General features: G+C 28.6%; 18 protein-coding genes across 28 annotated transcripts; 9 read left to right on the forward strand and 9 right to left on the reverse strand.

The window, feature by feature from the left end:
• The first annotated feature begins 24817 nt into the window (after positions 1-24817).
• On the forward strand, positions 24818-62160 carry LOC123296731 (tumor protein p53-inducible nuclear protein 1). The gene is made up of 3 exons (XM_044878341.1): positions 24818-24855; positions 60929-61573; positions 61922-62160. Exons 2-3 carry the CDS (start codon positions 60932-60934, stop codon positions 62075-62077), a joined length of 798 nt encoding a protein of 265 aa, XP_044734276.1. The 5' UTR covers positions 24818-24855; positions 60929-60931; the 3' UTR covers positions 62078-62160.
• A 7534-nt stretch (positions 62161-69694) lies between these two features.
• On the forward strand, positions 69695-72236 carry LOC123296730 (uncharacterized protein F13E9.13, mitochondrial). Its single transcript, XM_044878340.1, has 5 exons — positions 69695-69783; positions 70912-70994; positions 71061-71201; positions 71261-71460; positions 71912-72236. The coding sequence occupies exons 1-5, from the start codon at positions 69711-69713 to the stop codon at positions 72234-72236; spliced, it is 822 nt and encodes a 273-aa protein (XP_044734275.1). The 5' UTR covers positions 69695-69710.
• A 55-nt stretch (positions 72237-72291) lies between these two features.
• Positions 72292-75796, reverse strand: LOC123296723 (putative protein tag-52). The gene is made up of 5 exons (XM_044878332.1): positions 75585-75796; positions 75021-75373; positions 74758-74944; positions 73457-74025; positions 72292-72737 (listed from the first exon to the last, which is right to left on the reverse strand). Exons 1-5 carry the CDS (start codon positions 75721-75723, stop codon positions 72465-72467), a joined length of 1521 nt encoding a protein of 506 aa, XP_044734267.1. The 5' UTR covers positions 75724-75796; the 3' UTR covers positions 72292-72464.
• A 1359-nt stretch (positions 75797-77155) lies between these two features.
• On the forward strand, positions 77156-78081 carry LOC123296733. The gene is made up of 2 exons (XM_044878343.1): positions 77156-77267; positions 77570-78081. Exons 1-2 carry the CDS (start codon positions 77188-77190, stop codon positions 78051-78053), a joined length of 564 nt encoding a protein of 187 aa, XP_044734278.1. The 5' UTR covers positions 77156-77187; the 3' UTR covers positions 78054-78081.
• A 1212-nt stretch (positions 78082-79293) lies between these two features.
• Positions 79294-82172, reverse strand: LOC123296724 (pre-mRNA-processing factor 19). The gene is made up of 6 exons (XM_044878333.1): positions 82046-82172; positions 81797-81946; positions 81256-81731; positions 80558-81080; positions 79677-79881; positions 79294-79513 (listed from the first exon to the last, which is right to left on the reverse strand). Exons 1-6 carry the CDS (start codon positions 82062-82064, stop codon positions 79369-79371), a joined length of 1518 nt encoding a protein of 505 aa, XP_044734268.1. The 5' UTR covers positions 82065-82172; the 3' UTR covers positions 79294-79368.
• Positions 82173-84246: 2074 nt separating this feature from the next.
• LOC123294799 (transcription initiation factor TFIID subunit 6-like) lies at positions 84247-87758 on the forward strand. The gene is made up of 5 exons (XM_044875953.1): positions 84247-84608; positions 84676-84906; positions 84982-85368; positions 86444-87358; positions 87613-87758. Exons 1-5 carry the CDS (start codon positions 84372-84374, stop codon positions 87718-87720), a joined length of 1878 nt encoding a protein of 625 aa, XP_044731888.1. The 5' UTR covers positions 84247-84371; the 3' UTR covers positions 87721-87758.
• A 6005-nt stretch (positions 87759-93763) lies between these two features.
• Positions 93764-126595, reverse strand: LOC123294809 (TRPL translocation defect protein 14). Of its 2 annotated transcripts, XM_044875963.1 has the most exons (10): positions 126309-126595; positions 126070-126137; positions 123130-123167; positions 122843-122880; positions 102390-102506; positions 96939-97067; positions 96140-96616; positions 94949-95156; positions 94629-94813; positions 93764-94069 (listed from the first exon to the last, which is right to left on the reverse strand). In XM_044875963.1, exons 1-10 carry the CDS (start codon positions 126385-126387, stop codon positions 93885-93887), a joined length of 1524 nt encoding a protein of 507 aa, XP_044731898.1. In that variant the 5' UTR covers positions 126388-126595; the 3' UTR covers positions 93764-93884. The 2 variants fall into 2 exon arrangements, with proteins under 2 accessions (XP_044731898.1, XP_044731899.1); XM_044875964.1 differs by lacking the exon at positions 102390-102506 and having other exon boundaries at positions 126309-126593.
• An 842-nt stretch (positions 126596-127437) lies between these two features.
• Positions 127438-135700, forward strand: LOC123295638 (differentially expressed in FDCP 8 homolog). Of its 2 annotated transcripts, XM_044877056.1 has the most exons (8): positions 127438-127704; positions 127965-128122; positions 128188-128348; positions 130315-130479; positions 130578-130628; positions 131380-131653; positions 131883-132111; positions 133186-135700. In XM_044877056.1, the coding sequence occupies exons 1-8, from the start codon at positions 127507-127509 to the stop codon at positions 133453-133455; spliced, it is 1506 nt and encodes a 501-aa protein (XP_044732991.1). In that variant the 5' UTR covers positions 127438-127506; the 3' UTR covers positions 133456-135700. The 2 variants fall into 2 exon arrangements, with proteins under 2 accessions (XP_044732991.1, XP_044732992.1); XM_044877057.1 differs by lacking the exon at positions 130578-130628 and having other exon boundaries at positions 133186-135697.
• A 133-nt stretch (positions 135701-135833) lies between these two features.
• LOC123296129 lies at positions 135834-144290 on the reverse strand. The gene is made up of 8 exons (XM_044877590.1): positions 144121-144290; positions 139428-139651; positions 138170-138468; positions 137902-138109; positions 137547-137676; positions 137256-137485; positions 137007-137197; positions 135834-135929 (listed from the first exon to the last, which is right to left on the reverse strand). Exons 1-8 carry the CDS (start codon positions 144288-144290, stop codon positions 135834-135836), a joined length of 1548 nt encoding a protein of 515 aa, XP_044733525.1.
• A 15083-nt stretch (positions 144291-159373) lies between these two features.
• LOC123294559 (fibrinogen C domain-containing protein 1-like) lies at positions 159374-174402 on the forward strand. 4 transcript variants are annotated; one of them, XM_044875628.1, is made up of 17 exons: positions 159374-159587; positions 161163-161249; positions 161348-161434; positions 165215-165304; positions 165382-165513; positions 165980-166180; positions 167338-167382; positions 168088-168231; positions 168614-168664; positions 169640-169681; positions 169744-169940; positions 171232-171422; positions 171492-171781; positions 172876-173007; positions 173268-173400; positions 174031-174157; positions 174231-174402. In XM_044875628.1, exons 1-17 carry the CDS (start codon positions 159519-159521, stop codon positions 174364-174366), a joined length of 2154 nt encoding a protein of 717 aa, XP_044731563.1. In that variant the 5' UTR covers positions 159374-159518; the 3' UTR covers positions 174367-174402. The 4 variants fall into 4 exon arrangements, with proteins under 4 accessions (XP_044731563.1, XP_044731564.1, XP_044731566.1 ...); XM_044875629.1 differs by lacking the exon at positions 168614-168664; XM_044875630.1 differs by lacking the exon at positions 165215-165304 and having other exon boundaries at positions 159376-159587.
• A 1055-nt stretch (positions 174403-175457) lies between these two features.
• Positions 175458-178152, reverse strand: LOC123296130. The gene is made up of 5 exons (XM_044877592.1): positions 178139-178152; positions 177603-177729; positions 177356-177538; positions 176180-176472; positions 175458-175575 (listed from the first exon to the last, which is right to left on the reverse strand). Exons 1-5 carry the CDS (start codon positions 178150-178152, stop codon positions 175458-175460), a joined length of 735 nt encoding a protein of 244 aa, XP_044733527.1.
• A 657-nt stretch (positions 178153-178809) lies between these two features.
• Positions 178810-179418, reverse strand: LOC123295103 (NADH dehydrogenase [ubiquinone] 1 beta subcomplex subunit 5, mitochondrial-like). Its single transcript, XM_044876322.1, has one exon. The coding sequence runs from the start codon at positions 179327-179329 to the stop codon at positions 178814-178816; it is 516 nt and encodes a 171-aa protein (XP_044732257.1). The 5' UTR covers positions 179330-179418; the 3' UTR covers positions 178810-178813.
• LOC123295102 (beta-parvin) lies at positions 179415-182274 on the forward strand. The gene is made up of 6 exons (XM_044876321.1): positions 179415-179583; positions 179741-179830; positions 179944-180215; positions 180273-180575; positions 181788-182031; positions 182096-182274. The coding sequence occupies exons 1-6, from the start codon at positions 179472-179474 to the stop codon at positions 182170-182172; spliced, it is 1098 nt and encodes a 365-aa protein (XP_044732256.1). The 5' UTR covers positions 179415-179471; the 3' UTR covers positions 182173-182274.
• A 1207-nt stretch (positions 182275-183481) lies between these two features.
• Positions 183482-184857, reverse strand: LOC123296131. The gene is made up of 4 exons (XM_044877593.1): positions 184685-184857; positions 183889-184013; positions 183631-183818; positions 183482-183540 (listed from the first exon to the last, which is right to left on the reverse strand). Exons 1-4 carry the CDS (start codon positions 184757-184759, stop codon positions 183482-183484), a joined length of 447 nt encoding a protein of 148 aa, XP_044733528.1. The 5' UTR covers positions 184760-184857.
• Positions 184858-185564: 707 nt separating this feature from the next.
• Positions 185565-195263, reverse strand: LOC123295795 (thyrostimulin alpha-2 subunit). Its single transcript, XM_044877253.1, has 4 exons — positions 195187-195263; positions 187647-187796; positions 186178-186344; positions 185565-185768 (listed from the first exon to the last, which is right to left on the reverse strand). The coding sequence occupies exons 2-4, from the start codon at positions 187762-187764 to the stop codon at positions 185676-185678; spliced, it is 378 nt and encodes a 125-aa protein (XP_044733188.1). The 5' UTR covers positions 187765-187796; positions 195187-195263; the 3' UTR covers positions 185565-185675.
• Positions 195264-200418: 5155 nt separating this feature from the next.
• Positions 200419-206214, forward strand: LOC123296132 (thyrostimulin beta-5 subunit). Its single transcript, XM_044877594.1, has 3 exons — positions 200419-200527; positions 204863-205106; positions 205888-206214. The coding sequence occupies exons 2-3, from the start codon at positions 204903-204905 to the stop codon at positions 206212-206214; spliced, it is 531 nt and encodes a 176-aa protein (XP_044733529.1). The 5' UTR covers positions 200419-200527; positions 204863-204902.
• A 3988-nt stretch (positions 206215-210202) lies between these two features.
• On the forward strand, positions 210203-226311 carry LOC123294798 (kelch-like protein 10). 3 transcript variants are annotated; one of them, XM_044875950.1, is made up of 6 exons: positions 210203-210667; positions 211701-211952; positions 214057-214913; positions 217461-217606; positions 224165-224593; positions 225714-226311. In XM_044875950.1, exons 1-6 carry the CDS (start codon positions 210483-210485, stop codon positions 225933-225935), a joined length of 2091 nt encoding a protein of 696 aa, XP_044731885.1. In that variant the 5' UTR covers positions 210203-210482; the 3' UTR covers positions 225936-226311. The 3 variants fall into 3 exon arrangements, with proteins under 3 accessions (XP_044731885.1, XP_044731886.1, XP_044731887.1); XM_044875951.1 differs by having other exon boundaries at positions 225729-226311; XM_044875952.1 differs by having other exon boundaries at positions 225656-225754.
• A 5816-nt stretch (positions 226312-232127) lies between these two features.
• On the reverse strand, positions 232128-241763 carry LOC123294868 (neutral and basic amino acid transport protein rBAT-like). Of its 4 annotated transcripts, none has more exons than XM_044876048.1 (5): positions 241686-241763; positions 238460-238743; positions 237117-237223; positions 234392-235085; positions 232128-233032 (listed from the first exon to the last, which is right to left on the reverse strand). In XM_044876048.1, the coding sequence occupies exons 2-5, from the start codon at positions 238692-238694 to the stop codon at positions 232149-232151; spliced, it is 1920 nt and encodes a 639-aa protein (XP_044731983.1). In that variant the 5' UTR covers positions 238695-238743; positions 241686-241763; the 3' UTR covers positions 232128-232148. The 4 variants fall into 4 exon arrangements, with proteins under 4 accessions (XP_044731983.1, XP_044731984.1, XP_044731982.1 ...); XM_044876049.1 differs by lacking the exon at positions 241686-241763 and adding an exon at positions 241581-241604; XM_044876047.1 differs by lacking the exon at positions 241686-241763 and adding an exon at positions 241443-241557.
• Between the last annotated feature and the right edge of the window lie 46595 nt (positions 241764-288358).

A 288358-nucleotide genomic window follows, 5' to 3' on the forward strand; every position in this document is an offset into this window, starting at 1 on the left:
TCAAAAGTATTTTCTAGAATTTTTCTTTGTTTTTTCGAGAACGTTTCGCTAGTTTTACAACTTTGGCACCTTTAACAGCTGATATGTGAACAAAATGTCCAATGTAAAAAAAATAATAGCTATAATAATAAAAAAGACAAGTGTTTATTACTTCCTACTTGCAAATAATTTATTTTTTAATACACAGACACCAAATTGTCTCGAACGGTTCTTTTATGATATAAAATTATCTTTTTCAGCGATGACTAATTTAGTTTTTGTTATAAATAGGTAATAATCGCTGTTGTATTATTATAACATACATAAATAATAATCAATTTTAATCATTGGAAAAAACTGCATTGGAATTATGATTTTGCTATAGAAAACGTAAATGTAATAAAAATTAATTATATAGTCATTAAAATTATTACAGAGTGGTGCAGCAAATACTTAGAAAATTGCATATTTCAAGGTGTCGCTAAACGGACAACCCGTTTTATTTATTATCGGACATAATGATTTTTCCATTTTTTATTCCATGAACACTATACATGTCCATGTTTTATTCGATGAAAGAGAGTGAGAATAACAAAAAACGAAGCGGAAAAGTGAAATATTGTCCAAAACTATTTGCTGTCGATACTGTAAATTAAATTTAAATTTGGCGCTCCTATTCAATTACTTCAAACTTCACTTCAATTGATATACGTCAAATATGTATCTAAATCTAAGCACATAAGTAAGTTGTTACCCATATTAGGATAATATGAGTAAAGTTTGTTAAATAAACATTTATAGCATTAACATAGCCTCGATTGTGAAACTATATTCTCGTCGAGAATAGTGTTAGCAACCTCGGAGAGTGGTAGTAACATAGTTTCTTCAAGTTAGTATAAAATAGGAATAAAAATTTTTTGATCCATAAAATACCGTTATTTTTACTCTGTATTTCCACAATATTACTATAACGAGTGATTTTTAGATAGGACCCCCAAATTTGGTATTGCCCCGGAGCCTTTTCAGCTCTACTGAACTGAACTTTCCTTCGGATGTTGAAAGATCCATAATTTTATTCCCGGTAGGATGCATCGTTTTTTCATACTTAGTTTTAAAAAATTGTTGTTTTTTTCGAGGTAAACCTGAACAATAATTATCGGAAAAAGAAATTTTATTTCAAGGAATGTTATAGAAATCTCGTATAGTTTTGTTGCCCTGTATTGATGATAAGATTCTAAAAAAATCGGATCAATTCTACTTTGTTCTTTTTATTGGTACACCATCCTGTTATGATATTAATTATTTTTTTACTTCCAAGGTTTTTTTGTTATCGCAATTAACACAAGGTTCAAATCATTTCTATTTCTTTTAAATGCATTTTTTTCAAATTTTATATTGTGTTTGAGATGCAATTCTTGAAATAAAGGACATATTTATTTGGATCTTAAGTAATGAAAATATTTGAACATTTTATATGTTGCAGAATTTACATAATTTAAAAAAATAATAATAAAATATTTAAAATAAAATATCTTTAATATATTCTCGTGTAGTAGATTAAGCGATTTACTCTAACTTTTCTTATATAAACTATATTGCTTCCTCGGTTTGTAAAGAACGCCTTTTGTGTAACATAATTAACTCACAAATAAATATAACAACCAAAACTGCCATAAACTTAATAGTTTTCGAGATATTTGAAAAAAAAACCTATTTTCGAGAACTTTGATCTTGAATAATTTTTTTTTGCACGCATGTTTTTGCAATGGACTTTTTAAAGAACATTTCTTACATCCGAATAAAGATAATCCCAGTGAAAAACTACACATGGATTTTTTTAGCAGAAAAATCTTTATTTACTGCGCTACGTAATTGAAAATCGAAGCATACTTGGCTATATGTCTCAATCACCTTGAGTGAAAACACGAAAAATAATTTAAATGTCAATATGTGTGTTTTATTAAGGGTAGACAATGAAAATTAAAAACAAATTCTATAACCAATTATTTATAAATTTTTATAGTAATATCACCAACTGGCATGGCATAGGGTTGTTGGAAACAAGTGCAACCTTGGTCTGGTTTTTATCAAATAAAGTTTTTTTTTTTTTTCATTTAAATCAATAATAAAATAATTATTCTAAATGAGTATTAAAAAAATCAATTTGAAAATTTTATATTTATTCAAAAAACAAACCGGTTTATTGTTTACATAATCACAACAACAAATTTTGAAAATTTAATTTTGGATCGGGCCATATTATATATATCTACAAAAAAAAATCTGTGTAAAACTTATGCCACCTCTATGCCTATGGATCATAGATCTATGGATGGAAAATAACAACATGGCTGTATTCAATGTGCGTCGTCAAATTGTTGATTTGACTCCGAAATTTGCCGATTATAAGAAAAATACCCAATGCGTGTACCTTGGCGTCAAGTTGACGCCAGTACGGTCATTTGATGACACACTCCATAAATAGAGCAGGCGGTGCCAGATAACTGCAGACAACAGAATATTAGATTTAAAAATAACTGCGACGTTTATTTTCTTACAATTTTTATCACGCTTTTAATAGTTTGCTATGTATAATCTAAGTCAAGATAAACGCAAAACTTAAACCATTCTAAGAGTTTCTTTGAAAGTGATTTTCATTCACTTCAAAACGATACATTCTGAAAAAAGTGAATCTAAAAAGTAGAAAACAATTTCTACAAGTTCAAAAACAAAATAGGATGATTAAGAAAAAAATAATTTTATCGTAAAAAGGCGTGGGATGCTTTTTAAGGTATTTTAGAATGACTTTACTTTTACCAATTTTGTCAATCAAATATTTAGTCTGCGGGGACCCTTACAATAATTTTAATCTAGCACTCAACGCTTTTTTTTCGATAAAATGATTTTTTTCTTAATCACTCTATTTTTTTTAACTTACAGAAATTATTTTCTACTTTTTAATTCAGCTGGTTTAAAAATGTATTTTTTGAGATTTTTTAAACTATTTTACTGAAAATTATTGATTTAATTTTAACCCAAAAATTACAATAACCGAATTTATCTGAACTTCTTGTCCCAGTTTGTACATGGAAGTAAAAAAAAAAAAAAAAACATTAAAATGAGTCAATATATGTAGACAAAAAGTTGGGCGGCATAAAAAAATATCAGATGTTCATTAATTATTTAATTTTTTGCCAAATAACTCTTAAAAAACGGTTTATTTATAAACCGACGACTGACTCTGGTCATACTGACAGCTTTACTTAATATGACGTAATCCATAAAATACGATACTAACTTCTTCATACATTTTTTTGTTTTTTTAATTTTAGTGTGATCTTAGTTTGTTGTAATAACATAATGAAAATTATTTTAATGTTTATTTTGAACTTTTTTCTCCCTACTCTTTCACTTTCATGATTTTTACTTTCTCTAGTGCGGTATTCCAGGTTCAAAAATTAAAATTTCGGACAAAGTTGGAAAAATCTGGGGAAAAATTATTTTATGCAAAATTTCCTCTGGAATTTGAGAAAAATAGTTTTATTTCGATCAGAAATCGGTTTCATTTGTTTATTTAACAATTCATAAAAAAAGTGAAAATTTTTATTTAGATTTTCGCTTATAGCTCCGTTTCTAGAAATCATAAAGTACTCAACTGATTCGTTATGAAATAAGCTACAACATAGATAGATAGACGAAAAAGAGGAAAGCCCCCACTCAGGTGGTTGGACCAAGTTGTCGGCGCGACGACCTGAAGTTGAGTCACTGGATAGGTATCCGTTGTCAAGGACTGAGCCATCAGGAGGTGGCACCTATTGATTGGTTGTTGAATTAATAGATTGTTTGATTAATTGTTAATAACAAAAAACGCATAATATCCTTGGTCTTCAAGTATATCGTTAATTTCTTCGTTAGCCCTTATTCTCCACTCTCGGATTCTGTGGCTCTATTAGATGTCGATCTCATTAATTATTTAGCCAAATTGGGGAGTAACAATAAAAAAAAGTGGCGGAGAGAGGAAGATAATTTCAAATACAAAGGTATCTACTCTATACTTGAAAATTATTAATCTCACCATTAAAAGGCTAAAATCCATTTCGGTTTGTTAATGGAGAATTATGGGTGTTTCACCTTTCACGATCGTATTTTACAATAGAAAGCTCGATGGTATATAGATGGCATTCGAATCGATAACTAAAGAGCACGAAATTTAAATGCTAGAATTCATTTCAAAATTTAATTTTAGTAGATTGTAATATAATAAAAATGCGTTACTAATGCAGTTTGTAATAGAAGAGGAAGTTAGTATAATGTTGATGAGATCATTACTTTTAACGAACAGAGAACCACATAATATTATATATGCCAAAGTGGTATCATAAACATAGTATAGGTAGGCATAGGCATATGTGCATCATATACATAATACATATACAATAACTTGACAGATCAGTCAGCTGGGCTGGCTACCATCTTTCATATTTACAAAACCGTTCATTGTATTATTAATTTTGTGAAAAACAAATAAAATTGTTAATTGTGTTGTTTGCCGTATTCATTAATTTGACGTCATTAAACAGAGGTATGTTTTCATATAAAATTTATCGAAAATTTTGAAACTTTTCATTGAATTTTTCGTTCATATAAAAATTCAATTATTAGAAATTAATTGAATAATCAGCTGATTGTCAAGGGCAAAATATAAATGTATCATAATATTATTTATTGTATGTATAATTTTTTGGCAAATTATTTATTTAGAAATTTTTTATTTATAGTTTTTAGATTTGCTCGTATATTCATTTATATTTTTGCGACATTTTGATTTTATAGCTTTCTTTTGTTTTGAATTTAATCGATTGTGTGTTTTTTTTTTTCGTAGTATAAAAAAACTAAATTTATTTATCTTCAATAAATTTTAAAACTTATTAAAATGAACTTTGTGATTATTTACTTAAAGATTTGATTAGTTAAAAGTAAAAAGTTTAAATCCTTGTGTAACATTAAAAATCAATAAAATATTACTTTCATTGTCTAAATATGAAACTAGACAAATATTTTATTATTGATAATAATTTGTGGGTTTTTTCAATAAAACAAAGAAAATTTTTTTTTTCTTTAAATTTAAAAAAAAATTTAGGCATTTAATAATTTTTGCGTATTATGTAAAAATTTAAAAACAATTATCTAATGCAAGTTAACATTATTTTCGTTTTTATTTACTTTTTTTTTTTTAAATAATTGCTGTATGTATGAATTTGTGTTTTGTTTTATCATGGAAGCAGAGCGTGATATTGATGCTAGGCTAGTGGGGGGGTTTTATAATTACTTGTGTGTATGTACGTTTGTTTTTTATGAATGCCCAGCTGTCTGAAAAGTATATGCTGATTTTTACTGGCAACAAGTTCAGACTTGCTCTATTAAAACTATCATTTAATCTTTTGTTTACATGAAAGAAAATCATAATTATTTTAGTAGTCAACTAGTCTAAAAGTCTAGAAATAATAACTTTAGTCGGAATGATTTTTAGTGTAAGTAGTGTATATGTCGTAGCCAATTAATTAACCGTTTAATTAACAGCTCAGTCTTTTTACTTAACGGCGCCGTTTAACTAGCAGCCTGAACGATATTCAACCATTTAATCAAACAGCTTACAGCTAGGAAAATGACTTTAATTGATAACGTTTAACTACTTGCCTAGCCTAGTCATTTAAATTTAGTTTTACCGTCTACTATCTAACACTGAAATCCACACCCTGCCAATATGGCTTCGGAAAGAAACAATATTGCTGGTGTTTCTCACAGTTTGATTGCGTTGACGCAAAAAAAAATGCATAATGGAAAACTGTAATAGCAAAAAGTTGGAACTAGGTATAGTAAAATTAAAAAATGGTTTTCACGGCAAGAGTTTCAGTACTCAGATACAAACTATGACGACGAAATATCAGAAAGTTCAATTTTTTTGAAAGATGTTCGATTAAATTTACTATCGAGTCTCAAGCATAGTGCAGTGATTGCTTTATTAGTTTTTAAAATATTATTTATCTCTCATCTAACCGTCAAATAAGTTGGATTTTTATGTTTTTATCTCTTAATTTTCGATAAATATTGTCGAAAAAAATATCAAATCGATGAAAGTTCCAATTTTTTATTTTGGAACTCTGTACGTAAATTTCTATGGAAATATTACACTTAGCAAATTTTATATATATAACAATTTTGCTTAGAAAATTTAAATTTGTCTAATATTTGACGAGAAATTGATAAAATTAAAAACGATTATTAACAAAGCCTTAAACATTAACGTCAGATCGAAAAACGTCAAAGAACTGTTCGTCCTAGAATTTCGTAAGGAATTCATAACTTCTAGGTGGTCCGATGATTTAGAGACACCCTGGTTTGTAGCAGAATAGAATATCCCAAAATTGATTTTTGCCAATGTTAACGAATGCATTTTAAGTGGCTTTTAGTGAATAAATTCCAAGAAATATGCTTCAAGTATCCGGTGTTGTATGACCTTTGTATTACTGCGCAATCGTACTTTCTTTTTTATGGTATATATAGAATGTATACTTCTGGTTTTAATGCTTTTATTTTGAAAGCTTCAAGCTTTACTGATGCTGCCGTTATCTATGATATAATTTTATACACGAGAAAGTTATTTAAACCTAAATATAACATTTTATCAGCTTGGTGAAGTTGGCACTCCTAGATGCAAATAATCTTATTGAAGATGTTTTAGGCTTCGAAAACAAAAAAGGATATTTCATAATATCTTTAAGTTTCGAGATGCCCATAATTCAAAAATACATAATTGCAAAAGCGTAATTATATATGTGTATTTCGCCTGTCGCTAATTTTTATTTGATCAATTTGAAACTTTTACTGATTATGGGGCTCCATCGTCAGACGATAGCAGAGACGGGGGAAAGTTGCTTTATGGAGAGTGAGAAAAGTATGGATTGTTGGTAAAAGTAAAAATATAGGAACGAAGTAAAAATATAGGGCGAAATATTATTTTTAATTTTAAAATTAGACCTATTTTACCATTAATTTACCTGAAAATAGGCGTGGATCTAGAGTTAAATTTTGAGGGACACTGGAATCCGAATTTACACTGGTGAGAACCGTGAACCTTTTTGTGATTTTGTATGAGGGTCTTACCTGCCCCCCTCCCCCATGGCGACGCCCATGTGAGGCTCTACTAAAAGTCGATTCCAATAGATTGACTCTGTGGAGAGGGGAGATGTATTTGGAATTTCCAGGTTAATAATAGTAAAACCAAAATTTTAAGTGAACTTAAAAACTTTCTATTAAATATTGCTAACAATTTTTTCTGCGAGTCCTAAAACTATAGAGGTATTTGGTTTTAGGAAAACACAAAATTTTATCAAAGAGACCTTTCATGTCCCCCATGGCTTGTTTTCTCTGCATTAGGCATTGCAAAACGTGTGAAGTTAGTACCAAAAAATTTATCAAACTTCTCCTTCGATTTCGTTTGAACTAGTGAGTAACATATAAAATTTAAACTTGATTTCATGACGGGTTGGTGGATTTTAAATTACCAATACTTGAAATATTACGAAAAATTCTAATGATAGGGTGCTAACTTCAGGTAGCAGTATTATTTATCTATCTCTATCTAATCCACCCATGACTATAATATTATAATCTATTTTTAACTGAATATATGATGCATGATTTCAACCAAATGTATTTGGATTTATTGCTAAATTGACGTCAAAGAAATATTTTGCAAAAAAATTTGTATTTTTGCTCAGATAAAGTTTGTTCAAAGTTCAAATATAATAGATTTATGAAATTGTTTTTATTTCCTGTCAGGGCAATATTCTATTTACCCAGATAACCGGAGTATAAAAATTGTATACCTTTAAGGCGTGTAGGTATAAAAGGTGTGAATTATATAAGTCTATTGCGAAAATTTTGTGCAAGTCAAAAGTAAGAATTTAAAAAAAAAATTATTTTTATTTTTAGGGGCCACTGAGTTTTAGTACTCATTAGTCTGATGAATGTTTATACTAATATTTTTTGTTTGTTTATATAATATATTACAAAAGGTGATAAGCTATCCAAAGTTGTCAGACATTTGATAAAATACAGTCAAACCTATATATAAATTGCAGTGTTTTACCTACTAAATTCTAGTATAGTTTTTGGTAGGTTTTTACGGTTTAAGATACCCTGCTTCCAAAAATACCATTCTAAAGCCATTAAGTCTGGTTATGTGAATGTCACCCAAGTGCATCCCAAGCAAAAAAGTCAGATCATTCAAATTTTTCACATAACAATAATCAGTGGGAGATTTGAAGGTGATGGCACTCGAAGTCTTGAGCATTCTAAACCTCCTTCCGCCTACCCTAGTAATCAAATATCGATTGCTCCATTTAATATTAAAAATAATGTCAGCCAAATGGACGACTTCGGACCTCCTTAATTTCTATGATTTTTCATTAGTTTCGGGGGTTAACTCCAACGTTGCAGGTTTGTTGATATAAACGTGACTCTTAAGAGAAAACCCTCAAAAAGATATACAATGACGTATTCTTGGCTGACTTAATTAATTTTGGTAAATTTTTACATTTTTCACCTTTTCTTTCATTTAACACAAAATACTCGCCTGTAAAACAAAATTTATTGCTGAATCCTGGTTCAAACGATAAAAAATTATATGCAAATTATTGTACTGCCATTTAATTTTTCATAAAATATAGAAATTTAATAAAAAAATAATCAATTAGTAAATTTATCGGTCTAAAGAACATCTTTTTAAACTTATCTATGTATGGATTAACTGTGTGGTTTTTGTTGAGCTAATTTTATTAAATTCGATTGAGACATAGTGGAATATCAGCAAAACATAAGCAAAACAAAAAGTTTAAAGTCATTGAACAAAATATTATTAAATTGGTAATATCATCATGACATAAGAAAAATAATAAAAATTTAATAAACCAAAATATTTATTAATAAATTTATCATAAAACTTTAGTTTACAATCACATAACTAATAGTAACATAGGTTAAATAAAATAATGTAGTAAGGTCTTGTACCTTACTTTGAAACTGCAACAACATAAAGTGTAATTTTAGTTACCAGAAGGCGTTTATAATATATCTAAGAGAACATTTATCGAAGTGCTTTTGTTTTCAAGTAAAATAGAAACAAAGTTTTTTACTTATAAAAAGTGTGTATGCATACGTTCTACGTTGCTATCCCCTAGAGAACTGCAAAGGTTACTTGCTAAAGAGAATATCTTATACCATATATGGGTATGGTTTATGGTGCATTATGATATTGTACCATGCATCACATTTTAATAAAATATTAATATTTTTCATCTAGTTTTGATCCATAGTTGTTTAATATTTAAATTTAAAAAAAAAATTGTAAAATGTAATCGGAGATACGGCAGTCTCCCCTAATATTTACTTTATAATGTTAATTATGTTGTTTGTATATGATAACACCGATTATATTTTAATTATTTACTTATAAGTTCATAATATATAGGCTGTAAAAAAAGTCTAGTTATTGTAAGTCTTGTTTGTTCTTGTTTATGTCTAAGAACAAGGCCAAAGTATAAGACCAAGTGAACAAGATATAGATATATGAAAGGACCAAAAATAACGTGTAACAACACACACATGCAAGAATAAACAGCAAGACTAGCAGCAATAATAAAATACTAAAATATCCAAGACCAGGTGTCTTTTAAAATAAAGATTTCATCCTTTAAAGACCGTAAATTATAACTGTGCACGTTTTATTTATTTTTATGGCCAATTTACTATGTTAAAATACGTCTTACAAACTATAATTCCTAGCCTAAACTTTACCTCTTCTTATTAACCAAATAGAAAAATCTTCTTGGGTGGATAAGCCGTCTCTTAAAACTAAACCTTAAAGAAAAATACATACAATTTACAAAGTAAGTGCCGTGCGGTCTTCTTTTACTGAAGAGAAACTTACGCGGGTCGAATTGATTTGAAAAAGGCTTTAGAAATGGTTTAGAATTTGGGGTACCTACCTAGTATCTCTGTGGAGAGCCGGATAACGTAACGTAAGTGTTGCGAAAACAGTATGTTGTATATTACTCTGAAGTATGGAGGGTAGAGGTAAGGAAAACTATCTATGTGTTACAAAAATTTTCTCGTGAAGAAAATTTAGGTGGTCTTGGTGTTCTGGAATACGCTTTTTAAAGAAAACGCTAAAAGTAAGTGTTAGATTCAGACTACACCTTCCTTCCCACAAATGCTCTTTTGGTCTGGAACTGAAATTTTATTTTACGCTTTTCAATGGACATTTTTTTTTTAAATTTAAACGACCATGTGAGATAGTCTCCCTTATCTTCATACTTTAAAGGTATATCATTGTATTATGGTACCTGTTATGCGCAAGCGTAAGCTAGTTACGATAAGAAAAACTAAGTAAATGAATACAGAACAGCTTATAGTTTTATTTGTTATACCTTGTATACAGAATGTTCGATTTACATCTAAGCATGTAAATATCACGAGTATGACAGAGTACATGCGTTAAGCAATGCATTTAAGTAACAGGTATTATAGGTGTTATATAAAATTGCAAAAGTGACTTGTAACCTGGCTTATCTGTTGTAGTTCATCTATTCAACTAAAAAACTGCCACTCTCCAAGCGTCTTACAACTATCTCAACGTATATCGAAGCTTCAACACATGTATATATAACCTCTCATTTAGATACATTGCTTAACGCATGTATTCTGTCATACTCGTGATATTTATATGCCTAGATGTAAATCGAACATTCTGTATGTATGAGTTCTTTGAATAATGTTAACATATTTTGAATCATGAAATCATCAAAAAAATATTATATATGTTGCGCATATAACATATGTTACGGAACTGATAAGACGCACTATTATTATTATGATTAGTTGATAATTATTTTGAAAACATAAAACTATTAACTCATTTAGTCTGTGATATGGATTTTTCAGACATGAAAATTTCTAGTGAATACGTCATAAACGATTCTAGGTATTTTCAAATTTCAGTTCTATAAAGAAAATATACTCAACGGGCCAACGTATTACTTGGCAATTTGGATGTCAAATTAATAAATTCCCTTTGAAAAATCATTAAAAAAATTTTAAGGAGGCGTGAAGTTAACAACTTTGAATTTCTGATTTCATTAATGTAAGTTCTTCAAAATTATATTTTCCATACGGCCCCGGCACCATTATATGCCATATACTAGTGATGTGCCGGATATCCGCCTTAAATAAAATATCCATTTCTTTTTTAGCGGATCTTTTTATACGATTTTTATTTTATTGAAAAAACTTTACAATAATTAGATCATTTTAAATTGTGCGAGTACATAAATCAAATATTCGACGCGTCACAGGATGCAAGTTTGCTTATAGAAAATAATATTTTAATTTTTTTCTTTATTCCATCTCTACAGCTACAAATAAAAAATCCGTATGTGATCTACATTTTTGCCGATGCGGCACATCACTATCAGATACCCATTGTTCTTCAATGTCGTTGTAAACGAAATTGACTCTGTCTCATATTTCTGTTTATTTTTATTATTTTTAGCATTGTCTGCAAACATGCATAGACATGTTTAAAAATTACTTTACCTGTTTGAGCATTTAAAAAAATAAAAATAAAAGTATGGTTTTTGTTGTTAGTTTGTAGAAGAATATGATATGACTAATTCATTTTTGTCTGTGCTGTCGATGATAAATTTTTATGACTAACTCAATATCTTTTGTGTAAAATCAAATTACCTACATAGGTAATATATAATTGACATTTGTTATGAAAAATATATTGATGATTTTTTTTTGTTTGTTTAAAAAAATGATGTATTGCATAGGTCAGACACTTTGTATTTTGGTACTATAGTATCATGAAATATGTTCTTTTTGTACCTTAAGGAGGTTCGACCGAATCTTATGTAAAAAATAATTTTCAACTTTGTGCTTCGAAATTCATTGTATATATAAATAAATACCTAATTCATATAATCCTAAAGTTTGAAAACGATTAACCGTTTAGTTACTTAGATATAAATTTTCAAAAATGACGTTTTTTTCACTTTATACACAGGCTCTTATGGCAGAAAGAAAATTTATATCTAAGTAACTAAACGGTGAATCGTTTTCAAATTTTAGGATTATATGAATTACGTATTTATTTATGTTCACTGTACACTGATGTACACTGAATTTCGAAGCTCAAAGTTGAAAATTATTTTTTTATATAAGATTCGGTCGAACCTCCTTAAAGTATACACTCAGTGTACTACACCTAGAGAAAAAAAGAAGAAACGATATAGTAGTAAAGTTTGAACAATCGAAGTAGCACTGAGCAAGAAAGAGTATACGATGTATATGTGTGTGCACTCATATCTACACTCTTTCTTGTTCGATGCCACTTTGTTTTGAGCAAACTCTATTACAGTTGGTACAATACTAATATCTTCTATTTAATAAATAGACACCGCTTTCAATTCCTAGTGATATTATATCGTTTTATTGTACTAAAAAGTAAAAAATAATTTTTCTTATGAATCATTCATCCATGACTATTTGTAAAAGCTGGACGTGCTCAATTTAAAATATCAAAGATAATTCGGAGTACCTCAAGCTTTTAAAAATAATCATTTATGAGTGATTCATAAGAAAAGTTGTTCTCTACTTTTTAGAATTTTTTCTTTTTTTTACAATAATAAAAGCTATTTTTGTCTATAAAAAGATATTTTTATTAAAAAAGTACTTTTATAATAAAAATTTAAAACTTAAAAACGTATGTATATAAGGTAAGGTGGAGGCGATGAAAAAATCAGGTCAAACTAACCATAAAAATGCATGCAAAATTTCAGCTTATTCGGAAACCGCAAAGTTAAATAAAATATTACAATAAATAGATAGAAATGATAAATTAACACAGCGATCGGGAATTAAACTCGGGTCTCTAAATACCCGATGGTTCTTTTGCTGTGGTTCAATTTCTGTGTAACACTTTCACTTATAATTGATCTGCTATTTCAAAGCTTATTGCTTGGTAAATAAAACCTTGTTTGCTTTTCAAGGCCAGAAAACGATAATCCTTATTAGTGTCATTGTGATTTTTTGACCTATTTATACAGGGTGTTCCAATGAAAAATATAAACTCTCTTTGACTGTTACACTAATAAATATTAAAACACGAAAAAATTTCAAAATACTGTGAAAAATTATAGAAATTAACCTTTTTCGATTGTGCTCATATTGTTAAGTATTGTAGTTCAGGCTGAGCCGAAAATTTTCTTCGTTGCAATTGGCATTTGGACATAATCATTGTGAATGAATGCTTTGAACTCATCGATTATAGCTGATCTTATGCTATGCTAATATTTTGATTGACATGCCGCCCCCATAGAAAATGTTCCATCCTTGGTATTACCTTTTCGCCATATTCACCATTTTAGTGCTTTGGTGTTCGATGGTAGAGGGAAGTTACTCCATCTTACTGGAAATACTGAAATATCAATTCTGAAACATCACCTTTTTAAAAACACAAAAAGAGCAAAGATATGGTGTAGATACGCGAGTCGAGTAAACTTTTTTCTGCCAAAAAATTTTAGAGACAATTTTATTGACTATTTTCTAACGTAAATCGATGATTATGACTTCACGCCGGCTTGGCTAGAATCTATAAAAACGTGTTTATTACATTTTTTGGGATACTCTATATTACTAAACACAAATATCCTACCACTTCAATCGAATCAGAAAAACAAGGTATTATTGTTAATAGTAAATGATCTTTATAAATTTATATTTGAAAATAAATAATAAAACTTCTGGAATACATTCAAAACACACAGCATACAAGGCAGTAAAGTATTCAATAGGAGCAACTTCATAAGCCGGTTTTTGTTTTGTATCATAGGTTACAAAAAAAAAAAAAATTATAATAAAAACTACCTTATTATTCGATTGTACAATATAAAGAAATATCCTAACGCCATTAATAACATTATAATATACAATATTACAAAAAAAATCTGATGTGAAATACTCAACCGACCTGTATTCCGATTATACATTATCATGATAAAAAATATTTCCTCTATTCATCCCAAGGTTTATTAATTGTTGGGTTAAGGAGGATCCCTCACCAGTAATAGAAAAAAATAAATTAGTAGAAAATGATCCAAATTTTTAGTATGTTGTAGTTAACGATACATATTATTAAATCAAAAAAAATTTGGATATCTTATCGATCAATTAAGAGAGTAATTAATTAATTAAAAATACAATAAATAACATAGATTAGTGTATTTTTAATTAATTAATTACTCTCTCTCTTAATTGATCGATAAGATACCCAAATTTTTTTTTGATTTAATAATATGTATCGTTAACTACAACATACTAAAAATTTGGATCATTTTCTACTAATTTATTTTTTTCTGTTACTGGTGAGGGATCCTCCTTAAAATGACATATAAGTTAATGAATCACATACCTATATACCCCTCTTTATCGATCAATGTACAAAATTAGTTATCCTTTTGGTATCCCAAAATATAGTTTAACTACTCGATATAGCGGGTCCTGATGTGTATCTGACTATCCAACTAAGCTTTTTTAGAAAAGTAAAAGTTGAGTTTTAAGAGCAGTCTCATTATCAATTTTTTTCTTGTTTTTAAAAGTTTACATTAAATCTAAACCAAACACCGTGCATTTGGAAGTTAAGTTAATGATTCTTACCGTTAGCAAAATTTTTAACATCTGTATCCCCAGGAAAAATGGTTCTATCGGGATTATCTACAACTCAAATGCAAATGTTTGTAGTTAGTAGTTCTTGAATACGAAGGCTAAAATTTTTTGTCATCGCTTTTTGTCGCGGGTGTTGGAACCATGAGAAAAGTTAACTTATTATTTTCTAAGAATGTTAGAAGTACGCGGGGTGCAAAAATTATATTACACAAAATTCAATATATTAATTCGAAACCTGGTACATTTCTTTGTCGAATGTGTTTTTACGCATTCTCGTAGGAGCTTTTTGAAACATTTTTCTCGTAGATATACAAATGTTTGAAATTTCGTTAATATTTGAATTTTTTTTAAATGAGCGAATTTTTTTAATTCCGAATATATATGATTACGATGATATTTGTTCGGTTTATAAATCTCTATTCTGTATTAAGGATGACGTTCTATACATGAATTCAGAATCCTCAAGTTCGAATATATTATATTTTATATGCACCAAATTTAGATTTATGTCATATACTTTTATCTACGTTAGTTTAGTTCGTGCATTATAATGTGGAAAATTTCCAATTACATTTAATCGATTTTAATATAGGTTTTGTATATAATATTTATATAATTTGCTCTCTTTCGATTGGGATCGAATGGTAAAAAATCAATCTAAGTCCTGCCCTAATTAAACAAGTATCATTCTGAAATTTTTTTTAGATATATATATCATGTATATATGAAATAGCGTACGCAGGACGTAAAAAGTGAGGCCGAGTTCGTAAATGAGCAACATAGGTCAATTGGGTCTTGGATCTCTAGGACCCATCTTGTAAATCGTTAGAAATAAAACAAAAGTTTAAATGTAAAAATTAAATTTGAAACTTTTTTTCGTAAATTTCACTGTTTACCCGTAAAGGCACAAATTTGGCAAAAATTATATAGGATGTATTATTTGGGAATATCAGTAACGTGTATGTGTGGCTATCTAAGAGTGGGGATCTTTCTTTACTTACATGACGTAAAAAAAACAAACGATTGCGTAATAAACAAATCAATACTGTCTATACGTGGTGTTTCAACAATTAACTCAGTCAATTGTTTGTTTTAACTTGTTTATACTGAGAGTTTATCTCCTAGGGTGGAATGATGCTTTAATTTATTTGTGAGCAAGTTTAATGCTTTCATTCTGGAATTATTTTATGTAGGTACCGTTAATCTAGAAAAACTTTTTTGAATCTGCCTGAAAGCGAATTTGTTGTCACTGGTTCTCGGAATATCTATTTTTTCCTCGTCATGTTGTCGCTGATTCTCGGAATATCTATTTTTTCTCGTCATTATATTCGAATTGTATATAAAATACGAAGGAATTTAAAACTGTATTGAATTGTTGATATGTGTATGATTCGAAAAGATTGATATTTGTTCAATAAATGTACAAGACAAAAATAATCTTATATTCAAATCATAAAATCTATTTTTAAGTTATATTTCTTTTTTTCAGAAAATATATTAGATTACTGATAGATACGTATTGAGAAAATATATTTTGGTAGCTTAAAATTCTGTCGTTGAGTATTACGTATAAAAGATTCGTTCGATATTATTTTTCTGATTTGTATAGGTATCCGATTTGACGAATAGATGAGTTTTTTTTTCGAGATGTCTCCAAAATCAAATATTTCAAAAACTATTAACTCAAGCGTTAAATCAACTTGATTTTTATGATAAACTCCTTAAAAAACTGGGATAATGTTTTTGGTGTCCGATTTGAATAAAATTTATTTTGAAGAGGAATTTAGATCTTAAAAATACAAAAATCGGTTTCATTTGACGCTTAGACGAGTATTTTCTGTGAAATAGGCAATAGCGAGCCCATTTTATGTTTATTGCCCTAAATCATATATGTTATCCCCTTCAACTAAACTAAATTTGCGCTACCTGGATTTGTAGAGAGCTCTTTCTTGTAACACTAGTATATATGTATCATGTACCTTAAGACTAGAGTTACCAATTTTTAAAAAAGGTATTTCGGGAGACATTGCGGGAAAAATAATCAATAAGTATGCGGAACAGTATTTTTTAAACGGGACAAAAAAAATTCATATTTAAAAATAATTTGTTAGTTTTTTAACAACAAAAAAAGTTCCACCTAAGCTTCTGAAACTAAAGAAGAGACAATAAATTGGAAAATCGTATTTTCGATCTTAAACTGAAGTCTGAAATTTAAAAGCAGATAATATAATAATAATAATACACTCGGGTCTATAAATGATTGGGCTACTTATAAAAAAAGATTACCACAGGTCATTGTATTTATTGAGTCGTGTGTAGAGCAGGCATGGGCAAAGTGACTCAGAGAAGTCCCTCAGACTTCTGTTACTAAATAACGAGCAAGCAGCGAGAATTTAACCAGTGTCAACCAATAATACGAATAAAACAGAGATACAATATTTTTTTTCTACCTATCTCATTACTGTTGGAGAAACTGAGATAGGTAGAAGAGTCGTATACCTTTCTCGCTTCCTCCCCTATTAGTAAGGCGGGCTTGGATAAAGAGATACGCAATAATGTTTATGACACACAATAAAGATATAACAATGTTGACTTCGACTTAAAATAACTCGCCCATGTCTGGTGTAGAGAATATATATATTTTTTAAAGAAATGTGGGAACAAATCAGAATAGTTAAGTTTACGGGACTATGAATTCGGTACGGTTGGCAATCCTACTTTTAAGACTATAATAATATAATAGATATTTAGTAGAATATTACTTTGAAATGTTATACTTAATAATTGTGAAAACTTTCAATAAAATTAACTATTTCCTAAACCTAAATACTCTTATTCTTTCTGTAGGAATGTACATTAAAAAACGATTTAGTGGCTATTGTAGGTGGTACGTACTATGTGTAGTGCGTACCACCTACAATAGCCACAGAAAATAATCCATAGGCGTCGGATCACACCTTTCGTGCAATTTTTCACATTTTTGAAACGTTATTCTATCTACTATACTATACTTATTCCGAAAACGACAATAATATCGTGTACCTTTTATGTTTATCCCTCGTTAAATGTAACTATATCTTTTTTTTATCTGGGCGAAACCACAAAAATACAGTTCTAGTTAATTATGTATGTTTAAAAAAATATTTTTAAAGGACTACCAACCCTTATAAGCCCTATTGAATGGATACAGATTTGCATAGATAGAGATAGCACAATCCTAAAAAATGAATTATTTATTTTATAGGTTATATAAATAAATAAAAACTTTTTGTTTATTTATTTATTTTATTTTAAACTATGAAAAAAAATTACTCATAATACCCTGTCTTTTCGGTTTATCGGGCGTTAATAAGGTAGTACGAGCGTCAATGCAAGTTTAGACTTGTGGTTTAAATTATAATTATGCTCATACATCCTTAATTAGTCGGACACAACGGTTTTTTTTTTTTAAATAATTAATTAAGGTTTTAACTATAATTTAAATAGGTTAGTTTGGGAGAAATCTAAGAAAAAATATCATCCATCTACCGTTTTCCCATAACACTAATGTTAAATATGCTACTTTTGAAGTAATTTATTTATTTAAATAATCGAACAACTACCCCAAAATTTTCAGAGTTGATTTTGACTTAGTCCAACTTCATATAAAAAAAAGTCAAGCCTTTTATCCAAAAGTGTCTTGGCGCTCGTACATCCTTACAAAAAAAAAACTTTTAACAAAAAGAAAACCGACTTCAAAAGAAAAACTTTTCTAAAACATATTAATATGCACTAGTAAAAAGTAAAAAAAAAAAAACGATAATATAATGTAGTTAAAATTATTGTGATTTTTTGGAGTCGGTGCCAAGGAAACTTTTTAGTGCATATTAATTTGTTTTGGAAAAGTTTTTCTTTTGAAATCGGTTTTCTTTTTGTTAAAAGTTTTTTTTTATTTTGTGATTTTTAGTGAATCTGAAGTACACTAACTAATTTTTCACTAAAAAAAGAATCATCGAAATCGGTTCACCCAGTCAAAAGTTCTGAGGCAACAAACATTAAAAAAAAAAATACAGTCGAATTGAGAACCTCCTTTTTTGAACTCGGTTAAAAATTAAATAAAAAACAGTTTCCCCATTCGAATACTCAAAATAGAGATGCGGAAGGTGTTATTTTATACGATCGTAGGTGTTAGTTACATAGCGCTGGGTATAAAAATATCTGAATAGCAGAAAAAATGTTCGTAGCTGAGTTTTTTCTGCTAAGACCTCAGCTCAGCCTTTTTAAAGTGTTTGAATATTTATGCATTTACAGTTGTGCGTTATGTGAATATTTTATATCAGATTTTTCTTTCGTCTGTAAAGATTTTTTTTTTAATATGTGGGGTACATATTTCTTAAAGGTAGATAAATACGTTTTATATATAATGGAATCGTGCAGGGGTGTAGCTGTATTAAATAACTGAGCGTCTGAGTGTTTTGCCTGTCTTTATTTAATAACGTGCATCCTATAACTTTATTATTATTAAATTTTTTTCTCAAAAAATATAATATTGAAAGAAATAAAATTTTAATCCACCTCTAAATTTCGTGGACTTAGATAACAATAGTAATCATTTTGAGTAAAGACCAAAAAAAGGAAAAAATAAAAAATGCAAATTTTGTCATGAAAATCGATATATGGGTATAATAAAATATTCTAAGCAACTTTTTCTAATAATTTTGAAACTATGTTCCTTATCGCACGATATTTGTTGGCTGGTTGGGAGTTAAAGCAAAAAAAAAAAAAAAAAAAAAATTGCAGGGCAACAGGCACCAAAACCGACATCTAGGTTACCGAGGAAACTAAAACTCTTTCAATCAATTCAGGTTGCCATGAATTTTGAGAAAATGCAAAATTATTTTTATAACTGTCAATTAGTATTTTTGTCAAAATTTTATATTTTATCATTGAGTTGTGAAACTTATCAGAAGTTAAAGAAAACAGAGATAATTTAAAGTAAGTACAATACAATTTTTATGTTATGTCATAATAAATATCGTAATCAAACCAAACGTAATGTACTCACATATTGGGTTGGCTAATAATTCAGAAGTATGTCTTTTTTAAACTGAATAGGTACTACAATTATTCCATACAGTAAAAACGAAAAAAGTATAACTATAAAATTAAATTCTTTATTCTTAGAGTCAAACAAGTATATGACTTCTAAAATTAATACCTTAAATTTTCAGAAAAATATCTTGTAAATAAAAAAAGTAAGCGCTATATTTATAATGGGGGAGCCTTATAATGTACCAAGGTACGAAAGAAATATAGCTCCTACCGAGTGCTCACGACACCTCTCGATCTTTTTTAAATGTCTCTCACCATCTCTGATCCCAGGAAAATCAGCCCTATTTGTCAATTTGTTGTAAGCTGAGTTTTAAGATCAGATTTCGGTTAAGTATATAAACAAATGTGACCCATCACCCTGTATGATTGTGCCAAATTTCAAATCGATATTCCCATAAATAAAGAAAATATGAGGATGTCTACATCCTAAATGCGACCGATGAGAGATAATGCTCCACATCGACTAAGGATCTTATTTACTAGACAGATGATTGATACTGAATTTGTCGACAGCGGATAAACAGGATAAACATATCACAAACATATTTTTCGCATTCTTGTTTTACAATCTACGGGACCTTTTAAAATAGCACACATAATAAAATATATATTAAAATTTAGAAAATTTCTCTCAATTAGAAATATAGAAATAATAATTAGTAAAACCATAACAATGTTTAATTATTATTAAATTTTGCGTATTATTTCTATTTAAAAAAATGAGTACAATATCATTTGTAATAGAAATGGATGGAAGGGATTTTAATTTTTTTGTATTACATTTGTCGATTTTAATGATATACTATATTATTATGTTTTATGTACGTCGTATAAGAGCTGGCATGCATGTAAAAATTCTAACCATTTAATGGTTGTTGGATTGATAATCGTTGATAAGACAAGTCATTTATTTCCTCTACAGTTACCTGACAGAACCTCAGCGTTTTCGTCATATTGTGCCTTGATATGGGCGTCACCAACGAGGGGTCAAGTAGTGTCAGCTGTCCCTCCTTCGAGATTCACAAAAATGATTATGTGGGCTTACTTGTTTAAAAAAATTAAAATTCTACGGAATTCAAAAATTAATTGACAATTATTTTCACATATATGTGTAGCTGTCTGTCTGTGAGTCTGGCTATGGCATCATAGCGCCTAAAGGGATGAACCAATTTGAATTTTTTTGTTTCGTTTGAAAGGTAATTTAATGGCGAGTGTCCTTAGCTATGTTTCAAGTGCGAGTTTAAAGTTCCGTACCCGGAAAACTAAAAAATAAGTGATGATCCTCAAAATCGTTTCAATTTGGAGAAGGCTCTAAGGCAAAAGGTTATTAAATGAAGAGTGTTCATACTTTTTAAGTGCGAGTTTAGGGTTCCGTATTCGAAAAATTTCTTGGGTGTCTTTTAATTTTTGTAAATTTCACTTGTGATTGATGAAAATGCATTTTCAGGTAAATTAATGGTAAAATAGGTTTAAATACTAACATTTTGCCGTTTTTTTTTCGAAGTACTTGTCAAAAGGTCTACTTGATAAACGATTCTCAGCCATCTTTATTGACTGATTTTATGAAGTTAACTCTTTACTTTTTATACCCAAATGCAACGTAAAAATTAGCGACCCAAAAACTAATGTGAAAGTATTAATAGATGTAATAATGATATAATTGGAGTTTGAGAGTATTTTGGAGTTTTTAAAATTGTTTTTCTTATAATCATATTTTATATCTTTCTGGTTGCCCCCCTCGAGCCCAGTTTTTGGCAACGCCCCTGGCCCTTTGTGAAGAATGCACTCGCTAAAGGGGTAATTGAATTTGGTTGACTAAAAACTATAAAAACCAGTTTATCAATTGGATAGTTTCCTGCGCCCTCTGTGCGCTGCGTTTCCTCAGTCAACCGATCAAAAATGAATTTTATTTTGAAACGCCTTGTATAATTTTGTTTCTATTGGCATACTAATTAATAGAGTAAGAGCCAGCGCCTGCCAGACACACATTAAAGTATAAAAGCTGAAATTTTTTTTGCGTATTCTCACTGGTGTAGGGACCAATCTTTGGGGGCTACAAACCTTGACTAACGGTTCCTTCGGTAGGTAGCAGGTAATCAGGGGCGCAGTACCTGAGCTCGCTCACGTTAAAGTATAAAAGCTGAAATTCACACAGAGTGTTCAAATGACCATTTTAAGTCAATATTGAAAAAGACATATCAATCCATCCAACTAACATTAGATGACATATCGGTCAAATATTCAATAAGTAAATCGTCATAGTTGTATAAGCCATAAACGGTTAGTGATACAAAAAAAATTAGTTTACAAAAAAGTAGGTAATTTAATTATCTACAATAAAAGTTATTACCAGTTTTGGTCTAAAGCGCACGGTTATGGAGATATAGCCTAAAACGGTTTTCCTTAAAATGGAGGCACTTTTTGTAAGGATTTTGTGCTTTTACATTCAGTACGTGATACTGAACATATTTAAATAATAAAATAACTCTTGCAGTGAAATAAGTTCATAATCATTGAAGAAAATGTAGATAATTGTGTATTTTTGCATTTGACCTTCTACTACGTCTGGGGGAGTGTTAGCCCCTTCGGATTGATCTGTCTTTGTCAATATTGACTTAAAATGGTCATTTGAACACTCTGTGTGAATTTCAGCTTTTATACTTTAACGTGAGAGAGCTCGGGTACTGCGCCCCTGATTACCTGCTACCTACCGAAGGAACCGTTAGTCAAGGTTTGTAGCCCCCAAAGATTGGTCCCTACACCAGTGAGAATACGCAAAAAAAAATTCAGCTTTTATACTTTAATGTGTGTCTGGCAGGCGCTGGCTCTTAGTCCATAACAACTGTAAATAACTTTATCAATTAAAGTACTCTTAGAATAAAACGCCATCAAAAATATGCCCGTTGTACAGTTAAAAAAAATAAGAAAATAGACATTTTTTTTAAATTATCTAGATCGTCTTTTTTTGTCATGAGAAACGAAAAAAAATTAATTAAAATTTTGTTATTAAGTTTCTGGAGGATGCTTTTTGAAGAAGTTACGATACTTTTCACAGGCTTTTTTTAATTTAATCTCTTCCCAAAATCTCGATAACTTCTTGCCAAGTCTAGAAACAACAATCTTATCATTGACTATCAACCTATCAACCATCAGTTAGAATTTTTACATCTAAACATGCCAGCTCCTTAAGTCATATTTATATAGTCTTTGTTGCCCATTGAAAGCATCATGGTACATGTAAGAGAGATGCATATATCAAATTTATAATAAGGCAATAAAGATAAATATATTTTTTAAAAGCAAAGTTTATAACAGTTGAATTGCTATCAATATGGATCTGTATAAAAAAACAATCTTTATTTATAAAATTTAACCCCTCGGCCAATCACCTCTTTTTTGAAGATGGGATCATCACCATTATATATAAGGCAACTGCTACCGGATACTGCTGGATTCTTACCAACCAACTCCCGCTCACTATTATGCGTTAATATGTCATTGGTCTGCCTTATTATACCTTTTCCTTCTTTTTCTATGATAAAGATTTACGTTATAAGAATGTCCTCATATGCCTGTGTTCCACATATATTGTCTTTGGATCCCCCTAGATCTTTGTTTTTAAAACAAGCACTTCTATGATTGCGAAACACCTTCACAGCAAACAATCACCTGCATTTTTAAAATCCCTGGTCACCAAAAGTTGACTGACTTGCCACAGCCTCTCTCAAAGAAAATAGACTTTCTAAAATAATTTGCATCTGAGATTTGTGTGTAGGTTTCAGCACCAGGTGGCAGAAAGTGGAACTAAATTTAAATGCCTAGGATTGGTACGTAGTTAACCGTTATCGATCCAAGTCATTTTCCCAGCCGTTTTATTGAATGCCAGAATATCGTTCAGGCCGCTAATTGAACGGCGCCATTGAGTAAAATGGCTTGGGTTTTAATTAAACGGCTAATTAAGCTAGTTGGTTGCGACATATATATTTTCACATTAATGTTGTGGCCGTGTTACTGTAACTCCATCTGTTTAATAATGTTTTTTTTTTACCTTAATGCATACATAGACTTTGGAGCATCATAAACTTCTTCACTTAAAATATACTAGGTATATAAATATAATACTCAAAAGGGCTTAATGCTTAGGGCTGTTCTATACACATTTTTAATTGGCATGAAATCATTCTTTTATTAGCGTGAACTTTATGAATTTCTTAATTAATCCTGTTACTTTTTCGAATCTTATTGTTTCGAAAATAAAATTGCCCAGGGCAGGTAGAATATGAATACCTATAACATATCCAATTTTCAAATCGATAGAGTAAGGGGTATAATTGCAGTTCGTGAAATTCATTTGTTATTTTAACCATTCTTATCTGGAAAACCGCTTTTCTTTATAAAATTTTTTTCACTAATAAATATTTTAGAGGATTCTTAAAGAAATTACCTATAAAGTTTCACGTTAATCAAAGAATGATTTCACGCATATCAAAAATGTGTATGGAACAGCCTTAAAAATAGGTTGGAATTATCAAATATTAGATGGACTGTATGGGAATTTTAAAAAGTTTTCGATTAATGGAAATTATATTTTGAATACGGAACCATTTATACACCACAGAGTACAATATTTACAAACTAGGTTTGTACTTGACAATAATATTATTTTGATTGTGAGTTTGCGCGTTAATATCAGCTGGTTGGATAAGGTACACTTGTCAACAAAACAACGAAACATATACACAAACACAATATATAGAACACACAGTATACATTCAATAATATACAAATACTATGGTCGGTATATTATATGTATTTTATAATAGTTAGGGGGGCCTCTTGGCAAGGTGCAGCCGCCCGTATATGCGTGCGCATCACGCGCAGGAACCTTAATTGACAGCTGAAGGGAATAACAAACAACATCTACCAAGCCGTTTACTGTCATTTTGTTTCAGTTGTGTTTTGTATATTATATTGTTCGCAGCACAACATTTATTCCCTGTAAGAATATATATTTCTTTTGTTTTATTATAAAATACAATTTAAAATTGATTTATAATCATTATATAAATAGTTGATAGTTTAATTTTTATTTATATATTAATTTTTTTTTTTATTTCTCTATGTTTGTTTATGTTTATTAGTGTTTATTTTTTGTTTATTAATATTTATATTTATTTATTTTGTATATCTTTTGTGTAAATAAAAACTGTGTCAAGTGTATCATGCAACAATGAACTTCGATTTACATGATGAATAATATAATAAACGTATATATACTTGGTGATCTAAAGTGCGATATAAATTTTTAAGTATTATGCCAATAGTGATTTATGTTAGAAATTTCTAACTTTAAACTACTTGGGTGTTTTATATTCTATGAAAGGATTCGTTTTTTTGTTTTGTTTATATAAGATGCATATATAATTTGGAAGCTGTAGTATATCTGTGCACTTGACCGCATCGCACAAAGATAATCACTTCTATGAAATCTATGTATCGTATAGATTTATGTAGTTTCATCGAATTAGAAACCACATCTATTGTTTATAATGGTTAATATGTTATAGAATTTTTCAAGATGCTAATTAATATCATCTTCTAAAATTAATTCATTTCGATGGACGTAAATAGTGTTAAGATTTATGCATTTTGTTTGCTAAATAATGAATTGTAAAAAATTTTTGGTTTTTTGATCTAAAAAGAGTTTTTTGATCTATGAAAGTATTACTCAAATGAAGACAATCCTTGAACTTCAAACGCTAGATGTTATGCTTTCTTCTGGGTAAGCTTCCTAGCATCCCCCAAACTGTCTTATAGAATGTTCATTTTGTTTCAAAGATAGTATTGGAGATGCAGTACTTTAAATTATGCATCTTAAGGTAGTACGAGCGACAAGGCAATAGAATAAAATTTTTCAATATCTGCCTTTGTTTTCGAAATATCGAAAGCTCGATAATTAAATAAAATTATCATGTTTCGATATTTTGAAAATTATTCCAGATATCGAAAAATTTTTTGTCTTATATTGTCAAGTTATAACATTTTTAACCATCAAAATTGAAAAAATATATTTTATTTTAAATTTGTGTCCCCACTACCGTGCTCATACATCCTTAATTAGACGGTCACAATGGTTTTCGTTTTTAATAATTTATTAAGGTTTTAACTTTATTTTTAGTAGTTTTTTTATTTTAATTTCCACCGACTAGTTTTGGAGAAATTCATGAAAACATATCATCCATCTACCGTTTCCCCATAAGACCAATGTTAAACATGCCTACTTTTAAAGTCATTTATTTATTTAAATAATCGGACAACCCCCCCCCCCCCCTAAAATTTTCAGAATTGATATAGACCTAGGCCAACTTCATATAAAAAAAATCCGAACCTTTTATCCAAAATTGCCATGGCGCTCGTACATCGTTAAATAATAATTTTCGAAAATATCTATTTAGTTATCATTATGCTAACTTTTCCCTTTCTCACTTTATATCTTGACAGCTTGATGTCGAAAATTTTTTCTCTGATTTGTTCCTTTAATTTCGTTGAATGGCAACGTCAAGTTCGCCCAAAAAATTGGACACTCTCAAATTGAAAAGTTTGAAATTTCAAATTTTGATATTCTTTTTTGAGGTGAAATTCCTATTCAAAAAATATATAGCGCCCGCCAAGGTGAAGATATGATTTTGTGGGGTTGGCAGTTTAATTTGGGGTAGATTAACAGTTTTGCATTTCGTTAACTTTGCGGTTTACAGCTTCTGAAGGGATTCAGCTGTTTATTCCTAATTTAAAAAATGTTTTAGATTAAAGTGATAAAATATTTCAAAGAATAAGAACTTTTTCTTCCTGCCAAATAATTACGAATTACCTTTTTATAATGTGTTAAAATAATTTCGAGACGGTTTACTAAATTTCATGCAAGGGTTCAAAGGGGCTCATTATGATTATGACTTTCTCTCTAAACAGGGAAGTCAACCTTTTCGAGTAATTATCATGTAAATCACTGAATTTTAGCACAACTGAAAATCGGGTAGTTTTAATGCAATAACAAATAATCCAGTAAATAATGCGACCATGGCGCGATAGAAAGTGAAACAAATAACAAATTTGAACCATAAAGTGTATAAATTTTTAATTGCCAAAAAAATGTTCACGATATGTTCATATGTTCACCCCTCCCTTAAAAATTTCTCGGTCAGCTTTTGTGTACACATAAAATTTAATTCTTATTTATTACCGGTAAAAATTTAATCTATAGTAATACTACCATTGAAAATAATCGTTTTGACACGAGTAGGACCGTGCACGAATGCAATGAAAAAAGCATAAAATTTTTCAAATGTCATTTATTACAATTGCAATGGTGCAATAATTTTATGATACGATATTTTTAAATCACAAAAACAAAACAACTGTGTGTTGAAATAATGCAAATAATTTTGAATTTTTTTGAATTCCTCGGAGTCTCAAATTATTCGGATTATTTAAAAAAAGCCGTTCTTGTTTTAATGATTTAGCGAATTTGCTTGTTTGGAGTACATGTAAAAATTAATAAATACTGCCAGTAAATCTAATTCGGTGTAAAACATGATGCAATGTAGGTTATTTTATTGCTAAGAAAGTATTCAGTTTCAATTTTTGAGTTTTTTGTCCCAAGTTTTTAAATGCCATTTGTTCAGTGTTATTTAGTGGAATCTAAAAATAATTTAATTTTTAACTTTTTTTTATTACCAATGTTGAAAAATTGAAGAATATATATATTAATTTAATATTTTAGATTTCAAAAGTTTTATTTCCTACAGGAATAAATTCCGATCAGCTCAGTGGTCAGGTGTGATAAGTAGCTATGGCTTATTTGAACTTTACTACAAAAAGTTCACTAGCGTTTAGTTAGTTCAAGTTTTAGTTCACTAGCTTAAGTTGTTTAATTACGACCTTTTAAAAAAATGTTTAATACGATCTTTATGGAATTTTTAAGGCACAAAACTTCTTATATAACTAGAAAAAGATCGGCTTTACAATAAAAAATGTAACAAAAAAGTATAATTTCTTTTAAACTTAAAAAGTTAAATTTTCTTTTAATGTATTTACTTGACATTGTTTGCTCCTCTACTTCAAATTTTGAGGGTGGATTCTGTTAGAACTTGGGAAAATTAGACGAAAATTAAGAGTAAAATTTTTCGATATATACTATAGTTTTTTAAATATTGATGCGTAAAGATAGAGAAAAAATATTACTTGTAGATAAAATAACATACAAATGCTATTCATTTCATCACTTTAAATGTATTTTATGGAAAAATGAGTGCTGCTTGTTATAATTTTCTTTATAGAAAAATATTTGTTATGGTTTTAACTATTGAATATTACTTTTTCCAAATTAATGTTAAGAAAATTAACCTTATTACATAATAAAGCATACCTTTAAAAACATCAATATAGGATTTATTTGTTAAAAACTCAAACTTTAACAGCCAATTAAAAAATTTAACATCGTAAGAGGTATTAGTAAATTTACCTGTTTATAAAGAGCATTAATGAGAATGCATAAACACGATTTAATTATGATCCTAAGAAAACGTGATTTTTTGGGAACGTCCTTAAAGGCGAAGGACCTTGATTTCACATCCATTTTCCAAATTAATGCTTTGTGAGAAATTTATATAATCATCGAATGGCGAATGTTGTGAATTAACTATATCTGCACGATCACATTCATAAGTGGTTTTTGTTTACATTTTATACGTGCCTGTATAATTTTGTGTGATAAATTAACATTTTTTACCTAAAATTATTAATTTATAGGAAATAATTTAATTATTCAAGGTAATTTTGACTTTTTTTGAAGTAGATCTTTTATTTCTCGGACAATTTTTAATTATAAAAGTTATCCATTTACTTTAATAAGTAAAATTTGGTAATAACATTGACACAATTATTATTTTTGACGGTCATTTGCCCACTTTTGTTCCTTCATGAAAGATTTTTCTTTACATTAGAAAAAGTTTTTGTTTTTATGTATTAATTAAGATAGTACCATAGATTTGTGCATTATTTTAAACACAATCAATTTCGATATTTTGAAAATTACTCCAGATATCGAAAAATTTAAATCTTACTTATCGTCTTATATTGTAAAATTATAACATAATTCACCATCAAAATTTAAAAAAAAATTTTTAATTTGTGTCCCCACTACCGTACTCATACATCCTTAATTAGTCGGACACAACGGTTTTTTTTTTGTTTTCAATAATTAATTAAGGTTTTAACTAGTTTATTAATTTAAATAGTTTAATTTTTAATTTCCACCGACTTTTTTTGGAAAAATCTATGAAAGCATATTGAAAGCATATTATCCGTCTACCGCTTTTCCATAAGACCAATGTTAAAGTAAGAAGCCTACTGTTGAAGTAATTTATTTATTTAAATAATCGGGCAATAAAGTTTTGTTTTTTTAAAGTTTTTAGGTGTAGTTAGTATAAAGGAAGTGCTTTTTGCAGATTTTAACTATCATCACTCCCTCTTCTTAATTATGCCGAAATAAGTGCGATTTTTAAGTCTTTGCAAACTTCTACAGCTCCTGAAAATTAAGCTGAAGAGTTTTTTGAGGATGTCAACGTACCAGCACTCCCACCTCGTTTCTATATCGAATTACCATGTTTATACGCGATTTTAAAGCTTTGCACAATTCTAAAATCACACCAATTTGAGTTGAAAATTTGTATGTGAATTGAATTAACTTTTTCTTAGAGCTTTATCCAAGTTGAACCGATTTGGAGAATCATCAATCTATTTTTTAGTTGTTCCAGGTATGGAATCCTTAACTCGTATTTGATAAACTCGCACTTGAGACATATCTAAGAACACTCCATTAAATTACCTTTTTCTTTAGATCCTTCTCCAAATTGAATCGATTTGGTCAAACAAGGACCCTTTTTTGATTCAGAGGTTAAAAAAATATTTTAACTCATTTCAATAACTTAGAAATATCAGTCTGCTTTAGGAAAATGACTTTAGAACCCAACTGATATGCATATATCTATCTACACGCTCTAGGCTATTATAAGTATGTAATTATAGTATTTTTTAAATAGATAATTATTTTGTATGCCATACAGTCTGCTTCACTTTATTGTTGAGTACTTTGAATTACTCATTTATTATGTATGACAAGAAAAACTCGTTGTAAAAAAATCAAGGGCAATATTTTTTTTATTCAAGCTTTCTGAATTGGGTTGTTGAATAAAAAATAATAATCAATTTTTGTATTTTATTTCAATTCTTTATCATAAATAATATTGAACTTCGTCAAGAAAACTTTTTTAAAAGCTATGTATAGAGAAATATAAGATAATTAAAATGAATTAAATATACAAAAGAATTCACCGATTACAAACGTTATTTAGGCTCAGTGTGCTATGTTCGTGACGTAGTAAATGTTAAAATATAAAAGCGTATGTATAAATATAAATATAACTAAAATGATTACGTCACACCATGTTTTACGAATCTTTTTTTTCAGGCTTTTCCGTTTCTCAATTTGTACACATTCTGCTTTACGTAACCGAAATTTTCCGATTTTAAAATTTCGCAAAATACAGTAGTTTTTTTCTTTCTAGTAATGTCAAACAGCTAATGTCTCATTGAGTGGGACAAATTTATTTATTGTACGACAGTGATAATTTGAGTGAGGCAAGTTAATTTAGAGCACACAATGTGCAATTTGTTTTTTGTCGGACGAAAAACAGTACTCAAAGACAGTGCTTATCCTGTATGAGTAGATAAAGAGACTATGCATGAGAGGAAATTATTTTTCGAATAACTATTAAAAAACAACCAAAATAAAAACTATCAAATTTTTTTATCTCATTCTAACCAAACTGTGGTAGCATATGATCGACATTGTATATGACGTCACAAACTATGTCAGATCTCTCTCTCTCTCTACCTCCCCCCCTCTCTCATATGTCTTATTAGTAGTGCTTATATCATTTGTATTTCTTAGCCGATGTTAATTTTAAGTTTACTTTTTGCTATCCCTTTTAAGGTATTTTCATATTTTGTTAAGAAATGCAAAACAAATTTCATGCATATCCCCTATTGAATAGTTGGAAATTAAATTATTATGCAACTTTCCTTATTTCGAGCGATCCTTTTGTCCCACATTTATTTATGTCAATTAAAATTAATCAAACTTTCAATCGGTACAAATTGATGCCAAGTTTTTCTTCGTAAATCAGTTAAAAAATCATTACTACTAAAAATATGTGGGTAATATAGTTTTTAAAAAAAAACTTCCAATTTATGTTCCTATTAATTTTTTTAATGACTTTTTAAAATTAAAAACATTGTTACATTGCTGTAAAGCCTAAACAATTTTAGATAGTTATTTTTAAACTATTATCCACAATATGTAAAATTTTGGCAAATACAATTACAAAATTTTAGAGGTCAAAAATATCTAAACTATTTGAAAATATTAAAAAGTTATTTAAATGTATAAAATTAAATACCAAGTACTTTTTGATTATTTTCCAAATTTATTTTGTATAAATATATAATATTTTAACTAAGGCACACCAATTCAATAATAAAAACACTATATTGTTGAATCAAATACCAGGATAAAAATAAGTTTTTCTAATTTTTTCAATTAGATTTATTTTAATTTTTTTTATTTATACAGGGTGGACCTTTTTAATCTATTATGACTAATAGCTCGTTTTGTAGTTAACACATAAAAAAATAACGTAAATAAAAATTTCAAAGGTCGATAGGGAGGGGGGAGTCATCAGATTGGACCTAGCTCTCCTTGTTGCTTTAATAAATTTAGACCCTAATAAGAGATAGAATAATACTTGAAATTGATGAATTAATTGATCTTCATAAAAAAGACTAAAATTTATTATTTTACACTTTTTCGAAAATCGTTTACTAACCGAGGAAATGCTATTTAAAAATAATTAGGTGTCATTATTGCATTTAATCGAAAGAAAATACGCTAGCATTAGAAAAATTTTTTAGACAAAATTTATCTAGGACATTAAAGAAAGGTTATTCGTTTATATTAATAACTTTTAAGCCCATGTAAATTTTCAAGATCATTTGAAGATCAAAGTCAGATAACCTTGAAACTATAATTTCATTTTTCCTAACGATTTTCTAAAAAAGTTTTTTACGAGGATCCACTTTCTAATTTAGTCAGATGACTTTGAAACTATAATTTCATTTTTCCTAACGATTTTCTAAAAAAGTTTTTTACGAGGATCCACTTTGTAATTTAAAGTGTTCTGCGAGTAATTAGGACAATAATAAAATTTTCTATGCACTTACCTTCGAGTCCTCAATGATTAAAACTTGATATTTTTAATTTCAATAAAATTATTTTACGCCTACATAAACTTAATAAATTATTCAACAAATTGGTAATATTTGTTATAATCTATAAATATATAGGAGACTTTCTATAGATATAGATAGTCACTCATCACGATATCTCTGGAACTATAAGACCTAGAGACTTGAAATTTGGCAGGAATATTCCTTTTGCCAAGTAGAGGTCAGCTAAGAACGGATTTTACGAACCCACAAGGGGGGTTGCGGGGGTGTTCATGAATAAAAAATTCATATTTTTCAATTATGGCTTTTAATAGTTCAAAACTTGGTCAGAATGTTTTAAATTACATTTAGAAATTTTTTTAACCTTCGGAGGGTAGAAAGGTGTAGCGAGAAAGTGGGAAGGAAATATCGAATATTTACAAATATACCTAAGTGGGGTATCAAATAAAAGAGCATGACGTGTACATTACAAAACTGTTATCCAACGCAAGGAAATGTGGAGGGAGGGGTGCAAGTGGGGATGTTGCCCAGCAAAGCGGGTAGTTCCCAGCTAGTATATTAATAATACTGTAATGAACATTTTCAAAATAAATTTTTATAAAGGTCATATCGAAAAATAAAAACCCAAATATTGTATTACATACAATATTGCCTTGTTCTAAATTTGATATATCAAAATATGAAATGTAAAATTGCACTTTATTTAATAATTCATTGAAAAAAGCATTCAATTGTGTAGCCCATTGAATTTGGAAAAAATAAGTGCCTATTAGATAGCTTCAGCCTATAGCTCCGACTGATTTGAAACTCGATAGAAAGATCATATTCATATCACTCTCCGTTCGATTTTAATATCAAATAGGAGACCATTTCGACGACTTTGGGAAAACAGTAATTCTCTAAATCCAAGCATAATGGAAATCTTATTATCTCAGTACCATTCTGAATTACCCTAACAAATTTTCATTCACCTGGATCATTTATACTTTTTGAAGCTTATGAGAAAAATTGGTTTCAATATTTAAAAGATTTAGAATTTTTTTTTCTAAAAAACTAAAGAGGCAAAAGATTGAATAAATCAGCATTAGAAGATGTATGGCCTTGTAAATTTTTATTTTAAGTCCATCTTTATTCAATTTTGTTAACTGCGGTACTTTCGATAAGCTTAATAATTCCTATTTTAATGAGCTATTTCAGAATAGAAAACTTTAAAATTTTTGCAATCTGTTCGGGGTTGAAAACTATTTTCAGTATACTAATAAGGTATACGTAAAATTAAATTTTATAAAACTTTTGTTGTTAATTTTAATTTAATCCCTGGAATAAAATGCATTTATATTATGTGCGTAGGAGTAAAATATAACAAACATATCACCACCAATCATACTCCGTACGAAATTTTACATACGTATTTATTCATACTTTATTTTACTCATAATTTATCGCGAAAATAATCATGTTTAAATTGTAATGAACGCATTTTCTAAAAGCACTTTATTTATGAACTTGGTTTCAAATGTACTGAACCAAAGTATTAAAGAAAAATTTTGTCATCAGAAAATTAAAAAAAAAAAAAAACAGCTTTATCTCTGCGAAAACACATCGAATTTGGAACAATTTCTTGGAACAACTATAGCTTGTTTGAAAACTTGTATTGTCTAGTTTTATTATCACCCCTTACTGCTTTGCACGAGGGTGGAATTGACGATAAACGTTATCACTAAATTTTATATAAAGTTTAGAAGCGTAACTAGTTTTTAAAAATTGTTTTACAACAAATTTTTTAAGCCCATTCGATTTTTCTTGAAAATCAGCTAAAAATAAGTTTCCGTACGAGCTTTTGGACCAAAATATTCGCATTCCAAGCAAAATTGGCACTTCTGGATTTAAAATCCTATATATCATCTGAAATAATCGATGCACTCATATTTTACAAATGCAATATTTAATTATATGTATTGATGCCTCGTTTGTCTAAAAACCTCAAGACTTTTAACTAAAACGGTATGCTCAGGGAATATGTATGATAAAAAGATAAACATCTTAAATCTATAGAACACTCACAAAATGGATAATTAAATAGCTATTTGTTATTGTTCTTAATACGTTCCCATATCATGATGACTTCATATTAAAATCAAAAGATTATTTATTATTATCAGATAAAATAAACAATTACATACTTTGAATGTATTATAAATCATAATGTAGTAACATTGTATTCATGTGATTGATCGATCTTGAATGTACTTTTGATTTCTAATTACCTAAATCTTGCCTAATCAAATACCTACGACAAATTATAGGAAAAACCAAAGACTGTACTACAAGAAACAGGTACTAAAAGTTCTGCAGGAGAAGCAAATTACGTTTCTCCCTCTGACATGATTTTTTACACGATTGACCTAACAAAAAAAGGAGATTCATGTATATATTCGATTTTCTTTGTGCCACCATTACTTCCAAATGGCTGAACAAATTTGGATGTATGGGATATCGTTAGAATCCTTAAACCCTTTTTGAAAAATTCAATATGGCAGGTGTATGGTTTTTTTTTTCTTCAAATTTGGACAAAAAACTTTTTTTAAAATAGACAACTTTTTATAAATATATATGGTTTTAAAATTGCGCACAAAATTTTCAATTTTTTCCTAGTAAAACATATTTTTGTTGTTTTTGATCAGTTCTAAGCAAAACAGTACTCTTGTGACTTTTTCTCTAACCGTTTAGTTTTCGAAATAAAAATGCTCGAAAAATTAAAAATGCAATATTTGATTTTAAGAAAAATGAGTTATTTTTTTCAATCTCTGAGAGAATTCGCTTAGCTAACGCAGCTCCTGTGCTACGAATTTTTTGTTTATATCTCCGCAACCACATTCACAGTGGTCATAGAAGGGAATTATCAGGAAATATGGTTGACTGGAAACTATTATAGAAATCATATCTGTAAAAAAAAAGACAGGTTATTTATGTATGGGGAGGCTAAATTGACAGAGAGATATGGTCCTCTTTACAAAAAAGGCATAGCATCTTACCCGTAAAATACAAGCAAGTGTAGTGATATATATTCTTTACCTTACAAATAATAAATAATTTATTAAATAATAATTTATGAAGGCTGCAGCTATTTTCAATATTTATTTTCTTCAAATAATTAATTATGTGTTTTTTAAACAAATAAATTAAGCCAGTGTGAATCACTTTTTCCAATTTTTCTAATCTAAACATATTTTTTTCCATTTGTTTATTTGACATAAAAATATAATATAGACAATCGATTTATGAAAGATTTTGATTATTTTATAAATTAACACTTTAAGTTTTATTTATTTTATTTAGATTTATCGATCATTTATCAATTAATTTGTGAAATTTTTATTTTAAAATTTTTTAAATTATTTTATAAACTTATTGCACCAAACGCTGTGTATATAATTTATTATCCTTTTACAAGTGATGTCTAAGTCAGGGAGACGATTGATTTTCGTTTTTAAGAGCGTAGTTTACGGATATTTGCTCTTCTGTTAGAATTTTGCTTATGTTTTAATAATTCATACTTGCTTATGTTTTAATGCTACATAATAACAAAATTTTGAAATACGCATTTATTTCGTTAATTCAATCAATAGAAATTCAAATATGGGAAAATTTAAATAATATAATCATTTCCTTTTTACAACACGATATGATTAAATTAATTTTTCCTAAAACCATATTTAAAATAGTAATTCAATTGAATCGAAACATAAATTAAAAAAAGACACTAAAAATTAAACATGAGTAGAAATTAATATTAATTAATGTAATTTATTCAATTATTATAAATTATGCAAATATTATGTATTTTTAATTATATTAAGTATCTAATCGGCAACATATAATACATACGATAGATATCATATGTACATTGTCCAAATATACAATTGTATTTGATGAGTGTTAGGCGGCCATATTCATAAATATTCATATCGTATATTAGCCATCGCATCGATAGATGATATATGATACGATTATTTAGGACAATGACACTTTGAACCATTTTTGATCATTTATAATAGAAACACTTCTAAATTTTTAATTTTAAGATTTTGATCTCTCATGTTTGTAAAATAAAGGAATGCCAGATCCCATATTTTTGACTTGATCTATGCACGGACAAACGGAAATGGACTTATTAGATGATTTTATGAACATCTAGATCAAAATTTTGTTCGTATCATCAATATTTCTAAGTATTACACATTTGGTTCTAAATTAGTATACTTTGATAAATATTTCATAAATAAAAGATATTAAAAATGAAAAAAACGTAAAATTTAAGATATTTTACCAAGTTATAAAATCTTTATTAAAAATGCAAATCTGCAGGTTTCTTACTGAATCAATATCATTTGTATAAGCTTATTATTTTCAAGCTTAAGATTTTCGTCGAAATGGAAATGATTAGGCAACCCTGGTAAAATATTACTCATACGTCACCTCATGACCATGCTAAAAATGCTTTTAATAATACAACAGAGAAGCTACAGACCTTGAAAATCGGAAAAATATAAAATTATCAAGAAAATCTAAGAAATTTAGGGAATTTGAATTTCAACAATTCAATTGAGTATTTTTTTATCGAAAACATTTAATTAAAATTGCAGCAATTAATTTCGTTTCTATGTATCATGTTGAGTAACTTTTTAACTAAAAAATAAATATAATTGTTTGAAATTTTAACGCATTTTAGTTTAAATAATTTGATTTTTATATATCCGAGAATTTTGAAATTTAATTTTTCTGGTCTAAATTAAAACTTGTATAATAGCGATATAAATGCCTATATTAAGTTAGCGGACCACTTTTCGAATTTTCCAACTTTTCCATACTGGGAATTTATCGTTTTTTATTCGTGCAATTTTTAATTTTTTCGCTCAATTACTTTTTGAAAAAATAGGTGTAGTTCGCTAACTTCACATTAAGTTAGCGGATCACTTTTCGAATTACCAAGTTTTATGCTGGGAATTTGCCAGTATAATCTGAAATAATCATCGTACTGAAATTTTTCTCAAATCATTCGAAAACTGCCTGCTTACTGCTTTTTATACCATGTATATATAAAATATATCAAGGTATACTAAGTTTAGTCCCAAGTTTGTAAAGCATAAAAGTATTGATGTTATATAAAATCACAATTAGTCCATTTCCGTTTGTTTCTTTACTTACATGACGTAAAAAAACACACGAAACCCGTAATCAACACTGTCTTTACATGATATTTAAACAATTAACACAGCCAATTGTTTGTTTTCACTTGTTGAAAATTAAAAACCTACAACTTTTCGTTAAGAAACTGCTCGGTTCGAAATTTAACGAAAATTAATAAATCACAAATTCCCAATTTGCTTGCCCTTAAGCGTGAATTTTACTGAATACTATTTTCAAAATACAGTAATAGATATAAGGAACTTAGACTAGACATAATTAAAAAAAAAAAAAGTTGTTTCATTAGCTTGATTACAGAATCAAAACTAGATGTACCTATATGGAATTAAAACCTACGCAGAGAATTAATTTATACTGGTTCACTAGTTGTAGAACGGCAAATAGGACAAACGCTCTATGAATATAGCTTTAATTAGTATCACTTAATATATAACTGTACAGAATGTACCACCATCAACAATCAAGTTTTTAACTTAAAAATATAGTTTGTGGTCGCTGAACACGAATATCGCGGCAGAATTACCTAGTGCCCAGGGTAAACGATATCCCCTCCACTTCCTGGAGTTTCTGGGAAATTCGATATATAATAGGTCCAAACCCGTTACTCGTGGGTATTTGGGTCGCTAACAACGAATATCGCGACAAAATAGGGCAAGTACTTTTGGCCGATTTTCCCGAATTTCACGAAAATTCCAGGAGACGACGAGGATACCATTTATCTTGGGCACTAAGTACCTTGGAGACCCATTCTGACGTCCAATATTCGTGTTCAGCGGCCCCAAAAACGCCCATGTAACAAGTTAAGATTCATTACTAACTGAATTGTGAATTTAATATATTTACGGTAAATTTAAAATGTAATTATAAAATGCATATTGTTTATGCAAAGCGCATTCAAATCCGACTCATAGTTCAAATTTTTCAAACTTTATTGCTTCGTTTCTGCGACTTATTACATAGATAATACCATAGAGCTGCCTAGACATAGGAAACGCAATAAGTGAATGTTTGACCGCAGTGAGAGCGAAGTATTAAGAGACAGAAATTGTAGGCGTAAAGAGAGACGAAGACAAAAAACAACTAATCATGAGAATATTTAGATGAAGCTCACCTGTAATCGTCTGATTACCTTGTGTTGCCTTTGACTCGGGTTCAAAAAAGTCGTCCTTCTTAGCTAAGTCGAAAAAGACGAGGCGAGGACGAGTGAGACATCACAAATATCACCTCCAAACATCGCGAAAGTGTGAAGGAGGCTTAAAGATTTCATAAGTTCCATCGATTGATTTGATGTTCGACAAAGGGACTTGTGAAGTTTTTTTTAAGTTTATTTTTCTATGATTTTAACCGCTTTGAACCAACCTGTATCTAAGCTTAACATACTCATACACTTCATCAATACGTGATACGTATGTATAAAAAAATACTCATAAAAAAAATTTATTAACAATGAAAATGTATAAATGACGCAATATATTATACTCATTATAAAAAAAGGCATACATTTATACATACACACACTTAGAACGTGGTAAGTTCTGCCAATATCATCATCAGTTTAGTTAGCTAGTTAATTGTGTTGCTAGTGTTTTAAAGGTTCTTTTTTTTGTAAATATTTTTATTATCAAGGGCTGTATATGATTTAGATAATTTCCTAACAATTGAATTTTAATCATAAGGATAAATCAACTATTTTTGAGGATTAGAAACGTCTATATAAACTATCAAAAAGTTGATTTAAGAATTAATATTGCAGAATTTAAGTTGAGATTACTTTCATAGTACTTAATGTTTTTTTTTTTTATATTTTTAATTCATTGTTTACACCGTTATAACAAAGTAAAAAATATAAATATTGCTTAAAAATGCTGTATTTAAGTGTAAAAAAATATTTAAAATACATTATAATTTTGAGATATTTAAACGTAGTTTTTTGGCGCTCTCTGTTGATGAAGTACAAGTACGTGATCTGTCAATTGGTGACAGTTCAATGTATAATAAACACTTTAAAAAAATGAATTTACAACACAAAATTTTTCACTCGTTATTATTAAGTTTTCTAATAAAAAGCTGTAGAATAGTATAATTTAATGAAATACCATATAAAATGTAAGTAATTATTATCATACAGTATGCCAACAAATTTGACAAGCCCGTACTTTAATGTCACGTCCGTATAAAAATTTCCGTTTTAAAAATTTTTAAATGCCCTCTCTGAATTTGTACTTTTATTAATTAGTTGTAGTAAGTAATTAAAAAGATATTAATTACTAAAATAATGGTTTAGTTGAAATGTCCAGTCATTAAAGTTACGGAAGATAAATATTTGAACCAAATTTAAATTTCATGAATATTCCATTTTAATAAGAAAGATGTTTTTCAATGAAATAATACAATTCCAGCCAAGCTCAACTTCATTGAAGTTTCGAAATATCTATATTAGCGATGTTTCGTGATACAGCCTTGCGGAAAAAACTCCCGAAATTATTTTAATTTTCAAGGCTTATGTCTCCCTGAATATGTTTACGATATCGAGTCTTGTTGTAAAATGGCAGATAGGAGAATATCTTTGACTGGTATTAAAATCTCTACGCGCGGTCACCTTACACGGATCTTTTTCGTATTTCATTTTAATATAATGCCTTAAGTTTATATCCAGCATACATATATGAAATATATATCAAGGCATACTAATTTTAGTCTCAAGTTTGTAACGTTTAGAAATATTGATGATTGATGACAAAATTTTGGTATACGTGTACATAAAATCATCTAATAAGTCCATTTCCGTTTGTACGTCCTCCCGAGATCACAAAACGAAAAGAGATATAGAACTGAAATTTTTATAACGTGTTCAGGACGTAAGAAGTGAGTTTGAGTTCGTAAATAAGCACCATAGATCATTTTGTAAACCGTTAGAGATAGGTCGACAAATGTTTAAATGTAAAAAATGTTTCTTGAGGGTACAAATTTGATGTCCATTTTCTCCAAAACTATAAAAGATAGAGAGTTGAAAATTTGCAGGTAGTTTCAACTAGTGGTCTTTTGAAAGATTCTCGAAAATACTATCGAAAACTTTCAAAAACAAAAAAAAAGTGGCGGCCATAGTTCTGTTGGTTTTTTAAACTCTTGCAAGCACTGACATTAAACACTTTCTATACAGAGTATGTCAACAATCAACTCTGTCAATTGTTTGTTTTGACTTGTATTTTAATTTAAACTTGTAACTATGTATGTATGTATAGCTTATGTATTATTTATAATTAAACTTTTAATATCTATATAGGTATACAGATTCACTTCTCCCGCGATTTATTTTTATAATATAAATGTGTATACCTATAAATAAAAATTTATGACGTCAATTTTACACGTAATATATTATTTTCATCAAGGTTAGTTCTGTTTTGACATTAGTCTCTTATTGTTAACAGTTGCTAAAATGTCACGAAAGTTAGTAAAAATCAAAGGATTATAAAAAACAATTGAGTAAAAACTTTTGGATTCTTCTTTACTACAAATTTAAAAAATGTTTTATTATGACTAAATTTCAGTCTAAAACGACCACTTTTGTTTAAATTGAACAACATTTTAAAGAATTGCATTCCTTAAATAATATTTTTATTTCAATTAAAATGTCTTTTATATCTTTGCGCTAGACAAGTGATAAGCAAAGTTTTTTTATTATTCTATAATCTAAATTTTTAGCAATAAAAAATGTATACTATAAAACTAATTTAATTAAAGCAATGATTTGAAAATTAATTTTTTAACATTGTCAATTTTATAAATCGATTATTAATTTATAAAACGTACACGTCTTAATTATGATTAATTCAAGCCAATTAAATATAAATTGATAAACTGACCCAACCCTGTTTTTTTAATTTTCTTATTGTATTCTATTTAAATATAACGGGTGATTTTAAATGATTGATATACCATGCAAAACATATCTTATAATATGCGGAATTCATTTTTACAAATCAGTATCAGTCTAATGTGGCGTCCTTTTCGCGGCGTCATTTTAAAAAAATTATGTAGGTATGTTTACTTCATAAGGCTGATACGGTTGTCGACTTTATTTCGAAATAGCGGTTCCCCAAACTCGTATCTGGGACTCCCCTTCGATTACCAACTGATAAAGTAAACAAAACTATGTCGCAAAAACCTTTCTAAAAAAATTCTGCCATAATTCTCAGTGAAAAATAACTAAGCCTAAGGTCTTTTCTAGAATGAATAAAATTTAGCAATGATTGATTTCCATGAAAATAGCATTAAATATATTTTATAGGAATAATTAATGTACTTTTGCAATAAACATTAAAGTATGTCAAAGTTTTCAAATAACTCATCTGGTGATGCTTTTATAGAGTCAGAACGTAACAATTTTAAAATGAATTTACGTAAAAAAAGTATTATATAATGTGTTTTTGGTATACCGCGTCGTCTACCCAAATTGTTGTAAATGCACACTATTACTTTGTAATTTTTCTAACTTTCTCTTGTATTTATGATATTAATCATTCTTTTGTAATCTCTCTGTACGTTTAAAATTTATATAACATTTAAAGAGTAACTCCTTAAATATTATAAAATAATGGCACTTCTTGACTTTATACACGCGCATATTATAATATGTGATGTATTCATAAAATTTTAAAATAAAGATGATTGCCAATAGATTTTTATATTTTTAGCATTAGATTATATTAAGTGCAAAGATCAAAATAAAAATTTTAAATGGGAAATTTCCCTCCCTCTTCGCTTGAAAGAAAATCGCTGTATTCACAAAAAATTTTAATGTGATGTACTTTTAATGTATTATATCAAAGACGATAGGATCGAGGGGAAAGATTTCCCCAAGAACGTTCACTTTAAATTAAAACGTAAGATAAATTGTTTGGGAAAATGATACGTTAAAAATGTCCTTGAGATAATATTTTCTTCGTGCTTAAAAATAAACAATTATGCAATTAAAAATTCTAATAATTATAATGAGAAAGAAACACTTAACCATTCATCATTTAAGCTTTATAAGTTTATGCACATTTGAAAGAAAACTTACACATTAATATTACTTATTGAACTTACAGTTTCGGACAATTTTCGAGAAAATAATGGAACAAAAGTATAAATAATTGATAAAAATCATTTCAAAACATGTAGATTCTAAAAACTCAAACCTACAAAATGCAAATAAAAATTTGCCGAATCAACAGGACATTTCCAGCATGAATGCTCTTGTCGACAGATTTGGGCTCTTTTCACAGACTCAGAATAATGTTAGCTGTGAGATCTCCAAGTTGCAGAATTTTTGATCGTTTAGATCACGAGACAATTAAGCTGCAAAGTTCTCGATTTCGCCATTCAAAGCACGTAAAAGTCACTGTCCTCCCAGCTATTTTTAACGATATTAAAAAAATATCTCGACAGGATTGAAAAAAAAGTAGGAGAGTTGAAAGAAATGTTTTTAGAATAAAATAAAAGAAGTTTATATATTAATTTTAACGTAAATTGATCAAAATTGAGAGCGTAGGCATAATATTTTAGCTGTGCAAAAGAATCCCATCGAGTAAAAAATTTAAAAAAATAAATGTCAAACAATTCATAGCCATCTTTTCTGATATACTCAATGAAATATAATTATTTTACACTTAAAAAAAATTGAAAATTGTGCATATAAATTGTCAATACCTGCGAGTGTTATGGAAGGGGGATAAGTGAGATCAAGAGAGTTGGGCGCTATAAAGCGGTGGTTGTTACTTTTAAGCCCAGTGAAGCGGACGGGTATCAAGCTAGTATAATCGTAATAAAAACACTAGAAAAGATTTATGTCAAATTCCGAAATGAAATCCAAAAATTTTAAAAACCTTGATAGGTAAAACATCTTTAACATCTTTTCTGATGTTTTGTTTTCATTTAACAAAATAAAACAAAAAACTAAAATATTTTTGAGACATATTTTAAATTTATGATCATTGACGACATAAAAAATGAAAGACGTTACAAGCTTTAAGACGTTTACTTAAAAATAAGAAATTTAAAATAAAAATATTAATTTTTTTAATGTCATTTCATTTAACTCATTCTTAAAAGTAGAACTTGTAGAAAATACATTAAAAAAAATACATGAACAAGTCCATTTGATTACGTATGTACCTAATAGCAAAGAGTTTCGTGTACACCAAATGTGTATTATGAAAATAAACATTTGCCAAAAAGTAAACATAACATTTATACATATATTGGTTGGACGATGATAAAATTAGAAAAATTTTATTTACTAATAATACCTACACATTTATGTGTAATTGGAAAAATTTCCGTTACGTCTTACGTCTCTCAATATATTATTATTATTATTATTGTTTTGAAAAACATAAAAAATATTTTGAATATTTTTCAACGAGTTTAAACGACGCTTTTCAAATAAAAATGTAAATATTATTATAGATGGGACATTTCTCAGCTGACATTAAACAGTATACACACTTCAATAGTGACGACTTACACAACAACACTTAGATAAATTATGGAATAAAAACGTTATTGTTATAATCTTATCTGCGCCAAACAGCGCATTATTATATATATAAAAGTATTGTGTTATGTGCTTTTAATCTCATATAAATTTTTGTATGTGACATTTTTGCAAATATTATTTTTTTGCGCGTTTAATTTTATCAATTTTTTAATTGTTATTGTTTTTTTTTTGTTAATAAAACATTTGTTATTTTAAACTTTTATAAAGTGGACTTTTTTATTACATAAATTTTGTTACCTCAATTATTGTGTTCATATATTGAATATTGTAAGTAATTTTTTTTTTTAGGGTAAATAATCCATCAAGATATGGTATAAAAATAGTACAAGAGACGGTATAAGGTCGATCTTCATCCATCTGATAACCAGATCAGACATTTATTGATTATTAAATTCTACTATCATAGTTTTTCTAGCGAAAAGTGTTCATGGGTCTTTTTATTTATATTAATTTTAATCGATTTTTTCCATAAGCGGTTTTTTTCAAGCTAGTCTATTAAATTCGTAACTAAATTATCTTTCTTCTGATTGGTATCGGAATTTCGATTGGTTAACAAATCATTTTAGATCTATTTATACCATATAAACATGCAAACCAATATTGGTAACTACAGCGATCTGTTAACCAATTGAAATTAGTATCAGAAGAAAGAAAATTTAATTACGAAAATAATGGTATAAACTTGACTGCAAAAAAACGTTTTAAAAAAAATTGATTAAAATTAATTTAATTAAAAATAGCTATAAACACTTTTCGATAGAGAAACTATGTTAGAAGTGTTTAAAAATCAAAAAAAGTTCATAAAAAATATGTCTCATCTGCTTATCAGATGGGTGATGATTGATCTTATACCGTCTCTTAAACCAAAATAATTACACTCTTTATTTTGCTACTGCACAATTTTCTTACTTAAATAAAATTACTTTTAAAAAGTATTACGTTGCAATATTCGCGTTTTATTTTAATTCAATTATATTTTAAATAATACTACTGGACAAAATCGTTCTTTAATATTTTTCTACTCCATGCTAATTCTACTCTCAAAGGTTTATACGTTCAAATATGTCCACTTTCAAATTATTCTTATTTTAACAAAACACTACTCCTGTCAATATCATTTTTTTAATGGATATATGCTAGGGTGTCACAAAAATTGAAGGTGCTCAAATATTGTAACCAAGAACGAATATTAAATTTTATTATTAGAGAAAATTATGTCTGGTGGCCTAAATTTTAATATTGGGGTGCTGGATTTTGGTGAAAAATAAAGGGGCGTCTTATATAATAAAGAGAAATTAATATCTATTCTTGCTCAAATCTCTCGACAGGAGTCGTATTTTTTGAAAGTAAATTATTAAAGTAGAAATATTTAAAAGTATAAATCTTTGAGAGTGTAATTATTTTAAAGTAGAAAGCAGGTTTTTTTGTTAAAAAGTATTATTTAGGATTATATTGTAATTAAAGTATAATTCTTGGAGAGTAAAAATGCAAGGTTGTTCAATAAGATATTTACCATTTAAATGGGAGAGACGTGTATATTAAATACATATCCGATCCATTGTTTGTATTAAATTGCAAGCGTAATTTGAGTAGATAAAACAAATTGGCCTACTCTTTAATATTTTTAAACCTTTATTTTACGTTAATAATCGAACAACCTTAATGTATACTTATTTTTTTTATTGTTAACAGTTATTTTATTGTTTGAATTAGTTTTAAAATGTATGTCATATTATGTGATATTTTTATGCGTATCTAACGGTTTTAATTTTTTTCGCTTCTTTTTATTTTTGAAATTTTATAATTCGTGGAGCATATAATTTCATGATCATCGTCATAGGTCACAACTCAAAAAACATTAAATTAAATTTTGCATTTATATAAAAGTTTAATTTTTTTATTACGTTAACATTTTAATCTGTTAAAATATATCCCCTTAAGGACCCACAATAAAAATATTTAGCTAGATTATAAAATTATTAATTAGCTAGACCGGTTTCGATTGCTTTGGCAATCCTCTTCAGTAGCATTAAACCTCTTAAAATTAAAAAGTCTTAAAATTAAAAAATATTTACAAATCCGAAAAAAGAACCGCATCAACCTGAAACAAATAATAATAAAATATTACCCTTAAAATTAAAATAAAATTATTTACCCGATTATAATAATAATAAATCTTTATGTTACACCCTCTAAAATAATGTAACTGCCTGCTTTCACCTAAAACACAATAAAATATTAAGTTTTAATCCTAAGATAGGATTATCGTTATGAAAATATCAAAAAACCAAGGGATTAAGCCTCAAAATAAAATATAAGATAAGAAAAGTTGTAAATATAAAATAAAAAACACAGAAATAAAAATAAAAATAAAGAGCAAATTAGATTACCAACAAATTAAAAATTTTATCCTCGGTATACCTAAAACAGAATAAATAATTAGAATTTAGAAAAACCTGTAACAAACCAAAATAAAATTAAATGAAAATAAGCAAATTAAAAAACAAAAATTAAAAAAATTAAAAAATTAAAATAGAATTAATTAAAGAACAATAGAATAAGTATTACCAAATGAAGTAAAATGGTGTACCTAAAACAGAAGAAATTATTAATTAGCGTACCTAAAACAGAAGAAATTATTAATTAGTGTACCTAAAACAGAAGAAATTATTAGTTAGTGTACCTAAAACAGAAGAAGTTATTAGTTAGTGTACCTAAAACAGAATAAAATATAAAATAAATAAAAAATGAAAGTGAGCAAAATTATAAAAATACAAGAAAATAAGTTGAAAAAATAAAAAATTTTTACCAAATGACAAACTGAAACAAACAAAAAAATTAAGTAAAAATGATAAGCAAAAATAAAAAATAAAAATTAAATCAAAAAATAATAATCGGACAGATAAATAAAAAAGATGAAAAATAGCATAAAATATCGATTCTCGAGACAACACAAATGAAACAGGTAACTAAAGAAACCCTGCCCAAATTGTGTTGTTTTTCGATCACCATTCAAATAAAACAGGTAAAAAGTGTACACCACAAGTATAATTAAGCAATAAACTTAATCGTCACATGTACTCTAGTTAACTGTTAAAAATTTGGTGATTTTCGCTTGTCTTATATGCTTCGTTCGTTGAGGTACCGGCCCTTGATTGGTTCTTTTATTTGAATCCAATGGCTGGCCGACCTTTGTTGATTGGCTGGCATCTACACATAGGCTGTACAGGTCAGAGAATGGTACTGGACCTTTGTCGCTATTCAAAGCGTTCTTTCCCATTCTGTTGATGTACAAACTTTCGTAGGCATCAAGTTTCGATGGAATGTTGACTAATTTTAACAACTTTATCTCACCGATCTGATGTCCCGTTTCCATGGCGTGTGATGCCACCGATGACTTTTCCTTCCTTTTATTGTTGAAATGCGCTATATGCTCTTTGTAGCGTACGCTAAGGGAACGGGCTGTTTGGCCAATATAACCTTTCGAGCAATCTGCGCAATCAACTTTATATATACCTGACTTTTTGTTGTTTGGAATACGATCCTTCGTATTACATAACATTGACCTCAATTTCCCTTTCGATGTATATGCCACTTGTAGGTTTGTGTTATATTTTTGCATGGCCTCCGATACTTGGCTGGTTTTTTTGCCATAAAAGGTCAATGATGTTCTTAGGGCTGGTTCTTCCGTTGACAATGTTGTTGTTTCTTTAAGGGACTTCCGCCATTTCGCCTTTTTCAATAATTGGTCAATTACGTTCGTTGAATATCCGTTGAGTACCGCCACATTTTTTATGTAATCCAATTCCTTCTTATAGTTTGTTGTTGATAATGGGTATGTTGTTAACCTGTGAACAAGAAAATTAAAAGCGGCCATTTTGTGGCTCCAATGAGAAAAGGAGTCCTTTGGAATAAACCTATCTACATTTGTCGGTTTCCTGTAAATGTTGAACGCCAACTTATCGCTATCTCTGGATATTTCGAGATCCAAAAATGGTAATTTTTCATCCTGCTCCTCTTCAACGGTGAATTTGATGCTGGGTTCCGCTTTATTCAAAAATTCCAAAAAATCGTGTACGCTCGTTTTCTTAGTATCTATAATTGTAATGGTATCGTTATGTAGATGACATATTTACAATTATAGATACTAAGAAAACGAGCGTACACGATTTTTTGGAATTTTTGAATAAAGCGGAACCCAGCATCAAATTCACCGTTGAAGAGGAGAAGGATGAAAAATTACCATTTTTGGATCTCGAAATATCCAGAGATAGCGATAAGTTGGCGTTCAACATTTACAGGAAACCGACAAATGTAGATAGGTTTATTCCAAAGGACTCCTTTTCTCATTGGAGCCACAAAATGGCCGTTTTTAATTTTCTTGTTCACAGGTTAACAACATACCCATTATCAACAACAAACTATAAGAAGGAATTGGATTACATAAAAAATGTGGCGGTACTCAACGGATATTCAACGAACGTAATTGACCAATTATTGAAAAAGGCGAAATGGCGGAAGTCCCTTAAAGAAACAACAACATTGTCAACGGAAGAACCAGCCCTAAGAACATCATTGACCTTTTATGGCAAAAAAACCAGCCAAGTATCGGAGGCCATGCAAAAATATAACACAAACCTACAAGTGGCATATACATCGAAAGGGAAATTGAGGTCAATGTTATGTAATACGAAGGATCGTATTCCAAACAACAAAAAGTCAGGTATATATAAAGTTGATTGCGCAGATTGCTCGAAAGGTTATATTGGCCAAACAGCCCGTTCCCTTAGCGTACGCTACAAAGAGCATATAGCGCATTTCAACAATAAAAGGAAGGAAAAGTCATCGGTGGCATCACACGCCATGGAAACGGGACATCAGATCGGTGAGATAAAGTTGTTAAAATTAGTCAACATTCCATCGAAACTTGATGCCTACGAAAGTTTGTACATCAACAGAATGGGAAAGAACGCTTTGAATAGCGACAAAGGTCCAGTACCATTCTCTGACCTGTACAGCCTATGTGTAGATGCCAGCCAATCAACAAAGGTCGGCCAGCCATTGGATTCAAATAAAAGAACCAATCAAGGGCCGGTACCTCAACGAACGAAGCATATAAGACAAGCGAAAATCACCAAATTTTTAACAGTTAACTAGAGTACATGTGACGATTAAGTTTATTGCTTAATTATACTTGTGGTGTACACTTTTTACCTGTTTTATTTGAATGGTGATCGAAAAACAACACAATTTGGGCAGGGTTTCTTTAGTTACCTGTTTCATTTGTGTTGTCTCGAGAATCGATATTTTATGCTATTTTTCATCTTTTTTATTTATCTGTCCGATTATTATTTTTTGATTTAATTTTTATTTTTTATTTTTGCTTATCATTTTTACTTAATTTTTTTTGTTTGTTTCAGTTTGTCATTTGGTAAAAATTTTTTATTTTTTCAACTTATTTTCTTGTATTTTTATAATTTTGCTCACTTTCATTTTTTATTTATTTTATATTTTATTCTGTTTTAGGTACACTAACTAATAACTTCTTCTGTTTTAGGTACACTAACTAATAATTTCTTCTGTTTTAGGTACACTAATTAATAATTTCTTCTGTTTTAGGTACGCTAATTAATAATTTCTTCTGTTTTAGGTACACCATTTTACTTCATTTGGTAATACTTATTCTATTGTTCTTTAATTAATTCTATTTTAATTTTTTAATTTTTTTAATTTTTGTTTTTTAATTTGCTTATTTTCATTTAATTTTATTTTGGTTTGTTACAGGTTTTTCTAAATTCTAATTATTTATTCTGTTTTAGGTATACCGAGGATAAAATTTTTAATTTGTTGGTAATCTAATTTGCTCTTTATTTTTATTTTTATTTCTGTGTTTTTTATTTTATATTTACAACTTTTCTTATCTTATATTTTATTTTGAGGCTTAATCCCTTGGTTTTTTGATATTTTCATAACGATAATCCTATCTTAGGATTAAAACTTAATATTTTATTGTGTTTTAGGTGAAAGCAGGCAGTTACATTATTTTAGAGGGTGTAACATAAAGATTTATTATTATTATAATCGGGTAAATAATTTTATTTTAATTTTAAGGGTAATATTTTATTATTATTTGTTTCAGGTTGATGCGGTTCTTTTTTCGGATTTGTAAATATTTTTTAATTTTAAGACTTTTTAATTTTAAGAGGTTTAATGCTACTGAAGAGGATTGCCAAAGCAATCGAAACCGGTCTAGCTAATTAATAATTTTATAATCTAGCTAAATATTTTTATTGTGGGTCCTTAAGGGGATATATTTTAACAAAATGCATAATACAGCCCACAGAAATGCTCAGCTTAATTTGAATAATTTTAATCTGTAACTTTATGGGACTGCCAAATCAAGATTTTAGAAAATAGGGAGATCATTCCAATAAAACCTGTTTTTTTTTTTGTCTTCGATCTACTTGAGTCTGTATGTTATATGGGGCCCTTCTCCAAAAAAACTTAGTCTTGACTAAACTGTGATAATAAATAAAAAAAGCTTATTGCTTATATTTATCAGCTAATTAATTTATTTTCCATAGCTACAAACACATAAATTGTGCAGTTTTTTCATATTTTATTTTGTATTCTTCACAAATTATTAATATTATCACAGTATTAAATAATATTATTACATGAATATAAACATATTTAAAATATTCGTGACTATTAGAATATATTTTGATTAGCGAATAAAATCTACCTAAAAATTAAGTGATATAATTTATAAGTGTAATTAACATTAAGTTACAAACTATAATAAATTTTACTAAATCGCGTCGATAAATCATAAGTATACTCATACTTACTTAAGGTAGTACTATCGGTAATAGACTTTGCAGATTTTATTTTATTTCACAAAACTGGGCGTTCAGATTTTCAGTTCTCTGAAGGCCCCTAAAAATTTAACTGGTTAATTATGATATAATAATGGACAACTATGCCAAGTTTCATTAAATTCTGAATGCAAAGTCTATTACCGATAGTACTACTGTAAATAATAAATTTAATAAATATTTGCATTATACTTTTTGGCTATATTGGCTATCTTCGTTTATGTTTTCTGGTCAAACTACCAGTAGATATAGCGCAAGCGCAAACTATTTTAGAATAACAAATAACGGTATCTATGTTATAGTGTGGACATTATAAATATTTATTTTTTGTATATAAAACTAGCTTGATACCCACTCGCTTCGCTGGGTTAAAAGTAATAGCTGCCACGTTATAGTCTTAACTGCATGTAGCTGAAGTCATGAATTCAAATTTTCAGTCCGTGAGAAAGAGTCATCAGTTTTCACATTTTTTAAACCTATCGAGTTCAATTTAATCACGTACCATGTACACTCAATGTCACAAAAAATGCTCGTTTTAAAACATTCTAAGGTTTACTATTATAACATAACATATGATGAGTACGCTTAGAATGTTTTAACTGTGGCATTTTTTTTGACAGTGAGTATACATACAGGTTATGTGGATAGTTTTTAAAATCTTATAAGCCCATTATACACTTTGAAAATAACAATGAATATGTTGATCTTAATTTTTCTATATTCAATAAGCAAGATGTTTTGACATTTAAATGATTTAATTCAAGGTATACTTTCAAGGCCTTCAACATTTTAGGTCACTTCAGAAGAAGTGATTGGAGTAGTTCAATTACAATTAACACTTACAATTAATATAATGACTTTTGACATACTTTTACCTTTTTCCAGCTTATTATAATCGAATGAGTTATATTGAAGTTTGTGCTAAATCCAATTCTGAGGCAGGCCTGTAGCCAGACAAGCACAAAGTAAAAAAAGACGGACAAGATAAATTTTAAAAAAATATTTATTCCTAAAATCTAAAAAATCTACTCGCACATAAAACATATCTAAGAACACTCTCCATTAAATTACCTTTTTCCTTAAAGCCTTTTCCAAGCTGAGTCGATTTTGATGATCATCGCTAATTTTTTTGTTTTTTTCGGGTACGGAACCCTTAAGTCGCACTTGAAACATAGCTAAGAACACTCTTCATTAAATTAATTTTTAAACGAAAAAAAAAAATCAAAATAGGTTCATCCGTTTAGACGCTTCGATTCCACAGACAGACAGACAGATAGACACACACACACACACACATAAGGGGTTAAAAATAGTAATCATTTTTGATGATTCACAAAGTTTATAAATTCCTAATACCTTTTAGAACCTTATGGAAATTACTAGAGAAATTTTAGAGGTAAGAACATTTTTTGTGTCCAATTTTCTCGTCTATAATGATAATAAATTAACTCCTTATAAATTCTCAATCTTTAAAAATATCTTCTATCAACCCATCCTTGAAATGTTAAAACAGAAAATTTTTTAAAATTATACCTAATTTCAATTTGACACACCGGATATGCGTATAACTTGAAATAAATTTTAAAAACATTTTTCAATTTTGTAAACAAATTAAATCAAGAAAATTCAAGTGCGTATTAATTTATTATTTAAAAGTCAAAACAAAAAGTGTAATAAAAAAATTATTAAATTGCGTTTGTAGCAAACATTTAAAAGTTTTTTTATTTATACATAAATCGATAAAACCACGAACCTTTGCACCTATTAAGGATGTAGAAAAACAATTTATATAATATGAAAAAATTAAAAATACCTTTACGGAACATATATTTTATAGAAAATTGTATTTTTTTAATATTTGATTACATTAGAATCAAGGAAAATACGTAAAAAACGAAATCACCTTATCTGACTCACTCACTGTGTGAGTAAGGTTCAATGAATAAAAAAATATTGTTTGTTTACATTTTATATCCTATACAGATGTTTTTTTTTGCGTATATATAAATACAGTGAAACTTGGTTAAGTGGGACCTGAATAAGTAAGAAACCTCCTTAACTGGGACTCATGTTGAGGTCCCAACACTTTGGTACTGAATTACCTCTGCTAGTGGGACGAAGCAACTGGGATAACATCGTGTTCTTTGTTTACTTACTTATTCTTATTCTACCCGCCATGCCAATTTCGCACTTAACTAAGAGCCTCAATGACCTTCAGTTTTTGTTTTGCTTTACTATCGTATGGGTGTTTATTTGAAAAATTTCGAAACGAAGGCTAAAATCGTTATTAGTATGTGAAAAACTGAAGTTAATATGCGTTTATGAAAGTCGGAAAACACGCGATGAAGTCTGTGTCGAATTTAATGTGCCAAAATCTACTCTTTATAGAATTCTGAATAAAGATAAAATTCAATCACAATGTTCTGAAGAACAAGGAAAACTAAAACTTTTGTATTACCTTTATTATCTTTTTTTGATTCAATAATACGTTATTATACTCTATTAATGGAACCCTCTGTAAATGAGACAGGTATTTATTTATACCTGGATATCTGAGACACTGGATAAGTGGAATACCTCTATAAGTGAGACAAATTTGCAGGTATCTTGATGAGGTCACTTACACAGGTTTCACTGTATATATATGTTGTTTTTTTTAATATTCGTACATAATTTAGTGACCATGCAAATCAGTTTTTCTAATGATAACAAGCAAACGGCAAAATTTCATTTTATTCAATGTTGTTTAATATTTAAAAAAATTAAGTACTCGTTCAGAACACCGCAGTTAGTAGACCGCAAGCCCACGCCGGTAAAACTTACTGGTTACATTAGCGTTGAAGGATATCTATTTTAACAAAATACAAAATAAAGACGTCAGAAATGCTCATTTTAATTTAAATAATAAAAAATGGTGATGGGACGAGTGTTCGCGAATGCGAATGTTAACTTTTTAAATAAAGCGCTCGCTTTTTAAATAAAATTATTAAACTTTTTAAATAAAATTATTATGTATTACTTAATACATACAATTCCTTGTTAGCTTAAAAGAGTCCGTCGTATAAGTAAATTAGAAGCAAACTGCACTTTGGTTTGATTCGAGTGTCTCCCACACAATCGCTTTGTCTCTTTCTACAGAGCGGGCAACTTTAGCTCAACTGTCATTTTTACTCAAAATGTTACATTTTCAGTAACATTAAACGTTTTCTGTTTGTTATTCTGGGGCGGTAATGTGTGGTAGTTAGAAATATAATCCCGTTAAAACGGTATGTTTCGGACGTCAGACTGGATAAATTTGACCACATAATCTTTCATTTACAAAAAGTACGTAGTCGTAAATAATCAATACACGGTTTAACTGACATGTTTAGAGGCATAAAGCTCGAAAAAACAGCTTTTCTGAGAATCGTTACAATAATAAATTAAAGTAGACTCGTCAAAACAAAACCACTCACGAAGTTTGGAACGTGTAGTAATAACTGAAAAAATTACGTGATGTACTGGGGACTATTATTATTATCATCACTGTAGGACGATGAACTTATTAGTCCTTTGCCATGAACTTGCACTTAACTTTCTTTATACACAACATTATTTATTTACATCGTACAGTACATATATACAGCGTGTGTCATATAAAATATTTTGTCCTAGAAATTTTCTATTGGAATGCGCATTGGCAATTCTAATACTTTTATGAAGGATTTGGCATCAGAAAAGTCTTGTTTACACTATTCGATGTTAAATACATCTACGACTAAATAATAATTTCCATACCCAAAGAAAAGTAACAATACTTTTAATGTGATTTTACAATAGTTTATATGGTTAAAAGTTTTAGTTAGTACAACACTGTTTCCAAAACTTCTTTTGTAAAATTACAATTGAGTAGATGTATGATTCGAATTTACCACATTTATCCATAATAATGTAAAAGTAGACTTGATACCATAACAAAATTTGAAAGTTAAATTAAAATCGATTAAAAAACGAAGCTTTGAGAAGTTATTTTCAAAGATCGTCTCTTTCTTGCAAAACACAGATTTATATGTAATCTCTATGGTGATACCGTACAATGACGTCACTTTTAAAGTATCTTCCTCTGTGTTTAATTAGGAGTTTAAAACGTTCATATTTTGGAATTCTTTTTGTTTCTCCTACAAACGTATTTTTTAGCACACTGTATTGAGATATTGTTATTGTATTTATATACTATTTTTGTTATTGTTATTGTTATTATACAATTTTGCATTATAGTCTCAGTCGATGCGGCAACGGGAACCAAAATAATACTTTCTAGATAATAAACATACATACTATACTTCATTATTTTATTATAAAATGTTATTTTATTTATTTTTAGTATTCCGTACCAAAAAACAATACACCTATGTCTATTATTGACAACATCACAGAACTTGAATTATTTTCTTTAAATCATGTTTATATATTTTGAATCCGAAGCATTGAATCATTTTGCCGTAAATTTCTAAACGAAACGTGTCCCTTTTAATTTTTCTTATCTAAAATAATCTTTACTACAAGTGGTGCCTTTTGTATTTTGTTTTTCCCTCATAATTTTTAAGCGTTTTATTATTTCAAAGTTTTAAAATTATTGTAATTTATTATTATTGATCATAAATTGATATTTTAAAAAGGTATTCCTTATTAATATTAAAATATATTTTTAACAGTATGCTATTATAAAATAATATAAATAAAACTTAAACAATATCAATGAATAATAAGCACCTATTTTAATATTGAATAATTCGTCTGTGAATGTCGCTACTAACACAGTTCTATAATTCAGACAACAGTCTTAAAACTTCATAAAAATCAAAAAGTTTTCAGACAGTTCACAGCTGTTAAATTTGATCTGACTGGTTAATGATCAGACAAAATATTGAAAACAAATTAATTTGAAATTGAAATTCATTCTGATTAACATAATTTTATGTATAATGTAAAGAAATTTGTTGCTTCATCGATTTTTTTTAAATTTTATCTTTACAAAACAAACTGACCTTAATATTTTATTAATGTGGATGACTTCTGAACTCAATGTCATGTTTATATTTTTACCATAATAAATATTATTAATACCTTTTCAAAATATTAGATAATATTTTTTATAAACAAAAAATAATATGGTCAATATTTTATACATCTAGGATACAGACGCAAATCTTCGTTGCTAGGCAACCAATTTATGTAAAAAAAACGTTCTTTTGTTTCAAATTCAATCTTTAAGTTCGAAGTATAGGGCTTTTCATTTACAAAATGAATCTTTTTTGTTCCGGACTGTTTTCAATCAAGTAAATACATATCTTATATCTTTATTAAAAAGCGCTGCTTGAAAAAGATAAAATATATTTAACTTTCTTAGGTTGAATAGTTTTTTGACAACTGTCCGAAACAAAAGCAAATCGATGAAAAGGTCTATTATAAATAGACCACGCCATCTGTGAGTTAATAAAACAAGTTATCCCAAATCTTAGTTTGTAATGCACTTTGTCACTTAGTTGGATAAATCTAACGGATTTTGGCAATGAATTCGAAAAATTTTTGCAACTCAAAATTCACAACTGTACACAGACCAAAACCGATAGACGCACTGGCTTCGCTGAAGTTTATGAACTAATTTAGAGGGCTGTCACTAGAGTCAACCTTTCTTATTATGGGTTCTAAAATTATTCCGCATAAAATGTTACGTAATAGGGTACTTTCGGTAGTGAAAAATAAATTATAAAATTTCATAAAAATTAAAATTTATGTTGAAATAAATATACTTAGATATTCTGATTTTGAATCATAAAAGCACATTATTGTTTTATTATAATAAAATTAAAAGTCGTAATTTCTAATTTGAATATCACGTGACCTTAAACACGAGTCGCCATGATGTGACATCATATAGACAAAAATAATATGCATTAATTACTAATTTGTTGTTATGGCTTTCATAGTAATTATAGGTTTTATACATATATTAATTACATTCACGACTATTGTTTTTACCAATATTACGTCACCAAAATGGCTGACAGCGTTTTTGCGAAAATAAAAAAGGTTTAAAATTTATAACAAGAAAGCGTGTTTATTTTGGCGACATATATTTTTTTGTGACTTTTTCTTAGGAAAGTCAACATTTTGAAGTACTTTTTCAAACATAGACATACAAATTTACTGAGTATTTGAATTTTTATTTTTGTATCGAATTTTACGAGGCAATCTAAAGTACGATCTAGATACAGAGAGTAACAAAATTGTTCTGATTTTGTATCCAATTATCCCATCTGGCAGCTCTGCTAATTTCTATATTAGTGTCAAAAAAGTGTCTTTAATGGGTGTCAACTTTCCAATCCCTTTCTTCTTTTTTTACTCAAAAAAACATAATTTTTCGCGGTTTTTATACACCTCTAGTTTAAAAAAATTTGTGTATTGAGTTCATGTTAAGGAAATGCCTTTAGGATGTTTTAAAAAGACAAATGTTTGCAAAAGACAAAAAGCATATAACAACAAGTGAAAACAAACAATTGACTGAGTTAATTGTTGAAATACCATGCATAGACAGTGTTGAATACTCTATCACATTACACATACAAACATGTGACACATACATAACTGATATTCCCATATAATACATACTATACAATTTACGCCTAATTTGCTCCCTCACAGGTAAACAGTGATGTTTATGAAAAATGTTTCAAACAAAAGTTGTTTTTTTTATAAGGAACTCACTTTTTACGTCCTGAGTGCGCTGTAAAAATTTCAGCTTGATATCTTTTTTCGTTTTTGAGTTATCGTGTCCATAGACGAACGGACAGCCGTAAATGGACTAATTAGAAGATTTTATGAGCACCTATACCAAAATTTTGTTCGTAGCATCAATATTTTTAAGCGTTACAAACTTGGGACTAAACTTAGTATACCTTGCATATTACATATGTACAATTATACATGGTACATAATAAGAAAAATTATATGAGGGGAAAATGTGACTTAAATAATGGAGCTCTATGCTAATCACGAGTTTTTTTAATTTAAAATGCTCTCAACCCAATATTCAAGGGTTATTATTATTATACTAAACTAAAGTAATAAAATAGAAAAAAATGAAGAAACTTTCGAAGGTTATTTTTTATAATTTATGTTATAAATTTGATTTTTTTTTTTATAAATTTGACTTTGCAATATAACTGGTTTTATTTTATAATAATTATAATTGTTTCTTATTAATTTAAAAATACAGTCTAAGCAAAATCAAGTTAATAGGGTGATTCATTATTTTATATTTCAAACTAGTATCAGCTGATTCCAAAATAATTACTTTAGATTTTCTAGAAGATTCACCGAAATTTAGAGTATAAGAAAACATATGCTTAATCGCACCATTTTCGGAAATTTTCAAATGATTTTTTACTACTAATTCTTAGCAATACACAGTTGATTAAAATTTATTATAATTCTATTCGTTGGGTGCGTAGCCATGGTAAGGACAATCAAACCAACGCCAGCGCTTCCAGTGGATATCTTTGGCGGCTGTTAGGACTAATTTTCAATTGTTTGCATGTAAATGGTATAGTAAATATAAAATTAAAATTATTGAAAAATTACAGCTAATTAAACTTGAACTCCTTGAAATAAAAATCATGCACGGGGCTAATATGTAAAATAAAAAAATTAACCATTTAATATATTTTACAATAGAGCGATCTGCGATTCGCTTCATGAAAAAGACATCAAAACTATAAAATCGCAAAATGTGAACAAGTTTAAATTTTATTACCGCAACAGGTTAATAAAATATAATGTAGAAAAAAAATGAATGAATCACCCAACCCAATAAAGATAACGATATTGATTTGTTTTACCTTTATTATATACCACCATTCATACACATACACGTCAAATCTATGTTTACACACATAATACATGTATACTCGCGTTCAAAAAATATGACACTTTAATATTAATGCTAATAATGCATAAACGTTGCATTTTTTTGACGTAAAATATCTGTGTACTTAAGTACGATTTCGTTGAATACTATTTCATCCAAAAAAGTCGACATATGAAAATACGCCAGTTTATCTTTTCTTTCTCAAATGAAACAAGAAAATCCATTTTAAAATTTTCCGAAACAATTTAGAAGCTTCTTTTTTTTAGGCATGCAAATTTCTTTTGATTTGTTCAAATTTTTATAACTATTCAATATTTCTCAAAAGCGATCGTTTTTTGACATTGTAAGAATAGGTGGGTAAAATGATGCCATTGAATATTTTACCAAACAGTTCACATAAAATATTAATTGTTCTTTTACATTGCATCAACGATTAGTGTGAAAACAAAAATCATTTTTAAAATTATCTAAATCAATATATTCAAGACTCGCCACATGATGAGGAGTCATTTTACCTGTTATAATTTTACACAAAATAGGGATCATTTTAACGCTTATAATGAGGATCATTTTACTTGTAAGGACATATTTGAATGTCGTCAAAAAAACTGACCTTAAAATTTATCAAAATGTGTTATGATATTATTAAAAGTAAACAGAAGCCAAAAGTAAAACAACCAGCCGGCGAAAACTAACACAAAAAATAGAAATTTGTCTTACCATACATCATAAGCAGTAAAATTAACATTTTTGCTACGAAACACAAAATAGCTTAACCATCACCATAAGTCTTTGTTAAAAGATTAATTTGATTAAGTGGAAGCCGTCTAGCGATAAATATACTAGATGGCTTTAATGGTTTCCTTAAAACAACAAGGGATCTCTTTTCTCTGAAGGCTCATTATAAAGCAGAGCTACCTACAGCTGTTTGAAATTTTGTGTTAAAAAAATTTTCTTTTAATACTTTGGTTAAATCGAGTATATACTGATATTGATTTGTAGGTAATTAAGCAACCGCACTGTACGTATGTATATTATTGTATGTACCTAGGTAATTACTAATAAGTATGTTCTTAGAAAAATTGTATATTAAAATGAAAATCAAATTATAATGTAAAACACTCCTACAACCAAAGAACTCTTTTTACTACAAATGTTATAGCTTGGGGAGTGTTATAAAAATCGTGTTATTAATTACACGAGTTTATTATGAATTTTATATATTATTAAGAAACATTTTAGCATAACTAATTAGGTATATAAATAAAATGTCCTCTTTTTTTTTATAAACTCATAAGTATGGATCGAATTATATACAGTAAAACACCGTGCTTATAATAACACTATAATAACTTGGTTCTTAAAATACAGAGAAATTTGCTGGGTTTAAAATAAAAAATTAAGCAATTAATTTTTATTTTTATTATTCTTCAATTCAAAAAATTATTGTATTTTACAATAAAATTATCTTATCGCAATAATTGATTTTAGTTTTACTAACGAAAAGAACTTTCCTTAAAATTAATAGTTTGTCACTTCAATCATTCAGATTTTATTTTATTATATTTATTACTACCTGCAAACACCCGCTTCGCTGGTTTTTTTAAACACAGTTTAATATATTTTAGAGGTTTCCAGATTGTTCTTTCAATTTTTAAAATAGGCCAGAATATATTCTAGAATGATTAAAATCATTTTTAATTCATTTAAAACATCTCAATATATTTTAGAACTTTCTCGATCATTCTTAAAATTTCTAAAACTATCCAGAATATTCTAAGACTCAATCAAAATATTTTCAATTCTCGAGCTTTACTCGGTATTTTTGATTTAAAAAGGCACAAATTTTATCACTAATATAAGAACCATTAAAATGTCTCCACACAAATACGAAGAGTCATATTTTTCAGTCAATGTTTCAGTTTTTCCTGAAAACACAGGTAAAACGACGTTTTCTAAAAATAAATCCTAGCTAGAGCGATTTTTCGCTCCAAAAACCCTAAGCATACTAATTTTCATGAAAATCGTTTGAACCGTTCCTGAGATTGCTGATTTATAGATATATATATATATATATAGAATTAATAAGACAAAACATTTTAAAATATTACACTATGTATAAATAATTAAAGTTTTAAAATTGAATAAGTTTTATTTCAAAACTAATGATTGTATTTTGTTTATTTGCAGAAGATGTTCAATTCTTTGGCCAGCTACCTCCTGGGCACAACAAGTGTCGATCCTGTACCTGAAGCTACAGAGTTGAGATTAACAAGTATGCCAGGCGATGATGATTGGGTGCTTATTGATCGTACTGGTAGTGCAGGTGAAAGTGATACAGAAACCTCTATAGAAAGTATAGGTGATATCGATGATGATGCTGTTCGAATAATTACTCGAACATCGTCATCCTCCTCAATTCAAAGGAGTTCGTCGTGTTCTTCTTTACCATGTACATCGATAGAAGAGTCATGGTTTATAACCCCACCACCATGTTTCACATCGGCGGGTCCTATACACATGGAAACGTCACCATTAGAAAATTTATTAATTGAGCATCCCAGTATGTCTGTATATCAACATTCAACAAATACGACATTAATGTCGTTACGACGGCACAATTCTGCACCTAGTTCAGCTTCCTCTGTGCATGCAGAGGATCAGGAGGTAGATCGGCTAGAAGATACGGCAGCAACTCCTTACGCTTCTGTAGTCACGGGGAATGATAGAGAAGTACCTCGACCAAATAACCCACGTCCTCATCAAAATAATCTTAATCATTCCCTTCGACAACAGCAAGAGAGGCAGTGCCTTAATGTTCGGAATGCCCAAAAGGTGAGTTTATAAATTTGTCTGTCTTAAAAAAATTCTAAACAATCGATAAAACGCTGTAATTTTGACTCAAAAAATACAAAATTCAATTGACGATTGGACGACTATTTTCTCAGATTTGCTTAGAATCTTGATTTTTAGCAATGTATCCACGGTCTAAAATATACAATGTATAATCATCAAAATATTAACCAAAAATTATGACTGTAACACTGATTTCGCGACCTTAGTTACTCAGCATAATTATTCGTGTATTCCCTCGGGCTATTCCCAAAACATTTCTAACGACATCAAACGTTTTGTCATATCAATTATTTAACAATTTTACTAATTAATCAATTTTATTTCTAGGTAAAAATACAAAAGGCATGCCAAACACTAAAAAAAAATTATATAGAAAGAAACAACAAGGCTCGTGAAGTTAATTTCCGTAATCGACGACAAAGACGAGGTGAACGGTCGCAGGGAGCTCTGCGATCAAATGTAAATAACAATCGTAAGTGCTGAGCTAGCCCAGCTCACTCGATCTCAGGCCCAGCACTAATATAATTATATTTGTATGAAGTATTAGGAATCAATTTTTAATAATTATGTATTTATGTTGTTCTATAGTTATTATTTTCAAATAATATTATTAATTGCAATAATTTTTTTACAAGTCACAAACATATTTAAACAAAATAAACTGTGATCAAATAAGAGTTATACATTTTTATATAGAAATAAAAACAAAACGGAAAGAGATATCAATATGATCTTTTTCAATTTTAGACAATGGGTCATGGCATTTTTAGTTCATGTAAATAAACGCTTCTTCGAGAGAAAAAAAGCCTAGTTTCATTTTCAAATATTCGATTCAATTATACTTCCATATCACAAACACACACTAAACTGTTAATTTTTGTGGATGTTCACGTGATTCATGAACATATTGCTATTACAGGATACTGACTGGACGACAGGCATGCTGAACGCCTGGGCCTGACCTTTACAGTGAGGAGGAAGAGGAGGCAATGTCCAAACTTCTCTGTCACTGTCCAGCTCTTGCCATGAAGAAATGGACTTACTTGACCTAAAGTCTTTCCTGCTGTTCTTAAACAGCTCCAAATGTTTCATTGAGTAGTGGCCGGCAATGGGCCAACCCTTTTTCGGTGTCACAACCCAGGACAGATAATCTAACCTATTATTAAAAGGCGCTCATTTATATGAAATAATTTTTAAATAAAAATACCTTGATTCAATATCTAAAATGAAAAAGAAATCAAAAAATATCTCATTCCATTTCTCTTTTACATCAAATTAAAAATGTATAAATCCAATTTGATCACTCTCCTATATAGGTTATTTTTAATGAAAAAAATGAAACACATTTTTTGATTTGCAAAACTTTTATTTTTTATTTCTGATTTTTCAATTATTCTAAACAATGCCATTTTAATTGTGCAATAACAATCAATGAAATAAATTTTTATATTTTTAGAAGTTTTTTATAAACTACTTAATCACAATATATTTTATGAATAATAAATATTATGAAATATCAAATTAATAAAAAAGATATTTTGACAATTTAGAGTCAAACTTATTTTTAAATTATTGAACACAATGAATTATTAATCCACGACTGCAAAATATTATGAAACTTTTTGAAATGATGATGTGTAATTAAAGAAAATTCATCTTTGAGATATTATTGCAAACTTTTAATGTCAAATAATGATATATCGTGTTGTAAGTATACTTGCAAAAAGTAGCAAAAACGATATATTGTTGTGTGCTAATCAGTAATCATTTAAAATTAAAAGATAGCATTTTTAATAAACGTTATTTGTATTACTCAAATAAACTCGGCAGTATTAAACTCTTCCTGATAACTAGGGGCGGTTCAACTTAAAGGCTGTGGATTGAAAAGGTCTCCAATATATTTTAATGTCCTATTTTTTGCCTATACTGTATACCTAATTAGACTGGGCTCTAATGGCAGTAGCCCAGAGCCCCACAAATTCACGATCTGCCGCTGATAACAGTTGAGTGTTCAACGATTCTTTGAAAAATTCAAGTATTAAAGACAATGCAAAAGTTTTTATTGAAAACTTGTCTTGGAAAAAGATCTCCGAATGCTTACAACTTGGGAAAAATTAACTTAAAAACATACTGTTGGTTACTGTCGAAGATTTTGTCATAGAAAAGAGAGAACGTGAATCTATGTATTCGTTGAAGTGGAAAACCCACCTTTGAAAATATGCTTTTATTTGGGCTGGACGAACCTCCAATCCGATAAAATTAATAAAGTGTTCCCAAAAGTATCATAATGTTTATCAAAGTTTATTGACTTTCCGAAACATCTAAGAAGAAAAGAAGGTATATAGATCAAATTATATCGTGGTACAATCTTGAAAAGAGGCAAAATGAGGTATTTTGGGAGAATGGTTTAACGATTCTGATTTTGATATATCTTAAACCAAAATTTAATTTCAATGTTTTAAGGGTAGTCTGAATAAGTAGAAAATAGAGTCAAAAATCGGCTCTTTCTTCTCACCCTTTTAGTATGTTATTAAAAAAACTCGATTCTTCAAGCTACGCACAAAATATATAATTTTTCGCTAAATACTACACACATTCAAACAAGTTAAAAAAAATCATTAACTTTTGAGCAAATCTAAAAAAAGTCCCGGAATTAATTTTTTAGACTTTCATCCCTTTAAAAAACATTGGGGGTTTAAATCAGGTAAAATTCTGATTTATAGTTTTATTTATTTAAAATAATAACATCAAACATAATATTGTGATTTTGTTACGATTTAAAAATTGAAAATTTATTTATTTTCATCAATATTCTCAGTCGCATATTGATGAAAAACTTATATAAAAAGAATATTTAAATGCTATTATCGAGCTTATATTTACTGAAAATATTTCTTTTGCTCTAATTAAATTGGTCTTTTGAAAACAAATGGTGGCTATTAAAAATGGTGTAATTCTATAATTATTGTTATTGCACAAATTTGCTCGAGATAATTTTTAAAAAGCACATGTGATTTAAACAATATTTAGGAAGCAACCAAAGCACCACATATGTGTTCAATAATTACAAAAAAAAAAAATAAAATACTATACGAAAAATAACTAGGAACAAAAAAATAAAATTAAAATTAAAAAAATTATCAGTGCTGAGGCCCTTCAAATTTTTTTTAAGTATTTTCATTTAAAACTTTTATATATTGGAAGCAAAAAATAAAAATAAAAAAATTAATGTAACCAAAAGTGTTTGAATTCTACTAATTTTAATATACAAAATGTAAATCACTAAATTTGGTGATTTAGTTCAATGTGTATCTGACATATGTACGCTAGTAAATTTTAATGAGGGTGAGGTTTATACTTGGTAAATTAACTGGAAGTAAGAGCATCAAACATAGAGTTATTCGCATCTGCCAATTTAGATCCTATATTAATTGGTAAACAAAAATACTTCAAATAATCTGTACAGTTTTACAAACGATTGACATTTATTTCTATAAAAAGTCAAACCAGATGCATGTAAAAGTAATTTATATCGATATGATTTCTCACAGAGTATTATTAACTCAGAGTTTTGATAAGAATTGTTTGATTTAAACTCTTTGCTTCGGATCTCAAATGATTAATGTAAAATATTTTTTTATATTAAAAATATTCAGCCAAAATATACAACCAGTAGTGTATTGTTTCTAAATACTCTTCAAAATTTGCATGAAAAATTTACATTCATAACTTTGCTAGTATAATATAATTTCCGAAGAAAAGAATTAAAGAACTGGTACCAACAATTAAGCTGGTGCCAACAATTAATGCTATATTTTGTAATGTTTTTCTGGTAGTGCGTTAACTTTTCGAAGTTAAACGTTAGTAAAAACATTAAAATTTTAAAGAAATGAATCCAAACACTTTTGGTAGCGTTCACACACACATTAAACCACACATAAAATCGTCTTTCATTTTAGAGTGTAGCACATTTTTATATAGACATTATTTTTTTATGTTTAAAAAGTAGCTTCTTTTCTTAAATATAAAAATTATTTTTGATTCATATAAAAAATCCCATGTATAATATTTTTTTTTCTAACAATCATGTGGATTTTTTTTTATTAGATTTATTTTATTTTTTTTATCAAAATGTTCATTAGATTCTTAGATTACATATAATATTTATTTTTATTTTTTTGAATACTATTCAAATTGTAAATATTAAAAAAAAAAATCTACAAAAAAATTATAATAATTTATATATTTTTCTTTGTCTCTTTTTTTCACTTAGTCAAATCAATTTTTATTTTTTAAATATAATATGAAGGGTGAGAAAATAAATATTGCCACAAATTTTCATTATTCATTTAAGTAATAAAAGGAAAAATAATAATGAAATCGTCCACCTCTATATTGATATAATTTTTTATCTCACTCCTTATTATTAGAAATATGCACATAATAATATTAATTTATATCAAAGAAGAATCACATAATGAGCTTTCCAATAAGCTTTATTAGAAATTAAAATCAGAATATTAGCACACATCAAAATAAAATTTTATTTGTTTCACTTTAACAGAAACAATGAAAGTTAATTCTTTCAATTCCATTAATGTTTTACGCAATAGGGTCTTTCACTATTTTTTTAAATATTCGTACACAATATGTCCGTCAAATATCTTGTGTGACAAATTCAGTTGCATATTTAATTTCTTATTTAAGACCCTATACACAAAGTATAAATTATGAACCCTTCGGACTACAATTATTACTTTTGTGATAAAAGAAAATCTCATTCTATTGCGCAAGCGCCAAGAGCTTACTTTCAAAAATCGTTTAGAATATGTTTTTAGGCTACACATGTTTGCATGTGAAAATACATTAATTCATTTGAAAGATTAGTATATTAAATTTACTTATATTATTATTCTGGATAGATATTTTATTTATTGATCTGTCATTGAAAACGCAGTGTATCTGAATATCTGTATATAATTTCTAATATTGGCGGTTGAAAACTACTGATATAGCCAAAGTATAATGAATCCATCCGAATTGCGGTTTTTTTAACTGACTTTATTGAAACTCTCACAGCTGTAGCGTGAAATTTTGTGAAGGTAAACAAATTTTCATGTTTGTTGAATTATTCAAGTAGTCATTCCATTTGAAATTTTGAACAAAAGAGTTTTAAAATAAGCGTTAGAGAATTTTTCTACACAATCGTTCTGAAGGGTTAACAGCTCATTATGTGAATTAACTACGATTTGAGGCCTATTATTTTAAAATGCAATAATTTCCGTTAAAAAAAAAAAATTATTTTCAAGGCCAAACATTATTTTTTAATTTGTAACTTAAATAATCATATTAATAATTACAAATAAAAAAAAAGAGGGTTTACCGTTTTCGTTATGTTTAATATAAAAAAAAATAAATAATAACCCATATTGAAATACTTATTTGATTTTTTGGGTCACTTGTATTACAAATACAATCATGATAAAAATAATAAAAATACACATTCATTTTTTGTAAAATCGACGTGTGTTATCGATCGATTCAATAAAAATTTGTTGTGTGCACTTTATTTAATCAAAATGTTAATAATTGTATAGTGGAACAAAACTTTTATCTAATAAAATCCATAGACTTATATAATCAATCTGACGGAGGCAGTTAGTAGGAATATTTATGTAGAAGTTTATTACTTGAAATATTAATCTTTCGTTGCTTATAATCTAAATCACATTGGCAATAAGTCTCTTGTGATAATATGTATAATATAATCAAAATGTTATAGTAATTCAGGAACGATTTCTCGGTACTGAATAATTTGACATAAAGTAGGAGTCGAATTCTCTATTTTGACTCCTTTTTTTATCACGTCATAAATTTGAAATGTAAACAAGCGTTAGAAATCAATAAAAAAGAAATCTTAAAGCATTAAGAACTTTCATAATAAATATTATATTAATCATACTATTTTTCTTATAAAATTTATTGTATTAGTAAATCAACGAATTTAATAAAATAAAATGTCTCCGTCTGTATCTAGTAATATACTTATAGGTCTATGCAAATAAAATAAACCCACTTGAATACTTTAGAATGTTCAATAATTGTTCATAATAAATAACATAAAACCAATTGTTAATTTTGTGAACACTCTGAAAAATTGTACCTAATTAATTAAATATTACAAGTAATTTTACGCTTATAGCAGAGAATTTGTTTACAACTGACAAAACCACAATTAATAAAAAGTTTACAAAACAATACATTTTTATATAATAGATTAAATCAATTATGAACTATTATTGAAAATAATGTTTTTTTTAAAAATCTGCATAAAAAACGCTTAATTACCTAAAAAGTGATGATCGATAAATATACTAAGTAGTTAGGACTAACAGTAGATTTATAAAAATTATTAAAAAAAATAAAAAATAATATATATAGTCAATTAAATATTTTGGATTTAAAAATATTATTTTAGAAAACACAAAAAATTGTGATATTTGATAAAAAAACAATAAGCTCAGCGATATATTTTTTTGTAAATTTTGACTGCCTTTAAAACTACGTTAGTCCCATCTAATTTCAATCATCACAACACAAAATTTACATTTTTTTGCTTAATATATGCGTTTAACACAAACAAAATACATTGTAGTTCAGGAAATAAGTTTTTTGTTGAGAAAAAAAATTTATTCCCATACGAAACTTTCGCTATATTTGGATTTTAGATCTAAAATTGAAGTAGTAGCAAATCATTTAAGAGAATGGGATTTTTTAAATTAGATGGATGCAATATAATCTTAAATTTCAGGGCTAATGTTATCGATTTGTATGAAATAATTTTTTTTCTCAAGAAAACACTTGATTAATTTTTCCTATACTAATTCTTGAAAAAAAAATAATCCTTATATTATGAAACGCATATTAATAAAATTAATTCTTATAGAATTGACAAAAATTATAAAAAAAAAAAAGAATTATAATCCTTTACTAATTAATTAATATATTTAAATTGCTTAAGCATATAAATTTAATAGTTAATTAATATATGTTTGAGGTAAAAAAAAAGTATGGAGTGGTCATTTTTAGATGTGTCGTGTTTTAATTTGTTGAAAATAATTAATTAATTGTGTAATACGTAGAGATTTTAAGAAATTGCGACGACCAAATAAAATATATATTATATTCTTGTGTGTGAACTTGTAGCGTTATGTACGTTTGATGAATATTGTAATAAGTATAATTGCTGAATTTAAAAAAAAAAAAAAAAAAAAGAAATATTTTCCTTTTAATAAGGAAAAACGATAAAAATAATATAAAAATTAAAATGTTATAAAAAAATAAATAATGAACTGTTATATATAATTTGTTGTCTTATTTCTGTTTATTCACCTTTTTATTATGTTTGAGAAAGTTACTACGTTTTTCTCGATGTGACCATGTGACGACTGCAATAATCGTCATTGGCAGAGGATTAATCGCTAACAACGGACACGTCAGCGACAACAAATAAATGGACGGAATTTTTATGGAATAACACTATGAAGTTAGTGGATAAACGATATGTCATTCACAATAGACAAGGGTAGATAGGTGACAGATTAAGTATCATCTATGAACACAATAGATAGGTTACTTCGATTTGTTTACATTATTTATAAATTATTATATTTGTTATTACTGAAGAAATACAACTATCTCACGCGCATATGTAAGTACACACACCTTTTTTAATCCAAGAACATTTTATTTTCTAGGATATTATATAAAGAGTGTATCTGGCCACGCCAGCAAAAAGTTGGGACTGGCGTTTTCGATCAATCCTATTTAAACCCATTCGAAATTTTGAATTAGAATAAATTCCTATTTAATATCAATATATTGAAAAAATTTTCCTATTAAAAAATAGTTCTAACTAATTTTCGTAAAAAGTTTGATTAAATATACCCTTTTTTGATTGTGGTAGAACTCTCTGTATTATAAATAAAAAAAATTTTATACAATTTTTGTGTTTTTATCGTAGCGTAGGGTCAAATACAAACACATTTAGACAATAATTATCAATTTTACAAATCAAATATTTCATATTAATTTTGATTTTGAGTTTTTTCATAATATGTCGTTTAAAAAATTGTTTGGAAATAAAAAACTACCGATAATTGGAATGATACATGTTGGAGCACTACCAGGTAATTAACAAAGAAAATGGTGAAAAATTTGGAAATATTAAAAACGTTTAAAACAAACATTAAATAAATACATTTGTAGGTTAAATTTTGAATTTAGTTATATTAAACAATGCAAAACTAAAAAGTGAATTTAGCATAGATTTTATGTTCTTTGGTCATATAATATTGCAATTTTGTGAAACACCCTATATATAAAAAAAATGTTCAAACTGTGAGTCAAAATTAAAATTTTATCACTAAAAGAAAACATATTTTATACCCGTAACGTTTAGAAATATTGATGTAACGAACAAAATTTTCGTATAGGTGTTCTTAAAACCACCTAATTAGTCCAATTCTATTTGTCTGTCTGTCGGCATGATAACTGTTTGTCAAAAACGAAAAGAGATATCAAGTTGAAATTTTTATAACTTACTCAGGACGTAAAAAGTGAGATCGAATTCTTAAATGAGCAACATGGGTTAATTGGGTCTTGGAGATCCGTAGGACCAACGCCGGTTCATTTCCCTAAATCAAGGTAGAGCGTTTTTCTGCGTCTTTTTTTCCAAAAATTGGAAAAAAAAGACTGCGAAAATGTTTTTCACATTTGGCATTTTAGCACACCTTGTAACATGGGGCCTGGAGCGCTCGCTCCACCCTTGGTCCGGCGCTGCGTAGGACCCATCTTAATTGTAAACTATAAGAGATAGAACAATCGTTTAAATGTAAAAATATTCTTTATGAAAAAATAGACAACTTTTGTTTGAAGTATTTTTTCATAAACATCTTTAATTGTTTATCTTCCTAGAGGATGCAAACTAGTCTAAAATATAATTTTCAAATACTTAGTCTATTAATTCACATTTCAGACCAAATTTGTCAGAATGTTGTTAATGTAAAGGAGGGCAAATAGAAAATTATTTTTATTAAAATTAATTTGACATAATTTTTTTTTTAAAACTTATCTAATATATAAAACAATTCAAGCTCTAGTATTCTACGCTGTCTATACAGGGTATGCCAACAATTAAGTCAGTCAATTCCTAATTTTCACTCGATTTTATCTTAAATTTGTCAAATTATATGGTTATTAAAAAGTGTTCATCCTCAAATCTTTTTTATTGAAATATAAGTTTGTATAATCAACAGGTACTCCTTATTATGGTAAAAGCTTCGAAGCGGTTGTACATAAAGCGTGCCAAGATGCTCATATATATAAAAAACATAATATTGTAAGGAATTAAAAAATTTTTTAATTAAAAAAAAAAAAAAAGCTATTGATTTTTAATCATTTTAAGGATGGTGTAATTGTAGAAAATATGCATGATATTCCATATGTAAAATCAAATCATTATGAACCAGAAATAATTGCGTCAATGACAAGATTATGTTCAGAAATTAAGCAAATTTTACCAAAAACTACTTCGTGTGGTATTCAGGTGACGATATTAAATATGATAACAGAAGAACTTGTTAAAAAATTATTATGTTTGAGCAGATATTAGCAGGTAAAAACATAGAAGCACTCGCTGTTGCAAAAATTGCAAATCTTCAATTTATTCGATGTGAAGGTTTCGTATTTGGTCATGTAGCTGATGAGGGTTATATCGATGCTTGTGCTGGACCATTATTGAGATATCGAAGCAAGATAGATGCACAAAATATACTTATTTTCGCTGATATCAAAAAGAAGCATAGGTAACTTAATTTATACAAATTTTTACTAAGAATTTAATGCGATTCTATGAACTCTCGAGGCAATAACAGCTAAGTCTCATCTTACAAGTAAATAAACACATTTTGATCGCAATCCATTGTATTCAAAGTCTTGTTATTCAAAAAATCAAGTCTAGAAATTGGTTAGATTCGAAAATTTAAAGAACCTTCGTCAATCATTTCCATCGTTGAGCCTTTTAATTTTTGCAATTTAGCTTCCGTAGTTGGTCAATCGAATAACATTGTTAAAAAAGTCTGGGAAACAGAACATTTTTGCAAAACTTTGCGAATTCCTACGAGAGGTCTAGAACGACTCGATAAATTCCAAATTATTAGCTGATTACAACTCGATGCTGGCTACATTTTAGCGACGTAAACAGATCTTTAAACCATTTCTAACGATATTAATTTATATAATCAATTTTCCTTGCAGTTCTCATGCCATAACGAATGATGTCAATATAATTGAAACAGCAAAAGCCGCAGATTTTTTTAAGGCAGATGGTGTGATTATAACTGGAAAAGGCACTGGTGACCCTGCTAATGACAACGAACTTCAACAATTAAAGGAAAATTTGAAAATACCAGTATTGATAGGATCAGGTATCGATTATGAAAATTTACATAAATTTCAAACTGCAGACGCTTTAATTGTGGGTTCAACATTTAAAAAAGATGGAAAATGGGAAAATGATATTTGCGAGGAACGTCTGACACATTTTTTAGAAAAAGTTTATGCTATAAGAGAAAAAATTTAAAAAACAACCAAAAATCTTTATTAAAAAATATCGTATACAAATAATATTTTTTTTAATGTTTGGGATTGTTGAGCAAATATTTAGAGCATTGATGCGCGTCATCCTTTAATCATGACATCATAATTCTTTAGCTCAAATCATTTTTCTTGATTACTGACGCGCTAAATATTTGCTAAACAATCCTAATGAGTATTAAAACAAGCATATATTACTCTTCATTTAAATTATTTAACGACCAAAAATACTTTTAATTGACTTTCCGACACCCCAAAAATATCCTCTTACTTTAGAATAAACACTTTCATCTCGAGGAACATGTTTTTGTAATCCATAAGCATTTATATTTTCATTAACTTGGTCTTCATCCTGTTGTTCCGTAATTGTTTCGAACGTGTGAATGTAATCCAAATTTCTACTTTCACAGGAATTCACACGTAAACGTTTTGCTGTTTCAATATTATCAACAGGTACATTATTATTTGTAACATTTTCTAAAGCTTTCTAGAAAATACAAAAGTTTATATGAAACACTTACACAATCTCAAACAAAAACCCAATTTCAGGAAAGCTATGTCTATAATTGAAAATGCAATTTTTAAGCAGAAACAAAGCTTTAGGATACCCAACTTTGTGTTTATACAGGTTTACAAAGTTATAATTGCTGATTTGACAAAATAAAATATAATTCTTAAATAAAACAAGTAATAGAGAAGTTGCATTCATTTTTCTTGCCACAAATTCATTTATAAATGAAAGAATAACACAGGTCAGCAAAAAAAAATTTTTGTCAGCTGCATGAGATATTTTTACTAAATTATATGTTTTAAAATGCGCTGATTTCAGAAATGCTGGCCATTTTTTTCTATCACGTAAGGTTTTTTTGCAAATTCAAAAACAAAAAATTGGTAAAAGCACTCGTTTAGTAATAATTATACAGTAGCCTGCAAGCATAGTGACATTTTTTTAAATAACGTGTTATTGTTTCGCGTCAAAAATTCGCCATTTCGTTTTAACACATGTCTAAGAACACTTGGATATTTAAGAAGAATACAGCGATACTCTAACTGTCGAAATCCATCAAGTCGTTTGGAAGATATGACATAATAAAGAAATTTAGAAACAAATAAACAAGATACGCGCGAAAAACATAATCGTTTCTTGGCATTAGGGTAAAAGCGCTAACGAAATATTTCTAAGGAATGAAAAAACCAATATATTACCTGTGGATATCGCCTTTTTCTATCAAATTGATGCTTCGGAACAATAGAATTTTCATCATATTCAAGAATATGACGTTTTCGTGCAGGTTTTCGTGAACTACTTGCTTTTCGTAACGTTTTTCTACATTCAATACATTTTTTAACAGCATCTTGTAATACAGAAATCCATTCAGCTACATCAGTGGCCGGTTCACAATATAAAATTAAATTTTCATTTTGGCATGTAATAGTGAACACACCTTTACTAGATACTTCGGTGATTCGACATTTATGTAAAGGTAAAATGCATCGACATTGTAACGAATTCGGATCAGATGGTTTCGATTTGACTAATTTACAATATAATATAATATCACTGAGGACAATCAAATACCGTTGACATCCATGGGCACCATTCTGTTGCATTTTCATAACAAATCCTTCTTTTATCAATTTACGTCCTGGTTTTACAACATTTGGTTTTTGATTGCATAAACTTCTTTGTAATTCCAATAAATGTTGAGCATTTTCTTGTTCTTCGACAAGACTGTTTATATGATAGGCGGCTCGTTCTACTTCTTGTAATGATTCTTTAAATTAAATATTCGAAAGCGTTTAATGATTTTAACTTATCTAGAAACTTTTCAGGATTCTAGCTATACATATGCATACATTATAGACTTGGGCATACTGACACAAAATATTAGACTCAAAGTCAGATTATCTATAAGGCAAAGTAGGCACCGTGTCTACCGGCGCAAGGTTACAAAAGAATATGAAAAGGTCACAAAGAAGATTCGAAAGAGAAAGCTCACAGCAGAAGAATCTGCGGAAGACATTACTTATTCATTATCTAGTCAGGAAACATTCAAAGTGAAATAGTATATCTAGTAATTATAACCAGAGTAGTGGTTGAATTCAGAAGAGATCAGAATTTTACAGCAATTTTGAAAGTAAATTTTCGTTTTTAAGCAATTTGAACAATGAAGAAGTTCAAAATAGAAGTATGTTAGTAACGATGTTTTAAAGTATAGCGAGTCGTTAATATGTCGAATTGCGTAACTATTGGATGGATAATGATGGCCACAGTGCTGGTCATCAGGGCGTTATTTAAAGAGGACATGTCTGACATTTTCCTTTCAATCGTTACGTCATTCGACTATTGCCAAGTCGCCATACTATAATAAATAATCCGGAAATTTTTACAATTTGAGTTCGGAACACCAAAAAAACTATATTATTAGAAAATTATCTTATAGAAATATATATCTTTTTCAGTTATCATCAAAAATGCAGTCTTATTAACGAAATTATTGAAATACCTTTTAATAATTCATAATCTGCTTCCGATTGTGTAGTATATGCTAACACTTCTTTTAAAAGTAGACGATACCTTGGAATTCTCTGAATTGGTGTGATTAAAAGTGCCGATAACTTTTGTGAAACTTCAGGACGACTTTCTTGGTTTTCCAAAAATTTCGCAAATTCGCGATTTTTACCTTCCAATTCCTATGAAAAAAATTTCATTAACAATTTTAAAGAAACGATATTATTAAAAAGTTTCAATAAAGAAAAGAATAATTACCTGTAAAAGTAATAATGATTTTCTATAATCATATGCATAAACCGAATAAATTTTAAAAAACGGTGCCAATTTTAGAAATGAAGCAGCTATGTTTTCAGAATCTTTCTCCAACTCATTAAGTAATTCTTTATTTACATTATAAATGGTATCAATACTTCCAAAAATTGATGTAAAACTATCATACGGTAAAATTTTTTTCTCTCTAATTGGGTTTATAAAATATTTTAAAATTAATTCCAACTGATGGATATATGTTTTTTCAGATGATAATACTTCATTAACCGCTTTTTCTCGTAAATAAACCCTTCTTGATTCTTCTTTGGACTTACTTATATCATCCAAAGAATTTACCACTAAAATATACCGCATTTTTAAAAGAAATTTAGTTATTCGATTATACTAACTACTTATTGAAAAGAACTAACAAAAATTATAAAATTCATTAATGAAATAATATAGTTATATACTTTTTAGTTAGTCATAAGTTAAAAATAAATATTAAACGTATCAAACGTAAAAAACAACGAATCATCCGTTATAAGATTTTATTTTTATAATTCTTACCTTTTTTACGTGTTCTAGCAGTAAGAATATTTCGTGCAAGAATTGCATTTCGCAATTCTGTTGCAAAAGAATTATGTTCTGGTGTAGAAATACATTCTTGTTTAATTATATCTGTTGAAAATTTTTTGTTTGCAGCCATAATTTTAAATGATTAAATTATAAGATGGTAAAAAACCGTTAAAGTTATCCTTCTTCTATTATGTTCAGTTACAAGTTCGTTACAAAATCTACTGGAATACACCTGTTTAAAATTTGTTAAAGGTACATGTTATTGGTGATTTTAAATACCTGTGTTTATCGCGCTTCGTTTTCTCCCTAAAATGTGTTTTACGTCTATATACATATAATAGAATGTAATAAGGCTGTATGTTCAATGTTTCATTTCCATTGAATTTTAATTCTTTAAGGTTTCAAAAATGAACTTGAAAAACACTTGTTTAAAGCATAGAATTTAAAGTTTTTTGATATACTTTTTTTTAGCAGGAAATTTTTTTCTTTTTTCCATTAATAGGATTTTATCTAATTCTATACCTATAAATAAAACTCGATTGAAGTTGACACTTTTCGAAGCTCGTAGAGAGCGCCCATAAACTACGTGGCTCTAATATTATAAAGTTAAGAAGCCATTTTGTATTATCTGAAACCAGGGGCGGATTTATGCGTAGGCAAAGTAGGCCTGTGCCTACGGCGGAGAAAAAATGGGGCGGAAAAAAACTATATCTAGTCACTATGTTCACAAATGTCACTATCCTGGAAGTTTTAGAACACTGCAGTAGCAAATTGTACTGCGGAACGTTCATTTTCATGCTTGAAACGTATCAAAACTTATTTGCATTCCACGATGAAAGAGAACAAACTTAATTCTTTGGTTATAATGTGTATTGAAGTTGAAACTTTGCTACAAGTTGATCTGAACAAAATCATCGATACATTTGCTGTTGAAAAAGTCCGGCGTAAAAATGTACATTGAAATAATTGAAAAATGAATTGTTTTTTTGTTTTGTAAATCTTACTTATGATTAAAAAGTTATTTCATTTATTATATTAAATATTTTTCAATTTCCAAATAAATAATCAGATTTTTGTTTATAGAAAAAGGCGGCACTTTGATGCCTGCCTATGAGCCTCAAATTCGTCAATCCGCCCCTGTCTGAAACTCTAACATTAAAAGTACCGAATGCTATTTTCATTGTGACAAAAAAAAGCTTGAATTGATTCATTCATCCCTTCTCTGACGTAGCTCAGCGTAGCTTTTGAAGTAATCCCCTCCCCTTCTTGATCCGGCCACGTGGTTTGTGGATGCTCCCCTATTACTTATCTAATTTTTTCAAGTCAAGAGTGGCATTCTAATCTATATATAGAGGTCGTGTGTCACATACAAGATAATTTTTTATATGCGCATGTGTAATTTGATTTTTAACGAGGGATATTTGAAAATATCTATTAAAAAATAATTATTGTAAAATTAATTTTTCTTACAATTTTAATAATTTTATATTCTATTCAATTAATGTTGAAAAATTTAATTTATTGTTGGAAACTAATTAATACCACTTCAAAAATAGTATAAGGTATATAAACACAATTGACAAATGCTCAAAATATGGCGTCATTGGTAGCAGATTATGGAACGTCAAGTGATGAAGATAAATCTGAAGACGAATCATCTGAGTCAGATGCTAAGTAAGTTAATGTTGCATTTTCGAATATTTAAATATCGAAAATATTATGATATTATTTTGGGGCTTATAATTTGAGCTTATTTATTTCAATACATCTAATTAAAAATTTAAATACATGCTCGTAGAATCAATCTCCAATTAAAATGTTTTATGTTGATTTAATTGATAAAATAGGAATATATTCCATAAATAAAAGTTACCCTTTTGTCCTGAAAATCACAGCAAATCACTAATATTTTTGAAACCCTTAGCATAGGGAAGTATTTTATGTTTGCGAAATCAGTCAGCGTTCACATTTTTCAGTGTAAAGTTGGAGGATGAACAAGAAACAAAAAGTTTACAATGTGAAAAATTACCAGCACCTTCATTTGGTACAAATTCAACATCCATTTTTACAAATCCATTCATAGAAGAAGAAAATGCTAAACAAGCAATTTTGGAGAAGCATGTCAAAATGGTAAACACCAGGGAAAATGTTAAAACAATAAATGGGAAAAAGATTTGTTGGAATTATCGAAAAGGTCGATGTCGTTTTGGAACAAAATGTACGTTTGCTCATGATTCTGACTTACAAAAAACAAACGAGGATATTCATGATGAGCAGCAAAACGTACAACAACAAAATGTATTGGTTAAAAATCAAATTGTTGCTCCAGAAAATCCTATACTCAAGACAGACAATAAAGTCAAGAAAAAACGACCGGGCTTAACGCAAGGTTTAGTGCCTGGCAAGAAAGTTATGAAAATGTACAAACAGTCGGCAACGTCAACTCGTACCTCTAAATAAAATCAAATAGTTTATAGATTTTTGTAAAAAAAAAAACACTCATAATATATTTAATATTTTTAATCGGTCGGTTTTTTTTAATCAATGCCTTTAAGGTGTAGTTTCATGCTGACGGTTGACGCTGAGTTTGAGCGTTACGTGATCAGTTTAGAATTTGCTAATTTGCTGCTATCTAAGGAACAAAACTAAAATGAGAGGATTGACAAGATTTGTCAAAAAAATAGCAGAAATTATATCGTCGCTGGTGGTCCCTTTGACCGAAGTGCATTGCACGAAATAAATAAATACGAACATACGAATAAAATACTACATAAATGAATCATAATTTTAAAATCAAACTCGCGCCTTACTCTCTTTCCTACCACGGTGAAAAAAGAACACATCTCCTTGTGTCCATGGAGATGACGTTGACTAAAATGGTATCAGTTATTGGTACTACACTTTTGTCAAATAGTAGATGCCTTGTTGAATATAATATTATCTCCCTGTTATTAGTAGCTTATCGTTTTATTCTCTGGATTGATTTTGACAGTCCTGACTAATAAAGTTTATATTCAGTTATCAAACGAATTATTTTTTGGCACTGATAAACCCACAATTGATAATTATATTTTCCAGCCATTGTGGATATAGTTGTTACCTTGTAGGTCATTAAAAATAAGGTTACGGAATTAATTTTAGTATGTATAAATTGAGATATCGATTTTCGACATAATAAACTTTTTTGTTGCTCATTTTTACAATTTGACGAAACTCTATTTCTTTCAACTAGGTGGAACCCTCATTGTGAGTTATTATTTTTATGTAAATATCTATATTTTATGGGAGAATTAAAAGAATAAATGGACTCTATGAGTTAAAAGGGTTTAAAGGTTTATATTGTTTTGCTGATATTGCAATATTTTTGTACATTTGAATAAGAGGAGCTAGGCTTAAAGTTGCCACTTCTTTTACTATAGTGGTAGTTTTGTAACATCTCATATCATCGGCTTAAAATGAAAATTTTCTAAAATTGCCATTATAACTGTTTTAAGTGCGAGAATTTTATTTTATGACACAGACTTAAATATAGTCCTACAAACAATTTCTCTGATATCGCAAATATTTCATGTCTACATGAATCGGGATGACTGTAAGACAGACATACGAAGTAAGTACATTTTTGATTACAGCTTCGTTAAATGTTTATGATATTTAAAAAAAGGAAAATAGTAAATAAATAAGTAAAACTTGACGTTGGAAATAAAAACTATATTTGTATTATTATTAAAAAGTTCGAATATTTAAAAAGTACACACAACACACTAAATTATAACTATTGAATTCCATATAATTTTAACGTTCGATCCATTGAAGTTGACGCAATATAATGTGCATGTCTACCAAATCGTACTCCAGTAGCGGCAGCTGTGTGATCATTAAATACTTTTAATTCTTGCCATTGTTTGCAAAGGTATACTCTGAAATAATAAAATACATTGATTAATATCACATTGACCTAGTTCAGTGTAGCACGCTCTGCCTAAAAAAAGCGAATTGTGATGTTATGACCGCAGTTGTCCTTTCTGCTATACTAAGATCTTCGAACTTTTACAAATTACATCCATAAATAATAAAACTTACCGAACATCTGTACCGGCTATGGCTAGATATGTACCACTTTGATCAAAGCATAAATCTTTTATTTGATAACCTTCGTCTAATTGTAATGTTTTGAAATTTTTCAATTTACGTAAATCCCATAATTTAACGCAAGCATCATCAGCAGCTGTAGCTAAATAGTAACCATTTTCAGAGAATGAAATACTTGTAATAGCTCCATAATGACCTTAAACAAAAAATAGTGTTCAATTTATTATATTTTATTTATCTCGATTTAAAAGAATACTTAAATTACTATTTTACCCGTTTTTGTATACAGATTAAATAATATTTTAAGCGTAGTTTCCTAGAATAATATGACTCAAAAGTCATAAAAGTCTAGGTGTTTTTTTTTAACTTGACGTATACGTGATACTCGAAAAGTAAGTTTAATCGAGAAAAATACTTCAAACGAAAAATGTTAATTCAAAGGCAGACATAATATATACGGTTATTGAATTCGATCTAAGTTTTAAGGTTCAATTAAAATCTCACTTTGATTCATAACTGGCAAACATTAGACGAACAATTGTTTGGGTACAATTTTTTAGTCTGTTTTTTGCTAAACCATACGGTTTGCGGAAAAATGTTTCGAATAAAAAATTTACTTTTTAATCAATAACAACTTTCTAATTTACAGTTTTCGTTTATCTTTTACCAGTTATGGAGTAGAATGAGCTTTTCATAGAACCTGAAAACTTAAGTTTAATGTCTGCGTAAGATGTGCGTCCATACACCCAACATTTTTTGCTTGAAGCTTTTATCGCTTAACCTATTTTTCCAATTTCAAGCACACTACAACTTAAAAAACATACCCCTTATAAGAAAAATTAAGAATATTTCATTGAATTCATAATATTTACCTGGGAAATTTGCAACATTGCTCTGTTCTTTTAAATCCCAAATTTTCACCAATGAATCATCAGTACCAGTTCCAAAAATTAATCCATCAGGGTGGAATTGTGCCGTAGTTAATGGAGCATTATTTGTATCAACCACCTTTGTCAACAATCGTCCGGCACGTATATCAGAAAATGCCCAATGTTGATCTTCGGATGTTGATAAAACATAATCACCAGTGGGATGTAGCGAAAGTCCCGTAACTGGACCTTCATGAAATCTAAGCAGTAATGTTGTTTGAGATGTTGGAACATTCCATACACGGATTGTTTGATCTGGTGAAGCAGTAACCACAAGGTCTTCGTCTGGATGATATAAAACTCTTGTTACTTTCTTTGTATGGCCTTTTAATATGGCAACCACTTGTTCGGTGTCTTTATTAAATATAGTTGCATTGCGATCAGCACCACCTGTTAAAATCTTACTAGTATTCGATCCGTGAATATCTAATGCTAATATTCCAGGAATACCAGCTGAATGGAGACCCTAAGATATTAAAAACGTAATTAATGTTCATTCGATTTAAAACTTTTATAAAGACAATGCTTCGACAATTTTTGTGATTTCAAGAGGAAATTTTTGGTAATAATTCGAACTATTTAGATTCTGTAATCTCAATAGATAAAGGAAAAAGACAAGCATGCATTGAAATAATACTCACTGGATGTGAAGCGTAAGTTCTAAAGGAACGTAAACTTTCTTGTGAGACCAATTCTTCTGGTACAGATCTACCGCGACGTTTTCTTTCTTGTGTTAAAACTGTCGCACGTTCTTGCAATTGTTGTATAACTTCAGGACTCATGCCAGCAGCTTGTTCACTAGGTTGAGTTGCCACTCCACCAGCTTCTGCAGCAACAGCTGGTTGTTGAATACCAGCACCCGCAACAATACCTGCTTGTGGTTTTAATGTGGCCAACGCCTCTCTGGCCGCCGTTACTTCTTTGTTAAGGCGAGCAATAACTCGACAAGCTGCATCGTGTTGATACAATGCATGACTAAGTTCTTGTCGAGCAGTTTGTAATTGCTGACGTTGTGTGAAACTATGTAACATAACAGCATCCCATTCATCTTGAAGTGACTTTAATGTTGCAGGAATACTTGTTGCACTGGGCGGTTTTGGTTTTACGATAGGGGGTGCTAAAAACACAAATTTTATTTATATGACGATAAAATTAAATTTTTTTTGAATATATTTTACTTACTTTTGATATCTATAAGCTGTTCTTTAGTAAGCTCTTGCCCACTAATTGGGTCAACCCCATTTTCTACAATATACTTTTCAATTAATCGTCTTTCAAATATCGCACCCGAGGATGGCGACACCACTGGGTGTTCTGGTACTTCATTAGAAACTACAAATGCCGAAAAATAATATAACCTCAATATTATTCCAATTACTTATTTTAACCTATAGTAAAATAATTTGTAATTTTTATAAACCAGATACTTACTCGCACACACTAAAGACATTATTTTTCGATTTCAACTATCCAATATTATTAATAATACACTTTTTTTAAACTTATCAAATTAACTAAAGCTTACTTGTCCATTTGTACCAACTTGTTTAGTTCAAAATAAAATAAACCATGCGCGATGCGCATACAGATATTTGTTTCCATAGCTAATATGTTTTTTTAATAGCAACCGTTATTTGGCCCCCAATAAAATTTTTTTTCGGGTTAATTTTAATTAATTATAAATCTTTTTTAATCCATTGTTCGTCGTTTGTTCTTCATTGTTTAATCATTAAAATTATTTCTTCGATTGTTGTTTATTTATTATTTATTAAACAATTATTTCATTGTCATTAAGTTAGCCCCCCATATTATTGATTTCCACTTTTTACTTCTTTAATCAATGTATTTTAAGGGATTATTGATTCTCGTTTATTATTAGAAATTGTTGGTTTATAAATATTTCAAATTAATTAAGTATTGATTTTTTTCATTAAATAAAGAGGAAAAAGTGGAAATCGTTATTATGGGGGATAACTTAATAACAAATAATTGTTTAATAAATAATAAATAAACAATGATCGAATAAATAATTTTAATCCTCAAACAATGAAGAGCAAACGACGAGCATCCGAAAAGAAATTTTTTTGGGCGACAAATTACGTTAGCTCTTTATATCCCATGAATTTTTTGTTGTTAAAAATGAAACCATTGTCCCGAAAAATTATTTTATGCTGTATAAAATAACCATTATTCATTCATATTTATTTTAGGTGAAATATGTACACATATACATTATAATTAAATTTTTTAAATTATTATTATTATTTAATTTTAGACCTACCTTTATCTTTTAACAAAATATTATTACAATTATTCATTTATAGGTAAGTTTATTAAAAAAAAGGTAAGTAAAAGGTATGTATATTACATTATTAATAAGTATAATATGCCAAAGGTAGAGTAGTGGCTAGCCAAGTCGCCTCCGATTATAAAGTATTTCGGTTCGTATATAGCAGAGTCCGTATTAATTTTTTATTTAAGTTATTATGCCGAGGTAAGGTCATTTTTTTTTTTTTTTAGATAATTGTTATGAGAACCAAAAGCGACAAATAAGTAAGAGAGCGATGTATATTTTATGTTATTTTAATTCCCACCCCCTGACAGAAGAGTGATTTATGACAAAGTAGGAAAATTGGATCAACATAATTAATTTTCTTTGTGAAATAACATATTCTCCTATTACAAAATCTTATAAAAATTTCATTTAACAAATAAATTTTAGCATGTACAAAAAAACAAGAAAATAAGTTATTTTTTTAATATTTTGTAATAGGAGAATATGAATGAGATAAACTATTTGACATGTTCTCCTATTAAAAAGTTTCAAATTTTAGCATAACCAAGCCATTTTTGTAGATATTTTTTAATATTTTGTACCAGGAGAACATGATTTTAAAGAGTGAGATATATTTATGATTATTATTTAAATTCCCACCCCCTGACAGAATTATGATTTATGACATATGTATAACTTACGTTATTTATAGCAAGAGGGTGGATTATATAGATAATTTAAACTATAAATAGAGTGAAAAATGTTAACATCAGGAAAAATTCATTAATTTAAAAGTAAAAATTTTAACTACACCCAGTATTCGAACCAGCGTACCTTGGTTTGATAGGCAAATACTATACCCACAGAACCACCCACCTTATAAAAATAGTATAATTAACTTTATACTTACCTTTACTAAATAATTAATTAATTGATAATTTTGTTCTGAAAGAAAAAATAAGATAGAAAATTAAAAAAACAAAACAAAATTTAAAATATATAACAATTTTTATTTATTAATACCAAAAAAAAAAATGTTTTAAATTTTCATGAAAATAGGGTTTCTGCCAACATTCGAAATATTAATCTATAAGCTTTTTTGAATAAGATTCAATTGATAAAATGCGGTCCTCGGATTTTGCACACTCTACTCTATCTAGCGTCTGCTCTAACAGAGGAAAATATGGTTTTACAATAAGATTATTTTCGCATGGTAAGCTTTCTTGTTTTTTAGCAGTCTATGGTTTAAGTCAAACATCACAATCACAACTCAGATCTATGGTCATCACAGGTTTGCATTTCAAATGTTAACCTCATAAAAACATAAATATATATTTGTATTTTAAATAATTTTATTATTACTGAAAAGTTCAAAACTGGTTGTTTTTGGGCATATTTCAGAATTCAGTAATAATATTAATTTAGTAAAAGTAGAATGAAATTTGTTTTGAGTTGAATAGTGCCTCTTGGTAAATAAACAAAATGAATGAAGCCGATTTATTGTATGGGACTACACTTTCATTGGAATCTATGAAAGTGATAGCTGAAAGCATTGGAGTTGGTAATTTACCAGATGATGCTGCCAAAGAATTGGCAGATGATATATCTTATAGATTAAAATTAATAATACAAGATGCAGCGAAATTTATGCATCATGCTAAACGAACGAAATTATCAACACAGGATGTAGATCACGCTTTAAGGGCGAAAAATGTCGAGGTATTTTTAATGTTGTTTTTACCCTTACAAACATAATAGTTTTAATGACTATTTATACCATTTTTAGCCTCAATATGGATTTTTTTCGCCTGATTCGGTTCCTTTTCGTTTTGCTTCCGGTGGCGGCAGAGAATTACATTTTGTTGAAGAAAAAGAAGTTGATTTAAATGAATTTTTACAAGCACCACCACCCAAATTACCCTTAGAAGTGACACTACGTGCTCATTGGTTGTGTATTGATGGTGTTCAACCAACTATTCCTGAAAATCCACCACCCGTATCGAAAGAAATACAAAAGGTAATTTATTTTTGGATTCCGTAAATTCCTTGTTATCTTCACTTTGAATCTTGTTTGATTATGTTGTTGTTGTAGATTGAATCAATAGATCCATTGAGTAAATTAAATAAAAGTTCAAAAGAAATGGCTGGTAAGCCAAGTACTGGTAAAGTGCAAAAGTTACGTAACGTTGAAACAGTACATGTGAAACAATTAGCCACACATGAATTATCCGTTGAACAACAATTATATTATAAAGAAATAACTGAAGCATGTGTTGGTTCAGATGAAGGACGTCGTGCTGAAGCATTACAAAGTTTAGCATGTGATCCTGGTTTACATGAAATGTTGCCACGTATGTGTACGTTTATTGCCGAAGGTGTCCGTGTTAATGTTGTGCAAAATAATTTAGCACTCTTAATATATTTAATGCGAATGGTAAAAGCATTGCTGGATAATCAATCTTTGTATTTGGAGAAATATGTAAGTATTAAATTTCGATTAGGTCTAGCACACACAATTCCATAAGCAATTTATAATCAAACTTTGACTAGTTACCAATTGACTGAGTTAATTATTGAAATATCCTGCGTGGAAATTATTTTCTACCACTAGATGAAGCTACCTTCAAATTTTCTACTCCCTACCTTTTAGTTTTGGAGAAATGGACACCAAAGCTTTGTCCTAATTTGCACCTTCAAGGGCTAACAGTGATGCTTACAAAAAATTGTTTCAAATAAAAGTGGATTATTATTTTATAAGGAAGATTTTTTACATTCAAACTTTTATTCTATCTCTAATGGTTTACAAGATGGGATCTAGGATCCCCAGACCCAATTGACTTTTATATTGCTCATTTAAAATTTCAAATTCATAGTTTACGTCCTGAACACGTTATAAAAATTGAGCTTGATATCTCTTCTCGTTTCGAGTTATCATGATCACGGACAAAAGGAAATATGTGATATTATGAACAGCTATACCAAAATTTGGGTCTTACCATCAATATTTCTAAGCGTTTAAAACTTGGGACTTAAAGTATGTAGGAATATTTTAAACTTCTAAAAAATCTATAGGGTAACCAAAAATTACACTCTCGGATAATACATGTTAATTGATTTATTATTATTTTCTTTTTTTACGTTTTTTTATAATTAGAGCTTATGTTCAAATAAAAAATGATGCTAAAATTAAAAGTACACGGATCTTCTTGATATTTTGTATAGAGTCATAATTTTTAATTGCGAGTAATTTTTCTTAGTAACATTTCGCCAACTTATAAAAAAGAAGGGTAGTTTACCAAAAATAAAAATATTGATTCAAAATTTTTGGTAACCCTGTACATTATTAAGAAGTTTTAAATATTCCTACATACTTTTCATAATAAGCAAAACTTCTTATAAAGAGTGACTTTTTTTCTTAAAATGCAAAATAAGGAAATTTACAAGTATAGTTACCTCTATCTGGGGACACACTATATGTAGGATATAAAAAGTTCTCCATTGCGATTTTTATTATCATCGTAGCCAAATAATAATTAAAAAATTTTGTATTTTAGCTACACGAATTAATCCCTTCGGTATCAACATGTATTGTATCACGCCAATTATGTATGCGTCCTGAATTAGATAATCATTGGGCATTACGAGATTTTGCATCTAGATTAATGGCACAAATATGTAAAAATTTCAATACAAGTACTAATAATGTACAGACTCGAGTAACACGTATGTTTAGTAAAGCATTATATGGTGAGAAAACACCTTTATCTAGTTTATATGGAGCGATTGAAGGTCTTTCTGAATTGGGCACAGAAGTAATTAAAGTATTTATTGTGCCTCGCATTAAATGTATATCAGATCGAATTGAAGGAATTAATTACGTTGCTACGGCGAATGTAGATAAAATAGCTGCTGGACATATAAAACATCTAATGGTGAAAATCTTAGCACCAATTTTGAAAACAATGCGATCACCTCCCGATGTTATTGAAGAATATAAAGCTGAATACGGAGCTTTAGGAGGTCCTTTACAAATGGCTGTTATTAAAGCACGTAGTCAACCGGCAGTTAGTAATTCAACCATGGTTACTAATGCCGTAACATCAGCAACGTCTGTTATAACAGGTGTGACATCTGTTAGACCACCTTCGGTACCAGGATTAACGAATACAAGTCTAAGTACTCCCGGGCGAACTATTGTTATGGGTACACCAGGCCAAGTTAGGCAACAAACACCCACGAATCAAAAATATGTAATTGTTGCTCAACGACCCCAAGCTCCAAATACACAATTAGTATCGACATCATCGATACAACAATCTGCGCAGCAATTAAATACGGTTGTTAAATTTGTAACTACGTCGAATACAATACAAACACAAAAAATTGTACAAGCTCAATCGAAAGTGGTTGTAATGGGAGTTTCTTCTAGTGGTGTACCGACTGTATCAAACACTACCACACCGAGTCAGGTAATACAACTTTTTTTTTTTTTTTTTTAAATTTTAACCTTCTTCAATTTGCGTAGATCATGTATTTAAATTAGATTACAAACAGTAGGAAAATTTTATATAGTAGTATAGTTGGGCGGGGTGGGGAGATAACACGAGTTCAGGAAGGTTAGGATGTAGCAACATGTTATTTTTTGTAGGAAATTATCAAGTTGCTAGTATAGTTTTCCAAAACTTTATTTGTTGAATTTTATACTAAATCAAAAAAATTTCAGTATTCTGTTTCAGTCGTCGGTGGAAATAATATCCCAACCTTTAACAGTAATGACGAAGTCGACAATAATATCAGTGAAATCATCAATCTTGGAGAAAATGAAAACTGAATTGGAAGATTTATCTAGTTTTTAAGATAGTTTTTATATTTATGTACAAAATAAAAATATTATAATTATTTAATTAGTTTATTTATTTAAATTGTTACTTTCATGTCACCCACTCAACGGAAATTCACTCGTAGGCCTGAGATTCATTGTACTTTAAAAAACACATTCATGATGTCGCATATTCTAGATTATTTAAAAAATTGGTCTTCACATATTAACCTTAAAAAAGCCCTCTGGAGATGAAAAGCAGATTTTAAAACTTAAAACTGGTTATACGTATATATAGAGGATGTGTGGCGTTCATATAATATTTTTATACCATGTATATATGAAATATACATAGTATATTAAGTTTAGTCTCAAGTTTGTAACGCTTAAAAATAATGATGCTAGGAAAAAAATTCACCTAATTAGTCCATTTCCGGTTGTCCGTCCGTCCGTCCGTCTGTGGACACGATAACTCAAAAACGAAAAAAGATATCGAGCTGAAATTTTTACTGCGTATACGGGACGTAAAAAGTGAGGTCGAATTCGCGTACAGCGTACTCAGGACGTAAAAAGTGAGGTCAAGTTCGTAAATGAGCATTATAGGTCAATTGGGTCTTGGGTCCGTAGGACCCATCTTGTGAACCGTTAGAGATAGAACAAAAGTTTAAATGTAAAAAATGTTCCTTATAAAAAAATAAAAAACTTTTGTTTGAAACATTTTTTTGTAAACATCACTGTTTACCCACGAGGGCGTTAATTAGGTGCAAATTTTATAATATGTACTATACTTGATTATCAGTTATGTATGTGTCACATGTTTGTATGTGTAATGTAATAAAGAAATCAACACTGACTATGCATGGTATTTCAACAATTAACTCAGTCAATTGTTTGTTTTCACTTGTTTTTAATCTCAGTTCATGTACGAAATATTTACTTACCAGTTCTGTCTTGTTTGTGACTATTTTTAAATTCATGTTTAAAAAAAAAACTTATGACTGCCACATAATTCCTGTATTACAAAAAGCTATGAAAGTTTAACATGTGTACTTTGTTATTGAGTTACGCTATTTGATCTCATAATTACCAAATAACAATATGTCATCAGATAAGCACTCTATTCTATGAATGGCCTAAGCATCAGCCAGTCAGTTCATTAAATGTTGTAAAATACGCTGTGGATAAATATCATTCAGGACTTGTTGAACGGCGCCGTTTAAAAGACAATTCTGTTAACTAGTACTGTAAAAGTAACGAGAAATTGAGTACCCGTATGTATTCGTTACTAAAATAATCAGTACCCGTTACAATTGTATCGTTACGTTACTAGTTACTTTTGATACATATTACCTAAAATTTCAATTGGTAAGATTTCAGTTATAGCTCAACTGTATAAGTCAAAGTGTATATATTCTAAATAAAAAAATTGAGTAACGAAAAATGCGAGTAACGAGATAAATTTTTGAGTACGTTTCAGAATCCGGTACTAGATGGTGTACCCGTTACTCAGTACTCGGTACATACGGTTTGTTACTCAACTGTTAACGGCTGAAGTACTAAGCTAATTGACTGCGACATATATACGCTTATATTGACTTGGTGTAGAAAAATTTGTAAAGCAATTACGCGAATAAAAATGTGTACTTTCGTCACAAATTACCGAAACAAATTTATTTGTTTCTTTTTCAGCAATTTTGTCTATATACAGAGATTATGTGACATTCATTCGATCATAGATAATTTAAAAGGTGAAGAATACTTTATTCAATCAATATTTATGATTGTATACAATTAAAAAGAAATTAAATTTGTACAATTGAAATCATTTCAATTAGAAATCATAACATAAAACTCCACATTGAATAATTATTGAACGAGTCCTGCTCGAATCTAAAATCGAGTTCAAAATAAGATTTTAACTACATTCATTTTATTATTTGACTAAATCACATTTATACTAAGTGAACTATTTTTTTTTATTATTAAATTACCGAAATATAATTATTAATTAATTATATATCTATCACTTTTTTCTATATAATTTTAAAAAAATTTTTATTTGGTAGTTAGGTAAAATAATATTTGCAACATAAAATTAATTTGTATTATCTGCTGTTTATTTATTAATCATTGATTAATTCTTTTTGAACTTCGGAAGAGGCACACATACATAAAGCTTTATTAATACAGGTACAAATGTTTAATTTGACAATTTGAAATCCGGTATAAAGTAATGTTTGATATACCCATTCAAGTAAAATATTACTCTCATTACAAAACTAAGTCTTCTTATTGACGACTAAGATTTTTCAAAACCTTAGATATGTTATTTTTGCCAGTGTTGAAAGGTTTATTTTATTTCTAAATAGAACCCTCTTCAACAAAAATAGTATAGTTTTCCCTCAAAGAAAAATGTGTACGAACGGAAGAGAGAAAAATTTAGAAAGATAATACCAAAGGCCAATAAAGCCGCCGCCAACTCGCTCTGTTATACGTACTATAACCATAATAGTATATACAAAACATGTGTTGTCGTCTGCGCGCTTGATTGTAGTTGTAATTATTATTGGCTGCGAGATAGAGAGAGAAGGACGTCTACAATTTCTGTTTCTTTCTATCTGGTCAAGAATTGCTTTTCGTATGACTCCACAGCTCTATGGTATTATCTCTTACTTTTTTTTAAGAACAGCTCTTAACTAGAGAGAGTTTAGCGATTAAACGTACATTTCCATAAATTTTAATAACCGGGCGACATTTTTAACGAATGTTTTGAAGCTATCAATTTTATAAGCTTTTACAAAGCATACCATTTTGTATTCAGATTAAAACCAAATTATCCTTCCTTCTCAAATTACTTGATGCATGTGAATACCATCGAAGATATAACATTTGGAATAAAGTGCCGGTGGTAATTGTCGGTGGTAAATGGTTAAGCATTTTTTACATCGACCCTACAAAGGAGATTTAAAACCCTGCAAAATATTTTTTGAACTTGGCATGTTAGCTTTATGCGCTAAATTTTTGATAGTTTACGAAATTTTTATGATTTATAGTTAAGATTATTAATTATTGTCTACCACGATGGTGTTTCGAGAACGACATTTTCATGAACAGGTACATTTACAAACAAAATATCTCATTCGAATTGAAATGAATAAAGGAACATTTCTTTTTTTGAATTTTTAAATTCCGTTGTAAAAAAAGAATTATTATTTTTTTGAATAAATAGACGTTGTCTAATACCTAACTTTTGTAACTATTTACAATTTGAATATAAGTACAATCATTTTTTTCTATCATTAATTAAGATTGAAGTGGAGATTGAATAAATAAACATAAAATTCGCTAAGTATTTATAAAATTTACATTCCTAGTTTGGCACAGTAGATGCGAATTGGACGTTAAGTACGTTTTGAAATATAAAATTGTATAAATCAAAATTAAAAAATATAAATCATAAGTTCGTAGTAATGAAATCGACAGTTAAGCTTCTTGCAGTCATATATTATGATTTTCTTTAAGGTATTTCCAAACTATTACTAGGATGTCAAGAACTTCGCAAAATTATTAGTTAAATAAACCCTCCGAAATCAGCTGATTTTTTTTGAGAATTTATCCCCATGCCGTTTTTGAGAAAATTTTTTACGAAAGTTGGAGAAATTTAACATGCTTCTTCATAAACGGTTGTTCTGAAATTCGACGCATACTTTTGTCAATTCCTTAGAAATATTTTCCGTTAAAACTTTGGGAGAACGTCCATCGGTTTGTTAAGTTTTTTTTATAAAAATACATTCTTAAATAATGTTATGTGTAATTTTTGGAGAAAATTTATAAAACTTTAATTTTTAAAATTATGTAATCATGCAACTTTTGATTATGCTACACGTTCAGTTGCATTTTTCTTTTTAAAAAAATTACTATTGCTCTGTTACTACCCGATCAGCTGATATAATTTGGAAATACCTTAATATTTTATCTACGTATAGCAAATTTTGAAAGATGCTTGTCTAAAAGTGGCAGCACCTACGGTTTCTAACAAATTAAAAATGATTGTCTTTCATTTTATTAATCTTGTTATCAATTAGACTTAAAATTAGCCAAACTAGAGTAATGTAATTTTAAATTATACAAAATAGAAATTAATAACAATTCACCATTTTTATATTCAAAAGTACATAAAAAGTGTTTTTTTTTTTTTTTTAAGAAACTGCATACGAAATATTTCGAGATTATTTGAAATTCAAAAATTTCAATTTTATTGCATTTTATTTTGAATTTATGAAAAGTTTTTTAAAATGAGTTTTGACATTATGATAAAGTGAAAAAATACATTTTTTTTAAATATTTGTTTTATAATAAAATTTAGCTCAAAAAAATATTTTATTTTGAAATTCTTAATTGATTTAAGTGCAATTCATTTTTTACACAATTAAACTTCGATTGTATAACATTTTTTTGCTAACAAGTTAATTATATATTTTATTAATACTGGTTTATGTACAAAGTATAAATAGGTTTAAAATTTTCTGACTAGAAATATTACATTGAAAATATTTCCATTAGACATATTTCTGATAAGATATGTTAATTTACGTTTAAATTTGGAAAACCAGCAAATTAATTTATAATATTTGAATATTTTTAATGATCATAGAACTCTTTGGACGAAGATATTATAAATTATGACCCTTATTATCCTTAAATAGTTTTGATATTTATGTACAATAAATGAAAATAATTTTCACCGATGTGGCAAATATCGTAGATATTATCGATGGCTGAATCTGCCAATAGATTCAGCCATCGATACTATTTTTATAATTTTTATATAGAGCAAAATGTTACATAAGGGTATCTAATATCCCCCCCCCCCCAAGGTTTTATTTGCGGTCATTTTGTTACCCCAAACGGCGTCGTTCAACTTACAGCCTGACGATATTCAGACATTCAATCAAATAGAGGTAATGACTTGGTCTAGTCTAGTCATTTAGTTTCACTATCTACCACCTGGCGCTGAAACCCACACACTGTCAATATGGTGTCGGCATTCAACAATATTGTTGGTGTATGTCATAGTTTTATTGTGTTGACACAAAAAAAGTACAATGGAAGAGTCTAGTGCCAAAAAGTAGGTAACAATACGTTATATTTTAAATTTCGAAAATAAACAATTTCTATTGTATGAATGGCCTAATAATCTGTCAGTCAGTTCATTAAATGTTGTATTAAACGCTACGTTGAATATAATTCAGGCTGGTAGTTGATTGGTACCGTTTAGTGAAAAGCTTGGCTTGCAACTGAGTGGCTAATTAATATAATTGGCTGCGACATATACATCAGTGAAAATTAAAAAAATTCAATTAATTGATAAATTTGTAACAATTTGCGATAAAAATTATCCATTTTGTGAACAATTTTTGACATTAATAGTAGTATTTAATCAATTTTCTCTATTTAGAATGAATATTTTTAAAACTATCATTTTCTAAGAACCAAAAAATCATATCACGATGATAAAATTATCCGTTTACGTGAATGATATTAACTTTTGGCACTTTTATTTTCTCATTTAAGATACATAAAATTTCTATATTAGGTTTATAGATTAAAATGATCTTGAGGCCCATGAGCATTAAAATAAACAACATACCTTCATTTTATGATATTTTCTTAATAAAAACTTTTTATAAAAATGATAAATTTTTGGGATTGTTCAATATTTTTGAGATAAAATTATTTTAGATAAAAAAAAGACTTTAATATTCTCAAAGAGGGCTCTCTTGAGAAACATTCGATTTAAATCGGCAAGATTCATTCTTAAAGAGCGATATATAAAAGATTTAATTTAGGAACCTAAAAAACAATTTATTTTCTAGAGATTTTATCTATATCTTCCAAAAATTATAACGATGCAAAATTCCGAAAGTATACTTGACAATATTTAATATCCCAAAAATTGATTGAACACCTTAATGGAAAATTATACATTGAACTATTTTTTAAAAATTGTGCATAATAATTGCAACAATTTTTAATTGAAAGTTTTCTTGTCTTTTCCATATCGAATAACTAAGGAGGCAAAGTGTATAAAATTATATATAAATTTGATAATAATTATTAAATAGAGATAATAAAGTTAAGAATACTATTTATAAAATTTAAGTCTTGCATTGATATTAAGCTTTTCCGTTCACGATTTTACTTGATCCATTCATGAGCGAAACTCCATTTTCTTTAGATTTTTTTATCGATTTTTGTTGATGGTGATTGCCATTTACGACTGAGGATGTTCCATTTGTTCCATTTGCTTTCTTTGTAGCTGCTTCATCATCTGCAGTTTTAATTTGTTCGAGTGTAGGATCTGAAAAACGAAAATAAACATTAGTATCTTATTGAGTCTTTAAAAAGGCATATAACACATTTTCATTGTGTTTATAGTCTCATCAACGAATATATAAAATAGGTAATCTACGGAAGATCTCAAAGTACAGCTCCGATTTGTATTATTCTTTTTTTTTTAATTTTTATTTTTTTTTTTTTTTTATTATTTAAAATCAGAAATGCTAAATCAGACTGATATAGCAAAGTCCAACCTTAAGTACTAATGATAGAAGTTTGAAATTTCGAGACAATATTTATTGTATAGTGCAGGTGAAATAGGAGAAAACTTGCATGGAAATATATATACAAACACTCATTTTTGATTTCACTACTTAACCGATTTAAAAAATTCTTTCACCTATATAATGCTAAATTATCAGCAACAAACATGGCTGTCTTTTATTTTCAAAAAAACTGGGGATCCAAAACTTAAAAAACGAATAATCAAAATTGGAGCTGTTCATGAGGACTTCCGAGAAAAACATTCATTGATGCAACTATGATTGTATCATGGATATAATTATTCATAAAGTACTTACCATGTTGAAGAGTTCTGCAAAATTTTTTACTGGTATTCCATTCTTCTCTTAATGATAAATTAAACATTGAGTAGTCTGGGTTGCCAGTTACATTCTTTACTATCTTTAAAAATTTTGGTAGGCATTGATCTAGATGTGCTTCGTCTTGCGAGGTGTACGTCTCTAGAAGAATCATCCCCTTGCATCTACGGAACAAAAATTGTTTACTTAAATTTTACACATCATAATTTTGTATTTTTATCAGACAAAATTGAATTGAAATTGAATAGACAAGAAACAACGCAAGATAAATAAAAGTTTTCAAAAATATGTAAAAATACCTTGGATGTGCTGGTTTCTTGTAAATATCCAATTGATAATACTGATTGTTGATAATAAAACAACGCCTCTTCTTGTATATCGGGAAGTGGTCTTCGTCTTTTTGTGACAGCATGTTGACATAATCCCGATGTGTTAATTGTGTTCGGACTTCGACAACTTGCCCACATATCCGGGGTTTTCTGATTGTATGAATGTAGCTCCAATGACCTGTAGATGGGCATCATGTTTTTGTCTGAATTGTTCCCAACTGTTACCCCATTACCATACAGTTAAAATACAACCATATTTAAAAATTCTTACATTGATTTGTTGATATAGTTAATAAATTGGTTGATTTTAGTAACGTATTATTTAGGGTCAAACAGTTGGAAAATTAGTTTAAATAAACGAATAATGGATTATCAAATTAGTAGTAACTGATAAAAACATGATTTAAGGCAAGGTACTATCTTTAAAAAATGCTTTTATAAAAATAATTTCGATTGCTACATTCTAAAGATGGTAGAGATAAAAAACGCTGATATCCTGTTTACATGAGTTACTAATTCAAGAAATATTTAAATAGAAAAAGAACTAGATAATTATTGGTTCGATTCTTTAACTCAAATATAGTGAAAATGAAACAAGATGATATTTAAGAAATGATTATAGACGAATTTAATGTAATTATGTGTTACACTTAATATGGATCAAAAGTGCTTGTATTTGCAAGAAGTTGTTCTCAGAAAAATCTGCAGAAATTTTAATCGCTTTAAAAGGATAAATAATAAACAAAAAAATATTCCGTGAAAACATGCAAAAGGAATACTAATGCTAAATTCGTGACGCATACTCTTGCAGATAACCTAAGAAAACTTGAAGAAAACTAAACATGTATGAGAAGAAGGAAAAATGAATATTGAAATCTATGAAATGCGAAAAATGAAGATTCTTTAAGTTAGAGCATCGACTCACAAGTATTTGGATCGAATATTATTGTTTCATGTCTTGTAAAATAATGGTTAATTTTTGAATTAAATTAATTTCTAGCTATTAAATAATAAATCAAGTTAGCTTGGATTTATTTCCAAGTAATTATTTTATTGAGTATATTTAAGTTTTATAAATTAGCCTTTAACGATAGTTCCTACTAATTTGTTAAGACCACAATAGACAAATATTTTTAAATAATAAATAATACAAATGCATACCATTTTGGCCTCGTTTACGTAATCGTGCTTGCATTTTTGGTGATTTTGTTTGTAAATAATTATGTACCACATCAAAATCTTGGAATCCTGTTGGAAATTTATCATCAGGTGGTAACGGACCTTCAACTAGGAACTTAAGTTTGCGAGAATTGATCTTCAGACGATCACCCGTATCAATACCCAATTTTTGGCATACACACTCAATCATTCTTTTGATTTTTGTTTCAAAATCAGTTGAATTATCAATAACATCAAAATATGGATGACCAATCCATGCTGAAGCTGCATTATAATCACGTTCTCTAGCTAATACAACACCTTCTGAACGACAAGCATGATCTTCACATGAATAAAAATCTTCTGCTCCATTTGCAGCAGATACCATATGAACAATATGATTGTAACGATTGTCGCGTAGTTCTACACTATTCCATCCATTATTTTGCATCATTTTCTCCCATTTTTCTTTGGAAATGACTAAAAAAAATAGATAAATTTTTTATTTTAAAGAAATGTGTATGTCTAAAAGGATATTAAATTTAAGGATTCAAAATTACCTATGTCAAAAAGTAAGAAACAGTAACAAATTTTTTTGCAATGCAAACTAAAACTTTATTAATGGAAATGTGAACGAAAATGTTTTTTCAGCTTTTTTTTTGGTCAAATATGTATATTGTTTTGTTCTCCTAAATTATCCATGCAGTAATATAAAGTAAGCTTATATATAAATGTATCCCATCGTAAAAATGACATATTTTTATTCTGAGGGCCAAATGCGAGTACTGATTTTAATACTTACATGCAGAAGCATCCATTGCACCACGATCGCAAATTATAAGACAATTTTTTGTTGATGATCGGCCCAATTCAAAGAATGTATTTTCAATTTGCATCATAGTTCGTAATAGATTTTCTTGAAATTTTAGAGCTGAAACCAAAAACACAAATATTAAATCTCAAATTTTTAGGCTAATAAAATGGGATTGATTTAAAATTACATTACTCCAGTAAATGGAAAATAGTTTAACTTTTGAGAAAAGTCATTACATATAAAATTTCAAAAAACGCACTGCAATTTGGTTATTGGAAGTGGTAAACTAACTCAAACAAGCCGTTCTACCAGTGTGTTGTTTATAATATTAAAATTAGTTCCATCTAAAAATGCTTTTTTTTATTACAGAGGGCAAATTACTTGAGTCTGATGGAAGCAATAAAAACCAGTAAAAAATATTTATCAATAAACACAAGACAATACTGATAATCTTAATAACATTTGATATAGATAGATAGATTAACTTCAGTGGTCAATAAATGATTTATATCTGTGGTTTTTGTATTATTTTGTAATTTTAATGTAAGTATTACACATAAAACCTATATGGAGCTGACGGTCTAAAGGAATAATTCGAATTTTATATATCTACTTAAGTTAAGATTACATGAGCGTCTAGTTTATCGCGTTGTTCTAAACGCATGTTTGTTTAAAATACGCTGTTAAATAGAGCTCTAACATACGTTAAAATTCATGTACTTGCAATTTATTTAACAAAATGTATTGCAAAAACGTATATACGTTAAAAAAACGTTTGCTGTACCCTTATTAAGATGTTGTCGGGCAAATAGATCAATAGATGCAGTTGTAAACGATCGAATCGCTATGCTATTATTTTTTTTATTTTTTGAACAGTATTAACAGAAGAAAATATAAAGCAGTGTAAACTAATTGAAATTCGCGAATCCTGTTTGATTCTTAATACAAAAACTTCAATTGTAACTCCATGTATCAAAGGATTTTATATATCTTAATCATTAAATGATATCTGTTCAGCCAGTGAATATAATAATAGTATGCAATTTTTTATTCTTTAACAGTTAATTAGGTAATTAAAGGGTTTTTTCCAAAATATAAACTAACAAATAAATGAATAAAAATTTTTAATATTAATTGTTTAATAATTAAAAATATGATATCAAATATTATTTTAAGAAACTAAACACTTTATTTAATAATTACATATTTCCAATTACTTAAGCAATTCTTAAAACCTTTATTTTATTATTATTAGAATACCATGAATATCATTTAAAATGAATTTTCAAATCTGTTGCACAGCTACAATTTCATCGGCTGCCTAAAGAAATCTAAATTTTAAAACGTTTTGATGTATATATTTATACTTGTTTTAAGGAAACCTGTTTTAGAAAATCGTCGTAAAATATGATTTGAATCTAATAAGGAAGTTTCCAATTAGTTTAACTTCATAGTAGTAGCGAAAACTAAAAAAATACATTTTATTTTTTAAACGATTTTTTTTTTACGGCAATCGATTTTAATTCAATTAAAGCTAGACATTTCATCTATTTGGTGTATTTCTACATTTAGGAACATAAATCAATGTTTATATCAAAGAGTTTTCCATTCATATTCAATAAAAATTTCATAGAATATTCCCATAAGTGATCCCGAGATAGAAAGAAAGTTTTAGAATAGGATTACTGAGAATTTTCAAAATTATAGGATTTTTGTATAGAAAAGAATTCGAGATATTTTGTATTGTTTCAAAAAAAAGCTGCTAAATTTTTGAAAGATGCGGTGAAATATTACCGAATTAATTGAAATTTCCAAAAGCGAAAAATTTTCTTACTCTCATCCACAATGAAACTAATCGGTAAAATACGGCTTGTCCCTAAATCACCGTACAGAAACTTTTAATTACTTACAAAATTCTAAGACGAAATGTTCTTAATCGTTTTTAGATTTGACATACTATAAACGAATATGACTTTGTTGTTAATTATCGTTTTTGCTTTTAAGAATTTTCCGTCTAATATTAGGAAATTTTTTATAATAAAAGTAAACAAACCTAAACTAAAGGTTGTAGGAAATCAAGTTTACTAATTTATCTTCAGACAAGTTTTCATTAAGTTTCATATTTAAGTTCAAAGTTCTAAAAATTAAATTTACTAGAAAAAAATATCAAATTTCGAAACAAATTCAAATATTGTGTTTTAGAACTTTGCACGCAAAATCTATACATACAAACTTTACGAAAAAATTAATTGTCGATAAAGTATTATACTATAATATGCAACAACTTTATTCATTACAAAACTTTAATTTTTGCTAAAAATTAATCGAGAAATTTTTTAAATTGAAAGCGATATTTAACAAAGCCACAATCGCTAATGGTGCGTCAGATCGAACGACGCCAAAAAAGTTTTCGTATAAAATTCATAGTCGTCTCTGTGTGGTTCGGTGACATCCTGACCTTTGTATACTTTGATAATAAAATACAATACAATAATGTCTGTCATTGATTTAATATCTAAATTAGATTGACAATATCTGATGTACATCTGTGACCTTCATTAAAATTTTTAAATAGCCGTGACCTTGATATAAATTCATTTATTATTATTATTATTAAATCAATCAAGGTAAAGTTAAAAATGTTCTTGATAAGTACAATTTTAATTACTATTGTTTGGTTAAAAATAGTTGTATTATTAAGTGAAAATCAAGTTAATAATTATATGGAGAATAATTACAAAGAATTTTAAAAAGAGGGAAGTGTAATTAACCGCAAATTTAATTAAAAATACACTGATTATTAAACAATCAAACTGTCTACATTCATGGGAGATATTTTAATACATTTTGGGTTTGGTTTTCAAAATAAAGTTTTGAACCAAAATTGTATTTTAATGAGAATTATGATTTTTCTAATTTGTTTTTTTCTTCTACAGTTTGCGCTCTCACTAGCAGTCTCTCATATTTCAGAAGGAGTACCTAAACTAGAAAAAGTTTTAATAATAAAAATATTTTGTTTAAAAATACTAGCAACTTTTGTTTGAAAGTTTTTTTTTTTTGAAATCAAACGACACAAATTCGAGTAAGTCTCCGAGGGTTTTTACAACTTTGGGAGGGTCGTTTCCAGACTCTGGTTCATGTGAAGTTTTTTTAATGATTTGATGAAGAGCCTCTAAATTGATGGGACACATTTTTGTATACACTCTGTATATTTTGAATATAAAAATCTTGTTAGTATCTGCCATTAATACTAAGAGTATAATTAAGAGTATAGTAATTTAGTCAGTCTATTGAGACTTTTTTTGTAAATCACTAATTATCAACCTTGATTTTTATTTCGATAATTTTTATCGGAATTGGAAATTTTGATTTACATTAATAAAATTTATTGATTATTATATTATATTGATGTAGATAACGTTTCCAATCATACGAAATAGTATTTTTTGCTGTTAACATGAAATTTTTATAATTTAGATATTTAATGAACCAGCACACAAGCGCCGATGCACAAAACTTGTTGAAGGAGGAAGTATAAACTTTGAATACTTTATTTTTAATTTTTACTACCTATCGATACTGGGCCTTTGATTTCCTTGAAATGAACATACAAATCTGGCTAACGATTGAATGGCAAAGGACCCTGCAAGATTAGACAGTAAAATGGCTTTCTGTGAAACTTTTTTTTAATCCACCCTAAAATGTTAATTGGATCATTCTGATCAAAGCCTCTCACGGTCACCAAAATTTTTAACGAATAGTTTTCCAGCTACGGGATTTCTAATCTAGAGGGATCCTTTTTGAGATTTTCAACTGAAATTTCTTTAAGATATCCATCTTTGTAAACGATTTTGGAAGACATCTCGGAAACTACACGTTAAATTGTTAAATGGATACGAATCTTGTATTTTTTGGATCAAAATTACTTTTAATAAATGTTTTTTTATCGTAATCGGAGACAAAAATGGAATATTTCAAAAAAAAGAGGTGGGAAAACGCAAGCCTATAAGGTCTCTGATTGTAACGCTGAATGAATTATAATATTAAGAAAATAATTGAAGCAAAAAAGATTAAAAAATAACAAAACAAAAAGAGAAAATTTGAAAAATAACAAAACAAAAATACAAAAGAAAAACTTACAAATAAAGAAAAAACATCATTTTCTTGTTATTAAAAACAACAGAAATAAAAATAAAGAAACTTAAAAAATCATAACAATATTAGTATTGGCCATTAACGTCACATAGTTTCGAAATTGAGTATTTTCCTTACAATAGTGTTGGTTAAAGCTAAATGATATTGCATCAGAATTTTAATATAAGATAATAAATGAGAACTATAGGATATTTCGAATTAAGTTTCGATTTTTCATCAATTTCTTAGATCAATTTTGTATTATATAAATACTAATTTTGACTACCATGTAGTCATTATCAGTATGAAGACCCAAATTAGCAACGAGTAGCACATACATTATTTTTAAGAGTAATTACGATTAACTAATTCATACTGATGATGACTACATGGTAGTCGAAATTCTCATTTAATTACTTATATAATACAAAATTGATTCAAGAAATTGGAGAAAAAAATCAAAATTTATTTCAGAATTTTACGTTTCTTACTAAATATTTTTCAGATAAAAATTTGCATTCATTTTGGAACGTATTGTAGATATAACGAATACCGCATTCGGCCAAAAAAATTTTCTCATTCGATTTATTGGAATAATTCACATTCAAGATTCGAGGTCGTATCTTTAAATGAGGATCAAAATTTTGTTGAATGCAAATACTTTTAAATTAAATAGCAAAAAGTATAGACCGTGGGGCAGAAAGGGTGCTTTGTTAAATGATTAATACAGAAACTTCGTGAATGGTTTCCTTTTGGCGAGTCGTTATTATTCTTATTTGAAAACGCAGCACTTCAAAAGTCGTAGAGAGAAGTTTGGTAGACTCGCCAAAAGGAAACCATTCACGAAGTTTTCAAGTATTAATCATTTAACAAAATCACCCTTCCTGTCCCACGGTCTATTACTTTTTTGGTAAAATTTGATATCCAAATGACGTTTTCTTTGATTTTTAGAAGTTTATAGTTAGAGTTGTACAAACCTGTTTGTGCAAGTTTTTCGTACGAATGAAGTTCTAAGCATTGAGAATATTATCAATTTGAAAAAATCAAAATAAAAGCTTAAAATATATACTTAAATTGGATCAAAGTTGTTAAGCCCAACACTACTTTTACAAAGCAAGCTAATATTAAAAATTGTAGCATTAACGTTAGTAATAAACAAATTGGATTTCTAGCATCAAGATTGTATTTCCACAACAAAATACGTTGATTTATTATTAATATAATGAACGTGATGTATATAATGATAATATTCATGAGAAAGCAACAACCAACGAACCAATCATGAGCGAGTGGAGTGGCACTCACCCTCAGTACCGGGATGTTCTTTGCAGATTGCTGACATGCATCGAAGACATGTTCGCCCCCCATTATCACAATTCTTGTTCTCCTTATTATCAGATCCATCTTTTTTTGTTAATTTAGCTATATATTGAAAATTTGCATACTTAAAAAAATTGTTAAAAAAGGCTGAAATTTTAAACTGATATTGTTGTGATGTTTGTATCCATTAGCAAAAAAACATTACGAAATAATTGTCAATTTGTATTTATTGTTCAGGTTTTTGAGAGTCAGAGCTTGTGATTGTCATCACGAACAAATATTTCACTTTTTATTTTGAAACCAAACGTATTAATTTACTTACTTCTAGTCCTAGCGAAACTGCGGGACATATGCGTTTACGATAATATCTCCGTTTTCTGTAATAGTGTCTTATTTTTGAATATAAGGGCTAAAAATTTCAGAGCCCAAGCAACTCCTTTATAGTCGAAAAACTGAACCTAACTCACTCGTAATTAAAACAATACAGAACTATCAAAAAATAAAATATGAAACGTATGTTAACAAAAATAAAATAGATAAAAAATCCAATAGAGTTAGACATAATAATAAATTTAAAAAAAACTTTTGAGACTGTTTCTTTTGCTGGATTTGAACTAAGTAATCAATCACTAAAATAACAAAATATATAGCCCTATTTCAACGCTCTCAGCTACCTTATGTTCACAGAAATGATCATAATATAACATATAAATACAAATGTAAAGGGTAAAAGATCAAATTAGCATGTCAAAGCTAGAAACATTTGAAAGAAGACCAAAATGGATTATTTGGAAATGAGTTAAGTTAGTGATTTTTTATAATTAATATTTTTGTTATAATATTAAGTGTCACTTGCTCAATGAAATTAATTGAATTAAATATTGTTCTTTTCGAATTTAATGTGAATACTTGCTAGTGAATACAAACTTTTAATTTAGAGATTCTACGTGAATAATTTTGAAAAAAAATCTTATAACAAAAAAATAAGGAAGATAATTGATGGAGCAAAAATCATAATATATTTTACTTTCGTGTGATTTTTATTATATACAATAATGGGACTGTGATTTTCTGAAATATTTTAATAGAAAGAAAAAATCATGAATATTGTCATCCCCACAATTCCCTTTACCTAATTTTTGATTATGATTTATGCTATAACTTCCTCAAGAAACCTTTGTATCATCTCAGTTAAATTTAGAACGACTTAACGTCAAACAGAATATATAATATACATGCATATTGTTGAATATAAATAAGTGACTTGACGATTCTGTTGCATTGTGATTTATTTATAAATAATAATTACTATTTAGAATTTAGACAATTCTATTACAGGGTGGCTACGATAATCAATTTTTAAATCTTACTGATTATTCCCAATTTTTCAGTATTGTTTATTAAATCGTTCTCTTATTTTTTAACTACTCTTACAGATTAAAGCCAAATTGAAGTTTAACGTTAGAAATTTTTTGGCGAATGATTGTACTATTCAAGAGGAATTTGGATTGCATTGTCGATATCATCCTAAGAGATGTTAGGAGCCATCTATAAATTACATCACACAAATTTTACGATTTTTAACCCCCCTCCCTCTTGTCACAGATGGTCACATTTTTGAATGGCCCCCTTCCTTGGTGCGACAGCAGTAAAAATTTTTTTTCTTAAATTTTTAACAAAAATCTTTAATAAAATCAACATCAAGTCAAATAATTTAAATAATAGACAAAACAAAAGATTAATTAAGTTAACGATAAACGATTGATTACGATTGAGAATTTAAAAAGGGAGTATATTAAAAGCTTCGTTATGGTTTTTTTTTTTGTTTTTACTTAAATTTTGCGTTTATATTTTAAATTTGAACATGTGATGTCACAAAGCTTTTGGCAATACCCCTAGTCACACAATGTTACATTTCGTTACCCCCCGACGTAATTAATGGATGGTCCTTTATATATATACAGCCTGTGTTTGAAGCATCTTGGGATAGAAATATGTCTGTAGTATGACTGAATACAGAATACATTCGTTTAGTAATGCATCTAAAAGAGAGGTATTATTCATGTATTGTAACACTACAGATACGATAAACAGATACGATAGGACAAGCTGTTGCGTTGTATGCATGCAGAGAGTGGGAGATTTGTTGCATACTAACTTACTAGTTATCTGTAACTAAAAAACTCCCACCTCCAAGTGTCTTCCAAGTAATTCAATGTATGTATATAATACCTCTCTTTTAGATGCATTACTAAACGAATGTATTCTGTATTCAGTCATACTACAGACATATTTCTATCCCAAGATGCTTCAAACACACACTGTATATATATAGCAGGTAAGATAGAGAACGTTGCCGAGCTACCATATCATTTTCTCTATGGTGACGTCATTCATTATATGATACATAGGGCTACGGTAATTTTGCAGCGTTTTCCATCTTACTTGCGGACACTCTCATTTATGGGTAGCATAGGCACTCACGAACTCTATGATAATATCTTTATAATATCGGCATTTATGTAACAATACCACGCAAGTAACATTTGATAAGTTTTCAGGAGAACAAAAAATGAACTCTTTTCAAATTATTCAGAAAATTACACTTATTTTAATGAATAAAATCATAATTAAAGCTAATAGATACTTATTAATGAATGTATTCCAAATTTATGAAAAATTTCAAAAGAAAAATATACATGTTTTGTCTGTCCTGAAAACTTATCAAATGATAGTCGAAACTAGCTTAATAAATAACGAGAGTCGAGGAATATTTTTATGAGTGCCTGTTTATTTTCTATTTTTCTGTTTTGGGAAAAAATTTATTAAACAATTTTTTTAAATCCTGCTTATATTGAATAAATTAAGACTGAAAAAAATTAAATATCATTTATAATGGTCATAATAAAATAAAATTGTCATCAGATTTGTATGAATGATAGACTGGATAATAAATGCAATTTAAACATGCAAACTAAACAGTTCAATAATCCCTGTTCTTACTTTAAGTGAGTAAGTAAATAATTTTGTAGACATTATTTGAATGCAATAAGATTTGATTGAATAGCAAGAAATGATTGAATTCGTCATTCTTTTTCACAATACGATCATTCCATGTCCCCATTAGTTTAAGGCGGTTGGTGTAGTTCAGTATCGTAAATATTGAGTCAAATCAATAGGTAAGTTTATTTAGAAAAGGCTAGTGAAAAATTCAAATGATTTGCATCTTCACAAAAATTAAGTAAAAAACCTTGAATCGAAACTCTTCGTTAAGGTAATTGTCGTGCTACAATATTGTAAAAAATTTTGTGAAATTTGCTATAATTTTTGTCTAATACTGTACCCGCGAGGCTTCACACCACTGATTTCTATATAACTGGATAGAGGATCTATATAGCGAAAAACAAAATTAAGTATCTTGTATTGAAGCATCTCCAGCGCCTCAGAATGAGTGGTTGGAATTATTGGAAACTATTAAACGCATGCGTGATATCTATATAATATATGTTATAAACATTTTTTTTAGTTCTAGCCACTAATTTGGTGGCGCTAGTATATATCTCAAATTCAGAAATTCAGACGAATTTTAATACACGAGATCCTCTATCCAGTGATATAGAAGTCATTGCTTCTCTAAAGAAAGCTGTTATGAATGCGACTTTTGATTTCAGCAATTCGGAAGGGAGAAAACCCATGAATTATTTAGGACTTTTGAACTTATTTTAAGGCTTTAATAATCTTTAAAACCTAGTTGAAAATTTGTATGTATGTTTAATTGCTGGAAAGAAAGTATCTTTTAGGGATGTCAACTTCCTACCCCTCTTCCCTATTTTTTTACAACGATATGTATTGGAAGGAATATAATAGAAATCTGTACGTGAATTAAGATAATATTAAGAAAATGCCTTTGATTAGTGTCAAAAGACCAGCTTTCCGTATGTAAAAATTTAATATGTACAGAAACCTTGACAAGAGGAGAAAAATATGACCTTAGTGGTGGAGCTCTGTTGTTTTTCTTTCCTTTTTTTGAAATAGAAAAATAATTCGTGTAATCGAATATGGTATGCGAGGCAGCTTAATGATTTTGTATCTATAGACAATTCAATGTCGTAAAATTCGATGTTATTGAAATACCAATTTTAAATAATTTTTGATTGTTCATTTGAAATAAAATAAATAGTTAAATTAGAAACGCAACATAAATGTAAATATTTTTAGGGTTGTATTGAAAAATATTTTCGATGGCATGTTTAAGTGAACTTTTTATTTAACCTAATTGAAATTTTTTGAAATGGTAAAAACATAATATATTAGATAAATTATTTACATTATATTAAAAATAATTACACAATAAAAATTCGTGACGAGTACACAAAGATACAATGAAATTACTTCTATTAACTGTTTTTAAAATAAAATTCACAAAAAATTCGAGTCCGTTATTTGTTGGGTGCAGGACGGACCTAGTAGCTTTACAATTTACAAAGTTATTTTATTATTTCCATTTACTGAATTATATAGGCAATATTATTACATATATGATAAAATTATTATGTATAAACTAATAGTCTGGACGATTTTTGAGCTGCAAAACTGTAACAACATATCTTTACCGAGAAAAACTGAAACATTGCGTATCAATTTTTGAATTCCAACCAAAATTTTGAATTTCTATCAGTTCGGTTATGTTGCGTAATTGAAAAGTGCTGTTAAGTTACAAAATAAAATTTCTAAGAACTTTTGGAAAATTTATTGAAAAAGTGACATTGCCCAAGTATTATGTGACTTGGAAATTTCGGTGATTGTATAGAAATTTCCTGATATTTAAATCAGAAAATAAAAATTCTTTCTAAAAATTACTAGTCACTACTGGTTATGACTAATTGTAACAAATTGTTGAGGTCAAATGTGCTATTATTGTAATAATAATAATACATTCTTGATTAAATCAAATCAAGTTTTACAAAAAATTAGAAATGCCAAACAAAATAAAGAATTTTACGAAAACATGCTTAATCCAATTTTAATTTACAAATTCTGATAATAATAATACATTCTTGATTAAATCAAATCAAGTTTTACAAAAAATTAGAAATACCAAACAAAATAAAGAATTTTACGAAAACATGCTTAATCCAATTTTAATTTACAAATTCTGATTGTTGGAAAATAAATTTCCGTATATTTCCAGAATTTACAACGACCTATAAAATTCTCTATAATTGTAAAGCTCTAGATAAAAGTTTTAAGTTAAAAGAGTTTAAACAGGATTACCTACACAGTTTTCATGAAAAAATCATTCTTTCTAGACTCATTCACAAAATTTCAAATCATTTGTTACAGTATGGTAACCCGTTAAGTCGCATTACGTAATAATTAAACGAAATTGATGGTAACAGCGTTATTTGTTGAGACGAAATCGAAGGGCGAATAAAATAATTTGTAACAACCGCTATTTTATTTGCTTCTGTTTTCAATCGAACATTTTTCTAATGTCATTGCCGAAAATCATTATGTTATACTTTTCCAACGGCTCTAAATATGTGCTACAAAGAAGGGAACTTTTTTAAGCATCGCGAGGCCCTTGTCAAAAAATTATGTCTCCAAGCCTATAAAGTATCCAATGGAAAAAAGAACCTGACTGTAACAAATGGTTCAAAAATATTGGGTCAGTCTTTCCAAGCCTACAAAGTACATAATTATTAGAATAAGTATGGTGGTTATATAAAATTATTCTATATAAATTGATTTTTTTTAAATAAAAATTAATATTATAATTAAAATAATAAACAGAAGATGACATTCTGAACAATCGTTAAATAACCTTGAAGTTCAAATTTATTAATTTAATGTTGCACGCAATCCAATTATTAGATATTATTATTATGTTTATGACTTATTGAATTTAGTATGTATATTTTATTTACAAACTAATGTTTCTATTTATTTTTATGTAAACGTAAATAAAAACTTATGGAACTTATCATCGGTGTCCAAAGTTAACCGCGTGCTTGCTATCAACTGTATTTACTATTGCTCTGTATTTTTTAAATGAGTTTGTTAAAAAAAATTGTAAATATTTATCAAATGTCTGATTTCTAGACTTTATTTATTTTATTCTAAATTATAAATTATTATCTTTCCATTGGGTAACACACCTATGGGAAATTTATGTACTTTTTTTTTCATTCACGTTAGAAGAACCAAGTGTTGATTAAAAAGCAAAGCTAGTAGTAGTTCTAACAATAAGATGCAAGAAAAACTAACTTCGTTTTATTAAACAGCCTCATTTTGTGTGTGCATCGTTTTCAGAATTTTTCTACGATAGTTATTTAAAAAAAGCGTTATTTAATATACAAGCTAATTGCATTGAAACGTATAAAATACGAACGCTTTAAAATTCGAATCAATTATTTTTTTTAAATCTAAAGAAATAATTAAATTACTTTTTATTTCTATTTTATGCATAGTTTTACTGAATATTTATTTCAACGGTTTTTTATTATATCCTATTTTTGCTAATTTTCGAATGCGATTTTAAATGTGATATTAAATAATTATTTAAGGTATTCCCAGGATGAAAGCACTTGTAGACAGAAGGGAACTTAATTATCTCGTGTTTTAAGCGGTCAAAATTTCTGAAACTTTGTAAGTTCATAGTAAGCTCTATTTTTAGACTATGAAAAAAAATTCGTTAAATTCTGTCGAAAAGTGGGTTTTATCATAGTTTTAGCATAGGAACTGCAAATAACCGGCTGAAAATACCTTAAGTAGTATTTAATGAACAATTAAGTACAAAAATCGTAAAATAGACTGGGATTCACGATTGACCCTGCCTCTAAGGTACTATTACTCTACTACTTTTATAATAAATGTAAGTACGATTAAGGTAAAAGACAAACGAGATATTATCAAAAAATTGATTTTGCGACCTTTGACCCTGAACATCCAAGGACGCTGACACGTGACCAACTAAGATGATATGGTTAGGAGTCTTTATCGAAATTGAAAAATCATGTTTTCGATGTAGTAATTTAATCATGTTTTTCATTTCTTTTTGAGAATGGGAAATTTACCCCCTTATTGATTGTTCCAAGTTTTCCTCTCAGTTTGGGATATTTTTTTGCCGAGGTAGGTAAATATTTACTACCTAGAGTTTTTGATCATAAAATCGTTATAAAAGCAGTAATTTGACTCATAAATACATGAATTTTTTTATGCCAAAAAAATAATGTAATAAAATTCAATTTGATTAAGCTTTAGTTGGTGGAAAATCGATTTAAATAGCAGTCGATAATAGCACGGTCTAACTTAGAAACGTAGTTCAAAGTTAACCTGGTATAGATACTTACCAGAGTTAGTAGTTCTAAGGTTAATATGTATAAATTATATAAGATAAATCTAATAAAAAATAATACAAGATAAGTAGCTATTTAAAGAGGAAAAGCTTTCTCCTCTTCAGTTTTTCATTTTATCACAACGGATGAGTCGTCTAACATAATGAATTTAAGTTATTCAAGAAACCTTATTTAAACTAAAGAAAATACTATCAAATGAAATTCTCTAATAATGTAGTCTATTTATAGAAGCTATAATAATTAAATTATACGGATTCTTTTTTATTAACTTGTTTTATAATTTTACCTGAATACGTTGACAATTCTTACAATTTATACAAGCTAAAATCGATTTAAAATCTTTTCTCTCAAATTTGTTTTTAAAAAATTTTTCGGTTGTTTCGTTTTATTACAGCCCAATAAGTTGGTAATTTCTAAACCAAAGTTTAGCGTTTGAAAAGATTTTTCGAATGTACGTGCAACGCATCGATGCAAAATTACCAAAAGATAGAAAAGAAAATTTTTGAAGGCATTAGTCTCATATGTGCCAAAAACTTGTGTTTTTTTATAAACATGAATGTAGATAATATTTCTAGATTGGTTGACGTAATCCAGTTTTTCAATTTTAAAACAATGACAATATTTAATGTTTTTGCCAAAAATGTACCGGCAATTAAAATATAAAATTGAAATTGTTCCAATGTAAATGGCTTTAATGCCTTTATATTTTGACAGAATTTCGATTACATTAAGTTCTCTATTTACAAACAAAACAAATGTTTTTACATGGGCGTAGAAAAGAGGAGTATCCAAGTACTAAATCTCTGTCCAAGTATTAAATATTTTGATCGAAAATAGCGCCCAGATTTTTACTGCAGTCTCTACTGTTAAGGACTTTGCCTCCAAAATCAGGACTATGGGAATTACTATAATATTTCGAATGTAAGTACTTACTCAATTTCAGAGGCTGAGTGCACCTCCTTCATGCTTATACCATGCACTACATCAGCCCATCACAGCTATTTATTAAATTAATTTTGTTGCGACGGCGGGAATCGAACCCGTTACCCTAAGCATACCGCGGACGGAATTGGTTACGCTTTAACCAACTGAGCTTATAGGGCGACCAACTGAGCTAATAGGCTCATATCAGGTCCTATATAATAAGTTAAATAAAAAAACCGTTGCGATAGATTTTATGAAGTATCAGATAATCCCGTAATAACTCTACTTTTCAATCCGATTACAAAAAAGTCAATGATCTAGACATATCATTATATGTTTTGAAAATGCGATTTGATATTTTAATTATTCATTATGCATTCAAATTTTTTTATATTAACTATTTCCAAAGTATTAAGTAAACAAAAGTCAATATATAATACAGTAATTAAAATTATGACAATATTAAAATAAATAATCATGAGGCTATTGATAAAATTGCAATTATTTTTGTTGATAAGATATTGTTTTATTAATCCATTGATACAATTTATTAAGTAGCTATATATTACTTCAAGGCTTTTAAAATTACAAAATTAAGTATATTATTTGGAAATCTTTATTGTCTGATTAATCCAGAAAGTACGGGTTGATGAAATAAGAGCGTATTTCAAAAATTTTGAAAATCTCTATCAATAATTTCTTTGTAGGTCGACTTCAAAATGTAATTGATAGAAGTATTTCACAATTTTTATTTTGTACTTTTTAGCGAAGTCACCTAAAAGTTTGAAATTTCTAAATTTATGAATTCCTTCTCCTATCCAATAGAAAAAGAATCATTAGAATCAGGTCTTATAATTAGTGAAAATATCGCGAGACGAATTAATGTCCCCCTTGGGTTTTTCATCTCCTAATAGTATTCAACCTTAAAGAAATCTTAATAGATAGTTCCGTATGATAATGATCCGCATGGTTCCCTATTAGATTTCGAAATTATTACAATTCATTTTTCTCGCTATTAAAAAAAGAAGAGTCTTTTTACGAAAGACTCCCACTCTTTTTTGAAGGAAATTGCGACAATCTAAATAGCTCCAGAAACAAATCAATGAATTCTAAACAAAACATTCACTGTAGTTTTATCAGAAAATACATATTTTTGAGTTATTCGCGATATAAATATCGCTTTTGGATAATAAAGTTTACGATTTTGAGAATTCTTACCCGGCTAAGTGGAAAGCTTTTTGAATAAAGTGTATAATTGAGATATTTTAATTTAAGCAGTTTTTGTTTAAAAATTTTCTTAGTTTGTTAATGAAATAACCAAAAAAATTATTCCAATAGAACAATATAGGTACTTATTTCAAATGCCATCAACATAATTACTTAAGCTTTTAAATATTAATTAATATGCAATAAAACATTTAACTATTCAAGGTGGCGGTAATTGCAGTCAAATTAAAAAAGGAAATGATTATTTAATTAATCCACATTAAATTAAAAGTATAAATAATTGAGATAAAATACCAGAAATTGGAAATTTGTTTCACTTGACAAATTTTTTTAATAAGTTTAAAAAATAGTTTTTAAAATATAGTTTTTTTTTTTATAAATAAAGTTTATAAGTATTTTTTCTCGCAAACTGTTTGTAATAAATTAAATATATTAATAGTATAGGAAAACATTTAATTAAGTTCCTTTGAAGCAATAATATGTAGAATAAATACAATGAAATGTAGGCGATAAATAATTTACAGTAACTTTTTATAAATATTGTATTTTTTTTGAAAATATGCCAATTATTTCGACAAACTCGTGATTCAATTAAACATGTGATTGAAGAAAAAAAAAGTTTTTATTTCTTTTTGAAAAATAGCAATAATATTTTTTGAATAATTTATTAAGGATGTACAAGCACCAAGGCAATTTTAATTTAAATAAAAAAGCTTGATTTTTTTTTATATGAAGTTGGATTAAATTTTAAGGGAGTTTGCCCGATTATTTAAATAAATAAATGACTTCAAAAGAAGGCATATTTGACATTGGTCTTACGGTAAAACGGTAGATGGATGATATATTTTCATAGATTTTTTCAACAGTCGATGGAAAATAAAAATAAAAATTCTAAGCTAATTTGCGCCATCACGGGTAAACAGTGATGTTTACAAAAAAAAAAAAAATGTTTCAAACAAAACGTTGCTTATTCTTTTATAAGGAACATTTTTTACAATTAAATTTTTGTTCTATCTCTAGCGGTTTATAAGATGGGTCCTGGACACGCTGTAAAAATTTCAACTTTTCGTTTTTTGAGTTATCGTGTTAACGGACGGACGAACAACCGGAAATAGACTATTTAGGTGATTTTATGAACACCTATACCAAAATTTTGTTCACCAATACTTGAAAGCGTTCCAAACTTGGGACTAAAGTTAGTATACCTTGATTATTTCATATATACATGGTATAAAAATTGCATTATTCTATTTTTTGCATACAATATTTCGAAGCATGTGTACTCTACAAATACTTCGAAATATAGTATGCGACAAATAGAATAATCAATTTTTTTATATTGATTTACCAATAAATAATTGTTTTCTAATTGCGTAAATTTTAACTGATTTTCCTTTTGACAGTCATAATTTCACAACATTGTGAAATATTGCTTTTGTACGATCATTTTCAAAAATATATAATTAGTTTCGGATATAATTTACATTACATGAGACTAGATATAATGAAATTTTAAAATTAAATTTAGACATATATTTAACAGGAAAATTACAAATGTAATAAAATGTATTGAAAATTTCAAAACAAAACTAAAAAATTTCCGTCGACAAATAACAATGATATATTAACGGATAAAATGTAAAATAACCACCACAAATTTATATTTAGAATCAAAACGTGCTTGAAAAGCATGCAGCACGATTGTCGACATAGTTTTCACTTCACATGTAAATGTAAATGTGCTAATGTATTTATATACGACCGTTATTTTACACTGTAAAATGAAAAATCATTGGTCAAGGATGAATCTAAATGTACACTAATGGTTCTTAATAAGTATTTCATCTACATTGATCTTGAATAAATAGTTTAGCCCGTGGCTGTGATGAGTAAGGGCGGATGTTACCACACCTATTGGCAACTCACAATTTTATGATTGACAAGCCAATTTTTAATGAGTCTATCAATAAATTTATTTGTTAATTTTTCAATAACCGTTTTTCATCGATGAATCACCGCTCATCTCAACGCTTTCGAATACTATGAAATTGATTTTGATATCAGTCATTCATGATAAAATTGAAATTTCCGTCCTATCTTCTACTATATTCACTCCCTCAAAAAATGAAACAGGTAATCGTTGCATACAGAACCGAATTTAGTGATGCGTGTAGAAATAACTTCTATATCTTTTCATTATATTATTAATTTGAGTTTAAAGATTTCAATATTTATGTAATAACTAGCTTGATACCTGCCCGCTTCGCTGGGCTTAAAAGTAAAGACTACCGCGTTATACTTTTTACCTCTCTTGCTTTCACTTATTCACCTTCCATATCACTTGAAATAGGGGTACGGATTGTTTTACACTTTTACAGAAGTAAAATATATGTACATATTAAAATTTTTGTTTGAAATGTTATATAGTCTTGATTGAGTGTATCAAAAAAGGTGGCCATAAATTGTAAATAGTTTAACATTTTTACAGAAATCTTTAATTTATGGTTCAAAATAATGCTCATAGATGGCGTAGTGAAATGTCATAGACTAAATTTAATTAAAAAATTTTTTTTATTATTAATACCTATATCTTTATAAATTATAGCTCATGTGTTATTCTGATGTATGGGTTATATTGTTAAGTTTCATTTAAACCCATGCATTATTTTTATCATGAACTCGTAACAAACAAACATCCTTACTTTCACTTTTATAATATATAGGGATAGAGATTGTGATAGAAAAGGGATATTGTCTACATTTTTTATATTTTTCTGTAAAATATAGACAATATTATTACATAGCTAATGAAATCTTTGTTTGAAAACTTATTTTAATAATTCTTACAAAATCTAGCCATGAGCAGAATAACAACAAGGACCATATTTAAATTATTTGGTAAATAAAATACGGAATCCTTAAACAATTTATTGGCAACGTTGTAGTACAAGAAAGTTTGATTGGACTTTGTTGCGGACGTAACTATTGTATTACATATATGAATAATACAAAAAATCACCTGTTGTTTTAAAATAGAGTTAAATCATATACATTGATATAAAATGTTTATAAAATATTTAATTAAATGTTAATACAATTTATAATAATTATCATCAAAGATTTATTGTTAAACATACCAATGCAAAATGTATTGTATGGTTAAGGTAGTACAAGAGCCAAGTTTAGACTTGTGGTTGAAATTATTTATACCTTATTTTCACTTTGATGATTAATTTAGTTTTAACTTCATGAATGTAGACGAAAAATAAGAATAAACTTTTTCGATATCTGCCTTGGTTTTCGAAATATCGAAAGATAGGCTAGGTTACATTGGCTGTCCACGAAGGACACACTTAGGTTATAGAGCCCATTGTGATACCATATATGTGTTTCACCAGCACTCCGCTGATAATTTCATCTATCAGCTCCTCAATTTCAGAGGCTGAGTGCTCCTCCTTCATACATATACCATGCACTACATCAGCCCATCACAACTATTAATTAAATTAAATTTGTTGCGACGGCGGGAATCGAACCCGCTACCCTAAGCATACCGCGGACAGAATTAGTTACTCCTTAACCAACTGAGCTAATAGGGCGACGAAAGATAAATAATTAAACAAAATTTTCCATATTTTGGAAATTACTTCAGATCTTGTACATCCTTAATTATGAAAAATTACTCTATTTAATACAGTATGTACCGAAACAACAACACACGCCGAGCAAAACAATATAGATTTTTTTGCCGGTTGAACCGCTTAAGTCCTTCAGAATTTGTATTATTTGAAAGGTATACGAACAGCAATGGAGTATTTTTTTTTCGTAAAACATAAATCATTAATTTCATTAAAATTTAATAATTTTACTAAATTAAAATTGGCAAACTTTCTTTCCACCATTTAATAAATAATTATTGAATTAATTTCATAAAATTGGCAAAGTGTCCTTTCCATTTGTTGTTATTATTTTAAGTTTTCGAATTAATACAGCTTCCGGTCTAGACTAAAACGTAACTAAATGTTTAAAATCTTTTAAAAACAGAGTGCCTGTAATTATTTTTCATATTTTGTTGTCAAAAAACATTATGGAAATGTATTTATTACATTTAATATTTTCCTATTTACCGGTTTTTGTTAAATAGACAGAATATAAAATAATAGACTCAGCTCATTTAAATATATAATTTATTTTAATACATAATAGGTCAAGGTTACACATTTATTAGTAAAATATTGGCGTGAGGTTTTGAGCTATATGTGTCATGTCAGCTTGATATTTATAATTGAAAATATAACAGGTCAGAGATTAAAATAATATTTTATAAATCTTATTTAATTAATGTTATAATGTCAATCCCACCAATGATTCCATAAATTTTAATTATTAAGCTGTATTATTACTATTTTATTATATCAAGTATTATAATTTAATAATTTTATTATCCATTAGAATAATTGAATCCTCTTACTTCAACGCGTGGATTTTCTATATTTAATGAAAACTGTTCAATCGTTTAAGGATTATCAGATTTCCCCTAAATGAGTTTCTAAATTGGCAAGAGCACATTTAAGTGCATTAAAGTCTATATAAACATTATTTTTTCACTGATTGAAATAATTAGCCGGAAATTGAATCCGGCAAACGATAATTAATTATTAACATCCTTAAACAAAACTTTAGGATAACGAATATTGACGAATATTCGCATATTTTTTAACTTTTGCATTCGCAAGAAACGATGCGAATGTTTTGCCAACAACCAATAAGACTTTATAGACTGTTCAACAAATACAATTATAGCAAACTAACCTCAAAGCAAAACAAACTTAAGTTTGCTTTTTATGGACTTGCGTGATTGTTTTTAATAGACTTATACGACGAACTCTTTTAATGAAGAATTATATGTTTTAAGTTAATATATATCAATTTGTGAGCGCTTAATTTAAAAATTAATATTCGCATGTGAATATTGGACATAAATATTTGCATTCGCAAAAATACAAAACTTGATCGTAATTACCGCAACCCACGTCGCTACCCTGTATTCGTGGCTGAAAACAACAAACTACAAATTTCGAAGAAAAGTGGTGAAAAAAAATCAAAAGTTCCTAAATTAATATAAGGAGAACATGTATTAAAAATAGTAAGTCCTTAAATTCTACACGGAAAGAATAAGTATTTTTTAAATGTGGAATTTAATTACAAAATTAGCATCGTTAGATTTGATTAGCATTAGTTGATGACACAGTGCTAAATTCAATAATTTCTAATACTTTATAAGAACATGTTGATTATTAAAATTTTTTTAATGCTGCTAAATGAATAAGTAAGACCCGCAGATCCGTTAACTGTCGGTACACCAATATTCAAAAATTGACTTTTAAATATATTTCAGCAAAATATTCTCTATTCTCTAATGTTAAAGGTAAGGTTTCCGGACTCCAGAACGTAAATGATTAGGGGAATCAATCAATCATGGAAAGGGGTTCCAACATCACTTTCGTATTTACGTTGAAAGGATTGCAATTACGAAATTCTTCAAGGATTTATTTGTTATCCAAATTAGACAAATTAAAAAAGTCAAAGGTTGATCAGAATCAATGATCCTCCAGGCGCAGGTGTTTTATATCCAGGCATTACAAATTGTCATTGTGGCTTAAATACTTGCCTTAGAATTTTTAAAAGTTCTCCTTTTTTTTCGAGATAGACGAAAAACAAATGGTAAAATTTTTTTCAAGGTAAGTTTTCCTACTAAAACAGAGACAATAAAAATTTCGAATTTCTTTACACCTTTTTAAGAACATCACTAAAATCCGAACACATCATATCCAAACACAAAATTCAAAAAAATTATAAAAAGTTTGTTTATGATTTGGATAAAAAGACATTGTCCAAGGCAATTAAAATATAAAAATGACAGATTTTGATAAGAATCAATGATATTCGCTGATAATTCTCAGTTTGTAGCCTCTCTGTTAATTTGCCTTAGTAACTTACAAAAATAACAAAAATTTAGCAAAAAAAACGAAATAAAGCAAAAACTAATTTTGTAAAGAATTTTAAACCTTTGTATAATCATTTACAATTATTCAAAATTTGATGACAATATACTCATCATGTATAATTGCTGCCTCGTGTCATTTTTTAAAAAAGAAAAAATTTTATATATTATTAATTTATTTGAGATACCAAAAATAATTATTAAACAATTTTTTTTTGTTTTATGTCCATTTATATTGTTAGACAATATTTAATAAATAATTTATCATAATTAGTCATTCTCAATGAGAAATAATTACTAAGGAAATAAGAATTTAAAAAATGGTGATGAATTTGTTAACACTTCACAGCCTAGATCCAGGTGCAGTATTTGATAGTCATTTCAAAACGGCTGCAAATTTAAGTCTATTTAGAAATGCCTAATTAGTGGAACTTTGCGTAGGGCATGCAACAGATCAAGCTATGCATAACAACAATCAGGACATTCAACTGTGCTAAGCTGTAACTCACTAAAACAGAAGGGTGCTGAGACTCTAGACAAAACACTGATGATTCCCCATTTAAGAAATTTACTCCAACATTGAATCACAAAGATTTTTGGGGTTGGTGATTACAAATTTTATGTCAAATTTACGGAAATTTACCCCCTTCACCCATATCGACCATCGTTGGGGTAAAATACCATGTATTATTTATTATAATCGAATTACATATCGTTTTCGAGAGTAGCTGGTTACAAATTTTATGCCAAGTGTACGGAAATTCACCCCTTGCACCCTCTTATCGACCACCCCCTTAAGCTTAAAATTGATATTCAAGTCTTAGAAATCGAATAAAAACTGCATGAATCGTATTTTCAATTGCAATTTTTAAGATGGAGAGTGGCGGAAATTTTGTTTTGTTGAGTGTTAGACAAGGTGATTTTTGCATTTTTAGGGTTCCGTCAGCAAAGATGTATAAAAGAACTATTCTAGAATCACTCTTGTGTCTGTTTATCTGTCCTACTGTCATAGTCTATTTTCTACGAATCTATTGGACGGAAAAATTTCAATGGTAGTTTGGAGATTAAAAAACCTTTTCCCAATTATATCATAAAACATATCAATTTCAGGATCTCTGAAAGACATGACCTTCAAATCAACCTCTCAAATTCCTCGCCGTTGTGAAATGACTATCAAATACTACGAATGGCGCTAGACCTATTAATTATATCATTAAATACTTTTTGTAACAAATAAAATGAATTGTAGCAACATTTACATTTTACATTTCTTCTTTCGATATAATAGTTTATTGAAGGTCATTTTATAATCACTCATTCATAAGGACAGTCACGTTGTATTTTCAATTGTTTAGTGATCTTAACATACACGAGGAACTAATCTAATTAGTTACCTACATAAAATTCGATTGTCACACTTGTGATGAAATGACGTTGAATGGCATTAAATTTTACACAGGGAGAATTCCAAAATATTTTTTCATCGTTAATTCAAAATGAATATACGAAGTTTCGAACAATGTAATTTTCGCAGTAAAAAGTTTTACCACTTCTAAATTTCATTAAGATAATTTATTTGTCATACTTTGTTCTGTGCTTTTTTAGAAATAAGATGAAAGTTTAATGCTATAGAGTTTTAGGCACAATCTCGAAAACTATACACTAAATTTTGTGTGACTTTTTTGAATGTTTAGCTAATATTTGGCTTATAATTGACAAAAATTGTATTTCTCTTTCAAAAGTGAGTAATAGCAATTCTGTTTTTTGAGATAAACCAGCATTATGTCGGAGAACTTGGATAAAAATGGAAATTGACTGATCAATCAACGCACAGCTGAAACCGCTCGGTTTAGAAGCATGGAATTTTGTACAAACGTACCTTAAATGACATAAGGGAGCACTAAGAAGGAATTTTTCGAAAATCATCTCCTAAGGTGGTTTACAATATTTACAAAAGAGAATTCTAATTATTCTTCTCACAAGCGGTATGTTAGGAATGCTTCTTTATAAATAAATAATCTGAAACTATACTGTTTTATCTTATTTTAATAAAATTTAGGAATGAATTACACAGATTTATTTTATGAGGCCAGACCGTCATTTTAACGCAATTATCATTTTCCTTTGATGAGTTAAGTATTCTTCAGTTATGATAAAAATTTTGATTTTTGAAAATAATTTGGAGAATTTATCTCTTTTATTTTCAGTTTTTATTAAAAATGATTTCACTTGTAAAATATTTCTCATAATACTTGACATAAGAAAATGGTGTTATCTTAAAAATAAAGTATTCGAGCCTTGCTTCATATCAAAATTGTTCATGGGGCACAATGAAATACAACGAAAGTTTTGTTAACATGCGGAATTTGATATGAGAAATGTAGACTCCTTGGTTTAAACGAGTGAAGCAGATAATATTTAATATCAACTCTTTACATAGAAGAAATTGTAATAAAAAAAATAATTTTTTCTGAAGGTCGCTCTGATCATACGGCATTCAATATGAACTAATTGTTGCTGTAGATGATAAAAAAGCATATTTTCTGAACTTAATATTTTAATTTTGTAGCTAAAATATTTTGACCCAGACCTTAGGCACAGAGCAGCTAAATTATAATATTTTATCCCGAGTTTTTTAAGAGGTTGCTTAAATTTAATACTTTTCTCTAAAGCCTATTTCAGCATAGTTTTTGCATATAAATCATTTTAAAGATTACTAAAAATAGTCAGGTAGCTTCTTAATCGATTAGTTTTACTATTTGATAGTACTACTATAAGGTATATAAAATTTTAAATGTAAAACAAATAAGTCATTGAACGATTTATAACAGTGCATGTGTCAAGTTTACTTAATATTTAATTAATTTAATGACGTACAACATAAATTAATAGTTTTTTGCTAATAAATTATGTTTTAAATACAAATTTAAACGATTCATAAAAAACATCGACTTATTATAACAGTAATTATTCAAAAAAAAACCTGAATTTGCATTTTTGAATGAATTCATGATATTCAAACGAAATAGATACTTAATTTTTTTTTCCATAATATATTTTTAGAACTCAATATTGAGAAAAAAAACTGCTAAAATTTTAGATAAATTTATTAACAAAAAAAAACCGTTTATAACTTTCTAGAATTCTTAATCTTTTTAGAATTTTTTTTCTAAACAGTATTTTAGCAACTAAAGTATACCTTGAAAATTGTAACTATTTTACTTCAGATAAAGAATCTATATAAAATGAAAAATTAGAGCACCAAGAAGTTAAAACAGGCTACGAGGTACTACGACACAGAAAAATTTAAAACCAGGTATAATGTGAATTACACCAGTGTAACACGTTCCTTATTGTTTCCTAAACTACGCCCGTCTCGCGGCAGGGACAATTAGGCTTTAGACTTATTTTTTCGACAATGTAAAATTATCAAAATTAATAAACAATAAGACTTCTAAGTAATTTCGAATTCCATTTGATGTAAGAAAGAGTATAATTTTGTTCTCTTGTCACTTTAAAATGCATAATTACAAAGCATTTTGGCTTGTTTTTGTTAACTTTTCAACTATAATTTAGCTCATTTTTTTTTCGTTTTAGAAGTTGACAAACTTAAGAAATGTAATACCTACACATATTTTTATTTACGTTTTAATACTGATACAATTGATATGGTCGTCATTTATCGACCTATTACTCTTACGGGCGACAATTTTATAATTGCTGCATTTTTACTTTTAAAAAAAATTGAAAAATATTTTTCTAGAGTCATCTGATCAATCATATTATAAAAGATGACCTTTGATTTTGACGTTTAGGTACTGTGTAATAAAAATACCAAATTTAGAACAGTTTAATAAGGCCATGCCAAATTTTATAATCTATCTAGTGTTTAAAGAATATTTTTAAATTATATTTTTGCGTAAAGAGAGCGATAAATATATAATTGATATTACGTCATTTACGGTAATAAATATTGTGAAATGGAATAAATATTCGATATACATGTTGAATTATATTTAAATAACTTTTTTTTATTGTGTTCGGGTTTTGTAACGAAAGAATTTCTTGATTTCTTAGGCGGCATTAAAACATGCTGCTTGTGAACACTAAAAACGCCAGTGTATTTGTAAGTTTGGATCTGAGGTAAATTTATGAGAAATAGACCTTCATTTGGAAATGAGAGTAATATCTGATATAGTAGGGAGTTAACCTGCCTTAGTAGAGGTAGTACAGCGATCAGCCCGCGTCCAATTTCTCTAACCTAGCATGCGCAAGCAGATCACGTTTAAGTTAAATGAGGCCCAACCTTGGAAAGTTATAGCGCGTGTGGGGTCACCGCTTTAGAATTCAAACGAGGTCTATTGATACGAGTGTTCTCGTATCAATAGACCGGTGGATAATGTTTACAGCAGCAATAATTTCCCCAATGAATTATATTATCCATAGTATTTGATGCAAGTTTTCAATTGTTGACTTTTAATAATACATTAAATTCTCTTTTCAGTAAATGAGTAGACAATATTTTTAAAGCATATAAAATACCTTAAGAGAATATGGTCTGATGACAGTTCCATCACTGCCATCTGTGACTGTTACCTCTTACTTATACGCTACGTTAAAAGGTGGCAGTAGAAGACTTTTTTTATTCCAATTAAAAATATAATTATCTTTGCCACTGGATATGCTTTTCCTAAGTTATTCCTAATTTGATAGAATGATATTTCATAATTTTTATCGATAGAAAACTCTTTTGATTGTGTAGATTAGTCATTAAGGATCACACCCACCTGAACGACTTGTTTTAAGAGATATTAATCTTCCCAATTTAACTGATAATACATAATATACATAATTTCATTTTCTCTTAAGTTCTTTAAGTAAATAAATAAAATAAAGTTAAGTATTCAAATAAACAAAATTCTTACCTTCTTGTTCAGACAGGTCGGAAAATTTGACACCTCCACTGTAAGAAAAACATAAAAAATTATGAAAAACGTGTAAAAAATAATATTTCAATCATAATTAAATTTCTTTTTTAATAAACAAAATTTGATTTTACATTTAATTGAATAATTAATTATATGTTTCATGATAATTTATTTTTGAAAATTGATAATACTATTTGATTGAATCTAATAAAAATAATTAAGATGAAAATATCTACTCTGAATACCAATATTAGAATTCAGTAGAAAGAGCAGAATTATCGTACCTGAGTAGAACCGTGGCCGTCTCCGGCACTCGGAACACCTGTGAACAATTATGCAATTTTTGCGTACTATGTCTAAATTTTACCACCCTGAGAAATTCGCTAACTACTTGAATGCCAACTATTTTTTTTTACTTTTCATGTATTTAAAAATTAACGAAGATTTGCAAAATTCTTACATGAAAATTTATTATTTTGAGTTTTTATTTAATGTAAAAATAATTTTTTTTAATTATTTGATCTAAATTAAAAAAGTTGGCACTCTTAGTACATTCATACTAAGTCTAACTAACCATATTATTGGCTACAAGAATACAATTTTGTATATTGACCTATTTAGATTTATTTGTTTTTTTCAGATTGGATGAGCTCAACATTAACAATTACGGACTGAAATTATGGTTTATTAAGGGGGGCCGCAGTCGAAATTTTGAGGAAGTCAATTTTGAATTTATTCCCTTTTATGAATCTATATTGATTGATACAAAATCTAGTGAAACCTACTCGAGCGTTCTGTAGGTTTTTTAAAAACTTTAAACTGTGGACAGTATTTTTCGGAGATAGCTGAACAAATTGTACTGAAATTTAAATCAGTTATTTAAAACCAAAATGTCCTACGTCCGATCGAAGCTTATCTCTTTCCACCAATTGTTTTTCCAAAAATTCCCTTTTTGTTAAAAATCAAAAGTTTTAAATTTATATGATTTATTAACGATTTACGTTTGTCCGTTTGCTTCAGATGACCAAGTCCAAAATTTTGATGCTTACCGCCAGACAATCAATGTATTTAAATGTTATTCAAAAGAAAAAAACTTCAAAATGTACTATTTTTGAAAACCCCGACGCAAAAAGAGTGGTGTCATATGTGTGTCTGTCTGCGTTTGAATTTGTTAAATTTTTTTTCTTGAGAGGTAATTTAATCGAGAGTGTTCTTAGCTATATTTCAAGAAAATCGGTTCAAGTTTTTTTTTTCAAGCTACATTGAAAAAACAGCATTTGTCGGGGGATTTTTAAATTATATAAATTTCATTATCGACTAGGACTGGGTATATGTCCCCTTAATAACATTAAACTAAATAATAACAAAATTGTCAAATAATCATTTCGCTAAATTTAAATTTTGACTAACTTGTAAAACTTTTTGTTTGAATCCTAAACTTATGTTATTCAACCCTTAGTAGGCCTTTTCATGACATGTGACGTCATACTTTATTCTTAAACTTTTAAAACATCTATTAGATTACATATATATAACAAAAAAAATAATATAATAAAATGTTTCATATTCTAAGAGTACCACAAAAACTTTTTTCGGTGCTACCATTTACACTAGCCATGGATATCCGTGTCTTTACAAGGGCCATAAAACAGACCTGTCTTAGCTCGATCCCATTAAAAGCATGGTCAACCCTTGGACCACAGGGCGCGAGAGAAAATTCTCAATCTGTGACTCCAACTATATACATGGATATCCTAGCATGGGACATCCATGCTATGCTTTGGATATAAGTCATCCGTATCCAAGGGAAGTTATTTTTGATCAATAATAATAAAAGATAATTATTACAGATTATTTTTAAATTTTTCATTTGTAAAATTTTAACATTTATTAACCAGTTTTGAATGCATTTACGTCCGTGTTTTATAGTCAAGAATATTCGTGGCGGTTGGCAATAAACACTTCAAAACTTTTTATCCAGATCAATGAGTGGTTTTTTTGCTATTGGTGGTATTATTTATTTTTTGTTGGTCTGGTGTAAAGAGTAATAAGACGTATCCTATTTTTTGACAAAAATGACAAAAGCCATTGAAAAATGACTGATTTTATTCGTCAAATATGGCAAAAGTCGACTTGCATAAATAAATTAAACTTATCTAAATTTGATAAAAAACAGTATAACTTTAAACAATTTTTTCAATCTTTTTAATTAATAGAGTGAATTGAATTATAAATAATATAAATATTGTTGGAAAAATCTCTTTTATTTTTAACTTGTTGAATAATTTGTCAACGTATTTTAACAAAATATACTTTTTTCAAATTTAAACATAATGGCCTTGTACAGCACACTGTCTAAAAACATGAATTTTTTTTTAATTGCACGCACTTCTCTCTGTAAATTTGGCATCCTCAGACATTATTTATCTCTTTCTTACCACAGAAAAAATAAATAACTGAACTAAATTAACAGAGATAGCGGTCGCGCTTTCTTAACTGAATCCACCAGACCCAATTCTTAAGATTGAAAAATCAAACGTATTACACGAGAGTCAGTAATATTAAATTATGTAGTCGCTCCTAGATATCATCTCCATCAAAAAATAAAGTTTTTTGTAGGCTTACATTAAGAAAATAATAATATAAATATATAATAGTATTAACAGTTTTTTGTAGCTAAGATAAGTAACCCGCTTCTAATGCGAGAGGTACCGGGATCAAACCCAGCATCCGCAATAAATTTAAAAAAAATATATTTTAAATAAAAAATAAATTTATGTTTTCTACGAACAATCACATATGCATTAATAAATATTACCGACTTTTAGAGTCATACACCAAATGCATAAATTTAAATAAAAATTAGCGTTACACTTCTTTCAATGATTTGGTTGTACTTTGACTTCTAATTACCTCTACGTAAAGGATACATGTCTTGTTAAACCATTTTATAAATGATAAAATAGTAAATACACCAAGTCCGCTCCTGATAATTATGCATTTTATTTTTCAAAACTTTTAAGGGAGCAAAAAAGCGGGAAATTATTCAATGTAGCCAATAAATTAAAAAAAATTTCGATAACTTAATAATTAATACATATAAAATTCTTTATAATATACTGTTTTGGAAGAAAAATTAAAGATGTACACTCTTAAAATTTTAAATCCAAATAAAAAATGCATTCATTCAAAATGTAAGAGAAATTGTTCATAATAAAACATACCTTCCACCCCATATTTTCAAAAAATGTGGATAATCTTGACTGTCCGGTTGTTTTACCTCCACATGGGCCTATAAAAAGGGAAATGAACTGATCATGAAAAAAAATTACGTGTACCAAATTACCAAAATGCTAAAAAAATTCAATTGTTACATTAATAAAAAACGCACGTGGTGGCATTTCTCTAATGAAAAATAAGATATTATTCAAAAACCAAAAATTGTAAACGGTTAATTTCCTACCTCCTGTTAATACTAATCTGTAGACACGTTTTTCTGATTTATCCATTTTGCACAAGTTGTCGAATTCCGATTTACCCATTTTCACAGTTAAAACTATTTTGAAAATTTGTTTGATTAGGAAAAAAATACACAAAAATACTGATATATGAATTTCAAAAAAAAGAGATTATTTTTGAACATTAACTATCAAATGATAAAAATAAGTACTGATTTTTTCATTTTAAGTAATAACACTAATGAAGTACATAGAGCCAGTTTCACTGAGCGAAAGAATGTTTAATGAAACTTAGAACGTAAAATTACGAACATAAGTACTACACACCAATTTTCCAACATATCTATTTTTATTTCGATTTCAATGCATTGAATTCATTTCGGAAATTTTAATACTGAATGTACCTGCGCCACTCATAATCGGTGGTGGGATATTATTGCTTTTGATATTATCACATTTTACCCCTATTATCTTCAGTTTGGTAGCAAATAATGAATTACATTCCAATTATTTATTTTCATACATATCGACAATACTCTTTTTGTCTTATATAATTAATTAGTTTTGTGCGGTGAAAATGTATAAAATGATGTTTTTATTCAAAAAACAATTACTACCATTAATAAAAGTTTTAGAACACACAATTATCAAATGACAATTTATGACAAGTCCTTGACAAACCATATAAGTCTGTTTTACCTCATACTAGTCATTGTAAGGCGAAATTTAACCGATACCTTTCCAAAAATTTTGTAAATAGAAAAATATGTTATTATTTTTATAAGAAATGGTTTAGAAATATTTATATAAGAAAATTAATGATGCAGATCAAAATTAAACTTTTTTGTAGTACTCTCGTATGCTAAAAATCCTTATTAAAGATTCTTCAAGTAGTTGTTTGTATGTTTACTTGAGGAATTGGGACTTAAAATTTTCTTTACGAAATATTATTGAAAATACTGCAATAACAAAGTAAACTTAAATCGTTAGCAGAATTTTAGATTTTCCATATCTGATATCTAATTGTACTTTCAAATTGGCGCTGTACGCTAAAATGAAGGTCATTTGACGTTTAGAAATTTTTTAAAGGTAAAACGTACCTCAATCTGCTTTATTTTAATATTTTGACATTTTCAATTTCATAACCTACAAAGTTAGTGAACACACTTTTTTTAATTAATTTAACTAAAAAATGTGAATAAAATGGAATCTTGGTGTGCTGCCATGGCTATTCCACCTAGTGCTGAAGATTGTCAAGTAGGAATTCATTCCGGCTGTAATACGTTAGCATCCACCCCTTCATCCTCGACGTCAGGATGTACATCAGCTGATGACAGTTTTGATTTTCGACATATTCCTACGGGTCTTACAACTGCTGAGTGCCAACTATTACTAAATTCCGTAAGAAAGATAATCCTAAGAGCCATTTAAATGAAATAAGCATATTTCAGCCTTTTAAAGCGATTATTAAGTTTTGACAACTGCAACTCTAACATTTGGTCAATATTTCCACAATCACAATGAAAAATGAACCCCTTTCTTTGCCTTTTTTAGCTTCGCAAGTTTTTGTTAATGGCCATTTTTAATTCTAAGTTAATGTTTTGGACTGTAAATTTAACTCATTTTCGTCCATTTATAAAGGCTGTATATAATGTTTTCAGGATGCAACTGCAGTAGAATTAGAAAGTGCAATAACACGATTAAAAGAATTAATATTAGATACAGAACAATGTTCCGATGAAAGGAAATGGGTTGTTCGACATTTAGTGGAATTAAGATTACGATTACAAGAAAGGCGCGAAGCTGATAGTGATCCTCAGTCTGTATTTTATCGTTTGAATGACATTTGTTGAACGATAATTTATTATAAAATTTGATTTTTAGACATCCGTTAAATTTATCGGGTGGAGAAATTATTCGAGTGACTCTTGGACATCATTTTAAACCACAATTTGCCAAACCTACCACATCATCGGGTAAAGTGTATTGTGATCATTGTGCAAAAGTTGTTTGGAGTATTCTTCAAGCATGGTATATTTGTGAAGGTAAATTAAAACATATGATCAATTTTTGAAATGATTTAGAAACTGAAGAAAATAAAATAATGATTAGTTTATTATTATTATTTATTATATAAGATTGCGGGTGATAACACAAAAAATACTCGACAATCGTAAAATGAACGCGATTTTTGGGGTCAAAATTACCCTATATACCAATTTAGATCAAATTCCGAGAAAAAAAGCTGTTTGTCATTTTTTCAAAGAGATATAGGTACTCTTAAGAAAATTACAAAACAAGAAAATCGATAACATTTTTTGTCATCAATTTCTATGAAACTCAGTACTTAAGGTAATTTTGACCGAAAATCTAAAAAAGTTTAATTCATTTGATAGTTGAATGCATAGTTACTCAAAATTTTTTATTAAATGACTTATTTCTTTTAATTTCTGAGAATATATGAAATTTTTGTCTAATAGTCAAATGAACAAAGTTATCTTAATTAGTAAATCTAAATCAGCAAGAATTTATTTTGCATTTTTTCCCGATTTGTGGTTCAGAATCCTAATCTATTTTTCGGGTTAAATATCGGCCGAATATACGAAAAGATCAAATAATTAACTATTACAATATTAGTTATTGAAATAGATACCACGATACTCGAAATAAAATAGGGAATATTCATGTATTTTTTTAATATTTTTAATTCGTTGTTTACACCGTTATAACAAAGTAAAAAATATAAATACTGCTTAAAAATGTTGTAATTAAGTGCAAAAAAATATTTAAAATACATTATAATTTTGAGATATTTAAACGCAGTTTTTTGGCGCTCTCTGTTGATGACGTATAAGTACCTGAACTGTCAACTGGTGACAGTTCAATGTGAAATTTACACTTTAAAAAAATGAATTTGAAAAAGCCGTAGAATAGTATAATTTAATGAAATACCATATAAAATGTAAGTAATTAATATCATACAGTATGTCAACAAATTTGATAAGCCTGTACTTTGATGTAACGTCCGTATAAAAATTTGAATTTTCGTTTTAGAAATATTTAAATGCCCTCACTGAATTTGTACTTTTATTAATTAATTTTAAGTAAGTAAAAAGATATTAATTACTTAAATAATGGTTTAGTTGAAATGTCCAGTCATTAAAGTTACGGAAGAAAAATATTTGAACCAAATTTAAATTTCATGAATATTCCCTATTGTATAAAAATAAATTTTATTTATCATGAATAAATTTAGCTACTGAGGATGGTTGCGTTGCAATCGAAATATAGATATTTAGCAAAATGTAAGTCTGTTGTATGTTTTTTAATTATATTTTTTAAATAAATTTTCTTAAGGTAGTTCCTCCGCGACAGTCCAGTCAAAAAGTTTTGGACTAATACTATCATTCAGTGCATTAACTGTGCTATGACTATTATACATATACCATATATTATTTTCACAAGACTGTAGTTACACACTAATTTATCTCCTATACGTATACAGACACACACTGATATATACGTTTACCATTAGTTTCTATATCCTCTCCACAAAAAACATCGCTAAAACGAGTTATTTATTTAAGTTTTTTATCGAAACTATATGGTAAATAATTTTTATTTTTTTTATATATTTTCTAAATATAGTATTCTACATTATATTAGTTTTTCATAGAGATGGTGAACGTCATTCATTGATAAATAAATATAATATTTGTAAATTTGTGTATTTTTATACGCTTCTCCCATGTACACGTACAAATTGCGTCACTTTTAATTGCTAATATCTCATGTATGGCATGGTAAATCATCTTCTAATTTTAACAGCATGTGTATTATGAATTAAATATTTTATATTCTGAGTTTTGAGAAATTCTTGAAATATTACTTTCGTGTAGGTACTACCTTAATATATAATTTTATTTCGAATATCGTGGTATTTATTTCAATAACTATGTCTCACCTCGAAGTCAACAAAAATTCATCGTTATATTATAATATTATTTACAGATTGTGGATTTATTAGTCATTATAAATGTATTAGTGAAATATTTCGTGTGTGTGCCCAAGTTGTTGCAGCTGAACATCCCCAATATGAGTTAAATATATGTCCGGAACAAGGTTTACATTTACAACAATTTCGGTGTGCAGAATGTCGCATTGCCATTTCGTTAGGTATGTTCAAAATTTAAAATTAATTTTTATTTATTTTAAGAAAGGTTTTATATCAGAATGATCATATCTCTGTATTAATTGTATAATATTTGTCGTAGTTATGAGTTCGTCTACAATATCTTGTTTTGGTCGAGCTCTTATGGCAGCAGGTACTTACTATTCAATGTTTATACATTAGTGTTTTTTTTTTTGCATCAATTTGTTTAATTTTTTTAGTTTATTGCTTGAGTTGTATTTTAAGTCACGTAATACTTTTGTGAGGAAGGTGATCACTAAATGACTATTTTTGTTTACATGACGTTATAAATAGGGAGTTTGGTTGCAGGAGTCTTGCAGGATTCGGACAAATTTTGCGGGTACGAAACCTTAAACTCGCACTTGAAACATCTCTAAGAACACTCTCCATTAAATTACCTTTTTCCTTAAAGCCTTTTCCAAACTGAACCGATTTCGAAGATCGTCGCCAATATTTTAGTTTTTTTTTGGGTACGGAAACTTAAACTCGCACTTACCTATCAAACGAAACAAAAAAAAAAAAACAAAACAAAACAAAATCGGTTCATCCGTTTAGGCTCTAATATGCCACAGAGAGACAGACAGACAGACACACATATCGGTCAAACTTATAACACTCCTTTTTTTAGTTCGGGGGTTCAAAACAATCAAACATGCACAGTTTAGCAGCAGTTAGTAATGCTAGTACGCACTGCATCTGCATGATTATCTTTTAGTTTACTTGGAACAAATATTATCCCGCTGATACAATTATTTATACTATCAATTGTATTATATTTATTATCTATCAACAGCATTTTATAATAAAATTAGTTTCTGACAAAAATTATTCCATTATCTCATGCTTCGAAAGCCTGTTTCTCATATATTTATTTTCTTTATTAGATGTTTCATGGAATGAAGCTCGATTATGTGATTATAATGGAAAGTACTATTGCCCACGATGTCATTGGAATACCTCAATGCCTACACCTGCTCGAGTTATACATAATTGGGATCTTGAACCAAAACGTGTGTGCCAAGCGTCCGCTCAATTGTTACGACTCACATATAAACGCCCATTATTACCGTTAGCAACACTCAATTCTAGATTATTTGGCCTTGTACATGAGTTAAGTGTCGTACGAAAGCAAAGAGATCAATTGATATTAATGAAAAGGTATGTATTCACATGTAGGTTAGGCCCATTCACATGCAAGAAAAATTAAATTTTCCAAATACTTTGAATGCAAAGAGTGTAAACACTTTCCTGTATTCTCAAAAATCTCATCCACAATCCAAATTTGTTAACAGTGGAACAGATTTTTTCAGAAAATATTGTGTTATGTCAAAAAAGCATTCTTCGAAACACCCACATTATATAGAATAACAGTTTGAAATTCTTGTAGGTATTTAGTCAACTGTCGTATTGCTGCAGAACAACATATTTTATCTAGACTTGGTGATAGGTTACATATGACAGAAGGATGTTTAAGCTCCGATGAATCAAGTACTAATACTGGTGGTGTACATTTATATAGCATGCAAGATTTAATTGAAACAGAAAATGGTACTTTGTCAAAAATATTATATGAAATTATTGAAATGTTTTCAAAACATATTAAAAAAGATTGTATGGTAAGTAATTTTTTTTGTTTTTAAAGGATCCCATTCTATTAACAATGATTTATAGTGTGCTTTTCCCTTACAGTACACTTCGACAATCCTACTAAGGAAGATTGTATTTACCGATTTATATCGGAATTTTATTACAGGCCACTTTATAGAAATAGAATGTTATACAGATGTACGACTTCGCTATAATTATGATAATTGTTAATTATATGCTATTAATAGTGATTATCTATGATTAAATAATTAAGATTGGCTATATTATTTTTAAATATTGCTGTATAGCAGGAGAGCAATCTTTTTAAATAACGAAAAGAATCAGTTGACAAAAGCACGTTCTAAACACAATAATACAAACTTTTTACAAAATAAATAAATATATTAACACATTCTATCGTTCTATATTATTTTTATTCAATGAAAATTATCAGCTGGAGACCTGATAAAAAGTTCATTTTTTAAGTATCGCGGCGCTGAGGTCTTAAAAATATTCTTGGTCCTCTAAAAGTGGGTAATCTTTGTTTAGATTTGGGTTATTATTCTCATATAATGCATGTAATAAACCTGTTGTCAAGGATTTTGACGTTTTACCAAATTTCAGTTTATGAATTTAATATTTTTTGCAATAAAATTTATTTTCAAACATGAGAGATCTTGTTGGAAACGTATTACCAATTATGAAACACGATTTACATCCGGATAACTTGTTAAACATAAAAGATTATGTAAAAAGTTGGAATGACGTAATTATAATTTTATTTATATGCTTATACAGCACTATAAACAAAACCTAAATTTTAAGTCTGCCACTTTTAATAGTTTCTTAGATAAATCAAACTGTTTAGAGGGAAGAGTTGCTACATTATTTGAATGCGAGCCGCTTGGTGATAGCCTCTCAAATTTCTGTCCATGTAGAAATGAGTTGCCAATATGTACCTTGGCCTTAAGTCTTATTAACAAAAACGATGCACCTCAAACTTTTCAAATTTTTTCGATGTTATATTTGTATAATTTAAGCTAAAAAATAATTCACGCAATGAATCATTGTTTGGAAATTAATTCGATGAATTATGTTCTTAGATATGCAATGGAAGAGGACATTTATGTGAATTGTGCAACATTGAAGAAATTTTGTATCCATTCGATGATGGTGTACATGTGTGTAAAGTATGTGGAGCAGTATTTCATAGAGCGTGTGCCACAATGAAACATTTCAAATGTTCAAGATGTGAACGGCGTAATCGTCGTAAACAAAAACAAGAAAAACCTAAAGAATACATATGTGATGGAAAATGTACAGATGATTGTGATTGTACATTAAAACTTGTTAATCATCCGTATACTGAATAAAAATTGAGCCGAATATCTTAATAAACACAAAAAACACTAAGATGATCAAACGAATAATTAATTTGTTAACAAATATATTTTTTAAACATATTATGTTGAATGACCAGAAGAATTAGGCAAAAATAATGATATATTCAATAATTTTATTAAGGTCTTTTATTTTGTAAATATAAATATTTTTAGTTACCGTATGATGACCGTAAATAGTATTTATTGTACATATTATGTTTATAAAATTATAAGTATTGGTTTTAATTTTGGGTAATTGGATTTGACTTATTTTTTAATTGTTAATTGTTCAAATCATCCAGTGACGGCGTAAGGAGTGGTTTACGTGGGCCAGGGCATACAGCCTCGCGGTCCGTGGGGCCTTGCGTCTTGAAGAATGCAACGAAAAAAATCTATTCGTCATGGTAGTACACAATAAATTGTATATTACTCTGTGATAATTATGTTTCATACATTCCACTGTCTATTCATAGACAAGTGAATATATTGAACTGTCAACTCTATTGTAATTCTAATCTATTTCAATAGGTGTCATCACTAAACGATGTAAATATGAACCCAAAACGTTCAATAAAAAAAATGTTCATTTGCTGGCGTTGCATTACCGTCACAAGAAATCCCTGCCTGTCAAGATTGGGAATTTCTCATACCAGGCGATAAATATTTATAATTGGTCGCTCGCCCATCACTCTCGTTTGTTTGTCTGTAATTTTTTTAATGAAAATTGTCGTCGTGCGCCAATAGCTCTCACAATATATACTTTGCCCACATCAAATTTAGCTCTTGCCCCGCCACTGGAATCATCGAATATTCTAAAGAAAAATCAATTCATTTGCTAATTTGTACCATTTTTTAACATAGTATACTAATTTCAATTTTATTTCTATTTATTTTGAATTAACACCAAAAAGTTTATAAGTATCCCAAATGACAATAGATTGTTTATTTTTTATGTTTATATAATTTCAATCGGATATAATACCTCATTGGTGTAAAAAATTTTGAACAAATTCGATAGTATTTAGAAAATTGTTCTTTTTACGAATGTTTAAACTTCTGGGTCATCTTCTTCGTGGGTCATAAAAACTTAACGGAGGCCACCAGCTTTATGAAGAAATGTAGCATTTTTATAACGACATGGAACACTATCATGGTAAATCTGTTGTGTGCCGGAAAATCAACATATTTGATGGCAGCTATTTAAAAAAGCTAAAATGTTCTAATTAGTATGATTTGCTATAACCCCACAATATTAGTATGGCTGTTCGATGCGCCGAATATATTTTTTGTGGCCTAACTTGAAATATGTGAACTTTTGTGTAACAAATCTGTAATTAAAAAACTGTAATTTATTCGAAAAGTTCATTATTTTTATTTCAATAAGAATAATAGATTGATCCACCACAGGGTTGTCATACTTACGTGGGAATTTTATGTCAATATTTCTTGATACAGTGCAATCTCGATATAACAAATCGGAAGGAGCAAGTAAATATTCGTTATATCAAGTAATTCTTTAAACTGAGGCTTGTTTGGTCTAAAATTCGTTAAAAAGAGGTAATTAATGATGTTTCGCTTATTGCGATTGATAAGGAACACTTTTTACGTTTCTGAGCCATTTCAACTTAATCTTTAACAATAGTGATGAGCAACAGTGTTTATATTACTTTCTATCAAACAATAGTGATTGGTTTACGAAAAAAAACTTGTCGGAACCTGTCGCGACAATCACATACTATGGGATTAAGCGTCATATAATGGTGGGAACGTTAAATAAAAGTTTTGGGTTCACAAAATTCGTTAATTAGGAGTATTTAACATTTATATAGACTTTTTTTTATACATAGTTGACTATTTGTCATAAAGAGATTGTTCCCAAAAAATGTTTGCAATGTAAGGGGAAATTTTACATTGACTACTATGGACAATTTAAGGGGATTAAGAAGAATTTGTTAAAACGAGAAAGTCGTTATATTGAGGTACGTTAACCTTATATTAAGGTTGCACTGTGTATGCTATCAAATTAGCTCAAAATGAAATTATCAAGAATCTGTAGGCACTAATAACATATAAATCTTGCATACACTTTGATATTGTGTCTCATAATATTATATTCGGATTGAAAAATTTTATAGTTTTTGGAAAACAAAGTATTTTATTTTGAAAGTCTTTACAAAGTATAAACATAGTAAAGATGATTTTTCTTTATCAGTTTTTTGTAAATTATAATGTACCATAAAATAACTCACAAAAATAAGTAAATGTGTTAGCTTTTTAAATTTTTGTAAATCAAATTTTGTCAAATTTGGCTGTGCTAATGTGTATTTGTTATAACAAATTTAATATTATATATTAAAATTTATTGGATTTTATAACTGCGTGAAGTTGAAACAATTATTATTATTGCGATTAGTTGAAATAAATTTGTATAACCATTCTTCAAATAACAAGAAATATTTATCAATCTGAAAATAAAAATATTTATATTAATTGCGATTGAATTATCAATATGTTTTATTTCTAGGCATATGACAGAGCAAAGCTACTGTTAAGCATGGTGGGCGAGCGTAAAACATCTTAAACTACCCAGATGCGTAGTCTAAGCGAATCGTACTTTTTAATACATAAATAATTACCTTGGAAAGTATAATGGTATTATTGTGAATCGTTAACACAAGTAAACGATAAATATTTTTATAAATATAACAATTAAACAAAAATTTGCTCGGATGATGAATAGCACCCGCTAGCGATGTGACGAATTAAAATAAGTCCAAACTTCACTAATATATGCTTTATTCATATTTTTCATCACAGTTAAATTTGACTGTTGGACAAATTATAGCAAACTAACCTCAAACCAAAACAAAATAAAGTTTGCTTTTAATGGACTTATACGGTGTGTTTTTAATGTACTTATTCGATGGACTGATTTGCGCTATTGAAGAATTATATGTATTAAGTTAATACATAACAATTTGCAAGCCTTTCATTTGAAAGTTAACATTCGCATTCGCGAAAGTACAATATACAACATTCGACCCATGATTAGTACCCATGTTGTAGCAAAATTTATTCTCTAAAATTTTCCAAAATATTCCAAATTTTGGGTTTTACCTCCCCCCCCCCCTTACGCAATCTTCAATTTCCAAGAGTTGGTTTTGATAGTCTTTTCAGAATACCTTTTCGTTATTACGTAACGAGTGGCACAAAACCGATTCCGATCTAATTTTTTTATACCCGATCATTCAATGGATATCGTTAAATTCGGTTATGTACGAAACGAATATTTTTTACTATAAATGTTTTCGTGAGAAAACGTTAAATTCAATCAATTCTGTACAGAGCGAATACTTTTTTGACATTAACATTAAGCTATTGACACATCCTATAAGTTAATTTTCAGTTCACAAACAATTTTGTACAAATCCAGGTATTATTAATTTTTAATGGTATTTTTTCGATAAAATCAATACCAGATTATTTCCAAGGATTTTTGAATTATTTTTTAGATGAAACTCAACCATTTTCAGGATACTAACCTTTTCTATTTCGTAAGTACATTGGGGAGATGGATTGGAAATATCAATACCATACATTGCTTGAAAACTTTCTTCTAACAACCATATAGCTACAACTGCATCATATCTTGTAGTTTCGGATCTTAAGTGTAATTTAGCATGACTTTCGGCCATTAATAATAAGGAATCAAGTATCCGAATAGGAAATGTCCCTTAGTAAAAAATTTGAATGTTATTTTTTGCATAAATTTCATTTTTTAATTGGTTTACCTTCTCTACATCGCCGGCATGTAACAAAATAATCCTTTATCAATTCTTCAGTGGAAGGTGTTACAGATACTGTTCTAGAATTAACAGCACGTAAGTATAAAACTAATTCAGCCTCGGGAATGATGGTATAATCGTCTGAGGTAATATTTACTTGAAGTTCTTGTTCTAAAATATATTGTACATAGGCAACATCGTCATGGGGATCAGATAAAAATGGCATTCCAAATATACTAATAAAGAATGAAAAATTATTACTCATGTGATAATATATTAATAATTTTATTTAATTACTTTACTAATGTTTGTAATTGTGCTTGTTCTTTAGTTTTACTTTGAAATCCAAAATAAGTCCAAATAGCACTTTTTAATGGTAATCTGTAACTTCCAGATTCGCCCAATTGCATTTTACCAGATTCCATAGCTAAATTATGAAAAAAAGATTATCAGAATCTAACAAATTTGATAAAGATATTATCAAAATTATATACTTTCCATTTCTGTTTGTTTAGTTTTACATATTGGGCCAAGTGAATTAGTCTCAAAATTCAACATTACGTAAAAAATGCTTCAATTGAAAATTCTAAAAAAAACCTACCATTTTTAATTAAAAATCCATTTTTTTTATCTGTATATTTTGACCAATCGCCCAAATAGCATACGCCAGAATTAGCTAAACTTAAAGAACCAATTTCGTACCAGCCATCTTTATTTTTACCACCAATTATATTACTATTATTTGGTGATAGACTAACACACCGTACCGCATACTTTGAAGCTAAGGACATTAATTGATTCGGGAAATATGTATCAAATCCAACCGCTAATATTGGCAATGGAATAGTATCACAGCTATTCTGAAATGTATTTCTAATTCAGTTTACATGTTTAATTCGATTTCATTTTAGAAAATTTACCTTAAATGAAGCTAAACTTAGCAATATTCCCATTTTAAAATTAATAAATAATTGTTGAGGTGCTAATTTTTGTGCAACGCCTAATTGAGATGATAATATATATACAAAGTTATATGGAGATTTGGAGTCTAAGTGGATTTTCATTTGTATAATGGTTGGAAAAAATGAAATTGATGCTTTATACAAAGAAAATGTTTTACAATTCGGAATTATACCCATTGCTTTAAATATGCCATTTGTCGCCATGTAACCTGTTAATTCGTATTCTAATCCTAACTCGAGATTTTCACATAGATTATCTGAAAAAAATATGAGATGATTTGTAGTCTTTAATAAATCTACTCAAGCAACCGTAACCGCATTTACGAAAGTTTTTAAAATAAATTGGGTTTTTAGAGTCATTAATTCATATAGTTTTTGAACTGGGAGCTCTTTTTTTTTAGTAGAACTTGAAAAGACTTAAAATTTGCAAGATCATTTTTCTTTTTTGTAAATATTGTTGGATTAGTTGAGAAGTATTTCTTCTTTCACAGAAGGAATCGAATTATCAAAGATCAATCAATACGTAGTTTAAAAACTAAGTCGGCTTCCGTGGTTTAAAACTACGCAACGGATTTTAATGCGAGTTTTTCATATATATAGAATCATTCAAGAAGAAGGTTTTTATGTATAATACAATTCATAATATAGTAGAGTAAGGCGTTGAAAGAGATGTGCTTCAAAAACATAAAAAGTTGTGCATCGATTAAACCCAAACATTGACAAGGTTTACTTGTTTTATCTATTTTTAACCTTCGGGAGGGTGGAAAGGTGGAGTGAGAAAGTGGGGAAAAATAATCGAATATTTTCAAGTATACCCAAGTGGTGTATCAAATAAAAGAGCATGACGTGTACATTACAAAACTGTAATCCCTGCGGGATATGGGGAAAGGAGGTGAAAGTAGAAATGTTGCTCAGCAAAGCGGGTTCACAGCTAGTGTATAGTAAACTTAAAAAAATAAAATTACATTATTTGAAAGAAAAGTCTGTACCATTCAATATACGCGTGCTCAGTGAATCAAATATAAGGTGTGTACAAATTCCTTAAGGAAATAGGTGTGTAAAAAACTGTATTTTTGCAGAGGGTTAGCAAAGTGTGGATATGTTTCATTCGACGATGGCGCCAGGGTTGCTATGATTCAGACTGGTAGCTCTAATAATGTTTTCTAATAATTTAATATTCTCTTGCGAAATAAGTTATGATAAATAATACAAATACCTATTAATTCAACTCGAATGTTTGTATGTACAGAAAAATTATGATTCAATGATGTTTCTGTGATGATCATTTGCGCAATAACTCTGTTACATATAATTCGAGAATTTTCATATTCTTTTAGATGGCACCCACAATGTAAACATTTCATTGGAGTGGTTGAAAGTTTATGCATTGTTATTACATCACTAACGCAGTATTGGCTACATTTCCATATTGACATACGTCTATAAATAAAAAATTTAATAAGTCTTAATAAATTTAAAACCTGTCGCAAAGACAATATAGGCTTGTGTGACCTTTCACTATATGGGTTAACGTGGTTATTAAGACCATTAATTGAGTAGTTAATAATTTTTTACCTTCATGCTCTTACTTTTTAGTTTCATGTTGCCTACTGACGCTAAACTTTTAGTTTATTTGGAAAAAATAAGAAAATCTGGTTTATTTTGCGATTAAAAGATAATTTTATTTTTTTATTTTTATTAGAGATTTCGACTGAAATTGCTCCGTGACATCACTCTTTGTATAAGATATTATAGTCGATATCTCAGAAACTATTTAGATATTACATTATTTTATTTTTTGGGCTAAAATAACTGTAAAAAATGATTTTTATCCTAATCGGAGACAAACACGGCCTAAAATAGTTTTATTTCAGAGCATTTCTGTCAAAAATATCTCATCTAAAAATCAAATGAGGTGAATTTTTATATTTTGAATCATAATTATCCTAAATAATCGAAAGAAATTCTGATTGATTTTGTAATCAGTTTTTGAGATATCCAATGAAGAAGTTGCACCGGGAAATCACTCCTTGCGTACACGTAAGGAACAGAAATAAAAATGAATAGAAGAAAATTCAATCATTTTGATTAGTTTGAGTAAGGTAAGATGAAGAAATATCAACATTTAAGTAAATACAACTGGAGTATCTGAAGGCTCGGTTCTTGGAACAAAACAAACAGCTATCTAATTTTCGTCGTAAATTAGTTAGGTGCGAGATCATAAATTAAAAATAGATTTAAGTAATAAGTGCTTTAAATTAAAAGCAATATGTATTTATGTTCATTTTAAAATGAACGCATTAATGATTTATTTTAAATGAATTTATCAATGTGCATTTAACCTAAATAAATTTTATTAATTGATGTTGCAATATAAAATAATTAAATCCAATTATTTTGAAGTGATTTTAATTCGCTATAAAAATCGTTATTACTTTTCGATGCTTACTTATGTAAATAATTTAACATAAATGAGATTTTGTATTTGTATATATGATGCAATTTTTTATTTGAGTATTAAAAATTAAATGTTATTCGTTGGTAAAACCATACCTCGAGAATGGATGAACCGATTTGGCTGATTTTTTTAATAATAACGTTCGTAAGAGTCCGAATTAGGTTTAAGATGGAAAAAAAAGTTATCTGGAAATTTTCCTAAAATCTCCTAAAAGTATTTTGAGAGGTTTAGTACTCCGCTTTCATACATATATCATGCACACATTTCAATTTAATTCTTTGTTTTAACGATGGGGATCGAACCCGCTACCCTTATAGGAATACATTTTGCTCAACTGGACTGAGGCTGACAAATTTTTGTTTAAAATGATGTTTTTTAGAAAATCATTAGAAGTTGTTGTATATTTTTTCTGTATATATAATTAGAAAGAGGTAGATAATGTATTAAATGGAAACAGCGACCGCTTTTAATGCTAAAGAAGTTCGTTGGAATCTATTAGGCATGCTTGGTAGATGTTTTATGTAACACAAGAACCGACAATCCAATTTTAGGATCATCGGCCGTCGTCATACTATTACCATCATTAATTAATATGCCTAATTTAAGAAATAATCATAACGAATTGTCACAAAAATATTATAAAAAGGAAAATATGTAATTTTTTTAATATATTTTTATTTATTTAATGGATAAAAGTTAATAAATAATTATAATTAATATTAATGATAATTTTATGTTTGTGTCAAGTGTGTGTGTATGTTTAATTCAGATGATTATTGGTTGGAATGTGAAGTATTTTTATCATAATTAAAAATTTCGAAAACTTCTAAATATTTCCTAAATATTTATAGTATTACCGATGTCCTATCTATTTACACGATAACGTTCTTTAGTATAAAAGCATTGGCATGATGGCGACATCACGCCCAGTTGGATGATTTAAAGTTATCTATAATATTTTTTACTTATTTTGACGCTGGGAAATTTAGAATTTTCCTATACTAAAATATTGGTTGTTTCATCAAGCCAGTCGGCTAATAACTATTATTATTAAAATTGCTATTAGATAATTTTAATTACTAACAATGAGGGAAATTTCCCAGCGTCAAAGTAAGTAAGAGTTATTACGTATAACTAAACCGGGTGTGGCGTTTTTTTTGTCTTTCGCCATCATACAAATCTGTTGTACTAAAAGATATCGAATCGGTATTTAATTTCTTACCAACTACTATTTTTGATCGATCAAAACTAACTGACAAGAGAGAGTGTAGATTTATGTGCATATACACATATACATGTATACCCTCTCTTGTTCGGTACCATTTAGTTTTGAATGACCTATACCTCAATAATTTTTTGAAAGATTTATGAGGTGATTTTTTAAGAACGGAAAACAATAAATTTAAAAACAGAAGTATTTACTTGAATAAGATAACAAAAAATTTTTGTGGAATAGCTAAAATGCCCGATTGGGAAAACGATTGCGAGACCCGACCGGTTTGTTGAAAAAAAAAACTGAACCGTCATAATTTCGCCAATGTGCGTCTGTGATATATAAACATCTTAAAACCCCATAAGTCTATCATTTGTAGTTCAATTTTAATAAATAGCATACTGTTGGATTGCTCTTTTACAGAAAAATAAAAAGTTTCTGGTAACTTTTTTGTTCAAATGAACACAGTGCTAGAAAAGAAACTCCAAAAGATCCAACAATTGTGCCCTCGCCTCTAACTTTTAAACAATTTGATATAGAAAGTGTCGATAAATCTGACAAAATTGTCGATAGTAGTACTAAAAAAAAGCTCAATGAAAATTCGAACATAATTCGAAAAATTTTTTAACCGCGGGCTATGGTTAGTAAGGTCTTTGAGAGATAACAAATAAAAAAATGCAAAGTAACATTTTTGCGTCACGTGAATATTGGGTGAGATATAAACTCCCAAAGCGAGAAAATGAATTAAATTAGGAAATTAATTTATAAGTTAGCGTGTAAATAACAACATCGTAAATACTGTGATAATATTAATTAGATAATTACAAAAAGAGAAACACAGAAAATAATCACTCAATTATCATTATTATGTAAGCTATTAATTTTAACATATTCTGTATAATAACGAACCCTTCCATTCTTGTGTGGAATATACAATTCGATAAATTTCACTATTTCTCAACATTCTGGTTTACCTCGCGAATTCCCCGGAACTGTGAAGTGGCAACCCTACTATTAAACGAGAATAGACGCCACTGGTCACAATCAGTGAAACAAAAAAGTTTTTATTGAGTATTAAAAAACAGAATGAACATAATATTTATTGCATTGTTAAATTGTTATAAAATGGTTTGTTATATAAATCATAAATTTCAAAGCCTTGAAATAAATTATTATTAAAGAAGCATTTGTGATTATTTGTTTAAGGTAGTAAGTCCGTTAAAGTTGAGTTTAAGAAAACATGCTCATATATACGGTACTTACACTATTTTGTGACACTATCAGTAGTAATACTGTACTTAATACTGAGACATTGTACTTATACATATTTAAAAGTTGAAAGTATCTTTTTATTTTTGTTTCTCTTTTCAAAAAATCAGACATCAGAACGTTTTTCTCGATTCCAAAAAATTTGTCATAATAATTAATGTATAAATACGATATTTTTGCAAAAATTGTAAAGTATAGTATATATAATTTTGTTCGTTTTTCGAGAATCTTTCACAAGACCACTAGTGGAAGCTACATACAAATTTTCAACTGCATATCTTTTGACCTATTTTGCTCATTTACGAACTCAAACTCACTTTTCACGTTCTAAGCACGCTATAAAAATTTCATCTTGATATCTCTTTTTGCTTTTGAGTTATAACTAAGTGGAAATGGACTAATTAAGTGAATTTATGAGCACCTCTACCAAAATTTTGATTGTGTCATCAATATTTTTAAGCGTTACAAACTTGGGACTAATATTAGTGTGCCTTGATACATATATATTACAGGGTATAATAATTTCAAGTTTACCTTAATATTTAATGTTTTAAGGATCAGCAATCAAATGTTTTTTTATTATTATTCTGGAATAGATGAATTTGCAGTTTACGCAAAAACGAGGTCTTTATGATCCATTTTATGCCCATCTTCATGAACAAGTATAACAATTATTTTGTGAACACTCTATCTACATCCCTCACTGTTTGACTGGTGGTAATGGTGGAAAAATCGGGGGAGGTAGAGGAGTTATATATTTGCATTTATGAAATGGCTAAGAATTGCTATCATTCAAACTAATTTAAAACATTAATTTTTTTAATTTTATTATAATAATTTTTGAGTGTAGATTTTTGACTATCCAAAATGTTATAATTCTATAGAAAAGTGGATTTACGGACATACTACCTTAAACTTAAAGCATTTGTATTTATTTGTTTAAAGCAATTATTGAAATATTGTACTTACATGAACTTTTGTATGTCTGAATGCCCTATCAGAATTACTTTTAATGTGCATAGGCCTGTATGTTGTTGACGTCTAAAATTGGTTGTCATACTCATTGGGATTGTGATGGTTGGTAATGGGTCAATGTACAAATATAATTGTACTTGATCATACTGTATTGTTGCATTCATTGTAAACTTTTGTAATGATAATAAAATTACATCATGTATCATATTTTCAAAATAAATCGGTTCGTTTAACAGTAATTGAAATATATTTCCTAAAAATTATGTTTATTACTGTATGTTAATGACCTATTTATAAGTTTTAAATTCTATATTTATACGTATAAGATAGATTTTACCCGCAACTTCCCTCGTGTATGGATTAAAAAATAGTTTCCTTACTATCATAGTAAACACCCCTGATAAGGAGAGAAGGATTATTTGGGGTCACCATGAGATTTCCAAGTTAGTAGCGCGTTATAAGATGATCAAATTTTTTTTATAATTATATTTTTGAGTTTAGTATAACAGGGAAAGGGTTTAAAATATTTACCTCTTTTCATAATTTCAGGCAAATGCTTAAATAAACTGAGAATTATTGTATTATTATAAATACCTGTGATTGATGCCAATTTTAATGGATTGATTTTGATGGAATAATAAAATATTGGAAATATTTTATTTGGATTACATAAATCTGAACTAAATTCACCGCAAGTATTTTCTAAATCACTCATTATCCCACATTTATCCAAGTAGTTAATTATATTTAAACGCAAAATAAATTCAGAATCGTTTTCAAAGTTCATTTTGTTCACTTTAAGAAGTTGAAGCCGTTTTTCAGTTTTTTGACAGATTTTTTTATTCAATTGTTAGAAAAAAAAAAAACATAAACCATAGAGAATGCAAAATAGGTAAGTTATAATTATCTATATTATAACCATAGATTACCTCGTATTTTATGAGTGTTATACCAGTTTTTTTTCATTAAGAGAGAATCATAATAAAATAATAAAATTGTATTTTATGGAATATTATCCAGATAATTTATTAATTTGTTTATAAAATGTCAATTGTTTAATTAAATCTCATTAATTAACTGTTGCATATTTGTTTTTTAAATTTTTAACTGTTTAATAGATGCTATAAACCATAATGGTGTATAATAATTTGTGTTATTAAATTTGAGAAAAATTTTGCGACAACTCCACACACGACTTCTGTGATAGGTGCCTATAAAGTCATTTAAGCTTAGCCAATGTTTTTCTAAGAGGAGAGAGGCGTTGATTAAGTTGCCATTACGAGAATTACAATAAATAATGCTCTAAAAAGGATCATAGTAATACGTTAAATATATTAGTAATACGTTAATAAAAAAAAATTAACCAAACCTTTCGAGTTGGGTATCAAAATAAAGGTAATTAAAAGGGGATTACAAAAATGTATATAAGTTATACGTTTAAATTTAATTAGGAATAATAAATTGCTTTTAAAAGTTTTAATACAGTATATTTAATATAGTTCATATAGTATAAGAGGGACACTAAAAAGTAAAAAACCCGACTGTGTCCAATAAAATCTGAAAAAATGAAACAAGTCCAGTACCTACATTACATAGCGACTTTAACAGTCGGGGCCCAATTGGGAAGATTTGAGCCGATCTAGATATTAACGGGCCTCGACTGCTAAACTCGCCATGTAAACTACTGGATTTGTTTCTTTCTTTTCAGATTTTATTTAACACAGTCGGGTTTTTGAATTTTTGAATTATTTATTATTATATAGTTGTAGTCTGTATATGGACGTTAAAGGTAATTCGATACATTTGGGAAAAATTAGATAAAATAAAATACACATATGTGCGCTAATTATTAATTTTGAAAATAATGCGAATAAATTAGGCAGGCATATGTGAGAATCAAAAATTGGCATTGAAGAAAAAAAGTATGAACACATAATCTTAATTTGAAAATACACTGATTATTAGGAGATAGTAGGGTAAAACTGGGTACCTAAATTTTTAATTCAAGTAGATTATTTTCCCACATTACAAAATTTAATAAGACATCAACGAGGTTTTGCCCCGCATTACAAAATTAAACAAGGCAATGCATGACCGACTTACACATTAAAAGGTACTTCATTGAAATACGCATTTACCTAATTTTGATCTTTAACAATGCGGCAGTCATTTACATAAACTCGAAATAGTGATTGGTAGTAATTTCAAGTGTTACTGGATAAAAGGTTTAGTAATGGAGATAAAATAGTACCCTGTTTTACCTTACTTTCCTCTACTCAGCAAAGTTGCGACCGTTAGTTTTTATTTTAGACTGTCAAAATTAGTAAATTCAGATTTCTTCCAGAATTTTCTGTTGTATTTATTTCAATTTCGAATCGTACTAATTTACTATTAATTCGAAAGTAATTGTAAATTCAGATGATCGTATTAATTAATGTTTTAATATTTATTACGATTAAACCTGATCGATCTAATACAAAAAAATATTGAATTAGTTTTTATTGTAAACAAGAAATAAATAACCTTGGTGAAAATTATATTTTGCTGATAGATACGCACGCATGTTATTTCTTGTTTCTTGCTTTTAATTATAGGTTTATTATTTAATTAATTATAATGTAATCATAAAATTTTACTATCAATTAATTTTATTTTAGTGTGATCGTTACGAAATAGTATCAAGTACTTCCTATTTTATTGAATAATGAAATTATTATCAAACGAAATAAAGTCATTTACTATTCATAAATAAACACTCTCTTTTATGAGATTAAAGCGGGTAAAAATTTCAGAAAAAAAATGTAAGATTTTAAAACGACCCGAAACTAGATTTTGATTTGTAAGTGGCGCCCATCTTAGGGCATTTATCAGATGGCTGTTTCGAAAATCACTTAGACTACATCGAGTAGTCTACATGGTAATTATAAGCCGGGTTTCAATCTTAGAATAAACAACAGTTGAATGACATGACTAAACTATTAAAAGAGTGGGCTATTTTTTATAAGACTTCATCCAAACATTTATACAGTATTGACGAAAATTACTATGGTTTTTTAATATCCATTTATTCATTCAACCCAGTTTCAGCCTATTAGATCTATTCTAAGGGTGTTATAGAAGATCTAACCGTGTTAGATCTATTTTCTACATGAGCAAACGTCGTAAATTTGTCTGCCATGGTCACTTACATTAATAGCTGTGGGTAATACTTATTTGGACTATTATGTGAAAAGCTGAAAAGTGAAACCCCATTGTCGAGTTTTCAAGTTTTGAAAAAATTCTGTGAAAAATGCCACAAAAGCTTATTCAGCCTCTGAGGTAATATTTTGTTCAGGAAGAGTGATTAATTTATTGTGTTTTTCAAAAAATTCGTTCTAAATAAAAATTTGAGAAAATTTTGGCTTGTTATCCACTTGCTGGTCTCAATCATATGGTCTTATTGCCTCTACTTCACTCAAATATATACTTTAGTGGAACCCATTAGGTAACCAATAAGTAGACCTCTTGAATAAGAAATGCTACACTGGCCATGTATACAATTTTTCTCGGAATGGAAATTTTTTTACATCATTAATTATTATATTTACATAAAGTTAAGTTTAAAAAGTGATTAGCTTACGTTCATAGAATCACCATAAATTAATATTATCCAATAATTATAACATAATATTTTTAATAAACATATTTTATTTAGTAGGGTAAAATGCCGATAGATGTAACGCTGTTTAAAATGCTGTGTTGAGAAATAGTGCCAGTGTCGGATTAATCCATGTCGAGGCCCAAAGGCAAGGGGCAAAGGCGCCTTGTATACGCCAATTATTATTATTAATTAGCTTGGTGCTCCCTTATGACGCCCTTCTTCTACAAATTTGTCTTTTTCTCTTTTGACCTTTCCCTGACTCCCTAGCTAATTCGGGGCCTCTAGACAATTGCATACTCTGCCTAATAGTTAATCCGCCACTGATTAGTGGTTTAAACCGAGGCTATTTCCATTTTAAAATTAATAAACACATAATGTCGATTCTTAGTTCTACACTGTCCTCTGCTTAGTAATTATAGTCATTAAAATTATGCAAAATTTACTTTAAGGGAAATACATTATTGATTCGGATGACACATTTTAAGCAGAATATTGGATATGGAGCTTTGGAATTGATAAATATTTATGATTATTATTAAATAATTGTGTTTAAAATCAATTGAACTTCATTCTATTACTTTTAACGATTACTAGAAGTGCTTATCTTTATTTTTAATAAATTTGTTTTGTAAATCGTCTATATACATGACTATGCGGATAAAATTCTTGGAAATGAAATTCTTAATAGAAATAAACTTTGGATGCTTTTCCAAGAACTCAGTTTAAAAAACTTTTACAATGTATTACATCATCGCCATAAAACCAATAGGTACATTTTACTATCAATTAGGTGCAGGAATATATAATCCCGCAAAATTGAGATCAATATGGGTAGACTTGTTGGGCGTGGCTGCATCGAGAACCAAACGCAGATATAGGTATCGGTGGATCTATTTACCACTTTGCTCCAAAGTTGTTTCAAAAACCGTGAGTTTTCTGAGATCAAGGACATTTAAATTTTCTTCATGAGCGAGGTCATTAACTAATCTGGTGATTTGATGTAAGTTTTAGGGAAGTTGTGACCACAAATTTCTAGTACGTTACCCCGGGACTCCAAGAAGAAAAATTCACTTATCATCTATAATTTTATGTGATATGCCTCACTTTTTGAGTGACTTATATATCTCTTTTCATATTGGATCTATACTTCTCTCATAAGGATTTGCAGATCTATGGAAACTCTTCCATCCTTCTGATTGATATATATATCTACGTTTCGCAATGCATCGTTTTGAACAGGTCTCCCTACATTTGTTTCAATTTTGAGGACTTATATCTCCCCTATGATTGATGATTGGGGATATTAATAATGGTAGGTCGAGCCTTCTTATTTGTCTTGCGGGATATTACTATTATTATTTATTAATAGAATAAAAAGACATGTTTCAGCCTGCAGATATGCAGCAAGTAACACATGTGGCTATGCAAGCCGAAACAAGTTTCTTAAATTTTAAATATATCGGAAATCTATGGAATAGCAAGAGTTAGCTGGAAAAATTAATTTTTCTCTTCACTATTTCTAACTTTCGAACGCGGTAACCGGATGGGCTGTTCCTAAACTTATCCTTGGTATGTGTTTAATTCCCATTAGGTAATATATGATTGTATTACATTTAATATAAATTTAAACTATGATATCAATTTATTATGCATAAATTATCATAATAATATTTTGGGATGGGCTAGCTAGAATTATTGTTTTTAGTGTAGATATAGATTTGAAATATGATACATAAATTTAAAAGATACAATAGATTTCTAATAAAATTATTATTCGTCAGAAGGAAAGAAAATTTAAAACGGGTACAGGTAATTTTCTTAAAGATTATAATCAACAATACTGATATACTTTTTGCTCAGTGGCGTATTAACGAATATAAACCTTTTATGAAAATTAATTTCTGAACTTATTTTTATATGCTGTAGGTAATACTTATATGAAGGTACCTATACTAATTTAGTCCCAAGTTTGTAACGCTTAGAAATATCGATGCTATTAACAAATTTTTAGTATAGAAGTTCATAAAATCATCTAAATATTCCATTTCCAGTTATCTGCCTGTCTGTCTATCCGTCTGTCGACACGATAACTCAAAAATGATAAGAGATATCAAGCTGAAATTTTTAAAGCGTACTCAGCGTAGAACCCATCTTAAGTAAACCGTTAGAGATAGAACAAATGTTTGAAGGTAAAAAATGTTATAAAAAATAAACAACATTGGTTTAAAACATTTTTTTAAACATCATTGTTTACCCGTGAGGGCGATATAGTGACTATAAATAGATCTAGTGCGTAAAACTTCGGCTTTAATTTTCTCTAAAATGAAAGATAGGGAATTGAAAATTTACAGGTTGCTTAAACTAGCCTACTGGGAAACCTTCTCGAAAACCGAAAAAAAAATTAAAAAAAAAACGTTTCGAAAATTTTTGATATCATAGTTGTATTGGTTTTTGGTTTTTTGTATAATGCAAGCAGTGAAATTCAATACTTTCTATACAGGGTATCTCAACAATTAACTCAAACAATTTTTTGTTTTCATTTTTTTTTTTGCTAAAATATATGGTGAAAATCTAGATAAAATATTGTCCGTTGATATGACCAAAAATCATTATGGCGAGCGTCATTGTTTCGTTCAAAAGTTTATTGATTTGATAAGAAAATCAGAAACGATGGAGGTGTTTTAGAAAGGCTGCATTGGCTTTTCCACTGAATTATATCAATTACCGTGAAAAATATGCCAGCCAGGTGAGATTTTTATAATCCTCCTTTCTAAAGCAAAGGAATTTTTTCCATGATTTAAAATTAATCAATCTCGACAAAAAATTTTATGTAGGTATTTGCTTTTTGCTTTTTGCTTTTTGCTTTTTGCTTTTATTATTTTGTTGTACATTCGTTGTTCTTCAGACCTCTTCTAAAATATTTTTCCAAGTTGATTAATATCATTAGTTGAGGTGGCTAACCAGATGGAAACTAATCAATGGGGCCTCGTTATTAATTTTCTTAATGGTTGAATTAACTGTTAATTACTTAATTACTCATTAGAAATAGCTATGTAATTAGCTTACGGATTGAAAGTTATTGTTTTCACACAGAAAATCGGAAAATTTGTATTGTTAATTAATTGATGTTTTTACACGGTAATAAATTTTTTGTCGATATGTAATAATATGATACTATGTAAGTATAGGCGTAAACGCAATACTGTACTAATGTAAGTGCCGCAAAGGTTTTTATACCATACAGTATACCATACCAGCATGTAATAAACGCCATGCATTTCTTACCATGTAGATGTGTGCAAAGTGTGAGCTCTCGCTCAATTTTCGACTTCGAAAAAATTGATGTAATCTATTTGAACTTTTAACTGACGTCTCATGAGGAATCGATTTTATTAGATTTCCAATCAAATTGGGGCATGGCATGATATTTTTAATACCAAAATTTTAAATTCTTTGATTGAATTTTTATACCATGTATATGAAATATACCAAGGTATACTAAGTTTAGTCCCAAGTTTGTAAAGCTTAAAAATATTGATGCTATGAACAAAATTTTGGTATGTGCATAAAATCACCCAATTATTCCATTTTCCGGTTGTCTGAAATTTTTATAGCGTTCTGAGAACGTCTAAAGTGAGGTCGAGTTCGTAAATGAGCAACATGTCCATAGGACTCATCTTGTAAACTGTTAGAGATAGAACAAAAGTTTAAATGTAATTGTATAGTATGTATTATATGGGTATATCAGTTACATGTGTGTGACATGTAATGTGATAAAGTAATCAACACTGTCTATACATGGTATTCCAAAAATTAACTTAGTCAATTGTTGGTTTTCACTTGTTTACTCATATATTTACGGATTTATAAATCTAAAACACATAGTTTGGAATTTCCAGGTTAATTTTAGCAAATTTGGAAACTTATAGGTCTGGCATCTAAAGGTCAATATATCAACGGCTGATTTGAATATTGAAATTACTTTTTCGAATATGATGGTAATAGATTTTATATTATTGAGAATATATTATATATTCATATTATTAGGTATTAATTATTATTATTCTTTTTTACAAAAGAATATATTGATGAGCGATGACTGCTGTGAATAAAATAATACAATAAAATAAAAAATAAGTATATTTAAAAAAAATGAATTAATAAATATCTCAATAATAACCTTGTTTTGTTGGTTCATATCCGTCTTCTAGTACTATGATGATGTGCAATTGTTTTTTACTTCCTTGTTTAAGCTACCTTACATTAACAAAAACAAAAATTATAGTAAAAATTTAAAAAAACCCCCGACATGAAATCAGTTCTGATGTGTTTGTGTTAGCGTAGCTCCTAAGCGAATGAACCGATTTTGACTTTTTTTCTGTTTGAAAGGTTATTTGATCGAGAGTGCTCTTAGCTGGTTACAAGAAAATCTACTCCACCGATTGAAGCTCATTGCCTGTTTTCTAGTTGTTTCGTGTACGAAACATAGATAAGAACATTCTCGATCAAATTAGCATTAAAAAAAAATCAGAACCGGTTCATTCGTTTAGTAGTTACGATGCCACAGACAAACATACTGACACACACAAACATATATACAGACACGTTAAACTTATAACACCTTTCTTTTTAGCCGTGGGTTAAAAAAGTGTCATAACACAGAATACGACTTGCCAGCTTATAAAAAAAAACGAAGGAATTGGTTGGATTGTCTTTTCTTATGCTATAACTCAAAAATCATTAGCAGTCGAATGTTAAAATTTTTGATTTAGGATTGTTTTCGTCTCTTCTCTGGTTATTCACCCGTCTCTTTGTACGTTATTTGGATTTTTTAAACGATATTACAAATTTTCGATATCTTCCATAACTTAAAACTATTAGCCTTATTGAACGTTTGAACATTCTTCTTGTATTTCAGTTACCAAATATATATTTAGCTGTTTTATGTACTAAGGCATAAAGTACTATACCGGACAATGAACAAATAACGAATACGGGAAAATTTACTTTCCCGTACTATTATTTGTTTTATTGTCGGGAAACCATTTAAAATACCAGACAGGTTTTCTATCGTCAAAACACTACTTGAAAGTCACAATTTTTGTTATCAATTTCAGTAAAATAGCGTGTTTATTGTTGCGAGTTAAATTCGATAGCCGTCCGGGAATATGTTGCTTTTCCTGCTTAATACAAAAACTATTTTATGCAAAGTGCCTTATTAGGACATAAAGTAGAAAATTATATATTTGGTAACTAAGCAATAAAATATTGTTTATCTACGCCCGTGAAATAAGGACTACTTATCCCACTGATTTGGCGTGGGCTTAATAGTTTATTACTGAAATGACGTTAAAAATTTTAGATTTGCAGATTTCAAAAGGTACAAATATTCATTTTCATTGTCCGTGAACATTTTGAATAGTTAATATATAAACGTACAAGGAAGTGAAATCATGATTTGTGTCCACATCAGATGTTTTTTATAATATTAATTATTAAAAATTAATTATTACAAGCTTTCATTTTCATTTCAAACATTTTAAAGTTACTTTATATTTTAATATTATTATTATTATTTTTATCTTTTAGTAAAATTCAATTTTTGCCTGTAATTTTAATAATATATTACCTAAATTAATAATTAAAAAGTAAAATGTTAAAGGTTTGCATTATTTGTAATACCTACTTACGAGGTATTACAAAGTGATGTAATATCGAAAAGAAAGTAATTATTTAAACTTAAAGGTTAATTTAAAATATTAATATCTTAATTTAATGTAGTTACCTAAATTTTATTTTCCCAGGAATTATAATTAACCGCAAAAACATATTTGAATACCAACTCTTTTAAATATTTATTTGTATTGCTAAAATTTTTAACACGCGTAATTTTTTCAACAGATCTATACGTTTTAAAATAAGGTCCCATAATTCCAAAAATACAAAATTTTAGCAAAATCTGGTACTCTGTTTTATTAGTTTCTTTAAAAAAATATATTTCAAAATTTTAACTTTCTGGGTCATCTGGCACTCAAACGAGCCAACTATTAAAGCAATTTTAGCTAAATTGCTTGCACTATAAACGTAATTCATTATATAGACATTAAAGGACGTTCCCAGAAAATCACGTTTACTTAGGATCATTTTTAAATCGTGTATATAATATATGCCCAAAAAAGAAGATGACATTGTATTTATTTTGAAAATTCTTCCAAATCAATTTCATCTCCTTGAAAGTAATCTCCTTCATTTATACCGACGGTTTTTCCAATCTTCGAAAGACTGGTTGTAGTCACTTTCCGGAATTGCCTTCAGTTCCGCCTTCGCTGCGGCTTGAATTTCCTCTATCGTATCAAAACGGTGTCCCCGGAGCGGTCTTTTGAGCTTGCTGAACAGCCAGAATTCGCACGGCGCCAGATCAGGTGAATACGGTGGTTGCGGAACGATATGGGTTGAGTATAAGTATTTCTTATATTAGTGATTTTCTCAAAATCTTTAGGCATTAATATTTCAAAACTATGGTAGATATACAACGAAAATTTTTACTCTTAATGTTTCGTCTAATTTTCCCAAGTTCTAACAGAGTCCACCCTCCAAATTTAAAACGTAGGTCTCAAATATTTGCATACATTTTTTTTTTTCGGAATCTTTTTGAGGCATTCTGCAGTGTAATGACTAATTTATAATTAAGCTGTAGGTATGCTGAAAAAGAGTTAAATACGTTTTAAATTCTAAAATTAAATACGTACCTAATAATTATAAAAATTTGATTTGAAAATTATTTGCACCTTTTCGCATCTGAATAATGTCGTTTAGTTCGAAATCATTTATGTAAGTACCTGTGCCCAAGATGTACCTGCCAATAATGTTTCCGCCCCTATTTCTAAGATGGTTCACGTTCTCACTAATCAGATCCACCAAAATTCTAAATAAATTTTTTTTGTTAGAATAAGTTTTGCTAAGCTTAAGATAGCCCACCGTAATTATGACAAAAAAAAACCATTGTATCAGACTGATTACCTAAGAGGCTCATTATTATTGCATTTACTTTTTAACTCTTTTATTGCATTTATATCTACCTAAGTTCCTAAGAAGGCCCCGCATGATAGGTTTTTAAAAATGATTGTTCTTTTATAGAATTTTCATTAAATCTGTCGATTTGAATATTTATTTTATTTAAAATTAATGAGGAATATTGGGATAAAGTGTGTTTGCATAAATTATTTCTAATTTTTTATTTACTTAAGTATTGCAAAAAATGGGCATTATCAGATACAAGTACCTCGCTTACCCGCATCATTTTAGGACTGCTACTAACAATATTTACTATAAAAGTAAAAATATAGTAAACAAGTAAAAACAATCAATTAACTGAGTTAATTGTTGAAATACCATGTATAGCAGCGTTGATTACTCCATCACATTACAAATATACCAATACATGTCACACATACATAACTGATAATCCCATATTAATACATTCTATAAAATTTGCATCTAATGTATGCCCTCGCGAGTAAACAGTGATGTTAATAAAAAATGTTTCAAACAAAAGTTGTTTATTTTTTGATAAGGAACATTTTTTACATTTAAACTTTTGTTCTATCTCTAACGGTTTAAAAGATGAGTCCTGCCCAAGACCCAATAGACCTACGTCTTGTCTTGAGTGCGCTGTAAAAATTTCAGCTTGATATATTTTTTCGTTTTTGAGTTATCGTGTTCACAGATGGACGGACAGATGGACAATCGAAAATGGATTAATTAGATGATTCTATGAACACCTATATGAACATATTTTTCGTAGCATCAATATTTTTAAGCGTTACAAACTTGGGACTAAACTGAATATACTATGTATATTTCATATATCCATGGTATAATAAAGCCTACATTAAAAATTTTTAGTATTAATTGGGAATAATTAAAACTAAAATTCAAAGTATTTTATCTGGATAACGACTTCTAGATTTTTCTCATTCAATTCTTGAATAAACACTGAGCGATGAGTATTCATAGTTGAAATGAGCTTGCTTAATATAGTTGAAATAGCGTGAAACAAAGCAATTTTATAGGTTGAATATACGAATTTTGTTAAAAAAAAATTATAAAAATAATTTACGATTAATTTCAATTGAAATAATGGTTCACAATAATAAACACATATGATTTATATGGCCATTGAATTGTGTGTTAATTAATCTTATCTTGTTAGAAAAATTGATCCAATGAAAATGAATCATTTTGTTAATTAGTCTAAATACAATATTTTTGTTTATATAAATTATTAAGTACATATATAAATAATTCTGATATATTGTGATTTATTTTTATTTTACAATATATATACATTATTATAAATAAATAATAAAATTATATAAAACTTCAAACATAATTTTTTTTTATTCATAGCTTTAAAGTGGAATGTCAAGGTATTAATTAATAAATTTTTATTCATATTTTTAATTTAGCTAAATGGATAATAGCATGTAAAATAAATATTTATTTATAATTAATTGTTTACACTTAATTTGAGAATAATATTTGATGAATCAGTTTTCTTTATAGAGATACTAGAGTGATATACACCCGCTTCGCTGGGTTTAAAAGTAAAGATTGCTCTCGCTTATCCCCTTTCTATAAAACACGAAATAATGGTAAGGATTATTTTACACAGGTAAAATATATGTATGGTTTTCTATTTTTTTAAATGTATAATAGTCGTAATTATTCATTGAGTATATCAGAAAAGATGGCCGTGAAATATTTTATATTATACTGACTATTTTTACAAATATCTGCAATTTATAGTAATGTCAAATGACTACTTTTACAGAAATCTGTAATTTATGGTCAAATTAAATTATTTTTTTAATTAATATATCTTTATAAATTAAATATCATGTGTTATTCTGAAGTATGAGCTATATTGCTAAAAACCATTCGCTAGTTTTAGCGTGAAAGCGTAACAAACAAACAAACATGCTTTTTACTTTCTCATTTATAATATATAGAGATAAGTATTTTTCCCTGCTACTTTTGGGCTCCTTGAGCCGCTCCTTTCACTCAAATGAGCTGAAATTAGGTATGTAGGTTTTTTTTAATAGGCAGGTTGATGTTATTAAAGGTGGATTTAATTTAGAAATTTTGGGTTTTTAAGGATTTGTGTGCCAGTACTTACAGCCCATTCAAATTGAAGTGAAGGTTTGAAAATCGGTATGTAGGCTGAGATAATGTAAAAGGTGTGTCTCTGTTTGTGTACCTAATACATTTAAGAGCAGCGTAATTAATTTATCCAATAGCTGCTAATAACGATAAAATTAATTAAAAAATTTAAATACTTCTGTCATTCTTTTAGAGCAAATTAAATTATGAAAGCTAATCATATCCTTAACTTATAGAAATCGATTTATTGACGTCGACAAAAATAATTTTAATCTATTAATTAAATAATATATATAAAATATATAAAATAATATATAAAAAGAAAAAAAAAAAAATTTATAAATTTTTTTTAAACCTGAAAAATTACCCCAAGCTAGTAAGTTATTCATTAGAAACCATTAATTTTTTATTATTTTCGGAAAATTATTGTACATTTCAAAATGAATTTTCCATGGGTTGTCTTCTTGTTGGATAGTTCATTGTGCAATGAATCAAAATTTTCTTTCGGATACCGAATGGTTTTCTTCATTCTATAATGTACACTTCGATTTACTTCTTATTTTACTTCTTTTTCCTATCTTATTTTACAAAATTTTTATTATTTATTAAAATATTAAAATCTTAAGTGTGTTTATTTTTATCCATTTTAAATTTTATATGTAATAAATTGTGAGTTTTAGAGTAGCTAATCTTTTTCTAACAACATTTTATTATTCTGAAAAAAAAGATAGAATTTTACGTAAAAGGTTTGAGGGGGTGATCGGGAAATCTTATGTAATCTTATTTGAGGTATGGGTTTAAAAATCTCAAAAATCATTCTCACGTAATTAATGAATGGCCCTAGATTATTCTAGATACGGTCCATATCAGGAGCTTTAAACTTTAAACAAAATAAAAGTAATTACTTTATCAAATCTGTTTTGTTTTTGTCTAAATGTCTAAAGCCATTGTATTATTCTACTAACTGTACGCAGTTAGTAAGTTTCTGGGTTATTGGCCGTCTAAGTACAATCTTGAATGTTCGCCACTCATAATTATTCATAATTTTGTTAAAAAGAAAGGTCACTTGACATTTGTAAATATCGGTTCAACTAAAGGTACCCAAGACAATAAAGTGCGCGAAGATAAAACATTTATGGTCGTATATCAGACATCAGTACTTGAAAAGTAATAATCAGTACTTGAGTGTTACCTATTTTTTGAAGTTAATGTAGAGAAAGGTATATATAATGATCCTCCTAAGAAAAAATTTAATTTTATAGCCAAACTATTCGAGATATGTATAACGTCGAAATATTTTTGGTTTTTCTATTCAAGTGTTGCAAACTTTTAGAGCTATTAAATATTTCTCCAAAAGGATCTTGTTACTGATCTTGTAAGAATGGATAAAAGGATCCCATTGAATTTTTTACTAAACAGTTTCACGTAAAATATTAATTATTCGTTTAGTTTATTTTTATATGAGGGATCATTTTACCTATTATAATTTTACATACAAAATAGGTATCATTTTAACGTATATAAACTTGATCATTTTACCCATAACGACATATTTGAATATCGTCATAAAAAATGACCTCAAAATTTCTTATACGCCTATCAAAATGTGTTATAATATTATTAAAAGTCAACAGAAGCCAAGAGTAAAACAACCAGCCGGCAAAAGCTAACAAAAAAAAAAGAAATTTTACGTTGAAATTTGTCTTACCATAGATCATAAATATTAAAATTAATATTTTTGCAACGAAAAACAAAATAGCTTACCTACACATCGCCATTAGTCTTTTTTGAACTATTTATTTGATCACGTGGAATATATACCTACATATTCCACGGATATATTACCTTATACTTATGATACCCTACACGTTTTTATTTTTTTCGCTGATTATTTCAGATTCTCAATTATTTTGAGTTACTGAATAAGCCTCTTTCATGCGCTGTCTTAGGCTGACCGCCTACGAAATTGTTGATGCATTACTAATTGAGCCAATAGGCTTGGTTTGCTCAATCAAATAGGGAACCAAATTTTTATACCTTTGTTAAGCCTGTATTTCGCATTATTCACGAAACGAGAAAAGCCATCAAAGATTTTTTATCTCATTTCTAAAAACTTGTTCAACGTAATAACTTTCATCAGAATCAAATATGACGACACTATAAATGTTCTATTTTCTGTAAGGTATTCTTAATACTTATATACATTTTTTGTACCAAAAACCGCGAACATAGACGTTTAGTTTGGTGTTTAATGGTCCCAGTAAGCTCCCAGTGTGGAAATGTAAAACATCAAAGCTGTGGAATATATCTCCCTTAAGAGCGCGTTATTAATCTAATATTATCGAAGTAATACGGTTCTGTTTTTTTAAATAATACCTACCATTGTTGATACAAAAAAAAATTAATTATATTCATTATAGAACTTATTCGTTGGTTGATAAAGAACAGCATCTTCATTGCATAATGGTACACTGAAGAATCATGACATAAAAGTGTATAATAATCTCAGTCTTTGTTTTGAATAAGTATAGTGGTTTATTGTTGTTAATTTATTATTATAAGAAGAACGTGAAAAATTAAGTGCGCAACCATGAATGACTTACCTAAATTTTGTTTATTGCTCGCGGTAATATTTTTTACAACAAAAATTTATGCTGAGGTAAAAAAAAATATTAAAAATTATTTTTATACAATAATTAACTAGTTATTAGTTGAAAAATTATTCATCATAATTTAATTAAATCTTTTCAATTGTTTAATATCACGTGTATTTTAACAATAAAAAAAAAGTATATTAATTTATATATTGAAAAAATCGAAAAATTCGATAAAATGAATATTAATAATATAAGTACTACCGGCAAAATTAAGTTTGAACTTAATTTCAAGGGCAAAATACACCTTTAGAAATAATTTATTGAATATTATGATTACAAAAAATTGAATCTTGTTTTTGTTGACGAATAGAAATTAGAAATATTTATATTATTAAAATCTTTCCACTGATAATATATGTATATTATTATATTTCTGTATCAATTTTGATGACTTCAAACTGCAAACTTGTTAGTTGACTTTTGAAAAAGTTTTTTAAATTTTTACGTCATTTTCAATGAAATAGTTTGTAATTTAGTTAAGCAAAAAATATTTAATTTCATTACTATGTAAATTATTTAAGTATAAAATGTTTTCATTGGTTTAAATTTTTGATTCAAGATTTTGACTCTAATTTTAGTAAGAGTACCTATTTAAAAAAAAAAAAACAACTTAATTTTTAAACTATAAATTAATAAGTGTCACCATGTTTTATCATTAAATTAGTTACCAAAAAAGTTTAATATTGGCGTCACAACTATGACTAAAAATGAAATTTTTGAAGTCAGGGGACATAAAACTTAAAAGTCAGTTAAAAAGTTGCCGTTGATACCATATTTAGAGAAGAATATATTTCTTTTTTTATCGGATTCTGAAACAAGAACTTGTTTGAAATTTTTTCAAATTTTGCCTTCAATCACAAAAATTTTTGTCTTTTATTTAATAAGCTCAGTACCTACATGAAATAATATTGACCCAAAAGATAAAAAATTGAGTTAGTTTGCGTGGTTGGATGCATAGTTTCTGAGATATCGTCTAAAATACCATACGAAGAGTTATTGCTTGGATCGATTTCAGACAATTTCTAGCTATGGTCCAAAATTCAAGTCTCTAGCTCATCGAGAAGTTAGTTTAAAATCAATTAAAAAATGCCACTTGGAATACAAATGCGAGTTAATAAAAATACATGTACATGTTGGTAAAATAAGATAATTTATAATAAACTACTATAACTGTACGGATTTCAAAAAAATCAATCAGAGAACAGATGTTACATTAAACTGGAAAATCGTAAATCGCCAGGGATTTTGTAGGTAAATCCTCGTGAATACCCTACAAAGCGATTTATTCGATTGCTACACAACTGTCATTTTTTCGCATCTTATTTTAAACTTCACAATACAGGAAAACTATATAGAATGACTTCGAAAATCCAAACCCAAATTTTCTAAGTTCATGGATGTGTGGAACGTGAACAGAACATTTCTTTCTTGCGCGAAAGCGTCAAAATGTGCTTAAAATTTATAAAATTTGGAACTTTTCACCTAACATTAATAAAATTTTATTATCAACAAAAATCTAATAAACTTTTTATTTACAAAATTAAGGATATTTCCATTATTGATACCTTATATTTCAGGATATCAATACCGAAGAAACTGTTGATGATTCGCTTCCTGGACAAGGAATACCCATTGCATTGGCGAATTTATTTCCCAGTATTGAAGTAAGTTATAATAGCATATATGATTTTAGATTTGATGATTATAATTTTTTAAATTTATAAAATAAAAATGCTCATGAAACTTCAACAAAACTTTATAGGAACCTACAACTAAAAGTCCTTTCCGAAGAAGGTACTTTTCAAATGATGTACGCATTCCACCCGCATATCGACATCTTTATCCAGACGTATGTTTTTACTCCAGATGATATGATTATTTAGCTTTGATATGGTCATTTTTATTAATTGCTTAATTATCATTTATATATTAGCAAAAAGTGACATAGCTAATATTTCAAACATATCATACATTTTAAAATTTAAATCCATTTGGTTCAGGTTATTGGAACTTTCATTTAATTCAAATTCACTATCATAATACAAACTTTTAATTTCCATTTAAAATAGTTTAGATTTCCTTCGGTACGGTATGCTGTAAAAATTTTGTGTGATTAATATGATATGCATAGTAAAAGCACAAAAAAAGACTGTTTTTGACCAAAACAAATGAAATATGAAAAATGACTTTTGTGATCTGATTCTATCATGATTTCGAAAATTTTTTTAAATAAAAATTGCTTTTTTATCAATATATATACTTGGTTTGGCTTTAAAAGACTTTGAAAGTAAGGTCAAATTTATAATTATCCCAATTTGAAACCAAAAATATTGATTTGCCTACTATAGGACAAGTCTTCTAAGGACTTATGCAATTAAAATGTTTAAAATTTTGATTTTTTTTAAATTTGAATTTTAACTGAAAATGATTTGCAACAAAATATTATTTATCATCTACTCACAATATCATCGCAATAAATGGTTTGGGGGCTAAATATGAATTTATATTTGTAGCATTAATATTAATGCATGCCTTTTATAAAATAATATTGATAATTAAATGATCATCTAGAAGCGATTAATTTATGTTTCAGCATGAATTAATTAAAATTAATTGTAAAATAAAATTTTCGAGTACCTATAAGGGTTAATATAAATCAATCGCTATATTAGATGCTAGCTGTGAACTACCCGCTTCGATGGGCAACTTCAATTTAAAATATAAGGATTATTTTGTTATAACTTCCACTTCATATGCCGTCACTTATCCTACTTTTGCTCACAATTTCGTCGATTTTATTATTTTGGTGCGGAATATTAATTTTTTTGAAAGCAGCCCTTGTTACTCGTTGATAATGAAGCTTTCTATACGTTGAAATAATTTTTCAAATCGATTAAGTATGTACCTAGTGCCTACACGAATATCTTGAAGGCTGTGGCCTAGTTCATATCTTCTGTTGCTTTCATCTTTCTAAATTTACAGTACCGTAAGCTTTTTTGCCGACGTCCTTTCGTCTCCTATTTTTACTCCCTTTAGGGTAAAATGTTCACAAACTTTGAATGTTGAATTTATTCATATCTAATCAAAAGTCTAAAAAATAAGTTTCAAGCTTCTAGTTTTCAAAATGACATAATTTTCATACAAACGTGCATCCCTTATTCCAACCCCTTACAGCCCTATTATCGCACCAAAAAGTAGCCGATGTCCTTTCTCAGGCTCTAGAATATCTCTGATAGTCAATAAAAGGGTTTCTTTAAATTTCTGACGTAAAAAAAGTTTACTCGCCTTAGCTACTCGTATAAAATGTGAACCGAAAGACGGAAACAAGTAGGTATCTGGATAGTACTAATTAAATAGTACCACCTAATGAATTGATACCGAATAGCAATCTGTAAATGTTATAACATGTAATCAAAGTTTCTTCATTTCGAACTATGTCCCGGGTGAGACAGAACAAGTCGGTACCACGGAGAGAATTTAATTTAGAGCTTTCGGCAATTGATGAGTAGTAGGTTGGGTGAAGGGAACGTTATCAAGCGCATACATAAATCAGTCGCTATATTAGATACGTAGGCGGGCTTGGATAAAATATTTTACAATTTTGGTGAGCTTTTATTTGGGAACTTTAAGTCCTGTCCAGATGTATCTGTCTTTCGAATCACATTTTATGCAGTTGAGTATTTTATTTTAAAAATAGAAATAATAATTTTTATACGTTGTATTTAAAAAATAACAATTAAATTGTAGTACATTATATCAACATAATTTAAAACATTTCTTGCTTATTATATTTAAATCCCTATGGCTCTTAAAAAATGATTTCACATTACTACTTTTATCCATTTTTTTATGTACACAAATTATACTTATGGCGTCATTATAGTTTCTTTAATCAAGTTTTCAGTTTGTTTATTAGCTATATAGGTATTCAAGGTGTCATTGAATCACGGAGTTTCAAAATTGAACTTTGTTAATAAATAAACTCAATGGCGGTGTGCTTATATGATTTTTTGTTTGTTTAGATCAAGGTTACTATTGCGAAAGTATGTGAACTTATAATTTATTAATACATATTCATAGTGGAATATCTATTTTGATCAGATTCGAAAATTCAGATAAAACGTTAAAATGACTGTGCAAAAGATTATTATTATATTATTTATTTAAAAACTGAATTCTTTGTTTCAAGCAAAGTTATTTCTTTAAGGTATTGTCGACAGATTTGGCCTATTTTTTTTCCACAGGCTCAAAATAATGTTTGCTGTGGGATCCTGCAGAATTTTAAATTTTGTTTTTTTTAGATCGCGAGATAATCAGCTGCAAAGTTCGCGATTTCGAGGGTCAAAGCATGTAAAACTCACTGTTCTCCCAGCTATATTTTACGATATTCAAAAATTTTCTCACGTCCTCTTGTTTTCGAGATATTAATTTTGACGTAAATTGTCAAAATGGGGAACTTACAGCCATTAATTATCTTGTGTTTTAAACGGTCAAAATTCAAGTCCTATTCTTAGCCTGTGAAAAAAAATTCGTTAAATTCTGGCGAAAAGTGGGTTTTGTCAAAGTTTTAGCATAGGAACTGCAAATATCATGCTCTAAATACCTTAAAGCAATATACAGACTGTTTTAAAAATTTAAGAGTATATTCTTAATGAGCCAATTATTTGAACCAAAGTACAGACTAGTAAAGGTTTGAGAAAAAATATTTTTTTTATACTTTCAATGATGTCACGTTTCAAGCCATTTCTATGAAATTTGGTATAGGTTGTACACATTTTTCATGTCTAGAGGCATTTCGGACATTTTTCATATGAACTTTTTTTCATAAAATTGGTTTAAGAATATGCTCTTTAATTTTTTGCGATTACTGTGGAAACACTCTCTATTTTATTCTTCAATTCCCTATGAGATAAAAATAAGGGTACAGATAAATCAAAATTTGTGATTTCTCTTGGAAAATGTGGGACAGTGGGCTAGGAAAGGTATCCTGTATTTATTTTTATTATATTATAATAATGTTAATAATCATATTTTCTGCATATTCTATTTTTGACAAGATCAATAACAAATTTCGTTGGTGAAACATTCTCATTTAACAATTATCTACTTGCTTCGTATCTCATACGCTGTTCATAAACCTTCTTTCGAGTCATAAAAAAATAGGATAGTTGACTGTTATATATTCTTTAAAAAAATTCAAAAGTTAAATAATTTTATGTTTGAAAATAAAAAAACTGGAGATTTGAAATTACAATTCTAACTACAAAATAATTTATCTTATTTCACTATTACAAGTTTACTAATTTTAGTCCGTTAATTCTTTACTTTCGATGCATACACCTTTGCAATTGTATCCATAAAAATAAATATTTTTATTTACCAACAGGCAATGCAGAAAATTTGATTATAAAATTAAATTGATTTGCAATATCTCCAAATCTGATTTTAGCAGTCAACTACCATGCAACTATCCTCCTCATTTTTAACTCTTCTAGGTTCTTTTGGTTCCTATTATGCGATTCATATATATTCTGAATTAAAATAAAACCAAAATTTCAATTTACTCTTTACCTACTCTTGTGAAATGATTACTATAACAGTATAACTCAAAATATTCAAATACGTTTAGGTATTTTTTCGAAGAGTTAAACGGGACTTGTATACGATTAATTTTGATGAGTATGTTCCATCACCGTTAACAGATTTTTATGGATTTCGAGTAATTATAAAAAGCATTATCACGTTTGGTATTCATTAAGGTTTTCAAGAATTTGCTTTTTACTCTCTCTAATACAGGCACAAAATGAACGACTTCAGTACTCAACTACAGAAAATGTTGTGGAAACAACTACCGATACGATTACAACCACTCCAACAACAACTACGAGAAGACCCAGAAGACCAATGAATCGTAGACGAAGACCAAAAGTAAGTTAACGTATTATAAATATGGATGGAGAATTGCTATCACTTTTATAGTAAAATATACCGGGTGAGCCATTTTAATCTATACACTTAAATATCTCGTTTTGTAGCTAGCCAATCAAAAAATAATTTAAACAAAAGTTGCAGGGTTTGATAGGACTTATGTTCTGATTGAACCTAGTTCTTCGGGTTTCTTTAATAGCCAATTAACATTCTAAATGGTAAGAGATAGAATAACACTTTAAATTAGAAAGTTGACCCTCATAAAAAAAACAATTTTTGCTTAAAACATTTTTTCGAAAAATGTTAACTTTCGGAGGGATTGCGACATAAAAATATGCCATTATTGCATTTGATCGAAAGAAAATATGCTTAAAGTTTATCGATAATTGTAGATCAAAGTTATGGAACAGGAGAATGTCCTCTATTGCCCTTGATCTTAAATTGAAAATATTTCTTTTCGATGTAGGACCCAGCAGCTCGAGCTCGTGCAAGACAACGTTTAGCCAATCGTGATCAACGAATTCCACCAGCATTTGCAGATCTATATCCACCAACAAACAATAGTAATCCATTAAATGTGACAGAAATAAGGCGTCAAAATAGAACACGGCAACGACCAGATTTTCCAAGTCGAATACCACCTGCATTCCAACATCTTTATCCGGAGGTAAAAAAATTATAAGATTCAAAATTTGGTTGTTATGCAAACCTTCAATTTAACGGATTAATAAACAACAGAGATACTTTTAATAACATAATTGATTTGATTTTACACATGACTGATGACTGATATCATTAAACATTTTATGATTTATTACAATTATTATTAAATCATTAAAAATACATTGTTAATTAAAAATAATGTGTTCTTCTGAATTTGTGTCATTGTAGACAATTGGAACAGTCAAAATTATGATAAATATTCTTATATAAATAATTAATATAAATATAAATATATAAAAACCCGACTGCGTTAAGTTAAAACTGAAAAGAAAGAAACAACTCCAGTAGTTAACATAGAGACTTTAATAAATCTTCCCCATAATGGGCCCCACTATTAAAGTCGCTGTGTAAACTACTGGACTTGTTTCTTTCTTTTCAGTTTTTATTTTTCATAGTCGGGTTTTTTGATTCTTTTAATTTAAAAAACTTTTATACTTTTATGTTAGAATTTTTCAATACTTATTCAATGATACCCATGGGCTGTCTGTCCGTCTGTCTGTCAGATATCAAACTGAAATTTGTACATCGTGCTCAGGATGTAAAAAGTGAGTTCGTAAATGAGAAACATAGGCCAATTGGGTCTTGGGTCTGTAGAACCTATCTTATAAACCGTTAGAGATAGAACAAAAATGTTCTTTATAAAAAAATAAACAACTTTTGTTTGAAACATTTTTTCGTAAACATCACTGTTTACCCGTGAGGGCGAAAATTTGGCGTAAATTATATAATATGTATTATATGGAAATATTCATGTGTGTGTGTGACATGTTTGTATGTCTGGCTATCTAAAGATATCTATTTATTATCTTTATAATTTTGTGGTATAAAAACGGGAAAGGCGGAGCCTACCAATGTTCAATCCTCAATTAAGAGGATCTATGCAGGTTTGCAAAGTATTAATAACCGTAAAAAAAGTTTTATTTGGTACATGGCAAAGGAGTAGGAGGGCTGGGAAATTTGACATTCCCAGCATTCCCAGAAGTCACATCATTGACATTAAAATGTTTCCTGCTTCCTTCCTAGTAAAAATGTTTTAAAACACTATTAAAGTTTCAACGCCGATTATGCCTTTATAATTTTTCTCAATTCATATGATTTCAGGCTCAAAACCCTGACACAACCTTAGCTCCAAACCCAACAACGGTAGTAAGTAATTTTTATTCTATTTTATTTGAAAATTTCGATAATTATAAGTCTAGAATAGTGTAACGTATTGTTTGAAAATGGTTATATTGACTGAAACTTTTGATGGGCAGATATTGTGGCCTGTATTTGCTTATTTTTAGTCATTTTATTTTTATTTTATCATTGTTATTTGTTATTTTCATGTATTTTATTTTTTTTATCAATGTTAATTTGTTATTTTTTATATATAATTTATTATTTGATAGATATAGTTTACCTTGTTGTATCGTACAAAATTATTTATTATTAATTTATCTCACTTCTATATTGTCTTCTGTAATGTAAATTAATGTAAACAAATTTTTAAATTGATAAGCTATAAAAAAAATCAATAATAAAGAATTAATAATAATAATAATAATTGTGGCCTATGTGTAACTCCATAACTTCAACATTATAAGTATTCACTTGATCCAGACCAAGGGTGGGGCAAGTGAAGCCGACCCCTGGTGGCAAGTAGAGCCAAAATGCTAAAAACGAAAAACAATTTTGCGTTTTAAGTGTTGATTATTGAAATACAAGTTAATTTTTGGAAAAAAAGGCGCCGATAGACGATCTCCATCTACCTTGATTTGGGGTAGTATCGGCGCTGACTTGATCATTGAATTTTAGATACGGTTAATAAGTTATGGAAGAAATAGAGCGAACTTTTTATTCTTATTCCAGGATGATGTTGTAACTACTAAAAAGCCACGACGCAGACCAGATTTTCCTAGTCGTATCCCACCTGCATATCAGCATTTATACCCTGATCCAGCTACGACTACTCCAGCAGCAACTACATCTTCAACCACATTGCCTTCAACAACGGTATGCTAAAATGTAGTCTCAAAAAAAACATTTATAAGTGAGTCATGAACCAAATAATTATGGTTCATAAAAACTTCAATATTTATTAAACCATTTTTGGTGGCGACGTTAAAAAAAGATTGCGGGGTTCTTTTAAGACATTCGACGTTGGTGGCCTATTAAAATAAATAATTGGCCCTTTGTCATAACAAAATACTTATTTCAAAATTCAACTATTTTCAATTCAAATCTCAAATTTAATTTAAATGGTTAATGTGGCACTGAGAAAGCTTTCGAAATATCGGCTCCCCCAAAATATCTTATAATTAATACAAATTAAAGTAGGGTAATAATTATTATTTCATGTATGAATGTATATAATACATTTTCATAAAAATTGTAGATATCGGAAGCGCCGGTCGTATCACTAGCAAGAAAGGATAATGTTATATACGTATGTTAAAGAGTTTTTAAAATGCAATTTTATAACAAAGATTGTTAATTGATTAATATGAATACTAATAATTTAGTACTAAGGATCTTAGCATGCAAATCTTGAGATTCTATAACAAAAAACAACAAATCATTAACCTTAACGCCTATTATATATTCTATACGATTTATTTTTTTTACCTTATTATCAAAAGTAGGTGAGTTTATTAGGGTTTCGTAGCCAAGCGTTTCCAAGATTCGCCTGTCTCTCCGTATGGCAAAGATTTTTGAAACTTCGTCAACTCATTTCCCATTTTCCTGAAATTATAAAATCATTAAATGACTCGGTCAACTTCGTTTCACCTACAATTTATTTAATTGATAAGCGATTATTATTCTTAACTAACCTTCACCTCCAATTTATTAATATCTATAGTATTCCCGCCCACTAAGTTAAGTAAGCGCACCCGCAAGCTTGCCTCCCTGCTTAGCCCGCCCGCTAAACACAAATTTTACTACTATCTATTGGACAGGCCTTCGGCAGTGCGGCAGTGCAGTAGCTCTAATAAATACCTATTCACAATTCTTGAAAAATATGGTGGGAGCGCAATTAAATTTATTTCCATAATTTATTGCATTATATAGTTTTTCTTAAATTTTCGAATGTTCCTGACAATGCAATGTTCTCCTGACAATAATTAACACACACAAAAAAAAAAAATTAGCGAAATTGTTCCATCCGTTCTCAAATTATAGCGTGACCTGAAAAAATACGAGTATATTTTTATATATAATTAGGCCAAAGAATTACATAATTTGAACAGAATAATATGCTTTTATGCACGCTTTATTTTGCTTAAAACCAAACAGAAATTTTCTGATAATATAAATTAAATAAGCATGATCTATTCTGTTACAAGAAAGCATGTCTAGTTGAAAAAGCATGACTTATTTAATTCGATGTTCACAAATTTTGACACAAACTTATATGTTTTAGCAAACTGCAATAGAAACAACTATACCAAATGTAGAACAGACAGTAAGCATATATTTTCAATTTAATATTTAGTGTGAAAATTTACAAAATTTATGAATTTTCAGCATACTACAGCAGTTGATACTACACCATTTTTAATTACACGAAGTGGCTTCGAAGATAGTGAAACTACAACAGCAAAAGATCAAGTTCAAGTTACAGCAATTGAAAAAACTATTCTGATTGATTTGAAAGATAAAGTTGATAGCTTGATACAATTAAAAGAAAATCAAGTTAATAGACAGTTGACTTTAGAACAGAAGTAAGTGCAAGTCATGGTTTTAATAATGAATATTTTCAACAATTTTTGTCAGTCCGCATGTTTAGAGACTTCATCGAACCTTAGGTTCATTAAAACAAGCCTCCACACATTGGCAGACATTTTGATGGACTTGACCAAAAATTTGTGGCAATACCAAGATTTCTCAGAGCTAACTGTAATGTTGGTTGCATATGATAATAAAATTTTAATTCCGAATATATAGAGTGGGTCATTTTAATCTATAATGGCTAATTGTTCGTTTTGTAGTTAACCAATCAAAAATAACTTTAACAAAAGTTGCGACTTGAGTTTGATGGGGGACATCATGTTCTAACATCAGATTGAACCTAGTTCTTCGGGTTGCTTAAATAGTTAATTTATATTCTAAACGGTAAGAGATATTATATAACACTTTAAATTAGAAAGCTGATCCTCATAAAAAACTAACAATTTTTGTTTCAATCATTTTTTCGAAAAACATTAGCTTTCGGAGAAAATGTTATTGAAAGATAATTGTCTGTCAGAGTCATGGACACAGGTGAATGTCTTCTATTGCCCTTGACATCTTTTGGCTAAAGCATTTTTCAGTAGTTAGCGTGTTTTCTTTCGATTAAATGCAATAATGACATAGTTCTGACGATTTTGAGTTTTTGTATGAGGCTCAACTTTCTAATTTAAAGTGTTCTCCTATCTCTTACCGTTTAGGATTTAAATTGGCTATTAAAGAAACCCGAAGAAGTAGACTCAATCTGATATCAGAACATGATGCCCCTTATCAAACTCTGCAACTTATGTGCAAGTTATTAGCCATTATAGATTAAAATGACCCACCCTGCGTGTCTATCTGTCTCGATGTTTGTACACAGCATAGTTGTTTACTATGCTGTATTTTTATTTATGTTTGTATTAGCTACAGACTCCGAGGCTATACAAAAGTAACTGTGGTGACTGACTTCTAACGTATGATATACAGAATGTTCGATTTAAATCTAGGCATATAAATATCACGAGTATGACAGAATACATGCGTTAAGCAATGCATCTAAGTGAGAGGTATTATATACATGTGTTGAAGTTTCGATATGCGTTGAGATAGTTGTAAGAAGCTTGGAGAGTGGGAGTTGATATGTGGGCAACTGTGACTAGTCACGTTGGCGGTCCGTCAAGTGAATGGTATACATACATCAATCAACATAATAAACCTAGCCTTGAACGCAGTTACTCAAATTTATCATCTTCAAACCCATGTTTGCATTATCCAAAAATATTCTGAACATTCCTTTTTTTACAGAATATCGAGTATAGAAAATATTCTTACAACCAAATATGAAACAATTCAATTGAAAATGAGTGATATATTGAAACAAATAGTCAGACTAGAATCACAAAATAATCGTTTAGATTCTGCATTATACGTTTTGAGAAAAAATTCTATAAGCATTAAACATTCTTTGGATAGTTTGATAAATACTACAATTGCAGGTAATTTTACTCAAAATTAAAAATTACCATTTTTTACTGAAAATTATTTAAAAACTTTTTTTTAAATAGAAATATCGAGAGATATTACCAAAAAAATGGATTATGTATTAAGATCTGTTGATAGCTTAAGAAATGATTTAAAACAATCATCAACGCTTCATTTTAAACGATCAACAATAATCAATACAGATGGCAATGAAGAGGGCATTAATTTCTATGCAATCGAAGGGGAAGGCAATTTATTACCAAAAAATTGCCTTGAAAATCAAAATAAAGGCTTTAATAAATCAGGAGTATATCGAATTTATCCATTGCAATCCAGCTTATCATTTTTTGCATTCTGTGATAATGGATGGACTGTAAGTTTAGTTAAAATTTCATTTGAATTTCCTTCCAGAAACTTTTCATTTTCGAAACATACATTCATAATGTTTTGAAATAATAAAATCTTTTTATTGCATATATCGAAGTTGTAACACCTAATTTCAACTCTATAATATAAGTGCAGTTTTCGAAGCTTACTGGGAATATGGCTTTCAATAAAAGAATCTGATTATTAAATAATTGATTGTTTTTCTTTTATTACAGTAAAAGATGTTATAAATAAAGAAAAATGAAAGAAACTGCTCGCATTTTGATAAAACCTCATGGAATGTGTTTCTTATCTGTCAAATATGATTAGTAAGGTATGAGTTAGTGGTGCAAATGTTTATATTTGTTAATAAACAATAAATTGTTAATTCAATGAAACGATCAATGTTAAAGTTGACTAACAAAATTAATAAATAGGCAACTTGAATTTCGTCGGGATACATTATGCATGTATAATAGTTTTCGATTATTTGACAAACACTTAACATTTACGTCATACAAGTTGCCTATTTGATAATTTGATAATTTTTTAAGTGAACTTATTGTTATTGAAAAATTTATTGTTTTTAACAAATAAAAACCTTTTTGCCACTAACTCATGCGTTACTAATGATATTTGATACCTATGAAACACATTTCATGAGGTTGTAGCAAAATGCAAGCGATTTCTTTTATTATCCTTTATTAGCCGATTTTTGTAACATCTTTTAATGTACTATTTGTAAAATAATCGATTTTATTGATAGATCAAAATCAAATTAAAAGTCTAAATTGTTCCTAATTATCTTTGTTAGATGAAATAGCAATTATATTTTCAAATTAATAAAATCACCGTTAATTGTACAAGAAATTAAGAATTATTTAATGAAATTTTGTAAATTAATTATTTAAAAAATTCGACTATTATTTAATCGCTTTTTATAATTAACTGTGATTTTTTTTCCATTTATATATCGATTATGAAATACCTGTTGATTTAAAAAAAAGGATTTTTTCACATCCCTAAAAGGAATACCTTAAAGCATATTTAAATTACCAGCTCTAATATGTTTTTATTTTAATTAATGGTTTATTTTTAAAGGTCGTTCAAAATAGAAATAGCGGAAAAATTAATTTTACTCAATCCTGGAATGATTATAAATTAGGTTTTGGTAATATTGAAGAAGAATTTTGGCTTGGATTGGAAAAAATACATATCCTGACGAATTATGATGTTAGTAATTTATTCAAAAGTTTTGTACCAAAATTTGGAAAACTAGTAAGAAAACTTATTATCTCACGCGCTCCCAATTTTAACACGACGTAAAACATAACCGGAGCATTTTGATCAATAAGTTTGTTGACAAATCGATTAGGAAAATGTGAGCGAACTTTATTTATGGATACGATTTTTTTTACCAAAAAAAAGTTTCAGAATTTTGGTACAAAACATAATTGTATTATATAAATCAAAAATTTAATCGTTTTGTTTAGAAAGTAGAACTGATGATTGAACTTGAAGATTTCAATTCAGTGAAAACATATGCACATTATAATTCATTTGCAATTGGTTCTGAATTTGAAGATTATTCTTTATATTTGCTAGGAAATTACACCGGAACTGCGGGTAAGTTTATAAATTAATAGTTGTTGCCCGATCACATCACTAGATAAATTTTACTTTATACTTATTATTTATGTTTTGTTTACTAGATCTTGTATTCAATTTTAAACTTCAATGCCTTTCGATTAAAATTGGTGTTTATAATACATTAGCCTAAACATATATAGACAAATATCTTGTTAAGTAATCTTAATTAAAAAGAATTGTGATAAAAAAATCGAAGAGTTCAAAATCGTTGAAAAAATTGCACTCTGTTCGAGCCCTGGCGCAAGTTTATTTATTTCAATTTTCTTGCAATATTCTTCCTTACCTTTTACACTTAGACCCACTTAGACACCAAAAAGGCTTTTGGCAAGGAAAACAGGTTTTCAAGCTGATTTCGATTTCCAATGTTTATCTATTTAATTATTTTTAATAAATGTACGCGAAAGAGGGCGTGGGAACATGGGAAACAGTGTTTAAATCCCTAATGAACGGTTAATAAAGGGCAGGAAGGCAGATTCAGGAGTCCTTCGGTCAGACTTTGCCCTTTAAACTCTTACTAATTATTACAGCGGTTCTTACAAATCTGCCAACATCCAATTTTTATTGTAACAGAAGGAAAACAATATTTATAAAATAAAATTTTTATAGGTGATTATTTACGAGGTCAAGTAGGTCAAAAATTCACTACATTCGATCACAATTTAGAAAATAATGACAAATGTAACGGACAAAATTTAGGTGGATGGTGGACAATTAAAAATGAATGTGTTCAAAGGTAAATTGGAGTTGTTTGTTTATACCTATAAGTATTAATTTTATAAAATCAAATTGGATTTACTCATTTTCAGCAATTTAAATGGTTGGTTTAAAAATGCAAGCAGCAATGATTTGGAAAATGATAGAAAAGGAATTTATTGGAATAATATCAATGGCCAACAATTTAAAAGTTCGCGAATGTTAATACGGCCATCTGTAGAAAATTAAATCGATGATTATATATGAATGTAAAAATATTTTAAAAAAAATCTAGGATTATAATTTGTATTATTAATTTTAATTTTTATATAAATAATTTTATTATAACTATTTTAAAAAATAAATAAATAACAATTATTAATAAGTGTTCTCTTTTTTTTTTGGGTTTTTTAACTCGATAATAAAAGTTTTACTCGAGATAAAAGTTATTAATCTTTAGACTGGATTCAAATAGAGTCATCTTAGTAATTATAAAAAATAAGAATGCCAACAATTTTAAGTAATTAATAAATAGCTTGCAGTTTAAAGCCATAATTCATAACACAGTCGAATAGTTTCCAACTAACTCGATTTTTTCGAGATATCTCCAGAATTGTTCCGAAATAAAGGCTTGTCGTGTATAGGGAATTTAGGCGCAAAACTAATCACCCAATCGTTAAATTCATCCAATTTTTCTTTATTTTTTTGGGTCTAAATTATGTACCTCATATACCTACCAAAATTGCAAGAAATCGGGAAAAATTATTTTCTAAAGAAATTTTGTTTTTTTGAAAATCGGATCCCCTTGATGATTGGACGGATAGTTTTTGAGAAATCGTATAAAATCGTATACTAGGGATGATATCGCGATCAGTTTCTTCGCTGTCAAGGCCACAGAAACAGTGAAAATGAGTATTATTCTTCCAGATTATATATTTGCGTACCGGATAATGGGAGATACTACAAAAATTACTCAATAAATTGTTAAATAAACCCATAATTACAAAAAAATTTTCGTGAATGTTTCAATTTTTTCATAGGAAGGGATATTTTTTAAGAAAATTGCAAAAATGGGAAACTTTTTTAGTCTCCGATTTTGATAAAAATTATTTTCTAGCATGATAACCAGATAATGCAAAAATTGGCTTTATTTGACACTTGAACTTATTATTTTTAAGATATTACTTAAAGTCGTTTACGAATCGTCTTCATTTTCAGCCGACATCTCTGAAACTTAAAACCAATAAAAAATATTCTACTATTAATTAGACCAATTTAACATAGTTTTTATTCATTGTTAATACACTTTAAAAAATATATACAAATTTAAAATATGTTTTTTAATAAGGATTTTTTATACAAAATGCTTGCAAACCATCTCCTTGATAAAACAATTCGTTCACATACGTAATATTAAAATCTCTGTTAATGCACAAATGATTTTCGGGACAAGAGCACCTAAAATTACAGTAAAAGATGTTATAAATAAAAAAAATGAAAGAAACCGCTCGCATTCTGATAAAACCTCATGGAATGTGTTTCTTAGGTGTCAAATATGATTAGTAAGGCATGAGTTAGTGGTGCAAATGTTTCTATTCTATTTGTTAATAAACAATAAATTGTTAATTCAATAAATTAAAAAATTAATCTTGAATTTCGTCGGGATATGTTATGCATGTATAATAGTTTTCGATTATTTGACCAACACTTAACATTTACGTCATATAAGTTGCCTAAAAAAAACAAAAAAAAAAACAAAAAACAAAACAAAACAAAAAAAACAAAAAACAACACAAAACAAAAACACTTAAAAAGTGCATTGCTTTGTTGATTTACGGCGAAATTAACGAATGGTAATGAATTAACCATTTATTAATAGTTAATTCATAAATGGTTAACCATTTATGGATTATTTATTTAGTTAACCATTCATGAATATTTAGCTCCATCAATATTATGAATTGCTCAATTTAGTCACATTTATGACGTCCCTACAAATAGTATATTGATCTGCTACTCTGATGGGAAATCTGAATGAGAAAAGTATTTAAGACGCACCTACCTGTAATAAACAGAACTGTAATTGTAATGAATGTAACCACATAATTCATCCGAAAAACACATATCCAAAGGAAGGCATTTATAATAATCGATTCTTCGAATTGCAGGGTTCAATCCAATAGACTGTTCTAATCTTTTTGTGTGTTTCCAGTAACTATTTTTTGGACAATAACATGTAGAAATTGCTGTTGGTGGATTACTTTGAACTTTATTATTAATCGTATACGATTCAACACTTATTGCTGTTTCGCCTTCTTTGCATGTTTTTAAAGTATTATTTACAGGTTCGCAATACTATATAAATAAAAAGCTTTTATAAATATAAAACCTTTCATTTATTTTATGATAAGATCAAATGAAAATGATTTGCCAATATCTGGCAAATATCACTGCAAATAGCCAAATGGCTAAAAAAAGCCAAAGTGCCATTGGCTGACTAAGAATATATATAATATATATAATTTCTTCACATTGTGAAACAGAAATACTTTCACTTTATGCATCCATCTTGGTATATTTTACAGTGCTCTTAGTCTGTTTCACGTTTCGTGGTTATAGTTTTTCAAACTGCCTGAGTAAAAGAATATGCTCAGCTCAGTATTATTAATTAATTAATTAATGCCCCTGGCACATTTCGAATTTCGCTCTTTATAACACTTTGACTAAAAATGACGACTAAAAAGAGGAGTGTTATGAGTTTATCGTGTCTGTGTATCTGTGTGTCTGAATGTGGCATTGTAGTTTCTAAACGGATGAACCGATTTTAAGTTTTATTTTGTTTGAACGATGATTTGATCGAAAGTGTTCTTAGCTATGTTTCAAGTGAGAGTTTGTCCTGTACCCGAAACAACTAGAAAAGAGGGGATAATCGTCAAAGGGTAGAGTAAAATTGTTGAAATATAGCTAAGGAGATTCTCGATCAAAATATATTTCACACAAAACAAAAAATCAAAATCGGTTCAACCGTTTATAGGAGTTACGATGCCACAGACGAATTGATTACTCTTGATTTTGTGTCGGGATTTCTTTAAATTTTTAATTTATGTGTTACATATTATTATTTTATAAATTTTATAGCCTTTAAAGATAATTAGTTGTAGCTTAAGTTCTCCCATGAAAATTTCGAGCAAAGTGCCTATCAAAAATTCAATTTTTAATTAAATCAAGTTTGACAAACCTTTAAAGTTGAACGATTGTTTAAGCTCATTGTAAAATTATCATTTTCAATTTGCCATGGACAATCAAAACCAGATGGACATTGACAAAACCTTGTTATCAACGGTATAAGCCAAAATCGATTATGAGCTATACTACAAACAGCATTTTTTTCACACACTGGTAAAAACTTTTCGCTGTGACTCTAATAAAAAGTAAAATATATTGATGAAAATATTACTAATCATAATAATACGTCACTTAACTACCTTTCCAAAATACTGAAAAACTACTCCATGTAAGTCACTTCTAACTGTTGTAAAATCTACTTGTTCTTTAAAAGCAAAAATTTGTGAAATAAATATTATATTATAAAATGATATAACCAAATTTTTTCTATACATTTTAAAAATCATTTTTTTTTAGGTCAAAAGAATTCTATACTAAAAAATTATTTTATCTAAAAGATCATCAGTAAAATGTGGTGTTCAGTATAATATCTATATAATACTGTATTATTTTAATAATCCAAATGGTTGCAAAATGGCAATCATTATGTTTTATAGAAAAAATAATAAATAAATAGGATTGTTAAAAATAAATCGAGTTCTCTTTTCTTCAAGGATCGAGAATTATTATAAAAACTGGAGGAATCTGAAGTGTAAAACAAAAGATATATGTGTATACCCAAACGGTATTGCACTAAGTAGATTGCGCAAGCAATATTTAACGTTTTTTGACGCTAAAAGTTTGAATAGCAATTAAATGCAAGTACAGGGGCTCATATAATCACTCAATTTTTAACCGATCGATCCGCATGTCTATCCGTAAAAATACTAACTCAAAATCGAAGTTATAGTAAGCCGAAGTTTTTATAACATGTTTTAGGGATGAAAAGTGAATTTATGTTCGTAAATGCACAAGATCGAACAATTGGTAGTGGAGATCCAACTTTTAAACCATATTTAGAGGTAGAAGAAAAGTTTAAAACAAAACATGTTTCTTTAGTCATAACAAACAGAAGTAACTTTTATTTGGAATATTTTTTCATAACTCTCATAGAATTCCTGTAACTACTTTTTGAAAATCTATAATTACTGTACAGGCGGGTATTTAAAGAATAGATTGTCATTTTCATTTGTTAAATAAAGCATCTGAACTAGAAACAAGAGTAAAGGCAAGCCCCTGCAATGCCTGGCAAATAAACGACCGAAGAGCTTAAATCGTTTTGTCCAACCTTTGATGAACATATTAACATATATTCCCAAATTTTCTGAGTGGCAAAGAAGTATCGTAATTCCATTAAAAAAAAATTCAATTTAAGTTCATAAACGTAGCTGTATGTGAAAATTAAAAAAGGGGAGCCTTTTCCACATGACTGATATTTCAAATGAATTTAAAATAACAATATTACTTGGAGGAAAATTTTATTGTAATTTATAACAGTGGAAACAAATTTAAATGTTGAATAGGACTTATTTTAATCTCCTCGAAGACTTAGCAAATAATCTGCAGCTTCTTTAGATGCACGATGATACTTAGCAATTCCTGGTCTATAATACCATGCTTGATAATCATGTCTCTCATTCATTAAATTGCGTATTTTTTTCTCCAAATTTCGTATTTGTATTTTTTCGTGTTCTTCATATAAATAATGCATCATTTTTTCATACTCTTGTTGTGGATTGGGAAAAATATACTGTGCTAGAAAACGTGTTATTGGATGTTGATAATATTCCCAATAACGAGGTACATAGCCACACGGAATTTTTTCTAATTGTGCTGGTCCAATAAATATATTTGTTCCTGTAATAATTGTCCCAGTTACAAGAAAACCAATCCACATATAATACAGCCACAAGTCTTTAGTTTTAAGCCATTGCCATCTTGAAGGAGTTATTACAAATAAACGAGGCTCATGTCCACATTGTCGACTCATGGTACGCCAATGTTGGAAAACCTTAAGATAAGGTTTTATTAATGATTGGAAAAACATGTTATCAAAATATTGTGGTATGAATTCCCAATCGGTTATTATTACGCAATCAATTAAATTATTAAATTAACGTTCAATGCGTGCTCATGTGAGTGAGTCTTTTCTAATAATATCAATCTGACTGTCAGTCAGTTATGTAAAAATGGCGTCACCACGACCTAAATCTCCAAGGCAACCAATTGTCAAAAATGATAAAGAAGAATCATTTTGGGATAAAATTGGGACACTAGGACGTAAAAAAAGAATAAAAGAAGGTAAGTCATGTTTTTAAATTTATTTTTAATTCAGATATAAATATTTACAAATGTAATTATTTCTTGCATGTCCAAATAAGGTATTTATTAGCATACAAAATTGCTTATAGGTGTGGCAAAATAAATATATTTTTATATCGAATTTATTAAATTTTAGTGCAAGAAGTACAAGCTGAAGGAAAATATGCAATTGATTCACCAGGAAGTCCCATGGCTCCGGAAATGCCACCAGAGGAATATGCATTGGGTAATAATACAAAATAACATACAGTTTTAGTGTCTAATTTATGAAAGTAGTGTGTGGGAATCATGGTATACTTAAAACTTTGCTATTTAAATAATTTAATTTAATTATTGTAGAGGAAAACGAAGAAAGGTCGGTGATTGCACCCCGTTCGTTAGATGAACCTCGTGTACAAGACTTAATGCGTGTGTTAATTGATTGGATTAATGACGTGCTTGCAAATCAAAGAATTATTGTTAAAAATTTAGAGGAAGATTTGTACGATGGACAAGTTTTACAAAAACTATTAGAGAAACTTACCAACGATAAGTTAGATGTACCTGAAGTTACACAGTCAGAAGAAGGACAAAAGCAAAAATTAGCTGTGGTTTTAGCTACTGCAGATAGGGTACCAAATCATACAAAAAGGTTATAAAAGTGAATATTTTACGACTCTAAATTTTAGGTTCTTGGCATTTCACGATATGGACTACCTAAATGGAGTGTAGAATCAATACATTCTAAGAATATCGTTGCTATTTTACATTTACTTGTACATTTAGCACGATTTTTCCGTGCACCGATTCGTTTACCTGAAAATGTCTCTGTGGCGATGATTGTTGTACAAAAAGCTGGTGATAAACTAGTACACCGAACAGTCCGTGAACAAATTACAGAAACGTACGATGATTTGGGCGTTCGTTGTGAAAGAGATGCATTTGATACTTTATTCGATCATGCTCCAGATAAATTACAAGTTGTAAAAAAAGTAAGTTCGTTGATATTTTAATAATTTGGTCACAGACCGGAAATTCAGAGAATATCGGCTAAAAAAGTGAAAATCCCTTAAAATTTCCTTGATCGGGGATTATCGTCTAGGGAATTTAATTGAACTAGATACATTAAATATTTACAGAATTTTTAATAGTAATTAAAATTTGCAATAATAATATCCAAATTATTATCAAGCATTTTTGAAATACAATTCTTTTGATCACTCTGAAACCCATCAATTTATCCAAAATCAATTTTGAGATATGGAGATGGAAATGTATTTAAAATATTGATAAGCATCACTGGGTTGAAATTCAGATTAAAATTGAATGCATTTTCATGAATGTACGTTTAATTTGAATGCATTTTTCATCCCTTTCACTTACCACCGACATTTCGAAATTGAATTTATTATTTAAAACATTTTTCGAAAATCATGTGTTTTGAACAAAAATCGATTTGTACAATTATCTCACCGCGTAAATTAGGAAATGGCATAGGGCAGAAAAAACTGGAATTAATTTTGATAGAGCTTCTATTCAATTTTCTAAGTTATAGAGTATGTAGTTTACCATCTTCGCCGCTAGAGGTCACGCCGATCTAAAAATAATTATAAATCGTTAATTTCGTGATAAAAGTAAACCTTGTTTCACAGCTTAGTTTATAAAACGGAACGTTTTCTTACATTCTATAAAAATATTCCGTTTTTTACGGTTAAATGTTTAATTTAGTCAGCGATTGATTCTCTCTAAAATCGTAATTCATTTGTTTTTGTGAAATATAAACTTTCAAAATATTATTTTTACAGCGTAAGTTTTAATATTTGTTTTATTTTATTCTGTTGAGTATCCTCCTTTAATATTTACATAAAATAATAAAAAATATTATTATGCTTTCCTATTTTCCGAATCGCGATTGCGTTCCCTCTCAGATTGAAACATGGCTCATTTTTGTTCTACTTGTTTTGGAAGCAAAATGAATCTACCCGTTTTGAAATAAAATGTAGGGTTTAGGTGGCAAGTGAAAGGTAACAGTGGTTTTCCGATAATACCCATTTATATCTCAGATTACAGTTTCGCAAATGTTGCTCAGAATCTGATATCCCATATGCTTATTAAATTTTTTTAAATGAAAAACTATATGAAAAATGCGCCATAAGTGTTTTATATATTACAACTTTTTCTAAGTTTTTAATGTGATTTTTTAGTCATTGGTTACATTTGTAAATAAACATCTCAATAAAATCAACCTCGAAGTAACTGATCTAGACACACATTTCCATGATGGAGTATATCTAATACTTTTAATGGGATTACTTGAAGGATTTTTCGTACCTTTTCATTGTTTCCATTCAACGCCGGCTGATTTTGATCAAAAAGTTCATAATGTTGCATTTGCATTTGAACTTATGGAAGATATTGGTTTAGCAAAACCAAAAGCCAGACCTGAAGGTACATTTTTAATAATTTAATACAGTTTTGACAAATTTTCTAAAAATCGTTTCTCTTTTTCTAGATATTGTTAATTTAGATTTGAAATCAACGTTACGTGTTTTATATAACTTGTTTACAAAATATAAGAATATTGCCTAAAAGAAATCTCAGCCTTTATAATAATTCAAAGTGCCTAAAAAAAATTTGCCTTGCCTTAGTATTCAATTTTAATGTTTTAACAATACTGCCAAAGTATGTATATCTTATTGTTTTTAATATTTAAATTCGATAGTCATTAACTTAATTTTTTAAAGATCTAATTCTATTTAATTTTATATTTTAATGTTTTAACAATAAAAAAAATGTTATTTGTGTATTTCACTTTACTAAATTGTCTACAAAATTGATTTAAAAAACCTTTCGGTATCACCAAGTTATTGTACCTTTTTAAATTTCGTAACAAATTTTTTCTAAAAATTAAGTCTATTTTACTATTGAAACTTCGTTTGTCGGATGCTTCGGATGTCGAATTAGATTTTCATTTGTTAAATAGTTGTATTTTTTCATCAGAAACAAATTCTCACTTTCATAATTTTAATAGACCTTTTTCATGATAAACAGAAATGCTTTTTGATAATTTTTTATGAAAATATAGGTCGAGTAGAGCCTGTAATTCGAAAATTACGCATTTTTAACAATAAAAACATTATGAAAAAATAGTAAAAAAGTCACAATATTTGAAATAATTTCAAACGATTTTTTTTTGGCTCCACCGCACACGTGATCTGTGATGTCAATGTGACAAGCAATGACAATAAAACAGTGTGAACAGTCCTATTAATATATCATTATTATCAAATTTAAATGACGTCAAACCTATCTTCGTGTAACATCGTGTGTTTCCGGATCGTTTTCGCCAATTTGAATTTTAATGATTTTCATTGTCTGTTTTCTCGGTCATATGGCTCCAAAAAAATCGGGGGAAAAAATTAGCCCATTTATCAAGACATTTACCTTCATTTAAAAAAAATAAAATAAAATGTGAAAAAGGTCTATTGTAGTTACCGTGATTGAAATCATTACAAGCCTTGATAAATCTAACCCCGTTTTTGTGCCTATTGAGTTGATTGTCCGTAAATATTATAAGCTGATTACTTAAGTTGTTAAAATTACTTTGAAAACTTCCAAGTAGAAAGAAAATATCGAATCTTATATCTAAATGAAGGAACACAACGGTAATAAATTAGAATACAGCAATGTCGTAGCCGTAATTTGCTATCACCATGTTCGATTATAATAAAAACCTAATTACCCCTGACTTAATAATACAGAAAATTTTCAAGTGTTCTTGAATATTCATCTTGAGTGTTTGTTTAAATTATTTTAAATCGAATTCTTTCGAAAAGTTTAATTCGTTTTAGTTTGTGGAATATTGGAAACTCAATATTAAATAACTTATAAGCCATAATTAACTTGAATAAACATTTTTAATATCATTTAAAATAGTACTAAAATTATCTTCGCTAACTATAAATACATTTTTATAAAAATATAAATTTATCAATGATTGCAATAGTTTTTTATTTTCTGCAGCAAATGTTACAGCCAAATATGTACTTTCATTTAATTTTCTAGCACAAATATTTATTGCGTCCATTAAAATTGCACAACAATGAGCTGCTGTTGATATATCACCATTTTCAAAATATTTATCTAAATGAGAAACTAAAATAATTTTTGGAGTAATAGACAAATACTGAACATTTATTATTTTCTCGAACAAATCATTTATAGTTGGTAAAAACCTAAAACAATTGTCTAACTTAATATATTTTTTCATGATAAAAGATAATTTTGATAAGTTTTATAACTTACAAAAATGTCATAAATTTTAATACACTCCTGTCAGGTATTTGTGTCCATCCTACTGGCAATGATTCAACATATTCTGTTGTGATTATCCAAACTCCTAATCCTTGTTCAGCCCAAAAAATAGCATTCTAAAATATTTTTAAACAATTGTAGATTAATTTGCTAATCACTTAAGAAAAATACTTCTAAAGCAGAAGTATGGCGAACAATAGGAAATATTCATGTATTTTTTTATAGTTTTAATTCATTGTTTACACCGTTATAACAAAGTAAAAAATATAAATACTGCTTGAAAATAGTATAATGAAATACCATATAAAATGTAAGTAATTAATACCATACAATATGTCAACAAATTTGACAAGCCCGTACTATGATGTCACGTCCGCATAAAATTTTGAATTTCCGTTTTAGAAATTTTTAAATGGCCTCACTGAACCTGTACTTTTATTAATTAATTTTAAGTAAGTAAAAAGATATTAATTACTAAAATAATGGTTTTGTTGAAATGTAAAGTCATTAAAGTTACGGAAGAAAAATATTTGAACCAAATTTAAATTTCATGAATATTCCCTATTATAATCTTTCCGTAATCCAACTCTTAAAAATTTCAAAATTTATCATTCTTTTCAAAAGTTTGTAGAAATTATTAATATGTAAATTTTGGTTCAAATTTTGTATCATTTCTAGACACAACCCGTGAAATTTTGATAATCCAATGAAAATATAATATTGTTGTATCTTGTAAAATTTATCAATTTGAAAGTTATCGTAAGTTAAATATAATTTAAAATATTACCTCAAGTAGTAATGCTAAGTTATTGTTTTTATTTGGACAATAAATGCAAAGGGAATTCACATTTTCAAAAGACATATTCTAACTTAATTTTATTTAATTGAAACAAGGCAGATCGAGTAAAATATAAATTCCCGTTTTTCATGGAATTAAAATATTAAAAGTAAACTAATAAACTGAACATATTAACTTTTACAAAATAAATGTTTTGCAGAGGTTAGGAAGGAATGTGCTTCAGTAAATGTATGCTAGTGCGTTCAACTGTTCAACTACTTAGAGCGCAATTTACGTGTTAGTCCAATCCATGTTTTAATTTTATTTTCGATAAATTGATTATAATATCTAATCATTTTATAATCTCAGCTAAACTATCTGTATTTAATTAAAAAAATGTTAATACTAAAATACCATAAAAGGCGTAACCAATTCCGTCCGCGGTATGCTTAGGGTAGCGGGATCGATTCCCGCCGTCGCAACAAAATGAATTTAATTAATAGCTGTGATGGGCTGGTGTAGTGCATGGTATATGCATGAAGGAGGTGCACTCAGCCTCCGAAATTGAGGAGCTGATAAATGAAATTATCAGCGGAAAGGTGGTAAAACACATATATGGTATCACAATGTGCTCTATAGCCTAAGTGTGTCCTTCGTGGACAGCCTATATAACCTAACCTAACCTAGATCTAAATAAACAAAATACATTGGGAAGCTATTCAATCAATATTCTCCTGTAAAATGAATCGTTTGGATGAGGTTTTAGTTTTCAATAACAATCAACATTTACAAATATATAATTTAAAATTTATTTATTCATAATAAGAGATTTACAAATTTACAACAAATAATTATTGTAAATTAATAAAAATGAGTTCAAATATGTGGTCGTATACCAGTATTATGCGTAATTTATTTGTACACACAATAAGTACCTAATATATAATCAACAAAAGAAGTCTTCATATTTTTCATTACATGCATTGTTGTTATTTCAAAGTTAGTCTTTTTTACAATGATAACATGCACAATTTGTTGCTGACTTAAATGTCAATGTTTTAATCCCATCCAGACATAATACTTTAATAGGTACCTGAAACAGGGAAAGTAAGATAAGCTCGTCTTGTTAAATCAGATTAAAAACAACGCCAACTCATGCTAAATCAATCTGTATTAACTCAACCGAACTTGGATTGTGTTAACACGGTTTCATTTGGCGTTAGCTGGAGTGGTTCTTGACAACTTGTGGGTGGCTGGACTACTTTCTGTGGTAGAGAGGTCTTTATACATACATACTGTTCTATTGCATGAATACTGACACTGAATTAACTCTGCAGAAAAGTATTACTCAAAGAAAAGCTTTACAGGAAACTTCCAAAAACAAGCTGGGTGTCGAATAATTTAATAAAATGTTAACCCAAAAGTTTTTATTTCTTATAAGCAACTACTTTTTGATTTAAATTTTAAACTTAAACTATTATTGACTTATTGGTAATACATACATCTTCAGTTTCCATAATATTACAACATTGCCCAACGGATGTAACAGGCTGTCCAGGATTTGCATTTGGCGATGATGGTATTGCCCAACTTTCACAGAAACCTCGGCATGCATTTGTGGTCATTTGAAATTCTACGCAATCGGGAATGCTAATTTTTCTAGTGTGTCCTGAAAATTATGATTTTTTAAATTTTATTTAAAATTTTTTTATTTACATTTGTCGCACGGAAAGTAATGCGGGAAGAAACTGTTTATCTTGAATGAGCCCAAAAAAACATATATATAATATTCGATCTGAGATCTATGACATTAGAGACAATGGTCTTTTATAGTAACTTGGGAATTCTAGCTTTGTGCGATTGTTAAATTATTTTTGAAAATGATGATAACCTAGTTAATGAATTATTTTATATATTTAAATGATATGGTGGAATTAATTACTTCATGCAATAAGTAATTAGTTAACTACATAATTAACAATATTTTCAGAATTATTAAAAAATCAATAGTAAAAAACACTAATAAATATTAATATTTATGGGTTTTGCATCTAAAATGATAAAACTTCAAATTAAAATAAAAACTTTGTGTGTGTGATTCTATTTTATACGAAAGAGTATTTTATATGTAAATAAAGAGTATTTTATGCGGCCGAAATGTAGCCCACATATTTGCTGGCAGGGGCTTGTGAGAAAAATATAATTTTTCGATTACTCGACCGAATAAATTCTGTTTGGCATCATCAATGGCATTATTTGTGCTTACTCTTTAGGAAACTCGATCAAACTTTTCGTTTCGCCGTCGTTCGCCATATTGTTTATTTATTGAACTGGTTGATTTAAATTATTTTATCAAACGATAAAAAGTCGACTCGTATTGGATATTGCAGGCGATTTGAGCCAACGAAAAAAAACTGATGGGTTTTAATAAAAAATTTCTATAATTGCCGTGTGTTATCCAGCACTGCATGTAATGGTGTATAAAGATTTCCCTAATATCGGGAATATCGATAATAAGATTTCCCTAATATCGGGTCTAATAGACTATAACTTCTTCAAATTTTATCATTTTAAATTGAAACCCCTTTATTATTACCTATGTGAAATTTATTATCTAAAAACTAATATAAAAATTTATTAATTAAAATTTTTAACATTACAAAACTACGCACGTTGAGTGTTTAAATAACACGCTACGACTAACATTGCCGTCATAAAAGCTTTCCGCTGCGTAGCCTTGGAGTAATGGCAATTTCGAAATTATGATAATTCTTGTCAAGTCGTTCGAATGGTAGATAATGATTGTAATTAGGCGTCTATACCATTTTGTTTAAATTTTCTCTGTCGTATTTCAACAGAGATGATAGCCATTTTGAATTTTTAAGTTCTTTTTTTGGAAGTGACTTTCAAAATATATATAATTTTAAAAAAATGTAAGAGAGAAAACAGGCTAATATTTTATTATACTTACCAACTTTATGGCAACCAGGTTTTTCCCAAGCATCTCTTGCCCACACATTAGCCATTGCCGTCACGAGAGTTATCACAAAAATTAATGCAAATATATTCATATGGAGTTGCTTAAACATTTGACAATACACTATTAATTTGGAAGTTTTACCTGCAAAATTTAAGAAAATTGTTATATGCAAATGGTTTTTTTACAAACTTTTATTTAACTTCAATTGTATGTATTAATTATATGTATGTACGTGTCTTGGAGTTTTGCAAGACAAATTTGACGCACTTGCCGATCTTCTGAAATTTTGTATGAATATGTAAATCGGATGACAATCTATTTTTATGGAAAGTATGGCCTGATTTTCCCATCCCAAAAATTCGAAAAATTCTTTCAAATATTTTCGAAACGAATTTTTTTTTTAATTTTTTACTTTTCAAGCATTCAACACTTTCTATACAGAGTACTACAACAATTAACTCAGTCAATTGTTTTCATTTTTACTTTGCATTTCCACATGATTATTATAACGAGTAATTTTTGGATGGGGCTCCCAAATTTGGTTTTGTCTCGGGGACTTTTTAGCTCTACTTTTAGCCTTGGCTGAGACAGTAAGCTGGATAGACAGAAAGGTACGACACAATAGTCATCCTATAACGGTTCTTGATTAACTTTCCAGTATAGGGAAGTTCTTATAATCGGTCCGAAAAGCCAAACCTTTTAGATGGAAGTCTGTGCGTGCACACTTGTATATGTTTTATTTTCGAGGACATATTTTCGTTAACGATTTCTAGTGAATGAAGGGTGATTTAGATCTCGGATTTGTGCCAATCGTTGCTTAATAACATCAAGATGTTATTATAATTTATCTCCTGATCATTTAAACTGTAAAACAAATATTTACGATAATTGATTTCATGAATGTATTAAATTTTTATTTTAAAGCGCTAGGTTTCGATCTCAGTATCCTCTGCATAGAAAGCGAGTATTTCATTTCTAAACCACACAACTACACCGTATGAAACCACGGTTTTTGTTTTAAATGATAAAACATACTTGAAACTTCGAGAGTGGCTTCCTTTTGATGAGTGTACCAGAATTTCCTCTGCGATTTTTTTCGAAAGAGCTACGTTTTCAAATGAGCATGATGACGTCATATCTGAGTTATCGTTTTGTAAAAGCGCAGCAGGGAATTTGTCGAAAAAAATATTTTATTATTTAATAATTATTAATGTTATCAAGAAGTCAGAGTGTCCGAAAAAATCAATGCTTGGTTTATTCAGAACGATAACTCAAATATGACATCATGGCGCTCAATTGAAAAAGCAGGCTTTTTCGAAAAAAATCGTAGAGAAAAGTTTGGTAGACTCACCAAAAGGAAGCCACTCACGAAGATTCAATTATGTATTTATCATTTAAAAAAATTCGTGGTATCCCACCGTCTGAACTCTATTATAATTTAATTATAATTAATTTAAGTGTTTTAGGCAGTTATAGAAAGCTATTTTCATCATCTGCTAGAATGAATGTCACTATAAGAGTCGCACTGACGTTGGCAGCTTGTTTTCGTTTTTGTTGATGAAACCTTAAAATTTAACTTTATATTAATGATTCTCACTATACCACGATAGCTTAATACTTAAAAACTGTATCTAAAATCAATTTTTTTAAACACGTACAAATTGATTTGTAATGTCTACTAGGTTTTATGTTCATATTTTTATGAGTCGTAAATATAACACTTCTATCCATACTAAAATCAATTAGGTGGGCATTGTTTAATGTTTTACGAATTATAATTTTTTTTTCTTTGTAATTATTAATTATGTCACTAATGGGTACGCAGTGTGATATTACATAAAATTGTAGAGACTTTTTGGGAGCTAATTTTTTTCCCCTACAAATCTTTAATATTAGGTACTATTAAAATAATTTATGTTTATTGAATAAAATTTTATGGTTCAAAGTATGGAAAATTGGGACATTTGTAGTAATTGAATCATTGATTGACTTAATCACTCAATTGATGGACCGTATTGTGTATGTATCCCGTAATAGTTCATAGCCCGTACAATACAGTGGTATTATTATTATACGGAATGTTCGATTTACATCTAGGCATATAAATATCACGAGTATGACAGAGTACATGCGTTAAGCAATACCTCTAAGTAAGAGGTATTATGGGTGTTATATGAAATTGCAAAAGTGACTTGTATCGTGGCTTGTCTGTTGTAGTTCATCTATTCAAATAAGAAACTCTCATTCTCCAAGCGTCTTACTATCTCAACGCATATCGAAGCTTCATGTATATAATACCTCTCATTTAGATGCATTGCTTAACTCATGTATTCTGCCATATTCGTGATATTTATATGCCTAGAATAAAAACCGAACAATCGGCGTTGAATAAATAGTTGAATATTAACAAACTATAGTAGCTTATAACAATACTGTTAAAGTCATTCTATTAACCACTGTTGTTTTTTTAAGATTTTAGTCTGCTTATGATTGCCATACTGACTGCCCCAATAAAATTTACCTCATTATAAGTAGGGCAATTTTTAGATTGTTTTGTTTTTGAAATTGCATGTGCCTTCTTTTTCAGATATCGCGCGCGCATTCGTAATTATTACTATAGTTTGGTGGTAACTGAATATCGATTTTAGATATCGACTCATTCATAGCCTCTATACTACTTTTAAAGCCGTACACAGTGGTAAAATTAATCATACAAAGGTTTTTATTTATTCTGTACACTTTGATTTTGAAGAAATTAAAAACATGATTCATCAAATGCTCGAAAGCTCAAAGATTTGATGGTTCCGTACCAAGTAATTTGATAAATTAGGTTATTACGATTGTTTTGATTTTTTTTACTGTAAGAATTTAATTTTTTTAAACAGTTTTGACTTCCGAATAAGATATCAGATTTTCGATATCGATTCTAGAGATTTAACCCTAGATCGGATTATTTTCTTCTTTCATTTTTTTTTTCTAAACTAACTTTTTGAAATTTTGCGATTGCCAATTTATATTTTCAGATTTAGATTTAGCGATTTTGAGAACCCCTTTATGTGAAAAACGACAAGTTTATCAAGGATACCAAAGTTAATTTTTTTTTTCCTGAAGAGGTTTCGCAGGCCATTGATAAAAAAGGGTTTTTTTCTACAAACCTGCTGAGTTACTGAATGAGCTACTTTGCTCGAATTATTTGTTGAGGTTTTTGTGGAGATTTGAATTATTGATTATCTACGGTATTAATTTTGTTCCCATTGAATGTTTAAGCAATTTGGCAATGAAATACGTACATTAATTATATACTAAAATTAAATCAATAATTTCAGAAATTTATGGTGATTTTTGTAGGGTTTTAAGTCTTTTGGTCAAGATAATATCAATAGGTATGTTTTTCTAAAATATAATTCGAAATTAGTAACTAAAGTAAAAAATTTGAAAGTATTTTTCAATAGTGGTTTTGAACCTTTAATGGTTGAGCTTAAATCGCACTTTAACACACTACCTTTCTATACCTATGACTTGGCAATATTAAAATGCAACAAGGAAAAATGCAATATGTTTTTTCTTTTCTATTTTTTTGCAATATCTATCAATATGATAATTTAGTTTTTTTCAGTAGGGATATTTTTAGTATAAAAACTGTCATTTTATAATCCAGAGGCATTAATATTCAATATGTAAATAAATTAAATTTCAATATTAATTAGCTGAAAACTGTTGAAAAATTCACCACCTAATCAATCATTTTCGAATTTTGTAGCAGAATTTTTCACCAAAATTTTGGACAAACTAAAATTTAACTTTCTACGTGATCACCTTTAGATAAGACCCCTTCAAAGTTTGTAACGAACGAATCAAAATAATATTAAGGACGAGTGAAAACAAACAATTGACTGAATTAATTGTTGAAATACTATGCATAGAAAACATTGATTACTCTATCACATTACACAAACATACATGTCACACATACATAACTGATATTCCCATATAATGCATACTATAAATTTTACGCCTATTTGCGCCCTCATGGGTAAACAGTGATGTTTACGAAAAAATGTTTCAAACAAAAGTTGGTTATTTTTTTATAAGGAAGATTTTTTACATTTAAACTTTTGTTCTATCTCTAACGGCCCAATGTTTTAAACTCACTTTTTACGTCCTGAGTACGCTGTAAAAATTTCAGCTTGATATCTTTTTTCGTTTTTGAGCTATCATATTCACAGGCGGACGGACGGACACCCGAAAATGGACTTATTAGTATTAAATTAAAATTTTTTTCGTAGCATCAATATTTTTAAGCGTTACAAACTTGTGACTAAACTTAGTATACCTTGCATATTACATATATGCGTGGTATAATAACTTTGGGGAGAGCATAAGTGGGAAAGCAGAAACAGGAGCAAGTATCACTTTTAAACGAAAGGAGTTTAGTTTTTCGAACGCTTTAAGGTATTTAAAATAGCCAAAAAAAAATTAGTATACTCTGTACATATCAAATATATATCAATTAGTCCCCAGCTTGTATCGCTTAGAAAAATTGATAATAGGAACAAAATTTGGGTAAAAGATTTCATAATAAGATTCTTTGTGTCCATTATTTCCAAAGTTATAAAAGATACGGAGTTTAAAATTTGCAGTTAGCTTCAACTATAGTGGTTTGTGAAAAATTCTCGAAAAAAATTCAAGAAAATACTTTCAAATATTTTCGAACTTTTCAAAAATGGTGGTCGAAAAGCCGCAATAATTGTATGAAAGGTATGAAACATCTTTGGAATATAGGGGATCAAATTTCAATTCGACAAATATTTTTGTCAATATGATGTAAAATTACTGAAACAGAATAATTAAAAAAAAAAAATTATTAAAGATAGATTAAAAGTAACATATTATTATACCCTATAAGTATATATGAAATATATATCAAGGTATACTAATTTTAGTCCCAAATTTGTTACGCTTAGAAATATTGATGCTGCATTGACAAAATTTATCTGTCTGTCGCACCGTCTGTTCTTCCTACATCACGATAACTCAAAAGCGAAAAGACAAATCATGGTGAAATTTTTATAGCGTATTCAGGACGTAAATGGGGGTTTGAGTTTGGAAATGAGCAATATAGGTCAATTGGGTCTTTGGTCCTACGGACGTAGGGTCCATGCTGCAAATCGTTAGAGATAGAAAGTAGTTTAAATACAAAAAATTTTCTTTATAAACAAAATAAGGAATTTTTTTTTGAAACATTTTTTCGTAAATATATTTGTTTTTTCGGAAGAGAGCAAAATTAGGGCCAAGTTTTAGTGTCCATTTTCTACAAAGCTATAAAAGGTAGAGAGTTGTAAGTTTGTACGTAGCTTCAATTAGTGAGTTATGTTAAAGATTTTCGACAAAAATAGTTTTCTAGAAAATACTTCGAAAAAATTTCGAAAAAAGAAAAAACGGAGGCTGGAAGGTCGCATAAATGTATTTGTTATTTTAAACTTCACTAATTATTAAAACATGGTTAATTGTAGTATTGATCCAAAATTGCTAGTGAAAAACTACCTAATTTTTGACAAATTGTGTGTATTTGTGGAAATACTGATTATAAACTTTTTCATAGAAACGGGGCATTTTGTAAATTTCCTAATTTTTCGTTAAGGATTTGGAGATTAGAACTAGTAAAAATTTTATAAAATACTCTTATTTAATTTACCATCTAAAAACTTAAAAGAATAATAGCGGGTTTATTATTTTGTTTATTTTTATACAAATTATCTACTTATACCATTTAGTAATTATAATTTATTTTTATAATTTATTAAAATAAATGTACCTAATTGTAGCTAGAGTACCTCCTACATCCTTAAATTATTTAAGTAGCCTACCAAATTTTTAATTTTTTTATTTAAGTTTTTTTTCTCGAATTATTAGGGGGGGAAACTGATAATCTAAAGAGACAGAATACCATTTAAAATAAGAAAATTTTTGTTTTAACCAGTGGCATAGCTCGCCTTGGAGGGGCCCTGTATCAAAATTAGTTGTGAGGCCCAAATGATGGGTAAAGATTTCTTACAAAAGAAACCAAAATGCTTGCATTAAATTAAAATAAATATTTATTGATTATCACTTCCCCCTAAAAATTGAGCTAGCCAAACAATTCAAATTAAATATACACTTTTCTTGCCTTTTTTCGGCAAATTAATTTATTAAATCATCTATAGCTGAAGACTTCAGTTTTTCTAAAATTTCTGCCTCTATAGACAATAGTGACAAGTCTGATAGCATTTTTTTAATTTTTGCTTACATATGTTAGGGGCCTCTGTAGCCCGGGGCCCCGTATCATTTATACGGCTAATACGGCGGTAGCTACGCCCATGGTTTTAACCTTTTTTCAAAATCCGAAAATTGAAACTGAAATTGAGAGGAATAATCTAGTTGTTTTTGATAAAATTGCGTTTTTTTCTCCTGCAGGTATATATGAATTATTAGTCCCAAGTTTGTAACGTTTAGAAATATTGAAGATACGAAAAAAATTTTGGTACATATATATTCATAAAATCACCTAATTAGTCCAATTCCCGGCTGTCCACCCGTCTGTCCATCCGTCCGTGATCACGATAGCTCAAAAACGAAAAAAGATATTGAAATTTTTATAGCGTCCTAAGGACGTAAAAAGTGGGTTTGAGTTCGTAAACGAGTAACATAGATTAATTGGGTCTTGGGACCCATCTGGTAAGCCGTTAGAGATAGAACAAAAATTTAAATATAAAAAATGTTCTTTATAAAAATTAAACAACTTTTGTTTGAAACATTTTTTTCTAAAAATCACTGTTTATTCGTGAGAGCGCACATTAAGACATTTTCTCCGAAACTATAAAAGATACGGAGTTGAATTTTGCAGCTTCAACTAGTGTTGTTCTGAAATATTCTCAAAAAAAATTCTAGAAAATACTTTTAAAAATTTTCGAAAATCAAATAAATGTGTTAATTTTTTAAAATCTTGAAATTTATAAAATAATAATACAAGCACTTATTTCAACACTTTCTATATTGGTTATTTCAACAATTAACTCAGTCAATTGTTTGTTTCCACTTGTTTAAAATTTCGAAAAAGTAAACTATATCGAAATTTAAATAACTATATTCAACAATTTAGAAAATTTGGGAAAAAAATTGTAAAACTTTTCAATTTCTTGTCAAATTATGCTATTTTCGAAAAACGATTTCGAACAAAAATGTTATCCTTTTAATAACGAACAACCTTTAAATTTAAAATGTTCTTCCATCTGTTACCACTTATGAATCAAAATGTCCTTTTAATTGAACCTGAAAACCTAGATCGATTTTTATATCATCTTAAATTGCGCGCCTTTGAATCCAATTTTTTTTTTTTCAAGTATTAATTTCAAGAATATGTCAAGTTTAAAAAAAAAATTGTTTTTAAAAAGAGTCATCCATGCAGTGAAGAAAAAAGTATACTATTTCAAATACAACAATGGAATAACAATTACTAACAACACAGTTAACAAAATGTATATATTAAACTTACCTGTTGAATATAGTTCGATTGTATTAAACTTTAGCGCGAAGTACAACTGATTGTTCTTTAAGCGTCTTATTTAAATCACAAAAAACAAATAAATTGAAATTTTTGTTCGTTACAATGTTATAAACTGCAAACGTGGGGTGAAAAGTATAGGTATATGTGTACGGTATGCGTTCTGGGAAAATGTTACAGATTATTAGAAAACCATCGGCAAACTTATTGTTTTTTTTCTTTTTTTTTTTAATTTTTTATGATTATTATTTCTGTTTTGTTGAGAATAACCCTTCTTCCCTGGAAAACTTGATGTAAAGGACGCACCTACAATTGTTAGAAAGCTCCGCCTACTATATGTACTATACATACATTTTACCTATTTTCTACTTATGGGACTTTTTGTAATTTAACATTGCGTGTCGAATAATATTGTTCATCGAAAATGCAATGAATGTTTGTAATAATTTTTCATTCATATTTGTTTGCTGATTAATTAAGATCTGTAATTTTTATTATTATATTAACAAAGTAATGTATTACAATCAATATAATTATTTAGTACTTTTGGGCTGATAAGTTAATTCGAATGGATTTTGGTCTAGATAAGGATTCTGATGCATGTCAGAAAATTGATCAATTTGATTTTGATATGCAAGTTGACTCGTTGCACTTAGCTTTGCGAGTTTATCACCTTTTGTTGAATAGTTCGGTAAGCTATAGTTTAGCTAGACTAGTTACACTTAGCTTTACGAGTTTATCACCCTTTGTTGAATAGTTCGGTAAGCTATAGTTTAGCTAGACTATTTGCACTTAGCTTTACGAGTTTATCACCTTTTTTTGAATAGTTCAGTAAGCTATAGTTTACTAGACTAGTTACACTCAGCTTTACGAGTTTATCACCTTTTGTTGAATAGTTTGGTAAGTTATAGTTAAGCGAATTCATAATAGTTTTTTTTATTGGGTTTGATTAGATTAGATTTGAGTTAGGACTAAGTGTTATGAGATCTTTGTATGAATACCAGATTGATTTATTTTATCTCCTTTGCGTCTCCAGTTTGGTCGTCGTTTAGTATTCACATAGAATGAGTATTTCTGTTTCTTCTTCTTGAAAAAGTCTGCAGAGATCGTTCTCTATTTTCGAGAAATAGTTTTTCGCTAGTTGCAAATGCTCTGAATTCTTTTACCATGAATAGGCTTTTTAAAGCGGCTTTGCATTGTCTCAGCCATAAATGTTTGCCCAAGAGCGGTTAGAATCGTGTACCATATCCTTCTTACTGTGTTAGCCCAGAGATCTTATTATGATTCAGTTTTCTCATGATTATATTGCTTTCTACACAATCATCTGATAGTGACACCAAGACTAAGAAAGCCTAAATTTAAGACAAAGGTGAAAAAATCGTAAGAAAGTGTGTATGACTATATAGTTAAATATAATCGATTACTTACGTGCCATTCAATAATAACGTAAGGATGATTTTGGCAATTTTTGACCAACCCTACTTCCATGTAAGGGTACATAAGATTTCTCGGACTCCTCCCTCTCCTTACGTAAGCTATCTCGTTTTTCAAGAATAATATAATGTTAGAAAAAGATAAGTTAAAAGATTTTTATTTTTTAACAGATAATTTCGGTTTAAGTAAATCAAAGTGTAGGTACATTATAGAATGAATAAAATCATTCGGCATCCGAAATGGAACTAAATCTCTATTATTTAGTTCCATTCTTTTTTATTTCCAAGAAGGAATATAAATAATAGCCTTGCTCATAATTTGTAACATTGACTTGGGTGAATGAACAATTTCGTAATATTTTTCTTGGTACGGCATACTGAAAATGGCATTTTATCGATTATTTTTTTCTACAACTGACTAATTTTTATGTTTCAATTTTCATAGAATTGTTCCTAATATACCTCATAATTATATAATTTTTAAATGTAAATTACTTCTTTGTAAAAATGGTAATTAGCCTATACAGAAGGAAAAATTCTAAAACATGACATAGAAGGAAAATTTCTAGATTGTGTAATTTATATATGTAGGTGTTTAAAAGAATTAAACATTCTTTCTAGGAAGCAAAGGAATTGCGCCATTACTGATTTAATGTTGTAATTATTTCGAATATTTGAAATTTTTAAAGTAAATAAAGAAAAATAAAACAATAAACTCCGTCCGTTAGTATGAACTTGACCTCGAAGAAAATTAAATGGTAATATCAAAAATCCTTAGATAAAAATTCTGAAATATAATTAAAAATCCATATTCTAAATTGATATTAATCGAGTTCATTATACCCGTGTGAAATAATATTAGCCGATGTCTGAGGTAAAAAGTATTTTTCTCTGCGTTTGACGGCTTCTGTTTTGGCAATCTTAAGGTATTTCTATCGGAGTCAGAGAGAATGCGATATCCCAGAAGGAGAGATAATGTAGTGCTCTAAATGTTAGTTGTATTGGTGTATTAAATGCAGTGATGACGGTCTTGTAGTCTTGGTCTTGCAAATTTTTCAAGACCAAGAGTAAGACCAATCAATATAGTATCACTTCAACAAGACCAAGTCTCATAAAAAGAGTTTTATTCCTCATTATTTTATATAATTAATAAATATATATATATATCTAGAAAATTGATTAATTTTGTAATGATTATTAAAAGTACGGCTCTAAAAGTTCTGAAATAATACAATAAGACTCAGTCGAAACTTAAAAGTTCAAAACATGTTTGATGCAATATGAAAAACAAGTCCCAATGGTAGAGATCAAGACTGAGATTATTTTTACAAAACCAAGACTAAGACTCAACTCTTCTAGAGCAGGACTTGACTCTGCAAGATCAATATATATTTTTCCAAGATCAAGACTAAAACTAATAATGCAAGACCAATACCAAGACCGTCTAGATCAAGACCATGACCAAGCTAGCTATGGTATTGGCCTTGATCTCGGTCTCGCTCATTACTAAGTAAAACCCTGCAATGCTTCAACGCACACTCTCATATATTGACAATCAGATCAGCACATGGTCACAGCACAGAAGTAAATTGTACAACATTGTCGCTTATATAATTCACTTCTGGATTAGACTAAATATTCGTCAAAAACTAGTTACACAAGACCAGTACCAAGATACAATCGCCTTGATCAAGACCATCTCCAAAATAACTATGGTCTTGGTCTTCATTTTGGTCTCGCTTCATCACTGAGTAAACCTTGCAAACACTTCAACGTACACTCTCATATATTGACAATCACCACATGGTCACAGCACAGAAGTAAATTGTACAGCGTTGTCGGTTGTATAATTCACTTCTGGATTAGACTAAATTTTCGACCAAAGTAATCTTTGTTTATTATTTTTTCGCAAACTACACGGTAAATAACATCCTATTTAGACTCAAAGCATCCTCAATTTTTGTATTTACGTATATTTAGTTTTGTTTGCAAAGTTACTTTCTATAGCAAAAAAGCGAAATAAAAAAGATCAAAAATGTCTTCGGAAAGTATGGATTGCTACAGTATACAGAGATGGTTAAAGATTATACAATTTTTTTATAACTTTATATCGTTGGAAACTATCTATTCTTTGCAATATTTCGTGCAAAACTACTTTCCATAAACCGAAGGCCTAATATTTATTTGTCAGCCGTCTCTACTAAAAAGAAAGTGCGCCTCTCTTGAAAATTTTGCTAAATCGATTGAATTCGATTTTATGATTCATAACTAAACTCGTTCCAACACATTGGTATACTCGGTGATAACATTAATAAAAATATAAACCGTTTAATTTCGAATACTACCTACATATATTAGGTACCTGTCAAAATGATAATAACTTTTTGAGTATGATCAAAGTGAAAATAATTTTTTTTAATATGTATAATAATAACCTGGTGTATACCTACAAGCGTATATAAAATAAAAAATAAAAATATTCGATTACAAAGCATAAAATTTTCATTTAATGGGAAAAAAAAAATGTATCATTAATTCATGTCGTTAACAATATTAGCCGTAGTAATGAATTTTTTTTTTGTCGATGACATTAGGTATAACTTGTTGGCGTAATGTGCAAGTAAAAGAACGTTAACAAGTTTATCTGGACAGAAAAGAAGGATATTTGATATAGTAAATTAATGATAATAACGAGTAAACTGATTTGATCACGTTAGTTTTAAAGGCTCGGTCATTATGCTATCCTAGTTATCACAAAACTTTTATCATTTGATTTGAAACATTGCTTCGTACAAAGTTCATTATCTGTTTGATCTTTATTTTTGGTACTTCTTGCTATTGTCTTATAAAATTGTCTTTTATTACTATTTTCAGCGTTAGGCAGTGTTGCAAAGCAGGTTTTCAATTGTTCGCTCTTCCTCTTTACACTCCCTGCATTAATTATCGTCAGTTTTTTTGAAGTTCACTGCTAATTTTACTGTAATTGCTCAGGTGGTGATGAATATAGACTTTTGATGCAGGCTGCCTTTTCTATTACCAGAATTGCCAATTTTATAAAGCATTGTGACCGTTTTTAATGAGTACTTCTGAATTTACGCCTGCTTCTATTCTAGATTGTTTCCTTGATGCATTCGTGAAAATGGTTGTTCTGAACTACTGAGTTTTTCTCCCAGTCTTTCCTAGAAGGTGTTTGAATACTTATCTACTTCTTTTTCAAAATTATTCTTGATTAACTGCGACCAAGCAGTTAATCGGTTGTGCTAGCAACTTTCAGTTTTTTTACCCTCCCAGGCTCTTAATTACTATCCGAATCTCAGCATGTCCACAGTTTATTTGTTTTCCAAAAGCCCAATTCTCGGAGCTTTCGGGATTAGCCACAAAAGAAGCCAATGCATGAATTTTTCTGAACGCAATGTTAATTCGTTACAATATATGGACATGTAGATACATTATTTATCCTTTTTCTTTGTTTTAAAAATGATTTTGATACTTAATATGGTTTTTGTGTGAGGGTGGGTAGTGAATTTCTATGTTTAAGGTTTAATTTCCATGTGTATATATACGTGGTATATTCATCATACAGGTTTCACCTCTCCTGTGTTTGTTGAATTAGATAGGTACTAGACATAGAAGGTACATAGAAAATACTTGTTACACAATATTGTGTATATAATAATTATTATAGTTGAAGAAACCTTCCGGCCGTTTGTTGTTTGGACACGCGCGTCTGAAGTGTAACACTAACAGTTATTAGAACACTTTGCGTTTTCACCACACATGATTGTTACATCTCTTATTCTTGTTGAAAATTGCTAAAAGTTAAGAAGTTTTCATCATACATTATCATACACTGTAATTTGTATCTCTTCAATTGTTTTTTTCTTCGAAATAAATTGTTGGTAAGTAAGAAAGTTGTATTTACGTTAGAAACATTTTCTTATTCTATAAATAGTTATGCTTGTTTGTGTGTATTTTGAAGTTTTACTTTGAAAGCTTTGAAATATAATTGGCTTAAGATGCATGTTTGGTAAAAAGTATATTTTATTTATTTTTGAATTCGAAATTTCTACTTAAATGAATTCAAAGGTATTAAAGTGTATAAATTGTTTTTAAAATAAAATAAATTTACTATTAACCTTTCGAAAAATCTCTCATTAATATATTATTAAATTATTTCTATTACACCATATTTGGGAACTGTAGAACAATAGTGATCCAAGTAACATTTTAAAACATATTTGTGAGAAAATAAAGAAAATTGTTTTTTAGTTTAAAAGAAATAATGTTTTTTATATAATCTACAAAATTATTATAATTTTTTTAAATGATATTCGTTTATATATCCTGTGTATATGAAATATATATCAAGGTATAATAATTTTAGTCCAAAGTTTGTATAACTATTGAAAGATAAAAGAAAATATTGATGATATTAACCAAATTATGGTATAAGTGTTCATAAAATCACCTAATTAGTCCATTTACGTTTGTACTTCCGTCCGCCTTTCTGTCTAGAAACACGATAACTCAAAAAATAAAAGAGATGTCGAGCTAAAATTTTTATAACACGAAAAGAGGTATCGACGTAAAAGTGAGTTTGCGTTCATAAATGAGCAACTTAGGCAAATCGGATCTTGGGTCCGTAGAACCCATTTTTGTAAACCGTAAGAGATAGAACAAAAAATTAAATTTAAAAATTGTTCCCTATAAAAAAAATAAACAGCCTTTGTTTGAAACATTTCCCCACTTCTTTGTTTACCCCTGAGGGCGCAAGTTAGGCTAGATTATAAGTTTCCATTTTCTCAAAAACTATACAAGATAGAATGTTGATTCGTAGGTAGCTGCAGATACATTAATTAACTCAGTCAATTGTTTATTTTCACTTGCTACACATTAAAAAGCCAATTCTTCACGAATGATTGAGATTTCTCGGGAAAATGACGACAAATGGCGCTTGAATAAGTATGGCATAGAAGAATTACGCTTTTTGTTGTGTTCACATGTCAAAATCTTTATTTTAAGAAATATAATAGTAATTACATCACATTGATACTTGGATCGCGATTTAAATTTTTGGAAAATTAAAGTAGTCTGCGAACTAATTGTGTGAACACGTAAGAATTTCTTGAGGATAATTTCTGGCCAACTAAAACTATTTTGAATCATGGTTTTATCCTATCCTACTAACCGGCTTTGAGAGGCAATTCAATTTCAGAATTAAATGGAAAGTCAATTTTCTATTTTCATTGAGCTGTTGGTTTGTACAGAGCATTTGATAATTGTAGTAGTGTTGGAAGTGAGGTTTTTCTAATGAGATGTGAAGATACATGAGCTGATACCTTTATACCGTTAAAATGAGTATTGGTACAATAATTAATCAATACAAGAATTGACGGGTAAAAGTGATAACTTCACAAATCGATAGGTAAACTCATGTTTGTTCACGATTTAGGGGAATGAGGGGGAGGGTGTAGGATTTATAAATAAAAGCTCCTTAAAATACGATTTTGCAAATATTTTAAATAAATAATAAAAATTAGAAAAAATTTGTAAATTTTTGATTGAAGAAGAATACTTTTTAAATTGAAGAAGAAAGTTTGGCAATTTGGGTGTGAAAAATTCTAGCACAATGAATTGTTAAAATTTTGATACTTTGTATTATCAAAATGTACTTACTAATAAAGCTCATATTAAACTTGCTATTATTCGGCCCCTTCGGTAGAAAATCCTAAGTTAGCAGATGGAAGAAAGGCATAAGATTTTTGATAATTTTTCAGATAATTATGTCGATTTGAAAGAAGCCATGTTTGATTCTCTTGAATAGAACCCAAAAATTAAAAGGGCTGAAAAACCGACATGCGGGAATGTTTCGTCGCATATACACCTATCAATACAGTGAAGAAATAATGACTTTTTACACATTATCTTCTGAAATCAATTGTTAAAATAGGTGTTAAAAAAACTTTCAAATTTACATAATATTTATAATATTATTTAAAATTTGCAATTTAATTGATGATGTATTTATAAAATTTTAATAAAAATATATAATGTTTTTTATTGAAAATAGGATTTTATAAAAATATGCATTTAGAACTTGATTTTATGGGGATTTTCATTTGAAATGATAGAAGATTAAACTTAAATTAAACAACTTTTATGGAAAATACCAATACTGGCAAATGTAACGCCTGCGAATTATTATTGTTTATCAGAATGAGTGTTCAGTTTGAGCTATTTACTACATTATTTTTAAATCAACCGGTTCAGTAAATAATCAAATAACATGCGAACGTAGTCGAAAGATAAAGATTTTGGAGTGCCCTGAAAACTAAGCAAAAATAATACCATCGATGTAAAATTGTATTTTTCGCATCAAGGATGTGGGTTAAATTTGATTGGTATCTAATATCGCATGTTTCGTAAAATTTCCCATAAAATACTCTGCAAAATAAACAAAGCTTTGAACGATATCTCCTCACACACGTTGTTTAAGTTTAAAATTTAGTATTTTAAATGAAAAACCTTTTCTAAATGTATTTAAAAAAAAGTTACAAAACTTACACTTTTATAAAACTTTTTATGTTAATAATTATATTCATATAATAATTATTGATGAAATTCATTGAATTTATATTCGATATTATTGAAATTACATTCATTTTTGTTTGTAAATAGGCGATATATAAAGGGATTACTTTTCATTTTAATGTAATTATCGCACCACATCAGTAATGTTATCTAATTTTTTAGTTTTTAGAATTCCTTATCAAATGGATTAATTGAATTGCTAGTTCACTTTTCAAGTTCATTTTTTTTTTACCTTGTAATTTTGTATTTCCTCGAATTTGATTGGTTTTTAACCCCCGAACTAAAAAAAAGGGATGAACCGATTTTGATTTTTTGATTCTAACGAAAAACCATACAATTTATCCCCGTTTTAGAGAAAAAATTTTCTTTTTGTTTATTGTTCATTATGTGTGCCCATTTTCTATTTTGATAAATACATGTTTGTGTCCGAGGTAATAAAGTGGGCTAGATTTTTGCATTTTTTAGTACAAAATTACACTAGATCATTATTCAAATCCCAGACTGTATAATTTTCTCAATTTTTTTTTTTTTGGATATTCCTTTCTAGCTACGAGCTACTTATTTATATAATAGCTACGGATTGCAAACTATTTGCAAATTATTTAAAATAATGGGAGAACTCAGCTTTTGGCCGAAGGGGGAAACAAAACTTTAATTTTTGGTCCGAAGTTATATTAGATTTTTGGGTGGCAAAAATTTTTGGCCAAAAAGTATGATAAATTCAATAATATTTTGTCATTTTATAAATTATATCAAATTCGATGGTTTACTTTTCATTTTAAAGCTTATCATGAAAGCTATTGATGAAAAATATGCTCATGGTTAAAAATTGTACCGCTTAAGAAAAAAAAAACCAGGGAAATAATATTAAGATTGAATTTTGTTTATTATGTAATTTGTATTCTATATCTGTAATAAAATTATCTAAAAATAAAAATCACTTATATATTATTTCTCTAGCCTATTTTTAGTCTCGAGTCTCAAGTACGCACTGCGGAATTCCGCATGGGTCAAGCTAGTGACCACATATTTTATAGTCAACTTAGTCAATGGTAAAATCAAATCCGTGAAACAGCTGCTTTTAAAACAAATGTATATTATTTCCCTTGACCATATCTAAGTACAACCAAAAAATTTAAGAGCACGTCTAGTACCTTACGCCTGTAGAGCAGAGCCCACCCACATTTCTTAGAAAAATTCTTTGGTATTATTTAACTAACTTATAAATAATGAACCCATATAGTATGTTTCTGTTATGATTAAATAGTATTCTAGAGGGAATTTGTAGGTTCATATTTTTCTATATTTTTCTATATTTGAACTTTTTATTTTCTTTTGAGCGATGTATTATTTTTTTAAATATTAAAAATTTAATTTAATCAAATACACATGAGTTTTGATGAAATATAAAAAGCTTATTGAAATTTTTTAAATAAATCGAAGAAAAAAGATATTAATTAAAATGATATTCACGATATTTTGTGCCCAACATTATCCCACGTCTAAGCTCTAAAATTAAGCACAATTAACTTCGATACTTTTAAAATTAAAACTCTTATTGAATGATGATTCTACTCTTAAGAGTTTTTTCAAATTGTTGAAAAATTCGGTATTAAATAAACTAATTTTTTTTATTAAAACAGACATACCAAGTGTGTACGTATCACTGACGAAAACAAGGTGATGATGCCATGTGGAGCAATGATCTGGTGGATTGGGTTCATGACTTTGGTTGGATGGCACGCGACAGCCATTGATTCCGCATCGACGCTTGAATGCCATCGACGTCTTTACACGTATCGTGCAATGCAAACAGATTCACGAGGTCTATCATGTTGGGATTCATTATCTGTTATGTCGTGTTGGGGACGATGTGATTCGAATGAGGTAATATAATTATTGTTTTTTTTATTAGCTGTTAATAGTATCAAGATTTTTTTTAATGACGTTGTGTTTTATTCTGATTGTTTAAGTAGAGTACTCAAAAATATTATTTTTTGCGATTTTATATTTCTGGAGATAAAAACCTCCCCTTTCAAAATTGTTACTTTGGAAGTTTTATTCATTAAAAAAATATTTATTTATTTCTTATTTAAATAATTTATGTAAAGAATAATTCCATGACGCTCGATTACACTGCTTAAAAAACTCCTACGAAACACAAATTAGCTTATACATCGCCATAAATCTTTGTTGAACAATTATTCTGATCAAGCGGAAGCCATCTATTGAAAAATATACTAGATGGCTTTAATGGCTCACTTAAAAAAACGAGGGATCATTTTATCCTGAGGGATCATTTATACAGCAATTTTTATAAAAGATTTTTGAATGACCAGATAAAATCTTAGTGTATATTGGAGTAGTGCATTTTCGAAATTATTTACCCATAATATGAGCCTAGGTAAAGTCAGTGCCGGATTAAGCTAGGCTAGTAACAAATTCTATTAACGGATTTGTTTTCTACCTAGGGTCCCCACCAGGACGATTCTTGTACGGGTTCCCAAAACTCTTGCTACATGGCTAATCCGCCACTGAGTAAAGTTGAAAAGGGCCAAGGATTACAAAGCCACATTATTGCAAATATAGTGTACTTTTAACGAAACAAAAAGTGGCGTGTTTTTTATTCTGTTTATTGTATAACAGTTCAAAATATTTTTTGTTTCAGATATCTGATTGGCGATTTCCATATAAACGTAGCTATCATCCTGTTTGTATGCATGCCAGTCGAACACCTAAAACGGTTATATTACGACATTGTGATTATGGCGTGGAATCTGGTACAAATCGTTATGAATATTTAGAAGCGACTTCGTGTAAATGTCAAGCGTGCAGTTCGAGCGACACTTCATGCGAGGGATTGCGTTATCGTGGTGAACGTTCACAATCTCCATTGAATACGAACACTATATTAGAAATTGATCAAAATCAATCGAATGATGAGAATGAAGATCATCATTTTGAAGATACCTATGCAAATAACAATGTATACTAACTATAGGAAAATTGATTCTTTTTCTTTTCTTGTAAATTGATGGAAGTTGTTTATTAAATCGATTTTAGGATATTGTATGTAATTTTTCCGTACAAATAGGATATCATAAAAATCCTTGCAGCTTTTAAGAGTTGTAATATTGCGGTATAAAATGCACCATTTTAATATCTTCCCTGAATATTTCTGAATATTTCTTCAACAAAACGGTTTTGGAAATAATTTTCGAAATAAAGAGGACGGTTTGTCTTTTAGGATCGTTTGAATTCTTACTCTCGTAAAAATAAGGCATAGAGGAGATATTTTAGTTTGAAAGTTATTCTTTATAAATGAATAAACTTTTATTGGAATCAATCTATCGAAAATCTATTTAATTCTTGAATGACATTAAATGCATAAACAAGTGAAATTTACGAAATTTAAAAAAACTCCCGAAATATTTTTCAAGTACGGAACCTTAAACTCGCATTTGAAACATATCTAAGATCACTCTCCATTAAATTACCTTTCAAACCAAAAAAAAAATCAAAATCGGTTCATCCATTTAGACGTAACGATGCCACAGACAGACGGATACACATACATACATAGCGGTCTAACTTATAACACCTCTTTTTTTGGTTAGGGGGTTAAAAAAATGATACCCTTCAAGTAGAATAGCTTATGCTCGGAATATCTAAAATATTGAGCTGCGGACGTTAAAAATAGGGCACTCTATGTATACAGATTTTTATATTTTGTACCTCTGGTGCAAAGTTATAAATTTCATAAAAAAATTCTTTAAATTTTAGTTCATTTGCTTTCCATTTCTAATCTGATGTAAAATTAGAGAGTATGTCGTGTTTAAAAACAGAGGTTAAGGTTGAAATAAGTAGCCCGATAAAACCTTAACTTGGTGCACGATGATTATGATTCATCTTTTGCTTTTAGCCAGAATAAATATTTGGAAGCACAAATGTTTGTAAATTTTAGAATTGAAAACTTAACTAAATGCCCGTTTACACAAGTAGCTGTTTTGCTACCGTCAAGGCATTATTGCCATGATTCCCATAAACTAAATACCCAAATCTAATCTTCCCAAAGAGTAACTTTGCGAACGAAGTAGATACGATCGTTTCAAAAATTTCTTATGTCTTTTTTCAAAAATCTCTTAAGTATTATTGGTAATATTATTTTAAACAGTGGTGAAGATACCCAGGCATAGAAATTTGCCAAGAAGATAAAAATGGAATAATGAAAAAATTACATACAAAATTTAGAAATTGACTTTTATTAATCTGCTTGGCCGTCAGCATATGGTGTGTGTAATACATCGCAAGAAAAAATGTTATGGCTTAATTATGATTAGCCAAAATTTTTGTAAGTGAGGCGTTTCCTTTCAAGACTTCTGGAAAATTTCCAATTTTTACCGAACTTGAAAATAATAGCCCCTTTATTATTATTATATTAAGAACTAAATAAGAATTTTCTGGGTGTCGGACGCTATGCCTCTAGAATTTTGTCGTACAAAATGATTCTTGCGTTTGTTTATAATTGTCTTAGAACAAACAAAATAAACAAACAGATGCTCATAAAATTTAAGCTTTTATCAATTGAAATATTTTCGAAGGCTTTGGAAAAGAACGTTCCACAAAGAGAATAAAAACTGATGAGATGAAGCATACTTTTATTTTATTAATGACACCATATGCTGACGAGCAACTAGTTTGCATTTTATTTATAACCAGGCACGGATTTAGAAATTTGGTGCCCCTAGGCAGTTTCAGAAATCTATCAATAAACAACTTTTGTTTTTTAGTTGTCGTGAGTCTTACGTCGACCCTTTACTCTTTATGGAGGCTCTCGATAAAAAAATTTCTCTGCGTTGTTTACCTTTTCTTTTTTAGCCAAACAGTATTCGCCACTACAGTCAAGTTCCATATTTGCACGGATAAAACATAAAACAAATTTTTAATTTTCTCCAATTATTGCCGCCGCAAGCACGTGCTTACATTACCTGTTCGGTAAATCCGGGCCTGTTTATAACTGATTGGACACAAAAATAGATATAAATTATAAAAATTATTGTGCAATCATTAAGACGACCTTATGAAAATTATGTTCCTTCTTAAACAAAAATTGTTAATGAGCTTTTATTTAAATGTTTATTATAATGTTAGCCAAAAATAAAAAATATATTTATTCCAAAATATTAATATGTATGTTATTTATTGATTTAATGTGTGGAAGAAAATATATAAAATTATATTATGCGTGACATCAGATATTTTTTTTAGTTCAAAACTGTATTTACGAAATATTTAATAAATATATATTTTTTATAAAAAAAATCTGGTATTGTATAAAACTATCCTTTATGGTTTTAAATATATATAATGGTCTGAGAACCAGGCGAAAGAATTTTATTTATTAAGATGACCTATAATAAAAAGAATCATAAGTGAAAACCGATTTTAATAATTTTTCTTTTATTGTATATTATTAAAAAAAAAAAAAGTAAAAATGAAGCTTAACTTTTCATACAAACCATACTTTCAAGGAAGTATCATTTAAATTTGAAAAAAAATCCATTCCTAAAAATGCAAAAAAGTAAGTAATATTTTTCTTATGAACAATAACGGTTTTAAGTCGACGCCAACCATATCCTTAACTAGCAAAAAGGTTATTATTATTAATTATAATTTTTAATTTGGAAACGAAATTTATTAGTTAAAGGTAAGTATGAGGAAAATATATTCCCTAAAAGAAAATTTTAATCAGCGGAACTTGTTTTTTTCTATAAAATATGCTTAAAATGGTAGTTTTAACTATATTTCTAAAACCTTGTCCGTTATCTAGAATATTGATAAGAATCAAATTAATGATAAAGTTTTCAAGAAGTTTTCGGCTAGATATGCCTGCTGGGGTCGTATGTCCCTTATGACTACGTTAAAATGGCTGAATGTTTCATGGGGTCCTATAAACAGGTTGGGGCCTATAAAAAGTTTCATTAAAATCGGTGCTGTTTCCCAAATTCAATGTATCCCGGCCTACTAAGAGGCTACAGCTGCCGCGGTTACTATCTGTGAGTTATAACGAAAATTATGAACTGAACTGCACAAGTAATCACAATCATGTTTTTATCAAAATCGGGCAAGGCGAGACACTAAAATTATCATCTCCATAATCTCGTTCTTCCGAGTTCGTGAAACTTTTCGAGAGTGTGGAGGAGGCTTTACATTTTATCTCCAGATTCAAAAAGAGGGGTGTTATATATTTGATCGCTATTGGAGAGCTACAAGGAACAAGTGAAATTTACAAAATTTAAAAAAACCCCGAGAAATTTTTCGGTTACGGAACAATAAACTCGCACTTGAAACATATATAAGAACACTCTCCATTAAATTACCTTTTTCTTTAAAGAATTTTGAAGATTATCGCCACTTTTTTAATTTATTTCATTTATCGGTTTATCCGCTTAGGCGTTACGATGCCACAGACAGACAAACACACACACATAGCGGTCAAATTTGTTGTGTTTTTTAAATTCTATAAATTCCACTTGTTGGAAACTGCTTCATATATTCGTTAATAGGTACGAATTTGAAGTTAGTTTGGAATAAAAAAGACAATACAAATATGATTATTAAAAATTTTGATAAAAATGAATTAAAATTAAATTAAATAATATTTATTGATCGATACTGTTGTAGAATTGTTTTTTATTGATAATCCCATAGAAATGATGATAGAAAAACAAGTACCTATAATAATAACTTAGGAAATCGACACATTTGATTTTTATCATGAAATATACACGAAAGTATTAAAATTTTTCAAATTAATTTTATACAAATTAATAAATATTTATGTCATTTAAATTCGCACCATATTAAAATACACACTTTAACCACATTATAAAAATATATTTTTTATAAATGTGGAAAAATGTTAAGAAAAAACATATGAATTAAATTTTAAAAAGAAACACTGCATTGAAGTTAAAAAAAATATGTATTTATTAATGTCCAGATGTCCGTAACCAAGGAAAGAACTGTTTTAAACCAGAGCTCGACGTTTGGCTTGTCGACAAAAGAATTATTTTGCTAAACTTGCCAATTCATAAACAATTATTTGAACCTTTTCTACCAAAATTACAAGTTTATTTTTTCAAATTGAGCTCGCAACTGAGTTCCATATCACAAATTCTTCATCATCATCTCAACATTAATTATTTCAGCATCAATTGTATTCATTTTTGGGGGGTGGGTGATAAATTATATTTGGATAAAATGGAGTTAATGGGAGGTGGTAAACCAGTAGCAGAAAATGGACGTTGCATGAGTATACAAGCAATGCAAGCTTTACAAGAACTACGTGAAAATAATATGCTATGTGATGCTATAATTCGGTTAGACGATGGTGGTATATTTCCAATACACAGAGCTATTTTATCAGCATGCAGTACATATTTCAGGTACATGTTATTTTTAGTTATAAAAGCTGTGCAAAATCAGGAAAATTAACAAAATTCGACAAACGGGTTACCTTTAATTTTTGGGATGCCTTTACATAACAGTTCTCTACTGATAATTTCATCTCTCATCGAGTTTCTTAATGAAATATTTTTGGTTAAAAATTGACCGAGATGCCATTGAACCTGGCTTTTTTTCGCATTTCACCCATCTTGTGAGAATATGGTTTTAGTTCGCATTTTATTGATGAAGTCCTGCTGTTATAACGTGGACCGGTCTGTATAAGGAAACTCAATGAGGGTAATGGTCGAATTAAATTAATTAAGCACAGCTTTTCCGGAATGTAGAGTGGCAACACTAACACATTTTGCTATACAATTGATAAGGAGTTATGTACACTATTAAGTTTTACAAATTAAGTAAAGATATTCGAGTATCGGCATATAACTCCAAACGATCATATTTCCGGGAAAAATCAAGTTAGAGATGTCTTGTAAAGTGGACAGTATTTGTCATTTATAGGACGATAATATGACGTATGCATATTATTGGTATTTTGTTTTTAGCTATACGTAAAATCGTTTAAACAAATTAAATACAGTGTGATCATTTCAAAAGTATCCACCCTTAATAACTTTTGCCTTGATGTGATTATTGTTTTGGGTGAAAACACGTCGGTTCAGATATTGAGGGGAAAATTAAAAAATGATGTCTAGAATTTTTAGTTTCACCCCTTCGTCCTAGCCACCCCAACTTTAAAATTTCAAATGGCACTCCCTACCTTGTTATGCATCATTTGAAAGGGCAGAAAATTAGAGAATAATATTATCTGTTTTTACAGATAAAAAAATTATTGCTTAGCATGATTGGTAGCGTTATAAACAATTAAACGACGTTGACTTTCGGATTCATCAGAAAATAATACGCCGAAAACCATAGGTCCTTTTCGTGGATCTCAATCGACCACAAAAACTGGCTCAACAAAACCCTTTCGTCGAATAAACTTCTACTTTATTGACGAGTTTTTTTTTTCAGAGCATTATTTACGACATCTTTGCACGGTGAAGAGAAACGTGATATCACATTGTCGGGTATTACTTCCGAAATGATGCAATTATTAATAAATTATGCATATTTACGTAAACTAGAAATAACAGAGAAAAATGTATATGAATTATTATTAACAGCCGATTACTTAAGTATATTGGGAGTACTTGAATTATGTTGTTCATTTTTATCATCAAGATTGTCACCAACAAACTGTATTGGTATTATGTTTTTTGCTAGGTGCGAATATTATTATCATTCTTATACAAATGATTGAAGAAAATATAAAGCGCAGACGGTGTTAATGTGGAGTTAACATTCAGGTAGGGTAAATAAATATTAAAGATGCCCCCACCCCCCTCTACCATACTGGTGTATTTAATAAATATTTATTTATAAAAAATTTACATTTTATATTTATATTGAATCATTACTATGAATTAATTAATTGAATAAAAATATTAATAAATACTTTAAAGCACTTATAATATAAAAATGCGTGGTCCATTTGAAATTTTCTTCATATCGAGGAAGAACACTCGCCCCTACGGCGCCTGCAAAGGAATAACACTTTCTGGACAACAATCACATAGATGTGCCCTTGAGAAAATACACGTGGGAACACTCGCGTTTGTCTACGGCATGGATACTTTAAAAAGATTTGTTTGTACAATTTAAGAATTTTTCATTTTTTCAATTTGTAGAGTCGTAATTTTGAGCGAGTGTTCATCCACTGTATGTTATTCGAAAATTTTATTAAATTAAAAAATGGGGCACATAATATTTTTTTAGCCTATGTGATTGTTGAATACAAAGAAGGTTACATTGAAAAAAACAGTTTTGCTTTATCCTTTTTTGAAAATTTTGTTTTATGCGCTGTGCCCAATTAAGTCGGCACCATATGGAAAACTTTCTTATTATTTGTTTTATGAAAAGTAAGTCTTTATAAAAAGTGGCTGCATAGCCAACAACGCAATATGAAATCATTACATATCAATTTTTTGCATTCGTATACAAGGTTTATTGAAAAATGTAAATTTTTCTCAAGAGTAAAGTAGGTATATCTTTATTGTTTACAATACATCCAATATTATGCATATTTACGTAAATCTATCTATCTTATTGCTTTACTAACTCTTTATATTAGCACTAACTTTTACGCGCCGCTTCGTCCGTGTATATTTAATAAAATAACTGGCAAAATCATTAAAAGTAAATAAAATAATATTAGACAAACAGGGTGAAGGAGACACAATTTATGGACATTTGTTCAACCAAGGTTACCAAAAAAAAAAAGGAAATGAATCGAGAGAAAATAGAATTAAACAGAATGTAGTAATAGAATAGAATATAAAAAAAATTATTTCTTTTAAAATACTTCTTTTCAATGAATATGCAATAATCAAAAGTACACTTCTTCGATTGTTTTACACAGATACAAAATTTTACAAAGTGTATGTATCATGTATCAAATAACCAATTTGCAATTTATTTTAAATGTTAGAAGCATGTCTGATAACCTTGGTTCAACAGATGTCCATAAATTGTATCTCCTTCACCCTGTTTTATGAAATGTCAAAACAATAATTATAATTTTTTTAATTTAAAAAAATATATATATCTTTATAAATTATAGCTCATGTGTTATTCTGATGTATGAACCATGAAGTTTCATTCAAATCCATTTCGTAGTTTTGGCACGAAAGCTTAGCAAACAAACAAATAACCTTACTTTCACATTTATAATATATAGGTATAGGGATTGATAATTTATGTCTACAGATCTACATTTAATCTAAGATGCACTGACAAACCCTGATCAATTTGTCTACATGTCGATTTGTAGACATAAATTATCAATGATATTACAGAGAAGAGTTAGTAAGAGTAGCAAAATATATTTTTTCATGGTAGATGAATAATATTGAATATCTGATTGTAGTTTTCAATTAGGATAAGCTTTTCTCAATAATCTTGGTGAAATTGTAAAAAATAAAGGTACTTAACTCTTGACACGAATGCAAATAATTGACATCTGATTATTTCATATTGCGTTTCGGGCCATGCATTATCAAGAATAACTTTTTTGATAAAACAAATTATAAAGTTTTCCATATGGTGCCGACTTAATTGGACACACTGTATATAAAGATTCCAACTAAAACCTCAACGAAACTCTTTGTCTGAAATCAACGATAAACTTCAATTGATTATTATTTTTGCCAACTAACCTTATTGGTTAAAATACTGATCGATCACTGATCAAACTTTTTGTTGCAAAAAACCTCTTAGGTATACATCGGAATACTGTATTTACTAGCGATTCATTTAAATTTATTTTCAGGAGTCATTTTTGTACAGATTTAGCTGTAGAAGCACATCGATACTTAATGAGATATTTTGTATTAGTAGCTGCTCAAAGCGAAGAATTATTAAGATTACCATTAAACGATTTACGAGACATAATTGCAGCCGATGAGTTGAATGTAAAATCAGAGGAAACAGTATGGGAAGCCGTTTTACGTTGGATAAATCATGATCCAGAACAACGACGTCAACATATTGTCATATTAATGAAAGCAATACGCTTAGGTTTATTAGATACACAATTCTTTTTAGAACATGTTAAAGATCATCCATATGTAACGGCATGCGAAGAAAGTCGACCAATGATTATTGATACGTTAAAGTTTTTATACGATTTAGAAATGATCACACATAGGGATGGCGAAGTTCCTACACCAGAAATTGCTAGACCACGTGTACCACATGAGATATTATTTGCTATTGGTGGTTGGAGCGGGGGATCACCAACAAATTTTATTGAAACATATGATACACGTGCTGACCGTTGGGTGAAAGTTGAGGAAGTCGATCCAACTGGACCTAGAGCGTACCATGGCACAGCCGTTATCGGATTTTCTATATACGTTATTGGTGGCTTTGACGGTATGGATTATTTTAATTCATGTCGATGTTTTGATGCTGTTGAAAAATCATGGAAGGAAATTGCACCTATGAATGCACGTCGTTGTTACGTTAGTGTGGCTGTATTAGGTGATATCATTTATGCAATGGGTGGTTATGATGGGCATCATCGACAGAATACTGCTGAAAAGTATGATCATCATACGAATCAGTGGTCGCTTATTGCACCGATGAATATGCAAAGATCGGATGCAAGTGCTTGTACATTAAACGGTAAGTATATTTTATTGAATTCAATATACAGTTTGGCAACCTTCTCATTAACCATTTAAAATATAGGAAGTAAGAAGAATTTTTACATATGTTCTTATGTATAAGACAAAAAAAGAGTCTTCAGAAATTGTATTGTGTGTGATGGGTGCACAATCATATCATTTGATCTGTAGTTGTTTATGTGTATACATGAACACAGACGGTCAGTCTCATCACTTGGGCATCACTTTAAGTTGTACACATACGATACAGACTGCAACGCGCACAGTACATTTCCACTTCGTTTTATACATAAGAACGTCCATCCAAACTCTTCTTACTTCATATACTTTAAATGGTTAACGAGATGGTTGCCACTGTATAGGTTTGAGACATCACATCTGTACATGGATTATGCATGCGAAATTATTTAACTCCTGCATTACGGGAAAAAATATCGAACATTGTATAAAAAGAACTTATGGTTGTAAGAAAAGCAAACTCAATACAAAGAACGCATTTGGCGAAGAAAATTACCAATTTAAAAAAAAAAAACTAATCCTTATAATTTTCAGAAAATTTGATTTTGGGAGTGCTTGCTTCACACGTCTCATCTTCTATAGATAATATATAAAGACATTTCATAATAATTTTCGTTGTATGTAAAAAGCGTGGGCAATGTATTTAACAAATTTAATATAATTATAGTATGGGCAAAGAAAATGTATCAATTCAGAAATTGAATTGATACATTTTTAAGAACCGGTTTTTGTGCCTAAGTTTTTAGTCTAGCCTTGGGCCTTTTAGAATAATTTGATACGCTGGAAATAAAAACCCTAGACTTTGAATTGACATGAGTTTTGCGGGCTATTTCCTTTTTTCTCTTTATTTCCCGATATTTTGTAGCCTCATTAATGGATGAAAGTAAGAAATTTGTGTGACTCCTTACTCTTGTCCAGCACAATAACCTTATTTTCATAGTGGAATTAGATATTGTAGCTAAATTGGGCTATAACTTACTAGCTATAACCTTTTTGGCAGTTAAATCATTTTTGGGGTTTATTTGTCTACATCTGCAGGTTTTAAAGGTTCAGGAAATTCATCAATTTTGAATTACTATGAATGTATTGATTGCAGAAATGTTTAAAGATCTATCCCTACTACGAACTCGCGCTAATTATTGAGATTCCTCCAAAAAACATTTCTAGCCTTCTCTGATAATTTTCATTCATGTTCGAAATATAACGGATAAAAATGTTATTTCTCAAATTCTAAAATACATCAAAATCCAGACGTCTTTCATGAATTTCCAAAAAGCATTCGTTAAGTCGTTATACAAAGATATCTAGTCCAAAATGATGTAAATTACGTTTAAAACAGAATCTCGATGCAATTTTTGGGTTGGATACCGGTCTATCATGTATATGAATCGATTGAAATAATATTAAAATTATTATGTCATTGGCGTTTGCATACCTATCTCGTGTACATTTTATATTTACAAATATTACCAGCCACTTGCATATAATATTATAAAATAAATTATCAGAACATTATTATACATTAATTTATGTATGTAATAATTATTTAATTTAAATTAGTTATAATAAAAATGACCATTTTTATGGTCATTTATTCTTTGAATTGTTGTAGTAAAATGCTAATTTTAATTATTGAAAATCTGAAATTCAGTACAAGGCATATAATATAGTGAATTGTTCCTAAAATTTATATCACTTATCAATTCTACATTCTTTTTATTTCATTTTTATTTTCAAAACGTTCTCTTTTAAAACTGGTAGTTTAATACTCGAAATTAGCGGCTTTTTAGTTGTTTAAAATTTTATAAATATTTATCAGTTATCAGTTATCAGTTTTATTATTTTTTTTATAAATAAAAAGCTAAAAACATTCGGAAAAAATGTTACAGATAATTGTACAAAAGTATATTAGTGTATTCAATCAGTGCCGTAGCTAGGAATTTACTTTTAATAAGCACTTCAGAAGGAGGACTTACCAAATGGGTCCTTGCTTCCCACTACTATTCCTTGTACCACGTCTACATATTGCTTAAACAAGGGGAGATAGGAGCCCTAGTGCACAGCGTTTTCCTTAATCTACTTCTGCCTTAAAATTGCAGTTAAAATAGTTAAACTTTTAATCGCGAGTAACAGGAGCGAGGAATTCAGGCATAAATTGCATTCAAGCTAATATATCCATAAAGTAAATAACTACCGAGCCAATATTGGTTCAAGCCAGGGTAATGATTTTTTAGTATTGTACCAAAAATTGTTTTTGCTTGCTATTAGCACCGAATGTTAACACCGCTTCAATCGCGGGTAAAGGGTTAGTAACATAAAGCTTGGAAAACCAGCCCGAATTTCATTTTCAAGTTTTGATAATTCCTACTTGTATAACTAAAAATTGTAAAATGACGTCGTTAGCTAAATTCATGTATGAACCTTAAAAAAAATTATTTTCAACTTTAGTTAACTCACCTGGTACTAATAAATATTGTCTTAAGTTATAATTTTTTTTTTTTAATATAAGCACATTTTTATGTTATAGACAAAATTTACATAACTGGTGGTTTTAATGGACAGGAATGCATGCATTCGGCCGAAGTTTATGACCCTGATGTGAACCAATGGACCACAATTACACCAATGCGTTCAAGACGGTCTGGAGTATCTTGCATTGCATACCACAGTCATGTAATGTATATTTTTATTTATATGATTTTTATTAATATGGATATTAAAGTTATTTAAAAAAAAATTTTATATAGTAGTCCAAGCTCCCTTAGCAGCAATAATTAATACATAAGCTAATGATTGTTTATTAATTTCTTTCTTATTTACAAATAACCACGCGCAGGGGCACGAATGACCCTGTTTATACAGGCTAAACAATTTAAAATATTGCATTTCTCACCAAAAATTAAAGCATTTAAAAAAAAAATTCAAGTGAAGAGATCCGTAAATGTAACTTTTCAGTCGGATATGATAATTCGTACAATTAATGACTGGCATTCGGTTAATTTTTTCGAGTCTTTAAATACGGGGCAGCTTCCCCTTAGACACTCTAAGCAACGTCCTTGTCACGACTTGCTTATTTTAAATGTTGTATATCGTGATTACTACTGCCCTGAGAGCTTGGCTAAGTTTTGGAAGTCAAGAGTACGTGTATGCACATTCTTAAATTGAATTTGCCTTAATTTTACAAATATTTTATCAATATGTAAAATATATTTTTATTTCAATAATTGCAATTGGTCCATTTGGTCAATTGGAAAAAAATGTTATTCTCTTTATTCATGCAAAAGGAACACTAGGGTACAATCTACACTACGAGTACGATCAACACCTTTAAGTTCATTCAAATTTTCTTTACTAACATGATTTGCCCGCGTTCGGAAATTGAGAAGAGTGATTTATTTAGAATTATTAATATTTTTTAGAATTAATATCTGTAGGTTACATGAATATACATACACTTCTAGTTTGAGATTTTCTTATGTTTGAACTATAAAAACCTATCTGTTATAAAAGTTTTTTTTTAGAGAGTGGATATTTCATGTTCTGGTTTACAATAAGACATGATATTGAAAAGTCAAAGATAAGAACTAGTAGGATTCATTAAACGAAAATTTACGTTATGCTCCAAATTGATAAAATCTAGAAAATTTGCCTGCGTTGTTCAAATTTGCATGTTAAATATTGCATGATGATTTTCTCGCTAACAGCTATGACAACATTTTTTTCCTAGCATCATTATTTTTAAGCGTTACAAACTTGGGACTAAACTTAATATACTATGTATATTTCATATATGCATGGTATAAAAATTTAGAGTATATCTACTGTCCGATCAACCTTAAATATTATAATAAAAATTGTATTTTTATTTTAAAGTATGTTATGGCAGTTTGTATGTTATGTATCATATCAGCGAAAATGTAACCCGTTACTTTACTAGGAAGCACGATATTAGGTATGTCGTGCTTCCTAGTAAAGTAACGGGTTACATTTTCGCTGATATGATACATAACATACAAACTGCCATAACATACTTTAAAATAAAAATACAATTTTTATTATAATATTTAAGGTTGATCGGACAGTAGATATACTCTAAATTTTTATACCATGCATATATGAAATATACATAGTATATTAAGTTTAGTCCCAAGTTTGTAACGCTTAAAAATAATGATGCTAGGAAAAAAATGTTGTCATAGCTGTTCATAAAATCACCTAATTAGTCCATTTCCCGTTGTCCGTCCGTCCGTCCGTCCGTCTGTGGTCACGATAACTCAAAAACGAAAAAAGATATCGAGCTGAAATTTTTACAGCGTACTCAGGACGTAAAAAGTGAGGTCAAGTTCGTAAATGAGCATTATAGGTCAATTCGGTCTTGGGTCCGTAGGACCCATCTTGTAAACCGTTAGAGATAGATCAAAAGTTTAAATGTAAAAAATGTTCCTTATAAAAAATAAAAAACTTTTGTTTGAAACATTTTTTTGTAAACATCACTGTTTACCCACGAGAGCGTTAATTAGGTGCAAATTTTATAGTATGTATTAATATAGGAATTGTGTGTTGCCTATTTAAAAGTGAATATCTTTTGTTATTTACGTGACGTCAAAAAAACAAACAATTGCGCATCAACACTGTCTATACATTTTTGTATGTGTTATGTGATAAAGAAATCAACACTAACTATGCATGGTATTTCAACAATTAACTCAGTCAATTGTTTCTTTTCACTTGTTTTTATTAAAATTGAAAATTTTCGTCTGAAAATTAAATATTTAAATGTGTATAGTATATTACTAGTAATCGGATTTATGAAATTATTAATTTACTAAAAATAATAAACAATCGTCTTTTGACTTTGTCCTTTTTGGTGAACGAAAATTTTTGGGAATTTGTTATTTTTTTTAAAAGAATATTTACATATATATTCGTAACTATTTTTTTTAAATTTGTACGCTAAGGATGTACGTGCACTAAGGCAATTTTAATATATGAAGTTGGGCTAAGTCTAAATGAATTCTGGAAATTTAAAAAGGGGAGAGGGGGTTCGAAGAACTTCAAGTAGTTAAAGGTTAAAGTTAGGTATATCATTTTAAATGGAAAGCCTTTTATAATATAATTCTTTAGTATTAACCTTGATTAGTGTCCGAATCATTGTGATTGATACTGTTGTTCTACAATTAGTAAATTAAATAACTATAATAATTCAATATTCTAATTATGTATTAGGGAAGTTATAATTATAGTAAGTATATAGTAAGCACCATAAACAATACATGTATGGTGGATATACTTATATATTTATTTTATTTTAATTTTTCACTTTTTTCACCTTCATATTTAGCCCAGGAGACCAAAGGATTTTTTTTTTAATATGACAAGCATCATCCTAATATTTCGTGACTTCGGTTTCGAAGAGACGTCCAACTTTTTTATCTAAAAAAATTTATGGTATATTAGCTTTCACGAGGCTCAATAATAACTTAATTTTTCGTAAGATTTTTGAAGACTGGCGAGTTTTGCGGAAGTTGAAAAACCTATATTTGATTATTTTTCTTATTATCCAACTGTCGCAAAACACGCCAGTCTGCAAAAAGTTTCCGAAAAGTTATTATTTGGGATTGAATTTTGTTTTTGTTAGCCCATTTATTGAAAAACCGGCATTATAGTAATAAGTAGACGGATATCGACGGATATCCGTCAAAATGAAGCCTGTGTGTTCGATTATGACAACATACTACTTACGAATCTTAAGAATTTTCGTCTCGTCAAATAAAGCCAATTCAAAATATTAGCTTGATGCTTACCATCCAGAAAAAACTCTTTGATATCCCGGATCAATTTTTATGTGAATCATAATTGTAGATATTTTTCAGCAAGTAATCAACTTAAAATTAAGTTGACATAAAATTTTTAACATTAAACAATTGTTTAAATATCCTGCATATGCCCGGATAGAAATGTTTGAATTATTTAAACAGGACATATAATCAACAATACCTCATACAATTATATCAAAATAGCAGTTACTTGCCCGCTCTGATGGGTAAATTTAACTTTCAAAATAAAGACCGCCTTATACCCTTTATCCTTTCTCCATTACATTCACAAAATAGACGATACCAAATTTAAAAACAAATGCTATCCACTACTCATAAAATTTTATCCGTAAGCTTATTTACGCCCGATTAATGCGCCATTTAAACCAGGCATGGGCGAGTTATTTTAAGTCAGTCACCATTGTTATAACTTTATTGTATGCCATAAACTTTTGTGTGTGTCTTTTTATCCAAGTCCGCATTGCTAATAGAGTAGGATGCGAGACGTGTATAGAACTCTTCTACCTATCTCAGTTTCTCTAATAGTAATGAGATAGGTAGAAAAAAAAAGATGTCTCTCTGTCTTACTCGTATTATTGGCTGATACTGGATAGGTTGTCGCTGTCTTATTCGTTATTTAGTTACAGAAGTCTGAGGTACTTCTCTGAGTCACATTTGCCCATGCCTGCTTTAAACACTAGCCCTTAAACATCCTGTATAATATGACAATATAATGACAATATAATTGAATTATCCTTTTGTTGTCTTTATGTTCGTTAAACTCATTTACATGTCTGCATATAAACATTTTATTTATAATTTATAATAAATAATATTTACATGTTACAAAAATAAAAATGTTAATAACAATGAAATAATTATTTTAATGAATATTTCTTTTTTTTATCTTCTTATAAGTATGTATGTATGTATGTATGTATATACCTAGTTTATAATATGTAAAAATAGCTCTTGTATTTATTTATAAATTAAAATATCTTTATTTATAATAAATAGGTAAAAAATATATCAGAGTAATTAATGGGTTCGAATAAACCAAGAATACTTCCTCAATTTAGAGAAAATCTATTTAAAAAAAACGATTCATGTTCTATTGTGGGGGGAGTTGAACCTTAATATTAGAAACAAGTGAAAACAAACAATTAACTGAGTTAATTGTTGAAATACCATGTATAGGCAGTGTTGATTACTCTATCACATTACACATACATACATGTTACACATACATAACTGATATCCTCATATAATACATACTATACAATTTACGCCTAATTTGCGCCCTCGCGGGTAAACAGTAATGTTTACGAAAAAGAGCTTCAAACAAAATTTGGTTATTTTTTTATAAGGAATATTTTTTACATTTAAACTTTTGTTCTATCTCTAACGGTTTACAAGATGGATCCCACGGACCGACCCAATTGACCTATGTTGCTCATTTACGAACTCGACCTCACTTTCTACGTCCTGAGTACGCTGTAATTTCAACTTGATATCTTTTTTCGTTTTTGAGTTATTGTGTTGATGGACAGACGGACGGACAACCGAAAATGGAATAGTTTTGCATTTTATTTTAATGATTGGCAGACTGCAAGAAGTTTTTCCCTGTGTTTTAGAAGCAAATGTTAATTTTAAACTATGCATTAATTCGTTATGAAAGTTATTTTATACATTTTTCTGTAACTTGTGGCTGTAGGTATCAAGTCCTCTATCATTGGCAAACTGATGTTTTTCTGTTACGAGCTGACAGTCAAATGTGATGCTCTTTAAATTCATTTGAAAACATACATTCTAATAAAAGGATCTTGTAAATTGGCTACAAACATTTTATAATAGGTTGTAGCACATATTAATTGCAAATGCAAATGAATGCATATGAAAACACATATTAAATACGTCATTAGATAAATAATAACAATAACAATTATTATTTTGAAAGACACACAATACTTTCATTAATCATAATGTTTTGCAATTATTATTCTAGTTTTTTTTTTGTTCAAGAGCTATAAATGTTACTTTTTTGTCGTTATCATGATTATATTACAGTTTAGGGCATATATAGAATAACTCAAAAAAACGGACAAAATTATTAACTTCTAAAAATATCCCCGAAATTTATTTAAATTTTACTTGCTAAACATTTTAATTTTACGATAAAGTAATTATTTGGCAAATAAAGTTTTATAGATATTATCTCATATAATAAATTTTAATAAAATTAGCTTTGTTTATTTGGGAACTACTAATAATAAATTGGTAGCTATATATTTATTACTCATCGGGGCAAAACCTAACTATCCTTCCAGCGATATCTAAATCTTATCAAAATTTGATCTAAGAGAACTAATTCTGTAGATATTTTAAGCTTTAGAGACTGAGGCTAGTTCTGTTTGCTCTAAAAAAAAAAAAATCAAAATATGCGCTGTTTTTTTAACATGGGCCTAGAAAATTCAAAATAGTTTTTATGGCAACCTATAACCTTTCACCTATAATAAATTTAACAGTTATCGCTTTTAAGAATTCCACAAAAAAAAAAAAAAAAGTTTGTAACTTTTATTTCAACTGTCAATCAATCGTTACCTATTTGTATTTTTTTAAACCTTATTTTATATTTATGGCTTAAATCCAACGCTAGTACTATGAGAAATTAATATCTTCTCTATGCCTTCACCATTTTAAAATATATTTGATATCATATTTTCGAATTGTGTATAGATATCAGGGTACCTTTTAATGCATTGTCACTGTTTTTTATTACACTTACAAAATTTCAAATCATTCAGACGTCTGTGGATGAAAATTGAATGGACAAATACATTTCCTCACTATTCTAGGATCCATACTACACATTTCATAGTCGAACAATGTCCACGACCGCACCCAAGTTTTTCTTATCTATTTCTGTATACTGAATTGAATTTTCAGGCGTTTTTGACTCTTAAGTGGGGGGGGGGGTCAAAAGTTGTTATGAAAAATTGCCATGAACATGCATCGTCTAAGTAGATGAGCAGCTCCTGACTTCACCATTTCTTCTTTAGCTTTTACTTTTTAGCTTTTAATCTTGTTATCTGTGTATCTGTGTATCTGTCTGTGGCATTCTAGCTCCTAAACGAATGAAATGATTTTTGTTTGTTTGAAAGGTAATTTAATCTAAATTCTTAGTACTGTTTCAAGTTTAAGTTTAGGGTTCCGTACTAGATTACAACTACAAAAGAGGTGATGAACTTCAAACGACCGAGCAGATTTTCTTAAATCATAGCTAAAAATCAATAATTTTGATCATAGCTGATCAAAATACCCTGAAAAAAAAATCCAAATCAGTTCATTCGTTTAGGAGCTGCGACGCTACAAACAAGGATCTCTTTAAATTTTCAATTATTAAATAAATTTTTAGGTATATGTAATTGGTGGTTTCAATGGTATATCACGTATGTGTAGCGGTGAAAAATATAATCCTGTAACAAATACATGGTCCCAAATACCCGATATGTATAATCCACGTAGTAATTTTGCAATCGAAGTTATTGATGATATGGTGTTTGCTATTGGTGGTTTTAATGGTGTTACAACAATATATCACGTTGAATGTTACGATGAAAAAACAAATGAATGGTACGAAGCTACAGATATGAATATCTATCGTTCAGCATTATCGGCATGTGTTATCACTGGTTTACCAAACGTATATGATTATATACATAAACATCGTGAAAAATTAATGGAAGAAAAACGACAAAAAATGATTGCATTAGAAACGGCACGGCAACAAGCACAAAATGAAAATAGTTTAACACAGAATCAAGTTGGTCCACAAATTGTTCATGTAAGTATTTATTTTTATATAAATTGCAGTTACATAGATACTAAATTCATTTGAAGTCATAGCAAACATGTTTTACGAAATCAATAACCTTTATTTCATATAAATTTTATATTTATAATCGAGGAAATAAAACCGAAAAAAACAGTCTAATTAAAAAATTGATTCATCGTCATTAGATTTAAATTTTTGCCTGAGTGTACCTAACAATGTGATATACATGCGAACTTCTGTTCCATAGGGTGGGACAGAAGTACTCCACTTCCGGTCACCACATTCTCTTTTTATATTGAAAAAAAAAACTATTAACAATTCCCAGTATTTTTTATTTTTGAAATTTTTTATCTAGCTTCACCGTTTCCGAAATATATAAGCATTTAAAAAAATGAAATGCTAATTTTCGCCGGAAACTTGTTATTGTGGAAATTAAAGACTATTTTTTGATTGCGGTCAAAAATTTAATTTGAAAGCAATTAAATATTATATTTTGCACAATTATAAAGACTTTTTGACTCTTTTTTTTCTTCTTTTGCATCTTTATCTTATAAGCGTTTGAAAAAAAACAGCTAAAATTAAGGCTTAAAGACGCGTTTTTAGACTTGCTAAAAATCGAAAACGATGAGGCAAGGTAAAAAATGTCAATGGTCAAAAGGTCTTTATAATTGTCCCAAAAACAATGCTATTTGTGGTCTACAAATCAAATTTTTGACTAAAATTATAAGAAAATCTTATTTTACATCAATAAAAAATTTTTGGCAAAAGCACGTTCTTTTTTCTTCAAACGCTTATTATCTAGTACATTATAAAAAACGTTACAAAAATCGGCTAATAATAGTTTTTTATATTTAAAAAAAAAACTGAAAACTTCCTTCAAATTTTGCATTTATTTTGCTTCCAAAATTTATCCACACCTCCTGGAATTGGGCAAAAATTATGAAGGTATTAAAACGATTTCTAGCATGCTGGAAATTATTTCTTCAATATACTTTTTATGCACTTTATTTGATTAGACGACTAGAAGCAGGTATAACAATTATTCCATTCAGGTTTGCTCAATTTTTTTAGATTTGAGTGTACACATTACTCAACTTGTTATATGTAAATTATACAAAATTTTCATCAGGTACATCAATTACAGCAACTAAATATCATACAACAATTGAACGGTGGAAATATACAGGATGATCTACCAGCATTAATGCCAAATAACAATCAACAAGATAATAACAATAATAATAACCATGCAATGAATCCAAATCTAGCAAATAATCCAATGATTGTGATTCATCCAAACAACGATGATGATATAAATGCTGACAATGACATCAATGGACACCTACGGTAAATTGGGAATCGAATGTATGCTTTGTGCGATGATATTTGATATGAAAAAAAGATTTTTTTTACTATTTGTTTCAACAATTTTTTAAAACAAATATGAAAAAATAGTAAAAACTTTTTAAATATTTGTCTACGAAAAAACTACCAACCACTAATCGTCACAATTCTCCAAAATCCATCAATGTTTATACCGTAAATAATCAATCCATTCTGGAAAATAATTCGGAACACTTTTACAACTACAATATCCACCATCATAACCGAATTTCCAAAATAATCCCTACAAATAAATACAGCAACTGCTACAGAATATTGAATTCTCCGATTCGACAACGTATATCTTAAAGTTTCAACAGGCCTGTTTTTTTTTTGCAATAGTTTTTTTTTACAAGTACAGTTTTTCTAAATGAAAATTATACAAAACAATAATTGTTTGTTCACAATTTTTAGTAATATTATGAACAATAACATTTTAAAAACAATAATACTTAATAATTTTTTATTAAAGCTCTGTTCTTTTTATATATTTTTAACCACTCTATATGTTTTTTCTAATTTTTATCTGCCTGTTTACTATTTTATATATTTATTACACATATCTTAAATATATTTTACACAGAAAAATAGTTTTTTCTTTTTATTCATTTGTGTCTTATAAAACTATTTTCTATTTTTTCGAAAAACTATTCCTTTTAAGATACCATGAATATATTAAGATAGAAAAAAGCTTTGTTTTATTCGTTGAATTAAATGATAGCTGGATTCAATGCCGTAAAGTAAACAACGATCAAAAGCTAAAATCGGAAGGATTTAAACTTCATATAAAACTGTTGGTACAGGACGAAAAATATCTGTACGCTGCATTTTCGGTTCATCTCTGATACTTTACACACAGGTCCTTTCTTTCACTATAAAATGAAATTTTATCCCATGTGATCAATTTTTTCCGATCAAAACGGGTATAAGGGCCTTTTTTCCCAAAATAGCATCGAAAGAAATCTAACTTATATTGAAAATCAAAAAATTATTTTTGTATATTTTGACCATGGCGAGTTGAATGAAAAAAATCACTCCCGGCTTCATCAGTTTGTCCGGAAGATACCAGTTATTCATAGACTGATTGAATTTACAATACGGTAGTTACCTGATGTCAAATTTGCCATATTACTAATAAAAATGGAAAACTGGGCTTGATACCATGACAAAATTTGAAAGTGAAATTACAATGAGCATTCAAAGATTGTTGCCCATCTCCTTTTAGCAAAATAAAGTTTTATATATATATATTTTATATGTATCTCTATGGTGATATCGGACCATGGCGTCACTAAACTATGTCTTCCTCTTTGTTTAATAAGGAATTTTAAACTTTCATATTTTGTGTACTTCTAAAGATTTTCAAAAACCAATTTCACTTTTCTACCTATGTAGTGAGAATTCTTCACCCGAAGTCTGAATTATTGACGAGATATAGTCCACTCCCTTCTATGAATGTTGGCTATATGCGTGAAACTGCTTGTTCCATCGTCAAGAAATTTGGTATTTTATGGGGCAAAATTACTTTTGGAAATAAGTTTTTTTCGGAGAGTACATTATTTGCTATTTAATTGAAATAGTTGACTTTCTTACTTCCCGAAAGAGGAATTGCCTCGATGTATCCTGGATCTAAGGTTGTATTTTTTATTGCAGCGTTATTCTAAACTTTAGGTTCTTTAGAAGGTATTGGGCTAGGAAAACTATTCAGGTAGGTGTTAACACCTAATTGCAAAATTACAATATTCGCCGGTGATTGATTATTTTGTTTATTTATATTCATCATTCACAAGTCATTATAGGTACAATGTACCAATAATTTTTATCATGTATGATGGTACGATCGCTGGCAACATGTAAATTTATCTTATTGAATATTTCCTTTCTAATTGAAATTACGTAGGAATGAAAACGTACGTACGTCTTGCACTTGAAAGCGCTTGTGGTAACTAACAAGGGATTCGTGTTATTATAGAAACCTAATTTCTGCCTCGATAATTAAAATTACTTTTTGATGATAAAATTGAATCATATTTAAATTATAGTCAGGCTAATATGACTTGAATTTGATTTTTTTAAATTAAAAAAGGACCCCGATATAGAAAAATAGAAAAAATACGAAAATAGGAAAAATGGCTATATCTTCCTTTTTGTTTAATTAAGAGTTCGAAAGTTCATGTTTTGTTTACTTCTAAAGATTTTGAAAAGCCAACAGGCGTATTTCATCCCAGCCCCGGATCTATGTTTTTTTTTAACCGGAGCAGAAACTTTATATTGGGGTTCCCTTTCTCCAGCGTTTGAGATAAATTGTTAAAAAAAAAAACTCACAAATACAATCGTTGGTGGAATTTTCTGTTGGAAAATAAAATCCCATTAAAAAAATTAGCACTCTTCATTATCTATTAGCTAATAATTTTAATTAATGTGACTTAAAATAAACATAGGAAACATATAAGCATGAAAGCAGAACTTCATTGTTCTTGATTGTCAGGACTAGCCTTAATCTTTAGAACCCGATATTTTTCTATCTAATTTTGTTACAAATTTTTACGTCGTGCTTTTGTCTCTACGTAAAAGAATCTATTAGATCATTTAAGTTTGTCTCAAAGGTATAGTTTTATATTCAAAGGCTAGGAAGTCGTAATACTTCCTAGCCTTACACAGAAGTTGTAATATGTCGAATGCACTTGATTTTCATTAATTTCGATTACTAGCTCTTTAAATGCGGCAAGTTCTTTGGAAAAATCAAGTTCATTCAAGTCTTTTGAATATTTTCTTGTTAGACTCTTTTTTCCAGCGCATATTATGAATTACTAGGCAAGCGTCTTGTTTTGCTCCGTTCCTAGATCCGAAGCTGATTCATCTCTTCTTAATTTCAATGAGAAAATTGTATTCAAATCTAACCATGTAACTTTTATGTGACGTTTCCAGCCCTTATACTATAGTTTTTCAATAAAGGAATTTAATTACATGACACAATATCATAAGAAGGCAAATACTACGGGATTAATTCGTTTATTGAAAATGAGAGAACATAAAATATTACTGTAATAATAAATGAATGAAAATGCATCATAAAATGTGAGTAAAATAATAAATTAATCTACAAAAAGCATTAAATAATAATACTATTCAGCTTTGTGTTGAAGCTTTATATAAAACATTACCACCCTTTTGTTATTTTTGTGATGAATATAAAAATTGTAGTACCTGTAATATCGGATCGTATTATATACAATGTGGTTGGCATCATGGGACCACTCGAACAAAAATAAAATCTAAAGTTGGTATACTATTGAATGGGAAACTTATAAGAGGTTCAGCTTTAGGAGATGGCTTTTGTGCAGTCTCGGATCTTCGTTTTTTTCCAACCGGAGGAGGAATTTGATAGTGACACACCCCCTCCTACAGCGTTTTAGATAAGATAATCTCTTTATTATCTATTCGCTAATAATTTTAATTTGTGTCAAAAATTAAATTACATTTAGGAACTAACAAGTGAAAACAAACAATTGACTGAGTAACAGTGATGTTTTCGAAACAAAAGTTGTTTATTTTTTATAAGGATCATTTCTTACATTTGTTCTATCTCTAACAGTTTACAAGATAGGCCCTACGGATCCAAGACCCAATTGACCTATGTTGCTCATTTACGAACTCGACCTAACTTTTTACGTCCTCAACACGCTATAAAAATTTCAACTTGATATCTTTTTTCGTTTTTGAGTTATCGTGATGGCAGACGGACAGACAGACAGACAGACGGGCAACCGGAAATGTACTAATTAGATGATTTTATGATCATCTATATCAAAATTTTGTTCATAGCATCAATATTTTTAAGCGTTACAAACTTGGGACTAAACTTAGTATACCTTGATATATTTCATATACATAAACATATAGGCATTTCCTTAATATCTAGGACTCGGCATTTTTTCCTCTCTAATTTTGATGTAGCTTTCACGGCGCGCTTTCGCCTCTTTGAAAGAATCTATTAACTCATTAAAGTCTGTCTTAAAGGTAGTTTTATATTCAATGGTTAGAATCACCCACAGAAGTCGCTCACAGCTTGCAAATATCGTTAGAAATGTGTAATATATTGCTATGCTAACAATATGAAACGCTTCTTACAAGTTATGCTTGCGCAGATTAACTTAGAATGTGTTTATAAACCAACAGGGCGTTTTAAAATCTTTTTTCAAACAGATTTTATAAGTATTATATTGTAGAATATGGAGCGTCAAAAAATCCATAAACCCTAACTTTTCGCCATGTGGTAAATAAGCTCTTGAGTCTATGTGGTACATTTTCCTTTATAGGACATAATATGGAAAAACGGCCATTTTCGAGCTAGAGGAGGGAGTAGAAATCTGAGGATAAGAGTGAAAAATTTCTTATTAATGTAACTCTTTATGTTGTCTGTTAAGATAACGAGGCGGAATAGCCCACTTCCGATCAGAGCCGGAAGCTGAAAACATATCCAATCAGTTGTAATTGATAAAGAACAGTCTTTCTCATATGGAATTTTTAGTTTCTCATTCAACGATAAAGTTTGAGGTAGGTGTATGGTCTGAGACACTCGGTATTAAGTACATTGATGTTTTTACTATGTACTATGTCTGTTATATGTTTCACCTATATCATAAATAAAAGTTGAAAGCAGGCAAAAAAATGCCAATTGCATATTATTATAACGACGTTGCTCCCTTTTAGTTCAGTCAAATTAAACATTGAACGCACCATTAAATCATCGTTGTTTGTTATGTAAAGAAAATGGACAACTACACCCCGCCCCCAACCCAAAAGAGAGAAAGTTATTGGTTTTAGTCCGATTTCTAAAAATTGAATTCTTTAGAGATTTAGATATTTTGAGATTGAAACTGCTTAACCAATGAACTTGAAAAACAAATCAAATGCGGCTTTTAATGAATCCTTTTGAATGCCACAAAAAATATTTAAATCTGTTAATTTGTTGCTAAGATTACTACATAAAAAGCTCACATTTATACTAACCGTAAATGGGCTTCTAAATAAAAACCAAATGAGAGAAAAACCACGAATTCGGTTGTTTTGACCCATCCTAGTGTAGATGTAGATACACTCCCTGAATGTAAGTCATGCAACGCTTAAGGCCTCTAGCCTAGAAAACGTGAGTTGATAGTTTCGTCTCAATAAAAAAACAAAATTTAAATCGTTAGGTACGAATATAACAAGTTCCCTTTTGACTGGTTTTCAATGCTTACCTTCTTCAATTCGTGAGGACGTTTTATATTAACGATTTAGCTACCTTCAATCCACTGTAACTTGGCAACTAAGTGGCCCCACGGTTCGTAGATTCCTGACCACTGAAAGTTAACGCGTAGTTCTGGAAGTTAACGTGAAAAAAAACTCTATCGGAGTAGGCTAGATCTGTTGTTTGGAGGCATTTCAACAATTGATTTGAGGGGCTTTTTAACTAAAGCCCCGAGCCCCGCCGAATTATTGATCCATGTCTTTGCCATGTCAGTTGATTTTGCGTGCACTTCGTTAGTAGAAGTTTTAAAGAATACGCTCAATATGAATTTAATGTTGTATTATTTCCTGTTGAGATCTTAAATATTGATTATGTAAATCAATAGTGTATCAATAGAAAATGCCCACGTAAAATTGAATTCGTATTGGCCGACAACCATGAGCGTACCGATGGGACTAGAGGGAATCTTTCCTCCCACTTGAACCTAGACATCACAAATTTTATAGAACATCCTGATGACCTAAGCCATATATTTTTGACAAGGCCTTTTCTTATGGAAAAAAGTTGTCTCCGTTTACTTGAAAAATTAATTTGTTACTAGCTCATTTCCTACATCGTTTTAAAAGAAACGTCAATGCATTCAAAGGAATTATTCAAACGTATCAAACGGATCAATTATATGTATTTTTCTAAACTTCATTGAAGATCGAGAACTACCTTAGGGAAGTCCTGAGTGGTTGCTCAGGTATGCCGGCACTGTTGAAGTGATGAAGTAATATGTGTTTATGCCAAAATACTGATGTATAATTGAAACTTTTTAACCGAAAATTTTTTTGTGTGCTCACTTAGGTCAATAGGTCGGTGTGCCTATCGCAACAGTTTGGAAACGAAAACGCCTGCATGGGAAAAAAAATAAAGCAAAAGTGATGATAGAAATAACAGATGAATTTATTTATCAAGTTTTAATACAATGGAATCACCACTACGTAAACGAATAAAATTAAAATTAATTCGTTGATCTTGAATTTCAGTGTTTGTGGCAACAATTACAGTACCACTATAATACAGTGACGATAAATCAACAGTTTGTGTCATATTACTTAAATTACTAACAATCACAAACGTATTACGACGGGGATACCATCGTTCAATTACCAAAATATTATTACCCGAATAACGTACAGCCGCATTACATGTTATTATTGAATCCTTCCAAATACCATTCACATAAATCGTTGGATTCTCCATACGTAACTTAGTCATTTTTGTAATTGCATTTATATAATTGAAATTTTTATATTCGGGTTTTCCTGGTAGCCACGGTAAAGAATTATGACGGGAATCATGATTCGATTTATCATTTTTTTGCCATAGCATGGTTGTTAATTGATGTAAATGTTTTAAATCAGCACGTTCACCATTCGAATCAATCACTTCACCCAATGCTATCTCATCTCCATAAAAAAGACTTGGCGTACCAGGCAATATGAATTGAATTAAAATTGCACCAAGTGTTGTATTTTGTAACATGGATGATAAACGATGTGAATCGACATTACCAGTACTCCATTGTACCCATGGTGCACTTGGCTTCGACCATAAAATACCTTCTTGGGTTTGTTCAATTTGATTACGTAGTCCGTCAGCTCCATTATCAAAATTTAATTTAATATCAACCAAATCGATTCGATTCAATAAAATACTATGCATATATTTGGGTGTTAACTTAAATGTATCATAATTTACAATTAATATTCTTTCAGATCCACATAATAATTTCCATTCTCGTATGGATTGTGCAAAATATGGATCATGCACAAATTTTTCAATACCTTTAAAATTAAATTAAATATTTAATAATTAAAAAAATGTTTAATGATTATAAACAAAATTAAATATACATTAAGACAGTGAATAAATATATACTCTGAGTCAAAATGAATGCAAAACTGAAATCATTCTTATTATAACATTACATGTATCCACATTCTAAATGTTATAGTAATAACACTTAGAATGGTAAAACACATGTATTTTCTATGACACAGAGTGTACACAGCGATCACTGTGTACACTCTGAGTCACAGAAAATACACGTGTTTTACCATTCTAAATGTTACTACTATAACATTATATGTGAATACGTTTAATGTTATAATACGAACCTTCTGCTTTGGCCTTCAGACATTCTAAGTACTGACAGTTTAGAAAATATTTCTCAAATTTACAAAATATACTTAGAATGGTTACAAATGCATAATTGTTAAACATAATAAAAACAACAAGATACTAAAAAGATGTTCTTAGCCACTACAGCAGCTGATTACTTAGAGGCTCATAAATACGTAAATTAATTTTCTTGAATTAGGTACGTGATTAAAAACTTAGAGGGAACATTCATTTTTTTTCATATTTTACATATGGTTTCATATGTTCCACCTCGTTTCTTTGGAGCAACTAATAGACAAGGATCTAGCCCGAAAAATTAATCAAGACTCTGATTTGGACGCTGGCCACATCAGTTGTTAGAATCTTTTCCAAAAATAACGATTAAACGATTGTTTTATGAATTTGTTACGCAAATTGGATCTAGCCACTCTAGAGGAAAAAATATTTGAAGAAATAATAAGTCTTAATAAGGAGATAATAAGTCTTAATAGAAAGTCTTAATAATAAGTCTTAATAGAAACTCTGAAAAAATCTTAGGAACTCTGAACCTCAACGTTTTTGAACTGTCTAATTCAGACCTAATAAGTCAGAGTTATTCAAAGTTCTTAAGACTTTTTCAGAGTTTCTAAGACTTATTAATTCTCAGTCCTTTTTCAAATCCGTTCTAAATTTAAGTTAACTATTTTGACATAAAAGATTTAAGAAAAAATTTTAAATTGTCATATTTTCAAAGGAAACGTAAATGATTATCAAGTATTTTTTTAAAGAGATTCTAACAATTAATGCAAGAACGGTCGCCCAGATAAGAATTCCGACCCATTTTTCGAGCAAGGGGCTTACTTATAACAAAACTAACAATTTAAATATTGTTAGCTGAATAAAAATGCGTACTTTGTAGAGGTCAATAGCTCTCAACCCAAGAAAATCGCCCCAAATTAATAACGACCGTGAGTTCGATTCAAAATCAGATGTATATTTCTTCGAAATAAACATAAATATGTTTCATACAAATGTTTCAATACCTTTTAAATAAAATCCATCGACTCCATGATTTAACCAAAATCGTATTGCTTTTGTTATAGTCGTCTCACTTTCAACCAATTCTGAATCTTCCTGTTCTTCGTCTGTTGCAGTTTGATTGTAACTCACACTATTCTCAATTTTATGAAACGTTTCATTTTTGATTAAAACTTCTGGAACACTTTGTTGATAATCACCGTGTAATGGCCATACAGGAAGATCTATAATCACTTTTATTTCATTCGAATGATAAAATTTAATCAAATTTTCAAAATCAGCCATTGTGCCCAAATTATGTTCTATATCAAATAAAGTAGAAATATTATGGAAATTTTCTGGATAATGTGGTGCTGGGAATATTGAATTTAATCGTATTCCACGTACACCTAATGATTTGATATATTCAACACGTTGTACTATGCCACGTAAATCACCAATTTCATCACCATTTGAATCTTGAAAACTTGCTGGAAATATTTCGTATAATAATCCACCTTGATACCATTTCACCGGTGGATTACATGTTTTTGGTAATGTTACGACCATTGAAATAACAAGTACTACAGCGCTTAATACCGACAATAAAGTGCCGAATACACAAAATTTACGTATTAATGGCCAATTCCATTTGAAGAAAAACATATTTTCGACTTTACGTTCATATGGCACATCCTTTGCTGAACGTGTTCCATTTTCCTGGAAAAAAATTCAATGATTTAAATGTAATGCAACTTACTACTAGAAAATATTAAATGTACAAATAATTTTCAAAAATTTTGTAGCAATGTTTTGATCGATTGATTCTGGGTATCTCAGTTCTCGAATCGAAATTTTCAGAAGAGTATTTTGAAGCTTTTAGCTTTTAAATTTTTTTCTACGCGATTACTGATTCTAATAAAAAACTTAAGGAAAAAAATTAACTCATTTTTGTTCTTATTTTGTTGAAAACTTTTTTGGGAATTCGTTTTTAGTTAAACCAACACGTGGATGACTTTCTATGTTAATTTTTCTCGAAGATATCAAATTTTTTCTGAAAAAGAATTTGTTTGACTTTCCTCACTAATATCTGTGCTACCACCAATAAACGCACAGAAGATGGAAGAATGGCTTCAAAAACTTGAATACGTACCTAAAATATTTACTATTCCTTCTGAAACATCCTGTATTAGAACTTGACAGACAATATTATCCCATTTAGGGAGACAATTTCACCAAAACGGATGGTGAGATTGATGGATTTTTTTCGTATTTCTTAACAAAATATGAAAATATCATAAAATAGATGACAAAAAGTGACAATAAAAATAAAATCTAATTAGACAGAGATCGGTCATGGTATTTGACGTCATTAACTGTGTTTGCCATGGAAATTCCATTCTCAATTCTGTTTTGCTAGAAAAAGATACAAGCAAATCTTTGATGGCTTTTATCTTGGTTGTTTTTATAGTTATTCGAAAAAAAATTTTCCTCTTCTGTTTGCTACATGTAGGAACTTTCATTTCAATTTTCTAAATAACCGACATTTTTTTAAACAAATTTTGATATTTTTAACTTGTTTAATTAATATATGTGTGAATTGTCAATTAGTATAACGATCACGTTTTAATTACAAGATTTACCTATCTATTACGAAAGTATTCATGAAATGATACCATAAACACACAATATTTTAATTACCGACCTTCAACACTTATTTACCATATATCAATTAATTTAAATTCGAGATTATAATAAGTATCTATAATATTATATAAGTCATATTTTAAAAATTATTAATTTTATTGAATACCAAATAGAAAGGTGTCATCATATTTAAATAGGCGCGTATTCAGAGAGGGCAATCGGGAGAAATTTCCTGTAATTTTGACTCAACAAATACAAAATCGGGTCCATTTCACAACTGGAGGAAGTATAGATTCTGAAATCTATAAGCCTAAGTCAAAACCTATAACTGAAATCATTAATTAAAATTAAAAAAATTTTTTTTGGATACCACAGCGATAACGATGAAAAATGGTAAATTATCATGAATCCAAGAAGCCCGGATTTTTTTCCTGGTATACACGTATTTTTTTCCCCTGAACCAAATAAAGGGGTGTTATAAGTTTAACCGCTCTATGTGTCTGTCTGCCTGGATTTGGATTTATTTGTTAAACTAATTTTATAGGGACTGTTCTTAGCTATGTTCCAAGCGCGAGTTAAGGGTTCCGTACCCGGAACAACTAAAAAATAGGCGATGATCCTCAAAATCGATCAATTTGGAGAAGGCTCTAATTAAAAAGGCAATTTAATGGAGAGTATTCTTAGATATTAAAAATGCGAGTTTAGGATTCCGTACCCGAAAAAAATCGGAGTTTTTAAAATTTTGTAAATTTCGCTTGTTTTAATTCTCTTTAATTAGAAAAATAACAAGTTAATTAATCAAAAATAGTCAAAGAAAAGTTCACTGTTTTATACCAATGTGAAAAAAATAACTTTAAGTTTCATAATCTACAATTATTGCATACTTTTTTATAATACATATATCAGTTTGGTTAGTCACATTTCTTAATTAAATTATATCCCAATTAATTAAGTAAAGATGATTTTCCCAATCCTCCAATTTATTTATTTGAGCATCGTTTATTGCAAAACTTAATAAACAATAAAATTACATTTAATATTTACCTGAAATGTGACCCCCTCCCCTGATATATAATTGAATAACAATTCTACGGAAGGTGGTACCTGTAATGCGATTCCATCTCCTGCCGTCTTTGTCAATGTTAAATAATTGTGTAATAATTGTACAGAAGCTGGTTCAGCTACTGAAGAATTTGATGATGATAAATCACCTAAAAGATAATATAATATATGTCTCCTCTCCATGTTCATTGTAATAATTTTTAATAACAAATAAAGACGATCCCAATCATAAATCATATTTGTGTAAATTATTTTGGGTTTATAGTGTTAATTAAGGACGTTCATTAATAAATTTTACCACTATTGTCTTGTTTTCAAATTAAAAATTTCTTTTGAAATTGACTTGTTTAAGGATCAGATTAAAATACTTTTATATTTTCAACCACGAATCTGCTATTATTTTTGCTTATATCTCCAACAAATACTGCGTTTGTAGGGAATTAAATTTTTAGACTGTCAGGGCGCAACAGAAATATGGACATGTACAAAAAAAAAAAAAAATAACTAACAAACAAACAAACAAAACATAGTAAATTTTTTACATTCTGCCAATGATAGAGAGTATATATACAGGCACAGGCAACAGAAAAATTTATAAAATAACATTCATAACTAATAAATACATAATTAAAAATTAACATGTATTTATAAAAGACATAGAAAAACATTTTACAGTCTGCCGTTCATTTGAATAAAAGGCAAAACTGTTCAATAAACTAAAAATTGATTGGCAGACGGTTTTCTGTGCACATCTTAAACATAACCAATATTAGTTATTAAAAAAATATTGTTTTATTAAAGTTTGAACACGAGAAAACCGTCTGCCAATAAATGTTTAGTGTATAGAACAGTCTTGCCTTTTATTCAAACGAATGACAGACAGTAAAAAGTTTTTCTCTATATGTCCTGTATCATTGGCAGACTGTAAAAATTGATTATTTTTTTTCTGTTACGAGCTGACAGTCTATTTTTAAAAAAAAATGTCAAGTAGATAATTTGTATATTTATTAAAGTTATAGTAGCCTAATTTCGATAGAATTTTGATTAATTATTAATTAATAATTTCGTTTCTATTGAAAATACGAAAAATACGTGAATTTATAAAATTTGATTTGCTATTTCTATCAGATTTATCATCATTTTCGAGAAAATGAAGTATTTTTCAACCACTTTCTGGGGATGCAGGACAAAATAATCTCAGATTTGATTATAGAAAACATAATTTCAGAATCAATTTATTTGGTCCATCAAGAATTTTAGCAGGATTTGGCTGGTCTAAAATTTAATTTTTTCCATAAACAATAAAATTAACTTCTCAGTTTTTTTTATATAAAAATTTAAATAATAAAGCCACCAGAATCAAATAATGTAAAAGAAAAATATACCTTGTTCAACTTTTTTTAGTTTTTGTGTTAATTCAGCTCCATCAATAATCGGTGATGTAGGTGTATCTAAATCACCTGCACTAGGATTCACTAATGCATTTGTAGGTGGTGATGGTGTTAATAATGGACATGTGGATGCAACATCTGCATCTTTTAAATAAGCACCACTTGCATCAGTTACAGACAACGATGTTGATGGTAAATTTAATAAACCATTTTGTGCGTCTAAATTCATTTTATCGTACTTTGACCGGATATTTATAAACCTCTAGTGTATTTTTGAGCTGAAATAAAAAGGCAATTTTATTAAAAAAGGTAAGTTTTTGGATTGTAGCATATTTTCGATGTGTTTTCGTCTATTTCAGAAACAGAATTGCTTATTGGGGAACACATAGATAATTCATTCGAATTCCTATAAATTTAATCTCCATCAGTTAGTGGGTCTATTATAATATGATAGGAAGAAGACAGACGTAAAGTATTACGTCAATTGCAAAGTAAATTGTTAACAAAAGTTGTGCAAATGTGAGAAAAATAAAACAACCGGTGCATAGCGCTTTTAAAATTTCAAAAACATTTTTTTTAAGATTTTCTGATTCTACTACCATTTTCAAAATAAGGTATAGGTGTATGTATTTTGAAAGATTTATTTTGCCCTATCTTATACTCTTAGCAATTTTATATTGAATATTTATAAAATTTTTGAGGAAATTTTTGAAAGTAAAAGGTGATCCAAATTGAGTTTCCTAACTTTTTGAAAAATCCCACAAAATGTAATGTTTTCTTAGTAATATTTTTATTTATCGAATAATCTCTCAGCCTCTGGATCTTCTGCAGAAGTCTATTCGTTCGAAACTTTTCACAAATTTTGAGGGAATATTTTGGCTATCATTTAGCGGATGTATTGCCAGTAGGTGTTATCCCAGAAAAAGAAATTCAATGGCGTATTTTTGACTAAGATTATATACACGCTTTACTATATCTCCAATGCTTACAGTGTCTTCGAACTTTTTCACATTCATACAAATTTTTAGCTTACTAGAACGATTTAATTGGCCATAATCTTCCCCTAAAATTCTATACACAGTTCTTACAGAATTGAAAGTTAGTTAAACGATGGATATTGTAAATTAAATATTTCAAACTAACATTTGGCATCATTATAATGTACAGAGTTGCTAAAATTGTAACATAGGAAACTGAAATTGGATCTTTCTTTACATACATCACTAGTAATATTTCAGAAATATTTTTTTTCATGAACAGCCCAAAGGACTCTACATAAAACATTCACTCGTGCGATACTTTTTTTATCATTCGGGACAGCATAAAGTGACCACTACGCGTTATAAAAGTTGTTATTGCTTTACAAAATAAAATTCGTGTTTTTTTTTTATAATTTTTGCAAATATTGATTGTGATAATCAAGAATAAAAATATATGTCGTCACAGTTTTCACTTGTAGTCAATACACTGATGTTTTATTACTAATAATGTAAATAAAATTTCACAAGGCCAAAATAATTTTTATTCGCGTAAAGCAAATCTAAATACAGTATTAAATATTTTTCTCTTTAATTCGAAATACTTTGAATCAATCACGTAAATTAATTATTTGATGAATTACAACAAATTGGTACAACTGCTAAGTTTATTTATACATTGTACAGAATGTTACATGGAAAAATATCGTGTTGACTTTCAGACCGAAACAATAATTTAAAGTTCACCAAAATTTTCAATTGAAAGATTTTTATAGACCACACAAGCCCACGTCCAAAAATCTAAGCGGTTACACCACCGTCGAGATTCTGTGTACAAGGTGGATCAATTTAACCTATAATGGATAAGAGCTCGTTTTGTAGTTAGCCAATCAAAAAATAACTTAAACAAAAATTGTAGAGATTGACATCATGTTCTGACATCAGATTGGATCTAGTTCTTCGGGTTGTTTTAATAGCCAATTTAGATTCTAAGTGGACAGAGAAAAAATAACACACTAAATTAGAAAGTCGATCTTCATAAAAAATTAACAATTTTTTTTAAACTTTTTTTCGGAAGACGTCAGCTTTCGGAGGAAAAGCGACTTAAAAATATGCCATTATTGCATTTATTCGAAAGAAATACGCTTAAAGTTTATCGGTAATTATAAGCCAAAGTCATGGACACAGTCATGGCGAATGTCCTCTATTGCCCTTGGAAACTTTTTCTTAAAGCATTTTTCCGTAGTTAGCGTGTTTTCTTTGGAGTAAATGCAATAATTATTAAGTCAAACTTCCTCCAAAAGTTGAAGATTTTCGAAAAAATGGTTTAGATAAAAAATATTCGTTTTCTAATGAAGGTCAACTTTCTAATTTAAAATTTTATTCTATCTCTTGCCATTACTTTTGTTAAAGTTATTTTTTGTTTAAATTATTAGCCATTATTTAAGTTTTTAGCCATTATAGATTAAAATGATCCACCCTGTATAAATATTCTTTATGTCCTGTTCAGTAGCTTCTTACATAAGAAAATTATCGGTATCGGGGCATTTTCTATTATAGCAGCCGGAAAATTAAATATGCCTCCAATACAAGCTTCAAATTGGCGAAGGTAAATTTTTTTATTATTCTAACAAAAATAATTGGAAAAAATCATATTATTCGATCAAGAACTCGGACACGTATTTTTTTTGAGTGTCCTAATGCATAGTTTTGAAAACCTAATTTGATATTCTATTTTTTAACCTTCAAATAGAAGTGTTTGTCGCGGCCTTAGGCTGTGGACAGTTTCATGATTGTAGCAATTTTTTCTTTATTACGATATTTAAGAATTAAAAAACGGTAATTATCCTTCTTGGGGTCTTTTTTATCACTTTGATTATAGCTATAAAACATTCTTTTGGCTCATACTGTATAAACTAAAATGTATATAAACACATATCAAGTTATTAATTAAATAATGTATGAAAACTTAAATCTTAAATATTTTTTTAATTACTTACAGTCAGTTTTTTCGAGTATTTCTATGTAATGTTTTGATTAAAATGTGTTAATTATGAACTTTAAAACATAGGTTAATTTATCTAGATTTATTTATTCCAAAAGTTATTCAAAATATCATATATTTTAATATTCTTTACCTTCAAATAATTACTAAATATTGTATTATTAATTCATTTATTAAATTTATATTTTAATAATATTATTTATTACTGAATTTGCGAATAAAAAAAAAGATGTCTTACAATATAAATAAAAATATTTCACAACAAGAACATTTTATTTTTAGACGCTGTTATTGGTATCCACCACCGCCGTCGGTCTGTTTCGTATAATAATATTATATATACTTCACGAGCGTCGATCATTATTAAAGCGACAACGACGTCACTTGCGCAATATGATCTGCGCTTTAAATATATGGACATGTACCATATTTAAAGTTTCAAAAATGTATTATAGTTTTATTACAGATGAATTTGGTATAAACATTTTAATAATTGTGTTTTTCCAAATTTGTTTTAATAGAAGAAGGTTTTATAATAGAAATTTATTGTAAGTTTAAAGGTTGATTCATATTGAAATGTGCAAATACGTAGCAACACATTTGTAACAAACATTTAAACTGCGCAAGTTGTCGTACTTACACGTGTAAACGTAAAATGATCAACAAGTTTGTCTGTCATGTTAACAGTTTGTTTTATTTTCTCGGCCTCCCTTAAGGTTTTACTTTAAAATAAATATTTAGCAAAAGTTCAGAGCAAAGGTTTCGACACCTGTTGGGTCCAAATGACTTAAGGTATTTCTACCGGAGTGAGAGAGAACGCGATATCTTAGAAAGACAATAAATATATAGTTCTCTAAATAGTAGTTGTATTAGTGCAGAAAGTCAGTCAACGCTACAACAAATACTCTCATATATTGCTCATCTGTGCACACAGCAAGCTCATGGTCTCAGTACATAGGTAAATTAAACAATACTGCCGCTTATAGGTATAATTCACTTCTGGATAAGACTAAATATTCGTCAAAAAGTGATCTTTGTTTATTGTTTTTTCGTAAACTAACGGTCAATTACATTCTATTTCGGCTCAAAGCATTCCTAATTTGTTTATTTTATCTAATTTTGTTTGCAAAGTTATTTTCTGTGGCAAAAACACGAACTGTATTCAAAAATGTCTTCTAAAAAGTATATTATTATAGTATTACTACTTTTAGTCACAGATCGTTAGAAATACCTTGAAGTATCGTTTTCCAGACCAGTTTCGGGCAGCTGTCTTCTCCTTTCCCTCGGTTTGCCCACAACTTAGAGAAATTTACCAAAATAAAGTTAAGACATACTTTTTTTCAAATTTTTACGATTTTTAATTGCCTGTTTCGGTAGGTACACAAAACTGTTACTTTAAGAATATTAGCTTTGTGATTTTAATAAAATCTATTAGGTTCCATTTTCGAAATCAAATTGGACTTTGTGTAACTAGAAACTCAACTTATCCAAAAACATTTTTTGTATATGCTAATAACAGACAATTCTTTCTTAAGATCGTATGGACGAATACTTCAAAAAAAAAAACGACGGGTTGCACTCTGGGAGTGCCGGCAGAAGTGAAAACTTGAATATTAACGTTGTGCATTTTTGATATTTTGGAATGGCCAGGGAATAATTTTGCACGAATAACTTTAATTATCAGTATAAAAGTACTATCATTTATGTGGTAGAATACAATATTTATTTATTGCGCTATCGTACACAAACATGACAATTTCATGAACGAACATTTTTTACCCATTACAAAAAAGTGTATAACGCCGCTAAAGAAGCCTTCACTTTAAAAAAAAAACCAAAACAAAAAAAAAATTTATTTTTAATAAAAAGGCAACCGCACACAGTGTTCCCAAGCGGTCACCCATCCAAGTACTGACTGTATCCAATGTTGCTTAACTTCAGTGATCGGACGAGAGCCGGTGTACTGACTGTGACATAGTCGTACGCTTTTTCGATCAGGCCACGTGTCCTGACGCGAGTTTAACATTTTTTACCCATTACAAAAAAGTGTACAACGCCGCTAAAGAAGTTTTCACTTCAAAAAACATACATCACACAACAGTAAAAGATATAATATAGATAAAAAGTAGAAAATTTAATGTCTGAACCAACAATCCTTGTGGAGGCAACGGTAAATTAAATGGTATATTACTATCTTAATATACTGCTGTCGTATTCAAACATGCTTACATTGTGATAGCATGAATTGTCCCAATGAATTGAGATTTTCCAATAAAAATTAAAATCTATGTCAACTATCATGTATGTGCAGTTTTTCGAATTTAAGATTTAAGTTTAAAATTAAATTAATCTAAAAAACTCATGAATATGTATAATTTTTGCTAGTTCATAATCCCTCCTTGAATCCCCATTATTATATTAATTGTTAATACTAAACATCCTTCAATGCCAATTGAAACATAAATATTATTAAATAATAATTATTATTGATATAATTGAATTGATATATTGATATAGTCACTAATAAATATTTTTCAATTCCTGGAAGTTTATTATTTTTTATAAAGCCCAAATCAAATGATAAACAATTGTTCTATTCATTAAATTGAAATTAATAAATTATTATCAACTTATGAATTTTAAAACTGTAAACTTCGTGGTATATAATAAAAAATTTTTCATTTAAAATGATGAGAACTTTAAATTTCAGCTAAACATACTTGTGTATGAGATACTATGGAATTTTCTACTAGTTTATTTAAAAAGATTCACTGGACATGACGATATAACACATGCAAATTATTGAACATATTTAATCAAATGGAGATTTAAAAATGTTAGTTAAACAAGTGAAAACAAACAATTGACTGAGTTAACTGTTGAAATACCCTGTATAGACAGTGTTGATTACTCTTTCACATTACACATATATCAATATATGTCACACATACATAATTGATAATCCCATATTAATACATACTATAAAATTTGCATCTAATGTGTGCCCTCGTGAGTGAACAGTGATTTTTCCAAAAAACTGTGCAAGATGGGTTCTACGGACCCAAGACCCAATTGACCTATGTTGCTCATTCACGAACTCGACCTCACTCACTTTTTACGTAGTAAGTGAGTACTCTGAAAAAATTTCAGCTTAATATATTTTTTCATGTTTGAGTTATCGTGTCCTCAGACGGATAACCGGAAATGGACTAATTAGGTGATTTTATGCATACCTACACCAAAATTTTGTTGGTAGCATCAATATTTTTAAGCCTTACAAACTTGGGATTAAACTTAGTATACCTTGCATATATGCATGGTATAACAAAAAGTTTTGTTTCCGTTCATAGATCGATGAATAAAATTTATTTTGAATAGTCTCATGCATATTATTATAAACTATATTCGATATAATTCTATGTAATAATTAGCAAATGGAATTGAATAACTATAATAATAATTTAAAACATATTTTAATAATTTTAAAATAATAGTTTCAAATTTCAAATAAAGTTGATTGATAACTTTTTAGAAATTATTTAGAATGAAATATAGACATATTACATTCACAAAAATAGTATGTACAGGATGGGACACAGAAAAGTGCAACCGCTGTAAAACAAAAATACATCATTTGGTTCTTCTTACGGTAGCTACTCTTTGAACTAATTTAACTTTAGTTAATTTTCTTAAATCGTACACTTCTCTGCTCTACGGATATAGGTAATTCATGACGAAAGAAACTACCGGTAGTGATGAACAAACTTTTGGCTTACAAGTCCAATAAACTCACAACAGCCTTGCAAAACCAAGAGGTTGTTAATCAATCACTTCCAGCCAAAAGTTCGTGGACAACTTGGAAAATGTTCTTTTCATGATAACTTCGTACTTTGTACTATATGTAATGAAGCAAGTAAAATTTATAGTCTTATTAAGTTAAAAAAATCTTGCAACACAATGTAGGTATAATAATATTTTTTTTATACTTGTATTAAATATGATATGCTATAATGTATATTGAATGAAAAATTCAAATAATTAATATTTAAAAGCTTCAAAAATAATAATTTGAACATTATCAGTTTCTAGACCACAGATCCACGCCTAAAAAACTTACTAATTACATCATTGTTCATAAAATCTCCATACAAAGAAAAACTTTTGGTAGCGCGGCGTTTACGAGGAGTCTACAAATTTTTTGTTTGGGCCCACAAACTTCAAATTTATGAATATAGCGTAGAAAATACCTCATATGTAAAAACAATTATTCCGTCCGATTATTCAACGGGATAATTAGATGGAAAAATAGTAGTTTTTAGGAAATCCAAATCCAAATAGTAGAGTCTTTTAAAATCCAAGTGTATGCAATTATTTTAAAAAAATAGGAAAGGTGCAAAAAATTGTAGAGCTAAAAAATAACGAAAAAAACAGGACTTGCTAAAATCGAGTCTGTTCGAAAATTACAGTTTTCAAGTCTGCTCGAAAATTACAGAGAAAACATGACTTTATCGCGATAAAAATTTATCACGTATTTCACCAATAATTTTTTTTGGATTGTTTGACTGGCAGGTAATCTGTTTGCAAGCTCAAATTGTAGCTTGTAATTGTATCTTTTTCGTTACAAAAAAAGATTTCCTCACAATTTACGAAATTACAAAAATAGGTACTTCAGAAAAGCTTTGCGCGATCAATAACAAAGCATCCTACTAATAGTCGCCCTAAAGCATCTGCATAATATATTAATATTATAAATGCATGATTAAACAGTGAAAATACAAAGAAAATCCTTTCACCATTTTCGATAATACATTTAGTTTCAAATAAAAAATAAAGTCCTATTGGTACTAATCCTTGATATTTCAATTTTAGCGCGTCCATCTTTTACAAATAGTCATATATGAGTGATTCATGATGAAAATTATTTTCTACCTTTTTAGTACAGTAAAAACTTGTCCCTAAAATTATTTTTTATTTAAATTCAGTTAGATCTTCGTCATCGTATTTAACAAGTACTCGCATTTTTGGCACTCTTGCAGAGCAAGAACAAGTACCCAAAAACAAATTCTCATCCCCTCAAATTTCCCGTATCTCATAACATTACTATCGCACATCCTGACGCTGAAAGTATTACATTTGAAACTAAAACATAGAAATAAAACTAAAACAAAATAACTAGTAAACCAATTTAACATTTAAAAATGAATACCTAAATAGCGGGAATTTTTATTACATAAATCTAATGTTGGCAATCATATTACAATTATTTATGTATTATAATTTCTATTAAGAAACAATTATTTAAATTACGGTATACTTTTATAAAATAAATCACTGTGTATTTGTATAATTATTTATATTTTTAAGTTACATGTAAGAGATACATTTATTTATAATTGATATAATTCAAATAAAGATAACAAATATAAACTATTTTATTATAAATATATATTTAAAGTTTGAAATATTAAATATATACACTGTATTAGAAAAAGAAAGAATGACATATATGTATTATATTTATACACGGTGTCACAAAAGTGATTAGATTGTTCAGACTTTTCAAATGACGCTTTTTTTTCTAAATTTCAATGGACAAGTTTCTAGCCAGAAAAATAGGTAGGGACTCTGATCTGTACGCCACTTGCATCAATAGTTAGAATGTCTCTAAAAAATTGTGTGCCCTACATCGATAATTCTCATTCAAGTTTACTTCGAAAAATAACAACTAGTCGGTTGCTTTTCTTCTTACGCACAATTGGTACCTAAAGATGCAAAACTGATAAATATCACCAGGATTTGTACATATTATTAATTATTTGAAAATTCACTTTTCTTTTAAATATAGCACTTATTTTCCTGCAATAAGTGCATATTTGAACGTAAAATTATTGCATGAAAAGTGCTAACATGAATATTACCGTAATTGACAAATTATACATCAAAATGAGTACAAAACTCTTTAGTTAGTAATTTCTGAAGTGAGCAAATGGAAATTGTAATTTCTTTCTTAATTCCACTAAAAGTTTTATAAATCTATGCCAAGGCAGATTTATAGGGTGGGCAGATTTATATTTTAATCTATAATGACTAATATAGCTCGTTTTTACTTAAGAAGCCAGTTTAGATTCTATAGAATATCACTTTAAATTACAAAGTTTATCCTCATAAAAGAACTAACATTTATCATGCAAACCATCTTTTCGAAAATCGTCAGGTTTCGGAAGAAATGCTAGTTAAAAATATGTCTTTATTGCATTTATTCGAAAGAAAACATTCTAACTACGAAAAAATGCTCTAGTCAAAAGTTGTTCAGGAATAGAAGACAATTGAAGACATTCGCTCGTGTTCATAACTTTGACCTACAATTATGGATAAACTTCAAGCGTATTTTTTTTCGATTAAAAGCATTAATGACATATTTTAAGTCACAATTCCTCCGAAAGCTATGATTTTCGAAAAAATGTTTTTAGAAAAGATTGTTAGTTTTTTTATGAGGATCAACTTTCTAATTCAAAGTGTTATTCTATCTCCTACTGTTTAGAATCTAAATTGGCTCTTAAAGACCCGAAGAACTAGGACCAATCTGAGGTTAGAACATGATGTCCCACATCAAACTCTGCAACTTTTGTTTTGTTTTGTTTTTTATTGTTTAATTACAAAACGAGCTATTAATCATTATAGATTAAATTTTCCCCATCTGTATAGCATCACATGCGGAGCCTAAGAGCTTTCCTAGGTTTGCATTTTCCACTTTTGCCCTTTTAGCTACGCATATGGACGACAAACTACTGTACAATGCCCAAAAGGGTTTTTTTCGATTATTTTTAAGTTAATCGTCAAATTGCCCATATTCAAAATCAAACGCCCAATGCCACTATTAGTTTCCTGATTGCAAATCACTTTGAAATGACTCTGGCTTTAAAAAATAAGGCTCTGCTAATAGATTATCCTGTTGCTCCGTTACTTAGGTAGCATTTAAATAGGTAGCACTCTTCATTCAAATTCTACCGTAAACATTCTGTTCATAAAAAATGTCTGTAATACGAATTGTTAATAAAAAATGACGGTTTCCGTTTGAAATTTTGAATTTGATCTTAATAGGACCTGTTATTTTTCAAGTTACTCGAATATTCTCAATAAATTTTCTTTTCCATTAAAACTTATGTTTGAAACTTTAAAAAAAAAAAAAAGAAAAGATTTTCTGAAATGTTCCTTGATCGTCTCGTTACTTCTGTAACACCGCGTATAAATGTATGCGTTCTATTGAAAAGGTCGCCGTAAAATAATGCGGTTGAATCATGTTTTCATAATTAATTTACTTCATAATTAATTAATTATAAAAATATTTGTATTGTATAGAAGTACAAACATTTGGTATGAATGTTGCACAATGTTCATATGTAGACTAAAATGATAGAATTTAGTTAGTCAAACTGAAAAGTGTAAGTAAGTAAGTAAACACATTTTCGGTACGACAATTAAATGAAAATTGGAACCATGAACTTAGAAATTTTATTACCTCATTACACTGTATACATTTATTTATCAATAATTAAAGCAATGGCAGATTATCCATAAGATAAAGTTGAAACGAGCCTTCAGGTGCGAGGTTACAAAGGAGCGCACGCGTGGAAAAATTACAGTCCATTGATATTGACATTTGTGCAGTTATTCAAAAGTATGATAGTCTAATTTATATAATTTCTTCGGAAAGGGAAAATTAAAAAAAAATGAATAGCAAGCATTTAAACTCTCAAGTCAAAGAATATGAAAAGGAAACAAAGAGAATACAGGCGAGAAGGCTCACAGCTGATGAATCTGCCGAAGATATTACTTCTTCATTATCTGATCCGAAACATTCAGAATGGCAATATATCTAGTAATTATAGACAGACTTGTGGTTGAACTTAAAAATAGGCGATAATCGTATAGCAAATTTTACAGTAAATTTTCGTTTTTTAGATCAATTTGATCAATTTGATCACTGAAGTTCAAAGTAGTGCAAGTATGTTAATGACGATGTATTCCGGTTATTTAGCAATGTGCTTTGTTGATGAAAGTATCCAAGTAGGTATCCCACTTCTCGGAACAACCAACGTGATTCTATATGCTCTAAGAAATAAAGAACTTGAAAATAAGGATCTTTATTGATAGATTTTTATTACGGGTGGCGCTAATTTTTGAACCTACCTACGATAGCAAAATTTCTTAGTCCACCTCTACTTTAAGCCCTAACCGAAAGTATTCTCCAACACTTATTGATTTGATTCCTTGCCTATTGACACCCCTATACCTTTGATTTTCTTGAAGAAAAAAAACATTAAAATGAGGTATCGAACATTTAATATGTTAATTTTTAAAGATCTCAAGTACAAACACAATAAATACAAGTAATATAATACACTTTCTGGTGGAAGCGCAGGGCATATGCAATCACGTAAAAAATTGATATGTATAATAAACTGACTTGCGCTTCCACCAATGTGTAAATTCTTTTTATTATTTAAACTAATGCGTCTAGATTTAGGGTTGCCACTTCAACAATATACCAGAAAATAGGAAAATAGGGAAAATAATTTAATTATATCACCAAATCACATAACACTATTTTAAATGTTTAGTATATTTTACAATTCAAAATTTAAATAAATATCCTTCAAATAATTTTTAATCAAAGCTTTTCAGATCTGTCGAACTTACCTGAATATGAAACAAATAATCAATATTTTGAGTCTGTAGAAGCTACACGATTCTTAAGGGGGTATTCTGGTCTAGAAGCCTAAGTTGTAGGCATTTTTCAAACTAAGATTATATAAAAGTGAAAAAAATTTTTGTAGCCATTTTTTCGTATGATATTTCATGTATAATGTCTTGCAAAGTTATTTCTCCTAACCGAGCTATTTTGCTTTCTTTTCAGAAACAGCAGAAGTTCGTAATACAGAACGATCAATTCGAACTTCATTACTAGAAAAGCTAAGGTAAATTTAAAAAAAACAATTCTCCGAAAATTATCCGAATTTGGAAAAATCCGTTTAAGAACATATTCTTAAGTGTCTACCCTTAAAAATACGCAAAAAAAAAATTGTTCAAAATTTCTAGACCGTAATACTGACTTTAGGTAGTATTTATGAGCGCCAAGGAAAGTTTAAACTTATGTTTATAACTTCTTGAATTAAGACGGAAAATAAGAATAAAATTTTCGATATCTGCCTTGGTTTTCGAAATATCGAAAGTTAATAATTAAACGAAATTTTCAATTTTCGATATTTTGTAAAATTACTCCAGATATCGAATAATTTTATTCTTACTTTTTGTCTTGTATTGTCAAGTTATAAAATAATTCACCGTCAAAATTGAAAATATAGGTATATTTTTTTAAATGTGTCCCCACTACCGTGCTCATACATCCTTAATTAGTTGAACACAACGGGTTTTTTTTTTTGTTTTCAATAATTTATTAAGGTTTTAACTTTAATTTAAATAATTTTTTTTTAATTTCCACCAATCATCCATCTACCGTTTTCCCATAAGCCCAATGTTAAATATGCCTACTTTAGAAGTCGATTATTTATTTAAATAATCGGGTAAACCCCTAAAATTTTCAAAATTGTTTTAGTCTTAATCCAACTTCATATAAAAAAAATCAAGCCCCCTCATCCAGAATTACTCTGGCACTCGTACATCCTTATATCTCGCGATCAAGGTGGCAACCTTAATATAAAAGCTATATTACCAAGACCTAGGTCAAAAAGTTTTTTAAACATGGAATAGACATAGAACAGAGAATACTCAAGAGAGTCATACATAGTTAAGGGTTTATTATTCCACATAATAATTCAAATTCCAAAATGTCCATGATACAAAAATAAATTAGATGATATAATATGTATATATATATATATATATATATATATATACAAATGAAGACCAAAAATGTATTATACAAAGCACACATTCATACAAATACAAGCACACACATACATACACGCATGCACGCATACACACACAAACTTCATTCTTATTTCAAAAAAAAAAAATTGATAATAAAATAAAAAATATTTCCCAATCGGACATTCAATAGTAATAAGATTTCACATTGAATATTTTTGGTACTGGAATTCAAACCTATTATAGTAGAATAAGAAATATATGTATAAAATATATTATTAAAATCTATCTTTATAATAAGGTGTTCTATTAAGAATGTCCAAAGTTTAAACATTAATTAAAATAAAATTTCTTGGTGAATCGATCACATAAATGTGATTTAACGCTCATAAATGACATCGTTTGTTCTTATATTTAACCCCCGAACTAAAAAAAAAAAGGTATTCTAAGTTTGACCGCTATGTGCCTGTGTCTGTGTCTGTCTGTATCGTAGCGCCTAAACGGATGAACAAATTTTTTTGGTTTCATTTGAAAGATAATTAATCAGCTAATAGTTTTGTACCCGAAAAAACTAAAAAATTGGCGATGATCTTCAAAATCAATTCAGTTTGGAAAAGGCATGACATATAATTTTAACATATAAATAATTACTATGGAAATAAATGGTCAAATAAACCTGGCTCAATTCATTTCGAAAAGTGAAATGGTAAAATAATTAGGTAATTCAAAACAATAATTCAAAAGAACAAAGTCAACTCAAATATTTCAATTTTAATTAAAATATTTCCAAAAATTGGTCCAAAAAATGATAGCTCTGTAAGTATCCTTTTCATCTCATCTGATGTCCTTAACCATCACTTTGATATTGATTTAAGAATGAGTTTTATAAGTTTAAAGTGTTTATCTGTGAGTCTATGTGTTTTTCAGTGTCATCGTAGCCCCTAAACGGTCGAACCGACTTGATTGAGGACATTTTATAGCTAAGTTTCCAAAAATCGATTTACAATAATTAAATCGCATTTCTCGGGGGTTTTTTAAACTTGTAAAACTTGATAAGTATACCTGATCAAATTTCTCACGAGTAACCAAAGATATTTACGAAAAAATGATTCAAACAAAAGTTGTTTTGATTTTTGGTTCTATCTCTTATAGTTTACTAGATAAGTCCTGCAGATCCGAGACCCAATTGACTAATGTTGCTCATTTACGAACTCAAGCTCACTTTTTGAACTAATTAGGTGGTTTTATGAACACCTGCACTAAAATTTTGCTCGTATCATCAATATTTCTAAGCGTTACAAATGTGGAGCTAAAATATCATATCTGATATAAACATACTACATAGTGTATTTCATAAATATAGGGTATAAAATTTTGAATAATTTTCGTGTGTTATTCAACCCTGCGTGATGATTTCCCCAATATTAATTACATCCAGTTGCTTAGCGAAATTGAGATTGTGATTTGGCTGATACTAATAATAATAGTACCAATAGTAGCGTAATAGCGGGATATACAGCTTAATACTACACACATTTTCATTACGACACGCATTCTCATGTAATCAAATAAGTCAAATGACTTTAAAATTTTAAGCGATAAAAAGTTACTGTTATAAAGTTGTGCAAGTTATTCGCGTGATAACGCACTATAAACGTACTTCTGCAATCATCCGCTATGCACTTGGTGTGCAAATTTCGAAAGCGTATGTTAATAATGCTCTTATCCAACTTGTATCGTAAATAACTATTATAATATCTCATACACACATTATTGAGTTTAAAAGTTTAGATAAATTCTGAATGGAAAACCTTTTTACATACAAATATAATTTTATATATGTATATAATATCAATGCATGTGTATGTAAGAATATTTTTATATGTATTATTATACACATATATGTATGTATATTTAAAAATATAAACACCTTGGTTTGAGAGTAGGTGCAGTTTCTCTCTGCTTGGAATGCCATGCAAGTATATTGGAATGTAGCCTCTAAACAGGTACCTCTACACACCTGTGATCGTACAAATCAAATCGTGCACACAAATCAAGTAATATAGAACTCAAATTCAAAATGAAACAAACATAATAAAATAAAATAAATATTAAAAAAAAAAATTAATAATTAAAAATCAAATATTTTATTATAAAATATATTATTTTTGTTTTTCGTATAAAAATAAAAAAATATTTTTATATTAATAACAAATTATTATGATTTTCTACATATAGGTACATTTTGTTTAAAAACAAGTATTTGTTTGGTCAACTAACATTCCATTACCCATTTTGACCGTGACTGTACGCAAGACTGTTGTTGTAAGTTAGACTCAGTCGCACGTTTGGTATATGCCATAGACGTTTTAGTAAGCACTATTCAAAGAGGTGTTTTTGAATTTAATATACATCCATGTGGTGGATTTTTAACTTAACGATAAATCAAAATAATTTTTAAGTAATCTTTTTTCATACGTTTATATATGTTTTTTTATTTTTTATTTGTACACGTTACTCTTGTTTTTTTTGTGCATTATTTGGTGAATTTCAAATTTAAAACAATGCAGTGAGGAATATTATTTTTATTTTTTTTGTAAATTCTAGTGTTTTTTTGTTTGATTTTTGTGAAATTGATATAACTACACCAACTACACAAGTGAAAAATATTTTCAGTGCATCTTTAAAGTGATTTACAATTTTTTTATGTTATTGGGATATATTTTCAAAAATATCAAGTGAAAAAGGTATTTATTCATAATATTAATATTATTTTTTTTATTAATTATTTTAATATAAAATAGTTTTATGAATATTGTTTTAAAAGATTATGTTATATATATATATAAAAGTATTTATACATTTTATAAACCGGTTTCTTTAATTTTTTTTTTCGTATTTAAATGACCCTTTTTATAATAAACTTATGTACACATTAAAATGCTATTCATATATAATTGTTGAATCTTTCAAAAATAATTGCGCCAAATTGAATTTTTCAAAACTACTCCATTTTGTTTACAATTTTTGTTTGTGTTTTTTTTTTTTGTAAAGTTTGTGTAATTGAAATAAAATAAAAAACATTGGGTTTATATGTTTTGGAATGTTGTTGACTGTTAGGTAACTTATTCTGAAAACATAATTTTGAATTAAATTTCTAACCACAACTTTTCTTAAGGAGGGTATACATGGTATGGTATTCATTATGTACATACACACATATACACACATACATGCATATATGTGTATCTTTCATCATTCTTTCAATCAAGTTCATCTTAATAATAATATGCCCAAGGCTGTGATCCAAGAGTCTATCTTTCTTGTATGTATCACATTCTTTTCATATTTTTAATGTTTTGTCTCACTTTACTTGAAGGACACGCGAGTTTCGTTGTTGGATTCTTTTTATTATAATTGTATTTTGTGTTGACCAATAATAACACCGTATATATAAAGGTATGCAGCATGTATGTATGTATGTATGTATTTATACTTTAAAAATATACCCAACTGTGTTTAGTTAATTGAACTATAGTTTAATTTTTATTTTCAAAACTTGATTTAATGTCTTGAAATTCTTCCCCAAGGGTTGATATATTTATATACGTATGTTGATATTAAAAATGCTACCTCATTTCGAGGAGGCTGGTGGCCAGAAATACCTTGGAATATTGATTGTACATAGATCTATGAAAATGCATCTCTTCCTTCTGAAGATAATAATATAATAATAATAATAATGGGGTTTATCCTCCATTTGTCAGACATTCAACTATAACAGAAGCCACCCATATCATTAGTTTTAATCTTTATATTACATCCGAATACACAATTAAATTTATGATTTGGGTGGAGTCGGTTACTTCGTTCTTATCCAAGCAACGACAGTGTGATCAATTTACCGTCTCAGTAATTGTAATTGACCATACTGTCGCTGCCTGAATTCGAACCCGCAACCTCCCAATCAGCAGGTCAAACGGTTAAAGGCGTTTACACGCTCGGCCACTGAGCCGGTTCTGCAGAAGGTTGTTCCTTCTTGATACGTCAGTACAAGCACGACAGTACAGGTACGACAGTATGAGTCTTGAGATCTTGAGTCGTTAATGAATCCTCCCATTTGTCTGGAATTCAAGAATAAATAATGCCAGAGCTCGTTCGCATACTTGATTGGCTATTATATAAGAAAATTATCCCTGAAAGGAAAATTCATCCCTCCTGACAAATTTTGCATCTTCAGTTCTAGGATTTATTAATTTGGAAAATCCAATATAATCCAACTTCAGTTAAAATTGATTCAAAAATACCTGAGCCAGCTTGCATACTTGGCTCGTGTAAGGAAAAGCAAGCCCTAAAGCCCTAATAGAGGTTGTTTGAAATGTTCTATAATAAGTACTCGTTGAAGAGAGATGCAAGGATAGTGAAAATATATCTCACCTAAAAAAGATTCTTAATTTGAAAAATTGTTAGAAAAAAAATCTCAGCTTAGCCACACACTCTCTTTAATAGCCACGGTTATTCGTATTTTTTAGTCATAAATGCATGGCCATACCTTTGCCCTACGTTGTACCTTTTAAAGGACCATAATAGTAAAGGATTCTAACAGAACATTAATATTTTTTTAACCTTAATTTTTGGTACTAAATTCATGATCAGAATTGAGAAAAATGAATTATATAAAGATGATTAATAGTTAAACTAAAGACATTCGACTAGAGTTCGGGAATTATGCAGGAATCCATTTGCATACTTGGGTGGTTTTAGATAGAAACTTCAGGTATGTTTAATGTCTACGTTAGCTTTGAGATTTTCTTGGATATTATTTTGTATTTTTAAACAGCGGGTATTACACTTTGTATTCTTCTAAAAATTATCTTCTAGCAAAAAAATGTATGTAATATACAGTGTGAAAAATGGAAAATTTCTGGTATCTAAACAAACTAAGGTATTTTGGAATTTGATTTTTCCAATTCGTACATAAATTTTTTGTTTCTTTTAATCCGACCTTTACTAATTAAATAATTCGCTTAGCTTAAAGTAAGTTATTTGATAAAAATTACCTCTATACCTAAAATTAATTTATCTTATCATTAAATTCAATGCTACAAGTATTCATGCTTAGTGCAGTATGCATTATGCAAGGACGCGTTGGCGCCTAATTGTGTAATGTATGTACACAGAAAAAAATGCGTCTAGATAAGAAAACTATAATGCATCACATTCGCGTTTCCTAAGCAGAGTAGGTACTAATTTTATTACTATTTATTCTAAAACTATTATAGTCGTGAAACTTTGTGACGAAGATTGATTGTATGTATAGATGTTTGCTACGTTTTCACGCAAAAACTACTGTACGAATTTTGATGAAACTTCATAGTATTATAGCTACTACATCAAAATGGAATATCAACTATAATTTGCAATATTAACGACAGCTAAAAATATAACGATAAAACCATATTTTCGTAGTCATTATTAAGTTTTAACTTTTTTAAATGTCTGATGACCAATAACCTTGAATTTTCATATTACCAACAAAATCATTTAAAAGAAAGTTACTAATGTCTAAATTGCCTGACTGCATATATAAAAAACTGTGTATAAAATTTAGTATCATTTTTGGGAAATATTTTACAGGTTATAATTTCCCGCCAAGATACTAATTAAAGGACTCTTTTAGAAAAATAGTTTTTGTGAAACTTTTTCTAACTCACCCTAAAATGTTCTTTGGATCATTCTGTTCAAAAGCTCTCAAGGCCGCAAAATTGGTTTTCAGGTAATTTTTGATCTACGGGGCTATATAACTATAATGTATATGTAGCTTTGTTTATCCATACCTCGAAAGCTAACCGTTAAATAATTTTAGCGAGACCTTTCGATCAGCAAAATTCGAAGAACAATTTGGGGGTGATTTGAAAAAGTTTCACAGAAAGCCATTTTCCGAGTCATATATTAAAACTAGAAATTCGATGCTTTGATAGTTCGTAGTTCGAAAACTACTCGTTAAAAATTTTTGTGGCCGTGAGAGCTTTTGATTAGGATAATACAAAGAACACTTTAGGATGGGTTAAAAAAAGTTTTACAGAAAGCATACGATGTGCATGAATAAATTTTTAATCTCCATCTTCCATGCAAATAATGACTTATATGCACTGTATCGGAGATCAACGGTGAGAGCCAAATGAGCACAAAAAACGCAAACAATCTGCAGTTATCATCATTTGTCAAATGAATTGAGATTCGGTACTGTTATTAAGCGAATCAATGTTATTAAAGTGGGTATTGATTTTAGCGATTTGTGGGGAATTCCTAACAGATAAATCGGTTTTTTTCCAACCTTTGACCCTTTTAATGATGTACATTTTTAATGTCCAAATTGTGTTGTTTTTTAGACTTTGCACACACCCATCACTTCTTAAAACAAGTTGAAAGTCTGTATGCTAGTTGAGTTTGTATCAAGGAATTTCCTTTCGGGAGTGCCATCTTTCCACCATCCACATTTGCTTTTTGTGTCGAAATATCATGTTTTTACATAGATTTTAAGAATTTACTCACCTTCATAGCGACACCAAATTCAGTTAGAGGGTAGAAAATATGTTGGTGTTAAATATTCGAAAACAAGAAAAGATCGACATCTCATTTCAATAAAAACCCCCCTAAGGGGAAGGAAGGGTAATAACTTGAGTGACGGAGCACTACTGCTCACATGTATTTTTCTTATTAATTTTAAAATATATTCTTTGAAACAATTTTTTGATAAAATTTTATGCGCTTTGAAAATATTTTTGTAAGAATAAGGACAGTCAAAAATTTTATATTATATGATTTTAATTTACCGTGACATGATAGTAAAAATTTGTGTGTATGTGTCTGTCAGTCTGTGTTGATAATATGTTATCACAGCATTGATTAAATAAAATTTTAATTGGAATTCTAATCAAAATTCCAAATTTAATTTGTCCTTGACTCGCATTTTATTATTATTTATGTTTATATATATTTATATATATTTTTTTTTATTAAATATTTGATTTAACAAAGAAAAGTTTTTATTAAAAATATTTTACAAGTTTCATTTTTCATAATTTCCGTTTTCATAATAATACATATACAGGTTGTTAAGTAAAACATTGTATATAGAACTTAGCAACATTGTTTATGTAATCTTTAACTCTAAAAGTTTAGAGTATGATTTGAAATGTGAAACTATTACAGTTTCGATAATCGGGGCTCAATAAAAATCAGGGTCAATTTGATTAAAGGGATATGATTCTATGAAGAAAAAAAAATCATTATAAATAAAATAAAACATTCCAAAAAACATCATTGGAATGTATGTATTTAAGCGAGACTGAACACACAGCATTAAACATGTGTTATTGTGAGGCTCTTGTGTTATAAGAATCATATTAGATGTATATACAAACAAACAATATCATATTTGAGTGATTAGCAAAGAGCGGCATGAATACTACTATCTTTGTTTTTGAAATTCCAAAATTTATTATGGTTTCGTATGTAAAACATTTCTCATTCTCTGCATCTCATGAATGCGAACTCATTTTTGGTTGTGTAGTATGTTGCTTTATTATAAAAAGGAAGTTTTTACTCTCTTCTAATGCCGGTCACTCTCGTTTCGGTAGTTCAGATGCACTATTCAAGCGCTTCTCTGTCAAGAGTTTATGAAAAAATTTGCAATTTGAGTAGTTCCATTTTTCGATTAAGACAGCCATTCATCACTAGTTTTGACAACTATAAACTTCCTTCCTTTTTCTACGAGAATTGATGAATTCATCTTCGTAAACGATGCTAAATCGAAAAATGACTAAATAATTTCGTAAATATTGTTTTAAGTGAGCGGAATTTTAGAATCTTATTATCTGTTTAATTAATTAATTTAGAATTTTGGTATCTGTTTAGTCCGATGATATTGGACACCCTCTATAGTGTTTTACTCAGTAATCTGTGTAAAAATTTATTCATAAAAAATTAATTAGGTATTTGATAATTTATGTGAACTGATAAAGATACTTTCCCCGACATATTTTGGATTATTTGTTTTAGCCATGGAAAATAAAATTGTACGCATAAATAACTAACTTTTTATACCATGTATATATGAAATATACATAGTATTATAAGTTTAGTCCCAAGTTTGTAACGCCTAAAAATATTGATGCTACAAAAAAAAAATTGGTATAGGTGTTCATAAAATCACCTAATTAATCCATTTCCGGTTGTCCGTCCGTCCGTCCGTCCGTCCGTCCGTCTGTGGTCACGATTACTCAAAAACGAAAAGAGATATCAAGCTGAAATTTTTACAGCGTGCTTAGGACGTAAAAAGTGAGGTCAAGTTCGTAAATGAGCAACATGGGTCAATTGGGTCATGGGTCCGTGGTACCCATCTTGTAAACCGTTAAAGATAGAATAAAAGTTTAAATGTAAAAAATGTTCCTTACAAAAAAATAAACAACTTTTGTTTAAAACATTTTTTTGTAAACATCACTGTTTACCCACGAGGGCGTTAATTAGGTACAAATTTTATAGTATGTATTAATTAATATAGGAATATCAAAGTGAATATCTTTTGTTATTTACATGACGTCAAAAAAAAACAAACGATTGCGCATCAACACTTGCGCATTATATGAGAATATCAGTTAAATATGTCAGATATGTATGTATGTGAAATGTGACAGAGTTATCAACACTGCCTATACATGGTATTTCAACAATTAACTCAGTCAATTGTTTGTTTTCACTTGTTATTTTGATAATTCTGCTGTTTTGGCGGTTAAAAAAATTTTCTTCCCTCTATAAGCATTACACTATTTTATAAAAAGGAGAGAATAGAGTTTAGATTTAAGTTTGTAACGTTTAGAAATAAATCAACTTGGCTGTTCATTTACGAACACGATAAGTCAAAAACAAAAATACATAAAATAATTGTAAAAAATTTACGAAAGTTTTATCTAGTGTAATAAACTTTGAAGAGGGCGTTATAATAATTTAAAACAAGAGAAAACAAACAATTGACTGAGTTAATTATTATAATACCATGTATAGACTGTGTTGATTACACTGTCACATTACACATACATACATGTCACACATACATAACTGATATTCCCATATAATTAATACATACTATATAAGTTGCGCCTAATTTGCGATCTCAACGTGAACACTGATGTTTACGAAAAATGTTTCAAACAAAAGTTGGTTATTTTTTTATAAGGAATATTTTTTACATTTAAACTTTTATTCTATCTCTAACGGCTTACAAAATCCCATCCAAGATCCATTTGACCTATGTTGCCCATTTATGAACTCGACTTCACTTTTTATGTCCTGAGCACGCTGTAAAAATTTCAGCTTGATATCATTTTTCGTTTTTGAGTTATCGTGTTGCAGACGGGCAGACGGACAACCGGAAATGCACTAATTAGATGATTCTATGAACACCCATACCAAAGTTTTTTCGTATCATCAATATTTTTAAGCGTTACAAACTTGGGACTAAACTTAATACACCTTGTATATTTCATATATACATGGTATAAAATTAATACTGCGTTAGTATATTTTCTGAAACTGTTACTGTAAAATCGGTTTAATATTTACAACTTAAATACTGGAAAAATAATTTAAATGGAGGGCGAAACATGGAAGAAAAATGAAGTAATCGTTGTTATGACGCTTACAAATTACAATCTTGGCTTAAAAATAAATTTTTCATGTTGTGACATAATTCTACCTACATAAATTTTAAAACTAAATTTTAACAGTTGCATTAATATTTATAAAAAAAAAAAATTTAACAAAAATTATATAAATCCTAAATTTTGATTTATACATAATTTTAAAATATCTGATAAAACTTTTTTTGGACGATTCAAGAATGTTTGGAGAAAGAGGGGTCTATTGCTTTTAAAAATAACACACATAAGATACCACATCTGATTATGTCATTTTATGTTTATTTAAAAATTTATTTAATACTAACCACAAAGGTAGGTACTTGAATTAAAAATGGAATTTTTCAAGTGATGTGGAATTATAATCTTTTTTTTGTTTGTTTGGTGCGTGTATATGTGTAACCTTAAAATTTTAATCCTGTGATTAATAGAAAAATATTTTTTAATCTCAAGGATTTAGTAGTTCCGATGAGGATATTGTCGGTAAAGGGTTTTTTCTTTTATAAATTTTTTTAAGTTCCTTGTATCAGGAAAATATTTTCTACATAATACAATTGATTTAAACTATTTTTTAATTCAAAAAAAAATATTTTCTTGATGTAAATAAATGAATTTTGTGGTCAAACTCTTAGATTAAGTGAAATACCTATATTTATTTCTGGTCTCAAAATTATGTCTTGGTTTAAAGCAGGCATGGGCGAGTTATTTTAAGTCGAAGTCACCATTGTTATAACTTTATTCCGTGCCATCAACTTTATTATGTGTCTCTTTATCCAAGTCCACATTGCTCACAGAGGAGGAAGCGAGACGGGTATAAAACTCTTCTACCTATCTCAGTTTCTCTAATAGTAATGAGCTGTAGCTGTCTTGCTCGTTATTTAGTTACAGAGGTCTTAGAGACTTCTGTGAGTCACATTTGCCCATGCCTGGTTTAAAGATAGAAGATTTAAGCCTTTTTATGATGGTCATATTGACTGCTTGAAGTCGTTAGTGATTTAGAAAATCTTAATCAACATTTCTTCCATGGAAGATATGAATCCATGGAAGATGTCTAGGTTTATTTTCTGAATATAATTTAACAGAGTAAATCAAATCTAATGTTCGTTTTAATATTGCTTTATTGATGGTTAAAAAATTTGGTGAAGTTAAAAAATTTCATACAATAATTTTTAAAATTTACTGAAACAAGTGAAAATAAACAATTGATTGAGTTAATTGTCTGTATAAACAGGGACGAAATACCACATGTTTTATAAATTAGAAAAGTTAAAAAAAAATAGAAATGTTTATGTGAAAACAAATGGTAAAACCACCCTTTAAACCACCCTTTCGAAATTTCGAAAAATTTTCTATTTGCTCCTTTTATATTATCCGACAGGTTTAGTATGAACTACTTACATTGATTAGTTTCAGAAAAAATGGAAACTTATGTTCTAGCCTAATTTAGATGGGTCCTACTAACTGAAGATTCAATTCACGCATGTTACTCATTTACTCCAACTCATTTTTTAAGTTCTGAACAAGTTATAACTAAATAAATAATTTCAGCTCGATATCTCCTTTCTCTTTTGAGACACCGTGCTAACAAACGGATTGACGGACGGACAAACGGAAATGTACTAATTAGATTTTTTATGAATCATTACTTCTAAGAGTTTAAAAACTTAGAACTAAATTTATTATACCTTGATATAAGTGTGTATTTTTCGTATACAGGGTGGATAGTTAACTAATCAAAAAATAATTTAAACAAAAATTGCAAAGTTTTATGGGGACTAAAGATAGTCTTCAACCAATCTTGGGCCCATCATACGTCCCCGAGGACACAAAATAATAATGTAAAATACTCATCTAATGAGGCCATATTTAGAACACTTACTATTAATCATAATAGATTGAAATGATACACTCAGTATATAGGGTATAAAAAGAATTTTTGTTGAGTACGCCAATGGATAAATGTCTAAATAAAAAAAGAATTTTTGTCTTGTAATAATCCGTATTAATAACCATTAGTGTATACATAGTAAGTACGCTTAGATATATATAAAATAAACTCAGATTTAATTTTCTGTTGAAATATTTGTGAACTGTACTTACATAGTTTTAATGTTTAGATTGGTTCACGTTTTTCCCTACGGCACTTATACTATTACTGATTACATACGCCCTAAAGAATGTTGATTGATTACATTCAACAGCAGACTGCTTTAAAAAAATATTTTTTTTTGTACAGGGTCTTTCAAATATATACGAATTATAATTTAAAATTTATAAATTGTATATAACGGCGCAAGTCTGCAAGTATTGCTCATTCTTAAAAAGATAAAACAAAATATTTTAATTGCATACCAAACTTCTTTTAACTATAACTAATTCAAAATAAAACCTAAGGGCGAAATTCTCGACTCCAAGATACTATAGGTGGCACTATAATGGCGAATAGATACTTGGGTTACTCGAAAATATATTTTAGTTCAACAACACATGGAAAGGCCTTTAAAGCCGCGAAAGAAACAACTCCCTTATAAATATTTATTTTGGGATTTTTAAGCACAGGCCAAATATTTAGTGGGTATAGGTCTACCATAAAATGGCCTAGAATAATATTCTAAAATCTGAAAAAGGGCAAAAAATACATTATGAAAATCTGGTTAGTCACCCATTCTAATTATTAACATCTAAATTACATTTTTAAGGATTTAAGATACTAACGGGCTTTACTATCTGAAAAATGTTCCTAGGTAAAATTTTTTGAAAAAATACCCTTGGTAAAGATTGTGGCAATTTTCTTATTATCAGTGATGAGATCAGGCGCCATCTTTCATTTTAAATGCTAGTGAAGATTGTATAGCTTAGAAAAGAGCGCTTGGCTTTTTATACTTTTATAAAACCAACACAAATTTGAAATTTGAAAATTACTCCAGATATGAAAAATTAACAACTTATGTTTGAAAAATTTTCTTGTAAACATCACTGTTTACCCACCAGGGCGCTAATTAGGTGAAATTTTTGTAGTATGTATTAATTTAGGAATGTCAGTTATGTGTGTGTGGCTATTTAAGAGTGGAAATCTTTCTTTATTTACGTGACGTCAAAAAACAAACGATTGCGTCATCAAAACTGTCTATACATGGTATTTAAACAATTAACTCAGTCAATTGTTTGTTTTCACTTGTTTTATTAAAAATTGTCTTGGTGTTGGTACATCTTTAAAAAATTAAGCATTCTTTGCCAAGTTCATTAAATTAAATTATACTATTGAGTCTTATCCGAAAAAGGGACAATTATGCATCCTGAAATTATTTCGACTTTTTTGGGGACACCAAGAAAAAGTATGGAAAAAAGAGGACAGATCGTTCAATAGAGGAGATTTTCTCATTTAAATGCTGTGCACATTGGTAGTATGTAATATTGTATTCGTTTTGAAACACTTCCTTTAAAACTCTCTGTAAATCATTGGTCTGTGGCTAAGAATAAGAAAAGTCTAAAACATAGATGAAGCTTTTTATTTAAACCGTATCATCGTATGCAAAATAGAGAAAAAGTTTTTCTACCTTTACGTATGAACCTCTAAATTTCCCAAATTGAATTTAAGACCTTGTACTTATCATATGTACACACAAATAAATACCTTTTTGTATACGTATATTTGTGTATATGTGAATATGTATTATAACAAAACGAACGAAATACTTAATCAAGCATTAAAAAATTCTTATACTTAAACTAAGTAAGTAATGTAGTAAGTATTAAAGTTAAGCTGGCGTATCTTAGTAAGTAATTTTTTCATTTATTTAAATTAATCAAATTCTTCTCTCGATCTTTGAAAAAAAAAATTCATATAAAATTATTTAAATTTTTTCAAACTGAATTTAGATGTAGTTTTTTTTTTTTTTTAATACAACTCAACTCGTATATAATTTTTTTTTTCTTTAATATTTTTAGTTGGAATAGTTTTTGTTGTTGGTCTGATTTAAATAAAATTCTAATTAAAAAATATTTTATTATATATTTAAATATATTATTATTTTCTCAAGTTTAGTACAGTTGTTTAATGTTGAATCTCTCTTAGTCTCTTCTTTGCATTGCACTGTGTTGGTTTTAAATAATTCATTTTTATGAACCGGCTTTTCTACTCTGCAAGTGTATTTTGTTAGAGTGTTGAAAATTAGGAGTATAATTCCTTTAGTGATGAAACTGATATAAAATCTGACCATTATCGTTTAGTAAAAGTCAAGCTTGACTAGAGAATCAAAATTTGGCCAGAGTTGAGCATACTAGCCTTATTATTTCAGGTTTCGTACAAGCTTCAACCAAATCTAATGAACTAAGCCTTGCCCAAGTGTTAGGTAGAGGTAATAAATCAAGCCTTCGTGTGCCAATCCTTGCCCTCATAATTTTTGATCTTCGAAGCTCATTAGTTTCTTTCTCCCAGTGGTTATATCTTTATTATAAATGTGAAAATAAAGATGTTTGTTTGTTACGCTTTCACTCAAAAACTACTCAATGGATTTGAATGAAACTTGAAAATAATATAGCTCATACATCAGAATAACACACGAGCTATAATTTATAAAGATACATTATAAAAAAATTAAAAAGATTATATTTATTGTTTTGACATTTCATAGAACAGGGTGAAAGAGATACAATTTATGGACATCTGTTCAATCAAGGTTTTCAGACATACTTCTTACATGTAAAAAATAATTGAAAACTGATTATTTGATACATACAACTTTTATATGTGCAAAACAACCGAAGAACTGCATATTTTGGATTATCGCATATTCATTGAAAAGAAGTAGTTTAAATGAAATAATCATTTTTACAAATACAAAAGAAATTGTTTGTTTTACTGTTAATTTTAATCCTATTTTCTCTTTATTTATTTCCATTTTTAAGCAATAGTTATGTTTCTTGGTTGAACAGATGTCCATGAATTGTATCGCCTTCACCCTGCTTGTTTTATATTTATTTACTTTTTCATGATTTTTACCAGTTATGTAAAGACAAAAACGCGCGAAGACGCGGATAGAAGCTAGTCTCATATTGATTGTATAGTGATTTCCTCAGTGCTAGAACTGATATATAGGGCGACTCATATTTTTGTATGTTTTTGAACTAGAAATTATTTCACCATTTGAAGCTCTGAGGTCGTGTTTCAAGTTATAGAAATTAAGTATTATATTTCCGATCAATGAAATAAACCGATATACGTTCAATTAATGCTGGGTAATATAATTTTCAACCAAGCATGGCAAATTGTTCAGCATACTAAAACTTAAAAATAGAATTATGTGCACTGATTTAATAGCAACATGCAAAATTAAAATTTTTTAATTGAAATTTCATGATAGGTAAATAAAAATAGCATATTTTCCGACATTTATAATTTTAATTGCAACATTCGGATGCAACTTTTACTTGCAAATTGAAAATATTTTTTAATGTATGTACGCAAGTTTAGTATGGGAAAACTCTTATAATTATTACATTTTAAAATAATATGTGAATGTACATTTTGAATATACAGTGGATCGGAAAATTTTTAAATATGATTCTTAAATGAAATATACAAATATTTAAGACCGGTAGCTAAAACCAATATCAATTTTCTTATACAGTAATGCCTGACATTGATACAGGCATTTAGTTTCTGTAAAAGATGATATTTGGGACTAATTATTATTTCAACCACCTGTGTGCTATTAGTCGCAGGGTGTCTAAAATTATATTATAGAGAACAGAGGAAAAATTAAGGCAACGTTAATCATAAAAATCAAGACGCTTTTGTTTCGAAAACGAAACAGAAAAACAACAAACCACATACCTGCTCATTTTTCAAGGGAATGAAAATATAGTATTTAGTTTTTTTATACCGTTGCGTCTTTATGTTCAAACAGGGACTCTTTGATCCAAAAATGTTATGTCATAAAAATGTAAGAATGGTATGGGGATACAGTTTTTTGGACAACAGTTATTTGTGTTAAAAAAATGCTGAAGCAAATCATATAAATCACCGTGTTTTCGCGATTTTTCTTATTTTTCATTCTTTTTTTCAAAGTATAAAAGAGGAAAAAAATCACCCCATTATAAATTTCTATAATTACTTAAATATTTAGCTCTAAATTTAATTCTAAATTGAATTTAGAATAAATTTTTCAGACCACGCTATAGTGGTAGATAAATTGTTTTAATAATATAACAAATGAGTAGAATGACGACAATTAGGTAGGAATTTCAATGACGAACAATTGTAATTAGCAATTAAAATTGATGTTCCATAATTTTTTCACGATACGCTTTGTAATGTATGAGGAGGTGTGTAGACAAAAAATGAGAATCATTTTACATTTTCATGTATGTATAATAATTATAAGCTTATTTAATTATTTGGAAAAATTTGTTTTTATTATTTGGGAAATACTACTTGAAATTCAAATATAATGAGACGCTGAGATACTATTGGAAAAGTTTTCTGATTGAATTGTGGTTTATTTTAATCAAGCTAAGCAAATGCAGTCGCTTCCATCCTTCGCTTTAGTTATTAATTTCTTCAAACAAGACAATACATTTAAGGAATAATTTTTACAATGAAAAAAGAAATTAATTTAAACTATAATAAAGCGTAAAATAATATGAAGATGTGTATAATATTTTTGGTTTGTTAAACTATTTTTGTTATTGGTACACTAAGCAAAAAAAAAAACTTTTAACAAAAAGAAAACCGACTTCAAAAGAAAAAGTTTTCCAAAACAAATTAATATGCATTAAAAAGTAAAAAAATATAAATAAATAAAATATGAGCGTGTCTTCATCTTAAATGCGATATACTGTATAAAATACAAAGAAATTTTCGAAAATTTTAAAAATAATATTGTATTACGTGACATTTTCTTATATAATGCAGTGCCGCAATTTCATTCTTTGTATCCCGTAAGCAGAATTTTAGTGGAGCCTTATGAAAAGGCATACTTTATTTTTTTTTAGTCTTCATAATTCACCTGTTTCCACGGAAGACTTTGATATTTGGTGGAGACCCTTTTTTGGTGAAGGCTCTATCTAACAAAAGTATTAGGCTTGCTATGGTAAATGGCACTGAAACAATGCGATAATTGCAAAAAATAAAATTGAATTAAATTCATCCAGTTTCAACCTAGAAACAGTTTCTCTTAAACAGAAAAACATTATGATTGTAGAGACTAACTGACTTACATGAAGAATGTAACAATAAAAATATTTTTTAACTTTTCTAAAACTGTGAAATCAAAACACCAAAGGGTAGGTCTTCAACGTTATATTGACCAAACGGTACACAAATTTAATAACTTCTAGGTACAACGAAGGATATATAAAAATGTTTGGAATTTTTCATAATAAAAAAAAAAAAAATACAAAAAACACATTGAAAAAAAAAAAAAAAACAATTTTAATGAAAACGATACCAGATAGTAAATAATTATGTATAAATTCCTTTCTTATGTTTGTGTTTGTGTATGTATATTCTTTGTATCTCATTCTAACCTCTACGTCTTCTGTTATGATTATTATTTAATATATATACTCTTCTGTTTTTTATTCACTGTCTGATATAAAGTTATTGTATTCGTATCGAAAACAATAACATAAAATACCGAATCTGTGGGTTATTATATCATTTTTAAAAAATAAATAAATTTTCCATTATATTTTAGGGAAACTTAATTTTCACACGTTATGTGTTTATTTATTAGCCATCATCTGTGATTAAGGTACGTGCGTCTTTAAAGACTCATTTTTGCTCTACTTAAATGAATAATAAAATTAGATTCTCATTTATTCCTTTCCCTATTATCTCTATTTATATTATAAATGCGAAAGTAAGCATATTTGTCTGTTTGTCTGTTTGTTTATTTTGGTTGTTTGTTACGCTTTAACGCTAAAACTAGCGAATGGTTTTTAATGAAACTGTACAGCAATATAGCTCATACTTCAGAATAACATATGAGATATAATTTATCAAGAAAAAAAAAAATTAAATTAATTTCATTTAATATTACCTTAAATTACAAATTGCTATAAAAATAGTCAATATAAAATATTTCACGGCCATTTTTTCTGATATACTCAATAATATCAATAGAAAACCACACATATATTTTACTTGTGTAAAACAATCTTTATCATTATTTCGAGTGTTATAGAAAGGGGGTAAGCGAGAGCAATCTTTATCTATCTTTACTTTTAAACCCAGCGAAGCGGGTGGATATCACTCTAGTATATTTTAAATGTGAAAGTAACGTTATTTGTTTGTTTGTTACACTTTGGCGCAAAAACTACTGAATCGATTTGAACGAAATTGTACAATAATAGAGCTCATACATCAGACTAACACATGAGCTATAATTTATAAAGATATATTTAAAAAAAATAAATTTAGTCTATGGAATTTCTGTACGCAATCTATTGAACGGGATACAAATCATTGCTAGACTATAGCTATGCTAGACAGTGTGTTCATTTGAAAGATCCACCCTTAATAACTCTTGACCTGATGAAATTATTGTCTTGAATAAAAACACGTCGATTAAGAAATCAAAGGAGAAGGTCAAAAATGGTACCTAGAGAATTTTAAGTTTCATCTCTTCGCTCCCAGAAATCCTAACTTTGAAATTTCAAATGCGTCCCCAAACTTGTAATATACCATTTGAAAGGGTTTAAAGGGTTTAAAAATCTCTATTCAACTATGATAAAAAAATTGAAATCGATAGATTAGTTCCTAAGATATACGACACAGAAAATGAAAGTTATCCACCCTAATAACTTTTAATCTGACGTGAAGAACCAATCGATAGTCTATTTTTTTATCATGGTTGAATAGAGAATTTTATGCTTTAAAATTAGATGCCCCAAGGTTGGGGGTTGCCATTTGAAATTTAAAATGAGAGTGACTGTGTGTTACGGAATGAAATACATATTATCGTCAAAGTACTATTTTTGAACTTCTCCCTCGATATCTTAATCAACGTGTTTTCACTCAAAACAATAATCACATCCGGTTAAACGTTATTAAGGGTGGATACTTTTGGAATGAACGCACTCTATAACATTTAAAAAAATTTGAAATCTAAACATATATTATCGCTGAAGGAAGATAAATGAGAGCAAGGTAGGTGGAGGCTATAACGCCTGCCGGTGGTATTTACTTTTGAGCCCAGCGAAGTATGCAGGTATCAAGCTAGTTACAAATAAAATCAACAAACAAATCAAGAGATTATATTAAACTTCTTATAAAAAAGCAATCATTTTTAAAAACCTAGCATATATCATTTTACAAACCTCTCTATATTAACCTTTGTAGGTTCTTCTTAGGAACATATCTAGAAATTTGGAAACTTATTTTTGGTATAATTGACCAATGAACACAGTAATTTATATAAGAAAGTGTGGATCTTTTAAAGGTCATATTCAGAACAGCTTGCTTAGAGTTATGGATGTTGTGTGTGTTGTCTGTACTGCGTGTATATGTGTGCTGTTATAACACCTTGTTTTTACCTTTTTTCAAATTTGACCACGCCTATATAAATTTATTTAAAAAAAAAAAAAAAATTATTAAAAAATTCGTCAAGAATGTGTGTAAGATAAACCACACTATCGCCCCTAAGTGTATACATATAACGCGACCGACGACGGACGCTATGTAACCTCATAACTTTTTTTTTTTTAAACAATGAAATATTTGACTTTTCAATGACCTTTTTTATTTCATTTTTACCATTAAAACACAGACTGTAACAAACAGTATAAAATAATAAAATATGGTAACCTCTATGTAGAGGCTAAGAAATTAGAGGTGTTCTTGATGATTTAGGTTTTTTCCACTTTTTACCCCCTTTATTTTAACCTGTGCTTGTCTGACGAAAAAACTTTGGATCGATTTTTAACCCTTTTCCCGTGATTCAAACGAACTGAAACTTTGAAGGCCGGTCTAATAATCGTTAAAATAACGATTGCAAATGTTTATACAAATAATTTAAATAGCGCTAGACAAGAAACAAGTGATGTGGAAAACTGGCCACAAATATAAGCTCTCTCTTTAATTAATATCATATCTATTACCATTAATAACTTCTTGTGAGTAACTCCGGTCTGCTTGTTCGGGATTTGGTTAGAAAAGAAGATTAAATGAACGTAAATTACTAATAATTATTAAATTTTTGTTGGAAATTTATTCTTACAATGAAAGCGCTGAAAACTTATAAATGCATGTAAGTAAATCCATCTCGCCTTGAATCTTCCTTCCCACAATCAATAAAACTTGATCTGCATCTGACTGTTTGGATTTTCATCAAACACTAACAACCATCTTTTTTATACCCCCAACGACGGCGAGAACCAATGTCTTTGACCGATATACGTATGTATGTTCATCTGTTCCCTCATAACTTATTAACTACTTTTCATAATTTGACAAATGAGATATCCTTGAAAGTGTCTTGATCGTCCGCTGGTTATAGTTTTAAATTAAACCTGAGTGAAAAGAGTTGAAACTGTTAAAGGTAAACTCCTCGTCAATGTATGTTTTAACTAGTACGTTTTTAATGGCTTAAAGTATACCTATATTATAGACAGATAAAGTTCATAGTTGATTGGTCAACGAAAATATTCATTTGAATCCTGGATCCATTAAACTAGTTTCGCCTTGCCCTGTATATGGATTACGTATCTAGTATAAATCAAAAACCATTTTGCAAAGACTGATTAATTTTTGATAAGGAATAAACCTATAGACCAAAAGAGGTTTTTTTGGTCAATAAAGAGAGCAAACCAAAAATTGTTTTCCTAAACAATTCATAAATCCAAAAGTATTTTGGCATAAATTACTAGTAAATCCAGGTCTAAGGGGGACAGCTGCCCTGAATTGCCTTCCCTTCGATACGTCTATGTTTCGGACTGTTGTAAAATCTAGTTGTGTACCTTTCTTTTGCGCTTCCTAGAATTTAGTTATTCTAGAAAATTTTCGATGTTCTGCATAATTAAAAAAATTACTAGCCACAGAACCATAGAATGTCGAAATTATTGTAACATCTTGTGAATCTCCTCTATTGTACTTTATATGTAACGATCGAAAAAATCCTTGAATATATTGAAAATTTAGGCATATTGGCATATAATTTAAGAATTTCGCTAAAATTTGTAGTACCTTGTAAGTAGGGAAATAATCTTGAGTCATGTGATTCCCATTCTGAGCCACGTAGTAATATGATTACACAATTTATTTAAAGTAAAATTTTATAATATAGATAAAATTCAGTGAATTTACTTACTTCTTGTCCAAAGAATTTCTTCTAATTTAATCAAATCAATGTTTACATTTTTATAAAAAAAATTCAAATATAATTTCTAAACAAAATTGATGATGATTATTATTCTTACATATTTCATAGGAAATTTATAAGAAAAAATGTTGGTTTAAATTCCAAGAGCATCATAATAATCATAATAATAGTAATAATGTAGGTATGATATACTCAGAAGAGAACGAATCTACAGCCAGATATACAGCGTGATTCACTAATACATTGCCATACTTTGGGCATGAGTTCCTTGCATCAAAAACAACCAAAATATATGAAGATATTATGGTTTAAAATTTTTTATTTTTAAGATACAAGGTGATTGAGTTTTTGAACAAAATTATAATAGTAGGTTAATTGTATTTTTATTGATTTGTTGTACTAAAAGTAAAAAATAATTTTTCTTACGAATCACTCATACATCAGAGTATGAGTGCATCAGAGTCTGAGCTTCTCAATTTCAGAGGCTGAGTGCACCTCCTTCATGCACTAGACCAGCCCATCACAACTATTAATTAAATTAATTTTGTTTGTTGGCCGCGGTAATCGAACCCGCTACCCTAAGCATACCGCGGACGGAATTGGTTATGCCTTAACCAAATGAGCTAACTGGGCGACTAGTACGATCATAAATATAATAAATAATTCGATCGTGTTCAGATTTTTGTTCTAAAATTGCATAAATTTATCGCAAATGAAAAATCATGTTTTTGTATTAAAACTTTATCATTATTTTATGTGTCTCGAAAATGACAACATTTTTTGTGTATTATTGAAGCACCCTGTATATTTCAAACATTTTTTATATACTTCATATACATAATAACTTCTCAATCTCGGTTGGTATCTACGTTCTTTTTTTTTTAACTTGAATAAATAAATAAATAAAACATCTTTGGAATTTTTATATGGGTATAAAAAATGGTATCGGATAAGTATGAAATTAAATTATACTTATACTTCAGATATTTTGTAAAGAGGTCTAATAATATAAATACGAACATTTGGCGATTAGACGAATAACTTCTGAGGTATCAATTCGCAAAATAAACCAAGTTGTCTTGTTATTAGATGATAATTTTTCCAGCTACTCCCGAATCGGTCCCAAATAAAAGCTTTTCATGCAGAACTATTGGCGATATTTCAAAATTACTCACTCAATCGATAAATAAGCCTGATTTTTGTTTTGGAAGTTAAAATTACTCTATGTAATTAATGATTTCCCGAAAAATGAAAATTCTTAAATATGTACCAAACAAAATATGGATCAAATGATGCCTCAATGTAAATGAATGTAAAAATAATTGAATAAAAGAATACAAATAAAAGTTAAATCGTTAGGTTGGTACTTGTTTTTATAATTGAAAGTATATTATTAAAACTAAACATACTTAACACGTAAATAAATCAAATGAAAGAAGTGAAAATCTGAATTATTCAAATATTTATGAAGTTTATAATTTTAAATTATTCAAATATTTTGACATAACACAACATTTTTCAAATAACAATTTTATGAGAATGTATTTATAAAAAAAAAATTATTTCAGTGTTTGCAAATCCTTGCAATGGAAACTGAACACTTTTTAACAGTTCAATTGCTTTTTAAAACGGTTTGATTAAGATTATTTGTATGTAAAAGGTTTTCTATTAAAAATGATGGAACTTACCTTAAATTAAACATTTTTTGTATACCATATCAGGAAAATTTTTTTTTTACTGGAGTATTTTATGGCAATTTGTATGATATGCAATGTCGAAGAAATGTAACCCGCAGTTTCTTTGAGAGGCACGTATACGAAAATAAAAACAAATTTTCGAATACTCGTTCGTATAAATTCGATATTAATTGAACTAAATATTTTGGAACTCGATTCTTCCTCACATTTTGATGACATTCGTGTGTTGTTTAATATCATAAACAAGACATATTTTTTAAACTCAAAACACGCTCTTTATTAACATGTGGAATAAAAGAACAAAATTCAATGATAAAAGCATGGCGTGGTCGATATCTGTTAAAACCCTACGCAATATGACATGGAATTTTACATTACTATTAAAATTAATTTGTACTTTTTAGTCCTCTTCTTTGACTATTTATCTGTAAAATAAATAGAAGCGAGCGCTTGTGTCTTTTTATCAGATCATTAAAAATTATGGAGCCTAAAATAAAATTCATGTTGTAATCTATCACATTCTCTATCGATTGTCAAAAGTTTTTGGAATTTATTTCATTACATAAAACTTTTTTCATCTAATATGAAGGAAGAATTAATACAAAGTGAATCTTTGCTTATAAAGAGTGATCCAATTTTAGTTTTCTATGTTTTCGACTCTCTAAATTGGAATACTGTGAATACTTTCATTTGTTTCAAACGTTAAATGTTAGTTTGAAACATTCCATTTACGATATGAATCGTTCAACTAACGCTCAACAACGTACAAATTGTTCACTTTTTTTTTAGAAATAACAATTGTGTAAGAACTGTGTATAGACTTATACAGAAATATTATGGCCAATTTTATCGCCTTCGCGAGCAAACATTTCACATCATTATGCATAAAACTTCGAGAAAACTGTAAGCATTGGAAATAGAGTAAAGCGCGTGTATCTTCCAGCGTACGTTAAGTCAAATATTTATTTATTTTCATGTGTATTTGTTTAAGATTCGCATCTATATCAATAAACCTACAACGTTGGAGCATCTAAAAGTAAACATCCGAAACTTGTGAAAGTTAGAAAATTACCTTAAAATAATAAATTGCTGCCGAGGCTCGAAGGCGGCCGTTTTTTGGCATTTTTCGTATTCAATGGAGTATAAATAGTATTCGATTAATAAAAATATAAGTAAGATAATATTACATTTTGTGTGGCTTAAAAAAAAAATTAAAGTAAGAAACTCAATTTGGATCATCCTTTACTTTCAGTAAACACTCTTTACAATGTGATGATTAATTATTCAAATAATTGAAATTTAAGCAATACGTGTAAAGATTGTGTGTATATTCTTCTCTTAGAATTTGTACAAACGCAAAATTACACATGCATACTTTTATGTAAATATTTAATTTTCATTTCATTTCTAATAATCTATCAGTTATTTTATTTTGTATAATCGATTCTAATAATTATTATAGTTTGTAATTTTTATTTTTAAACGCGTGCATCTGCAAAATGTTTTATTTCACACTTCTCATATAAAATTGTTATTATATATTTTTAACACACTTAAATTAGCTTCACCTGTATGTATTTATGTATGTTTGTATGTTTTTGTATGTAAGTCTTTAATATCATAAGACATCATTAGTTACCATGCGTAAGACATCATTAGTTATATACATTTATTATACTACCGATAACCATACTATACATATATACTTAGAACAAGCAACAAGCGAGTTTTTTGGTTTTTAAACTATATTCTTATTATGTATACTGTATTGTGAATTGAGTATTGAATTATTTTAAATTTAATTAAAAAATTTTATGAAATTATAAATTAAAATTTTATTAATAATTAGCTGTTACCCGCCACATTTCGCAGTGCGACATCATCATGGTTGCATGGAAAAATGTGAGAAGTATCTAATAAATTCTATAAAATTTGATAAACCCTCGACAAAAGAGTTCGCAACTTTTGAATGGCTGAACTGATTTTCATGTAACTTACAAGAGTATATTTGAATCACTAGCCCCACCCACTTCGCTGGGCTTAAAAGTAAAGATTGATAAAGATTGCTCTCGCTTATCCACTTTCTATAACACTCGAAATAATATTAGGGATTGTTTTACACATATATTTATATTATATATATATATGTATGGTTTTCTATTTTTTTAAGTGTATAATAGTCGTAATTATTCATTGAGTTTATCAGAAAAGGTGGCCGTGAAATATTTTATATTGACTGACAGAAATCTGTAATTTATGGTAATGTCAAATGACTACTTTTACAGAAATCTGTAATTTATGGTAATGTCAAATTAAATTAATTGTTAATTTTTTTTTGTTTTTTTAATAATATATCTTTATAAATTATATCTCATGTGTTATTCTGAAGTATGAGCTATATTGCTGTACAGTTTCATTAAAAACCATTCGCTAGTTTTAGCGTGAAAGCGTAACAAACAAACAAACATGTTTACTTTCGCATTTATAATATATAGAGATGGAGATAGAGACAGAGATTCATCTCCAATTTTACCCCTAGATTATTATTCAGTTAAAGCTTAATATGCTGTTTCCGGAGTAATTTTTATGAAATATCGATTCAAATTGTTAATTTAATTTCAAGGATAACCTTGTTTTTAGTCATTTTTTCAAAATTTCTTCGGAAACTTTTATTTTTGTTTCGAAAATTATTCGAAATTGTTAAATTTTTTTTTAATTTTAATTTTTTACTATAATGCTAATTTAACTAGAATCCGCTTAAAATAATTATGATATTATATATTATTTTTAAAATAATTCATATTTTGCAAGTACCATGACATAAATAACACATTAAAAGGTCACCAATAAAAAAATGAACATTATATTTACTAAAACCCTTTGATAACAATAATAAAATAGTTAATTTTGTGATTGTTAACTTCAAAATAGTTGTAAATAAATTTTTTTTTGTAATTACACTAATTTCCTGTTAACACACCCACTGGAAAAAAAATTTCCAAATTACTCCATTGTGTATTCATTGTTATTCCAATAATATATTTTTATACATGCAAATATAATGTATTTCAATTAGATTATAGGATAGTAATAGATTTATTTGCTTTTGATTTGTTTTATTTTCTCGCTTTGAATCGGGCTGAAAAGTCAGGATAAAATTTTCAATTTCTCGTTATTTCTCTTCCCAATTTTCAGTAGGTCAGATTTCATCAAGTTATCTATTTTAAGTATTTTTAAAATAGCTTTTTGACTTAATATTTTACAGTAAAATACATTTTTTTCTTATTTACACTATTTTTTATTTATATTTATTAAAAGTTTTTCTGAATTCAAATTTATTAAAATTTATTTTCTATTTGTTAATTGGATTTTCTAGTTTGTATAAAGCTTGTTTTATAGTTTTTTTTTTACTTTTTAACTATTATTTATTCATATTTTAACCTAGTCCTTGTGTATATAATAAATATAATACATAACAAGATATATAAGAACTTCTTAATTTACACCCTTAGTAAGATTAAAAATTGTAACTTAAATTTTTTAACATTCCCTCTGGCTTTTAAACACACTTACCATCGCCTTCTCAGCGTTTATTTATCTTTGCCACTATTTGTGGTTCGTAAATAATAATATTTACGAGTTTTCCAATACCTGTTCAAAAACTTAAGTGATAAATTTAGGGTCTAAGAGACGGTATAAAGTCGATCTTCACCCATCTGATAACTATATGAGACATATTTATACAATGTATATGAAATAAACCTAGGTATACTAAGTTTAGTTCCAAGTTTGTAACGCTTAAAAATATTGATGCTACGAACAAAATTTTGGTATAGGTGTATCACCTAATTAGTCCATGTCCGGTTGTCTGTCTGCCTGTCCGTCTGTCATCACGATTACTCATAAACGAAAAGAGATATCAAGCTGAATTTTTTATAGCGTGCTCAGGGCGTAAAAAGTGAGGTCAAGTTCGTAAATGAGGATCCATCTTGTAAAGCGTTAGAGATAGAACAAAAGTTTAAATATAAAAAATGTTTCTAATAAAAAAATAAACAACTTTTGTTTGAAACATTTTTTCGTAAAGATCAGTGTTTACCCGTGAGAGCGCAAATTATGCGCAAATTGTATTGTATGTATTATAGAATATCAATTATATATGTGTGACATGTATGTATGTGTAAGGTGACAGAGAAATTAACACTGTCTATACATGGTATTTCAACATTTAACTCAGTCAATTGTTTGTTTTCGCTTGTTTTTATGAAATTTTTTTGATTTTTAAACATTCCTATCATAGTTTTTTTTATCGAAAGGTGTATTATATCGAATATTGACTAACATGTTCATATGATTTGAAAAGATCTACATCGATCTGTTATCCAATCGAAATGGGTATCAAAAGAAAGATAATTTAATTTCGAAAATAATGGTATAGGCTTGCTTGAAAGAAATCGTTCATGGAAAAAGTTGATTAAAATTAATTTAAGTAAAATTAGCCATGAACTCTTTTCGATAGAAAAATTATGATAGAAATGATTAAGAAGAGTCTCTTGTACTATTACGCAAGTCAATATGCAGTCAGGCTACAATATTTCATGATTGCCATTTTTAATTTTTATTTAAGAATGTTAAACCGTATAATGAATGCTGCATTGATAAGCAACAATTATAAAGCGTATGTAAATAATTGAGAACCATTGTTATTTATCCTCTAATTTGAATATATATTTTCATTGGATAATCTAAGAACACCTTATAAGTACATAAAATGAGTTATGTTATCTTGAAATCTAAATTTAAATTTCACATAATTAAAAAAGAATAATAATAATAAATGCATGTTAAGTAAAAAATTACGTGATTTCAAGTACAAAACATTTTTTTTCCACTTCTATTCTTTAAATAACACCACACACTACATTGCGTGATTAAACATTTTTTCGTTATCTTTATAATATAAATTGAAAGATACATTTTGAAAAAAAAAAAAGTATTTATACTTCGTTATTTCTCTTTTAAAACACATTCCTAGAAAGTGTTATTTAATAATTTATAAAAATAATTATTTAATAATTATCTGTTTTAATTTTTAAGTTCATTTGTTAACATAACATTTTTAAGATTATTCGATTAGTCAGTCTTTAATACATTAAAATAATTAGAAGATTTATCATATTTTATTGTAGATCATGATAAAATTGAGTAATTCTCATTTTTATTACAAGCTTTTATTTAAGAACATTCTCAAAAGGTGAATGTATGAAAATATTTCACTTACGTTTCAAATTTTAAGAGTGGATTCTATTATAACTTGCGAAAATTAGACGAAAATAAAGAGTAAAATTAATTAATGAATATTAATTAATTTTTACAAAATTAGCTTTGTAACATAATGAAGAATACCTTTATAAACATTTCAATATAGGATTTGTATGTTAAAAAACGTAAACTTTAACAGCTCAAATCTAAAAATTTTACACCATAAGGGGTATCAAAAAATTTACCTGCTTATAAACATTAATACGAATGTATATAGACGATTTAAAGATGATTTTGAAAAGGGCAAAAATTTAATTTATTTGTATTAATTTTCTGCTTTGAAAATAACCTTCTTGGAGTTTATCCAAACCTTAAACTGTTAATAACTCAATAACGGTGAATTTTAAGAATAAAATATACTCTACTAGCATTCCTGCCAGCTTCAATGAGCTTAAAAGTAAAAACCACCGCTTTATAGGCTCCACCTCTCTTGATCTCACTTATCCCCCTTCCATAACACTCAAAGGGATTGTTTTACACAGCTAAAATATATACACAGTTTTCAATTTTTTAAAGTGTAAAATAGTCATAATTCATTGAGTATATCAGAAAAGATGGCCATGAATTGTTTTACATATACTATTTAACTACTATTTTTGTACAGAAATCTTAATTTCATGGTTCAAAATGATGATCATTGATGGAGTAGTAAAATGTCAGATTAAATTTAATTTCAATTTTTTTAAATGTATCTTCATAAATTACTCGTGTGTTATTCTGATATATGAGCTATATTGTTGTACAGTCTCATTCAAATCCATTGGTAGTTTTTGCGTGAAAGCGTAACAAACAAACATCCTTACTTTCACATTTATAATATATAGGGATAGGGATAGTTCATCGCCTGTAATAATGGACTTTTAATTATCTTTCGAAAGTAATATAAAAATGTTGTGTTGCCTTGCTATACATGCGAATTGCTTATAATTTTCAAAAATTGAATTACTAAAAGCAAGCATGTGGTGGTACCATTTGAAAATCGAAAGCTGTATGGCGTGAAAAAATGTATAAAAAAAACTATCTCTTTAAAGAAAAACATGATGTATTTTTATTCATTATCCAATTCATGATGAATTATTAACAATATTTATTTCTCTTTTCATATGGCGTAACTATATAACGTGTGGATATATTGTTTTGAATACCATAAATATGAACATGTTTGAGAATACTAATTTTAATATATAGGGGAGAGTGTAGTACCATGCATCAAAATTTAAATTTATGTGTTTTTAAAAATTATATATTTAAATATCACAATGTAAATAGGCTTCCGAAATTTTTTACTTTAAAAAACTATTATTTTTCTTTTACTAGAAAGCAAATGCTCATATTAATTTTTATACCATGCATGTATGTAATATGCAAGGTATATTAAGTTTAGTCCCAAGTTTGTAACGCTTAAAATTATTGATACTAAGCAAAAAATTTTGGTATAGGTATAAATCATCTAATTAGTCTATTTCCGGTTGTCTGTCTGTCATCTGTCGTCTGTCTGTCCGTCTGTCCGTCTGTCATCACGATTACTCATAAACGAAAAGAGATATCAAGCTGAAGTTTTTATAGCGTACTGACTACCTAAAAATTGAGGTCCAGTTCGTAAATGAGCAACATAAGTCAATTGGGTCTTGGGTCCGTAGGACCCATCTTGTAAACCGTTAGAGATAGAAGAAAAGTTTAAATGTAAAAAATATTCTTTATAAATAAATAACCAACTTTTGGTTTAAACATTTTTTCGTAAATATTACTGTTTACTCGTGAATGCGCAAATTATGCGTAAATTGTGTAGTATGTAATTATGGGAGTATCAGTTATGTATATGTGACATGTATGTATGTGTAATGTGATAGAGTCATCAACACTGTCTATGCATGGTATTTCAACCATTAATTCAGTCAATTGTTTGTTTTCACCTGTTTTCTTTAGGTTTTAGAAATTCATTAATTTTTTTGTTTTTTTGATATTATTGTTCAAAAAAACATTTGCATTGTGAATCAATTTTGACTGATTTCCTACAATATACCTACCTATAAAAAACAAATTCGCTCATAATATATATGTACTTCATAAAATTTTTAAACGTAAATAATTTTAAAGAATTTGCACGTAAAATTATTTAAATAAAATTTAATAAAAGAGGTTAATGATTTAAATTGTATTCTAAATATTTAAGTTATATAAATATTTTAAATTATTATTTGGTGATTCAAGTACTGAAATAGTAAAAAATTATAAAATAACTTTATAGATATAACATTTATCATAAATGTTGTACAAACAATATAGATTTGTAATATATTATGTACACTTAGTGCAGCCTCGTGCTTGTGGTACTACAAAACATAAATGCTCTGAGTACTATCGTAGACGTTCAAAAGATCTTATATCGCTTCAAGGATCTCTATAAGCAAAACCGTTGAGGCCATTACAGGACGATGAGAAGACGCAGGCACGCCGAATGGGACCTACCAGTTCCTCACGATTATTCCAGGAGCTATCACACTATGGAGGAGGAGGGAACGACGTGAATCTTCTCTGTCACTGTTCAACTGTTGCCATGAGGAGATGGACTCATTTTGTCAGCCTTTCTTTGACGATCTCTCCGATTGGAAGTTTAATGATATCAAAGTCACTAATGCTAATTAAAGAAAATTGAAAAAAATACATTCGAACCAGGACTCGAACCCAGAGTTCTTGGATTCAACTCATTGAATTTTTATTTTTACTTTGTTCATTCACTTATTTATTATTATTACTTTTTGTTATTGTTTACTTTAATCATGTATACGATATTTATTTACATCATGGTCTCTCGATTATAATTAATGTTTTTAATATGATACATACAGCGTTAACTAAATTGACAAATAAATTGTCTAGTAATCTTAATTTAAGAGAATTGAAAAAAATAATAATGCAAAATAAGACAATTACCGTCTATTTTTAAATAAATAGTCTATGGGATTTTTATAATATATTTATTAACTAGCAAATTGCAAGCAATTTTTTAAAATAATGTTGGATTATTAGCTCTAATTAGGTTGAATTTAAAAAAAAAAAAATGTTATCATATTATAAATATGAATTTATAGTATTGTTTAATAATGTTGGCTTGTTCTATGTGTACATATTCTACATATTAAGTACGCTTATTATTATTATTAGTCAATTTTTTTAAGTATACAAATCAGAAAGAACTATTATAACTGGAATTTTATTTATTTTTTCATTAAAATCATGTACAAATTTTGATTAGGTTAAGGTTTTTATTTTTAAATTGTTAGTAAATTTGAAACCGTTTTACGATTCATATAGTATCATCTAAAACAATCATATTCAAATTGTGCTTCGGGGTACCCTGGTGCTTCAAATAGCCTCTACAAAAGCTTTTCCTTAGTATTTTGACCCACCCAATTTTGACGGAATGTACTAAAGTGGTAGCCCCAATTGTTTATAACAAATTCTTATAGACAAATGCAAATTTTTTTTATATTTCCGATTATGCTAGCGCAATTTTAAATTAAAATATTGATGGATATCAATTTTGGACCCAACGTATTTCGATTTTTCCAAAAATTTATTATAAATTATAGACAAAACAACAAACTGATTAAAGGGAAGATATAGCGAAAAAATGTATCAAATTACGTAATCCTAATTATTTTATTTATATGCACCGGCGAATCTTTAAAAACCTATGAACAATCTTGTGAAGGCCTTGTGCTAGAAAAAGCTTATGAAGTATTTTATTTTTACTAAGAAAGTCAGAAAATCAGTGTAATGATCGGCAAAAGAAGTAAATAAGAAAGAGGTAGTGGTAAACATAAAATAATGCTACCTACCAGTAGTGTTTTGGATCATTGCCACTAAATCCAAAATGCCAAAACAGAAGTTTGAAACTGAAGAAATCGTCATTAATATCATAATATGTAAAAATAATTAAAAATCGAAATACAACCATCGAAAAATTTTATTGCCATAAATTCAACACTCGAGTCACGGTTAAAATCTCATTTTTCTTACCTAAGTACTAAACTTAATTTTATCAGATGGCAGACAAAAAGAATCCAAATATTTCGCTTCGATGTAGGCTCACGATCTATAAAGATCTTTTTATAAAAATATTTGACTTGACTGACTACTGTTTTATAACAATAATTTTATTGATGAACATAAAGGCGCCAACTAATACTCATATAAATAAATATTTCTTGTACAATAATCATTTTATTATTTAAAAGTATTTAATAGATATACCTATTAAATATGTATGTATGTATACATACATTTATTTATTAATAAATAAAAATAATAATTTTTATATTTATAAATAGTTTCCTAATGTTTAATCATTTATTATAATTTATTAAAATTGTTTGTTATTACCAAGTGGTTGTTAAAAAAGTTATATACAATTTTTTAATAAAAACCAGAATTTCTTTAATATTTTACTGATCGAAGTGTGCAATTTTTTTTTCCCATACGAAGGTTTTTCAAAAATAATTATCTTTGTGCAGGTAATAAATTTTTTTTAAATGAAAATAAAAATTTAATTGTTAAAAATATTACTGCATAAATAATTAGATGATTAAAATAATTTTATTGGCATTATACAATCTACTTAAATAGGACGTTGACAAGAGAGAGGGAGCTAATAGGGTATTCTACTATAATTGAAAAAGTACTTAAAAATATTGATTTTGCTAATAAAAAGCCACCAAAAATTGATTTCGGGAAAATACATAGGCTTTCTTGCCAAAAACTAAAATTAAATTTTAAACTGTCAAAAACTCGGGCATCCAATTTGGTGACATAATATCGGTATCATTATATGAAATAGATAAGTTTGACAGATATATTCGTAGACAACTAATTATAATAAATATAAATATTTATTATCTATAGATATAATATACCCAGCTGTAACTACACTGAACTAATTGATGGTCTATGGTTCATACCGATATGACATTCACATCAGGGCTTGCCGACGTTTTAGGTCACGAGCAAGGCTATTAATTTCATTTCTTTACTCGTAAGTTAGGATTTTAATGGCCATTTACAAGAAACTTCATGTAAATAGGGACTTTGCATTAGCTCGTATGGCCAGATAGGAAAAGGCGCTTCGTATTAATCTAAAGAGATCCGGATGCGTGTTCTCGTTGCGAGTGTATTTTTTTCAATTCTCTTTAATTACTCGGCAAGTTATTTTCCTTATAGTTTACGCTTTTGTGTCATAAATAAACATCAATTATATAACCGAAATACTTTGACGTTTTAAAAATGTATACAAGCTAGCTAAAACATAAATAAGTAAATAAAACTGTTAGCATTGGAGATATGATTTGATTTAATTTTGTGTGTTTGTGTTTTCTTTTAAATTAGCCTTTTTCCTCTGAAGATTAAAAAAGATCCTCTAGATGGTAGGATATATTTGTAACCCCCCTCCCCATCCCCAGTTTTGCCATCTAGCGGATGTTTTTTTAAGCTTCCGAGTAAAAAGGCTAATTAAAGCATTATATTTTTTAAATAATACTTATGAAAATTTTTAACTAACTACATAAGACAAATTACAAAAATTATCATATAATCATTAAACCCGGATATACAATAATTAAAAATTCCAGGCCTTTATCATCTGAAGATTAAAATATATTATTACAAATATATCCTGCTATCTAGAGGATCTTTTTTTAATCTTCAGAGGAAAAAGGCTAGTTAATAGTTAATGTAAAGAAACTAACTCAATTTGAATCACCCAACGTAAAAATAAATTTTTATAGCTGCAAACTTTTATTCGGGGTTTATTTTAAAAGTTTATTATCAGACTTGTTCTTTGTAATTTGTTTGTAAATTAATACAATATATAATTTCTCTCAACAATAGTTTTCGGTATATACGTTTTGACGCTTTTTCCACGCCTGAAATGATAATTCTTAAAATACAAGGGGCTTAATTTAACATTTTTACATTTCTTATCTCAAAATTATACAGATAATTTTTGTTTTAAGTTTTGATTGCTCCATAAGATGAGAATTTATTTGAGCCATTTGGTTTCTGTTAATCCACACATATTTGTAAAATATTATAACTGTGTTTTTTTTTTTTATCTCAAAAGATGTTAATTATAATTCTAAGCGTTTTTTTTTTCATCTTTGGTTTATCAATGGTGACAATTGTATCTATTTTCAAAAAAAAAAAAAAAAAATGTACAAATTCTATTTATAGAAGTGACAAATATTTTTACAAAAAAAAAAAAAACTATTCAAATAAAAATACACAAGAATAAAAACTAAATTAAAATTACTTCTATTTTTATTCTTAGTGTAGCATATATGGGCGCACTCAACGGAAAAAAATTTCGCAGATTTCAGTTTATATTTCTAGTTAAGGCTCAAAAGTAAAAATCTGGTTCTACTAAAGCAAGTTTTTGGGTTTTCTACGTCAAAAAGTTCTCTTGCGTTTTTTTCGAAAAGCTCAACGTTTCCGAGAGAATAACAATTTAATGTTTGTAAAAACTAAAAAAATTTTTTTTTTCAAAACTGAAAAAAAAAAATGCTAAAAAGTTGAATTTTTGTATTCGCTATAATTCTAAAATAATGTTCGAGCATCCCTTAGCAAAATTTATTAATTTCTGCAGAGTTTTTCAGCTTTGAAAATGACCATATTGGAGTTAAAAAATTGACATTTGACAGGTGCCAAAAAGAAAATAGATTTAAAAAAACAATAGGATTTAAAAATCAATAGGATCACATTTTCGACTGACAAACTATCTTGTTTTCCCGACGGATGTGCCCGTATGTGCTCCACTATCTATATATTTATACTTGTTGAATATATCAGCATTTATTTTGAATTTTAATTAAACTTCGGATGAATTAAATTACTACGGTCATTCATGGAGTTAAGTAAGTAGACTACGTGTATGTATAACTTAAAGTAAAACCAGTTATTGAAATGTAAACTAATGAAATATGAAACATGATTTTGTATTTAAAATGTATTAGGGATTCTGTGATGATTGTGACATTGCTTTAAAAAAAATTCATGAGTGTCAGAGCTCCATCACAAACGTTATATCTCTCCCTTTCATTGGATGCTTCTTATTATTGTTGAAATATTTAAGTAAAAAGACGGGAACAGGTTGATACTGCAAAAGGGCACTTCCGTAACATCTGTTTAATTCACATATAAATTTTCAACATTCAAAGTCAATTTGGTAGGATTACAGAAGTTCGCGGAAAAACATATTTACTTCGCCATAAAAGATGTGAGAAGTTGACACAAACCAACACTAACTCATATGTATATATATATAATGCTTTAGCCTGAATGACGGATTGACTGACGGATCAACGTACAACCTAAAGCGCTGATCGTAGAGATCTGAAACTTAAGGATGTGTTCTTTGTATGACGTAGGTATTCGATAAGAAAGGATTTTCCGTAATTCTACCCATAAGGGTGTCAAACACGGAGACCATGTTTGTATGGGACAACGTGATTCCTCGGTCCAATCGACTACCAATTTTGAACCAATCTATTTCGAATTGATTGAAGTATTTGTATGTATTTGAAATTCAATAACTGCTAGTCATATACTAATTTTCAACTTTCTAGCTTATTTCGGAGAGGCTGTAGAGCTGTGCAAAGCCTTAATGAAGATGATAAAACAATTTTTATCTTGAGGATTCTCTTCAAATTGCTTAAATCAACCGCTGCTTTTTTTAAATTATTCTGCTCAGTAAACAACCCGATAAATTTCAGATCATTTGAAGTCGCTGAGATACCAAATTTTAGAGAGAAACGAATTCAAAATGGGTTTCATAATGCACTTATGCTCCTCTTTGTTTGCCTTCGATACAGTGTATCAGTCTATATATTATTGTTGGAAATATTACTCTAAAATAATCTCTCTGTAGTTGCAGAGCAAATTTAAGCCTACCTCATATGTTCTTAAACAATGTAAGACTATTTCCCAATCATTTAAAAAAAAAACCTTTTACGAATTGTAAAGGAAAATGTTAATGAATTTTTGTTTAAATTTAAAAACTTTTTGAAATTATAAATTTTTGCAATAATAGTACCTATACTCTGTGTCAAAAAAAATGCACGAATTACATATAATACTTTATGTAATCCGTGCATTTTTTGTGACACTGAAATACATTGTGCTTAGGTATGAAAAAAAAAATGTAATTGTCTTAAAACTTAAACTTTATAAAGTTGACTTGATTATTAGCGCGGTTTATGAGATATTGTCTGAAAATATCATCCTATTTCTAACCTTTATCCATCTACTCGATTTTTTAATTATTTTAAATTGAGAAGCTTGCTGCTAAAGGTAGACGTCTGAGACACAAAACAACTACATTGTTACTAAGAAAATTAAAATATAAAAAAATAATTATGAAAAAATTTATTTCCAGTTATTTAAAGTAAACACTCGCTTTAGTTTAATTGGCATATATCATTATAACAAAAATATTTTAAACAATTTTTAACAGATTACATAAATTGATAAAATTTTTACTTAATGAGACACTTAAAAAAAATTAAACTATGAATATTAGATATACATATAAAAATGTAATAATATGATTAAATTGTAAAAAAAAATTCTTCTAATTATAATATTTATAAAATTGTATGTATAAAAAAACAATTCGCCAAGTGTGTTCAGAATGATCCATACCATGGGAATTAGTTCTAAGAGTTATTATTTTAATGGCTATATAATCCTAATCGAAGCTTCAACTGATGGCACATTTATAAAAATTATTAATTTGTATAAATATTGCCGAAGTACAAACACATACCTTCTCACCGATTCGATTAAGATAAGCAAGTATTATTTACTGAAGGAATATAATGAATTTCATAAAAATGTATTTGAATAGTTTTTCCTGTCAATGCCTCAAAATTGTAATTCGGCAATCCTACTAAGGACGACTCTTTCTACCGATTTTAATTTGAACCTTATAAT

This window comes from Chrysoperla carnea, chromosome 3, assembly GCF_905475395.1.
Source record: "Chrysoperla carnea chromosome 3, inChrCarn1.1, whole genome shotgun sequence".
NCBI lineage: Eukaryota > Metazoa > Arthropoda > Insecta > Neuroptera > Chrysopidae > Chrysoperla > Chrysoperla carnea.

Coding starts and splice junctions, on each gene's coding strand:
- LOC123296731 (XM_044878341.1), top strand. CDS start 60,932: ATGTTCAATTCTTTGGCCAGCTACCTCCTGGGCACAACAAGTGTCGAT. Junction 61,574..61,921: donor ATGTTCGGAATGCCCAAAAG/GTGAGTTTATAA, acceptor TTTTATTTCTAG/GTAAAAATACAAAAGGCATG.
- LOC123296730 (XM_044878340.1), top strand. CDS start 69,711: ATGTCGTTTAAAAAATTGTTTGGAAATAAAAAACTACCGATAATTGGA. Junction 70,995..71,060: donor TATATAAAAAACATAATATT/GTAAGGAATTAA, acceptor AATCATTTTAAG/GATGGTGTAATTGTAGAAAA. Junction 71,461..71,911: donor GATATCAAAAAGAAGCATAG/GTAACTTAATTT, acceptor TTTTCCTTGCAG/TTCTCATGCCATAACGAATG.
- LOC123296723 (XM_044878332.1), bottom strand. CDS start 75,723: ATGGCTGCAAACAAAAAATTTTCAACAGATATAATTAAACAAGAATGT. Junction 74,945..75,020: donor AATCATTATTACTTTTACAG/GTAATTATTCTT, acceptor TTTTTTTCATAG/GAATTGGAAGGTAAAAATCG. Junction 72,738..73,456: donor GAAAAAGGCGATATCCACAG/GTAATATATTGG, acceptor TGTATTTTCTAG/AAAGCTTTAGAAAATGTTAC.
- LOC123296733 (XM_044878343.1), top strand. CDS start 77,188: ATGGCGTCATTGGTAGCAGATTATGGAACGTCAAGTGATGAAGATAAA. Junction 77,268..77,569: donor TCATCTGAGTCAGATGCTAA/GTAAGTTAATGT, acceptor CACATTTTTCAG/TGTAAAGTTGGAGGATGAAC.
- LOC123296724 (XM_044878333.1), bottom strand. Junction 81,732..81,796: donor ACAGCTTATAGATATCAAAA/GTAAGTAAAATA, acceptor TTGTGTTTTTAG/CACCCCCTATCGTAAAACCA. Junction 79,882..80,557: donor CAATGTTGCAAATTTCCCAG/GTAAATATTATG, acceptor TTTTTGTTTAAG/GTCATTATGGAGCTATTACA.
- LOC123294799 (XM_044875953.1), top strand. CDS start 84,372: ATGAATGAAGCCGATTTATTGTATGGGACTACACTTTCATTGGAATCT. Junction 84,907..84,981: donor TATCGAAAGAAATACAAAAG/GTAATTTATTTT, acceptor TTGTTGTTGTAG/ATTGAATCAATAGATCCATT. Junction 87,359..87,612: donor ACACTACCACACCGAGTCAG/GTAATACAACTT, acceptor AAAAAATTTCAG/TATTCTGTTTCAGTCGTCGG.
- LOC123294809 (XM_044875963.1), bottom strand. CDS start 126,387: ATGGGTAAATCGGAATTCGACAACTTGTGCAAAATGGATAAATCAGAA. Junction 96,617..96,938: donor TGCAATGGATGCTTCTGCAT/GTAAGTATTAAA, acceptor TATTTTTTTTAG/TCATTTCCAAAGAAAAATGG. Junction 94,070..94,628: donor TTGCAGAACTCTTCAACATG/GTAAGTACTTTA, acceptor TTCGTTTTTCAG/ATCCTACACTCGAACAAATT.
- LOC123295638 (XM_044877056.1), top strand. CDS start 127,507: ATGGAATCTTGGTGTGCTGCCATGGCTATTCCACCTAGTGCTGAAGAT. Junction 130,480..130,577: donor TCGCATTGCCATTTCGTTAG/GTATGTTCAAAA, acceptor TATTTGTCGTAG/TTATGAGTTCGTCTACAATA. Junction 130,629..131,379: donor TCGAGCTCTTATGGCAGCAG/GTACTTACTATT, acceptor TTTCTTTATTAG/ATGTTTCATGGAATGAAGCT.
- LOC123296129 (XM_044877590.1), bottom strand. CDS start 144,290: ATGAATGCAACAATACAGTATGATCAAGTACAATTATATTTGTACATT. Junction 137,198..137,255: donor ATGCCGGCGATGTAGAGAAG/GTAAACCAATTA, acceptor TTTTTTACTAAG/GGACATTTCCTATTCGGATA. Junction 135,930..137,006: donor GTACTTACGAAATAGAAAAG/GTTAGTATCCTG, acceptor TTTTATTTTCAG/ATTGATAAATATTTCTTGTT.
- LOC123294559 (XM_044875628.1), top strand. CDS start 159,519: ATGAATGACTTACCTAAATTTTGTTTATTGCTCGCGGTAATATTTTTT. Junction 161,250..161,347: donor ATTTATTTCCCAGTATTGAA/GTAAGTTATAAT, acceptor AAAACTTTATAG/GAACCTACAACTAAAAGTCC. Junction 168,665..169,639: donor GAAAGGATAATGTTATATAC/GTATGTTAAAGA, acceptor TATATGTTTTAG/CAAACTGCAATAGAAACAAC.
- LOC123296130 (XM_044877592.1), bottom strand. Junction 177,539..177,602: donor TTTTTCAGTATTTTGGAAAG/GTAGTTAAGTGA, acceptor ACTTTTTATTAG/AGTCACAGCGAAAAGTTTTT. Junction 176,473..177,355: donor ACAATCGTTCAACTTTAAAG/GTTTGTCAAACT, acceptor TTATTTATATAG/TATTGCGAACCTGTAAATAA.
- LOC123295103 (XM_044876322.1), bottom strand. CDS start 179,329: ATGTTTTTCCAATCATTAATAAAACCTTATCTTAAGGTTTTCCAACAT.
- LOC123295102 (XM_044876321.1), top strand. CDS start 179,472: ATGGCGTCACCACGACCTAAATCTCCAAGGCAACCAATTGTCAAAAAT. Junction 179,831..179,943: donor ACCAGAGGAATATGCATTGG/GTAATAATACAA, acceptor TAATTATTGTAG/AGGAAAACGAAGAAAGGTCG. Junction 182,032..182,095: donor ACCAAAAGCCAGACCTGAAG/GTACATTTTTAA, acceptor CTCTTTTTCTAG/ATATTGTTAATTTAGATTTG.
- LOC123296131 (XM_044877593.1), bottom strand. CDS start 184,759: ATGTCTTTTGAAAATGTGAATTCCCTTTGCATTTATTGTCCAAATAAA. Junction 183,819..183,888: donor TTAAAATTTATGACATTTTT/GTAAGTTATAAA, acceptor CAATTGTTTTAG/GTTTTTACCAACTATAAATG. Junction 183,541..183,630: donor TGCTAGAAAATTAAATGAAA/GTACATATTTGG, acceptor ATGTATTTATAG/TTAGCGAAGATAATTTTAGT.
- LOC123295795 (XM_044877253.1), bottom strand. CDS start 187,764: ATGTTTAAGCAACTCCATATGAATATATTTGCATTAATTTTTGTGATA. Junction 186,345..187,646: donor ACCTGGTTGCCATAAAGTTG/GTAAGTATAATA, acceptor CATAATTTTCAG/GACACACTAGAAAAATTAGC. Junction 185,769..186,177: donor ATATTATGGAAACTGAAGAT/GTATGTATTACC, acceptor TCCCTGTTTCAG/GTACCTATTAAAGTATTATG.
- LOC123296132 (XM_044877594.1), top strand. CDS start 204,903: ATGATGCCATGTGGAGCAATGATCTGGTGGATTGGGTTCATGACTTTG. Junction 205,107..205,887: donor GACGATGTGATTCGAATGAG/GTAATATAATTA, acceptor TTTTTGTTTCAG/ATATCTGATTGGCGATTTCC.
- LOC123294798 (XM_044875950.1), top strand. CDS start 210,483: ATGGAGTTAATGGGAGGTGGTAAACCAGTAGCAGAAAATGGACGTTGC. Junction 214,914..217,460: donor AAGTGCTTGTACATTAAACG/GTAAGTATATTT, acceptor TTTATGTTATAG/ACAAAATTTACATAACTGGT. Junction 217,607..224,164: donor GCATTGCATACCACAGTCAT/GTAATGTATATT, acceptor ATAAATTTTTAG/GTATATGTAATTGGTGGTTT.
- LOC123294868 (XM_044876048.1), bottom strand. CDS start 238,694: ATGAATTTAGACGCACAAAATGGTTTATTAAATTTACCATCAACATCG. Junction 237,224..238,459: donor ACTAAAAAAAGTTGAACAAG/GTATATTTTTCT, acceptor ATTATCTTTTAG/GTGATTTATCATCATCAAAT. Junction 235,086..237,116: donor GAGATGGAATCGCATTACAG/GTACCACCTTCC, acceptor ATTTTTTTCCAG/GAAAATGGAACACGTTCAGC.